This window comes from Vitis riparia, chromosome 14 (assembly GCF_004353265.1).
Source record: "Vitis riparia cultivar Riparia Gloire de Montpellier isolate 1030 chromosome 14, EGFV_Vit.rip_1.0, whole genome shotgun sequence".
In the NCBI taxonomy this organism is placed as follows: Eukaryota; Viridiplantae; Streptophyta; class Magnoliopsida; order Vitales; family Vitaceae; genus Vitis; species Vitis riparia.
Window position 1 is genome coordinate 3825228 of NC_048444.1, and position 282090 is coordinate 4107317.

The 282090-nt window shown below is 35.8% G+C and overlaps 31 protein-coding genes across 54 annotated transcripts in view; 17 read left to right on the top strand and 14 right to left on the bottom strand.

Moving 5' to 3' along the window:
- LOC117931217 overlaps positions 1-3647 on the bottom strand; it is a 4701-nt gene extending 1054 nt beyond the window's left edge. For both annotated transcript variants that reach the window (XM_034852141.1, XM_034852142.1), the window contains exons 1-2: positions 3514-3647; positions 157-264 (exon numbers count right to left, since the gene is read on the bottom strand). In XM_034852141.1, coding sequence (XP_034708032.1) covers positions 157-264; positions 3514-3594 — 189 coding nt within the window. In that variant the 5' untranslated portion in view covers positions 3595-3647. The remainder of the gene's footprint in view (positions 1-156; positions 265-3513) is intronic.
- Positions 3648-6848: 3201 nt separating this feature from the next.
- Positions 6849-8279, bottom strand: LOC117929910 (myb-related protein 315-like). Its single transcript, XM_034850355.1, has 3 exons — positions 8036-8279; positions 7782-7911; positions 6849-7562 (listed from the first exon to the last, which is right to left on the bottom strand). Exons 1-3 carry the CDS (start codon positions 8166-8168, stop codon positions 7019-7021), a joined length of 807 nt encoding a protein of 268 aa, XP_034706246.1. The 5' UTR covers positions 8169-8279; the 3' UTR covers positions 6849-7018.
- Positions 8280-15687: 7408 nt separating this feature from the next.
- LOC117931047 (glycosyltransferase family 92 protein RCOM_0530710) lies at positions 15688-20234 on the top strand. The gene is made up of 8 exons (XM_034851899.1): positions 15688-16044; positions 16282-17875; positions 18452-18679; positions 18795-18877; positions 18968-19134; positions 19246-19295; positions 19385-19459; positions 19551-20234. Exons 1-8 carry the CDS (start codon positions 15921-15923, stop codon positions 19954-19956), a joined length of 2727 nt encoding a protein of 908 aa, XP_034707790.1. The 5' UTR covers positions 15688-15920; the 3' UTR covers positions 19957-20234.
- A 6681-nt stretch (positions 20235-26915) lies between these two features.
- LOC117930816 (probable carboxylesterase 11) lies at positions 26916-33242 on the bottom strand. The gene is made up of 3 exons (XM_034851562.1): positions 33055-33242; positions 29503-30926; positions 26916-27824 (listed from the first exon to the last, which is right to left on the bottom strand). Exons 2-3 carry the CDS (start codon positions 30357-30359, stop codon positions 27287-27289), a joined length of 1395 nt encoding a protein of 464 aa, XP_034707453.1. The 5' UTR covers positions 30360-30926; positions 33055-33242; the 3' UTR covers positions 26916-27286.
- Positions 33243-33449: 207 nt separating this feature from the next.
- On the bottom strand, positions 33450-46608 carry LOC117930815 (serine/threonine protein phosphatase 2A 57 kDa regulatory subunit B' theta isoform-like). Of its 4 annotated transcripts, none has more exons than XR_004653944.1 (5): positions 45981-46608; positions 45736-45851; positions 43892-45406; positions 33897-34308; positions 33450-33818 (listed from the first exon to the last, which is right to left on the bottom strand). XR_004653944.1 is itself a non-coding variant. In XM_034851561.1 (5 exons), the coding sequence occupies exons 3-5, from the start codon at positions 45107-45109 to the stop codon at positions 33949-33951; spliced, it is 1479 nt and encodes a 492-aa protein (XP_034707452.1). In that variant the 5' UTR covers positions 45110-45406; positions 45736-45851; positions 45981-46608; the 3' UTR covers positions 33450-33948. The 4 variants fall into 4 exon arrangements, 3 of the variants coding, with proteins under 3 accessions (XP_034707452.1, XP_034707450.1, XP_034707451.1); XM_034851561.1 differs by having other exon boundaries at positions 33450-34308; positions 43892-44943; positions 45043-45406; XM_034851559.1 differs by having other exon boundaries at positions 33450-34308.
- A 1196-nt stretch (positions 46609-47804) lies between these two features.
- LOC117930732 (AUGMIN subunit 6) lies at positions 47805-55858 on the bottom strand. The gene is made up of 13 exons (XM_034851398.1): positions 55598-55858; positions 55409-55465; positions 55231-55325; positions 54613-54763; positions 53674-53799; positions 53388-53547; positions 53203-53263; positions 52802-53120; positions 52385-52510; positions 50366-50527; positions 50001-50253; positions 49367-49840; positions 47805-48582 (listed from the first exon to the last, which is right to left on the bottom strand). The coding sequence occupies exons 1-13, from the start codon at positions 55811-55813 to the stop codon at positions 48542-48544; spliced, it is 2241 nt and encodes a 746-aa protein (XP_034707289.1). The 5' UTR covers positions 55814-55858; the 3' UTR covers positions 47805-48541.
- A 2569-nt stretch (positions 55859-58427) lies between these two features.
- On the top strand, positions 58428-63294 carry LOC117929452 (plant UBX domain-containing protein 1). 2 transcript variants are annotated; one of them, XM_034849728.1, is made up of 8 exons: positions 58428-58586; positions 60061-60157; positions 60288-60356; positions 60927-61015; positions 61103-61232; positions 61383-61487; positions 62701-62922; positions 63027-63294. In XM_034849728.1, the coding sequence occupies exons 1-7, from the start codon at positions 58509-58511 to the stop codon at positions 62904-62906; spliced, it is 774 nt and encodes a 257-aa protein (XP_034705619.1). In that variant the 5' UTR covers positions 58428-58508; the 3' UTR covers positions 62907-62922; positions 63027-63294. The 2 variants fall into 2 exon arrangements, with proteins under 2 accessions (XP_034705619.1, XP_034705620.1); XM_034849729.1 differs by having other exon boundaries at positions 60927-60994.
- A 3214-nt stretch (positions 63295-66508) lies between these two features.
- On the top strand, positions 66509-76002 carry LOC117930240 (glucose-6-phosphate 1-dehydrogenase, cytoplasmic isoform). Of its 7 annotated transcripts, none has more exons than XM_034850795.1 (17): positions 66511-66597; positions 66685-66815; positions 67013-67194; positions 67852-67937; positions 68466-68529; positions 68628-68814; positions 69755-69912; positions 70043-70111; positions 70638-70696; positions 70995-71031; positions 71675-71746; positions 72297-72444; positions 72670-72765; positions 73277-73347; positions 74762-74877; positions 75302-75347; positions 75429-76002. In XM_034850795.1, exons 3-17 carry the CDS (start codon positions 67021-67023, stop codon positions 75594-75596), a joined length of 1551 nt encoding a protein of 516 aa, XP_034706686.1. In that variant the 5' UTR covers positions 66511-66597; positions 66685-66815; positions 67013-67020; the 3' UTR covers positions 75597-76002. The 7 variants fall into 7 exon arrangements, with proteins under 7 accessions (XP_034706689.1, XP_034706686.1, XP_034706683.1 ...); XM_034850792.1 differs by having other exon boundaries at positions 66512-66597; positions 66685-66820; XM_034850793.1 differs by having other exon boundaries at positions 66526-66597; positions 66746-66820.
- Positions 76003-79843: 3841 nt separating this feature from the next.
- On the top strand, positions 79844-83845 carry LOC117931057 (F-box protein SKIP14). The gene is made up of 3 exons (XM_034851912.1): positions 79844-81350; positions 82396-82931; positions 83080-83845. Exons 1-3 carry the CDS (start codon positions 80478-80480, stop codon positions 83132-83134), a joined length of 1464 nt encoding a protein of 487 aa, XP_034707803.1. The 5' UTR covers positions 79844-80477; the 3' UTR covers positions 83135-83845.
- A 1007-nt stretch (positions 83846-84852) lies between these two features.
- On the top strand, positions 84853-93592 carry LOC117930919 (cytosolic Fe-S cluster assembly factor NBP35). The gene is made up of 3 exons (XM_034851724.1): positions 84853-85012; positions 85101-85202; positions 92492-93592. Exons 1-3 carry the CDS (start codon positions 84967-84969, stop codon positions 93403-93405), a joined length of 1062 nt encoding a protein of 353 aa, XP_034707615.1. The 5' UTR covers positions 84853-84966; the 3' UTR covers positions 93406-93592.
- A 7490-nt stretch (positions 93593-101082) lies between these two features.
- Positions 101083-121699, top strand: LOC117929520 (trihelix transcription factor GT-1-like). Of its 2 annotated transcripts, XM_034849826.1 has the most exons (6): positions 101083-101871; positions 106664-106702; positions 117924-117938; positions 120175-120306; positions 120979-121206; positions 121308-121699. In XM_034849826.1, the coding sequence occupies exons 1-6, from the start codon at positions 101349-101351 to the stop codon at positions 121520-121522; spliced, it is 1152 nt and encodes a 383-aa protein (XP_034705717.1). In that variant the 5' UTR covers positions 101083-101348; the 3' UTR covers positions 121523-121699. The 2 variants fall into 2 exon arrangements, with proteins under 2 accessions (XP_034705717.1, XP_034705718.1); XM_034849827.1 differs by lacking the exon at positions 117924-117938 and having other exon boundaries at positions 101085-101871.
- Positions 121700-122692: 993 nt separating this feature from the next.
- Positions 122693-125209, top strand: LOC117929906 (glyceraldehyde-3-phosphate dehydrogenase 2, cytosolic-like). The gene is made up of 11 exons (XM_034850349.1): positions 122693-122802; positions 122892-122992; positions 123087-123202; positions 123295-123394; positions 123502-123648; positions 124014-124074; positions 124166-124263; positions 124351-124493; positions 124586-124669; positions 124764-124853; positions 124946-125209. Exons 1-11 carry the CDS (start codon positions 122775-122777, stop codon positions 124989-124991), a joined length of 1014 nt encoding a protein of 337 aa, XP_034706240.1. The 5' UTR covers positions 122693-122774; the 3' UTR covers positions 124992-125209.
- Positions 125210-126803: 1594 nt separating this feature from the next.
- LOC117930884 (prohibitin-3, mitochondrial) lies at positions 126804-129813 on the bottom strand. Its single transcript, XM_034851653.1, has 2 exons — positions 128872-129813; positions 126804-127080 (listed from the first exon to the last, which is right to left on the bottom strand). The coding sequence occupies exon 1, from the start codon at positions 129725-129727 to the stop codon at positions 128876-128878; it is 852 nt and encodes a 283-aa protein (XP_034707544.1). The 5' UTR covers positions 129728-129813; the 3' UTR covers positions 126804-127080; positions 128872-128875.
- A 175-nt stretch (positions 129814-129988) lies between these two features.
- On the top strand, positions 129989-135327 carry LOC117930885 (54S ribosomal protein L37, mitochondrial-like). 2 transcript variants are annotated; one of them, XM_034851655.1, is made up of 3 exons: positions 129989-130140; positions 133297-133714; positions 134622-135327. In XM_034851655.1, the coding sequence occupies exon 2, from the start codon at positions 133306-133308 to the stop codon at positions 133702-133704; it is 399 nt and encodes a 132-aa protein (XP_034707546.1). In that variant the 5' UTR covers positions 129989-130140; positions 133297-133305; the 3' UTR covers positions 133705-133714; positions 134622-135327. The 2 variants fall into 2 exon arrangements, with proteins under 2 accessions (XP_034707546.1, XP_034707545.1); XM_034851654.1 differs by having other exon boundaries at positions 129990-130140; positions 134617-135327.
- Positions 135328-136663: 1336 nt separating this feature from the next.
- LOC117930883 (delta-latroinsectotoxin-Lt1a-like) lies at positions 136664-140925 on the top strand. The gene is made up of 2 exons (XM_034851652.1): positions 136664-138488; positions 139207-140925. Exons 1-2 carry the CDS (start codon positions 137781-137783, stop codon positions 140539-140541), a joined length of 2043 nt encoding a protein of 680 aa, XP_034707543.1. The 5' UTR covers positions 136664-137780; the 3' UTR covers positions 140542-140925.
- Positions 140926-149885: 8960 nt separating this feature from the next.
- On the top strand, positions 149886-154128 carry LOC117930243 (lysine histidine transporter 1). Its single transcript, XM_034850799.1, has 8 exons — positions 149886-150006; positions 151796-151953; positions 152054-152437; positions 152520-152913; positions 152990-153095; positions 153184-153275; positions 153372-153440; positions 153530-154128. Exons 1-8 carry the CDS (start codon positions 149980-149982, stop codon positions 153626-153628), a joined length of 1329 nt encoding a protein of 442 aa, XP_034706690.1. The 5' UTR covers positions 149886-149979; the 3' UTR covers positions 153629-154128.
- A 1603-nt stretch (positions 154129-155731) lies between these two features.
- LOC117930244 (TLC domain-containing protein At5g14285) lies at positions 155732-156936 on the bottom strand. The gene has a single exon (XM_034850800.1). The coding sequence runs from the start codon at positions 156756-156758 to the stop codon at positions 156000-156002; it is 759 nt and encodes a 252-aa protein (XP_034706691.1). The 5' UTR covers positions 156759-156936; the 3' UTR covers positions 155732-155999.
- Positions 156937-159047: 2111 nt separating this feature from the next.
- On the bottom strand, positions 159048-167016 carry LOC117930418 (transcription factor GTE8-like). Of its 4 annotated transcripts, none has more exons than XM_034851079.1 (11): positions 166695-167016; positions 164705-165914; positions 164564-164612; positions 164312-164443; positions 162531-162601; positions 162274-162346; positions 160666-160746; positions 160478-160590; positions 160307-160373; positions 160050-160180; positions 159048-159935 (listed from the first exon to the last, which is right to left on the bottom strand). In XM_034851079.1, the coding sequence occupies exons 2-11, from the start codon at positions 165836-165838 to the stop codon at positions 159666-159668; spliced, it is 2121 nt and encodes a 706-aa protein (XP_034706970.1). In that variant the 5' UTR covers positions 165839-165914; positions 166695-167016; the 3' UTR covers positions 159048-159665. The 4 variants fall into 4 exon arrangements, with proteins under 4 accessions (XP_034706970.1, XP_034706968.1, XP_034706969.1 ...); XM_034851077.1 differs by having other exon boundaries at positions 164705-165996; XM_034851078.1 differs by having other exon boundaries at positions 162274-162340; positions 164705-166029.
- A 6801-nt stretch (positions 167017-173817) lies between these two features.
- LOC117930420 (thymidylate kinase) lies at positions 173818-178895 on the top strand. Its single transcript, XM_034851083.1, has 6 exons — positions 173818-173969; positions 174062-174397; positions 176841-176952; positions 177034-177093; positions 177787-177891; positions 178646-178895. Exons 1-6 carry the CDS (start codon positions 173932-173934, stop codon positions 178775-178777), a joined length of 783 nt encoding a protein of 260 aa, XP_034706974.1. The 5' UTR covers positions 173818-173931; the 3' UTR covers positions 178778-178895.
- A 75-nt stretch (positions 178896-178970) lies between these two features.
- On the bottom strand, positions 178971-181675 carry LOC117930419. Of its 3 annotated transcripts, none has more exons than XM_034851081.1 (2): positions 180491-181675; positions 178971-179336 (listed from the first exon to the last, which is right to left on the bottom strand). In XM_034851081.1, exon 1 carries the CDS (start codon positions 181653-181655, stop codon positions 180543-180545), a length of 1113 nt encoding a protein of 370 aa, XP_034706972.1. In that variant the 5' UTR covers positions 181656-181675; the 3' UTR covers positions 178971-179336; positions 180491-180542. The 3 variants fall into 3 exon arrangements, with proteins under 3 accessions (XP_034706972.1, XP_034706973.1, XP_034706971.1); XM_034851082.1 differs by having other exon boundaries at positions 178971-179350; XM_034851080.1 differs by having other exon boundaries at positions 178971-180414.
- Positions 181676-183920: 2245 nt separating this feature from the next.
- On the top strand, positions 183921-201629 carry LOC117929501 (F-box/kelch-repeat protein At1g57790-like). The gene is made up of 2 exons (XM_034849804.1): positions 183921-184652; positions 200157-201629. Exon 2 carries the CDS (start codon positions 200159-200161, stop codon positions 201287-201289), a length of 1131 nt encoding a protein of 376 aa, XP_034705695.1. The 5' UTR covers positions 183921-184652; positions 200157-200158; the 3' UTR covers positions 201290-201629.
- A 4436-nt stretch (positions 201630-206065) lies between these two features.
- Positions 206066-219172, bottom strand: LOC117929502 (cytochrome c1-2, heme protein, mitochondrial). 3 transcript variants are annotated; one of them, XM_034849806.1, is made up of 8 exons: positions 219066-219172; positions 217374-217448; positions 212469-212684; positions 211955-212239; positions 211797-211868; positions 206790-206906; positions 206620-206685; positions 206066-206537 (listed from the first exon to the last, which is right to left on the bottom strand). In XM_034849806.1, exons 2-8 carry the CDS (start codon positions 217431-217433, stop codon positions 206421-206423), a joined length of 933 nt encoding a protein of 310 aa, XP_034705697.1. In that variant the 5' UTR covers positions 217434-217448; positions 219066-219172; the 3' UTR covers positions 206066-206420. The 3 variants fall into 3 exon arrangements, with proteins under 3 accessions (XP_034705697.1, XP_034705698.1, XP_034705696.1); XM_034849807.1 differs by having other exon boundaries at positions 217374-217511; positions 219066-219146; XM_034849805.1 differs by lacking the exon at positions 219066-219172 and adding an exon at positions 218949-219022.
- A 2175-nt stretch (positions 219173-221347) lies between these two features.
- On the top strand, positions 221348-226833 carry LOC117930397 (kelch repeat-containing protein At3g27220-like). 2 transcript variants are annotated; one of them, XM_034851039.1, is made up of 8 exons: positions 221348-221716; positions 222036-222224; positions 222425-222654; positions 223475-223645; positions 224893-224998; positions 225136-225342; positions 225992-226172; positions 226467-226833. In XM_034851039.1, the coding sequence occupies exons 1-7, from the start codon at positions 221498-221500 to the stop codon at positions 226154-226156; spliced, it is 1287 nt and encodes a 428-aa protein (XP_034706930.1). In that variant the 5' UTR covers positions 221348-221497; the 3' UTR covers positions 226157-226172; positions 226467-226833. The 2 variants fall into 2 exon arrangements, with proteins under 2 accessions (XP_034706930.1, XP_034706929.1); XM_034851038.1 differs by lacking the exon at positions 226467-226833 and having other exon boundaries at positions 225992-226238.
- A 142-nt stretch (positions 226834-226975) lies between these two features.
- On the bottom strand, positions 226976-232546 carry LOC117930396 (actin-histidine N-methyltransferase). The gene is made up of 13 exons (XM_034851037.1): positions 231922-232546; positions 231752-231827; positions 230669-230874; positions 230462-230548; positions 230197-230289; positions 228978-229132; positions 228809-228893; positions 228620-228706; positions 228422-228541; positions 227940-228041; positions 227678-227848; positions 227413-227500; positions 226976-227322 (listed from the first exon to the last, which is right to left on the bottom strand). The coding sequence occupies exons 1-11, from the start codon at positions 232270-232272 to the stop codon at positions 227681-227683; spliced, it is 1530 nt and encodes a 509-aa protein (XP_034706928.1). The 5' UTR covers positions 232273-232546; the 3' UTR covers positions 226976-227322; positions 227413-227500; positions 227678-227680.
- A 1536-nt stretch (positions 232547-234082) lies between these two features.
- On the top strand, positions 234083-237239 carry LOC117929742 (4-coumarate--CoA ligase-like 9). Its single transcript, XM_034850139.1, has 6 exons — positions 234083-235236; positions 235359-235548; positions 235631-235776; positions 235900-235967; positions 236742-236844; positions 236977-237239. Exons 1-6 carry the CDS (start codon positions 234238-234240, stop codon positions 237100-237102), a joined length of 1632 nt encoding a protein of 543 aa, XP_034706030.1. The 5' UTR covers positions 234083-234237; the 3' UTR covers positions 237103-237239.
- A 3988-nt stretch (positions 237240-241227) lies between these two features.
- LOC117930021 (4-coumarate--CoA ligase-like 9) lies at positions 241228-244082 on the top strand. The gene is made up of 6 exons (XM_034850468.1): positions 241228-242220; positions 243014-243203; positions 243304-243449; positions 243530-243597; positions 243744-243846; positions 243951-244082. The coding sequence occupies exons 1-6, from the start codon at positions 241228-241230 to the stop codon at positions 244074-244076; spliced, it is 1626 nt and encodes a 541-aa protein (XP_034706359.1). The 3' UTR covers positions 244077-244082.
- A 1896-nt stretch (positions 244083-245978) lies between these two features.
- On the top strand, positions 245979-254313 carry LOC117931035 (protein TPLATE). The gene is made up of 7 exons (XM_034851879.1): positions 245979-247348; positions 247640-248236; positions 249227-249588; positions 250507-250810; positions 251754-251876; positions 252544-252999; positions 253489-254313. The coding sequence occupies exons 1-7, from the start codon at positions 246224-246226 to the stop codon at positions 254053-254055; spliced, it is 3534 nt and encodes a 1177-aa protein (XP_034707770.1). The 5' UTR covers positions 245979-246223; the 3' UTR covers positions 254056-254313.
- A 579-nt stretch (positions 254314-254892) lies between these two features.
- Positions 254893-267977, bottom strand: LOC117931036 (COP9 signalosome complex subunit 3). Of its 2 annotated transcripts, XM_034851882.1 has the most exons (12): positions 267717-267977; positions 266626-266741; positions 266280-266526; positions 258149-258206; positions 257953-258042; positions 257638-257703; positions 256398-256487; positions 256072-256230; positions 255858-255979; positions 255264-255336; positions 255063-255169; positions 254893-254988 (listed from the first exon to the last, which is right to left on the bottom strand). In XM_034851882.1, exons 1-11 carry the CDS (start codon positions 267899-267901, stop codon positions 255101-255103), a joined length of 1275 nt encoding a protein of 424 aa, XP_034707773.1. In that variant the 5' UTR covers positions 267902-267977; the 3' UTR covers positions 254893-254988; positions 255063-255100. The 2 variants fall into 2 exon arrangements, with proteins under 2 accessions (XP_034707773.1, XP_034707772.1); XM_034851881.1 differs by having other exon boundaries at positions 254893-255169; positions 267717-267976.
- A 2491-nt stretch (positions 267978-270468) lies between these two features.
- Positions 270469-273219, top strand: LOC117929453 (phosducin-like protein 3). The gene is made up of 4 exons (XM_034849730.1): positions 270469-270750; positions 271225-271368; positions 271683-271888; positions 272640-273219. The coding sequence occupies exons 1-4, from the start codon at positions 270503-270505 to the stop codon at positions 272798-272800; spliced, it is 759 nt and encodes a 252-aa protein (XP_034705621.1). The 5' UTR covers positions 270469-270502; the 3' UTR covers positions 272801-273219.
- Positions 273220-274193: 974 nt separating this feature from the next.
- LOC117929554 (50S ribosomal protein L13) lies at positions 274194-278083 on the bottom strand. Its single transcript, XM_034849865.1, has 5 exons — positions 277919-278083; positions 277005-277076; positions 276586-276752; positions 276224-276335; positions 274194-275099 (listed from the first exon to the last, which is right to left on the bottom strand). Exons 1-5 carry the CDS (start codon positions 277949-277951, stop codon positions 274878-274880), a joined length of 606 nt encoding a protein of 201 aa, XP_034705756.1. The 5' UTR covers positions 277952-278083; the 3' UTR covers positions 274194-274877.
- Positions 278084-279581: 1498 nt separating this feature from the next.
- The window catches only part of LOC117929462 (sister chromatid cohesion 1 protein 2), a 12475-nt gene continuing 9966 nt past the window's right edge, over positions 279582-282090 (bottom strand). For both annotated transcript variants that reach the window (XM_034849742.1, XM_034849739.1), the window contains exons 8-13: positions 281516-281652; positions 281149-281447; positions 280651-280687; positions 280480-280501; positions 280261-280393; positions 279582-279960 (exon numbers count right to left, since the gene is read on the bottom strand). In XM_034849742.1, the coding sequence (XP_034705633.1) occupies positions 279844-279960; positions 280261-280393; positions 280480-280501; positions 280651-280687; positions 281149-281447; positions 281516-281652 (745 nt within the window). In that variant the 3' untranslated portion in view covers positions 279582-279843. The remainder of the gene's footprint in view (positions 279961-280260; positions 280394-280479; positions 280502-280650; positions 280688-281148; positions 281448-281515; positions 281653-282090) is intronic.

Sequence of the window (282090 nt, forward strand, 5' to 3'; positions counted from 1 at the left end):
TTCTAACTATTCCATGGACTAAAGGAAAAAAGAAAACAGTTCATGATTTAAAAGATATTTTTCTTGACAACATAAAATATATATATATATAAACCAACAACAACAACAACTACTACTACTACTACTACAGTAAAGATGAAATTTTTTTCCAATTACCTTCTCACCGCCAATTGACCTAACTTTGCTATCAGCAGCTGGGCTGTGTATTCTTAGAAATTCAGCTGACAAATTAAATGCACTGCCATTGTCAAATTCCACCTCCACCTGAAGTAAAAGGTCATTTGGAAGTCAAATATAAGTCAGAAGGTGATAATTAATAAGAGGTTAGAAGTAACATGATTCACAAAAGCAAAATGGGCGGCTAACCAACAGTCAATACAGGTCAACATTGCAACAAAATTTGGGGAAAAACAAAAATCCTTTACAGTTGAAGTTTCTGCAAGATTATTGTTCACAAATTCGCCAAAATTATCAAAATAAAATTTCCCACAAAAAAGAAATGCTGCAAGGTTAAAATTCAAGTTGAAGGACACCAGTGAAGATGGAAAATTTTTATCACCAAACAAGGGGGAAAAAAACCAAGTTTATGGATCTAACAACCTTCAAACAATTTTGCTAGAAATTTTTTATCACTAAACAAGGGGAAAAAAAATCAAGTTTATGGATCTAACAACCTTCGATCAATTTTGTCAATATATCTCCTTTTAATTTTAGGTTCAATGAAATGATAGGAAATTATTTTTTTACTTGTCAAAAGATTACCTGGTTTTTTTACTAGCTTGTAAAGCTAACCTTACAACAAGCACTTCTGTTGTAGGTTGTTCTCACTAATTAGAATCCCATAACCATAACACACTCTAAGCCTATCAATAATAATAAAAACATAACATGGTCTAAAAATAACTCTCTGTTTACCACAAACTCATCATTAGTCCTACCTGTTTACATGTTTTACTTCTCCACCCTTTAGATCAAAAAGTCTTTGCTCAACCTATCATAATGCTTGGATTAATTAAGCATAATCGATTAACATTTCCTAACCTTTTCATTATTGCAATTAGCTATCCAACTAGCAAGCAATAAGTGGACCAAAGTGTGATATAGCAGGTGTGACTCATGACTTGTGATTCACTAGGGGTCACAATTTGTTCTGTTCCTGTTGCAGCCATCTGTCATAAAGCTGGCTTGGGATAATTCAATGATCCAATACAGGCTTCAGGATCATATGCATCAACATCAAGCTGCAGGAGAACTGTTTAGCACCTAGGGTTGGACTTGGGTTGGCCTTCAGTCTGACCCGACTAGCATGTTGCATTCTTATACAGAAAGAGAAGAGGAAGTAATGAAGGATAAGAAGAAGTAATACAGAGCATAAAATAGTCTGTGAGCTAAAGGAAGCTACCTAAAGCAAATGGAAAAGGTCACTAAATAGAACTGTCAACAGATCATAGTAAGGATAGAAAACTAGTCTAGTTTGACCATCTCAACTTTCATTTAAGCTCAGATTTTCGTTTGATTTCTCCAATTAAATCCCTCCCCCCCCGCCCCGCCCCACACACACACACACACAGAGCCTTCCTCCTTTAGTGATCAATCACATCCAGATGCATCCTCTCCCTTTGATCAACCTGTTATGTCATCACCATAAGGAAAATTTCCTTTGAGACTCATACCAATCATTCCTTATCACATTATGCTGCCCACAAGCATTCTTCCATCACTTAAAATGAGAGGCTAGTGAGACTCCTTATGAAACACAAGCAGCACCACTTTCTAGACCTCATTGAATGATGATGAGATCACAAAACAATATCTTTAAGCCTAAAAAACACTTTTATTTAGCAGCGAAGCATGATATTCCTAAGTTATTTGAGCCTACATGTGTTTCTGAAGCTCTTCAAGCTTCAGAATGGAGAGTTGTCATGTTTGAAGAGTTTGATACTCTCCTTCAAAATGCCACTTGGGACTTGGTTCCACTATGCTCTAGCCAAAATTAGTTGGGTGCAAATGAGTATTTTGAGTGAAGTGTAACCTGGATGGTTCGGTAGCCCGATATAAAGCACAGTTCATTGCTAAATGTTTCCATCAACAGCCTAGCATTGATTGTAGTGATACTTTCAATCTCTTTGTCAAACTGAAAACTGTTCATGTACTTCTCTACCTTACTCTCTCCTATGGTTGGTCTTGGTGATAACTAGACACCAACAATGCCTTTCTTCATGAGCATTTGCCAGATTAGGTATATGTGTCCTAGCCCCTTCATTTCACCTATCAAACTTGCCCCTCTCATGTGTGTCAACTTCGGAAAGCTCTCTACAGTCTTAAACAAGCCTATCATGCTTGGTACACTAAGTTAAAAGACATTCCCACTTTCCATTGACTTCATCAATTCACAATTGGATACATTAGTTTTTATTTATTCTCAAGGTGTTGTGGTTCTCTACTTGCTTCCCTACGTAGATGACCTAATGTTTATTGGGAATAATAATCAGGTGATAGATGACTTTGTCAGCAAACTATCTGCACAATTCTCTATCAAAGATCTTGGTCAACTATTTCTTGGTTGTAGGTAATTCCCAAAACCACTGGTATGTTTTTGTCTCAACATAAACATATTCATGATATATTTTTTTTCTCACATAGGCATGCCTGGGGCTAAGAATGTTCAGACTCCACTATCAACTAGTGCCTCCCTATCGATTACTAATGGCTCCAATTTTTCTAATGCCTCTGAATACCAAAAGGTGGACAGTGGTCTCCAATACCTCTCATTGAGCAGGATAAACATTGCTTTTACTGTCAATAAATTGTCTCAATTTATGCACAAAGCAATTGAAACTCATTGGGAAGTCACTAAGCATCTTCTCCACTACCTGAAAGATACCATCAACGATGGAGTTTTCCTTAGAAAGAAGTTTCCATTGCTTCTTTGTACCTTTTCTGATGTCAATTGGGTTAGAAATAAGGATGATCGTACGTCTATTTGTAGTGAATATCCATGGGAACCGATTGCAAAAGATTGGAAACAAGTTCAGTATGTTTCTGGTAGTTGAGATACCACTTGGTTAGAATTTTGGGAAAAATTCTATTGCTACGGAGAGCAAAAGCAAAAGCAAATTTTCATTTCTCCGGAAGCGAGAATGTTATACCAACAATGCTAATTGTTTAATGTGAGTTAAAAAAAATTAATTTATTTATAGATTTTCATTTTCCACGAAATGGGTGCTCAAGGATTCATCTGGGCATGACCATCCATTTAAGAAAAACGCAAGAAAGGAGAAGAAATAAATCAAAAATTCGAAATTCATAATTCCATCACTCAACTGAGGCTAACACATGGCATAGTCAAGGTAAACCTTCAATCGTTTTGGAAACGAAAACAACATAAAAACACAATATCTAACAATAACATGTCAATAATTTACCTTGCCCTTTTTCTTCAGTTTTCTCAGAAACCAAACAGGGACAAAAAGAAAACCCCAGAAATAAAAAAGAGAGAAGCTTAAAGCTTACAGTTTTAGGAAGGTGAAGAGAGAATTTAGTCAGGCGAGGGGTGGTGTGAATGCTACGAACCCCTCTCAGCCTCGCCAACATAGCTTCTCTTCGATTCGTGACTCGTCGACTCGGATGACACGCCAAACCAGTAACTCGGTCACTCCCCCACTCTTGTCTACTAACCTAACGGAGCTGAGTGTATCGGGTGGGCCTGGGCCTAAAACGGGGCCATTTAAGGTTTCATTTTTTGGGCCTTTGGATTGGGTCAGATTAATCTTAGCCCTCCCTTAATTTCAATTTCAAATTCAAATTAGGTTAAGTACAAGAAAATATTCACACAACCTTTTATAATTTTTATTATTTTGTGAAATAATATTATTTTTATTGGTTTTTAAATTTTATTGAAAGACATCAAATGTATTATTTTATTATTTTTTATTTAAATTTTGACATAAATATTTTTTTTTTCAAAGAACAAAAAAGATGAATTCAATTCAATAACCCAATCAATTACAATCTCATCAAGAGTCTAGAAATAAAATTTGCTTCACCTTGATTTAAGTACGTTGTATTAGAGATTGAAATTCATGTTCAATGTTTCTTGATTTCATTAAACTTGGATTACCAACTAAACAAATCCAAATATTATTCTAATTTCATGTTTGTAAAAGTGTAATTAAGCTTCCGTTTAGTTATCAAGAATAGTTTTTTGGTAATTGTTTTTTAGAACTGTTTTTTATTATTAAAAACAAAAAAAAAATCAAGAAAATATGTTTAACAACTAAAAACTGTTTTTTGTTTTATGTTAGAAAACGTAATATTTTCAAAGAACATGTTTTAAAAATAATTATACAAACATAATTAAAAACAAAATATTAAACATAAAAATTATTTTTAAAAATATTAAAAACAAGTAAAAAAATACTTCAAATTTTCAAACAAATTTTTATCATACAAAACATTATAAAAAAGTTTTTAAAAATTATTTTTCAAAAATGTTTTCAACAACCCTGTCCAAGGAACTCTAAAATTTTGATTATTTATTTATTTATTAATAAGCAATGATAATGATGATTATGGGGATGAGGCATTTGAAAAGGTAGGGAGGACGCCAGCCACCCACAGCCCTAATCACCCTTTCAACCACTTTAATTTTCATAATCTAAATGGAAGCTCATTGTAAGACTTTATTTATTTTTAATTTCTAACTGCAAATTCATTACAATCCTCCAATGAAAATAAATATAAAATTGAAAATCAAAGAATATGGGAATAGAAAAATAAAAAATTGTAGTTAGTTCAACCCCACTTGGAAATTAAATTTCAACTAAGTGCTGTTTGGGAGCTTGACATCATAGAATGTTTTTAAGTTTGAAATGACGTGGAGATTCGGCCCAATTGAATTTGGGTCAAACTAAAAACCCCATTACCTAAACGTTGGTACTCGGTACCTTTCTTGAAATTTGAAAATAATTAGGATACGTTTAACAACCGTTTTTTAGAATATTTTTTTATTTTTCAAAACAAAAAAATTAAAAAATATGTTTGACAATCAAAAATTATTTTTTGTTCTAAAAAACAAAAAATATAATATTTTCAAAAAACATATTTTAATTATTTTCAGTTGTTTTTACTTATTTTTTGAGAACTCTTTAAAAAAATAATTATATAAATACCTATAATGATTAAAAATAAAGTTTAAAAATATTTCAAATTCCCAAACTGATTTTTGTTTTACAAAAATGGAAACAAGAAATATGCTCATATATCAAGTTGAAATAAGATAATGGTTTTAAAAAATTGTTCTTAAAAACCATTTTTCAGAACTATTATCAAAACCAATTACTAAACAAAGACCTTAACTTCCAAAATTATATTTACCAATCTATTTTTTATTTTTTAAAAATAATAAAATCAAAATATAGCCAAACAACACCTATCACTTATCATCTTCATAGTGGTTTCTTTTAATTAATTTGTTGAATTATTTTATCTCTTGTGATTAATTACTCAACCACATTATATAGCCGGGCACGCTTCCTTGAATGTACATATAAAATATAATATATAGTATAGTAAGTATTTTTATGAGGGCCTGTTACATTTTATGTGTCGTATGGACGTCCGACACCAAATGATGCTAAGCTTACATGATCCCCAAGAAGGCTAAAGTCATAGTGATTACAACACCCTTTCAAGCTACCCAATGATTTGTTCAGACCTTACCTGCCCTTCCCATTTCTTTTTCTCACACTTGATAATTTTTTTAAAATAAAGTTTGGACTAGTTTCGTAAAGGGACTTACCACCAACATAAAGGAATTAAGTAAGTGTTGAAAGGATAATCTTTATTTTTTTTTAAAGTTTTTTAAACTAAAGTTTAGTGTTATCTTTTGGACTAAAAGGTGTTGAGAAAGGTAATAATTCATCCCTGCAAAACACCTACCTCAATTATATATTCCCATGCCTATTCACCAAGTCAATAGCATGTATTATTCAAACTTTGGGCTTAGCCAGTTATCAAACTTCAAACTCAATCTTAATCCTAACTCATCATTTAATTGACTAACGGCAGATAATCTTAATTAAAATAATTAAAAAAAAGACCAATCCTTATAGCTCAACTGTCATATCATCACGTCTTGAAAATTTTTAACACAAAAATGCGTCAATTCTTAATAAAAATACATAAAATTTAGTGACATACAAATAGCCACGAGTAAGGGTGACAATAGCATGAGTTGTTTTAGACACCTACCTCGTTCCTAATAGGAGTTTGAGATTTTTTTTTTAAAACTCGAGGTGAGTTCAAAATAAATTTGAGAAATTCGCATATTCATTATGTTAAAATTTTTTAATAGGACGAAGATAAGAATTATTTTAAGTAAATGGAATTAGGTTGGGATGGGGGTGACCTCTCTCAAACCCGGCTCACTACGATTCCTAGCAAGGAAGAGGACACCATATTTGTTTGAATGATACATCGTGTTGCACACAAAATCAGAAATCAACGAATTCACTTCATTTTTAAGTGCTTAGCATGAACCATGTACTTCTTGGAGTCGGCATATAAAAAATGTGAGGTTGATAAAGATCATAAAAATAGTCCATGGATAAACAAATCTGACAAGTCGGCTGTAGAAAGATTCATCTTTGGAGGCTAGAAAAACTATAAACCCTTCTTAGGGACATTTTGAAATTATTCTAATAGAAATTTATGGCATGCTTCTTTGGTTCCCTAAGGATGAAATTAATTAAGGTGAGGCATGGGAATATTAATTAAGAACAAGAGATTGTTATAAACAAATACAGGTTGATTAAAACATGACTCCAATAAAACACAAGTTTCAATGATTGACAGCAAAACAATAAGGTGGAGGAGGAATCCATGTCATATTGGAAAACACTAGATCAAAATAATATGATTTACACTTTCTTTTTGAGAAATTTTTTATTGCATGAGCGATGATCATCCTGATGGGTGAAACTAAAGTCACTAAGGCACAGAAGGGGAGACAGTATGTTCAATGGCTATTTGCCAAGAAGAAAAGCTCTTGTTCTAGATGATTGAAGTTGTCCCATGAGAGTAGAGAGTCCACTGTACAATCAACCCATTGCTGTAAGCAGTCATCTTGGAGAGATGAGGATTCAGCCATGGAAGGGTTCAGAGAATCTTCTAGAGAAAATGAGGGACTGTAGGTGTTTGATGAGGTTTTGGTTTGCTGGTTCATCAGTAGTCCCAACTCCAAGTCCGAGCTTCCACCCAACATTTCATTTAAAAGATCGTCAGTACTTGCTTCATGGCTGGTCATTTCCCCTCCAGTTTGTTTCCCTTGTACTGTGTCCAGAGTATCACCCCTCTCACCATTACTTTCCTCTTGCTGTTTTGACGAAGCTGAGTCTGGAACCGTGTCATTTTTCTCATTGACCTCATCCTTTTCCTCGATTGGTTTGTGGGTCACTGGGTCTAACCCCAGTTGCTTTAGCCGCTTCTTGATTCGTGTATTCCAGTGGTTCTTGATTTCATTATCCGTGCGACCAGGGAAGTGTGAGGCAATCTTAGACCACCTAAACAAAAATTGTAAATGGGGTAGGAGAAAGAAACACATCAACCAACAACCCACTATCGAATGATGATAAAGACTGCTTAAATATTGGCCGCTCTTCTTGTTCCACTGCCACTACTTTACAAACTAGTAACAATCAAAGTCTAATGTTTGAAGCAAAATGGACTTAAAGCTAATGAATGAAAACGAAAGGCACTTATATTTCTATATTAATTATTACCTGTTACCAAGACGTGAATGAAGTTGGATTATCTGATTCTCTTCCACTTCTGATAGTGCGCCTCTCTTAAGATCCGGCCTCAGATAATTGATCCATCTTAGTCTGCAACTCTTTCCACATCTCAACAATCCTTGACATCACCATACATACACAAAGAAGTGATCATCATCATCAACATCACCATCATCTCAGCCAACTTTTAAAGGAATATCAATCAAACTAAAAGCTGTATAGAGAAAGATCAGGAGAGAAACCTGCAAGCTTGGGAACCATTCTCCAGCATTGGATACCATTATTGAGGATGAAGCTCATGAGTTTGTGATCTTCCTCAATTGCCCATGGACCTCTCTTCAACCCAACCTTGTCACAACAAGGCTGTCTTCCCATCTTCCAGACTTGGCACAGGGAAAAGAAAGGAGAGAAATGGTGGGATTTGTGACAACAACAATAAGCAAGACAGCCCGAAAAGGGGCCTTATAACCCAAACAAAGATGCTGCCAGCTGGTTATCCCAACATTTTTAAAAGTAAAATGTAGTTTAAGGGGGGAGATACATGATTGAATGGGGGGAGCATTTTAGAGTTGATAACCCAAAGGCATCGAGGATATGTAATAATAAAATATCCACCACCTTATTGAGACAATAGACAGTGCCTTCGTTTGTAGAAATTTTACATGGAAAGAGAGGCGCCAGACGTGGGTCTGGAGCCTGGACTGGCTGACATATTCAATTTTTGCAACTAAAGTCTTCCCTTATTGAGGTAGAGAGAAAAAAAAAATGGGGATTGATGGGATTCCTTGGTCCCTTAAAGGCTGGCCAGTTTTGTCGTTGGAGGCAAACCTACTCAGCCTTCAGTTTTGAGAGAGATGCCTTAATTAGCTAGATTATGGATCTGCTTTCAGAAATTTGGTATGAGGGTCAAGTAATTTAATTGCCATTAATTGGGAGTCAATGCTTATCATTGATCCAAACAATAGAAAAATCAATGGAAACGCCCCCAGATTTTTCCTCCTACCCTTGTCCTCATCCTGACAATGTGATCTAATGTTTTTTTTAGCCATTGAAGAGCATGAAAATGCATGTAACCAGTCAATATTGATTAGCCAACCAGATTAAAAGAGCTCGCCAGGATACTGCAGATATAAACTAATGATTAATCAAGAGCTAAAAAAAAATGAAAAGAACAGCTAGGGACCATGGAGAAAAGCGAGGAGATGATTAGAGGGCAACCACAAATGTCCCTGGTAGGAGACAGCAGGGCCACACATATATTCAGATTATTGAGTGTAGCATAAAAAGGATACCCCAAAATGTGAAGTTACATCATCCCCTACTCCAAAATCAAGGCTCTAATTTTGAGAGGAACACATGAGAGCACAGTAGCAACTGTCACCCAAAATCATTCCTTTCCATTCAATCCTGCTTTTGAAGCCTCAAAGATCATCATGGGAAATGGAGTCAGCTTCACCAAAGTGCCTTAATGTTGATTAATAATTAACAACCAACAATATGGGCTCATCACAGTCACAAAGTCTGAAACCCCATAACCAGATGATCTCATTTTTCATGGGACATTCAATACTGCAGCAGCAAGCCTATATTTGACAAGTGCCCCCTATATAAAATAAAAAAATTAATCAGCAGTACTGAAGCAATTTGGTTCATGCACACAACACAAACATCCAACATCGAATATTCGCCTTAATTATTTGGGTTGCACACAGCCATCAACTACGCAAACGTCTTTGGGTGGGTGTTTGGGGTCGTGGAAAAGGTGGAGCTCAATATTCCTGACAATGATCTTGAGAAGTAATTAAGGGTACGTTCTATTTATTTTCTTTAAATTTTGAACTAATGTTTATGGAGGTTCTGGAGACAACATACAAGATGGAAGTAAGCTGCTATTTATAAATCTTAAGCACGCCTGCTTGGGATATGATTATCCTGGGGCAGATCTGCTACAGAAGTAAATCGACCTCCCTCAGCTGCACCTTTGCTTTGAATATATTAAGCACGCCTGCTTATATGGATCCGGATGAACTTGACAGCACTTAATATGGAATAGTTCAGATGCCTTCAATTACCATTTATATCTGTCAATATTTTATTTTCATGTCAAAAAAAGAAAAAAAAAATCAATGTAATGAAAAGTAGTAACATATTGGCCTTGTTTAAGAACCGTATTTTAGAATCATTTTTATTGACTTTAAAACAAAAAAAATTATATTTGATAATTAAAAATTATTTTATATTTTTTATTCTTAAGAACATAAAACATGATTGTAGACCTCATATGGGGATTGTTTTTTTTCATTTGCTGCAGGTCACACTTCTTGCCAAGTGGAGGGCTCTTAAAGAACTAGATGTTGCTTCCTGGTTAGGTGGTCAGTGAATCAGGTAGTAGGTTGGAAATGCAATGGGGTGGAGACACCTGTTGGAGGAGATTCAGAAGAGCTTTTGGGCTGTTAGAGTGGAGTTTGGTCATTGTTTTGAAGTGTGAGGGGGACCCTCCCCCCCTCCCCTCTCTCTCTTACCATGAATCCCGACCAGATGGGACGGGCAAGCCATGCTTGCTGACCGGTGAATAGGAGGGCAGAAGAGTGGCTGGCAAGGAGAGGACACCAGGAAAGAAAAGGGGGAGCTAAGAGCAGAGGAGTGAGGGTTGCTGGGGGAGGCTCTTTGGGAAAGCTCTTTTTGGTCTTCGTGACGCAGAGCTTGGTTTTAGTGAGTGAGGGGAGCATTCCAGTTTTCCTGGTGTTTGGCTGGAGGTATTTGAAAAGAAGGAGAACGAGAGGAAGAGAGGAGAGTTCGAAGAGGGAGTTTTTGGGGAAAAGAGGTCCTGATCTGGGCATCTTGGAAAAGGGGATCAAAAAAACAGGGCTCGAAGTCAGGTGAACTTGGATCTGCGAGAAAGCTTTTCAGGTATGGACCTTGTTCATTACCTTCTCTATTTTGTTTTTGGATATCGATAAGATTCTATTTTGGTGTTTAGATGCGAGCATTGGAGATTTTATTATGTTCTTATGGAATCTGAGTTTGTTTGCCTCCATGTTGTGCTTGATTTCTAACTAAGCTTTCAACTTGTTTACACCGGCTATTTTAAACTACTTTCCTTTGTTTCTTGATTGTTTGCGGGTTATCCTTGATGTCTGGAGTATACTTACTCATTCTCTCTGTTCTGGAAAATTTTGAGAGAAGGTTCATCACATGCTTTTGATTTATGGGGTCGTGCCTGCATTTCTTTTCATTTATTTATTTATTTATCATTCCACCCGGGGAAGATTTCTGTCCGGCCAACGTCCCACCTTCTCCGGATGTCTCACATCCGGAATTTTGTCCCGCCGACCTCCCACCTTCTCCGGATGTCTCCCATCCGGAATTCTGTCCCACCGACCTCCCACCTTCTCCGGATGTCTCCCATCCGGAATTCTGTTCAGCCGACATCCCACCTTCTCCGGATTTCTCCCATCCGGAATTCTGTTCGGTCGACGTCCCACCTTCTCTGTATGTCTCCCATCCAGAATTCTGTCCGCCGACATTCCACCTTATCCGGATATTTCACATCTGGCGCCTGACGCAGGATGGGAGAGGAGGGCAATTCAGATTTCCCGGACAGCTTGGCTCGTCAGCCACTCGCGATTCGCCGGATCCATTTCCGCCCGCAATCTTCTGCTCCTCTTGATTTTAATAGGCATGAATTTTTTTCATAATTCTAAAATAATGGAATCTGTGATATTAATTCATGCAAAATAAATGGGTTTTTGTGGGAGTCCGACATATGTGACTTTATGATTGATTGATTGATTATTTGCTTTGATTATCATACATGATTGATTTACCCTACTCTCTAACATGCTTGAAATTATTCTTTAATTGTGCACTAACTTCACTCTTTAATAGCGCATTGTGACTCGTCACTCGAGTACATATCTATTCCCATTCTGGTATTTTTATATGCATGTTTTGATTTTCATATGTGCATGATAGTTCTGGGCATTCACTGTTTTATTCTTCCATTGTCATGATTGCTTCATTTTATTAGTAGAGACCCAACTTTAGGGACTTAGAAGGGTGCTACGGTCTTTACCGTACCTTCCCGATAAGTAACCTGACCCCCGAACCCGATCCAATTTTTCGCAGACCACCTTTTCTAAAATAAGGAGTCACACTTAGGATTTTCTTTCTTATTTTATTTACCCTTTAAAAATAAAACAAAAATAAGTGACGACTCCAAGTCATTTTCTTAATAAATAAAATCATTTTCGAATAAAAAGCGAGTTTCGCCATCGAATGGGAAACGCATGAGCCGAAATGCAGGGTCCATAATGATGATTTTACATAACATTTTTTAATTGTTTTTATAAGACTGCTTTAAGAAATAATTATACAAATATATAGAATAATTAAAAATAAAATAATAAATATAAATTTATTTTTAAAAATATTAAAAACAGATTAAAAATATTTCTAGGTTTTCAAATAAACTTTTGTTCTATAAAAATTGGAGAATAATTTTTAAAAACAATTTTTTAAAATTGTTTTTTAAAACGTTCCCAAACAGGCTTATACTTTCTATTATTTATTTTTAAAATTTAAAAATTCTATATGAAAATAAAATATCTTAGATTTACTTATATCTTTTATATGAAAAGTAAGTATAAATTTATTTGTATCTTTAAAAATTTTAACATTTGAGTTAATAAAAATTTTTGACACTTCAATTTCTTTAATTTTTTTTTAATATTATTACTCTTTTAAAATAAACGTGTATCTTATATACAAGTTATACCATTTCCTGATTTTAAAAACAAAAAATGGAAAATATATTCATTCCTCTTTTTAAAGTAAACTTGTATGTTATTATATTTTTAAATTTTAAAAACAAAAAATAGACAATATATCCAAACGTCTATTAAGTGTTCACTTTGATACATTTTTTATTTTTTTATTTTTAAAATTATATACTTCTATATAAAATTAGAATATTTTGAACAAAAAATATATATTTATCTTATATCTTTAAATTTTGAAATTTTGAGGTAATAAGAATTTTTTATACTTTAATTTTTTTAAATCATTTTTTAATATAAACTTCCAAAAATTCTTGTATCTTATGGAAAATTACAATTATTTTTTAATTTTTAAAACAAAAAAAAAATGGTTAACATATGCAAATGGATACTAAGACGATGTTCAGTAATTTTTTTTGTTTGTTTTTAAAAATAGAAAACAATAATAACTCCTATATAAATTTTTAAAAACTTTTTCTTTACATACCCTTATTTTTTATTTTAAAAACAAAAAATAACTAAATATATGTTGAATATATTTCTGGTTTACTATTTTTAAAAAAGGTTAATTTCATTCAAATATCTCTTTTATTTTTTTCATTTTTTATTTTCACTCAACTTTCTATTTACTCAAAATAAGAAAGGAATAAAATAAAATTTTAAACTTATAAAAAAACTATATGTATTTAGCCCAAAGCTCGAGAAGACGATGAAATTAATCATTTCAAAAATATAAAATAATAATAACTCATATATAGAATTTTAAAATTTGTAAGGCATTAAAAAAATTTATTACTTTAAATTTTAAAACTTTTAAAAGTAACTTTTGAGAATATAAAATAAATTTCTATTTTTTTTATATGTAAGAGTTAATATATATATTACTATTTTTATTTTTAAAAGTGTATTAAAAGCTTCAAAGTTCAGGTTCAGCAATTGGAAAAAATGGTTGAGTATAATGAATGGGGCAGTGATTGAGGCAGCGTACCACATAAGACAGTGCAGAAGCTTTTTCTATTTTGGGAATGGAGATGAGTAAGTTTTTAATCAATATTTTATGAGATGTTTGACCATTATCTTAATGTGGTGATGATGGATGGTGCACTCTCCTATTTTAGTGGACATTTCTTTTATTTTATTAACCAAGATGCAATATGGGCCCTTAATTCTTGTAGGGTTTTTTTTTCTTTTTTAAAAAAAAAACATAATATAAAAAATAATTTTAAAATTATAGGCCTCTTTTGAAAAGACGAGTAACTCATCTTTTCGAGTATAACTCACCTTTTGAAAAAAAAACGAGTTTAATGTTAAAAAGACGAGTTGAAATTGAATTCATCTTGTGAAATTATGAATTTACCGTAAAAATAAAAGAAGTGATAAAAAGTGTTGCATTTTTATATTTATTTTTAGAATAATTGTATTTTAATTTTTTTTAAATAAAATCAGATTTTTATGTGCATCTCTTAACTTAGAACAAATAAATTACAAATACAAAAATGATTACTTAATTATTTAATATATTTAGTAATAGAAAATTCTATCCTAATTTAAAAATATGAAGAAAATACAAGTAAATTTTTTTTTTTTTAAATACATCCTTTGTGGTGGTGGGAAATTATAAGCATAAAATCCATATAAGGAATTATTTCATTTAAAATAATAAAATTCTTGGGAAAAACATATAATAAAGGAAAATTATATATATAAATGTTATGCAAGAAATTAATTGCTTAACAATTAAATATATGAAATAATATGAAAGTCTTTACTACAAAAACAAATTATATTTAGGGATAACCGAATAAAATAGATGAAATCTTTTCCATTTAAAAAAACTAACCCTTCATATTTTTTTAACCTAAAAAATATCAATTTTTGATAAAAATATCTTCATGTTTTTCTTACAAAAGTAATCATTTCTTTTAAAATACACATGTAAATAATGAAAATATTGAATAATATTTATGTCAAAAATGGGTTACTCTTCAAATTAAAAAATGAAATATATTAGTTTTATAAATTTGGGATGTTTTCATCTTTTTTTAATCAATTAATCTTTATATTTATTAGAAAAAGAAATAAATTAATAATATGAAATCTTGTTTTGAAAATATGGAAATCATTTTGGTAATTCAGGATCATATTTTCACCTTTTAGTCAAATATCCCATATGTGCACATTCTACGATTAGATTATGAGAGGCCACATGAATTGTCTCACCGTTAGTTCATGTGGCAAATCCAAACCAGCTCCAAAGTAACCGTTAAAAGTTGGGCTTAAATGCATTTTATGGAGGCTAATAATTGAAATAAAAATATTTTTTTTAAATAAATTTTAAGAAAATATGGTTGGATTTTTTTTTAATTTTATTTTTATTTTGTTAGAGAGAGAGAGAGGTGGTTAGTGGTTAGACGTGGAAAGACCAAAACCAAAGTGGGGCATGGCTCATGCCCCGCTGTCAGCATCTGTCCTATTTTCTCACAGTCCACACCCCAAATTCACCAGATTGCTATCTTTACATCATTACCCAAATCCTAACCCACTCCACCTGCACTTTCTAGATATTCATCCAAACAAAAAATTTATCATATATTTATAAGAAAAATAAAAAATTCACTTATTTATAAAAACAAAATGTATGGAAATATGACGTGGAATAGATCAATAATCGTGGGGAGCAGTTAACCGGATAGTTTTAACCATGATAGCACGTTCTAATTGCATATGCCAGGTGCCACCGGCCTTGCCACGTGTCATGTTTAATTCGAGAAAGGAAAGAGATAGGCTGTGACGTACCACACCTTATCCGGCTACATTCCTTCGACCTTTGTGGAACCTTCACTAATCTGCTTACGTGGTGAAGTTTAAAGGCCGTAATCGCGGTGGGCTCCAGGGTCCTAACTTAAAGCCACGGGACATGGCGTCGTGAACATTGCGAACCGCTACACGGAAGGAATAAATTGCTCTGCGGGAGGAGTATAGGGTAAGCATTTGTACTGCCCAATCAGATGGCGCTGCGTGTGAGCTTAGTATGAGGTGGCGAGATTTGATTGGGGGGAAGAGGGGTGTACGGGGAGGATGGGTTTTGGAAGAGCACCCAACGGACACTTTAACTACCGCATATAAAGCGAGATGAATGGCCGAAAGGGCCGAAACAGCAAAGAGCAGGCGTCGCAGTGGCTCTCTCTCTTTGTAACAACCCATCAAAGTTGACAACAGGCCCGATTTTGTCTCTGTAACTTTCCCAAGAGTGAGAGGTTTGGAGTGGAGAGGAGACAAAAATAGCAGAAGGGGTAGAAGAGAATCAGATGAATGACAAGAAACAAGAGAGTGGTTCTCAGCGTCAGCAATGAAAGAACGTCGGAAACGGGACGCGGGTTCATGGGGCAGATTCTTCTGGTGTACGTTCTTCGTGGTCTTCTCTTGCGTTGTCGTCACTGGTGTCACCTTCTCCACCTTTAGCATCTTTGGAGGTTTCTTCAATTACTTTCTTTTCTTTACTAATCTTTCGTACGACTGTTTTTGTTTGTGATTTTCTTTCTGGGTTTGCAGATTGTTTCTAATTTTTTTTAAAGATTTTTGGGTTTTGGTGCGATTTTTGTTTGGAATTCCGATTTTATATCTTGGAACTTTTCTTCTTTCTTAGAAATGAATTTGATTATTTTTAGTTACAATCGTGGGACGTTGAAGTTTCTAATTCTGCCTTGCAGAGAAGTTTCGTCCAGTTCTAGTCTCTTCATGGAGAAAGCAGGCGATGGAAGCCATCGCCGGCGAGTCCTTTATTCCCCCGGCGATCTCAATTCGGGAAACTGTCATATTCCCCGACCAGGAACTGGTTTTCCTAAAGTACCCTCCATCTGCTCGCTTATTCACCAAAGATGACCTGGACTGCCTTTACTTCTCTCCCAACTCATCGGACAGCCACATCAAGCTACCGCCGGAGGATGTCGACGGAGAGACGCGCGACCATCAGATCGTACGGTGCCCGCGGCGCCCACGTGGATTCACCTTGTCCCTTGTGCTGAAATCCAACGCTCTACTCCGACCTGGCCCCACCCACCAGTGGGACTCTCTGGTGTACGAAGCTCTAATCGACCGGGACAACACCACCGTCGCTTTTGTGAAAGGCCTCAATCTACGGCCCGATAGGGCCTCCAACCCCACAAGATTTGAATGCGTGTACGGATGGGATTTCAGGAAGCCCAGGTTCTTACTACGATCCGAGGTGGTGTCAATTGCCCAGGAGGTTGTGCGTTGCAGAACCCCGCTGAGCATATTGAACAATCCCCAAAGGCTCAATAGCACCATTAAGGTATCGGTTCGGATGAAGGGCAAGGGCATACTAAACTCAATAGCGGAGCCCAAACGCCGTTCCCCCCCTGACCCACCCATTCGGAAGCAACACGAGATGTGCATATGCACCATGGTCCGGAACCAGGCACGCTTCTTGCGGGAATGGATCATGTACCATGCCCAAATCGGGGTCCAACGTTGGTTCATCTACGACAACAACAGCGTGGACAACATCGAAAAGGTATTGGAGTCCTTAGAGACTGCCAACCTCAACATTTCGCGACACCTATGGCCTTGGATCAAAACGCAGGAAGCCGGTTTCGCTCATTGCGCCTTACGGGCCCGTGACAGTTGCGAGTGGGTCGGGTTCATCGACGTGGATGAGTTCCTACACTTGCCATCAGGCGCATCGCTCCAAGATGTTGTGTGGAACCAATCAAGGTCCGCCAACAACAACGTAGCTGAACTGCGAATCTCTTGCTACAGTTTCGGGCCATCGGGGCTAACAAGCGTGCCACCAAAGGGCGTGGCGGTCGGGTACACATGTCGATTATCCGCACCGGAGAGGCACAAGAGCATAGTGAGGCCAGAGGCATTGAACTCCACATTGATCAATGTGGTGCACCATTTTCACTTGAGGAATGGTTTTGATTTTGTGAACGTGGATAGAGGGGCGATGGTCATTAATCACTACAAGTACCAAGTATGGGAAGTGTTCAAAGAGAAGTTCTATAGGAGGGTGGCCGCATACGTGGCTGATTGGCAAGATGAGGAAAACGTGGGGTCCAAGGACAGAGCCCCCGGGTTGGGAACCAGAGCCGTGGAACCACTTGACTGGTCCACCCGATTCTGTGAGGTGACGGACACAGGGCTCAGGGATCGGGTTCTGCAAATTTTCAAAGACCCGGAGACCCACAGGATGCCATGGCAGGAGCATCAACAAGATGAGGAGGACAGTTCAATTTTGATCGAGCGTGACAAGCAATTGAGGAGTCAGAGGTTGTATAGTGGGTGGTTGTGACTTGTCACAAATGTTGATTAGTTTGTTTCTTTACTTTTCCACACTCGTAGAAAAAACACAACGTAGTTGACCAAATTTTCTATCTTTTTTTTTATAAATATTGTTGTATATACACTTTTAATAAAGAAATAAAAAGAGATGATAAAAAGATTTCTAAGCTTTAAAACATGCAGTGCAATATTTTATAGTGTGTTATTTTTGGAGAAGCCATGGCCCATGCATACCAAAGCCCTCCCGGTGTATACCTAAGGCCCAACTCACCAGTTGCAGACAAGATAACGGTAATAAAGTCAAAACCCTAGTGGGGTTCAGTAAAAGTAAAAAATAACCAACCTCCGTTTCGTTATCGCTAAATGATGAACGAATCAACGGTCACAGATTCAGTAAGGGGCGCCGAATCATAAAGTTCATGTTACCGTACAGTCACCCGTCGTCGCCAGAATTATAGCCGTTACATCAGAGGACAAAAACGATTCAAAAAATTTCGACCGTTGACACAACCCCCAACCTTAAACCTTTCTTCTGCTGAAGAGAATCGTTTCCTTCTCAAACCAAAAAATGGTGAGACAAGAATCGAAACAAAGCCCCGAAAAGCAGTCAGAGAGCGTTGAAAATGATGGAAGTGCAGAGTGTGTTTTCAGCCCCAGGTTCAAATCTGTGGCTGCACTGGCTGGTTGGGACGAGGAGGCTCTTCTCATCGCCAGTCTTGTGGTTGAAGACACGCCCGATCGACTGGTCAAGCACAAGAAACGCTCCGATTTGACGTTCAAGACTCCTCCATCCAATTCAAGAAGGTTTTTGTTACCCATATTTTATCTGTTTGGATTCTAGGCTCGTTGTTTGTTTTGTAGGAAAATAATTTCCCGAGAAAAGTTATTGAATCTTTGGATTGTCTTTTCTATGTCTCAGAAAACGCAGAACTCAGAGAAGGAGTCCGGCTTCAATCCCTGTTACGGTTCTTGACCTTGATGAAGGAGAAAATGCAAAAGAAGGTACTGATTTTTCTCCATTTTCTGGAAAATTCCGAGGAAATAATCTATTGGTGCTTCAATTTCCCTTTTTTCTCTATCATCGATGGACAGAAAGTGAGAAAAAGAAGATAGAAACAAAAACTGCCGAGCACGAAGAAAAGAACGTTACAGGAGATAAACAACAGGGTGCGGAAAGCTCTGCCGCATCTTGCTCAGCTTCAACTTCAACTTCGGTTCTTCCCTGTATGGATCGACTCAGGGAAGAGCTTTCTTGTGCAGTAAGAGCATTCTGATTATTCATACTGCTAATAATTTTCAACTTCCATGGTTGGAAAACAACTGGGCTCTCTTTCATTTCTTTAATTGAGTCCGTCTGATTCGTTTGGCAGATATGTCTAGAGATATGCTTCGAGCCCAGTACCACTCCTTGTGGACATAGGTAAATCCAACTTCTCACTGATGCATTTATTTCATTTGAGAGCGCTCTTTGTTGAGGAATTGGTGCTGAGAAATTCTCTCCATCTGCAGTTTTTGTAAGAAATGTTTGAGATCTGCTGCAGACAAATGTGGGAAGCGGTGCCCAAAGTGTAGGCAGATGATAAGGTATGTATTCTCCAGCTATAATTCAAGGTTCACTTGGCCTGTAGTTCAATTTGGGGTTACTTGTTTTTCATGGGTGGAGCTTTGTTTGCAGCAATGGGAGATCCTGCACTGTGAACACAGTCCTGTGGAATACAATACAGCTGCTGTTTCCGCAAGAGGTTGAAGCAAGGAAAGCAGCGGGAGCCTTGAATAGTCGAGAAGCCAAGCGACAAAGCCCAGAAAAAGAGGGTCAAACTATCACAAGGAATAGGAGTGTCCGGCCTTCTTCTGGGGTTGCAAGTAGAGATGCTAGTGTGAGGAGGAGAAGAGGAATGCCAAGCCAAAGTGAGGATGCTGCATTAGCTCTTAGGTTGCAGAGAGAAGAGTTCATGGAAGCTTTCAGGGAACAACCCCACGAGGAACAGAGAAGCACTGTTTCCGTAGCCAGAGCAAATTTGAGGGCTATGGCATCCAGGGCAGTCAGTCTTCGCGTTAGAGGCCGCCCTTACTTGCTCTAGTTTGTCATTTCACAGTTGTAGATCTTTTAATTGGATATTGTTCTCATTCATTATTCAAAGAGAAACATTTGTTCCTATACTCTGAATTTCATCGACACGAAGATTCACATATCTTGTCGGTAAGATTCAGATTAGACCACCCAAATCAGGAACCCTTCATATCTAAGAGATCTTAGATATGGGAAAATAGCTTTAGATTGGGGCACAAGAGAATAACTTAAAGGGTGGTGGACTTGTGAATTAGGCTAAGTACTTATTCTACATGCTTTTCCGTGTTACTTGTAATGTTTCTTCCTTGCTTTTCCACCCCAGGAAAATGATGTTAAAAGAATCATTGACTACTAGAAATAGAAAGTCATGAACTTGGCCACCTCAGGCTCAGGATAAGATCAACATGATTTTAGTTTCTTAAAAATCATCAAAGCTTCACATTATTAATGCAAGTCCAAATCACCCTGATAAACTTTTTGAAATAGGCCCTTGGTGCAATCAACTGTTGCTCTCATATCAGGTAGCATTCTGTCAATCAACTGTTGCTCTCATATCAGGTAGCTGTTATGAGGGCAAAAATCTGTGATATGAGGGCAAAATCTGTGATATCAAGATTTTGACAGAGCAGAACACCTTGGCCTAATCTTTTAACATTTTCACATGAGGGTTTTAATGTTCTTGTCAAAATAGGCCATTTACCTTACTTTAACACCAAAATAATTTATTAGTAGAAAAAAATTGTAAGAATAGTACTCATTTCAAAATATTTGTCAAAATAATCTTTTATAGCCACGTGAGCATCCACGTAAATTTTTTTTAGTGTAAAAAACCACAGTTGGTGACTGTGATTTTAAAAGTTTTAGAAATATCATTAAAACCCCTTAGAACTACAGTTACTAACCGTGGTTTCAAAATTATTTTTAATCCACCTTCGTTTTAATAGTATGTGATTTTAATATTATTTTTAAAATGTTCTTTATCATAATAATCATAAAACCACAATTAGTAATTGTGGTTTTAAAAATATCCTAAAAACTACGGTTATAGAATGTGACTTCACAAATATCTTTAAGAGAAACTTATATAACCATACATCAACTAAAAAAATATGAGATTTTAGAATTTTACTTTTTTATTTTTAATTTTAGTGTAAATTATGGATATGCCAAAATTTCTTAACGATGTATCAAATTTCCTTAAAGTTCGTTTCGAAGTGGAGGAAATTTTTTACAATTTTCCATTGTTAGTTTAAAATTATTTTTTTTTACAAATTATCCTTAATAAATTTTTTCTTTACAATTGTTTTATATATATATATATTATCTTTATTTTTTCATATTTTCCTTGAAATTTTGAGAAAGTAATTTTGCCTACATGCATTCCCATAAAATTTTATATATTTATGGTAAATAAAATATTTATTTGTTTTATGAATTTTATCACATATGAATTAAAGAAAATTATTTTTTTCATATTATTTTTTAATTTTAAAATAACTAAACAAATTGTTTATATTATTTAAAATATTATATTTGCATATAAAAAATAATGTCAATGATTATGATTTTAGGTTATTCTTTACTAATTGTGGTTTTATAGTTATTATGATAAAAAATATTTTACCTTTAAAATGAAGGTGGATTAAAAATAATTTTGAAACCACAGTTACTAACCGTGGTTTTAAGGAAAATTGTAAAACCATAGTATGTGATTGTGGTTTTAAGGATATTTCTGAAATTTTAAAAACCACAATAGTGGTTTTTTACATTTAAAAAAAATAATCATATGGATGCTTACGTGGGTACAAAATATTACTTTGACAAATATTTTGAGATGGGTACTATTCTTACCATTTTTTTCTATAAATTTTGGATTTAAACTCTGCTCTCTCATTCGAAATAGTGACAGGTAACCTTTATCCACTCCCCTTGTTCCACTTACAACTGGTATATACTCTGCCCTTTCCTTGTCCTTGTGAAGCTAGCTCTTGTTACCTGTGTTGCTGCTGCAATGGAGGAGGGAGAGTCTAGTATGGGTTTTCCAACTGTTTATTTCCAGATAAAAATTTCACTAGACCGACCGTTCATTTGTCCCCCATTGATTGATCATTTCTAGGTTATAAAAGATGTTACTGCAGTGATCTATATGTGGCCTACACTGGATGATGAAACCTTGGCAACAACAGGTAATGGTTTAGTATTTTATTTTTGAATTATCTACACAAGAAACAACCCCATTACACAAAGTCAATAATACAGATTAGCAATTGATTAATTTACATTGCCGAAAGGTCAAAACTGACATTAGCTTCACCTAACATGAAGTGCACAAGCTGTGTAAACGCCTTGAGGATTTGAAAATTTCTTTGTACTGCAAGTCTGCACCTGAGCAGTACAAGCATGTACGATCTCTTGTTGGTGGGTTGTGGGCTTCATGAATGAGTCCTGAGGTTGAATTTTCAGGCTAACTTCCTAAAATGAACAGCCTGTGTGAACCTATCTGCTTTGTGTAATAAGCAACCTGATCGGTTGACTAGATCAACACCATTGCATGCCTCATGTAGTATATAAAATGGTAAATTAAGAAAGATCTGGATAGCGGGCAGTGGCCTTAACTGGCCGGGTCATGACTTCTCCTCAATGCCAGTTCTATAAAGCTACCTGTTTGAGAAAGTCATCTCATTGGATTGTCTCCAACTCTCAGAAATGGCAAGAGGAAGATCATTGATTCCCTTTTCCTCTATCTGTTTGATCCTTGCAGTATTGATATTTGCTGGTGTTACTGAAGGGCATGATGGTCACTCACATGCGCCGAGTCCAGCTCCACATACCAGCCCTGGACATGGAGGCTCTGCTGCAGCTGGATTATTCCCTCCTTTGGCCATCTCGGCTTCATTTGCCTCCTGAGCTTTCCTAGTGCCATTTTGCCTCTCCTGTTATTAGTTTTCCAGAATGTGAAAGTTTCAATGTGGTTGTTTTTGTGCATTGGTGTCGTCTTATTGGGAACGATTGTGATTGGATTTTCCTGGTTTTGGTCTTGCTTCATAATAAATTTGGGGTTCCCCACTTTCTGTTTTATGTTGTTTTAACTTTGGTTATAGTGGAATAAATTTAATCAGAGCGGAATATTGTATGGTTCAAAACTAGGTGAAGATTGTCTTTGAGGGAAAACTTATCATGCCAAGGTCCATTGGCATAACCATCATAAGGCCAGAGACCTGCAGGGTCCTAATTCTATCAGAACAGGCAGTTCATTGAAGTTCAACTTCTGAGAGAATGATAAGGATGGAGGGTAAGACACTAAGATCAAGACTGCATCGAATCGAACAAATCCATAATTCAATCATGCCAAATTAGCAGTCATCAGCTATGACTTTTCTCAAAATAAAAACCCATACGTTTTTGCTGTTCTAGAATTTACTAATGACAGAAACAAAAGAAAACTTCTGTAGTTCTATTTTCAATGCAGAACATATGCAAAACAATGTGATGTGCTGTGATTGACAATTACAATAGCTTCTAAAAATTAATTATGGTGGTTGTTTAGCAGTCATTGTCGCTTGATGTTTCTTCCGGTCACACCCTCACATAGCAACTTCCTCTCTTTGATTTTTTTTATTCTCTTTCGCACAAAAGGACAATAGAAAGATTAAAGAAGCCAGAAGAAAGTGAAGGGATATTGTGCAGACATTACACAAACATAATCCATCACCAGAAGCTTTCACATATCTATTATTTAATCTGCATTTTTCCAACAATTGCTCACTTGACCATGAGAGGCCATGTTTAGAAAATAGGAAAGAAACAAGTGAGAATATCACAAGAGATTTTTGCCTCAAACTTGGGAAAATGGTGAGGAATTTGTCCCATTATAATAATTTCAGTTTCCTTTTTGCAATTATTTTATTCTAAAATTTTTGGTAAGGCTTCATCTGTAGGTGAGAAAATTAACAAACTGGACAAACAGAAATGTCTTGCTTAGAATGCATCAACTATTCCCACTTTGATATAAAGAGAGATTGAGGCTTCTGATAGAAAATGCATCAGAACATAGTATTGCTGCAAATTTTTATTGCTGTAGGTTGTTGCCATACATCCATAGTGTTACATGATATCAACTCAGGGATTTGCAGCAAAGCAGTGTTTTCATGTCGCCCTCTGGAAAGAAAGAGACATGGTGGCTCCAAGGCTGCTCAATTGTAATAAGAACCTTTCCATGAAGATCTGTGAACCAAGTGAGTTTAGTCGTCCTAGGTTTTTTATGACTCAATGCTACTAAAATATGGTGCTGAGAACAAGAACCTCACTGCCCAGATGCTTAAAGGTACTCTTTAACTCTTAGATTGCCTTGTGCCACAACGGTCCATTTGATAACTTTTGAGCATAGAACTTTTGCTTGTAATTGTTGCTCTGGGGGCAGAGCAGCATATATGGTAGCACAATTTCATGCCAACTTGACCAGGAGGTTGATCAACCCAGCCAGTGGTCACCCAGTTTTAGGCCTATGCACAAAGTTCATCTCATGAACTCTTTACTCCCTCAAACGCTTCCAATATTGAGGAGTTAGCCAAAGTGAGGATGAACTGAATATGTGAATAAACATGACATAAATCTTCTGCTCTGTCTCTTTCCAGGCAACAGCTATGTTCTTCACCATCAGAACTCAAAATTGGCCTTCACCCTCTTGGTCCCTGGTTCCATCCATGAAGTGAATGAACCAGAGTGAGGCACTCTATTTAAAACATGAAATAAAGGCCTAAGACCAAATGTAGAATGCTATGTTGATATTTATACATGACCTGTGGGCACTAGTCTCCATCTTTAGGATAAAGGTTAGAAATAGAAAAATGTTTTAGCGCACCGAGCAAAGCCATGGATCACAAACCAATGAGGAATATACAAGCATTGCTCATAAGTTAATAATGGGTCATTATTGTGTTTTAGAATCACAGCCTGTCCTCCTTGCTTCAAACTCTTTCTTAGTCTAGGTAATCCTTAAAATTTATGTTGTCTGAAAGTGATGACAGACCCATTTCTTTTTAAAATCATGCTATCCTGTTTCTATACCTTGCTAGCAGTATCGTTACTACCAACATAGCCTCCAAAGTCCAATGCCAAATAGTTGGTCTCATCTCTCCTCATGTCCCCATGAACTATACTAGTTACCATATTGTCAAATGTTAGACCGACATCTATTTGTCTCTCCATTTCAATACAAGTTTTCTTTTGCATTTTTATCTTGGCTGTGCCTGCCTGGTTCGCCTTCACTAATGGGCCCCCAATGGTTTCCATAGAACATGACAGACTCAACAGGATTGTGACAACTTTCCCTCATCTTGTCATCAGTTACTGACTTATAGTCACTTCTACTTCTTTGAACGTATCCATTCTTCTCTGCATTTATAAATGTCTATCTAAGGAATGCATTTGTTCTTATTGGTTACCATTTAAGCATCACATCCCAAGGTCCAGTAAGGATTCCTGCAGAAAATTTTCGAACATGGATTTGCATTACAAAAGCTGTTAAAAAAAAAAAAGGACAACATTTCTTATAAGTGCTATTAATCTGGCTTACTGGTATCCTACTCTTTGTTTTGCTGAAGAAAAGGCCACGGTTTATATAACCTAATCAGTAACACTACCGTCATCCCCTCTAATTCCCTTTTATTTTCACTTAAACAGGTCCCAAAGGTTTATGCAACTTCTCCGAGCCAAACTGGAGACTGCAAGAGTATTACATGCCAGCCATAAGTCACTCAGCTGTCACCATTTTGATATATTCTTCAAGCTCTCTTATGCCAGGACATCCTTATTAGGCAATCATGTAGGATTTCTTCAGCCTCTTGGGATAAGATACTCGGTGAAAAAGGGACTAAACAATTTCTTGGTTGCTTTTGAAAAATAATATAAAGTTATTGCAGGTCACAAAAGGAATGGCTGCTAGCGTGGACATCTTCAAATGTACACCAGGCATCATATTATTGCTGTTAGCAACTAGCTAAGGATTCAACCATTGGTAGCAGTCCCTATCTGCGAGCCCACAGAGGAAGTTCATTTGTGACTCATTGTGATCCCAGAAGCCAAAATCTATAGCCCAGTTCAATCTTCCCAATACTTTTACCAGGCAATGCAACAGAAGAATGAAATCCTAAACAAGATTGAAGAATCTCATCCAGAGTTGCTTCAAGATACTCAAAAGAAAGAGCAGAGCATAAGAACCAACATCAGTCATGACAAGATGGTCAGGTGGGCTGGTGAACTGGAGACACTGGTGCCTGAGCTGTACTCCTTGGACCCAAGTCAATCACATGAACCAGCTTTCTCAATTGCTTCTGATATCGAGGCATATTAGCCAAGAAGATATAGGATTAGATACACATGTAACAAGAGAAACCCTTCAGAACCTTGTGAGAGATGATTCAGCAACCTACCTCAAAATTCACCTTATAAACTCTCAAGGTCCCTTGTTCCATCTGGAACAGAACCTTGTGAGAGATGATTCAGCAACCAAAATCAAAATTCACCTTATAACCTCTCGAGATCCCTTGTTCCATCTGGAAAGTATGACAAGGTTTAAATATTATGTCAATAGAAGGAGATGCATAGAGCAATAGTAGATCACTGAGCAATCAAGAAAGTACGAGCATACTGCTTCACCCGTAAGGTTAGCACATCTTCATATTCCTGATTCTTTAATGGTCCTTCTCTAATACACTGTTTTTTTCCTTTCTTTGCTCTTCTATTCTAATTTTTGAATTGCCCTAACATCCAACAATTTTATGCTCACACACGTTGACAAAGTTTAACTAGATAATCTGGCGTTGGAATTCAAAAATGCTACCAACCAGCAAATCAGTCTCATACAAGGACACAAAAGCTTCTAAGTCTGAGGTCCACTTGCCTTGTTCCATCCCTTCCCCTTCTCAGGTCTAAAAGTATCACGAGGGAAAATATTATTGGAAGTAGAGATGCAGTCAAAAGAACCAAATATTTCATTCAATGAATTATATTCATAGAAAATATTACATCTTAATACACAGGGAAAAAATGTTAACAACAACATCCGAATGCGGCGTGCCGTGCCTTACTCCAACAGGAGGTGAATCATCTCACAGCTCAACTAACTTCTACTCTCAGATAAGCTTCTATCTTACAAAAAGAAGAAAACAGGACAAGGAGTAAATAAGAAAATTGAGGAACAATTCAAAAGTGACCTGATGTCTCTCAGTCTTCTAACAAACCAAACATGATGTCTCTTGCTCATCTTCTAAATTCTAATAAACCAAACACCGGTAAATTGTGTTCATGCTTCAACTGTTCCTGGATTTTCCATGTCCTACTTAGTAAGAAAACTCATGACCTCGAAATGAGATGTACTTCTTCACCCAAATTGCAATATCCTCAGCACAAGCCTGGGCCTGAGGGGTCTTCAGGAGCATGTCAAGGGTTGCAAATTCATGAACTGCATCCTTGTACTCAAGAACTGGTGAATCAACATTTACTTTCCGGAGCTCTGCAGAGTATGCAATGGCCCTGTCTCTCATCCAGTCATGCTCTGCTACTACTGTCAATGTTGGTGGCATAAGCTTTAAAGGTGGTTCCCTGTCAGGAATGAGAGGGTTGGCAGCTGGATGGTCCAGGCTGAACTCTTCCTCGGGTAGAAAGAGTTTCCATGCAAGCATGCACATAGCCTTGTCGTAGAAGTAGGAGTTCGCCAGTTTTATCTCAGAATGTGTGGGGACACTTCCAATGAAGAAAGGATACATCAGGACCTGTGCCACCACCTTGACAGGGTCCAGACGCTTCCCCAGCTCTACAGCCTTCCGAGCCACATAGTCTGCAATATTTGCACCACAACTCACCCCAAGGAGGACACATCTGTTGAATAATATTGAAAGAAGTCAGACATTCGGTAAGATAACCTTCATGATAGGGGAGGTAAACACTTTTTTCCATACCTAGTCCTGGAAATAGGTTGAATTAGTATGGCTCACAAATTCAAGCCTAGGACAATCCTTAAAAATTCTAAAGAAGACAAGGCTTTCTTGAGTTCAACTGAGCCTTCTAATATAGTTCATCAAACTAGATGACGACTGTATGTGTCGTCCTCTACTCTTCAAGATTCGAAGTGCAAACTTATTTGCAGGCAGAATTCGAAGATCGGTAATTATTGTCAGAACCAATCTATTTGAAACACAACTATTCTCATTAACCATACATCATTCTAGACTTACAGACAACTTTTTCCAATCAAAGAAAAACATACAGAGGAATTTCCCACAACATATCTTGACCCTGAAAAAGGTGTAGACTGCTTCCAAAACATTGATAACACCACAATCAATAGCGATTCTGGAATTGTACATCCATGACATACCTTCCACAACTTGATTGATTCTAAATACCTTTTTGGAACAAAGTTCATACAATCCCATCAACTTGAAAGCAAAGCCCCACAAAAGAAGATAAATCCACTAACACAGCTAACTCTCAATGTCTCAAAGGCTAAGCAGTATAGTTTACAGTCGATGAAATGATTAATCACCGCAAACTTCTGAAAAGAAATGACATATTCCAGCCATTTTACAAAAATTGGCTCATTGAACTTTTGAAAGGATACATTAACCAAACCTCTTAAACACAAATAAACAATAAAACTGCTAAACCAATAGGACAATAGAAAGAAACTAGCAAAATTTGAGAAGATTGAAAACTAAAGAACTTTTTCCTCCATTTTCAGAAGCTTTATCACGACTGAAATCAAATAACTATGGAAGGTCAATAACTTTGTATTCTTTTTCACTTCAACATCATGGAAGAAGCCATTTGATCTAAAACCAGAATTATCTGAACCTCCCCAAATCATGATTAATGATTGATCATACCCAAATCTACGTTTACTAAGTGAGATATAATTTGCTTGTGATAATAATTATTTTGATTGGCAACTTGTAATAATAAATTATATTAAACTGTGCCACCCTTGCTACAAAATGTGGAAAACAAATTCAGATACATCAATTAATCATGGTGAAAGAAATGCGGTTACTGAATGTCTTTCAAAAGACACTTCTGAAAGACCTTTTGACTGAAATGTTGGAAGTGTTGCTATTCTAGTAGCCAAGGGCATAGACCCATAAAGTGCACTGTACTCAAATTACAATAGTCAGGGTGGTCATTCTAAAGGAAACACCAAAACCATGTCAAAATGCAGAGGAAATGTAAACCACCTGGGAGCAACACTCCTAATCCACTCTTTTTGTATTTGTTCTCTTTGTTCTTTTCATCCCCTTTTGGTCAAAGCATTGAATTGGGCAGCTATAGAGAATACCCTGACCCTTATTGCTTGAGCACAAGGTATGAAGATCACAACTGCATTAGCAACTTAGAATAGGAACAATTTATACAGAGGGAAGGTTAAAAAACTATTCTAAAGTCAATCATCTTATTCATCTGAGCATTTTGAAACTAGGATCGATTTCTTTATTACTAATTTACAAATGGAGCAAACGGAAAGGAAGAATAACCAATCATCAACAAGGAGATCAAGAATCACCTCGATGGATCACCATGAGCAGCCAACCAAGGCTCCACCATGGAAGCCCCAAATGTGTCCGCAATATGCCTCGTGACATCCGATTTCTTAAGTTCAGGCCCTCCGCCTCGTGCACTTCCCATAGACTTATTACACTCCGCCAAATTTGCTTGCTTCCCCAACCAATTCAACACCTTCAACCCATCCTCAAATGCAGCCGGATACCGATTTTCCGGTGCAAGTCTATACCCAACCGCCACAACAATCACATCGCACAACTTCGCAATCCGCCTGCAGAAGAAGTCATTGGCCACCGAATCATTGCTCCCACTCACGAACCCTCCGCCATGAAACTGCAACATCAGGGGCAATTTCCGACAATTCTCCAGCGACGGCGAATACCCTCTGTAAACTCCACTGTCCGGTCTCAAATTCAAACTCTCTGCATCGCTACTACACCCGTAGCTAATCCTTCGCGTCTGCTCTGAATTCGCTCCAACATTTATCGTACCAATCGCACCATAACTGTTCCGCCTATTCAAACACGGATTAGCATTCGAATCAACAGAATCCCGATCCGATCTCACCGCCTTAACCCTAGATTTCAACTGACCCTTGGAATCCAACTCCGGCGACACCAGACACGTATCCGGCAGGAAGATTCGAACAGAAAGTGAGGTGAACGGATCAATATGAATATCCTTGGTGGCTACCCCGTCGACGAAGGAAGGGTTTGCGGCTGCAATCGACTCCTCGGGTCGGGAGGTCACTCCAAACTGGTTGTTATCGTCGGAGGGAGTTTGGATCCGGTTCTGCAAGCGGTGTTTGAGGAGGAATTTAAAAAAGACGCTGTAGAGCTTCACCGCAACGGTCGGCATCTCTCTCTGCTCTTCACTTCTGCAGAAACCGGAAGCTAAAAATAGACTAACTGTACGGTCTGGAATTGTATGTATTCAAGATAAGTTCATTGCTGTATCGTAATCAACTTATCGGAGTTCTGAAGATAGCCGATTAGGGTTTGGTAATGGAGGTTGGAGGTTGCTTCAATGGCTTCATCCGATCGAGATCGTGAGAGGGAGAAAAGGGAGGGGTTTACGTGATGGAGATTGATATTCCGTGTTTTTACTATTACCAATACGGATTGAACGACCCCATTGGACATTGACACGTGGCAAATCTGGAAGTGGGGAAAACATATCTGGCTATAGTGGCACTCCGCCATTCTACTGCTGTCGGTGTTCCGGAGTTTACGCGCCAGGTATAAACGGTGATGATTGGGACGGGGTGGAATCGTCTGCGAACGAGTCTTGTGAAACTCCCTAGCAATCAAGCTTCCTGGGGTTGTACAATTGAAAAAGGCGTGGTGCCAGAAGGTACAATCATCGACAAGAGGTGTTGGCAGTAGAATATGGCACGCAGATCTAGATGTGGCTGACGGGGCTGCTCTGAAAAATATAAAAGAAAGCCCAATCATGAAGATATTATTTTTATTATTATTATTTAATCCCACATGTCGTGGGTTCTTTAGAGAAAATTACCGAATAGGATGCCGTGGTGCTCAATTTTGCTGATTCCTATGAAATATTAATAGAAAGTTACAAAAAAAATTACCAAAAATAACCTTCAATTAAACAAAAAAAAAAAAAAATTGTCTCATCCCAAAAATTTTCTTCAACTACAAAAAAAAATTAAGCATCAATCTATAGAGTGAATAACTTCCAAAAAAATTCTTTTTCTTATGAAAATGTGTTGAATTATAAATTTTTATTTATGAATTTATTATCTTTTATACTAGTATTATATTGATATGATGCATTCGATGTCAATTAACTTTAAAAAAGTTTTTGTAAAATTATTATTTTTATTGTAAAATATAATTATAATACAAATACATTAATATTACGATATATTACAACATACTCAATTCACAAAAATATTGAATTTTTTTTTTCACAAAACAAACATTTATGAGTTATCCTATTGTATTTTTATCATGTTAAATGTAATAAACTAACCTTAGAAGCCAAATAAACTACCAATATGGATTCACAATGATTCTAGGTTTTTTATAAAAATGAATTAATAATTTTAATGCATTGAATTGTTGATGGTAATCCACTAATGTATAAATAGATATCCATAAGATTACTTGTTTAAAAAAAATAAAAAATAAAAAGATATTTTTAATTAATTATGATTATCATTAATTGATTTTCTCTTTGTTGTAATATTGTAAAATAAAATGATTTGATTATTACATAAAGAATGTCTACTTTTCCATTAGTAAATAGACTTCCGAAATTTTATTTATAGCTACCTTCATAAAAAAGAAGAGTTTGTATCAAGTCAGAATATAAAAAATACAATAGTAGACAAAAAAAAAAAAACAAGTACATTGAACAAGGGATGTCATATAATTATTTTATTTCAAAACCATGTGTACGATTGAAGATTAATCTAAATGAATACACATTTCATTACATCATTCAATTTGATCCATTTGTATTTCAAATGTTGGACAAGGATGAAAACATGCACATGATGGTATCTCTAGTTATGATTATGGTCGTATTTATGTATCAAAATAGGTTCAATGAGTAGAAGTTGAAGGGGGTATAGTCAATGTGCAAACTTGGAATTGGTAAGTCATATATGCATTACTAGTTTCATTTATCCCATGATACAAGTTGTATATTTTAATTATTTAAATGTGTCAAGCCAACAAATGCTTCAATATAGGAATTTTGATAGGCTTCAAATTCAAATGTGTAGAGACCAAAGTTGAATCACATGATTAAAGTCTTTTACCCACAACCTATTATTGAAAATGGACATAATTTTTCTTATGCAGATGAATTTAGAAATGTATTATATAGGTCAATTTTAGTACTAATTCAAAAAGAATTCTTCAAAGTGAATATCGATGTCTTGTTAATGAATGAGTCCCCCTTAAACAATAACCATTCATTCAATAGGTGCAACCAAAATTTGAAGCTTCACACCTTCAACAATATGCAATGTTCAAGTCAACATTTAATGTCGATAAAGAGAGGTGCCCACATGATAGAACAAGTCATAAAGCCAACCTTGTATTATTTATACCATCAAACTTGCCAAGACTTCTTGAGGCAATATCAAGAACATTAGGCTATAAAAATATTCTATTTTTACTTGGTCGTGGTAGATTTGTTAGCGTATAAGCATGCAAAAGGTGATGAAATCATATATAAATATTGAATTTTGAAAGGTCCAAAGCAGGACATGGGTTTTGACTTTTGAGAGAGTGAGTCGACAAATCGCAGGAATTTAACCATATCCTAGTTTGTGAAAGCAACAACGTACACATCCAGATTAAAAGAATAACCAAAACCCATTTGGTATTTGAATTGATCTTCCACTTTCCATCTTTCCTATGACATGGACATTTAAACCAAAATAGTACTAATCCATCTCTAGTCTTAGGTAACTTGTAATTTATAGTAATATCAAAACTATACCATATTACCAAAAAAGAAAAAGAAAGGGCTTGAAATTCAAACCTCCCATAACATAATAGAGATAAAGAAAACTGACCAATTCTACACAAAAAAAAAGGCAATTTGGTGGTTGTCATCCTTGATGATGAGGTTGAGGTGAAGTGGAAAAACATGGGCATCCTTCTCTTTTAAGCCATTGCTGATGGTGATGAACCATTTCCAACATCCAAGATGAATCAAAATCTACTTATAAACCCAGTTGCAGAACAACTAGATGGAGCCTCCATGCATATACCTTACACAAAGAAAGAAGAATAATATATGTCTGGAAATCATGATGCAGGAAGGAGTTGGGTTTGTGAACCCATAAATGAGACTAATAAAGGGTACAGGAGGATGACAAGCAGCCAAGGAAGAAATACATACTAACCCTTTTTCTTGGGGGCTTAACCGGAATTAGATTTATAAAGTTTTTCTGTCTACATTGGAAACTCATGGCAAACAGTAGTTCCATTTAACAGAAGCAACAAGTTTAATGATACATATAATAAATTTGAAGACTAAGAGTGCTTTTAATTAAACCAAATTCAAAAATATGTAAATAGATATATGTGAATTGAAGATTCCTTTCTGTCGCCCTTGAGAGCATCAAACTGCAAAAAGGCCAAATTTAACTACCTGAATCTCCTTCGGTGTTTTAACTATGCATTGCAGCACCATACAACCCCATCTCCCCATTTGCTTTCTCCAACAACCCCAATCCCCATATATACAGTCCGCGCTTATGAACCAGAATGGGGCCTTTTTGTGCCCCTCACAGTGGTATCATCCTTAACCCTCTTGTTACCTGACAAACCAAAACTTGAAAAGGAAAAAACAAGGTCAGCAAGCAACCAAGGGAATTAACAACTCCCCATCATGGCTCCTCCCAATGCATACCAATATGAAAATCATAAACTTTGGGAGTAACCATCAGGAATGTGCTCACTCCCTAGCCAGAAGGTGTATGAGTGGTTGCTCTACGAGGGACAAGCACTGGTTCATTACTCGTAGCTTTCATGGCAGCTATCTCTTCTAAGCGCTTCCATGTGGCTTCACGTTTCATCTTAACCTCCTTCTCTTGTGCTTCATCTTCCTGAAACTTGAGCAAACACTCCTCGAACAGCTCAGGGTCAACATCAGAGAAGATCTTGCGGACATTTAATGTCAAGCTCTGTACTGCCTGATTCCAGTGGTTTCTAGCATTTCTCTCCAAGGCAGGGAAGATAATTGGCAGTATGACTTTGCGATTTTGTTTTATTAGGTTCTCGATGTGATCATTATTCCATAAGAACAAGGCCCTCTCTGCCACCTGTAGATAAAGTAGTTAAATAAATTAGAAGGGAACTCCATCCGGTCTGATATTATTGAACTATGGTTGTCACAGAACTCTGGGACAGCTAAAGAAATTTGGGGTTGTTACAGACTGCCATGGTTCAGGAACAACAATGGTATTGAGAATTAACAGCAAATCACATTTCTAGAGTAAATAAAATTTGGCCGTTACTACACACGTAAATACATGATGCTGGTAATGCTCAGATAGTCAACAGTGTTTCCAAATTTTGTTAACATGGACAACTAGTAAAACTTTTTTTTTTTTTTTTGATAGATAAACACAAATATATTAAAGGGCCAAGGCCACAAAGCATACAGGGAGTATGCAAATCAGCCTAAAACAAGAACACAAAAAACAAGCACCCTCACCCACCCTTAAATGGCCGCTAGCCATTCCAAAAAGCCTAAGAGCGAAGAGGACTCCTCTCCAATATACACCCTAGCCCAACTCCACAAGGTACATACAAAAGAATTTTTGAGTTTCTGTATATCTAAAGAACCTCCCCTAAAAGCTAATCTATTCCTCTCCTTCCATACCGTCCAAAAAATGTATTGGTAATAAAACTTAGACTACCAATAATGTATTGTTATCTCACACCATCAGCATCACCATTGCCAACTCTTATACTGCTAAGGTAAAAAAATGATCACACACACACACACACACACAAAGGAGGAGGGAGGGAGGGAGGGAGACGGACAGGGTGGAGAGGGAGAGAGAGAGAGAGAGAGAGAGAGAGGAGAAGCATATTGTGCAACCACACCACATATGCTAGTACATATATATTGACATTGTATTCATGAATTCTTCCCAGTAGTCCTACTTCATTACCATAATATCATATACCATTTGTGTGGATCATATAACCCCAATAATGGTATATAATATGGGTCAGCCTTTTCATAACCATTTATCTAAACAGTATAACAGGATATGATGATCACCCAATTGTCAATGGTCCTTACCTTGCTCTCCATTTTTGTAGCTGCCATCACTACACCTTGGCCACTTATAATTGTGTTGCAATCCTCTCTCCGGTCTCCCTCTTTTAGCCTTGGCAAATTCTCTCTTGGCAGAACCAGTCACTGTGCCTACCCATCCTTTTCCTCCTCTTATCCTGTAATTAATTCCTGATTTCTTATTTTGATCTTTTCCTTTTCCCTCACCTTTTTGTCCTTCTGCCATTACCTCATTCTCTTCTCTTTTCAACATGAGGCCAGATTATCTCACCTCTCTTCTCAATTGCAGGCCCCCTACCGCTCTTCTGCGTTGTCTACCTAAAATCCTCATTCTAATCAGAATGATCCTAGAAATAACCATGGCCATGACTGTGGAAGTGGGAAATGGTTCCTTTAATATCCCCAATCTCACCCCCACCCTAGTCTTCTTGGTCCTGGTCCAACTCCCATTTTCCTTCACTCTCAGGCCTCTACCACTCCCTCTAATTTTGTGTCAGATTTGCATAGGCCATGGTCATGATACTGTTCATTTCCATAGTCATTTAACCATGCATATATGGAAATATTTTACCACACTCTTGGCTCCTTCTATTAGCAGTGATACCAATATGCCGGAGCACCCAACACATGACTTCCAATCTCTAGAATTTCTGTTTGTATTCAGACTATCATGGATCACACACCATCTTTGAGGGGAATGACCCAACTACTAATTTCAAAACAGGCAACAATTACTTTGCCCACCCCACACCTACATTCTCATTATAGCATGCTTTACACATTCCTGCATTCCAGAAAATCTTCTACCTATGCACATTTAGCTAGGAATTTGAACCCTTATTTTCTCCTCAGACATCATCATCAAAGATCTGACATGAGGGAGAGTTCTTCATGCCGACCCAAGCAATGGAGAGTCCATCCTTCTTCCAACTGGCGTCAGAATGTTTTCTTGCCTTGGTTATGCAGAAGTTTATTTTGTTAGATGATTCTTTATCTGCCATAAACATTCCTTTGAGTTGGTTGTCAGGTAAGATGTCTAGCTTGCCTTTTCATTTATCATATCATAGTCCAGATTGCAATCAACACATCCAAACTTATGCTTTCCTGACCCTGTGGCATCTCATGCTAGACATCAATACTATTTACTACTGGTGAATGAGTACTCTTGGTTTACCTGACTGTTTCTGTTTTTCACATAAATGAAATTTGTTCTTGCTTTAGCCACTTTAAGCGCTTTGTTGAGGACGCTTTGCTTATGTTAGAGCCTGGCTAACAAATGGTGATGGTAATTCTTCATATGTTCATACTAAACTCAGACAAATGGTGGTGGGTATGTATAACAGCTTATCTTTGTTGCACTATTAGATCATCATCTTTTTTTTTTTTTTGATAAGGGAATATATTAATAAGCTCTAAAAGCGCACAAAAGAACACAGGACATATACAAAGTGAACTTAGCAAAAAAATAGGAAAGAGGGAAAACACAACTTGCACTATTAGATCATCATGGTACTTTCTGTTTAATTTCATGCCTGCATTCCATTAAAAAAAAATGGGATTGTTGAAGAAAAGCGCCAATACAACTTTTTTATAGGCAAACAAGAAAATATATTAAAAGAGGCTGAAAAGAACCTAGCAAGGAACGCATGATGTATACAAATTGAGCTGAGTAGACAAGCAAATAGGAAGAGAGAAAACAAAAAACAACCTTCTTCTCCTTACTTTGAGTTCAACCAATCTACAAAGCCTATCATTGTCATAGAAGGACTGTCTATGCACACTCTAACCCAGTTCAAAAAGATGCACATAAAGAAAGATTTGATCACTTGACCTGACTATTCTACATCTTCAAATGACCTTCTATTTCTTTTCTTCTATAATAAAGGAGCGGTCCTCCAAGCTTTCTTCCTCTTCTTCCTCACAAAAGAACCATGTCAACTCAGGAGATTGTCTTTTATAGAAGAGTACATCACCTAGACCACTCCAAATAGATAAAAGATAAATATATAAATAAAAAGCTGCCACAGGATTTTCACTTTGGAGCAATGGAAGAGAAAGTGATTGGCTGACTCTTCATCCTCTTTACACATGTAGCATCTATTTGGAATACTGAATCCCCTCCTGAGCTGATCAAGTGTTAAAATCATTCCATAAACAACTTCCCAAGTGAAGAAACGCACCTTCGTTGACACTCATGGGTTCCATACTATGCATGCAAGGAAAGGCTCACTTCATCCTTGGGCTAAGGATGCTTAGAAAGATTTGATCGAGAATTTCCCACTCATGATTTCCCTCCATATAAATATGTCCTTCCCATCCCTTCTAATTGAGGTCAATTGAAGTCTATGAAAAAAGACTTCCCCGCTCCTTTCAATTGGTCAAGGAATAGTCTGTGAAAGAGGGGGACTCCATAAGACCCCCTCCCCAACCTACTCTCACATCTCTGCTACCCAAGAGTCTTTATCAATGGTTATAGAAAATAACATTTGAAATGACTCTTCCAAAGAACTTCTTTTGCATCATCTATCCTTCTAGAATTTTACCTTTCTGATATTATGCACAATAAATCAAGCTCTACTTCTAAAAACTTCCCACCCGATTCTAATAGCCCTTTACAACCCTACTCCATAACCATCCCTAACCACCCTCAAGCACCATTCCCCTTCTTTTATCCCAAACTCCCCTATTTTGACCTATTTCCCAAGGGACTCCCTAGGAAGCAAATCTTCAACTCCATTTGCTAAGAAGAGCCTTATTAAGAGTATGGAGATTTTTTTTTTGCCAAGCTCTCCCTTCCTTTTGTCCAAATGAATGATAGACACTTAAGTGAATGAGGCTTTTCCCAAGCGCCTTATCCCAAAGGAAACCCCCTTTGGATCTACTTTAATCCCTTTTTTTATTTTTTTGGTAGGTAAAGAGAACGTATATTAATAAGAGAAAGGCCAAAAAAGCACCCCTAAAGTACACAAGGAGTATACAATGGGCACCCAAGATGCCACCAAAAAATCAAAGAGGGACAACAAAAACGGCACCCTCAACAAGACCCTATCCAATTCACAAAATCTTCAATAAAAGAAGGGCCAAGAGCTATAAACAAATTGGACCACACCCAAAGATTACACACAAAACAAGTTGGATTTGTTTCAATCTTAAGCCCACCCTTCTCAAAATGGCAAATACAAATATAAAATAAATTGGCAAACTTGACAATGTGCTCTTCATCAAGGTACCTATTCCTTCTTATGACAAGTATTGCCCCTTCCATAAGGCTAGCTTTCTCTTTAAACTGGATATAAGCTCAAACCATATGAAGACCCAATTTAGATACTCCAAATGTTGTTGGTTAGCATAAAAAAGAATTAGGGTATTGTCAAGGAACAACAAATGTGACACTTCCATTCTCCCCTCACCTCTTCCTCCCAAAGTCCACTTTGAATCCCGAGATGAAATCCCTTCTCCCCCCCTCCCAAACTTAGTGCCTCCATTGCCAAAACAAATAAATAAGAGGAAAGAGGGTCTCTCTGCTTCAAACTCTTGGAGCTCTAGGAAAAACCGGACAAAATTCGTTGACTAGAATAGAGAATTTCAGCATAGAAATTGGTGCTCTTTAGCCTTGAATTCATTTGCAATGAGGACTGCCTCCAAAATTTGTCTGCCCTCCATGAAAGCTTATTGGTAAACTAAAACCAGCTCACCCAACACTTTTTTTCTCCAATTAGCTAAAACTTTAGTCAAGAGCTTATACAACCCTCCAACTAAGCTAATGGGTCTGAAATTTGTCCAAGTCCTTATCTCCACCTTTCTTAGGAATTAAGACCAAGAAAGTAGCATATACGCTTCTCTGAAAAGAGTTGTTATAGAAAAAAAACTCCCTCAAGAAGCCCATCACCTCAAATTTTACAAAGTCCAACTACCAACTCATCCTCCAAAACACCATAGTGAAACCATCTAACCTTAGAGCCTTGTCTCCACCTAAACCAAACAAGGTAACAAAATCTTTCCACTCAAAAAAATAAACCTTCAAGTTCCTAGATCATCACTTCCCAATACTTCAAAGGCCATCCCATTAATGTTGGGTCTCCAATCCTCATTTGGAGATTTGGGAAAGCCCTCAACACCCCTTCCTTCATCAATCAATCCTTATTCATTCTAACTTTGGACAAAAAGTTTCTCCTTCTTGGTGCATGGACCATTTTATGGAAGAAGTTGGTACTTTTATCCCCCTCTTTTAACCAGATTTCTCTCAATTTCTGCTTCCACATTGCTTCGTCCCACTTGCTAAACTCAAGCATCGCCAACCTTCTAGCCTTAGACTCTTCAACAGTGAGACTACTTCTCTTTTCTTTAAATACCATAAACCAATAGGATTTAGGGCCTCAATTTTTTAGTTGTGACATTGTCAAAGACCTCTTTATTTCACATTTTTAAATCATTATTGAGGGTCTATAGTTTTGCTACCAGTATATGACCATACAAACCACCAATACATTGTCAAAATCGGCTCTTCTTTATCAAGCCCAACTTCCTAATAACTTGAGGGTTGAACCTTTTTTGCCTAGTTTTAATCACATTAAGAATGCTCCTTCTACTCCCAAAGGTAAGTTCCCCTATGTGATGTTTAAGGTTTCACTTGTCTCCACCTTTGCATGCACTTGGTTGTACTTGTTATTCTCATTGGGCTTCTAGCAACAAGCAAACTTAAGGCCCATACACACCAACTTATTCTTCCTAGCTATGATGTCCAACATCAATGCCATGAATGTCATGATCCTATATCAAGCAAAATCCCCATTTTCTTAACATAATTTTCAAAGGGATCATTTCCTTTTACCACTCCACTTATGCAACCCTAATTCTTCCATCTATTGCTATCAGTTGGCTTGCTCCTCTCCCCAACCCCTCTAACCCATTCTCTCTCTCTTCCTCTCTCACCCATCTTCATGCTCTCCCTTGCCAATTTGTTCCAAGCTACCATCCAATTGTTCCCTTTTCCAACACCTCCTATCCCATCAACCACCATTCCGCTCATCCTATGGTCACTGGTCTTCAAGATGGAATTCATAAACATAAATATCTTTTTCTTGCTAGTAAAGATTGTCTATCCTCCTATCACTTTTCTTTTTAGCTTCACAATTTCCTCCAGATCTTGCCTTTTATTCTCAAGCTTCTAAATAACCATAATGGCATCTTAGCATGCAAGAGGAGATCGATTCTCTTCTTCTTAATAGCACTTCAAGATTCCCTATAGCCTAATCATGCTTTCCAGCTCTAGGAATTGCATGTGCACATCCCATGAACATAGGTCATGCCTATTTTGGAGATTCTTAATATGTTTTTTCTTGCCAATAAATAAAATTTAAAAATTAAAAAATAAATAGAATTGCATATGGCCTTAGACAAGTTCCAGCTACATGGTTTTTCCCATTTCAACATATATTCTCTTATAAATAATCTTTAAAAAAATGAATAAAGAAAGAAAGACGTATCCACAAGCAAGCCCCAATTGACTAGTTTTCCCATTTCTTTTTTTGATAGGTGCCTAGTTTTCCCATTTCAACTCCATCTCAAGTGATCAAGCTTTCAAAGGAAAGCCAATGTCACTTATAATGATTTTGTGTCTGGCTTTATCGCGAGATGGCAAGCCCTTCCTTTCAGGTGTCCGCAAAAGGTTACCCCGTCTTTCCCTGGCCCTGGAGGACCTGCCACTTCCTCCCCTCCCTGGTAGGGGCATAAAGAAAGGACATAGCAGGCCGAAAGGGTCCGAATGTATGTACCTTTGAGGCATGAACTCTCAGTACATCTCATGCCTCAAACCTTTGATGATTTGAATGACTTATGCACCAAGGCACATGACCTAGAAATGCACCTTAGCAAGAGGCGCTCAACTCAAAGCCCAAGGCAGCTTCAAAGGTTGAGACGGCTGGAGTCGAAGCAAAGAAAAAGAAGAATGCTGTTACTACAGCAAACAGATTCATTGTGTTAGATGCTCCCAATGAAAACTCAAACGAGGATCAATTGGTTCAGTCTGCTGCTAGCTTGGAAGCAGAACCTTTGGCTATGAATGATGATAGCAGCATTGATCAGAGTGGTTGTAGATTAGGCTGATCGCAAAAAGAAGGTTGGTCGTAGATCTACGGAAAGGAATAAAAACCCGATTCAAGTCATTCAACATACTAGTGTTGGATGCATTTGCCTCCTCTGTGGGAGAATATATCATCACAAAAGAGATAACTCCTGTATTGATGCCTGATTTCTTATCTTAGAGCACATTTTGATGTGAGGAACCTTGGTCATCTCCATTATTTTCTTGTTATGTTATAGAGGCCTACCAAAGAGAAATCCTTCCCTAAAATGTTTTCCAAGTAAAGAAACTATAATTTCGACCACGACCATAATTTTGATGCCAAGCCTCGCCTCGCTAAAGTTCAAAATTTGTAAGATGTATGGTCATGATCGTGAATTTACAAGTTTCAAGATGTTGATTACATGGTTACTGCTTACCCATCAAAAAAAATAAAAAATGAACCTTTTTCTGCTGTTATTTTCTAGCAAGGCATTAGGTATGCTCCTCAGTATATTATCATGATATCTACTATGTGGTTAATTAGGTTTTCCAATTCATTCTCCAATTTAGATGCAGTTCAAAATAGTGTAACGCATTCTTCACTGTCAAAAGAAACATTCACCAAAGACTTCAATTTCATCCCATTCCAGCCTCTCCTTTACATGCCTTCTCTGGTGCTAACTGAGATGACAATCCATATGATAGATGTTTGACCACTGGTGGTTATATTCTTTTTGCACAAAAGTAAGGCTGAAGAGGAGCACAATCCAGGGCCCACAATTCATCAAAAAGAACAAAAGTTTTCTTTGTCATCAAGTAATATATCCATATGAATAGCCCGCCCTAACAAGTAAAATAAAATCTCACTTAATTTTACATAAGTTGACCTGCCTACAAATTTGTTACATCAATCTGACCTCCTCTGGCCTTATGTTCAGTAAGTTTCCATGCAGAATGATGTACCTCATCTCTCACCTAACATCACTTTTATTGTAGTTCAACATGATAAGCTATTTGAGTGATGCCAATATTAGGTCCACTCATGGCAGAATTGAGAATAGAATAAACATTTGGATACATTCCAGTATAACCAATTTAAGATTGGCTCATACTGCAGGCTCAAGAATTTGGTTGACCCACTTACACAAGAATCAAATAATGCATCAAAGTAACTTGATACAACTGATGGATCTAATCATCATAATGTATCTTGTTAGAGATGGCTAAGCCATATTAGCTAGTTCAGGACAACACATACAAAGCATGCAATTGGCATGCTGAATTTTCATCTGAAGAAACCAATTATCAATATCCAATTTAGACAAATTCCTCAGCATTTAGACAAATTCCCCAGCATGAAATACAACCAATAAAGGTTCAGCAGCCTATTCTGTTTGGGAAATCTACACATTACCATGGTACCATAACATCAAAAAAAATGAAAAGTCCAACTTTTTGAAGCCTTACTCCTAATATTCCTAACAACCATGATTTTTGCAATTCTCATAACATACAAAACTAGAGCCAACAAATAGCACAAGAAAATATATCAGCTACAATTTGCAATAAGGGTTTACAAAGGAAAAAGGAAGTTCAGTTTATGCAGTTTAAAAGCCATCAAAGAAGTCCCCACGTGCATGCAGTATCATCCTTTTTTCTTTTTTTTTGATAGGTAAAAAAACAATTGTATTAAAAGCACCTAGGTAGGCACAAAGCATGCAGTAACACCATTTACTTCAGACATAACTGAACCCAAGTTCACTTAACATGCAACCAAATCCATAACCATCAAACCTCATGAAAAATCACACATTACAAACCTAAATATGCTAATGCAATGAAAACAACTTTCAGTACCTATTATATCCTTGATTGAGTACCACAATGTGGTTGAAGTAGAGAGATAGAACAGTGGGATAGACCCATGTCACCAAACAGAAGGGGAATGAGAGAGAGAGAGAAGGCAACAAGGATATATATGTTAGTATCTATTCCTATTTGGTGGGGCTAGCTAAGAATGAAAGTGTGTTTTAGTTTATAGGAATTCAAAGAGATCAATAATATATGCCAGGCTTTCATACACGGTATGTCAAGGATTAGAATTTGAGTATTTATTAGTTAATGGCACCAATTACCTTCAAGAGTATATAGAACAGAATTTGTGTAGATTTGATTTTGTGATGTTTTACCTTCTAGTTTTATCATTCCTCATAACCTATTAAACACACCTCAGATTATCACTTCTTTTTTTTATGGATAACCTCAGATTATCACTTATTACAATGCAAAAGTTTAAATTGTTTTAAGATTCTACATCACAATGACAAAAGACCAAGTAGATCTTAACATTCAGTTAGATGGAAGAAACACCATCTAGGGCAATTCCTCCAGATTAATGTGAAACATTCAGGCTCCAAGATTCATTACTAACTTCACAGTGGAAGCAAGTTTCTGCTTCATAAACTCTCAAAAGAAAAAGCAAGAGATGAAAGCAGCAGTAAAATAACCTAATAAAACTAGTAAAACTGCCTACCTGAAAATGTGAACTGCTCAAACAACGACCAATCTGGCGGAACAAGGGTACCATACAGCGTTGGAATTCTGGAGGTTGAGTTGCTTCTAAAACTTCTTCCAACTCACCTAAGAACATGACCTCCTTTGAACTATTTGTAATTGGCCAATACTTTAATAAACCCCTTATAACAGTATCAGCAAGCTTGCAGTCTTTCTCCACAAATTGTGTGATGCAGTAAGATAACTGCTGATGGTACATGGGAATGCATTTTGGCTTATGCAGCGGAATTAGTGCTCGAACAAGAAAGAGTTTGTGCTCTTCTTTCAGTGGTAGCGCAAACCCATTGATTATACTGCCCAAAATCTCCAACAGCTCTGCAATTCCATTGTGCTTCTCAGTTTCAAAAATAAAACGATAGAAGATGTTGTTGATTGCTTTCCTGATGAATGGTCGGTGGACCATAAATTTTCCATAGATGCGGTGTAGAACAGTTTTCAGGTATTCTCTTTCTCTAGGATCCTCTGAATCAAATAGATCTAAGAGTCTGAGAACAAAAGAGTGATCAATGTACCTCTTAGCTAACTTTGCATCTGTCTCAGGAGATGCCACAAACCTCAGAAGAAATTCATACACAATTTGCAAGTGAGACCATGCAGGGTCCATTGAAGGCTCCTCCTCTTCCAAATCAAAGGCCTCTAAAACTTTGTTCTCACGGGGTGGAGAAGTGAGCGTCCTAAACAAATTTACAGATACCATCTTTATGATTTCTTGCATGACATTTTCTGTGAATTTCCCATTTGCTGAGGTCACATAATCCACAAGCTCTACCAAAGTCTGTCGCTTGATCTCCTTTTCCTTCAGGTTCTTTGTTGGGTCAGTGAAGTCAAACACCACACAACACAAGCTCAGCTTTCTGATAAACAGGGTCTGCTTCTCAGAGTTTGGAACATCTCGAAAACTTGGCAAGGCCTCATATGAAGCTGCCGCTGAATTCCCATTTAACTTCATATTCACAGCTTGGGGGATTTTATTTCCATAATTGGGTCCTGAATTTGATGTGGGGTTTGCGCCTGAAAGAGATGCAGCATTAAAGTTCCCAAACCGGTTATTTACTAAATCATTACTTCTTGAACTGGTAGAAGCATTTGAGGAGGAGATAGAAGCCCCACCTCCATCCCGATTCTCAGCTGATTTAGATGGCTTCCTTGGGAGCCTATTAAGTATATTTTTTATCATAACTTAAATGTCAAATCAACAGCTCCTTCTCATGAACTCAAGAACCCAACACAGACCAAAGCTTCTTTAGAGCAAAAAATAAAGCATCAGTAAGAACGAGAGGATATAACTTCAGTTGGAGAAGTAATAATCAGGGGCATTAAACCAATTTCAACCAGATTTTAGCAGCCTTCAGAGAATTAGTCCACCAATAAGTTTCTCTTGTCTCCGATTGAGAATCCCCATGCTTTTCTTGCATCTAGAGTTGTACCAATCCAAGTGGGCAAATTCCCCTAGTCAGATGAAAATTCAAACCCGCTTCACATCAAAAGAAATATGGGATCAGAAAGCCATTCCAACCTAGATACTCCACAAAACATTGAATTTCAAATCAATTAACTGAACAACAACCCTAATACCATGATTTTCTCTTCCTAAAGAAAAACTCATGATGCTCTCTTTTTTCACACACAGAAGAAAAGAAAAAATATTTCCTTTTTGACATGTATTGACAGACCCAGATGCAGAAACCAAGTTGAAATCAAACCATCCCAGCAATTTTCGAAATTACTAAGATTAAACTCTGGAAAATTATGACTTTTCTTTGTTCTTCCACATAGAAGGGAAAAGTTCAGATGTATATTCACCTCTTTCTCTTTTCTTCAGTTTCACCAAGATTCATAACCTATTCAGCTGGATCAAAAGACGATAAGATCTGGGCATGATCTACAAAACCCAGATAGCATTCTTCATCGAGACCAACCTACAAAGTTCCAAAACCAAAAAAGCAAAGAGAAAGTAGAAACAACATTAAACTTAACATTCATCGATGCATGCAAAGGAAGAGATAAAGAGAGGGAATAAAGAGGAGATAAGTGCCATCCATACTTACAGAGAAAGAGAAAGCTCACAGCTGTTCCTTTTTCTTTATGGTCTGGGTCAATGATCTGAACCCAGTAAGGAAAAAAAAAAAAGGTCAGGAAACAACAATCTCTGGCTGTTGTTGATGGTGTTGGTGTGTTTGGTTCCCCAGAATTATTGTAGCCATTATTTTCTTTTCCATTTTCTTTCTATGCTTTTTTTTCTTTCTTTTTTTTCTCTACCTTTCTCAGGAATTTCTACCTCTCACTACACCACTGTTGATTCTTCCTTTTTGGGCTTCTCCAGATGGAGAGATTGACAGAGAGAAATATCTTGCCCAAAACAACCCTCGAATCCACGTAAAATCCATGTCCACAATGCCTATGAGATAAAAAGATAAAGGGTTGAAACTGGAAACCACTTAGAAAAGAACACCAACCCCAAACCCCAATCTCCTTCAAAAGCGCGTGGACAGAGTCCTATCATGTGGAAACATGTCCCCCATGTCTGCCCAGTTGCACTGTTGTCCTTGAAGCTTCAAACTCTAACCCCATCTCTGCTCTGCTCTCTGCTACAACTGGGACAAGACCCCACTTGCCCTGGAGGCGCGTTGCAGCCCTCTATCTCCTAATCCCTGAATTTTGATGATAGATTTTTAAGGAAGAAGGTTGGTAACAAGTGTTGCAGGAATCAAAAGTCTTTTGAGTAAATCCCAAGTCGTAAAAATCATGAAAACCTTGAATTCCAATTCATCATCGATGATTGTTTTGGAGTGATTATCTTATGTCGGTAAAATATACCCGTATTTTCTGAGGTTTTGTTTTGACATTTGTCAACTCCATCAAATTGTCTTTTTTTTTTTTTAATATTTTTCCTTCTTTAAAAAAAAATTAAAAATAAATAAATAAATAAAAAGCTCGGGTAAGCAAGCTTTCGGGTGAAAAGGAGATGGTGACAAAGAAATAATAAAATGGGGATGGGAGCCTTATAAAAGCAGATAATGAAATTAATGATTAATTAATTAATCATATATAGATTGCTTAAAAGGGTTTTATGAGGTTGGTTGCGACGCATTTGCTAGGGTTGGACCTTGAAATTCATCCAATGGATGACAGTATAAGATGGATCATCATCATTATCATCTTCTAAGATCTATCAGTGGCCACAGTGGGCGCTATTGGTGTTTTTATTTCGCTTTACAATGTCAACACTCCAGGGATTCCCTATTATCTCCTCACTTTCAAAGGTCTGCATCTTCCCTCCGGCCAATTATAAAATGGTGTCCCTTTCTTTCGTTATTGTTTTTGATAAGGAGAGTCAAACTAGGTGTACGGTGGACATGGGCCGGTCACGCCCGGGCCAGGTGAAAGCCCAGGCCCAAACTTCATAATTCATAAGAATTCCCACCGTACTTTGGGCCGTGTGATTTTGGGCTCTGTGCTGCTCAAAAAGCGTGATAAATTTGAAATTCACGAGTCAAAACTACGACAGACGAGCCAATGACTCTCATGATTATTGATTAAGGATGGAACGGAGGGTGGAGACTGAAGTCGACTCCATGAAATCCAAGGGAACGGTCAAATCCAAAAAATAGAGCAATGGGCCAAAGCTAAACAGACAGTCGAATTGGACAAGCAGAGCTGTACAGCACAGATTCCACTCCTCCCGCAACCTCTATGGACTTTCTTGCAAATATTTGGAGTTGACTTTGTGGAGGTTCATGGAATGAGAATCTAACACATACACACATACGCGATTGTCCAACAATCAATTTTACAGGCATGATTCAGAAAATAAATTACAAAAAGGAGGAGTAGTTGAAAGGTGCAACTGCCACTGTCATCTCAGAAAGGTATGGAAATTAAAATCAGCAACCTTGAAATTACCTCAATATATAGTTCAACAAATAAATGGAAGGGTTACAACAGTATGGAAATATGAATAAAGAGTAGTCCAAAAGCCCACTCTATGGTTTCTCATTCCTAATCCATCCCCAACAGGCATATGATCAAATCCCAAGCAATACATCTATCAAATACATAAAAATTAGTTTGTCAACAATCAATCTTGACAGTGAACCAAAATAAAATCCTTAAAAGAGGGCCATGGTTTCTCAGCAATGTGCACCTGCGAGACTTGCCATATATGTCACTCTTTAGCCACCTTTGGGTAACATCCAGGGGCATAGTCTTCAGAAGGATTTTGACCGGGCTGCGATTATCTGCTCGGGCTGTGGATTCTGATCTTCAATGTCCAGCTTGGGCAGTGGTGACTGATGAGATGATTTCTGATTCCGAGCATCTGCCCAGTATGTACAGTAACGCAGCCAATCGGTTCATAGGTCCCAGCGAAGGACAGAATATCAAAGGTGCCATATAAGGCAGAAGTATACAAACAGGTAGAGAGAAGAAAGAAATCATACAAGCACACCAGGTCATACAAAAAATTATAGGAGGGAAGAAAATCCCAACCCCAACCTAGTAAAGGGGCTTGGGCTCGAAAGCCAGCCTTACTTGAGGAGTGAATACAAAACCATTGAAGTGACCCAATCATCTTCTGAAGAACACAAGAAGGAGATTGTCCAGATAGATTTCAGTGCTCCATCAAGGCAGTTTCAGTTTCAGACAATGGTGCTGCAAGAGAACCAAATGAATTTTCAAGATGAAAACACGAATGGGGAAAAGTGCACTAAAGAACAATTTTAGAATTTACAATTAAAGTAGCTATTTGTAGACGCTGCATCTATTAGACAACAGCAACAGTATATGATCAACTCTAAAACAACCGATAAAAATTCCTCCACTTGTTTACTTGCAGCACATAGAGGAGGAAAGAAAGACCAAAAACTTTTAAGTATTTAGATCCCCATGAACACCTCATTTTCTATCAACCACTTGGAAGCAGGGATGAGGACCCACGAGAAATATATGGTCCCCGATAAGGTCTCAATGGTCAATCATATGATGACTTTGTTTAATCTATCCAACAAAGAGAAAGAGACGTAAAAAAAAGGGAACTACAATGAGTTTAGAGCATCTGAATTCTGCCTTGAATCTACAATAATATAAAACTATTTAAGAAAACTGGAGGAAATCCTCATATCAGAAATTTCAAAATCTTCTGAAAATAATTACTTTGGGTATAGACAAGTGCTTGAGAAAAGCACTCAATGATCCTAACATGACACATGTTCAGCTAGTACTTTAGAATCCATATTTTGGTTGGAAGCTCTGACAGTCTCATTCTACACTACAATGGCACTTGACATTGTTTTCAAAGAAATGAAGCATCAAAGAAGTCCCAAGTATCACATATTTTGCACTGAGAAGAAAAGCATCAAAAAGAGACATAACACATTGATAAGAAACTAAACATACGGATGCCTAAAACATCAGAATAGTTTGGGCCAGAACATACCGAGTAAGTCTTCATAAGAATCTGCTAACAGTGATGAGTCCATCAGCAAAGGAGGTGAGAAGATATCCTGAGTTTCCTCAATGTCATAAAAGGGCCTTTGTGCATCAGTGGCTGCATAAATTGGACTAGCAGCGGAGAGAAACCCATTTACATGATCATACTCATGAAGAGAATCCAGATCATTCAACATATTTGGTAATTCAGCAAACTTTCTCCCAACAAGATCCTCAGGTACATGATTCTCAAGCAAGGAAGCATCTGCTTGAGGTACAAACAAATGTTTATTTCTTACTGAAACAGCTTTGTTTTCTGGGCCCAGTCGAGAGAACCCTGTCCCAGAAAGAGGAACAAAGAAGTGTTCGGAGCTATCATCAGAGTGACTATCTCGTGATGATTCCACATTGCAGGTTTGCATAGACAGAGCTGCTTCTCTGACAGATCTCTTTAGGTTCTGGACATAAGAAATGTCACTGTCTGCTGGGACATGAAATTTAGAATTAAAATCTTATTATTAAACAAATTAAAGACCAGTCTATTTAACTGGAAGATGAATATTCATTAGGTAGGGCACTAAGCCTATATATGGGGAAGGATACAATGTAGGGACTAGGAAGTACAGTAGAACGAGGCAAACCTTGTGGTGGATCATTCAAGTGATTGTTTGACAGAGGTTGATCCAGAGACTTCCTGTCAGACAAATTCTCTACTTGATTGGATTGAGGAGCCACAACTTGACGTTTGTTCATATTTCCACTTTTTCCAGAAGAATTTGGTGTCAAACTAAACAACTGTGGAAGTTTTAACGCAGGAGGACTAGCTGAAACCTTCTCAAGATGAATGGTAGACAATTTTGAAGTCACATCGGCAACCTCATCAGTGCTACTCTCCTGTATAAAAAATAAAAAAAAACAAAAAAAAAAACTATTAGTCTTACCAATTATCCAGGGTTGAACATGTCGAAACAAGAATATCAATTTTTTTTCCTCACAAAAAAATTACCACTGTCCTTCCACTGCTCTGAGCATGGATAGGTGATGTTGATCTACCATGATGTTTGGCCATTGGAGGAAGATTGGAGGAAATACCGTTCACTTTTTCTGAACATTCTGATATCGATTTTTGTATTGATGGAGCGACTTCCTTAAGTTGGTTAATTAGCACCTACACATCAACCATTCATGTGAGAAACAACTTCAAATTTGCAACCGATAACTATGCCAATGCGCCGATTTAACATCATCTAAAAGTGCCAGAAAAAGCATTGTACCTACAAACTAGAAACGTAATATCAATTGAGGTGAGTGGTAAATATAAAAGGCAAGAACTAAGCACATCTCTTTAGTTCTTTGGATACAATTGACTCTTTGCTAAATATTACAACATGGTAAGCCTTAAAAAATTCATGTTCATAAGAGTCTTTAGTGTTTAGCTAAAGATTTCCTATGCTCGAATTTATTTTATCTTATGATGTTAAAGAGTTATTTTATTTAATAGTTATAAGGAGAATTGTTGCAATCTTGGTAAATACTATAAATAGATGAGAAGGTATATAGAAGTCTAGTTAGAACAAACTAAACCTTTCTACTCATTCGTCTTTCCTTTCTTTTTCTTCTTAAACTCATTAGTTTCTATTCCTAATGTCCTGCTCACTGCTCCATAGCACAGGTCTCTTTTCTTGAACCATGTGCTTAGTAATATCTGCCCTCAAAGCATATTCAAGTTCTTTGTAAATGCAAAAGAGATAGGCATCTTACTCCCAAGCAAACAAAATTGATAGAATCTACCACAACCAAACATGGGAGTTCAAAGTCTCAGCCATTAATTCCTACCCTGCCCGACTCTTCAAGAGAAGAAAAGGGGGGAAAACGATCCAATTTATAACACCACTTCAGAATGCATTATGCATAATGCTTTCTGTTTATTTTTACAAGATAAGAACCACAACACCCTTAGAGATATTTATCCTTTCACGTTAAATGCTGGATCATGGCTACTTCAAATTTTCCTCTCTCTTTCTCTCTCTCTCTCTCTCTCTCATTTTCTTTTTTGGTTACAGGTCATGACAATTTCAATATTGAGGATAGCTAGAGGTAAATGCACCACTACAACCTAGAATATGCAACTTCCAGAAAACACCAGGTATTTTACATCCTCCCCAACACTGAAAGTTGAGAAGTGTCACTAATCATCATAGTTGTTAACTTGTGAAATGTATCATGTATCATATATCATAAGTTTTTTTACATATATTGAAAAAAAAATAGAAAAAATGTGTATATGCGTACATATCTATAGAAAGTATGAAGTACAGAGTAATACATAACTACTTTTATGAAAGATAGTAGGATATAAAGAGTTAAACTATATCATATCATATGAAAACATTGAATATTAGAGTTTTGATAAGTCCAAATTAACAAAATATAATTTTAATATACATATTCATCACATAATCCACAAAAATAAACTTCTTCAATTTTTCATTCCAAATTCTAACTAGGTATATGGACTTATTGTGTTGTTGATTGATTGAAATATATATATATATATATATATGTCTTTGTGTTATCTTCAAAATTCCAAACTTTTCAATTTTTTCATCATTCCTTTCCCACCAAAAAAGAAATTTAAAAAAAAAAATAAAAGCGACATAATAAGTAAAAAAATGTATTCACTTTTAGTGCATTTTAATCAATTAATATAATGAATTCTTTAACAAAAAAAAAAATAATTTGATTTTTCTTAAAAACCATGGAAAATAATTGAAGATGTTTGTATTGTTGTCTCATTACATCACGTATCATATCATGTATCATATATATATTGTAAGATAAGCTTGAAGACACAGGCTGATTTCCTTAAAAAATGTACATTGTAATGTGTATCATAAGTTTTAAACAACTATGATAATAATCATTAAACACTTATTTATCCAAGGATCAAATTTGGGATCAAATTGAGAGACTACCATCTCAAGTGGAACTTCCATGCATAATGTACAAAGACAATTATATTTACCTGAAAGCTAGCTAAGTGTTGCTGATGTTCAGAAAGAGTTGCCGCTAAAGACTCAGCATGATCACTTGTACCACCATCACGTGAGCCTCTTAGAAGCTCTGGACCCTCTCCATCATTAGATTTTGCCTATTATAATGCAATCATTTCAAGTTAGCACATTTCTGCTCCAGAAACAACAGTCAAATTCCAATACATCGTACTCCAGAAATTTTGAGAAGAACGAAGGTGTAAAAATTGAATGAAAGTGATGGAGTTTCTTAATTCACTATCATATAGCAACTTATTTACATGTGAAATGATCAAGTATAGCACACCACAAGATAAAAGTTTTCACGGATATAAATGATTTAAATAACCATTTGTAGTAAAAATAAAAATAAAAAAAGGAGCTTAATACCAGAGAAGAAATAGCATTACCAGATGAAGTGACTGTTTATGAATACGTTGTAAAGCATGAGTCCAGCGCCTGATAATTTCAGCTATATCAACAGTTGGGTGGACTCTTCCACTTCTATCATCCACACGAAGTGTGTCATCATTTACTTGTGACTGAGATGAATCTAAACTGTTCTTCTGTTTGTCCCTATTTACATTGACATAAGATCCATCAGTCTGTTCTTTGTCATCCAAATGACCTGAAGCTAGATCACCCGGTTGGACGGTTAATACATCTGTATAAGGAATCTGAGAACTTTGATCCATAGCTGCAAGCAAAGATGACCCAGAAATGCGATACCTGAATAGGAAGATAATGCATGAGCACAAAAGTGGATAAATGTCATTTAGAGAATCCAAAATGATATGGAACAAGCAATTACCTATGCTCCCGGTGAGCTATCAAGTCCTCAATAGGGCCTGATGCAAGAACTTCATGTTGACCTGTATGTAGAGGGAGTAAACAGAGTAAATTAACAGGAGGTAGCACAAAATTTGGAAGCACATTTCAAGTATGATGGTTTGTCATAGAAGTTTGTTAAGAGGAAGCTGGATATTTTGTACTTACTTTTACGAGCTAGCAACGACTCCCACAAGCAAGTAGCCTTTGAAACTAAATGAGAATTCTGACTTGAGCTTGTAGACACAAGGTCATCCCATAGTTCCCCTTCCAACTTCACTTTGTTTCTCAAGTCTTGTAATTTTTCCAGCTCTTGCTGCAAATAGGCCTGAGATAAAGAAGTTCCAAAGAGAGGGGAAAAGACCAAAAAAGACAAAATATTAGAAATCCATGCACAAAGCTTGTATCTATGAAACACAGCCCATCACAGGAATATTTATGACTTATCCTTTACATCTTCAGCACAGAGACCACGAAACTCTGCTGTCATTTCATGAGCCAAATTTGACCACATGGCCTGTCTGTGGACAGCTGTATCTGCATTTTTCAGGAACCTCCTTCGTTCCAGTGCTATTCTAGCCTGTTCAAAATGTCGTGTAAGAACTATCAAAGGTCGAGTAAAACAGATCTGAAAACTGATATTGAAAAGGAAGATAAAGAAAACTATTCATACGAAAAGAAAATTAAAAAAAAAACCATACAAACTATTTTCTTTAATAGATTCCAATCACTAGGGCAGTAAATGGTAAAATTAAAAATGTAGAAGGGGAGCACCAAATTGTCATTTCAAATTGTATCTTTCATTGCTAGCACACAGCATAGATATGAAATTGAAACTATCATATTCAAATTCTAGATCATTGGTACAGGCATGCATGTAAATCAAAATTAAAGAAAAATCAATAGCAAAACATGCAAAATAAATAAATAAACAGTTAAGTTGTAAATAGATGAAGGTTCAATGTCTTTAATTGACCTTGTAGATTAGCCGGGGTCTCATAAAGGGAGGGAGAGGTTCCCTTGCTTCTGGCCATGCTTGATGGCAGCCATTGTATACGACCTACATACTTTGATGCACCATCCCTTTTGCAATTTTATGATATACTCATTTTATTTGCCCATCAAAAAATTAAATAAAAAATAAATATATAAACTTTAAAATTAGCTATGAACAGTGAGAAGCTAGAGGAAGAGCACTCCTAGTTTTATTTTTTTTTCTCCCATTTACCTATGTGTCCCTGTGAGATACAACATATCCATGTCAAACACCAACCACATGACTGTGACGAACAGTTCCTTTTAAGATCACAGTTTCAGACCTCATATATGTGACTAACAATAGCATCTGCATCTATATCCTTATCATACTGCTGCATGTGAAAATCGGTCTCACCTTTGTTACAGGAAGCAGTGTGGCTGCATGTGAAAATGCTACATCTGTCAGAGAAGCAGGCAATGGGTTGGAAGCTACATCAGCTGCAAAACTTCGTCTATGAACCTCTCGCAAAGCATGCAAAGAAAGTTGCCAGAGAAGTTCAACAAACCTGCAATAAAGCATGAAACCTATTATCCCTTTCAAGTATATCAGACATTAAAAATGCAAGTGGGCACCTATGCTGCACTACATGAGATTGCAAGTGCAATGACAAACATTGAGTTCTTGCATTACTGCTAGGATGAAAACATCCTAAATTTTCACAATGGGAAAACTTATAGGGGCCACTCTTTTCCCCCACATCTCAAATGCCTTATACTTTGTACCAATTATCCACAATGCAGACCATACAACAAGAATTGACCACATGGGGTTAAATCAAATTTGAATTTTTCCAAGGTTCAAGCCAAACTGAACAGGGAGAGAGCCACATGATTCAAAATTTCATTTCATTTCCTTTCCATTCTGTAAATTGACGAAAAAGAAAAATTCATTTCAAAGCTAAACAACTTAGGGCCTTACACGCACATCTACAAAGATAAATTAGAATGAAAAAAGTACAGAAAACCAACCAACCTCGGTCCACAACACGTAGCCAAGGAAGAAACCCTCGAATTGCTCCTCGGAAGCGCCCCTTGCGATTCGAGTTCGCTGATTATCCCTTGGACAACCTGCCACACAAATCGCACCAATCAACAACTTGAACGCAAACTTAAACAGAAACACAAACGTGAATCACGAACACAAAAATTACCTTACGAAAATCACGCGATTGCGCCGAATCGAAAATCGGCCAAACCTTGTCGAAGTCCTGAAAGATCTCTACGAGTTAGGGAAAAGGGGAAAATAAAAAGTAAAATAAAATAATAAAGCAAAAAAAAAAGGAAGAAAGAAAGAAACGGATCGAAAGGAAATGCTTAGAATGGAAATTGAGGAAGCGTACTTTAGCGGATTGGATAGGGCCTCGGAGCGAAGACAAGATGAAGTAGAGAAGCTGTTCGCCCAATTTAGGGTTAGAGTGCCGGAAAAGGCCGACTCTAGGAGTACCTGAGTTGGCACCGATTCCGATGATCGCCGGATCGAGCCCTAACAACAAACAGTTGGTGTACATTGCACTCTCAAGCTCGATCTCTCTCTCCTTCTCTCTATCCATCGTCATCACTCTGTCGCTCCCCTGTCCCTAGATTTCTACTCTTTCCTCCTCTGAGTTTCGGTGGTTTTTTCCTTTTTTAAAAAAAGTATTTCATTTTGGTGAAATTCATTTTTTAAATGCAGGTCCTTTGGAATGTGTTAATTGTGGATGAGGTACGGAATCTGGGGGGAATTTTGGACTTCAGAGAAATACAGGGGGTGGTTTTAAATTTTTGTGGGGCCAGGGAGGGATAGAGTCACGTCTTAAGGCAAGTGAAAGATTTTGAAATGGATAGAGAGGGTGGTGCTAACGTGCGCAGGGGTGCAACATAACATGCTATTGCCGGCTATTTAGGAACGTATTTTGGAACGTTGGATTGGCGATTCTCATTACGGAGAATGCTACCTTGCTTCGCAGGCGCAATGTCACTAGTGTGTATCAATTATCCCCTTAACTACCAAGTCGACTTCAAAAAAGTTTTCTCCATACAATTCATTTTTATCTTTACTTGTTCATGTATCTATCAAAGATATCACATACCATTATTGTATTGTTAACAAGTAGAAAGATCCTTATCAACACCAATTTTGATACTTTTTATTTATTTGCTCATTTATTTTATTCAAAAAATTAATTGTATGTAGATTACATGGTTTGACCTCGTTTTCAATACCATTATTCCTTAAAAGATAAATTTTATGATGCCCCGTATTAAAATTCGTGATCCTTACATTTGGGGACTTGGCACATTCATAACATTTTCATCATTACAAAGCAAACCATCAAGTAATGGGTATGCTTCATATTTTTACAAATAAAGTTAGATTTAGACCACAAAAAATTATTTCTCAAATGGTAGGATTAAAACAGCTAATTATCAAATATTTTATCAACAATTCCATGTTTAACATTAAGGCTTGAAAAAATATTACAAATTATGAACTAAGAGATAAAAGCTGGTTGAACCCAATGAATTGCGTGAAAGTAGGATACTCTATTTTTAAGTGTCGAGAAGTTTTATAAGATATTATTGGTACAATTAAAAGTAAAAGAGGTGAAATTTTAGAAAGTTTCCTCAATATGTTTGGAAATGTAAATTATAATAAATTCAACTATTGGAATAAATAAGCAAAAAATATGTGACATAAATAGAATTGTCAAACATATTTAATATTAAAAAAATATACAATTAAAAAATCACTTAAAATTAGTATTTATAAAAATAAAAATTAGAAAAAAAACCCGCTTCATATTAAACAATCCTTATGAGATGTGTCTTTTTCCCTTGTTTTGAAAGTATATATCCGAGTCGAAGGGGTAAGGGCCATGGACAAAAGATGATGGTTGAAAATTGAAATACTTAGCTTTGCTTGGGCGCCACAGCATTTCTAAATCAGACAAGTATACAAACAAGCTACAAAAATAGGAAAAATGGATTATGACAAAGCAGGATGTTTGGTGAGGTGGGGGAATTTGGAATTTATAAAGGGCAGGTTCAAAGTTCAAACACGTGGAGAATACTGTTGCTTTAATCTGCATTCAACCCCCAACCCTTAATATTTTGAAAACTACTGAGCATGGTTTAGTGTATGGTTAACCAGCTGACAGATTACTACTGGGCATGGTTGATTTGACAGAAGGTCCCACTGGGCTAACCATCGGTCTTCAATTTAAAGAATAATCATCATTTGAAATAGTAAACTACCGAACCGATGCGTAAGTGGGTGATTGATGGAGTTGGGTTTGGATACCTAAGTGGGGCTGACTTGATCGGATCAATAAAAAAACAAAGTTATTTTTATTTATTTTTTATTTTACTTTTACTCTATTTGACAAAAGCCGAAAGAATACTCTAATAGAAAGTTCTCTCCTAAATTTCATTTTGGTGAAAAGAATATGCCCGAGGACATGGTTTTATCGTGTTTGGTTTTATTTAAAAAAAAAAAACAGATATAATTAAAATTAATTAAAATTTTAGTATTTTTAAATTAATTATTTTTATATAAGAAATTTAAATAAATTAAATTAATTAAAAGAAATATATAAAAATAATTTATTAACTTAAAATTTATATTTTATTTTATTTTACCTTTTTTCTTGTACTTTTCATCTTTATTCTTTCTTTTATATTATTTTTTTGGAAATCAAACATAATCTTAAAAAACTTATTTTAAAATATTGTTATAGAGATTCGATGTCTAATTCTCTCAAAAAATAGTTCATCTTGATAATGTTTTTATGACATATATCATTTTAATTTTAATTATTGAAGATTTGAAAAAAAATTTTTAAAGAAAAATTATATGAAAAGTCTGAATTTGTTCTTAATAATTTAATGAATAAAATATAAAATATAAAAACATTAATAACCCTGGGATGAAAATTAGAGAATCAAAAGTATAAAATATTTTGCATTGGATTGACCAACATCTAAACCATAGGTAGTCCATATAGGGTTTCATCTTCAATGGATATCTTTTGTGGGCTGATTATGGGCTTGACTATTCAGCCCAAACTTAAATTTGGGCCGAAACGAATCCGGTATTCGGATGAGACGCGTACACGCGTGCAATCACCACGTGCGAGCGCCGACTCATGGGAAAGAAAAAGAAAAGAAACGATACTGTAGAGGAGTTGGGAGGCCAACCCAAAAGATATATATGAAGTTGAATACAAGCTGCCACGGCTCTATGCAAGACTGTTGGGTTTCCTTTATTCCCCAATGATCTTTGATTCTTCACCACATTGGAAGAGAAGGAGGCTCACTACCATTGATCCGATGGATGAAGTTGCTGCCAAGGTCTTGTCCGTTTCAACTCCTTGTGTGTTTATTTCTTGATCTCAATGGATTTTTCTGGTTCAATTTTTGGTGGGTTTCCTGTTATTGGGGATGGGCTCGATCGGGGTTTCTGTAATGTGCTCTGTCCGTGGTGGAAATAGCGATTAGTGTTGGATTCTTGGCGTCGGGTGGGGTTTATGTGTCCCTTTTCTTATGGTTTAATTGGGGTTTGCTTTTGTTTCCTGGGCTTGGAAGACGTTAAAGAACGATTTTTATTTTTTTTTCAATCTCGTTTTTGTGGGTTTGATTGGACTTGGGATACAGTGCTAATTTTATGTGAATTTCATGGGAAATTATGTAAACTAATTGACATGATTCCTGACTGATTGGCTTCAGCGTTCTCTCATGAAAACCTATATGAGGAGGGTTTTGAGGTGGCTGTTAGATCCGTTTATTCAATGAAGCCCTTTCAAATTAGCATTTGGGTAGGCTGATCTGGGTTGATTCTCTTGCAATCTAAACTAACTTATTAACCATAACATGTGTGAGGCTTAGGACCCAAGTATGAATTGGATAAGGTAATTTTGTCCTGTTTCTCTTGCAATTTTCGACAACTGATGCCCTTTCTAGCATCGTGCTTTTAGAATCACAAATCCAAAACTTGGGTGCTATCTATTCGATGTTAATGACTCCTATCAAGATATGGGTAAAACTGAAAGGGCAAGAGTATATAAGTAGTTAGGGAGTCCAAATCCTGGGCTGCCTGTTAGGTTCTACTTTTGCACCAACTAGGATTCCAATGAGGCATCCAAGAAAAATAAGAGTGCTTTTGGTAGGTTTCTATCCAAAGTGCTTTTAATGGAAGTGCTTTGTCTAGAAATGTTTTTGGGGAGAATTACCTATCAATTGCCTCTCTGATAAGCACTATAAGTGATTTTTCAACTTTTTAAAAGTGTTTTCTAAATATTGCTAAACTTGATTTTTCTTTAAAAACACTTTTTATGTTAGACGTGTTTTCTAAATGCACCATCAATTGGACTTTAAGAGTGCGTTTGAGAGTGATTCTAGAAAGAGTTTTTAGCATTTTTAACACTTGAATGATAAATTTTTATAAGTATTAAAAATATTAAAAGCGCTTCCTAGAATCACTACCAAATGGGATCTAAATGTCGCTAAGTTTTCTTTCTATTGGATTTTGATGTACTCAAGTCATTAGGATCATCCCTAGTCAAGAATATATTCAGATTTAAATTATATCATTTGATTTGCACTCTTCCTAGTTCTAATAATTTTTATTAAACTCTCCATCTAATCAAGTTCACTACAAATGTCTATTAATTGTTGCTATATATATTTTTTTTTCAAAATGAGTTTTTTTTTTTTTCAAAACCACTGGACAAGGTGAATTTGTTGTTATGCAGTAATTTAAGCTAACTGTTGTGTTGTTGGTGTACATTGGGCTGCTATTTAGTTGATTTTTCATATGTAATTTCAGGCTGCTCTTGAAGCTGTGAAACAAAAGTTTGGCCGTGAAATCCATGTATTTGAAACATCAACAACTTCTCAAACACCAGATGAAGCATCCAATAGTGGTATGAAAGATTTGAACCTTTACAACCCTGCCTGGGAAACACACACTAGGACTTATATATCAACTTTGAAGTACTTTCGGTTTTAGGGATGTATTTAGGAAATTTTAAATTTTTTAATTGTCTTTGGCAGAGGAGACAGATGACTTCTATGAGTTCACTGCAGAAGATTATTATCGAATTTTGGCCACCAAAAAGGAAGGTAAATTGACGATGACCTTATTTATTGATTATTTTAGTCATATCAAGGGAAAGGAAATGCAATAGGTTGTGCTTTGGGTTGCATTATATTCATGACACATCTTTGCAGGTTGTGGAAAGAAGTGGATATTTCAACCAAACTATTATATAGGCAAATATTACCCCATTGTGGTCTTGCATATGTACTGAATTTGTTAGATATTTGGCTTGAAGATTCACATTTAGGACCGATTTTGTGTGGGTCCCCAATCCTATGGCATTGATAGGAATATCAGCAAGGAGTGGGAGACATAATCTTGTCTCTCACTAAGAGACTAGACTAGTCTCTGCCTTTTATGTATTTCTAACTTTTGTGCAAAAAAATTGATATAATGGTTGACATATAATAGAGCCCCTGTATCAATACACACACGCGCGCACACTCACACACACATGCATAATAGAGGTCCAGAATGAATATATATATGATTACATACATATGCATATTTTTGTATTACATATGCATACACACTCATTCCCATTCTATTATGATGTTAACTTCTTTAATGCCATCAAATGGAAATGCAAGCAGATAAATTCTTGAAGACACGAAAAATCCGAGAAGCAGAAGAGGCTGCTCGCAAGTCGAGAATAACAAAAGTGCCGACTGGACCTTCCTTTGTTAATGATCTCTTTTCACTGGTTAAATTGATAAAATTTTAATGAGGGTTCAGGTTTTCATATTAAAATTATCTGCTTCTTTTGCAGGCTGTCATTCGGGTGAGATTCCCTGATAATCACACTTTAGAGGCCACATTTCATCCATCGGAGACACTTCAGAGCTTGGTTGATCTCCTTATGAAAGTGATTGCTCAACCAGAACTACCATTCTACATATGTAGGAATTTTTCAAACCAAAATATTTATTGTTTCTATGTATGATTAAAAGCTTCAATTTATTTATCTGAGATCCAAATTTCAATATGTTATTTTAGATTGGTTAAGCTAAAGTAGTGAAGCTTAACATTTGGATTTGGTTGTATTTCAGATACTGCTCCCCCTAAGAAGCAAATAAAAGATATGTCACAGGATTTTTACTCTGCTGGGTTTGTTCCTGGTGCAATCATCTATTTTTCATATGATCAACCAAAGGGTTAGTACATGTTGGTTTCCTATTAGCATTCAATTGAGCTCTTGTAAGCTGAATCTTCATGCATAATTTGCAAGTTGTGTGTGATTATTTCTTTCTTTTCTTTTATTTATTTATTTATTTTCTGGGGATAACATAGAAACCCATCTAATCTTGCTTCACAAGCCATGGATATGTGACCTCTGTAACACCAGATGCAATCTGAGACCTTCCATGGTCAGTCTAACATTGTCACTGAATGTGACCTTGACAGCAATTAGCCTTGACTTTTTTTTTATCAAAATTTGTTCCTGAAACTTTTGGTTCATTAAGATTTTGTTTTCAAATTAGCACAATTTTTTTGGTATGTTAGCTCTGTGCTTGACTCTGATCTTGACATAAATATAAATGTTTATTGCAAAGCTAAAAAACCATACAACTGAACTTGAGCTGTAAACCAACCCTCAATTTCTAGTTGTGCCACTCTTCAGTTTTGACATCCATGAGAAATTTCACAAGGCTGGTACCATTGCATGCTTGTCTTGTCTAGGTAGCTTACTGGAACAATAACATTTGAAGGATGGCTTATCTGTTTATTTTGTTTTTAGGGATGTGATAAAGTTGCCCTGTGTTTGAAATGCACTTCCCTTTTCTTGTGGCATTTGGCAGGCATTACATTGGGGTTATCTTAGTTCTGATGAACTCAGGACCTAATTTGCCTTTTGTTTAACAAAGGGGATGAACCCCCTCCCTCTCTCACCAACAGAAAAGAGACCACTTGGGAAGCCACCCTCACTATATAAAATAGTTTTCCTGATCTATTGCCAACTTTAAGATAATTTTTACCTTCGCAACAGAAGCAAGACTGATGAAGCACTCTGACTTTGCTGCATTATAGTTAAAATTGCTGCATACAAAAGCCAAGCATATTTCATAACTTTAATCAAAGAAAAAGGTGCAAAACACATGGACTGACTAAAATAAGTTCCATTTGTACCTGATTGACACAATGTGAGGAAGAAAATGATTCCTAGAGGGTCTAAACAGCAATTGACCTAATATATTATGTGCTTCATAGAAATGAAATTTAGTGGTTTTCCTTTTGCTTTCTTCCCCCTGTTTCAGTTTGTTGATGACACGGTCTCTCTGTTGGGTGGATTCCAATTCCACTGATGATTTCCCTGTTTGAGAACAATGACTGATGTTATTAAGTGTGATCACTTTTTGACATGTTCAGGCAATGATGGTGCAGCTGGAAATTCGGGTGCCTGCCTTCGAGAAGAAATCATGTCTTTGAAAGGGTTACATCTTGTCACTGAGCTGGTAGAACCCGTCCGACCTGCAATTGAACCTGAAGCTGAAAAAGCGGCTCCTCCCCCTGTTGCCCAAGAGCCCAAGCCTGCTCAGAAAAAACCTGTTAAGCCAAAGTGGCTGAAAATGTGATGTCTGATTCTTCCAAGTAAGTTGCTCTTTCCTCTCTGGATATTTTTCTCCGCATTGAATTGAATTGATTGTCTTCCTTTCAATTCACCAAGCTAATTCTGAGTTTCCTTTTTGGATTAGAATGCAGGAAAGCTCCAGCAAGTGACATCAATTGTCCAATTTTTATATTAATCTGTCATGAAGGGGGGTAGATAGCAAACTGGGCAAAATCATCCATGATTAAGTAAAGGTTAAAAGCTTCAAGAGGTCAAACTATATCTCTTTGCTTTTGGCAACCCTCATGTGTTAATTTTATACTACATCTTCTGTTTCGTGTGAATTTAGGTGTATCATGCATCAATCTATCAGAAGTTAGTGTGGTTGCTTTCTTTTCTTAAATTGCTTTGAACTTCTATAGTAGGTTCTATATTTTCTTGATTTGATCCTGGCAATCCATATGGGGACATCATAGTGATGTAGTTTCCGGACTAGTTTACTAACATGCAAATTTAAATATTTTGTTGGAAAAAATAGTCCTATTTTTCGAAGTAAAAACCTCAGTTACTCTCTCCATCTCATACTAAGCCAAAAACATTAAACACCTCTTTTATTTTAATTCAGTGTCATTTTTTGACTTTGCATTTGACCTTTGTTCCATTCTCCCATTTTTCTCAACTAATCTCACCAATTCAACTCTTCAGAACATTGGGTGGGTAAATAAAGAATACTCACTATTGTCATAGTTTGTGGTTTATATATTCTTTGGCCCTTGTATTTTGGATTAAATGGTTTTCAGTTCCGGGAAGGCTATATGTCTATTTATACTTGCTAATAATGTATGCTATGTTGAAGGCAGGTGTATACCATGAGTCAAGTCATAATGGCTACAAACAGTTTAGGAAGGCTTTGATTAAAGGGAAAAGTGTGTTTCCTCGAGCTCATTTGAGAAAAAAAAACCAAAACATAGGAATTCAAGTTTATAAAATCCAAATTTCATACCTTCATCTAGGATTTTACGTATTTTTCAATCAAATGTATTAGTTTTTATTACTCGGGTACCATCTTTTAATCATATAAATATTATCTTTGACCATTTTGGTAGTAGGTTTGACCCCGAATGTATGAAACTTGTATTATATTTTATGTTTTCTTTAAAATGAGTGTGGAAACACACCTTTTAAACACCTTTTGCTTGTGAACACCTTTTGCCTATGAAAATGCATCAACTGCAAAAGCAAGGTTTCCTTTTTGAAGTGGAGGTCTTTGCCTTTCTGACCTATGACTTCCTTTTTATATCAGTAGGCAGGTCCAAACCCACCTTGAATTTTGGGTTGTTGAAGCTTTTGCCTCACCTTTGGGGCCTTGACTGCTGAAATTGGCTAATTGCTGCTTTCATCAAAATGTCATTTCCCATTTGTCTACCTACCAAAGCCCAAAGTCAAAAGTAAAGCACACGGTTCAAACTGTTCAAGTATAATTTCTCAAAATTACTTATATAATCTCACATACTCCCCCAATAATTTCATTTACAATTCTTCAGTGTCTAAAGAAACCAAAAAATATGGAGCAATGCTGTACCAGCAGTCATTGCTGCAAAAAAGAGGATAGATTCCAGCATTTAAAAGTACCAATTATTGAGCATTATTTGGAATTAGGTGACAATCAAGGTCTAGTGTGGGGTTGGGCAGTTGGGGTGGGTGCATTTGGCTCTAGTGTGATGGTAACACGTCTGGATCAGGAACCCCATGTCTTTTCTTGGGTTCCACCTATCCATTTGAATTCTAAAAGGATTAAACCCCAAGTCTTAAACAAGCTTGAAAGAAGAGGAAGCCAAATTGCAATTGCCCAATAAAGCACCAAGGCCAACTTTGTGCTTCTTTTGCAGGACAGACACCTTGGCAACGTGATATAAAAGCAGTCTGGAAAAGAAAATCTCTGATAAGATTTGAAAGGTAGACCGTAGACGCACCAAGGAGGAGCCTAAACCCGGGTTTTAACATCAATCACAGCTACCCCCTGCCACGTCTCATTAATCCGGTTGTTATTCCATACCAATCACACCCTCCTTCACTTGAATCCGATGTTGGTGAGACTGAGACCTACCTCTCCACCCATCGTTGCTGCCCAAGTGGCCAAGTCCCACCTAACCCCTCTGTCATCTGACGGTGGTTTGAATCTGGTTTAAGCCTCTAAGGATTCATTTCATGACCCATATCAAAATAAATCCCTTTTTTATTGGCGTTGTCTGCCTCACTCTCCTCTCCCCACGTGCTCACCAAACCCCACTTATGTTACAGAATGCCCGTAATTTTCCCATACAGATTAAAATTAAGTTTATAATTTGGATTGGACTTTTCAAAAAAAGCACTAGGCTCCGATATTTCCTAAAAAAAATCTAAAACAAGACCCACGACTGGACCCTTGTGCCCTCAAGCTCAGGAGTCAGGACCACTACAGTTTTATCATGTCTACATTTTGTGCATATTAATGCAATTCTAGATTTTCTATTTTGCCCTGTCTTTTTGGAGATTTTCACCTCAGTGTCTTAGTCCATGGAATTCCAGGTGGTTCTTATTTTCCAAGTGGGCAAATTCAATTCGGATACAATTGTGGTTTGTTGAATTTGGAAAAAATGAGGAGGCCAAATAAAATTGATACAAAAATAAAGTCTCCTTTTTAACAATTCATTTTGTTTTCCTTGACCGGTTCTCCAATTTTGTTTGGGTTAAAAACTTCCATATAAAAAATATAACATTTTAAGATTATGTTTGGTTGATCAAATATAATATGAGTTGCAATAAGAGATGATGTTAATCATATTTTATGTTTTGTTGCTGATGAGATTTGTATGTTCAACCAAACATAGCATAGAACATTTATATATATATAAATTTATATTTTTAATCAATTTTTTATTTTGTAAAGTAATTTTTTATTATAAAATTAAATTTGTGGTTAAAAAAATTTGTAATATATATATATATATATATATATATATACACGCTAATTTTTCTATATTGAATAACATAATATATTTAAATTTTATTTATAAAATTTAAATATTTTAATAATGAACATAGTTAAATATAAGAAAATTTTTATTTATTTTTTAAATAGAAAATATTAAAATGTAACATTGTTTTTATTTTAAATATTAAAAAATAATATATATTTCATATTATTATTATTTATTTATTTCAATAATTAAATATAAAAATAATATAATATATTATATTAAATATACTTCTTTAAAATATCATGCTCATGTGAAAAATCATACTATAAGATAATTTCCTATCGTATGAAATAATGGAATATGATAACGTAAGATATATATATTTTATCTCATCATGTTAATAAAATATAACCTAAAAACTTAAAAATTCATAATAATAAACATTTTTCCGATACTTCAATCTTCTTAAATAATTTTTAAAGTCATTACCTTTTTTAATGAAAATTTTAATATCTTATTTAAAAGTTATTATTGTGTTTAAAAATAAAAAAATATAAATTATTTAGAATATACAATTTATTGCCGGCATAAGTAGAAATAGATGAAAAAGAAGGGGGGAAAGTGTGATTATTTTTATATATCCATTTCTGCTTGTTTCTACTACGGCGGCTGAAAGGGAGTTGGTGAACTATAAATCAAACGTTTTTCGTTGAACGGCGTGTCTTCAGCGTCGTCGTCTCCGTTTTCAATTCAAAGGTCTCTTCTCTTTTTTCTTGCCTTGTACTATTAATTTCCAATTCTAGCTTTTCATCTCTTAATTTCCTTTTATTTCTGTTAATTCAGATCCGTGTAAGGTGCTACTGCACTGTTATTTTGTTTTCTCTGCTGATTTTTGTCTTAAAAGGGTGTAATTCAGCTGTTTGGTTGCCGAGAGATCGGAGGAAAATCGAGGCATCAACTGAACTGAATACTTGGTGCGGTGAGTTGAGTGGACGTTCGTCTTGTTCTTTGAAAAAGTTTAATTTCTTTATTTTTCCCACTTTTTCTCAGCAACCAAACAGTCTGATTTTCTATATCGTATCAAGTTGACACGAGAATCTTGGTTAAATGATGTTGTGGATGGTACTTGTGCGTATTCGAGCGGAGTTTTAAATTTTGCCTGCTTGTATAGTCTAGAAGATGGGATCGAGTACATGGTCTGTCGAGAAACGATCTGGTCTTCGAAGTGATTCCTTATCAAAAGATATTGACAACCTGCCGGAAACTGGGTGTCTCTCTATTATTGTGCTTGGTGCTTCCGGCGATCTTGCCAAGAAGAAGACTTTTCCAGCTCTCTTCAACCTTTACCGTCAGGTTTGACGGGCTTGCTTGCTGTGTCTTGTATATAAATTTGATGTTCTTGTGTGATTTGGTTATGATCATTAGGGTTAATATAAAAACTAAAATCAATCCATGGGGGCATGCTAAAACATCTGGTGGGAATTGAATTGTGCTGTGTGTTTTGCTTATAATAGTGTTGGCAAATCCGGCCTTCTGAATGAGGCCATCAAATAAAGTAGCAGCTTCTGATTTTTGTGAATGGTACTAAAAAAGATATGAAGTTTTGACATCATGAAACTCTAAAACTCATCCTCTGTCATATGGCTCCCATTTTCTTTATTTTTTGCTTTACATTGGTTATCGGATTTGTTGTGGATTGGTGTGCACTTGGTTTCCTTTGCTTCTCAGAAAGAATGACCGAAAAGAAAGTAAAATACTAAGAAGTTGTTTACTTTTTAAGCATTACCAAACATTTCCTTTTTCTTTTCTTTGGTTCTTTCCTAGAATCAGACTCCCCTGCCCTGATGATCTCTCCTCACACCTCTGTGCACACTTGAGAAATCAGTTCTTGTTTTCATTATAGATAACCTGGAATCATGGATTACATGAACTATTTAGACACTCTATTTTGTTATTGTTCAAGCAACAATGTACTTGCATGCTAACTTTGAGTTGGTGTGATGCGTACAGGGATTCTTACACTCAAATGAGGTACACATTTTTGGTTATGCAAGGACCAAGATATCAGATGACGAGTTGAGAAATCGCATACGTGGGTGAGATTTCTTACCTATGCTTTTAATCTTCCTCACTTTCCTCAAATAAATAAAATGTAATATAATAACAATTATCATTAGCCCATAACAATTGTCATTTTTCCTCTGTTGGAAAATTGGCTTGTAATTAAAGAACATTTATCTTCTAAATTTACCATGGAAAAAAAAAGTAAGAAATATGTTTTTGAATATCTTTAAAATTTTAGGATGTTTTGCATTTTTATTTTTTCAAAAAATTATTTATTTTTACATTTTCTTTTGTTATCTTGTTGTTTTATTCTTATTTAATTTGATTCTCTGTATTACTGTTTAACAAGTTTACATAAAAGCAGTCTCTGCTTTCTCCTTGTTCAATGTTTTGTTTTGTTCTTTTCTTTTTTTTCTTTCTTTCTTTATTTTCCTTGTTTTTGTCCTTTTCTTTATTTTTGATTTTTGTGGGGCTGTAGAGGAAAGGGAGGGAATGTTCATTCAATGGCCAGCATTTACATCATTTAATGAAACTGATTGACATTTGAATAATGTTTGCAGATACCTTATCAACAAGGATGGTACATCTGAGCATTCAGAAGAAGTATCTAAATTTTTGCAACTGGTCAGTATATCTGTTGGGCATACATTTTTTTGGTGTGCTATTTATTTGTTATGTTCCTACTAGGAGCTTCATAATTACTTTGATAATTAAATTTTTAGATCAAATATGTGAGTGGATCATACGATGCCGAGGACGGTTTTCGTTTATTGGATAAGGAGATCGCTGAGCATGAATTCTCAAAAAACTCTCAAGAAGGATCATCACGGAGACTCTTTTATCTTGCACTTCCTCCATCAGTATATCCGTCTGTCTGCAGGATGATCAAGCTTTGTTGCATGAATAAATGTAAGTTTCCTTTACCAGATTGGTTCTGTGAGTCAGTATCTATGCATTCAGGCTTAAGTATGATTTGGTTATTTATCTTGTCAAGGTGCACTTTCAATTTCCATTAGGTCTTGATCTGGATTTCAGATGAACAAAGTAATTTGAATTAAGCCGACTAAAGCAGACATGTTTCGTCCTACCTATGATTAAAATAAATGCATTTGTTTTATTTATTTTTTATCTTTGGAGAAGCTTCATGAAGATTGGTACTTATGCTAGTAAATTTAAGAACTGCATTGCATTCATGGAATATAGTGTTATACCAAAAGGTTTCATAATCATTGACAAAATAGCTGAGTTTTGTATTTTTATCTTCTTGTGTTTGCTTCAAAGTGTTTCTGAGAGGAGCCTTAAGATAAAATTCTTAACTAGGAAAAGTTAGAAAGACCTTAAGCCAGTAAGGAAGGAAAAATCAATGAGGACTAGGTCTGGTAATGTTGAGGAATCTTGGTTTAGTAACTTATTACTTGTTTCTCTGTATATGTTGATTTTATTGAACTTGTGCTTGGTGATCCTGGGGAACTAATTGAAAGGTGTGATCAGCGATATACTCTGATAATATCCATTTTTCACTCAACAAATGTTAGGAAATATTAGATAATCAATAGTCAAATATGTATAAAAAAAAGAGTTATCTGGCCTTCATCTTTCCCAGTTTATATAAAAAATTTACTTTTTTACTGTGTGGTATTTCACTAATATGACCTGAACGCCAAATGTATTGAATGATAGTGCCAGCTCTTATTCCTGTGAATTAAAATGTTATCCATTGGGAGACCTGTCATAGGTTTGCTGACATTTTAAGATTGCCAGTCCAAGTAGATGCTGAAGCCTAGCAGTATTTAGGTTCAGAACCTGTAAATCTAGATCTTTATGAATGCCTTGATGTGATCTTTTCCAGCTAATCTTGGTGGATGGACACGCATTGTGGTTGAGAAGCCTTTCGGCAAGGATTTGGATTCTGCAGAGCAACTTAGTGCCCAGATTGGAGAGTTGTTTGATGAACCACAGATTTACCGTATTGATCACTATCTGGGAAAGGAACTCGTGCAGAATTTGGTAATACATGTACCATAAAAATTGTTTGTCTTTATTTGATAAAAAAAAAAAAATAATAAAATGTTTGTCTTTCTATGCCCAATTTTGAAAAGTCTGCTGATTTCTCTCCTTATGCCACTTACATTTGCAGTTGGTACTTCGTTTTGCAAATCGCATGTTTTTGCCCCTCTGGAACCGTGACAACATTGATAATGTACAGGTTAGATTCCTCATTTTGGTGATTACCTTTGAAACTTATTTACATGGTGAGACCATGAAAGTAAATTATTAACTATAAGATTTAGGTGGTATCCTCAAGTACGGTCTTCAATCAGATGAACGATATTATTTGCCATTTAGTGGCTATTCCACTTTCATGTTAGTGTGGAAGGGGTTAACTTACAAATAATTTATTGTTTAGGACTCAGTTGTATTGTATTTTCAAGGTGCTTGTTACTTTCAAGGAACTTTATGACTCAACAAAGTTTACTTAGTCCCTTTTAGTTGCACTAGATTGCATATGGTATATCTTTCACGTTGTTTAAATTAATGTACCATTTAAAATTTCAGTATCAACCATTTCCGGTGTTAAAATTCTGGGATCGTGTTCAAATGCCATTTTTCTCAGATTGAAGCATAGTTGTACATGGTTACCTCAAAATGTTGAAGTCTGATCGTTTTCTATTTCAAAATAAGTAATATGCCATAAACTTAAGCATGTGGCTATTATTTTTTTTCTTTGGCAGATTGTGTTCAGGGAGGATTTTGGAACTGAAGGTCGTGGTGGATATTTTGATGAATATGGGTATGCCATTGAACACTAGCCAAGGGAATCAGTAATATAAAGCTTTATTTTTTATTAACATCTCTTTTTCATTATTGAATGTATATTTAAAACTTATTATGAACCGATTGTATATTTTTTAGTAAACTTCAATCTTTATGATCCACTTTCTCTGGAAGAAACTTTTAAATGTTTTTTTCTAAACTGAAAAAAGATTTGTAGAGTTTATGTTATCAGCATACTCCATAGTCCGTGTTTTATTTTCTAATAATTGACCTTCAAAGCATGTATTAATTGCCTGTTGTTTACTTTTTTGCAGAATTATCCGTGATATTATTCAAAATCATCTACTGCAAGTAAGACCATGTTATTAAGTGTTTTAACAGTACTGTCAGCATTTGCATTGAATTGTTTTTTTTTTTTTTATCTGTTGGAATAATTATTTTTTACCGAAGCACACGGCAATGAGGGCATTCCTTCACCACTAGTTTGGATGCTTACAAACATGCCACCACTTTTTTTTACTAATGAATTATTTACTTTCTTCACTCTTTTCTACTTGATAATCCATTGACATCCACTGCACAGATTTTGTATTTTATATCATGTATGCATTGTCAGAAACTTTCAATTTATGCATATTCCTTAAAGAACATAATCAAAACAGACAGTGTGCTCTGAGACTTACGTGGCCGTGTAACGAGTCCTAGACTTTGGGGAATTGCTACATTTAACACCCGTCTGTTCCAAGGTGTGACACACTGTGTAAACCAGGTTTTTCCATAACATGGATCCCTGCCTTGGAGTGGGTGGTTTGTTGCACTAAGTTTTGCTAGCAACTTGGAAACTCTTGCTACTGTATTTGATAGGAAAGCTTCTGTTATATTTGGAAGAACAATTTTTATTCCATGGAGTATCATAGCAATGTTTGAATAGAACTTGAATGTATAGCCTCTTCTTCTTTCAATATTTACATACGCTATTTTTCACTGCTTACAGGTCCTTTGCCTGGTTGCCATGGAGAAGCCCGTTTCTCTCAAACCTGAGCACATCCGAGATGAGAAAGTGAAGGTGCATACTTTGATATTCTCTCACATAAAACTCTTAGGCAACTGTTTTATTTTATTATTTACTAAAAATTTTGTTGACATCTTCTAATATTCAAAATAAAATGCATCCCTTGTCCCTTTAAAACAAGGAACTCTTCAGATGAACAAAATGGACAAAAGGAATTTTCATGGAAATTAAGTTCATAGGAACATATGAATGTTTATGGACATGCAACTAAAAGGACTATAAATTGACCTTGAGGCCTAGTTCAAGTGGCAAAGGATTCAGGTAGGGATGTGGGGAGTTCCATGTTCAAGTCCCAACAGGTGCAAAAAATTAAATAAATAAAAGACTACAATATAAATTTTGTGCCCTATGGTTAAGTGTTAGCACTCTTTTTCATAAGGTCATCTATGTTTAGTCAGGCTTCTGTTTCGTCCCTTACATGACATTTCCTGTGACCTATGGTTAACTCTCTTTTAGATAAGGTCCTCTATATTTTGTGAGGTTTCTGTATTGTTCCATACATGTCATTTCCTGTACCACTTGATAATTGTGATGTGAAATTCAGGTTCTTCAATCAGTGCTTCCTATTACTGATGATGAGGTTGTTCTTGGACAATACGAAGGCTACACAGATGACCCAACAGTTCCTGACCTTTCAAATACCCCAACTTTTGCATCTATGATTCTGCGTATACACAATGAAAGATGGGAAGGTGTGAGAATTTATTTATAACTTATTGCATTTTATTTATTCTCTTTATAAAATACTCCACTGTTTGGAGGCAAGTTTTCTAAACCTCCCATCAGTAAATTATTTTTGTTGTTTCAGATGCAATTCAGTTCCCAATGATTGTTTTATTCGTTATGCATTGGATTACTGAGAGCATTACCAGATCCAACCTCTTCTCACAACCAACGCCATAATATTTTCTTTGCAGGTGTTCCTTTTATACTTAAAGCAGGGAAAGCACTAAATTCAAGGAAGGCAGAAATCCGCATTCAATTCAAGGATGTTCCTGGTGATATCTACAGATGTATGGCATCAGACCTTTTAGTATTTTACTTGATTTCTTTTCACATGTTTGGTTTATTTACTTGAATATCTTCTCAAGTTTTCATATCAAACTTAAGTTCAAGCAATAGTTCAATGAAAATGACTCAAGTTAATTTAGGTGATGACTTGCGAACTAGTGCTGTTTGGACAAATCCCTACCTGTATAAGTGGGAGTAAGAACTTTTGTATAGTGGGAATTGGAAGTAATCAAACCTTTAACAATCCCCAGGTGTTAAAATTCTGACTAAATTCCCAGGTAATGATAGGGCCTTTAATGTAAGGCCTTTTTACTGTCAATTTGTCTGTTATGCTACAGGTGAATCTATGTCCCATGGTTAGTCTAGATTTGATGGTAACTGTCTGTATGCCTCCATGGATAGAGAAGTATGACTATTAACTGCTTTAGTCATAAACATTGGTTCAAGCAGAGATCTTTAAATTAAATTATTGCTTTAATATTTTATTAATTTTCAGATGGTTTCTGTGTTTAGGTCAAAGGCAGGGGAGAAATGAATTTGTAATACGCCTCCAACCTTCAGAGGCCATTTACATGAAGCTTACGGTGTGTTACTGATTCTAATTATGTCATTCGGGCATCTATAATATTTGAGCTTGTGGATTCTTATGATTCCATATCTATTCCTATTCAGATCTTAATATAGGGGCTGCTAATCTTTATTAGCCACTATAACTTTCTAATGAATTTTCACCTTTCCTTGTACCTTGTCGAACTTTTTAGTTAACTCATGATCATCCAACTATTCCAAATTAGAGAAACTTGGTAGCTCAAATTTGTATGCTACGGTCAAAACAACAATCCATTTCATTGCTTTAGATACACCACAATCTCTAGCCTCATACTATGAGAAATTCTGGAGTATGATGTCCCATAACTCAATGTTTCTTGTTGACATATTGAAACAATTCTCTGACACATATATGTTTGAATTTTGATATTCACAAACACTCATTGTTGGATTCTTAGGGAACAGTTGACACCCCTGGAATTATCTCTGGGTTAATTGTTATAAATACTTCATATATTACTATCATATCCTTGTTTTTGACTGATATACATACAGATATCTATCTATCTATCTATCTATACATATATATATATATATATATATATATATATATATATATATATATATATATATATGCATGTAAGTATTTATATTTGTATGCACATGAGGGCGGGTTGTGTTGTTGGGTTTGGTTGTTCAATTTAAGAATATCTTTCTTATTTCAATCATTTCAACAAAAAAAAAAAAAATTAAGAGAGAAGGAAAGGTACCAAAGTAAACAAACAGCTAACAAACTAGATGAGACCTCTTTTTATTACGAACTCAGTTTCATGACAGATGTACTATCACATGATCCAGATCTCTTTATTTATTTATTTCTTTCATTTATTTAAATTTAAGCTCAAAGATATTGCTGCATCAGCGCTAGGTAAATGGTTGGGACCCACTTTTTTGATGGATTCCACTTTGTACAATATTTGCAGGAAATAAAAATAAAGGCAGGTGGATTTCTGTTCTGAGTTGTGCCTTTTTTTTTTTTGTTTTTCTGGGCCTCCTTCAACCCAATTTTCATCAATTAATACTGCTAAAGGATCTGATTGCAAACAAATGTTTAAAATTCTTCCACTTAAGATGGATTTTGGTAAAGTTGATAAACCAAGTTGAACCTCTCACTTGGTGCCTTCCTTTTTGTGCTGACATGGTGAGATTGAAGGGTAAATGAGATATGGAAAAGAGGCAAATTCACAAAGGAAAACTTGACACCTAAAATCTATTGCAGCTCCAGTTTGTTTGTTATTAGTTAACGTAGGCATCCCACTCCCCCCATCTCCAAGATTTTGCCAATATTCTCATTTTAGGATCCTCAAATGATATTATTACATGTATAACATTGCCTCAGGAATCTGAAGGTTATCGTTTATGTGCACTGACGTATTACTTCTCATGCAGGTCAAGCAGCCTGGGCTTGAAATGTCAACTGTACAAAGCGAACTAGACTTGTCATATGGACAACGTTATCAAGGGGTTACAATTCCAGAGGCTTATGAACGTCTAATTCTTGATACGTATGACCTCATATCCATTGTCAATTCAGAATATGTTTTGGCATTCATTATTAAACCATATGTGCTGCTACAATTTTAAGCCATCAATGTATGTTGGCATGGAAGTCTACTGAGCTTGCAAGGAATACATGATAATGTGGATTTAATATAACTTTACCTGAGATGACAACTATAGAAATAGTTACTAGCCTATGCAACTATTGGTATCTACTGACCACCCACTGGGGAAGGTCTAGGGTTCCACACTCGGGCAATGTGATCCTAGCCTATGGACTAGGCAAATGAGCTATCTTGCACTTAAAAGGGAAAAAAATGGAAAAAAAAAATGGTAGAATAAACCTAAAAGGATGGGGCATTTGGAAATAAGATTGATGTCCTAGATTATTCAAAAATCAAATATTGAGATCAGGTTTTGGTTTCACAGGATACGAGGTGATCAGCAGCATTTTGTTCGCAGAGATGAGTTGAAGGTAGAGGCAATCTTAACTCAGATTGGTATTAGCATAGATTACAAACTTCCAAACTGATGATTCTATGGTTTCAATGATCAGGCGGCCTGGGAGATTTTCACACCTCTTCTGCACAGAATTGACAATGGAGAAATGAAGCCAATTCCATATAAGCCTGGAAGCCGAGGTCCAGCTGAAGCAGATGAGCTGCTCTCAAAATCCGGTTATGTCCAAACACATGGCTATATATGGATACCTCCAACCTTATAGGAATGTGACGTGTCTGCATGATATGGGTTTTAGTTGAGGCCCACCTGTAACACACCTATCCTATATTGTCATATAGTCCTACCATGTGTGGTTTATCAACCCGAATCCACAATCCTATATTGCGTCAACGCTTGCTTCAACTCCGTAACCTTAATGAGCTATCGGTTTAGAATAAGAATCTTGTTTGGTGTGTGTATTGGTAGTAGTCCAATCAATAAATTTTTGTTTGATATATTCATGTCTCACTTTGCTATGTTGCTACTCTAGTTTTAAATTGTGCCTTTGAGTGGCATTCTTGTACTACCTTACCGTCTGAAATGGCTTGAGGCTGACATATAGGACGGTGACACATTTTGTCATTTTGTATGGTTTTCGCCATTTCTGAAATAAGGTTATAATTCTGCCCCCCTGGGAAGAACTGGGAAAGTGCAAAGCTTTTCCAAATCATTTTCATGAATCTTCATGTATTGTCCGGATTTTTGCTTGGTCACAGCCCAGGACAAATCCACAGCTCCATGTTGAAAGATTGTGTTTTACCACCTAACATTCCTCAACTCTTCTTTTAGATCTTCTCAGAAAGCAGTCTACATTTTTCACTTTGGTCCAGAGAATATGACTTTCCTCTCAGACCAATTTGCAAAAGAATAAAGATGGCATCAGAGAACATCTTTTGGACTAGACCTTAAGCAAATGGATAAGACCATACGAGGCATATATGAATAATGCACCTTTTCAGAATCACCATGTGATATCTCAGGTCGGTTAGGGGAAAAGGTTCTCGACAATGTATAGATGCACTGGACACGTTTTTTTTTTTTTATAAGAGGAAACAAGTTGTTATAAATAGTATCATAGTCGATTTTCAACCTCAATATAGAACTCTGTTAGTAAGTGGTTCTATCATTATTGGATATGCATGATGTTGTGTTTACTTAAGGATATAGTTTATGAAAGAAATTTTGACACTATATGTAATGGGTTATTTTTAATTATGTAGACAATTTTACAATATTAGGAAGAAGTTCTAACACTATATATATATAGTGGACTCTTTCTAACTATGTAGACGAAGTTGTGATGGCCATTTCATACTTCCATTTATCTCAAAATTAAACTTCTTGAAACACCCAATAATTTAACAAAACATTCCAAAGAACTTGATCATGTTTCATTTCTCTCATCAAGGGAGTAGCCTTGGCGTTTGGAACACCCTCCAAAACACATTGAGGGCCCTTAGATGATGGACAGTGACAGTTTGTGGCAATTCAGGGGTTGTGGGGTAGTAAGATTTCAGATCCAGCGGATCCAGCGGTCGTGTCCTGCATACAAGCAAGAATACTTGAGAAAGAAACAAACAGTGGGGTGTTGGGCAGTAGAAGAGGGAAGGGACTCCTTGGACGGGTAGTTTACCTTGAGGAATATGTTCACCTTTAACTTGGGGCCTTGACCTTTTCATCTAACTGGTTTCCAAAGTTTCAAATATCATCCACACATTCCTCTCTTCCCCCTCACTCCTACCAAATTCCCCCCAACCTCCCTTCTCCCCTTCACCAATCCACCACTTCAAATCATCATACCCACAACATGAAAATCAATTTATACATAATTATTTTGTGTTTAAGCATGAAAAAACTGAACTTTAAGATATGGGGGTTACTTTGAGGCTAATGGGTTTGCTCAATCTAGAAGGGTACAAAAATGGTACCCCACCAATCCAACTGGCCCAGACACAAAACTTCACCTACCAAACAACCCCTATCCCCACTCTCTCAATCGATCAGTGATATAGTACCTCAAGCTCTATTAGTTGAGGCATTGCCTTTTAATTTTCTCTTTTCACCAATTTTTTTGATAATGACATGTACCAGCAGTCAATTTATTCTAACTTTGTAATATTATAATACGATGGTCAAAATCTTTAGAACCAAGTGTTTATTCTTGCAAATGTTGTGTGAACACAATATTTTAGGTAAGATGCTTTGGATATTAAGGGGATTTGGATTTGAAGTGTTTGGAAGATAATGCTAGTATGGCATGGTCAAAAAGATAAAAGGGACACCCCTTTGCTTTTAATCAAATCACACACACGAGTAGAAAATAAAAAAGAAAATAAGATACGTCCGCGAAATATACCAATACTCAATAATTTATTAATAAAAAAATAAATAATTATAATTATGAAACTCTAATAAAAATATCTTAATTGCAAGTCGATTCTTACAAGCTAACCAGATAGCTCGATCTCTGATATCCCAAATAAAGCATAATAAAACTGAATTAGGCTTCACAGTCCAACGTGAATGAAATATTTCTTTAACTTTAATTAATAGGCAAAAACCCATTTTTTTTCCTTTTCTTAAATTAATGAAAATTAATTTGATTAAATATGTGTAATATGATAGAATTCATATTACAGCTCAATATTTATAAGATTTGTATGTTATTATACATGTCATTGTCCCTGCCTAACTACCAGTTAACTTTTTCTTGCGGTCAAATGTGCATGGATTTCAGATCAATCATGCATGGAAACTTTGGATGAAAGGATATCATTTGTCGAATGTTCAAATTAATGATTTGAGGAAAAACTCACCGACAAGTAATGAAGAGGGTATGAGAAACAAATGGCTATTTGATCAGCAAGCTTGAAAATAATTTTCTATTATTTAGAAAAAAAAGAACATATTTTCTAAGTTATAGAACATGTTTTGTATTTAAAACAAAAAAACATATTTGACAAATTTTTAATCAAAAAATTGTTTTTCAGACTTTTTTTTTTTAAATAAATTATTTTTAGAATGGTTTTAAGATATTTTCAATTGTTTGTTTTAAGAATTTTTCGAGTAATAATTGAAAAAATAAACAATATTTTAAATTTTTTTAAGAACTTTACAAAACTTTCAAAAACTTTTTTGAAATCTGTTTTTAAAAATATTATCCAATAAATGGAAGGTTTTTTGTGAGATCACGAAGAGTTTTTAAATAGAATTTTATTTCTAAAAACAAGTAAAAACTTTTTAAAACTTTCAAAAACTTTTTTGAAAATTGTTTTTAAACATATTATTATATTGATTCAAAGCTCATATTTGATAGTAATATAAATTTATCTTAATTCCTCTTAATCTTGTAAATATATTTGAAGGTCGTGAAGACCCCTTGGGTCAAAGCGGACAATATTACACCATACAAAGTCAGACTTTTTTAATTTTTCAAAATTTGAATTATATATATATATAATTTTCAATCATCTAATTTTTCTTAGTTTATTAATAAATATTTATTTTCAATTTCTTGGTTCACCTAATTTTTGTGCATCATCACCATACAATGCCTTCAAATTTAAATCTCTATGGTTTATATAATGCACAGAAATTCCACAACTATTTCATGATTGTTGTTGACACATTTAATGTTTGAAACTAATATTTTAGGGAAAACTACTAAAATGCTAAAATTCAGGTACAATAAAAACCATATATTATATATCATAATTTTGAAATTAAAAAATTCATTCAATGTGTATTTATTACAAATTGACAAATTTTGAACAAAAATGTATTCAATTTTTTTTAAACAATTTTTTAAAAGGGCTAATGAACACCCACAATTATTATTATTTTTTACCATAAAAAATAATTAAAAAAACAAAAAAAATTTCAATATATTTCCTACTTTTTGTTTTTAAAACTAAAAAATTGTAATATTTTTTATATAAAATTTATTAATTTGCCTTATATCCTTAGAATTGATTTTAAAATTTTTAAAATTTGAGATAATATTTTTTTTTTAATACCTTGGTGGTTTAAATAGATTTTAATATATAGAAATTATTTTTTTTAGAAAAGAATTAAAAATACTTCAAAAAACCATGAGATAGAAAATGGAAAGTATTCTTTTAGGAAAGAAATAAAAAAAATAAAAAAAGGAAAAGAAATAAAATAGAAAGTATTAAGAAAGGGGTTTGAAAAGAGAGATATTTATGTATATGGAAAGTACTGTTGTGATCAAGCTAGATCATACGAGCAAGGTTGGACGGTAGGGGAAAGGAGTTAGGGTCCCATTGAAGTCCCAGTAAGGTAGGGCACAAGGTCCTAATAGGTTTGGGAGACTGAGAGAACCAATATATATATATATATATATATATATATATATATATATATATATATATATATATTTTCAAATATAAAATTTATTTATTTATATATAAATATAAAATAGAGGTCTCTCCCTGTTGGTCTCTCTTTCAATTGGCGCCACACCCACACAACACACCGGACACAACCCTTTCCTCCACCATCAAACTCTCTCTTTCTCTCTTTCTATCTCCTTCTCTCTCTCTCTAAATTTGGCAGTTTCTCAAACTTCCAATCTCAATCTTCCATATTTCCATTAGTTTTTCTTTATATTCGTTCATCTTTCATAAGTTTTCTGTTATTTTTGCGTATCCGCTAATCTGTTGAGTTTTCATTCTTCTGTTTTTGTTTTGTCTCGCCCACAATCCGATCTCCGTTAACTTCTTGTTGGTTTTTTTTTTTCCTCCTTGGCTGGTTTGATCTTGTTCAGGGTTTGTACTTTTTCCTTCTGGTGCAGCTTTAACTACCTTAACCCTAATTTGTATTGCCTTTAACTACTGATACGGAGCTTGGTTTCTTGGAATTCAGTGATTTTTTTTTTTTTTGGAAGAAACTCTGTGAAATTTTTGGTGGGTTGTTTTTAGTTTTCCACTATAAATCGAGGGTTTTCTTGCAAACATAATTAGTTTGGGTCTTTGGGTAATCTTTCTTTGGAATTCTGAGAAGAAAAAGATATATTTTCATCTGGGGTTGTTGTGTATTTGGAGAAGAAGGTGTTGGTGTATAAGATTTTCGGTGCTGGGAGAGAATGGAGTTGAATTTTGGTGGCGAGGGAAAGGGTATGTTTTCATCGGTGAATTTTATCAATGGGTATTTTGTGGATGGATTTGGGGATAAGAGTCTTGATGGTTTTGGCAATCTTTTGAACATGGACTGCGAATCGGACAATCCCCAGGATCGCAGGACGGGGAAGAGTGAGAAAGAAGGCTCTTGCGAGGCAGTGTCTGATGATATTGTTGATCGTTTACCGGCGGATCCATTTAATATGGATATAAGGACTACTTTTACTGCATTCAAGGGTTGGGTTGGCGATTTTGAGAAGGATTCAATTGGATTTGGTGTGGGTGAAATGGAGGCTGAGGGAGAGGATCGTGGATTGTATGCCAATCTAAATTTGGTTTGGAGCGGTGCAATGAGATTTCAACCAGAATTTAGTAATGCTGAGAAATCGGTTCCTTGTAATGAGTTTGATGGATTACTGATGGACAAAGATTTATGTGATGGTGGGTTCAGTGAATTTCTGAGTTTTAGCCGCCATGGAAATCGGATCAACGGCAACCAAGAAAAGGAATTTCAGGCATGTACCAAAGTTCATCCTGATGACGAGACTGGTGAACCCCATGATGCTTTGTTTTTTTCCCTGGCTTATCTGGGTGTGCAGGATCTCCTTGTGGTTGAAAGAGTTTGCAGGTCCCTCTGCAATGTTGTTAGAAGCGACCCTCTTTTATGGAGGGATATTTGTATAGACCAGCCATTGAGTGACAAGATCACTGATGATGCTCTGTTACAGTTAACTGGCAGGGCTCAAGGCAGTCTTCAAGGCTTGAGCCTGGTACAGTGTCCAAGGATCACAGATAGTGGTCTGAAGCGGGTGCTTGAGAACAATCCCAGGCTGACAAAGGTTACTTTTCTTTATCTTATACATATTTATCAAATGTTCCTTATTTTCCAAATTGATTCCTGATGCATTCTTGATTTATAATTATATATATTTGATTGACATCCCTTTTTGTATCATGGCCAAGCTTCTTTACTTAGTTAGTGGAGATGCCTCTCTCAGTTTTTTGGTCCCTGTTGGCTGTGCTTTGGGATTACCAATATATCTTATGCTTGTAGCTACTCATATTTTTGGTTAATATGTTGCCTAGATGGTCTTCTCGACAGTGTTTTGCTCCATACTATTTGCTTAATAAAATCTGCATATGTTTATTTCTCTTGATGCATGGGTCAATTTGAATTGTTGCATGGGAGTAAAGCAAGCATGAGATGCTTGCACCAACCCATAGAACTATATTCATTCCATTGTGTTTTTACTTTGCATTGGAAGTAAGTTCTCATGTCTTGTAGCAATTATATGAGTCAAAATTTCTTTATTAGAACTTGTTTAAGATAAGGTTATTTTAGGATCTCAATGAACGACATTTTTCTGATGTTATTTATTTTGTTTTTGATTATAGTATCAATGTATCCATATTTCCATATCAACTGGCAAATTCAAATGCAATGTGAAACGAGATGAAACTATTTAATTCGTGTGACCTTTAACATCCCCTAGTCTATATCATAAAATTTGAATGGTAACTCTTAATGTTTTTCCCCTCTAGAAGTGTTCATAATTGAAATTGTTGATGCTGCATGTCCTTGGGTGCCATTTTTCAGCATCTTTAATTCCCAATAATGAGTGCAGTATCAGAAATTTGATGGCTTGACAGAAATGGACTGTCATCAATAACTAGTGCAATTACTATACTAGCCTATTTCTCTGCACCACATGTCCAATAGTTTCATTTTCTTGGAAATTTATTTGATGCTTAATTCAGTTAACAGAGTTATGGTTTCCCTTGTTTTTTGTCCTCTGCTTGAAGTCAATAAATTTTTGTCAGCTTGTTTCTGTTGTACGGTTTTTAATGCAATAATGTTACAATCTTCCACTTTCTTTCTTGCAGCTATGCGTGCCAGGATGTGTGAGGCTCAGTGTTGACTGCATCTTGTTAAAGTTGAAGGCCTTCAAATCTGCAGGTACTCTGGGAATAAAGCACTTGAGAATTAGTGGGCTCAATGGTGTAACAGATCAACACTATGAAGAATTGAAGTTATTGTTAGGTGTAGATAACCATAAGCAGCTCAGAACCCACAAACCACGGTTTTATCATGGAGAGCAGTTGTATCTTTCATGTGACGATGATCGTGCCATTGACATCGAGGTTTGCCCTAGATGCCAGAAAGTGAGATTAGTATATGATTGCCCATCAGAGAGTTGCCAAGGGAAACATCAATCTGCTCAGTTGTGCAGAGCTTGCACTCTGTGCATAGCACGCTGTTTTCATTGCGGGCGCTGTATTAATGACTGTGACTATGAGGAGACTTTCTGCCTGGACTTGCTTTGTTTAGATTGTTTCAAGCAGCTACTGAATTGCCAAGAGAGACAGGAAGAAATGGGTGCTCCCTCCTCTAAGCACACCATTTTTCATCAAGAGACAAGGTATCGTTTTTGCCTGTATGGCTAGTAGAGATTAATGTTCCATAAGCCTTATTGCTTGTGGATTATGTACAATAGTGTGCATTATTAACCATCTGGATATTTTATACAAATATGGAAGTCATCTGTCGATTACGCTCTTGGATGCCAGGAAATCCTGCTTTACTGTGAAGAATTCGCACTGCAGAGCTGTAACTTCCATCTGAGACTGTTAGTCCTGCTTGGTTGATGTATTTGATGAACTTAGCTTCAATGGGTATTTGATGTATAAACATTTTTCAGGACAAGGTAATCCTATGGTACTTTGGCTTCTGTAATGGGAAATTGCATTTAGTAAAGCCAGAGGACAATGGAGTTGTTTGAATGTGTTTTTGGCTATGAAGTGATGATTGTTGCTGTTGGTGAAGTGGTGGTCATTCCTATCAATGTTGGTGAAGGTAATGGCTGTTGCTATCAGTGTTGGTGAAGTGACTGATTTCACTATTAAAGTGGGGAATAACTTGTTTCTTCACATGAAGAAGAGAGAAGCCATAATGTCAAGAGAGCCAAGCAAAGCTGGAAGATCATTTCAGGGCATCTGTTCGCTCTGCCAACTTTGCAAATTATGGCGAAGACAACTGTTTAACAATAACCCCAGATACCCTATACTCTGCTTTGATCTATTTTTTCATCTTTCAAATAATAATCTGTTTTTTGGCCGCAAAGCTGCATAGCTGCCTGGATGTCCTGCAAGCACACCCAACGCACCTCTCATCTGTGTATCTTGTAACTTGGGGGCATCAATATGTCATGAAGCCACTACTGCTGTTAACTGTGCTATGTTTTAACCTTGTTGGTATCTTTTTATTCGTAATTAGTAAATGTCAACTCCATTCTGTACTTGATGATCAATAAATATAAGTATCCCATTTCTCCTAGCTGTATGTTTCCCTTGGAATATTCTCATTCTCTAGTATCTGAAGTCAATGAATGATGACAGTAACAAAACTGTCTACTGAGGTTCTTAATAGATCTTATTTGTCTTTTTTGGTAGAGGGTAGATCAACAAATAATTTCAGTGAGTGATAAAGAATTAATGATATGTATGTGTGATAAAGAAAGCACAAGTGTTAGGAGTTGAAAAGCAGTTGAGTTGGTGGAAAGAGAATGAAGGCCATTGAACCTTCCCTTTCCTTTCCTTCTTTCCTGGACTGGTAGAGAATACCATTCTTTAGAGGTTATTTTGTTAGAAGATGCAACCACAATTCTTTGAATGGGGGTTAGTGGGTATAGCTGTTCTCTTCTTGTTGTGGTTGGTTTTCATTTCTCACTTCTCATCCCCATGGATCATACATTAACAGTAGAGCTGCCATCTTAAATCACTGCAACACCCAACCATCATTCTGCAATTTTCATGGCCTAAATCAACCAACATTTATGACTGCCTCACTGTTATCATTCCTCAAAATGGTGTCATATCTTTGTGCATGCCTAATATAACTTTTATATAAAAATATAAAATTACTTTATATTCTTAAAAATTACTTTAAATTTTTTTAAAATTTAAGGTAATGAAAATTATTTGATATCTCACTAAAATCATTATTTTCTTAAAGTAAGTTTCAAAGTTTTATAGAATTATTATCATTTTTCTATTTTTAAAAACAAAAATAAGAAGTATATTTAAACTATTCTATAGTTATTTAATTTTAATTATAATTTTTTAGTAAATATAAAAAAATAAATTAAAATATTAATTTTATACATTTATTATTATTTAAATTATTATACAATTTAAATTTCCTATATTTTGGAGAAATGCGAAAATTGACACTCTTTATCCTGGGCTTTTGGAATGGTCAATGGTGGGTGAAGAAACGGTGTCGTTTCAATGCGATAGGTTGTTCTAGACTGGTACATAGAAAGGCGGTGGGGAATGGTTAACACGTAAACGACACCGTTTCCATATTCAATACTCTTAGAAGCCCCGGCTGCGCGGCCACAGAGCTCGTTGGCGAAGGAAGCAGAATAGAAGAAGAAGAAGAAGAAGAAAGCGGCTATGGAGAACGGCGACAGCAATGAAATTCCCGAAAACGCCAACGAGCGTATGTTGATTTTCCTTTTGATCTTCTCTTCCAAAGTCCAAGTAGTTGTGGGTTTCCTCAATTTCTTCGTCTTCTTGTTTATCTACAGATTGCCCAGGTCCTCAATCGGAGTCTGCAGGACAATCTGACGCTTGTCAGGGATGCCCTAATCAGGAGGCTTGTGCTACTGCGCCTAAAGGCCCTGACCCAGGTTTTCTCTCTCCCTTGCTTTTTCAATTCAATTCAACTTGCTTAACCCTTTTTAGACTTCTGAAAATGTTGACGCACGGCTTTTAGGTTACATTGTGATAGTGTGAGCGAAGCCCCAAAACCAGTTATCACAGCTGAAAAGATGGGTTATGTGAATTTCATTAGAATTTTGAAGGGCAGGAGACTTGTATAGATTAAATTAAAGGATAAAAGTGGCTAAATACTTAACCTTTTGGTATTCCTTTCCCCCAAAATATAGGCCACTTGAATGGAACCTAAAACTTCAAACAAGTAGGTATTCAAACTGAAAACTTTTGGGCTTGTGAGTGTGGTTCCTTTTTGAAAATGTTTTTGGACAAATTAGAAAGTGATTTGATCTCTGGTGCATGATACTGAAAGAATTAAGAAAGTTCTTTCATTTTAAATTCTTAATTCATGCAGGGTAGCATATGGTATATATATCAGGTCTGTTACAACCTTAATTTGTTCAGTGCAGTTTATTGCCCTATAGGGCTTATCTATGACTTGAACTTTGTTCATGTAAAGTGATTTGTGGAGTATTGTTTTATGTAATTAACCATCCAAGTTTATGTTAATTCTTTTGTATGTGATTTTGCATTTGACAAGGTACATTCAAAATTTAATTCAATGGTTACTTTAAACCGGAGTGTGGATTAGACCTGTTGCTTGTTCATCCAAGTGATAAAGATGAATCACTGTCTTTATGAAATTGAAATATGTGGCTTAAGGCATATTCTTACCTTGTAGTTAACGTCAGTGTTAAATCTTTTAGGTATGGAAAATAAATATGTTGGTTGCCATATTCACAGCAACAAATAAAAAGTGGGGAACTCTAACTACTCAGAAATTGGTTAACGGTCAATATGACCTATATGATATAAAAAAAAGAGGCAATATAGGCATCTTTCTCAACTATTCTCAGCTATGGCTCCATTTGGGCTACATTGGAAGTTTTTTATTTTATTTTATTATTATTATTATTTTAAGTTAAACTGCAGCTTTATTTACGGCTTTCGTGTTTTATATGAGGTCGTAGGATGAGGGTGCAACTTCATCTTACCAAAATATAGAATTTTGTATTTTAATGGGAAGCTGGCTCTTTATCCCACATGTAGATATTAAAGCAGCATGATGGATTTGCAGCTTTAACTTAAGTTTATATGTGAGCCTTTTTTTGTAAACCACCCACCTCTTTTTATTAGGTGCTTCTCGATTAATATATTTTCTTTTTAGCTTATCAAATATGTATGAAGTGTGAGCCTTTTATATTTCTTGCCTATCTCCTTCTCAGATTGTATTAGATGCTTGAATGAGGAGTGTGCAATAGTCAGGTGGTTATTTCTTGTGGTTTTGAATTGTTTCTTAAGTTTTTGTTTTAGTTACATTATGAAGGATTATTGTCACGCCCCAGATTCTGAGTAACCAAGAATTCGACTCGTGATTCTAGGTCAAAGGTTTGACCCTAAGGGTTACGCCTATCCAAGTTGACAATCAATCTTAATAACCTGATTTTTTATTTTTTTTCAAAACCAACCATTAGACTATCACCTATTCACAAGTACAATAAATCCGCCAATCATCTTATCACCCAAGATGATAACCCAAATATATACAAACTAATAAATATGGTTTAAGTTACAAAACTCCTTCTAATTCAAATTACTACATGCTAAAACGTAATACAATTGAAAAAACAACCATCATTATGGTTCTTTTACTCTCTGGCATAGTTGTGAAAGGTGCGCCTATGCTCGAGGCGGCGTGATGCCACCCTCCGACGCCTCGCTTGAAGGCAGGCGACTTCCCTTCACGAAGGCACCGCATAGGAGCGCAAGGCGCGACGCGGTCGCCTAACTTGCCTCCAGCTAGGTACGCCCTCCTTCTTCTCCTTCTCTTCTTCAGTCGTTGTCGGGTTGCAGAGGGCTGGGGCTGAGAAACCCTAATTTTTTTTTTTTTTGATTTTTTGGGTCCAAAACAACATTGTTTTGGTCCTTTTTATTATAAAAGAAACAGGCCAAAACGGCGTCGTTTTGGAGCCTGCTCCTTTAAAAAAAGAAAAAACAGGCCAAAACGACGCCGTTTTGGCCCTGTTTTCTCTTCCAGCCCCCTTTTTCTTGTATTTTGAACCTGACACCACTCCCAATCATGTCCTAGTCTCAACCGTGTAGTGGAGAAGTGAAGAAGAAGAAGATGATGAGGAAAAATAGTCACGTACATTCTGGGACCTCATTATGTTGATTAAATTGAAGTTTTGGATGATATTTGATGATTTATGTGTTTAGGACAAATAAATGATTGTTAAATTTGATTATATTATATAAAAATATATATGTAAATTAGGGTTCGCCTCACTTCACTAAAGCCCGCGCCTTAGGTGCGCCTTACTCCTCAGGCTCTAGGACTTCTTTGTGCCTTGGTGCGCCTTGAGCCTTTTAAAACTATACTCTCTGGGGCTTTATGGAATACTTCCTAATCTTCCTGTAGTTTCTTATAAACTATATCTGCATCTAAAAATTTTAAAAATAAAAAGGTGAGCATTTCCACATTGCTTAGTAGGGTGTTTTACACCCCAAATGGGTTATAAATTTTAGGTCAATAAAACATAATCATATAACAAAAGATAATATTACATCTACATTGTATACCTTAAATGAAATTTCAACCATGCAAATTTAAACCAATCAAAATTATAACTTTTTTTTTCAACCATATATATATAGCATATCAAACAATTCTAAATTTATAAAATAAATAAATCGTTTCATCTTGAATAATATATTTAATCATACAATTGATGTCAATCCATTAAATAATACAATTTCTTATTCCAAATGCAAACATGGTGCAAATGCTTACACACAATCACGCAATGCACTGTTGTTCTCAGGCTTTCACATAAGGATATGCGTTTGTACCCAAATACACTCCCCATTCGGAGTCTTCCCGAGGTAAACTTTTGGGTTTTTCACCCTAGGGATCTCACTCTCTTCTTAATTCGCCCTCTTTGGGGTTCTTCCATTTCTCATATCTCTTTTCTTTTCATTTTTGCCCTTTTCGGGGCCTTTTCATTCTCATTTCCATTTCACACAATCATTTCTTTATTTTTTCTTTTTCTTTACACAACCGTGATGCATATGAATTGTAATTAAATCATATTTTAACATCCACAATTTTCCAAGACATAATTCTATTTACTCTCATTATGTTTTATAATTTCCAACAAATTTCTTCTTCACTTTAATCACCACAAATATCAAAGGAAATTCATCCATAATTTGTATATCATCAAAACATGGTTTAAACCTTAGCCACATAAATTTTATTTATTCCCAACATGCTTAATGATTTTCAACAACTAACATAACAATTTTTCTTCAACAATATCATCCCAAATATTAAAGAAAATTCTCAATAATCCAAATATCAACAAAACATAATTTATACTCTAATTTTATTTATTCCTAACAATCTCAATAATTTTTTTAACACTCAATACAATTATTTTTTCACATTTAAATCACCAAAAACATTCAAGAAAATTCCTAATAATCCAAATATCAACAAAAATACAATTTATAACATACTTTTACTTATCTCCAACAATCTCAATAATTCCTAACACTCAATACACTATTTTTCTATATTTAAATCATTTCAAATATTACCAACATTCCAAAAAAATCCGTAAATCACAAAATAAAATTATCAATAACTATAATCACACTTCATATAATACAAATAATATCTATTATCTCTCAACAACACAATAAATAATTTTTTTTCCAAAGAAAAATATTAAATCAAAGTTTTAGAGTTAAACCACCCTACCTTAGATTCGAAAATCTAACCGTTGAAACAAAAATGGGACTCTGTAGGAGTGTTCTTCGCGTTGAATAGAATATCCTCCTAAAATTTTACATGAAACGGATGTCGTTTGGTAGATCCACTAGACGCCCCATTTTTTTCCACTATTAGCTTCCCTTGCATCTCCTTTTTCTTTCTTTCATTTCTTTTCTTTTTCTTTTTTTTAAAATCCCACACGCAACAACCTCATTATATATATCATTATTATTATTATTATTAGTATTGTTATTGTTATTATTATTATTTCCTATTATAACAAATCCCGAAATACCATGCATGTCCTTTTCTTTTTTTATTTTTTTTTAAAGTTAATCTACTATTCTTTAATTCACATTCTACAATTATAAATTATACTCAACTTATGATTTTTTTTGTCTTACGAAAATATCACTATATTCTTAATTAAATTTACTACAAGCCTGCTATTCAAAAAATATAATTTATCTTTAATTACCTAAAACAATTTTACTTTGAAATTCATTTAGGACATGATTTCATTAACTATTAAAAAAAAGAAAAAAAAGGAAAAGGACATGTGTGGTATATACATATATCTATATCTATATATAATGAGGTTGTTGGGCGTGGGAGTTTAAAAAAGGAAAACAAAAGAAATGAAAGAAAGAGGAGATGCAGGCCAACAGTGGAAAAAAATGGGGCGTCGGCTTTAGGGCACCGGTGGACCTACCAAACGACATCTGTTTCATGTAAAATTTTAGAAGGATATTTTATTTAATGCGATGAACACTCATATGAAGTCCGATTTTTGTTTCAACGGTTAGATTTGTGGATTTAAGGTAGGGTGGTTTAACCTTAAAACTTTGATTTAATATTTTTCTTTGGAAAAAAATTATATATTATGATGTTGAGAGATAATAGATATTATTTGAAGTGTAATTATGGTTGTTGATAAATTTATTTTGTGATTTGCGGAATTTTTTAGAATGTTGGTAATTTTGGGATGATTTAAATATAGAAAAATTGTTGTATTGAGTGTTAGGAATTATTGAAATTGTTGGAGATGAGTAAAATTATGTTATAAATAGTGTTTTTGTTGATATTTGGATTATTAGGAATTTTCTTGAATGTTTTTGGTGATTTAAATGTGGAAAAATAATTGTATTGGGTGTTAAAAAAATTATTGAGATTGTTAGGAATAAATAAAATTAGAGTATAAATTATGTTTTGTTGATATTTGGATTGTTGAGAATTTTCTTTAATATTTGGGATGATATTGTTGAAGAAAAATTGTTATGTTAGTTGTTGAAAATCATTAAGCATGTTGGGAATAAATAAAATTTATGTGGTTAAGGTTTAAACAATGTTTTGATGATATACAAATCATGGGTGAATTTCCTTTGATGTTTGTGGTGATTAAAGTGAAGAAGAAATCGTTGTGTGGATTGTTGGAAATTATAAAACATAACGAGAGTAAATAAAATTATGTTGAAAAATTGTGGATGTTAAAATATGATTTGATTGCACTTCATATGCATCATAGTTGTGTGAAGAAAAAGAAAAGTTGAAGAAATGGTTGTGTGAAACAGAAATGAGAATAAAAAGACCCCGAAGAGGGCAAAAATGAAAAGAAATGAGAAATGAGAAATAGAAGGACTTCAAAGAAGGCGAATTAAGAAGGTTTACCTCGGGAAGACTCCGAATGGGAAGTGTATTTGGGTACAGATGCATATCCTTCGGTGAAAGCCCGAGAACAACGGTGCATTGCGTGATTGTGTGTAAGCATTTGCATCATGTTTGCATTTGGAATAAAGAATTGTATTATTTGACGGATTGACATTAATTGTATGATTGAATATATTATTCGAGACTGAAATGACTTATTTATTTTGTAAATTTGGAATTATTTGATATGCTATATATATATATATATATGGTTGAAAAATAAAATTTATAATTTTGATTGATTTAAATTTGTACATTTAAGATTTCATTTAAGGTATACAATGTAGATGTAATATTATCTTTTGTCATATGATTGTGTTTTATTCACTTACAATTTCTAACCCATTTAGGGTGTAAAACACCCTATTGAGTAATGTGGAAATGCTCACCCTTTTGTTTTCTAAAATTTTTAGATGCAAAAATAGTTTATAAGGAATTACAGGAAGTGTTCCAGAAAGCCCCAAAGAGTAAAAGAACCATAATGATGGTTGTTTTTCAGTTGTATTACGTTTGGGCATATAGTAATTTGAATTACAAGGACTTTTGTAACTTGAACCATATTTTAGTAGTTTGTAAAACTTTTTACAAATATTTGAGTGGTAAGATGACTGGCGGATTTATTATACTTGTGAATAAATGATAGTCTAATGGTTGGTTTTGAAAATAAATAAACAGGTTATTAGGATTGATTGTCAGCTTGGATAGGTGTAACCCTTAGAGTCAAACTTGTGACCTGGGATCACAAATTGAATTTTGGGTTGCCCAGAATCCAAGGTGTGACAATTACTAAAATGATAATGTGTATGAGCACAACTCAAATTGCTTTTGTAGTTTACTGGTACTGTTACAAATTTAGTGTCATCACAGTAGCACAGATATAGTTGGGATAAGAAAGTTGAAGCACATGGCATAAACAATTGAACAGAGATGCTTATAAGTACCTTTCTTCAATGCTTGAGTGGAAAATTTTCTTGATCGCTAATGGATTCCTCAAGGGTAAATAATGCAGTGCTAGTCTAATGAAACAATCTGCAAAATGAAGTAAGTTTTCAATTTTGTCAAAAGCATGAGTCAAAGTCTTAATTATTACATTTATTGGTGCATGTACTATAGTGCTATATACTTAAGCTGCCCTGCATTTGGAAATTAATCTCATGTTGTCATCTTATGGGCAAGAAGGAATGAACCTAGATTTTGTCTTATATAAGTTGCCTGCCTTATTGCTAATCCTTTTGCATGCAATTTTGGAGGTTAAAAAAAAAGGCTGAGTTGTTTTGTCTTTTAGTTTGATAACTTATTCTTGGGGTTCTTTTGATATCTTTCTGTTCTTTGGTTGATTGGTATTATTTTTATGAATTCACTCGTACTCCTGTAGAATAGAAAACGGGCTTATTTTCATGAACTGGTAGGGAAAATAAAATTCTGATGATGCAAGAATATATATGCATTTCAATTACTAGACTATAAATGCGTTAGGTGCACACCTTAGATTATTCTTTTGGGTTGGTTACATTGTCTTATGAACGTGCATCTTATGCTGTTATCTTATAAATTCTTTTATCCAAATCTTTGTTCAATTGCTTTCATGTGGAAATTAAAGCACTCACAAGTCCTGGATAGACTTGAGCTGTAATAGTTGTCACTTTAGCTGAACGGATATTATCTGTCTCAAGAATCATGTCTTTCTTGTTATCTGAATTTTCTGCATATTGGTTATTGCAGACTTGGTTGCCATTGCTGAGCGAATGGCTACTGTGAAGCGTAAGATACTGGTTTTGTCAGGCAAAGGTGGGGTTGGTAAGAGCACATTCTCTGCCCAACTCTCATTTGCTCTAGCAGCTATGGACTTCCAAGTGGGTCTCCTTGATATCGACATTTGTGGCCCAAGTATTCCCAAGATGCTAGGTCTAGAAGGACAAGACATCCACCAGAGCAACCTTGGCTGGTCTCCTGTCTATGTTGAGTCGAACCTCGGGGTCATGTCCATCGGTTTCATGCTTCCAAACCCGGATGAAGCTGTCATATGGAGGGGCCCCCGTAAAAATGGGATCATCAAGCAATTCCTAAAGGATGTGTACTGGGGAGAACTCGACTTCCTAGTGGTTGATGCCCCGCCAGGGACTTCGGACGAGCACATCTCTATTGTCCAATTCCTCCAGGGAACTGGAATAGATGGTGCAATCATAGTCACCACCCCACAACAAGTCTCTCTAATTGACGTGCGGAAAGAAGTGAGTTTCTGCAAGAAAGTTGGAGTAGAAGTTCTCGGAGTGGTTGAGAACATGAGCGGGTTGTGCCAACCAGTGACAGATTTCAGGTTTTCAAGGGTGACAGAGACAGGTGAACAAAAAGATGTGACAGAGTGGGTGATTGAATATATGAGGGAGAAAGCTCCAGAAATGCTAAACTTGGTTGCTTGCAGTGAGGTGTTTGATAGTAGTAGCGGTGGGGCAGCAAAAATGTGCAGGGAAATGAATGTCCCCTTCTTGGGGAAGGTACCATTAGACCCACAGCTATGCAAGGCAGCTGAAGAAGGTAGATCCTGCTTTGCTGATACGAAATGTGGGGTGAGCGCTCCTGCCCTTCAGAGGATCATAGAAAAGCTGGTGGCAAATCAGGCACTGTCTACCACTTGAGTAGATGATGGTGCAAGGATGTTAAAGGTTTTGCTCACTGTTTCCGGCATATACATTAAATTACTCAAAAGTTATATGCAACCATGACACCATTTTGTCTTTTCTAATTCTTATCATCTTTATTCAGAGTGCTAAAAGTTGCTAGTTCATGTCTCATGTGCCATAATTATTGATTTTTAATTTTTAATTTTTTATGGAGTTTGGATAATTCTTAATTATTTTTTAGTCATAAAATGATTTCTCTACAAATATGGTTTTCCAGAAAAAGTGAAAAATAATTATTAGGTGATATATTGGGTCTTGAATGAGTCATCTTTCCTTGGAAATCCCTACAACTTTTTACCATATGAAAAATATGACCCAAGTGATGCTTACATCATCATTTTCATATGTGCTGTTGGGACATTAGGATTTCGTGAAAAGGGTATGATGACAATGAATTGAATGGAAAGGCAATGGTGGGTGGTAGCATTAAATAAAATAAAATAAACAACCAAGGGGAATTCGAAAATTTAATTCCCTAACTTGTAGGGTGACTTCTTTCAACGGGAGAATTCTTCAAATTGACAAAACGAGTCTACAAGATTTCATAAAAAGTAAAAATTTTCACTAAATTTCACTATAAATCCTAAATACGATAGAAGTTGTACACTTGCAATCTTCCCTTTTTAACGAGTTTATTTGAAAATAAACCACTTAAACCCTCGATTTACTTAAAGCTTCATAAAACCTTCATGCAAATTTGAAAAATCATAAATGAATAACAATTAATCTTCATCTTTCAATAAGATTGTTCAGAAATAAGACACTCAGAGTCTTCAATTAACTTTTAAAATCAATAAAATATTTTCATTATCTATTTTCGAATTATGATCAAAATGAAAGTATAAGAGAAAAAAAATATTATTTTGTAACAAATATTAACACTAACATTTTACCACACAAATTATTAATTTAAATACGATTCACACTATTTTTTGGATTGTTTTGGGGGACAATATGTTGCTAAACTTAAACATATACATGCATTGGTATATTTGGAGCAAGCAAAGAATCATCACATTGAAAGTTGTAATCTATATTTTTTATTTTTTATTTAAAAGTTATCTTATTTTTTATTTGAATATCTGTTTTAAAAATCATGAAACTGTTCAAGGATTGAAATATCGGTAAATACGGATATATCGGTACTTGGATTTTACGGATATATCGGAAATATCGGAGAAATATCGGTGGATATTTTTCATCAAATATCGGTGAGACAAAAATTATCCAAAATTGATGGGAATGCTTAGAAAAATCCAAAGAATGATAAAATAAGCAAGAATAAGCAAGAATATACATTTTATAAGTGTAATTGACATAAATATGGTCAAAGAAAAAATATCGGTAAACAGTTTACGATACTTGGATTTTAAGAATAGAAAATATGAAATTTGGAATTGTACACTTAGAAAGTTATAACTGAGTTAAGAAATATTTGATTTTATTAAATGAAAACAATTTACACATAAACATAATACATATGACATTGCAATGGTCCTTAATACCAAAATGAAGATCGATGTGGTTCCATCATATTGTTATTGTTAGATGAAGGGAGTCCATCTTGTTGAAGACAATATTCATACCAGGACATGGAGTTTCGATAGTATTGATTGTATGTACGAACATGCCATGCATAAATTTCTTGAGTCCTACCAACAACTTGTCCATGGATAGGAAATCCAGGGTTTTCCCATGTGCTCATTTGAAATCCTTGTTGTTGCAACTGATGTGGAAGGTAGTATGGCATTTGTGTGGAAGAAGGATAGTTATACCTTTCATACTCTTCATCAGTGGAACTTGAAAGATTTTGAGGAGGCTGACCATAACTCATTGCATAAGGGGCATAAATGTTGGCTTCGTTTGATGAATCACTGAATTGAGTCTCTACACTCATCGACTCAAAACTGGCCGACAATGAGTCCTCGTTGTATGGCATCATCCTTCGTTGTCTTCCTCTATATGGCTTTCCAATGGCTCCAACACCTGGACCGGCTCTTCTAGAGTCGTGGTCTTCATCTTGAGTACAATGTGTGAAATCATCTTCACAAGTAAATGCCAATGGTTGTCCACTTTGTTGTTGTTGTCTAACATCCCCTTCATCATTTCCAGGGTCGCTACCATCATTGGTCCCCTCTCCTCTTGAACCATCATAACCGGAAGCGGAAGTACCAGTAGCACTAGGTCTACTACTATGTTCAAAACTCGTGGAGTCAAAAGAAGGTCGAGAAGTGACTGCTGGCTGAGAAATTCCTTGTTGAAATGAATCTCTCGTGTCTTGGCTGAAACTATCAGTATGAACTTCTTCGGATAACACTCGATCAACATCAACACCTGCTTCTCGGACATGTGCGGCAATTCGTGGGTCGGGATTTCCATCTTCATCATCTAAATGAAGAGGTCTAACCCATTGAAACAATTGGTTATCTTCTTCTTCACCAACCTCAGTTGCAATGTCAAGTAAATCGAGGTAATCTTTCTCTGCAACTTTGTCATGTTCTGCTTCCATGTCACGTATCTTTAGTTTCATGTTATAATAACAGAAAACTAATTGTTGGAGCATCGGGTAAGCAAGCCGATTTCTTTGTTTTGTATGAATTAAGGTAAACGTGCTCCAATTTCTCTCACAAGCTGAAGATGATGCAGTTTGCGATAAAACCTTGATGGCCAACCTTCTTAATGTAGGAGTGTGATGTCCATACATGAACCACCATTCAGCTACAACCAAATAAATGATATCAATACTTATATTGGAAAGTTACAATAATATGCTAATGAAATGAATTATTAATTCACAAATAATACTCACCGGGAACCATTTCTGACCTCGAAGCAATTGCTGCTCGATCACCAAATCCTCTTTTTGCATCTTGGAATAGTATAATCTACATATTAAATAATTGAAAGTGAAAAAGTTGAGTAAATGAAATTCGATTATTTAATTTATATTATAACTCTAATAATTTACCTCATTTCCAAATTGACTAAGACCTTCTGATGTAGGATCTAATTTCGCAAAGACTTCATGAACAGCTTGAAGTAGATCAGGATCAGTACCAACTCCATGTTTATATTGAAATCTTGGATTAAAAAAGAATGCTACAATAGTAAAGTAGAAATGTAAAATTAGAATGTTATGAAAGAAACGTATTAAATACCAATAAATTTCAAAGATGAATAATACTTACCTGCTGCATGAAGAGGATGTTTAAGAGTTCTATCCCAACGATCTGCAATTATTTCTAACACCCATTCTTTAGCATTAAGTCGACAGAGGTTCTCTTTCATAACTCGAATCAATTCTTACACAAATGGCATTGTAGGAACAACTTCTGAATCGACAATGCGAAGAACTGTGTATAGCGCCTCATATATTGACACTAACTTTCCCACTCTTTCCCAGTACGCATGGTCAAACATAAGTGATTCAACTTCTTTGCCGATTAATGTGCGACTTAAGTTGTGTTGTGCCCATTCATCACTGATAAACACTTTCTTCAAGTTTGCTTTCTTTTTCAAAAGACTGTCGAGGGCTATATAATTGGTTGCAAATCTTGTTGCTCCAGGACGAACTATGTCTCCACCACACACCTTCCGCATCTGTGCAAGCAACCAACCATGGTTATAAATGAAGTTGGTTATCTTTCGAGCCTTTGTAATCAGATCTGCAACACTCGTCCTTTTACCGATGTCTTCGAACATTAAGTCGATGCAATGTGCTGCACACGGAGTCCAATAAAGATTGTATTTCTTCATTAACAACTTCCCCGCCTTCACGAATGCCGACCCATTATCTGTAACTATTTGGACCACATTTTGTTTGCCAACTTCCTTGATCACATCCTTCAACAAACCATATATGTATTTGTTGTCCTTTATATTATTTGATGCATCAACGGATTTGAGGAAGATTGTGCTACCTTTTGAATATACCATGAAATTAATTATGCTTAATTTCGTGGGCCCAGTCCATCCGTCAGACATAATCGTGCATCCATAAGTCTTCCACTTTTCTCTTTGAATATTGACATAAGCTTCCATGTCTTTGTACTCCATATCCAAATACTTGTGTTTGATTTCATAAGGAGACGGTGGTTCTATACCCATACCCAGTGAATAAAATATCGGGATATTTCGCCGAAATATCGCCGATATTTCGGTGTATCGGTACATGTCGACACGACATTTGCCACAGAAATATCGGCGGTCAACGCGGGTCAACGCGGAGCGTTGACCGAGTCAAACCAGCTGCTGATGCCCAAAATCCCTCCCTTTTGCTTCTCACAGGACTTGAACCGCCGACCAAAAGGATGGGGAAGACACCCAGCGACCATCCAGCCAACGTTGCAGTTTGTTTATAATGTGGCACCATACATATATATATTAAAAGTGTTCATATACACAAAATATTAAAACAATCCTTTAAATTACGAATTAATTATAATTATTTTATAAGTAAATAAAATTTTTTCATTTAATTAATTAGCAATAAGTTTTTAATATCATTAATATATTATTAATTAAATATTAAAAAATTATACATTTATTATCATTTAATACAATTAAATTAAATATATCATAATTTTAATATTAAATATATTTTAAAATTAAACATATTATAATCAAATATCACAATATTATTATTGAATAATATTTGATGTAATTTAATAATCAATGTATATATATATATGCATGACATGTTAGAATTTTTAACCAATATTGTCTCCAACAGCAAGACGGGGTTCCTTCATCTATCAATCCCATTGAACTACATCGATCCTCATTTTGGTACTAAAGGGACATTGCAATGTAATGTATACAAATTATTGATATTTAATAAAATGAAGTATTTTATGTAACTTTATAATGAGAACAATTACAAAATTAACATTTCTTATAGATCGACAAAATATAATTACATCTAATATCGTAAATTATATCATATGTATATCAATTTTTTCAATAAAACAACTTTAAAATGTCTATTATACTTTTAATTATATTATTATGAGGTTTTCCTTATATTTTCATGAGTTTTTAACAATTTTGAGTCTATCGATATTTTTTTCCAGAATATCCGCCGATATATCTCCGATATATCCGATATATCCGTAAAATCGAAGTACCGATATATCCGTGATTACCGATATTTTCCTCCTTGCCCATACCTACCATCCATATATAATTAAAACATATAAGAACATTTGTGTCAATCATACTATATAAATAGTAATGTTATTGTTAAAATAAATACAACTTTTAAAATTATAGTAATTACCTGCTTGTTGTGCACCAACAATCATATTCTTGAAGTGGTGAGAGTCTGCTTTGCTGGGCGGAACACTCTCATATATGAAGAACTTACTGATCAAACGTCCCATGGTTTCCTTGATGGCACCACATTTGAAAAGATTTTTCACAGTTTTCTGTCTTACTGTTGAAGATTTGTACAATGAGGGTGCATCAAGCAATGATGGATCTGAATATCGAACACTTTGCGATTTTCGCATTTGCCTTGTTGTTGGATTGGTTGGATGTGAAGATTCGCCTATTATAATTATTAAAATTAAACATATATGCTAATTTAATATTATTGATAAAGTTGATAAGAAATAGTAATAATTCAAATTAATATTATACTTGTTTTTCTTTTGCCTTTTATAAAATGTTCTTCTTGTTGTCGATTCCATTCAGCAGCTTTTGATGCTCGAACCGCCTCTCTATAAGCATGTCGCTCATCAGGGTGCATGTCAGCCGGATACATATACACATCATCATCTCCATCATCATCATCATCACCACTAAGGTTCTCCTCATCGTCCTCATCAATTACATGTCTATGTCTTCTTCCCATTGTGTCTCGCAGTTCTGCTCGAATCTCTTCTATATCTGCAACTTTCTTCACTTTTGCCTTATTTTTTTGCTCTAGAAGTCGTCTTATTTCTTGTTTCACTTCTGGAGGCACGTTAGGACATTTTTTGTATTTGAATTAGGGTCTGTATGTGATAGGTGAAATTTAAAACGAGTAATCCCACCACTCTTTATTGCCAACCCACAGTAATTGCATATTGTTCCATTTTTGTTCCCTTCCATAGGTGTACAATATTTCCAACAAGGATCTCGACCCATGATACCGCTTTCACTAGCCATTTTCTAAAATTGAATTATGAAACTAATATCAAATTTAAAATTATTAAAGATAAAACATGTAAGAAATTTAATATTCATGAAATTGATAAGAACTAATAAAAATTGAAATTAAAATTGAATTATGCATATATGAAATAGATAAACATTACAATAAAATTTTGATAAGAATTAAATTAAATTAAATTAAATTAAATTAAATTTGCATATTCATGAAATTGATAAGAACCATTACTAATAAAAATAAAAATTAAATTATGCATATATGAAATAAATAAACATTACAATAAAATTTTGATAAGAATTAAATTAAATTAAAATAAAATAAAATAAATTAAATTAAATTAAAATAAATTAAATTTGCATATTCATGAAATTGATAAGAATCATTACTAATAAAAATAAAAATTGAATTATGCATATATGAAATAGATAAACATTACAATTACATTTCCATATGAATTAGATAATATCAATTAAACTATATATAACAAATAAAATTGAATTATGCATAATAAAATAAATTTTATGAAAGGTAAGACATACCTTAATTAGCCTCGACTTGGAGTTAATCCCCTTCACCACCAAATTTTCAAAATAAAAAAATTTTGCTAGATCATATAAGAATTTTGATGTATGAAATGAAATGGAATGTGGGTATTTATAGGAATTTTTTTGGTCAAACTAGCCGTTGGATGGTCAAATAGCCGTTATAAATTAATTTTAACCGTTGGATCAAAATTTGGTTCAAATTTCACCATTAGATCTTTATATAACCGTTGGAAACACTCCATAGCCCTTGGATAAAGTGAAGATTGATTTTCCACCATTGGATCACAAATCTGACCGTTGGAGGCCTTTACAAATACACGGGTGAAATCTGAGCCATCAGATCCTCAAAAATTCAAAATTGCCCGTTAGATCAAAAGCATGGGAGCTTCAAAAAATCGCCGATTTTACAGATTAATCGCCGATTTTTTCCCGTCAGCCTCCGTCTTCTCTGCGCGTGCCTCCACTCTCTGATTTTTCGCCGATTTTTCGGTTCTGGACCGATATTTCGCCGATATATCGATGATTTTGCCGATTTTTGGCCGATTTTTTCGTCGATCCTTGGTGCCGATTATCGTTTCGATGCCTCCCGATATCTGATATTTCTCCGAAATATCGGTGACATTTTCCGATTTTTCAATCCATGAAACTGTTATATATTTGGTGTCTGAACCCACAACTGTCCTAAGTCAGCTATTCCCAGTTTCTGACGCATACACGTGCCGCCCAGAGGGAATGTCTGTAAGGGTGGCTGATGAACGCCTGGGGAGGGAGTATAGGACCACAGCCCCCGTTTCATCCTCACCCAGTCGCCACTGTAGCTGCGCAAACACTCGAGAGTCCACGTTCTTTTCAATACTACTACATATCGACGGCCAGGATCACTCTATCATGATACATCAACGTCCAAAACACATGTGCACTCTGCCACGCGTGCGATTGTGATTTGCTCTTCCCATGCTTCTTTTCCCATCCCGTAAGACGGTCCAGCCCACGCTAGTCCATCAGTCCACCTCCCCCAAATCCCTCCGTTATCTATACTCGATACGACGTCGTTTCATATGATCATCATCTTCTGCTCTGTGCTTCTTGCTTTACTGTTCTCAACCACTGATTCAATCCTCTCTGTGTCCTAATTAGGGTTTGTTTTACATGCGAAATCTCACGGTTCGCACCGCAAAACCAACCCATAGAATCGCGACATGTACCTGTCGGAGAAGGCTCGTCCGATTGATTTCTACAAGGAAGGAGGAGGAAGAGAGATGATGATCGAAGTGGTGGCCAATAACGGGCTCTCACCTCAACAGCAGCAGCAGCAGATGATTCTAGCTGAGAGCAGTGGAGAAGACCACGAAATGAAGGCGCCGAAGAAGAGAGCCGAGACTTGGGTGCAGGAGGAGACACGAAACTTGATAAGCTTCAGAAGAGAGGTGGATGGGCTCTTCAACACATCCAAATCGAATAAGCATTTATGGGAACAGATCTCCGCCAAAATGAGGGAGAAAGGTTTTGATAGATCACCGACCATGTGCACTGATAAATGGAGGAATTTATTGAAGGAATTCAAGAAGGCGAAGCACCAGGATCGGAGTAGCAGTAGTGGTTCGGCCAAGATGGCATATTATAAAGAGCTTGAGGAGTTGCTTAGAGATAGGAGCAAGAATGGTTCATACAAGAGCCCCACACCTTCTAAGGTTGATTCTTATATTCAATTTTCTGATAAAGGTAATCCTGGATTTGTTAATATTTTTTTTTCAAATTGGAATAATCTACTATGTTTTTGATTGGTTTATGACAAAATGTGGGAATGGAATAAAACTATTTTTGACTTTATTCGGCTCAGTAGCAGGAGACAAAAAAATTCTGCTCGAAAATTTCAATTGACTTTTATTTCATTCACTTTCGGCAACCAGAAGGAGGCGGAAAGAGGTCATTGTGTTTGGAAGTTTGACTTCGGGGTGTGGGTTCGTTTTTGAGAAAATGTAAATGTAGGGAAATATATTCTGAAATTTTGTGTGAAGTGGTTTTGGTTTCCAGAAAGGAAAAAAATATTCTTGGTCAATTGGGAGGATGTTTAACATAGGGTTAAGTAGTAGCCGCAGTACTAAGTTATGCTGGGGGTGGAAGAACTACATTTTTGTAATTATGTTTCTTTTGCTTTCTGAGAAAAACTGGAATTGAACGGGTATAAAGAAAAATTTGAACATTGGATTTTCATTAATTGGGTTTTGAGGAAACAAAGACCCTTACTCAATTGCCTGGGACAACCTGCTTTGTTGGTGAGTTTTTCAGTATTTTTGGGAACCAAAACAAACTTCAAATGCAGAACTTTAAACTTCATTGTCATGTCTTTTTCTCAGTTTCCTCAGTAGTCCATTCTTTGTTAACTTTCTATCAGCATGTTTGTTCTTTTCTTTATCTAGAGTTTTATTAGGTGTCCATCAAGGTTTTCTTCTAGTGGGACTCCTAGTTTTGTGCTGGTCAAAAATTAAAATCTTAGGAGGAAGATTTTAAGTGTTGGAATAAAGTGGTCTTTGGTAATATGACCTCTTGAAAAGAAGTGGCCTTGAAAAAAAAAACCATCAGGTTTTGGGACAATATAGAAAGAGAAGGGACCTTAGGAATGAATTCAATCATTTAGCCATTTATGAAGAAGAAAGCTCTTGGACACAAAAGTAGAGAATTTTTTGGCACAAGGGCATATAAATATAAAGTTCTTTCATCAAATGCCTAATGTACATCAGAAAGGAAATTTTATAAGCAGATTAAGGGAGAATGGTTGTGGTTATATGAACCAAAGAGTGGGATTGCTTCATTCTTTCAGTTTCTCTTTGGGAATTCCTAGCATAGAAGGCCAGATGCTTTTCAGGTCCATTCACAATATTTATGGGGAAAGGTTGGAGAGACCTTTTGGTGAAGAGGAGGTGCTGGTAGCTTTATGTGTTTGGAGGTAGACAAAATATTGTAACTAGATGGCTTCCCAATGGTTTTTTTGGCAGAATTGTTGGTTTATTGTCAAGAGGGGTGTGATGAAGTATTGGAAGAAATTTATGTGAAAGGGTTTGTTGAATGAAATCTTACAAAGGAGTGGGTGTGGGGGTGTTAGGGGTTAGGAGGGGGGAAGGAAGAGTGGAAGAATATTAAGGAATTTAGGCCTATCGGTTTAGTTGGGTGTGCTCCTTTTCAAAAGTTTTGATGAATAAATTGAAGGAGGTCATTGAAAAGGTGATGTCAAAGTCTCATAATGTTTTTGTGGAGGGTAGACAAATATTGAATGTAACTTTTCTTGCTAACAAAGCTATAGATTTGGAAACAAAAAGGTTCCAAGTAGGATTAGTGTGCCAATTGGATATAGAGACCTGCTGCGATCCTGTAAAGTTGAAGTTTCTCCTCTTGATTATGGAAAAAATGTGATTCGGGTAAAGATGGATGGGATGGATCAAGTACTGGGGGACTTTTGGTTTTAAAAGGTTTTACGGGTTTGAGTCAGGGTGATCCACTTTATACCGTTTTGTATTAGCAATGGAAGCTTTCGGCCCTTGCATTTTGAGGGCAGTGCAAGTGGGGCTTTATTAGAGGGTTTCGAGGTAGGCAATGTGGGAGGAGTAGAAGTTTCCCATCATTTTTTCATGAATGATATATTGTTGTTTTGTGAAGCCACTAAGGAATAGCTGAAGTATTTGAGGTGGGCCTTGATTTATTTTGAGCTTGTTCTGGGTTTGAAAATCAATTTGTAGCAAAGAAGCTGATTTTGGTGGGTGTTTTGGTTTCTTTGTTCAATTGTAGGGTTTGTTGTTTTCCTTCCACCTATCTAGGTCTTCCCTTAGATCTGTTTATAAGTGTTATGTTGTATTGGATTCAGTAGAGGGGCATTTAAGGAGATTGACCTCTTGGAAGAAACAATTTGATTTTATGGGGGAAGAATGACTCATTAGTTGATTAAAAAAATATGGAAGAAACAATTTTTGTCTACAGGGAAGATTAACTCTCACTGCCTGATAAAAAAAAAAGGAAAAAAAAAAAAAATCTGACTGTCATCAAAACCATACTCTCAGTTTAACAATTTCTTTCACGTCCTTATTTGTCATGCCTAGGAAAGTAAGAGTCAAATTGGAAAAGAGTTATAGGCTTCTTGTGGGGAAATCATCTAGATGGAGAATGCTTCATCTTGTGAATAGGTTGATTGTGGACTCAAAGAAAAAAGAAGAAAAAAAAGAAGAAAAGAAAGGTAGGGTGGGCTAGGTATCTAAAGGCTTTCTATTCTAAACACTACTTTACTTAGTAGTAGTTATGGAGATTTGTAAATGAGTGAGATAATGTGTGGAGGAAGGTTATAACTAAACCCAAAGAATGTTTTGCTAGATGGGTGGTGGGTGGTGCTTGTGGGAGGTGGAAGCACCTTTTGGAGTGGGGTTGTGGAAAGCTATTTTGATGGGGGATGAGGTCATCAATGTGTTTTTTTAAAAAAAGAAAAGGAAAATAAAGTAAAGTGTTGGAATTTGGAAAGTTCTAGAATTCTCATTAAAAAAAAGTTCTAAACTTTCTATTTTCTAAATAATTTTTTGTTCTAAATTTTCATTTTGAGTCATGAAAATTTAGAAGTTTGAAACTTTATATGAAGTAAGTTTCTCATTCTATAAAAAATAATTTTGATTTCTTTTAATTTTTTTAGAAGATTTAATAGTTTTAGGAAAGGGATAGGAATCCCAATTAGTTACTATATAGGTTAGGTTTACTTTTTCATAGTTTTATTCAAAACCTAAAACCTATGAATAAGGCTAATTGCTATAAAACGCGATTAAGGATTAATGATCAATAATATTAATTTTTTAAAGCTTATTTATTTATTTATTTATTTATTTTTTATTTTTACATATCTTTCAATTTTCAATGGGGAGACTCCATTGATTGCCTTAAAGTGAGATTTCTAGAAGGCCTTAATGAGACTCTAAAGTTTCCTATCTCTCGTCATTATCTTTCTTTTCCAATATTTTATTTGTTTCTTTCCACTGCTATAATTTATTCTTGTTCACCTCCTTAAATTTAAAAGATTAAAGCCTTAGCCCACCTATTTGATTCTAGATAACCATCTTAGGGTTATCCTACATCATATTTTGGTGAGGAATAGTGTACCCTTACAACCTCTATGTTGGTTGGGTATGGGATAAGGACAAAGTCTGTGGTTTGGGCATATGAGTTGGGGAGAGTTTTTGAAACAGGCTTTTCCTTCTCTTTAGTTTTGCTATTTCCAAACATGCAAAATTGGCTGATTTGTGGGTGGTTGAGGGGGATCGGGTTCTTTGGAGCCCTAGTTTTAGGAGGTTTTTTCACAGCTTGAAGAGGTGTGTGGTTTATAAAGTGGTGCATTCATTTTGTAAAATTGTTTGGTGAATGGGAGCATTAGAGAGGGGGATGGGGGAGATGAGAAGGGCATTTTTAGGTGAAGACATTTTACAACTTGTGGCTTAGGGGATTGTTCCTTGCTTCAAGCTTTCAGGAACTGGGGAACCTGCTCGAAGGCTTGTCTCTTCCTTGGGAAGTTATTTGGAAGAAGATATCAACCATGATCAACTTTTGAGAGGGGGGATGAATTTTGATGAACAGATGTAATCTTTGTAAATGTAGTGAAGAAACAGAAATCCATATTTTAGTTCATTGTGGCAAAGTTTGATTACTATGGGATATCTTATCTGCAATATGTAGGCTTGAGGGTGGTGTTTTGGAAATGGTTAAGTATCTTCTTTTCTGTGTGTGGGGAATAAATAGTTAAAGGAAAAATGTGTTGTAAATGACTCTCATTTGCTTGTTTTTGTGCATTTAGAGAGAGTGCGATGTGTGGATGGGTTTTCAATAGGGAGGAGTCTTCTAATCAAAGATCAAAGGAGGTCTCCATCAAATCTCTTTTGAAGTGGGGATGGTGAAAGGTTTCATGTTGGATTTCATTTATTGTCTAGGTTGGGGATAGTAGGATTTTGATATAGCTTGTTCTTTACTTGTTCTTTTCTAGTGCCCTTGGTATATAGTCCCCTTGTACGTGGGATGCACCCCCTTTTTTAGTTGCCTCTTAATATCTCTATTTGTCCATTGTAAAATGGTATTCTTGTAGACTGCTTTAAAACCAACTTGGTGAGTTAAGTTCTAACTGTTACAAGTTTTAAGTATGGGTATCTAACACTGTCTACTTATTTTAGAACCATCTAGGAACTAAAAACTTAATGCTTTTGCTCATCCCAGTTTACCAGCATCATTTTCAGTTGTGCTAGAAGTGTAAGATGCATTTTGTCTGCCTTTTGTTACTGTTGTTGTACCTGCAAGTATTGTACATGTGAATTTACTGGTTTATATGTTCAAATTTCTATTGCTTACCTTCTGGTATTGATTTCTTCATGAAAAGGGTGCTTTTCTTCTAATACTGAGATCAAATTGCTTAGCATTTGGCATAAATGAAATATGTTCCTCCACTTTTAAATCACTTGTATCATTTCTGTTAACTGCTGTATCAACTAATCTTTCTCAGGTCTTGAGGATGCTGGTATACCATTTGGATCGGTGGAAGGTATGTTTCTGCAATTTTAGTTATTACTGCACTTTCTGCACAGGTTCTTCTAGTTGAGATTTTCACTGTAAAATCGCTTTACAAGTCCCTTGATCATAGCGGTGCAGTCTCGTTTCCGGGTAACATCATTTGGAGTCCGTATGTTCCTTCAAAGGTGAGCTTTTTTGCTTGGGAAGCGTCTTGGGAGAAGGTCCTTACTCAAGATCAGCTTAAGAGGAGGGGCTGGATCTTAGCCAATAGATGTTGCTTGTGTTGCGTTGAAGAGGAATCGATAAACCATATTCTTGCTCACTGCTCTAAGACGAAGATTTTGTGGGACCTCTTGCTTTCTCTTTTTGGGGTCAATTGGGTGTTGCCGTTTTCGGTGAGAGACATTCTATTAAGTTGGCATGTCTCTTTCAAGGATAAGAATCATAGAAAGGTTTGGCGGGCAGCTCCTCTTTGTCTATTTTGGACAATTTGGAAGGAAAGAAATAGGATAGTCTTCGATAACGAGGCTTTGTCGACTCAAAGATTGAAAAACTCATTTGTTTGTAACCTCTTATCTTGGGCTAATTCTTCTATAGGTGTAGGCCCTTTTTCTTTGTTTTCCTTTGTGGATTGGGTGGGTTCTAGGTGAGGGCTGGTAAGTGTTTGTGTTTTTGTTGCTTGTTTTAGGTCTCTCTTGTATACTCCCTGTATACTTTGGGTTGCCTTTCAAGCTCCCTTTTTAATATATTTGTGCTTTTGCCTATCAAAAAAAAAAAAGGTTCTTCTAGTTGAGATGACCCGTGTTAAATCTTTGGCATGTACTACGATTTCACCAATCAGTGTCACACACACTGGTGTGTTTTAGTCATGAATTCACCAATTAGTGCCACGGACACTGCTGTGTTTTAGTCATGAATTCACCAATCAGTGTCACACACGCTGGTGTGTTTTAGTCATCTAATCTTAACAAGGCTGATATCTTATTTACAGTATCGTTTGTGGAGAAGAATGATTTTTATTCATGCATTTCTGATACAGCATTTAAAATGTACAATCCTACAAAATTAGGAAGTTTTTTAACACGAAATCAGAAGGTTGACTAATTCCTAGAAATCCTCTACCAAAACAAAATGGGAAATATACAGTTCATACAATCTTGGAAATCAGGGAATTAATTCCCTGGTATTTTTCAATTAAATCTAAAAAATTAGGAAGTTAATCAACTGGTATTTTCAGTTAGATTCAACAACATCGATATGTTTATATGAGAGTAGTTAATTGATTTCATGCATAGGGTATTACGTTTTTGATGAGCATTGAACTCTGATGTTATATGCTTGCTTTAATATAGAATAAACAGAATGCTTTGGTCTAGTGGCTTATTGTCAGCCCCTTAGACCCTTGACTTAACCATGGAGGAATAGGCCTCATGGGTAGGCCTTGCACCCATGAAAGCCTAGGATGAAAGCAGGGAAATCCTGGAGGTTTGGTGGTTCAAACTCCAGGAGCCATGTGAGGAGGCCACGGGCGAGCCAGACGCGCACCGCACGCGCACCAAGGGCGAGCCAGATGCGCACTGTGGGCGAGTCAGACGCGCACCACGGGCGAGCCAGACACGCATCGCGAGCGGGCCAGACACGCACCGCGCGCGCACACGGGCGAGCCAGATGCGCACCGCGAGCAGGCCAGACGCGCACCGCGGGCAAGCCAGACATGCACCGCGTGCGCACCAGATGGGCATCGGGCGCGCACCTGACTTAGGTGGTGCAGATGAAGGCTGACTTGGAATTTTAATTTATAATTAAAATTATATTCCATTATGCATCCTCAGACATATTGATGTCTCCTCAAGAAACAATGAAAACGGCTCGTATTGCTCTTTAAGGGGGGGGGGGGGGGGGGGAGTAGGTGACTCAAAGGAGGGAGCCACTAAGAGAAGCCTTGACCGCACCAAGGGGGCACCATGGCACGGCCCTGGCGTGCCAAAGACACACGACGCGACTCGAGCATGCACACATGGGCTCCACGACATGTGTGCTGTGTACCCTGTGGCCGCAACGGCACGGGGCCTGGTGCGGCCTACCCCCTCCCTGCGCAGGCACGAGGGCGCCTAAGCCTTGTGCGGTGAGCCAACTGATGAAACCATGGGCGCAATGCCATGGTCTGATGGCTCCAATAGCTGACTTGCACCGAGATGCCTACGCACAGCACAGGGGCGCAATGCCCTGTGCACCAAGAAGGATTGGCCATAGGCGCAATGCCATGACTCGTTGTTGGGAAGCTGGGAAGCAAGCCCAAGCCATGGGCACCAAGACATGGCACGGGCTCAGACATCAATGTGAGGAAGGCGCACTGATACACCAGGTGCTTGGTCAGATGGGTGGTGCACGCTACCTGGCTTAGAGGGTTTGATCAAAGACATGCTGATGGGCACCCGGTCATAAGAGGCATCTTGAGGGGGATGGGTCGGCTTGTTAGGGGGACTCACCAGCAGCTTGGCGAGCAAGACCTGAAGGAGAAGGCAGTACAACTAGCAAGTGGTAGCTAGCTCAGACAACCAGTGACCAAGTCAAGCCGTCCTTGACCTACAGTTGGCTGAGGAAGATGGCCGGTGCAAGTGGGTGGCATGTGCAGCCCACTATCTGGGGTGGTGGGTGGTTATGCAGGGCAGTTGAAGGCAGTTCTGGCCAGTTGCATGACCACCTAGTTGGCTCCAAGATTTGAATTGAGGGAATTCAAATTTGTAACTGCAGATGGAGTCATTTAAATAGGGCTCTTGCAGCCTTGAAACAAAGAGAGAGAGTTGGGGAAAGGGTTCCTTTTCGTATGCCTTGGGTGAGTGCATTGTACTCTGGTTCAAGAAGCAATTTTGTCTTGTAAGAGTGATTAATACAAGTTGGGAAAGGATTTTCCTGTAACCTCGTGTGTCCCTGTTGCTTTGTTATTTCTGTATTCTACTCTGTTCTTCTAAACGTTGGGAATGGAAGGTTGGCTAAGGACGGGTCCTTAGCACCGCACACTCGTGAAAAATTAAGTAAGATAACCAGGGGTGTGACACTTACTACAGTAGCACACTGCCTCCTTTTGTTTAAGTGGAGTATTTCATTCACTTTCTCATTTTTCATTTGCGCACTGCTCTCTCTCCACTTTGACAGCTAGGATGAAATTGATTTGGGAATTCTTTGTGCAACTTCCTCTGCTGTATACAAACTGTGCAATAAGGACTTTTAGGCTTATTGTTGTTGAGACTCCTAGGTGAGTCTAAACTTTCAGCCTGGAATTTGGACCATGCCTTGCCTATTAGCTTGGATGAGTTAACATTATGATAATGTTTCAAGTGGTGGAAGGTCAACAACTTTAATTCATTCTTAACTATGATTCTGTTAAAGAAGGAAAGAAAAAAAAAAAAAAAAATCTATACCATTTTTTAATCCATGCAAGTTTTGTGGATTGAGGATGTTTTGTGAATTTTGAGGGTGTCAAATTTCAGTGGAAACTCAAAGAAACACACTTGTGGGGATAACAACTTCTAACACAACCTAATGGAACAATTTTGGTTTTTATTGACAAGATGATTAGGGGATACCATGTGTTTCTAAATGAGGAGTTTTGTGCTGTCGTTTGATTTCTATCCTGTAGTTGTTTCTCTCTCTTTTTCTTTTGGAGCTTTATTGCATACTTTGCGAATGCTCTGATTTTGCAACTTTTGATGCAATTCTCTTATAAAAGAAAGCATCATATATGCACCCTAATGCAATTTATTAAAGAAAAGTGAGTAAGTGTGTGGAAGTCATGACTATGGTATCTGAGGAAAAGGGGGGATGGTTGATGTAGGACAACCCTAAGATGGTTGCCCACGCTCAAGGGTAGGTGGGCTAGGGTTTTATTTTTAGGGTGTAAGGAGAGGAACAAGGAATAAATTTTATGGTAGAGAAAAATATAATATAAGAAATAGAGAGAAAAAAAACAATGAAGAAAAGATTGAAAACCTTAGAGTCTCACTAAGGCCTTTCAAGAGTCTCACCTAGAAGAAAATCAATGGAGTCTCACCATTGAAGGTTGCAACCTTGCAATGAAAGAAAACATGATATTATTAATATCAATTCATCCCTTTGATTTACATTGATTAGCCTATTTATAGGTTTCTCTAAGAAATCCAAAATCTATTAAGACTCTAATAACCTATTATGATTCTGATTCTAATTCTAATTATAACATCCAAAGTCTACTAGGACTCTAATAACCTATCATGACTGAAATTCTAATTATATTATAACTCAACTAGGTACTCCTAATTAGACTCCAACAAATATCAATCCTAATTCAATTCTATTTAATATTAATCCTACTTAAAGTTTATTTAGGTCTTCCCTTTCTTCCTTAAATAAACTTTAAAAGGCTTTTCCCCATCAATTCCCCCCAACTTGAAAGAACTCAACTCTGACGAGTTAGATGATTGATACAATTCATTGAGATTGGGCGGGGTTAAGCTTCTAAAAATCCATTGTCATCAGAGTGTGGTTTGCCTCGCTATTTCACCGAAAACTTTTGGTATCCACCTTGTTGAGTAGACACAAGTTGATCATCAAGAACATACTCGATCTTAGGACGTGGGCTAAGAGTAGGTGGTAATTGAAGATCCAACTCTTCACTTACATCGTTGTGATGGCCATGGTAGATACACATATCTTCCACATTAAATATTGGACTAATATGCAAGTCTAAAGGGAGCTTTAACAAATAAACATTCGTACCCAACCGCTTTAGTACTCGAAATGGACCTGTTTTCTTAGCTTGAAGCTTTTGATATCTGCTCGGATGAAATCTTTCTGGACGTAGACAAACCATCACTAGATCACCTTCTTGAAACTGAATATATCTTCGATGTGCACTTGTTGCCTCTTTATAGTTCTCATTGCTGAGTTTGATTTTTTCTTGTACCTTTTCATGTATATCTCGTATATGACGTGCAAATGCATCACCATCTTGGTTGGTGCGGACAGAAGTAGGTAACGGTATAAGATCAATAGGTTGCTTAGGTTTCAGCCCATATGCCACTTCAAAAGGTGAGTACCTAGTAGTATGATTAGTGGAGCTGTTGAAAGCAAACTTGGCTTGTGGTAAGACATTGTCCCAATTTCTCAATTGATCTCTCACAATGCATCTCAAAAGATTACCAAGGTTGCGATTGACAACTTCTGTTTGTCCATCAGTTTGAGGATGAAAAGAACTTGAAAATTTTAATTGAGTACCTAGCTTGGCCCATAAGGTTTTCCAAAAATATCTCATAAACTTGACATTGCGATCATAAACAATGGATTGTGGTAATCCATGCAATCAAACTACTTCTTTAAAGAACAAGGTAGCGACATAAGAAGCATTCAAAGTCTTCTTACATGGGATAAAATGTGCCTTTTTGGAACATTTGTCAACCACAACAAATATAGAATCAAAGTCCCATTGCGTCCTTGGTAATCCAAGTACAAAATCCATGCTCAAGTCTTCCCAAGGTTTGGATGGAATTGGTAATGGTGTATATAACCCTATATTTTGCTTTGAACCTTTTCCTACTTGACATGCTCGGTATTGTTTGATAACCTTCCAAACATCCTTCTTTAAACTAGGCCAAAAGAAGTGATCTTCCACCAAATCAACGGTCTTATCTCGTCCAAAATGTTCACCCATTCCACCTCCATGAAATTCCCATATGACATGATCACGTAGGGAAGTCCTTGGTAACCATAAACGATTTTTATAAAACAAGTACCCTTCTAAAATTTGGAAATCAATACGTGCTGCTTTTGAACCACTCAAAAGAGAGGAATAAACATCTCCAAAATCAGCAGCATTGTCATAACAATGCTTTAATTCTTCAAATCCAATTGTAGTGGCCGACATGTTTACTAAGAAAAGGGCCTTCCTACTAAGGGCATCAACTATTTTATTTTCAATTCCTGCACAATGCTTTAAATTGAAGGTAAATAGCTGAAGAAAACTACTCCATTTTGCTTGTCGAGAGTTAAACTTCTTTTGAGAATTAAGATATTGCAAGGCTTCATGATCTGAATACAAAACAAATTCCTTGTAATTGTGATAATGTTGCCAATGCCTAATTGCTTGCACCATCGCATAGAATTCAAGATCATATGTGAAGTATTTTTTTCTTTACCCCATTGAGCTTCTCACTAAAGAAAGCCACAAGATGTCCATCTTGTCTAAGAACTGCTCCAATTCCCACATGGGAAGCATCACATGCCACCTCAAACGCTTTCTCAAAGTCCGGTAGACATAGGATAGGAGGGTTCACCATCTTGGATTTGATTTCTTTAAATGTCTTGTTGGCCGCCTTGGTCCAAATAAATAAACCAGGTTTCATGCATTTAGTAATCGGGGCCATAATAGAGCTGAAATTTCAAATAAATCGTTGATAGAATGTAGTCATTCCATGGAAGCTTCACACCTCATGGATATTTTGTTGGTACTGGCCAATCAACAATAGCTTTGATCTTCTTTGGATCTGTTTCAACACCCTTAGAAGACACAACAAAGCCTAGAAATACAACACTAGGGCTCATGAAAGTACATTATTTTAATTAATGTAAAATTTTTCAGCCCTAAGAGTGCGCATTACTTGCTTCAAGTTTTCCTCATGATCTTTACAAGATCGACTATAGATTAGAATATCATCAAAATAGACAACAACAAACCGTCCAATAAAAGGTTTCAATACTTGCATCATAACCCGTATGAAGGTACTTGGAGCATTGGTTAGTCTAAATAGCATGACTAACCACTCATACAATCCATCCTTAGTTTTGAAAGATGTCTTCCATTCATCCCCTGGTCTAATATGTATTTGATGATATCCACTTCTTAGATCAATCTTTGAGAAGATTACTGATCCAACCATTATATCTAGCACGTCATCAAGTCTTGGAATTGGAAATCAATACTTGATTGTGATTTTGTTAATTGCACGACTATCCACATACATCCGCCATGATCCATCCTTATTTGGTGTTAGTAGGGCAGGAACTCCACAAGGACTTAGGCTTTCACGAATAAAACCTTTAGTAAGTAATTCATCAACTTGCCTTTGGTAAATTTGGTAATGATGCACTGGGAATCATATCAATGGCATGTTGTACGTCACGCATAGGAGGAAGTTGATTAGGTAACTCTGTAGGCCACAAGTTAGAAAAGTCATCAAGGATTTTATGTACGTTTGTTGGATATTCCTTATCTTGCTCTTTAAATTCTTCCACTTCCCAAGCCATTAAAGCAAAAATAACTTTAGTTTCGTTGCTCTCCTTTTCAAATTGACACATAGTAAGTACCCTTTTTGGTTGTGCCTCCTCTGACTTCTTAATTGGAGGGACTTCTTTCATTGGACAAAGGATCTTCTTACGTTCGTTGTGTATGAGAGCATATGTGTTTTCATAGCCGTTATGTTGAACTCTTCTATCAAAAAGCCAAGGTCTTCCAAGTAAAATATGACTTACTTTTTTGGGTAAGACCTCACACCATATAGACTCTTCAAAGTCCTTACCAAAAAGGAATGTTACTAAGTAACAAAAACTTACCGAGATAGAGGTGTCATTAACCCATGCTACTCTGAATGGATTAGATGTCTCTCTGTTTTAAGGTTTAGCTTCTCAACAAGTTCTTGCAAAGCTATGTTCAAACTGCTACCTCCATCAATGATCATGGTGTATAATCTCCCTTGGTAAGAAATACGTGTCTGGAAATGCTAGTACATCGCCAATCTTCTTCTCCTTTTACTTTTGGGACAGCTAATAAAGGTCATACTATAAGACTATGTCCTTCCATCATACCATCATAGTAGTCACATTCTTCACTAACTTCATCTTCATTGTAGGTCTCTTCTTCCTTTGGGTAACTCTCCAATTCAGATTCTGGTTCTTCAACACAAAAGTGTAAACCTTTGGTTGGGCACACAACAACATAATGACCATGCCCACTACACTTAAAGCATAAAGGAGTCACGTTTACTTTTCTATCTCTAATCATTGAATTTTTACCCTTATTACCATTCTTGTGAGCCACATTCGAAGTCCGTTGAGTGTTGCCCCCACCATTCGCGTGATTAGAAGTTCTAAAGCTTGATGTGCTTAAAGGTTTGCTTGCTTTCCTGTTGGAGAAAGTGCTCCCAATTCGTGAACTTGGATGCTTGGAAACCCGAAATTTGAGGGTTAGTTGATAAACATCATCTACGGTATAAGTGTGTGCAGCTATCATCTCAAGTTGAATCTCCATTCGAAGTCCAACTTTGTAGCGGGCTGCAAGTTGAGCATCACTTTCCCGCACTTGATTTCAAATGCTCAATTCATGGAATTGTTTTATATATTCTTCAACGGACTTGGTACCTTGTTTAAGGAAAAACAATTTTGTATACATAAGTTGTTCATAATCAATTGGGAGAAAGTGCACTTTCATCTTCAACTTCATCTCGTCCCAGGTGTCAATAGGTGGTTGGCCAATTCTATGAACTTGATTCTCAATATTATGCTACCATAGACATGCTGCTCCTTTTAACTTTGCTTTCACAAAACGAACTTTTCTATTTTCGGGCATTGTATACCAATCAAATTAATCTTCCATTGACATAATCCAATCAAGAAAAGTTGTTGGATTTAGTTTTCCATAAAATTCAGCAACTTTAAGATGTACCTTTTTTGTCACATCATCATCTAGCTCAAAAAGTTTGGCCCTTCTTTGATTCCCCATCATAAAATTGTCTTGTTCTTCGCGTGATCGACTTGGCGATTGTCTAAATTGATGACTTGCAATCTCCTCTTCAATTGGTCCTTTTTCTTGACTCTTTTCTAATAACTTCATGATCTCATCAAGTTTGCTATTTAGTTGTATTATAGCATCTTGATGGGATTGTTGTGTGGCTGAAATTTCCTCCAAGCGTATTGTAGTGGCATCTTGATTGCTAGAAGTTTTTTTGGAACTCATGCTTGCAAAAGTTGGTTGGCTCCTTAATTGCATATGCCTTCAAGCCAAGAACTTTGACTCTAATACCAAACTTGATGTAGGACAACCCTAGGATGGTTGCCTACTCTCAAGGGTAGGTGGACTAGGGTTTTATTTTTAGGGTGTAAGGAGAGGAACAATGAATAAATTTTATGGTAGAGAAAAATATAATATAAGAAATAGAGAGAAAGAAAAAACCAACGAAGAGAAGATCAAAAGCCTTAGAGTCTCATGAAGGCCTTCTAGGAGTCTCACTTAGAAGAAAATCAATGGAGTCTCACCATCGAGGGTTGCAACATTGCAATGAAAGAAAACATAATATTATTAATATAAATCCATCCATTTGATTTACATTAATTAGCCTATATATAGGCTTCTCTAAGAAATCTAAAGTCTACTAGGACTCTAATAACCTATTATAATTATAATTCTAATTATAATATCCAAAGTCTACTAGGACTCTAATAACCTATCATAACTCAAATTTTAATTATATTATAACTTAACTAGGTAATCCTAATTAGACTCTAACAAATACCAATCCTAATTCAATTCTAATTAATATTAATTCTACTTAAAGTTTACTTAGGTCTTCCCCTTCCTTCTTGAATAAACTTTAAAAGGCTTTCCCCCATCAATGGTGTTCTAGAATTTCTAAGGAAGGCTATGGGGTGGGTCTTTGGAAGGCGATTTGATGTGGAAGGGGTTTAATGATAGGATTGGCTTTAGGGTGGGAGATGGCAAGTGGGTGAGGTTTTGGAAAGATAGGTGGTGTAGGGAGGAACCTTTAGCTGTGAATTCTCCAGAACTGTTTTCAATTGCCATTGATAAAGAAGCTTAGGTAGATGAAATGTGGGAGTAGGCTGGGGAGATTGGTTGTTGGAATCCAGTGTTCACAAGACAAATAAATGATTGGGAGTTAGGTGAGGTGGAAGGGTTGCTTAGAAGATTGTAAGAGCATGTGATCAGCGGAGTAGAGGATGTTATGGTTTGGCAGTTGTCAAAGGAGGGCACCTTTTTTGTCAAATCTTTCTATTCCTCCTTTGTAGGTTGTTATTCAAAAGGTTTCCCCACAAGCTTGGTGTGGAATCCTTGGGTGTTTCATCTCCTTTGCTTGGAAAGTAGTTTGGGAAAAAATTCTAACTTTGGATTAACTAAAAAGGAGGGGTTGGAGTCTTCCAAACAGATGTTATTTCTATAAGGGTGAAGAGGAGTCAACAAACCATATTTTCCTTCATTGTCCTAAGGCAAGCATGTTGTGGCACCTTATTTTGGCTATATTTGATGTTTATTGGGTGATGTCGTTCTCAATCAAGGATGCCTTCATTAGTTAGCGGGGTGCCTTTGTTGGGAAGAAGAAGAAGAAGGCCTGAAAAGTTGTGCCTTTGTGCCTATTTTGGACCTTATGGAAGGAGAGAAACCAAAGAGCCTTTAAAGATTCTGAACTAACAAACCATACTATTTTATGCTCCTTCATGTACATGTTTTTGGAGTGGGTTAGGGTACACATAGAGTTTACTTCTTTATTCCTTTTAGATTTCATAGATTGATTAGGCTGCAAGTGAAGCGAGGGCGTTGTTTTTTGTCTATCCCTCCTTTTTTGGCCTTGTGTACATCGTGTATACTTTAGGTGCTTTTAATACAATTGCTTTACTTATCAAAAAAATGACTATGGTATTTGAAGCCATCTATTAACTGATACACTGGTGCATTGCTTATGGAGATTTCTACATGGCTGATGCATACATAGGTACTTGATGGGTTTATGGTACATTAGGTGTATGGCTAACCTATTGTGTGCTGTGTCCTGATTGTTTGATGTAATGCATAACTGTTTGTACAAATCCCCTTGTAAAGCGGAGGGTTTCTTGGGTCTTTTGATCAAGTTTGTATTTCATGGGGAGGATTTCTCATCCTTCTTATGTTTTCTTATCATTAATTAATATATCTTTTGTTTCTGATCAATATATATATATATATATATATATATATATAATGCATAACTGTTGAGCCTATGCCTTGTTCATGATCTAAAAGGAAATCTAGTTTTGAAAACCTGGGATACTATCAGTACCGATATCCAATGTGATGGTTGAATTATTGAAACAAAACTGTATTACTCTTATGGCTTTGGTATGAATTGTTTGCTTTTATTAGGTTTGTTGATTATTAGCTGATTTCTTCCTCAAAATTATCTTTCATGTCATGAACCAACTTGACCTGACTAACTGCCAAATTGGATTGGACCCAGATGCACCATTTTCAGGTCAGTAGCCAGGACTGGTTAACCATCTACGGTGTAAATAGAAGGTCATCGAATCTCTTCCCTTATAGAAAGAAAACCATCCAAACTTCACATTAATTAAATTATTTTTTTCCTTGTAAGGAGTCATGACATTATAGCACTTAAAAGAAAATGATGCAAGCAAATGATGCACTGCTGGCTTTTACTTATACCCGTTACCCATGTCTTCTACCCTTTCTGTTGACATAAAAACAAGAAAAAGGAAAAAGGCTATTCTACTTCTGGCGGTATGCCCTATGTTTAGCATCTTCTTATAAAAGAATGGATCTCCCTGCGAGAAAAAGATTGTGTATTTCTTCACCAGAGACGGGTACTACTTGCTCAGTTCAAATCGCTTTGTTGCACAGTGATCTCTGTGCAATTCCTTTTATATTTGTGATGAGTAGTTCATGTATGGTTTATTGATATAGCTTCATAATTATTCTATTGAATCTGTGTTTTTAGGATTTAGTTACACCTTCTCTTACTTTCTAATTTGTTTTGCGTTGTGTGGTAGAATATCGCTTTGGTTGTACTGCTTTGTTAGGTTTAATTGTACCTCTATTTATTTATTTATCCTTCTTTCTGAATTTTCTATCTCAAGGGAGTTCTTAAATAATATCTAGTGTTTATTGTGCAAATATTGTATTCATGGAACTTATCTTGATGATCAAATATTTAAATCATTCCTTGTTCTTGATTCGGATGAGATCTTTCTTTGTGGCTGGAGGTCTGTGCATTTTCAGAAGCAAATTGTGAGAACCCAGGGTTCCCTTTTCTATAGTAACCAAACCCATGGTTCCCTTTTCTATGGTAACCAAACCCGTGGTTCCCTTTTCTATAGTAGCAAATATATTTTTCTTCCCTTTTTTTTCCTAGATGATTAAACCAAGATAACGGAATGATCATTTTTAATAATTAATGGCTATTGCTCTATTTTTCTTCCATTTATACTTGTCTTATTTTATTGAAGTTCTAATTCTTTAATTCAGTCCCAGTCCTACACTCCATTTTATTTTAGAACCTTTTGACTTATCCTTTGTTTTAACCTGGCATTTACCCTGATTTTGGACCAAGCAATTAAAACTTTGCTGCAAAAAACAAGTGCCATGGTATTCTTCCTCTATGGAACCAATTAGTTCATCCAAAAATAGGCAAACAGATTTGGCCTCAATAGTGACCACTAATTTAAGTTTATGCCTGTTGCAAAATTCTGTCTCTTTACCAATTGTCTTCACTCTCCAGTTACATCTTCAGTCATTGATGTCGTTGATTATCATCTATTATCTATATGATACTTATTTCTTTGCTAAAACAACTGTCTCAAGTCAAATAAGACCCTGCATGAGTCCTTTCTTAACTCTTTTCATCCCGTGCTTGAATGAAAATCTCCCCAGAAAAACAAAGCCTAAATGTTTTCCAATTTTTTTGGTTCATGACTCTATCTTAGAGTTTCATTATTGACTAATTTTTATGATACCATGATATTTAGTGAAACTATGAATTCAAGGAACTCGGAGAAAGAATCAGTGAAAAAGTTCCATGCAATAGAGACACATAGATACAATGATGGACAGACTTCTTGAGCCACTTTTCAACATTCAAATTTCTTCTATTCCTCTTTCTGGAAAGTAAATTAAGTACCCAGAATGGCAAGTTTTTCACATGGGGGGCATTCCTACTGCCCTTAGAATTAGTCTTCCCATTGGAAACAAATCCTTTGATGGGGGTTGGCATGACAGAGCACACTCTTAAGGCTTTCTAGATATCGAGCCCAGAAAGTCCAAGTTGAATCATACTTGCATATGATTAACTTCTTTGTCATGACCTGTGTCCTCCCAGTCAAGTAACACTGCCACCTGTGTATTGCTCTGAAACCAGTGTACTCCTAGTCAAGTAACATTGCCACAGTTTCAGAGCAAGACTAAATACCTGTGTCCTTCCTAGAGACTGCAGTCTTATTTATAAACCATTCAAGTGTATTTCTGCGACTTTTTGCACATGCTTTATTTTTCTGTTCACTTTTAAATCGTTGGATTTGGATTGATATTCATAAACTACTAATAAATCAGGAGTAGGTGCCCTCATGTAATTGTGCCTTTTTCTTTTACAAGTCGCATATTTGCCTTAACAATTCAAAAATCATATATATTGTTCATGCTTTTGTATAAGTTCCCATCTTTGAGTTTCTATGGGACATTTTTCACTACTTGTGTAGCTAGTGGCCGGTCAACAGTCAACCTTGAAAGGCCTTTGGATCATGATGGTGATCCTCTTGCAATTACGGCAGCTGATGCAGTTGCAGCCAGTGGAGTCCCACCTTGGAATTGGAGAGAGACCCCTGGGAATGGTATACTTTCAACTTAAATTTTGAAGTCTGAAGTTATTTTTTCCTTCTAAACTCTACTTCTTTGTAAGTGCATTGGATACTTTTTGTCTTTGGATGGATGAACAATGTTTAACAATGAGGTCTGATTGTTACTCAAGATATTTTAATGACCTGTTTGGCACATTGCTCTGAAACTGTTCAATCCTTACAGTGAAGAAAGAAGGTGATTTACCATGGAAAGTGAATTTTGAGTTGTTATGAACTGTAAAATGGATGTAACAGATATTTAAGTCGGTCATTGGGGGATTGGGGTGGGTCGATATTTAAGAGAGAGAGGAACCACTTCAATACTCTTGCAAGTGGATCCTCCCCAAGGCGCATACCTGAGCTCATTTGATGGGAACTGTTCTCATTTGATATGTTATTCTATAAAAAAACTTCAAGTTCCAGGAAATCTAGATTTTGTCTGTATTTCAGCTTTATGACTTTGCCTTGTCAATAATATCCTTGCTTGGATGTCACTTGGATGTCAGTACACTTAACACATGCCTTTGAAGTCCATAGTTTTTGAATAATGACGTCTTTGTTATATGTGAAATTTCGATTATTTTGTCTTATAAAAATTCATCCATGCAGTTTGACGTATACAATTCATTTCTTTTATTTATTTTTTATTTTCTTTTATGGTGGCAGGTGGGGAGGGCCACTCTTCTTATGGTGGAAGGGTCATATCAGTCAAATGGGGTGAATACACCAGAAGAATTGGTATTGATGGAAATCTAGGTGCAATCAAGGATGCAATCAAGAGTGCTTTCAATTTACGAACTAAACGGGCATTTTGGTTGGAGGATGAAGATGGAGTCGTCCGATGTCTTGACAGGGACATGCCTCTTGGGAATTACACACTCCACCTTGATGAAGGTATCTAGAATATAAACATGATCTTTCCCCATAAGCAAACTGGAAGTTGTTTATAAACAATTGAAGCCCCATTCTTATTCATTGTTCTTTTCTGTGGGCAGGAGTGACCATAAAGGTCTGCCTCTATGATGACCCTGATCGCATAACTGTCCGAACGGAAGAGAAAACATTGTATACAGAAGAGGATTTCCGTGACTTTCTTGCCCGACGTGGCTTGATAGGCTTAAGAGAGTTGACTGGGTACAGAAGCTTTCACACCTTGGATGATCTCCATTCTGGAGCAATGTACCAGGGGGTGAGACTTCTGGGGGACTAGAAATTTTGTTCTCTTTCCATCACAGAGCTTTAAAGCCATCCCTTAGAATTGGCTCTTTAAGCTTATCCTTTTCCCCAGTTTGTTAACTTCTGTGTATTATAAGTACTGTATCAACCAAACTACCATAAACTATTTGGCCTGCTAATTTTGTGTCAGCCTGTGGGGTTCTCTTGTTTATTTGCTTCTCCTCATCCTCTGCTTTTTGAAGTTGTGATTTTCAACATGTGATGCGATTTTTCAGTTGCATTTAGGATAGATATTTGGATTCAGAAGCCATTAGGAACTAGACCCAAAAATGATATTTGAAGACATAACCTCCTACCAAACCTGCTATCACATTGGTTTTAGAAAAATTAGGTTATGTTTGACCATGTTTTTTAATATTTGTTTTTTATTCTTTCACTTAAAAATAGTTTTTAAAAATAAATTTAAGAAAAATGGTCAAACAGGTTTACATTTTCCCTTTTGTTAATGGTTAAAACAACTCTTATTTGTTCTTTAAAAATTGTTCTTTATCTTACTTTATTTTTAAAAATTGTTTTCAAATAACAATGTAAGAAATTTTTAAAAATGATTTATTGTTTTTAAAAATAAAAACTTATTTTTAAATCACATAGCCAATCAGACTCTTTGTTCTTCTACAAGTTACCTAGTTTGTGATTCCATTTTCAAACTTAAATTCAAGCCACCGTCTCCATTCTTCACAAATGCCTTGTGCTTGGTGGAACATGAGAATTGAATATTTATTAAATAAAAAATATTATGGAATTAATTTGATATTATATCAAACAAATCGTTCCAATAAATCATTCAACAAGATTCAGATTCAAAACAATAAGACTTAACTAACAAGTAATAAGAGCATTTGTAACATTTTGTACTTGACGAGGGTAGAAAAAGTAATCTTCCTTACAATAGTTAAATTCTTTTAAAATTTAAAATACGTGGAAAATCTAGAATAAAAAAAAAAAAAAAAAAAAAAAACTCGCATCTTCCCCATTCATGGTGGTTTAAGAGTTGAAAGCAGTTATGAGGAAATAAGATGATTTTACTATGTCCACCAAAATACAAGTCGTACGGATACCAATGCTAAGGCGATGAGCCCGTGGAAATCACCGGTTATGCATCCACCTGGCCTCCCATTTTCTTTTATATAAACACCCCTCCTTCCTTCTCCTCACCACCTTGCCATTATTCTCTCTCTGCATTCCATATTTGTCTTACGCTTCCTCCTCTCTACAACCCACCAGCTATGGCCAAGATCAAGATCGGAATCAATGGTATATTCAAAACTTCTCGATACTTGTACATTTTGCTTCATCCCAAGCAATGCCCCTCAGTTGATTTATTTCTTGTTGTATTGATGAAGGATTTGGAAGGATTGGTCGGTTGGTTGCCAGAGTTGCTTTGCAGAGAGATGATGTTGAACTTGTTGCTGTCAATGATCCTTTTATCAACACTGACTACATGGTAATAAATTCCCTTTTTGTTTTGATGTATATATGTATTCATGATCCTATTCAACAGTCTCTTCTGCTGACTATGGTTTGTTGATGTGTTGCAGACCTACATGTTTAAGTATGATTCTGTCCATGGCCAATGGAAGCATCATGATATTAAAGTGAAGGACTCCAAGACCCTTCTTTTTGGAGACAAGGCAGTTACTGTTTTTGGCGCGAAGTAATGAGGACAATTCTCTTCATGTTTCTTTTGGATGAAAAGGGATTTAGATCCTCAGTTGATGATGTTGTCTTCTTTCTTTCATTGTCTAGGAACCCTGAGGAGATCCCATGGGGTGAGGCTGGAGCCGAATATGTGGTCGAGTCCACCGGTGTTTTCACTGATAAGGACAAAGCTGCCCTGCATTTGAAGGTATGAGAACTTAAAAAATATGAATCATGTTAGATTTGGTAAGTGGTGGGTGAGTTTGGGTGATTTTGAGGTTGATGGTTGGATTCCGTGGCCTAAATTATAAACAGGGTGGTGCCAAGAAGGTCATCATTTCTGCTCCAAGCAGTAACGCTCCTATGTTTGTTATGGGTGTTAACGAGAAGGAATACAAGTCAAATATTGACATTGTTTCTAATGCTAGCTGCACGACCAACTGTCTTGCTCCATTGGCAAAGGTAGCTTTCAGAAAATAGTTCAAGTCTCTTAGGGTGATTGTTTTTTTAGTTTTTTGTTGAAAGTAATTTGATTTCAGATTTTAGGTTTGTTTTTCTACTTTTTCATGACTTATTATAAACTTTTGATGAATAGGAAAAGTCAAAATATTTGATTTTTTCTAAATAGAAAAAATTATATACTGATTTTTTTTACTTTTTAATGCTTAATAGAAATAAAATATTACAAAAACAAATAGTTTAATACTTAATACTATTAAGTATTAAAGTTTTATTTATAATTAAGTTAAAAAACAAATACCACCTGCAATTGAGCCATTGACTGAATTTTGATCCTATGTTATGCCTCTTGAAATAAATTTGGACAGGTCATCCATGACAAATTTGGTATTGTTGAGGGTCTTATGACCACTGTCCATTCCATCACTGGTTAGTGGGATGTTGTTTATTTTCCTTTTCTGTTTCAAAGTGGTGAGGATTTCTTTATTGATTTGTGGTTCTATGGCCCTATGTGATTCAGCTACACAAAAGACAGTTGATGGACCATCAATGAAGGATTGGAGAGGTGGCAGAGCTGCCTCTTTCAACATTATTCCCAGCAGCACTGGTGCTGCAAAGGTATTAAAATGACCTGCATCCATGGATTCAAAACCAATCTTTTGGTTATCATAAACAGTAATACGACTAATATGTCTGTTTGTGAAGGCTGTTGGGAAGGTGCTACCAGCTCTGAATGGCAAGTTGACTGGAATGGCTTTCCGTGTGCCCACGGCTGATGTCTCAGTGGTTGATCTCACTGTGAGGACGGAGAAGAAGGCCTCTTATGATGATATCAAGGCTGCCATCAAGTAAGATAACGGAAAATTTGCTTGAACTTCCCACTTCCCATGTGCACATTTGCAGCCATTCTTATTAACTCAACCGTCTGACTCTCATTCAGGGCGGAATCTGAGGGAAATTTGAAGGGAATCCTTGGTTACACTGAGGATGAAGTGGTATCAAGCGACTTTTTGGGAGACAGCAGGTGAGGCAAATCTTGCAATAATGTCTTTGCCTCCTCTTCTTCAACATTTTGCTTATTCTGCAAATGAATTGTATGATCAACTGTCCTTTGGCAGGTCGAGTATTTTCGATGCCAAGGCTGGAATTGCTCTGAATGAAAACTTTATCAAGTTGGTCTCTTGGTATGATAATGAATGGGGTTACAGGTAATTTTCACTAAATGCTCATAATTTTAAGATAGAGTAGATGAATTGCATTTGGCTGAATCGTTTGTTTGTGGGTGTTGTGTCTGTTGTAGCTCGCGCGTGGTTGACTTGATCAGGCACATTGACTCCACAAAATGAGGAGTTTTGGACCCAGAATTTTCAGCTCAGCAAGGGCTCATGAGAGATGATTCGAAATAACAGTCTTGGGGATGAGATATATTACATTACACCAAGACTGGTTATATCCAGCATGCTGACTCTTCTGATATCTACGATCCTACCATCTTTTTTAGTTGTATTGGTGTCAAACGGAACTTGAGATTTCTTACTAATAATACCGGCTTTTTCTCCTTTTATTTTTTTGCTGCAAATGGTTTGGATTTTTGGAAATATTTGGGTTTTTTTTTCTTATTACGGGGTAGCCGCTTTGAACCCTTTATTCTCAGTTACAAGAACTTATGACTTATGAGCAACAATGCTGATAAGTAGAAAGGCATTTGCAGACTCTAATGACCTCTTCTCGGTTGAAAGGCAAGCAGAAATGCATATAGAAACCCCGCATAAACAGAGGCATAACAGATATGCACAAGCTTGTGAGTATATCTTCAGAGTCGCTTGCCTGGTAGCACTTCATTCAAATAATCCAGTCTCTAATTCTCCACCCTCCATGCTTTTTGTCCTTGCCCAATTCACATTATGGATTTTTCTTCATTTTAGATTGTCTTGAACTTGACTATCTATGAATTGTTGGGTTCACACATAAAGACAAGTAAATTAGGAAGCGTGGTATGGTGTAGCTTGATAGGAGTCCAAGGGCAAACCAAGGTAAGTCAAAGGAACGACATCCAAACCTACAACCAAACAAGTTGGCCAAGCTCTCCACCCCTAACACATCTTCAACAAGGATCATTTTCACTCTCATGTAAATTTTTTTAGTATCTCAGATACTCCACATTCGCTTTACAAGAGAGAAGAGTATCATCTACAAATGAGAGGTGACTGACTTCCATTCCATCTCCCTCTCTTCCATTTCACTTTAAGCGCAATCAAATGCAGCATATCACCCTTTGCAATCTGAAATTCATTATATCTTCTACTCGACATTTTTAGGATTAAACACCAAAAACGAGGGATTGGGGCTGCATTCCATAGTCTCTCCTTTGCTGGAAAAGTCGTAAAATAAACTCCATAAACTGGGCCAATTTTTCGAGCAACCATCTAGAAATTCTTAATTGTGAGAGGTAAATCCTATCATGATATTATCATCACAGATGACAGATCTTTCAAATTTTCTAAAATCTGGCAAGATGTTTTTCAACTACCTTGTTTCAAAATATTGTGAAACCCGGAATACAAATACTTTACCAAAAATGACATCCAGACCTGTAATCTGGGGAGGAATTGCTCATGGTGGCTTTTCAATGCCAATTTATGATCCAAAAAGGCCTTATTTAGGACATGGAAAGAACATTCTGATTTCAGTTCTTTCAATCACCAACAGTTCTAATGGGAATATGGTCAATCCTCCAGCAAGAATTGTTTGGATGAAGCTTCTTCCTAAGAAATATTAAGGCTCTGCTTGAATCCTGACAACAGCATCGTTTTCAAATTAACAAAATGGTATGGTATAATCTAGCAGTAAAAGTTCGGGAGGATAATAGGAAAAAATAAGACAGCCAGCTCTATGAATCAGTCAAAAGGAATGTCCATACCAAGGGATCCCTATAGTGCTCGTCTGTATATCCTAGAGTGTATCACCAGACATGGTCATACCCACATAACCAACTGCAATACATGGACAAGGTTGCCCCAACATCAGTTGGCATGATTAAATAGAGTTTTGGACCTTCACTACTATGCTATCAAACAGATGAAATAGAATACTGACCATCATCACAAGGCTATTAAACCAATGAAATATTAAGAAAGAATGAAGCAACAAGACTTGCATTTGGCAAAAAGCATTCAATCAATTTAATTGACTGGCAAGAAACAGAGGATCGTGCTCCAAATGTTTAAAAACTGATGTTTACATCTTCAGCATCATTGTAAAGGGGGGTTTCCAAATTATATAGTTTCAACTATTTATTATGTTCAGGTGATTGTGATCTAAGATGTCTACCAGCACAGAAGAAGAAGAAAAATGAAATCATGCATTGAGTGGACCAAAATATACTAAACAAAATTCACTTCAATCCCGGGTTGGATCATGCTGTAAATCAAGACCCTGCAAACAAAGAAAAATAAAAAATCAGAATCTTCAATCACAAAAAGAACTTAAAACATAAAGTGTTTCACATTGAGTGGCATCATGAAATGTGCAACCACATGGAAAAACTAAATTCCAACATCATGATAATGAATAAAAGGACAGCCATCTATAATATTTTTTGGCAATGCAGTACATCTTGATCCTGTCCCAGAAGGAGAAATTACTATAGTTATTTTAAACCAATTTTCCCTTGCTTTACAAAATTCAGTCCTACCGATGAAACCGTCTCAAAACATTGAAGTTAAAGGATTCAAAAAAGGAACTTCCCCACTCCAACTTAACACTGGCACAATAAATATTGTCAACTAAGCAGGTAGATTATCAATTCATTCAATGAGTTTCCACGATAATGTTAGCTTCGGGCAAAAATTACATCTAAATGAAGCCAATATATATCCAACATGCTATCCTAGATGTATTGATGGACCCTAAGATCCCATAATTGAAACATGGAAGGTCAAATCAAGTAAAACATAGGATGTGAATTTATAAAAAAGTCATATACCCTGTGCATGCAGAGGGCCAATGAATGCGAACAGAAGGTAATCATTATCATAAACTTAAGATAAAATTAGGAAACTGATACACTGATGCAGGTATGCTTGGTAACTATATTTAAAACTATTCCAAATAAACCACTAAATCCTTTGATTAAGTAAGGATCAAATCATGCATTACACCAAATGAGGAATCTACTGACTCTTGCAAATGGAGTTAGAGAGGTCATATCAAGTTAGTAAAACTGTGAATTTAACATTATACTCAAACATGATATTCTACCCACCCAATGATCTCCATCAAATAAAAGATTTGAATAATAATTAACAGGAAGATGCTAAATATTGTACAGAGTAGCAATATCAGCACAAACGGATCTCCATTTCAACATATCTATTTCAATCTGTCGGTGCATTAAGTGCACAAATAATGAGAGGGTCCCTTTGAGATTTGAGTTAAGTTCTTTGAAATTGACCATGCTTAGCGAAAATTATCATGACTCTTAAGGCACTACAAATTGTGCCACACAAAAACAATGTCAAAACCAGCAGTCCTTTTAAAAGGCACGCTTAAAGCACGCCTAGGCTCAAGGCGCCATCACTCCCAAGTTATAGTGCCTTCTATGCGCCTTATTGCAAAGGCATGCCTTGTTGGCTTTACTCTTTCTTTTAAACACTTTTCTTTTTTAAATTTATATAATTTTACTACTTTTTTAATGAATGCTTCTTTTATATGTTTCAAATCTTAAATTTTTTATTGATTGGATTAGATTTTGAATCATATATTACAAAATTGATGGGTATCCTTAGTTGCATTTCACTTCACTCATGCATGCGCCTTCTGTTGCGCCTCGCACTTCAGCTATAGTAGACTGTTGTGTCTTAGGTGACCGCTGCACCTTTTAAAACTATGGTCCTCACCATTCCATCTTTCATCAGTTCAAAATAACCAAATCAGACAACTTGGCCAAACCCATTTCTATCATAAAATCTTCACACGGGCTCCATCTTCAAACAAGTAATTCTAAATTGTGTGATTGGAAAATGTCAGTTTAATCCTCTTATAATACATTTCCCAGGGAAGAATTGAAGAATAAAAGAGATTAAAGAAAAAGGGTTCAGTAGAAATAAAACCTAAGTTGCTTGAAGTAATCAACTGGAATCTGAGCAATAATAAACATAGAAAACATCTAGCAATTTCGCATACGAAATTCAAGTTCAATAGGAAAAATAAGAAAATTGAGTTCACCAGTTCAACGCCCTCCCGCAATAGTAGGGTTCAGCCCCAAAAGCATGTTGTTCCCACCAGGCAAGTAAGCCACATTGGGTGTTTTCGCCAGAGTAGCTGCAATCTCCCTTGAAGCCTCAATCCTCCTAAGCTCAATCAACCCCATTCCTGCAGCAGCAGTGGCATCCGAGATGAGCTTGGCAGACTCGCTCTCACCCTCTGCCCGAATAATTGCGGCCCTACGTTCCTGCTCCGCCTTGGCCACTACAAACTTGGAGCGCTCCGCCTCCTGCTGCGCCACCTGCTTCTGCTCCACAGCCTTGGAGAACTCTGCCCCGTAGCTCAAATGCGTAATAGCGACGTCATCCAGAACAATATTGAAGTCCTTGGCCCGGCGAATCAAGCTGTCGCGGACGAGAGCCGACACATGTGGCCGGTCCGTGAGAAGCTGATCCGCGTTGAATTGAGCAACGACGGCCTTCAGAACCTCATTACCGATTGAAGGAAGGACCTTCTCGTCGTACTCCAAACCTAAGGTTTTGAAAATGTAGGGGAGGCGTGAGACTTCGGGGCGAGAGAGGACACGGAGGGTGAGGTTGACCATTTGGAGATCCTTAGTGCCGGAGACGGAGGAGAACGTGTGGGGGCGGGTGCGAATATCGAAAATATAGGGCTTTTGAAGCCATGGCACCAGGAAATGGGTGCCTTCGCCGATGGTGTCGTCGATCACACCGCGGAAACGGTCGAAGAGGACGGCGCGTTGGCCGCCGTCAACAGTATAGAGAGAGGCGTTCAGAACTGAGGCAGCGGCGCCTAGCCCAAAGGCGGCTCTGGCGAGGTTCGTGAGGAAGGAAACTGCTGCTTGGCTGCTGCCCATTTTCCAGCAACAAAAGAAGGCTCACACACAGAGAGGTTCGAGTGGTTAGGGTTTAGCGTTTGGGACTTGCCTAAAAAAAACCCTAAACCCTTACCTTGACGGAGGGGGTAACGCCCTGGGTCTGGGCCGACACTTAAAAATATTTCGATTGCAAATGCCAAATGGGCTCGATGGCTGTTTAGTTCAGTGGGCCACACTTTTAAATTAGAGGCCCAAAGGTTTGTAGGTGGTCCGCTCCACGACTTGTTTAATGTCATTTGTTACATTGGGTCCGTTTGGTGGCTGAGAAACGGAAGGAAAAAGAAATGAAAACTCAGAATCCCTCTGCATAACATTAGTAACCCTAACTTAGCCGGCAATTCATTCTCGAAGGTGTCATTTCTTGTTTTCTTTGCTGCCTCTCGTCTCTCTAGGTGAGTGGTCGTCTCTCCTCACTTTTGTAGGAACTGGGGTTTGGCATGCGGCTTTCGGGTTTTGTATGTTTAGTTTCTTTGATGGTTATGGAATTTGGGTTTGGAACTGGTTGTTTGAGGGTTCCAAATGAGGATTTTGAAATGGGTTTTGTTAGAGTTTGAAATCAATGGTTTGGCTGTGACTTGTGCTTGCATTTCGTATGGGCTAGGTTTTTGAAACAAAATTGTACTCATTCAAATTTTCTGCCTCTGTCGCTCTTCTCTACGTTCTTCCATGCCTCAATTTCTTCCCCAATCTGCGTGTCTAGCTCTTTCTTATATTTTGATTTATAAATCCGCCTTTTGGGTATTTCAGATGTCAGGATTTTTAACATATTCATGCTCAATCTGAAGTCAGTAATTTTTGGGGTATTTCATATTCTGCAATTTCTGCTGATTCTTGCGTAGTTGCTCTTCATTATCATGCCATTACAGCTAACATCATGCCATTGCCAATAAATCTTGAGAAATATTTTATTTCTATAATGTTGCTGAAATGGGTTTTGGAGTACTTTGTGTGATATGTAGTTACTGAAATGAGGTTTTGGAGTACTCTGTGTGATACGTTTCTGAATTGAATGTGTTTTGGTTGCTGAAGTTCTTGTTATTTGAGCAGTATAAAATTTTAGCTTTTTCATTTTTTGATGAGGATTTCACAAATTTCATGACAGACAGTCATGCTTTTTTTTTTTTGGTGGGGGGTGGGGGAGGAATGGTTTGCAAGATTCAGCAATAGAGGGCAATGATATTTTGATAAAATGAGTGGAGGGAGGGACAGAAACCAGCGGTTTGTGAAGATTTTGTGTGTGTATGTGTGTAAGATACCATCGATGAGAAAAATAACATCTAGGTGTGTTATTGAGATGTTATTTTTGGGGGTAGGGTTATGACTTATAGGGAGACTTGATAATGCAGTAATCTCACACCAATAGAGATGCATCACCCTAAAACTTAACAAGAGAGTTGATCATTTTTCAGTAGCATGGACTTGAAAAATGTACACCTCATTTACATTTGTATGGGCTTATTGTGATGGATCCTTCCTAAGTAGTGACCATATGAAATGAAATAGGTATGAGAAATGGACCTTTAATTTTGTTTTGAAATTCTCTATTTCTATATTTTAAAGATATTAGAAAATTACTTGTTTGCTGATTTTATTTTTGCCATTGCCGAATGCTGGAAAGAAAATGGCAAAGTCATGGTCACTTTATAATTTTTAACATATTCAAATGATGGAATTGGAGTCCTAGAAACCTATCTCATTCCTGGGTACCAAGGAATGTGAATGGGATACTCATTCCTGCTCTGTGATTTCAGCCACCAAATAGCTAACAAGGTGGTGTTAACTCTACATCTGTTATTTTGTTTGAGGAGTTCATATGTGAAATAGCTCAACATCTATTATTTTTTTATGTTACATGAACAATTACAACCTTAAAATTATCCTTTTTCCCTTTTACTTTATTTGTTGCTTTTTGAGTGAGCACTCACATCATAATGAACATACAGACCATGGTTTCAGTCTTTGAATCAAATATTTATTTACTTTTATGTTCAAATTGTTGGTAAATTAATTTCTTGAGTTTGTTCTTGTCCAATTAATGAATTGAAACCTTTTTGCTCTACCGTTATGTCCTTGTTTTCCTCAATTATTTTCCCAAATGCATTTTGTGTTTATCTCTTTTGGATATGTTTGATATTACTTGCCTTGTTTTATTCTTTATTTGATTGTTAAGCTGTGAGCTGTTACATCCTTAGCAGTTACTTTATGGTTGGTTTCATATTCAAAGAATAATTGGATGTTTCTTAGGTCTTTCCTATGGGTGATTAATCCACTATATATAATCTGCTATGAGGGGATTATAGCCATTCAAGTCTTAAACTATTTCTCAGAGTTAGTTTTATCTCTTTGTGTATGCTATTCTATTGTCTAAATTTTTTAAATTGATTATGGCTCCTTAAGAACACAACAGCTCGTGAAATATTTCTGATCAACTTTTTTGAATAGGTCAAATAAGACATCTATTCAAATATCTTCAAATAATGCATTAGTCACTTCTTTTTCCTTTCTGTAAAGCTAATTTACAAAATGTTGCTTCATTGACCATGTAGAGCAGACTTATTTGAGCTGGATTAGTGCCTCATTGAGAAGACAATAATTTGATTACTTTTTATCAATTCTTTTTATTATTATTATCATTTTTCTTGATGAGTTAAAACTGAATGTGAATGATGTTGCTGAGAGGTTCTCCTGCTTCCTCTTGTCTCATTGCTGTTGGGGAAATATCTTGCTGAGAGATGTTATACTGTTGCACTTAATATCATTTAATTTATACTTTTTGGAAAACATAGTGTTAGAATTGGATTATTGTTTTCATTACCTGCCTCTTCCTCTTAGCCAAATAGCTTATTTGCAGATGCTACAGAGGGTATATTGAAATTTTTATCCACCATTGAGATCTTTAGTATAGTAGGCTTCAATGGTATGGGGATTTTGTTATCATCACCATTAAATTCGGCTAGGGTTTGCAATGGCAAAATTGCCCTAGTGGATGAGGAGCCAACTTGCTCCATTGCTGGGCTTGAGTTCAAGCCCACATCGTTCCACCAAAATTTGCACCAAAATCAACTAAAACATTGTAGGACGACTGACTCAAATTTACCAATTACTAATTACCTTAAAGGCCAGACAAAAAATGGATGAAGTTGCAACTTGCTTTTGAAAATTTACCAAGATCATGCCTTCCGTTGTCTCTTTGAAAATTTAGTGAGTTTATAATGGAAAAAAATATAAGGATGTTGCACCAATTTTAGTTTCCAAGCACTCAGGTAGAGTGGAGAAGGAAAGATATATGTAGGAGAATACCATCTGAAGGTTTCCTTTTTTCCTTTTGATTGTCCATGGGAAAAGGTACTTCAGACTGATGTCTAGCTCATTGCTCACATTGGGGAACCTTTTTTGAAAGTAAATGTTGAGCTTACATCTGACAATTTTCTCTTAGAGGTCCTGTGAGGAACATTGGGAGTTGATGCTGGTTTTAGCTTCTCTTTGGCATATAGAAAACAACTGCTTATGTGCATTATTCACTATAACCATTTCCATCAACCATGCAGGGAAAAGAAATGACAATGAACCGCATCAAATCAGTGAGAAGTATCATCATCACAAGGGAGGCAGTTAGGCTTGTGGGCTGCAGGACATTTGCTGTTGGTGGTAAAGCAAAGAAGGGCTCAAAAGGGGGTGGGGCCAGCGATGCTCCAAAGGCATCAACTCTCAGCAAAGAAGTCAAGTCTACTACAACTGTTGGTGCCAATATTCTGAAGGATGGCACAGATCCCAAGGTCCTGCCTGACTCTGAGTACCCTGATTGGCTGTGGCACCTGCTCGATAAACGTCCAGCATTGAGTGAGCTAAGAAGGAAGAGTGTAGAAAGTCTCTCTTATGAAGCTCTTAAGCGTTTTGTTAAGCTGGACAACCGAGCAAGGATCAAGGAGAACAACAATCTTAAGGCCAAGAACTGATCAACAATCTGTAAGTGGCATTTTGTCCCTTTTAAAATATCTTATCTTTATATTTTTGGATTCCTTTTACCGATTTGACTAGCATGTGAGGTGATGATGAAATGGAATTATGGAGAAAGTGGATATGATTTAGCAGATCTCTGTAGCTAATAATGCTTTTTCTTTCCTTTTTCTTGTAACAACCACTCATGCTGTTTGGAAGGGGCTATAATTTACCATGTTTGATGGTGGAAAAGATAAAAACAAAAGATTTTTTTTGTCCCTTAGAAGCACAGCAAAATCCTACCATGACATTCTCTTCTGCTGCACATTAATGAGGCTAGTGACTATTGTCTTTTATCAGAGAATTGATGCATCAGCACTGTTGTTCCTTGAGTTCCTATTGCTTTGCCCAACCCATTATGGGGATTCCCGCCCTATTGCTGCTTTGTAGTCTACACAGTGGTATCTTACAAAGTGGTGGATTTGGGGTATAAATGGGAGTAGTCTTGCATTTGAGTTGAACCTTGAACTGTTGATGCTATCTTTGTAATTGCTGAACCACTATGCACATGGCAATATCTTTTTAATTGCATTGTCATGGAGGCAGAAAATTGTTATTAATATCAAACGACAAGTATAACTTATCAAAAAAAAAAAATATATATATATATATATATATATATATATATATATCAAAGGACAAGTATAATGAGACTACACATAATTTCAAGACTTTTGTAGAGCTCTTTTTTTTTTAATTTTTTCATTTAAAAAAAAAAAACCCTTTCAGCACTACAGGTCGTAAACTAAAATTAAATGGCCCAAATTTTCTTTATTAATTTTAATCTTTTCTCTTTGTAATATTCTTAGGAGAAGCAAGAAGATTTTTCAGTAGAATCAATTAATTGTTGGGTTTCTGATTGCTGGCAGGGCAGGGCCACACAGGTGCTTACACAGCTTTTGGGTCTATGATTTGATGTCTTATTGGAATAACATGGCTGGTGCATGGAATGTGATAGAGAAAGCTTACTGGTCTAGTCAGTTGGGCCCTAGTCTTGACATTGCCATTGAACTAAATAGGTGGAAGCCACCTCCCATTGTCTCCCCCACCCAACTCAACAACGGTGGGGTTGAAGTTTATCCTTTTGTAGATTCACTGAGAAGTTAATGATTTTTCCCTTTTCCTCCTTTCATCATCCACTTGCAGGACCCCATGTTCGCTTGACTTAGCTTGTTACCCCAATTTCAAGCTCTTGTGATGAAGTTTGTCGGTTTACTTACAAATTGAAATGACTGTCGTGATGCATATGGTCAGGTGGTCCAGATTCCTGATGGCCCATTACTTAATAGGTAGATTTAGCAAAGACATAATCACACTTAGTTGAGCATACCTTTCAATCTAGCCCCCTACCGGGACTGACTGACTGGTGTGCTAGAGAGGAGACTGTACGCCTTGCTTTATGGCCATGTGAAGATGAGGGAGGCTTAGTGGAAACAGAAAAAGAAAAGGTGGAAGGAAGCAGGAAAATCATGCAATCAGGAAACTGAAATTTGACATCCAATGAATTATTATTGCTTAAAGCATGTCCCTCTGTTACATCCTTTTGAATGCCATACTTGAAAAGTTAAAGTTGCTTCTCACATGGGTCTCCTTCACTTTTCATGTGTCTATGTTTCTAACCTTCTGAGCACAGGCTTCCATGTGCAATAATCTTTGTGCTATATTTATTGAACATAGGCATGCTCTATGTGAAACCTTACTGGATAGTGGGTACAATACACATAGCATGTAAGACATACGAATATCAACTCATAATAATAGCTTAAATGAATTCATTATACCAAGTTTTTATAACAAATCATATTGTGCAGACACAAAGATGGATTAAAAGGCAAGCATGTTGGAAATGACATTGCAGTCAATTTTCAAGAAGAATTGGTGGTGGGATCAAAGCCTTGGATCAGAATTCCTTCATAAATTCATTAGTCCACAATTTTTCAACATCACATTCCATGATTCAAAGTACCGCTGCATCGAAGTGGTGTACATATGATACAAGCATGCATCAGCATCTTTAAGATATTTGCCTCACTGGGCTAATGATGATGCTCGGTATGGTCTCTTCGTCAGTGCTTACCACAGCCGAAAATAAAGACTACAAATAAATAAAGAAAAGCCATCAATGGGATATCGTCCTTGTTTGGATTTGATCAGCGGAAGACGGAAGAAGGTCGGAAGTTTTGATGATGACCAAGAATGGGGCAGGCAGCTGATGAAAGACTAAGCCTTGTTTGGAGTAACTTCTTGGTTTTTCTTGTTTTGAAGCTGAAATCAAAACCATAATTTTTAAATTAAACATGAAAGAATTTCTTTTTGAAGTTTCAAATACTTTAAACAAAATTAGTCAAATAGTCACAAAAACCTTGTTGAGCTTAAAATAGAGTTTTTGCCTTCTTAAAAATTCATCTTAACAGGGTCTAATTCTTTCCCAGCAGAAGTTCACGTAATTCCACAACCATACTGGTCCTACATGGGATGAAGCTCCCACATTTGCCGCACAGCGCAGGACCATGCCTGTGGGGTGGAAACCTCACCCACATTAACATCACAAGCCAAAAGGTGGGTGGTGTTGCACTTGTCATACATGGTCACAACTAAAAATTCAAACTTTAAACAAACCCATTTAAGTATAATGTCATAGTCTAACCAGAAGATCACATGGTATTGAAACTAAGACCTTTCAACATTAATTCAAAAGCTAGGTGGTTTGACCTAACAAACTATTTTCATGTCTTCGATGGGTTGGAGATTAGGTCGGCAAATGGGATGTGGGTTGCACAATTCACCGCCCATCCTATAATTTCTATGAGCATTCTGATAGTGGAAATGTAACTCCAAGGCAAGGGTGTGTGCACAGTGCACACCTCTCTTTCTTTACGCATGTTCCCTCGGATTCATCTGGGTAAGACTGTGTAACCTTTATTATCACCCAAGACTATCAGTTATAAAGGCAAAACCCTCATTCACACACTCATGACTCATTGGCATACAAGATTAGAGTACAAGCACTCTTTCTCTCTCACACACATAAAAAGATACACCCAGATATCTCCATCATGATGTGTCCATCTCCAACACCCTTTTGCAGTTAAAAGAAGGAATCTTGACTTTTTGTAATATTTATTTCTAAATTCTAGTATTTTGTTCTCCTTCTTCATAAACATCCAAAAACCTGTCAAGATTCAAGACCCTCTTCAGTTCTGTCTTGTTAATTGTTTCCTTCTAAAGCAGTTCTTATTTTGGTCTTCTAGCTGTATTTTTTCCCTTAATTACCAACTTTTTCCTTGAGGGGCCTTTTTTTCCATTTTTTTTTTTTTTGCCTTTCTGGGGATTTTTCTCCTATGGACAGCCAGCATCATGGCTGTCGTCTTTCTTCCCTCTAATTTCATCTAGTTGATCTTATCAATTATTTCTCCCTATCATTATTACCAACTGTAGCGGGGTGGTCTTTATTTTTCCTTTGTTGTTTATAGGTTATTTTTCATTTTCTGCCAGAGATCTAATGCGTCTTGCAGCAGGTATTTCAACTGCTTAAGGGAGAAAAACTTCGGAGGATTCTCTTCTGTTGTCTCTTTGTGTAAGCTTCACAAGGTGTTCTTTACTTATCCAAGTGGTTATGTTCTCTCTCAAGTTGAAATTTCAGGAGTCTTCGTTGTCGGCCGACCCCTCTTTCCCTCTCTTGTAAACTTGCTTCTCATTCCATTTGTTCTAGCCTTGTTTTTGGGTCATGCTTTATTCCTTAGAACTCAATACGCCCTTTTGATATTCTCCTCAATGAATGGTGAATTCTAGGTGATTACAGAGTTGTTGCAATTTTCTCGATTGCATTACTGACTGGGTTTTCGTTTTTCTAGATATTTATCTCAAAAAAAAAAAAAAAGGACTAGAATTGGCACAGCTGATACCAAGCAGTTGGGTTATAGCTTTGTTCAGTTGGATTTAATTGGATCCCAAGAGGGTTGCTAGTTTTCTTTCCCTGAAAATTGGTCCTCTTTGTTATTATCTTCCTCTGCTTTTGAGTTTTGTGCTCATAATGCCTCCTTCATACTTTCCTCTTCGGTGGGAGAGCACTGGTGATCAGTGGTGGTTTGCTTCCCCCATTGATTGGGCTGCTGCAAATGGCCACTATGACTTGGTCAGGGAGCTCCTTCGCATTGACAGCAATCACCTTATCAAGCTCACCTCACTCCGCAGAGTTCGCCGCCTTGAAACTGTGTGGGATGATGAAGAACAGTTCCATGATGTTGCTAGGTGCCGCTCTCAGGTGGCTCAAAAGCTACTTGTCGAGGGTGAATCTAAGAAAGGAAAGAATTCTCTCATCAGGTCTGGCTATGGTGGATGGTTTCTATATACTGCTGCCTCAGCTGGAGACTTGGGTTTTGTTCAGGAACTGCTTGAAAGAGACCCTCTTCTTGTTTTTGGAGAAGGAGAATATGGTGTTACTGATATACTTTATGCTGCTGCCAGGAGCAAGAATTGTCAGGTTTTTAGGCTTGTTTTTGATTTTGCAGTCTCCCCAAGGTTCTCCACCGGCAAAGGTGGAGAGCTGGAGGAGCAAATTGGGGAGATCCCTTCTGTTTTTAAGTGGGAGATGATAAATAGAGCTGTTCATGCTGCTGCCAGAGGGGGAAATTTGGAGATTTTGAAGGAGCTCCTTAGTGATTGCTCAGATGTTTTGGCATATAGAGATATTCAAGGATCAACTATCTTACATGCAGCAGCTGGCAGAGGGCAAGTTGAGGTTAGGCTCCCACTATTGTCTGCTTATTTACAGTTTCAGCTTTTCTATATGCCATTCTGCTCCTAGTTATTCCTGCTTTTTGGCTAATATAATTTGATATCCTGAGGTGCTGCTGTCATGAAGACAATAGCAGTTTAATTGACTAGTTTTTGTTTCCTATATAATCATTGTTAAGATTGGTGATGAATCAAGATCTAGGATCTTCACTGTTGGATTTAACTTGTATGGTTTGGTTGATGGAGTTTTGAGAGTCAAGAAGAAAAGGGTATGAAGTTGGAGAAGCTGGTTAAGCTCATGTCTACATTGGATTTATTCGGCTCACCGTATCTTTTTTCTTTATCATCTAAACTTTAATAAATGATTGTGTTTGCTGACTGATTAGAGCACCTACTTTTTTAATCTAATGTTTTTGTAAGGTCTATTGGTTGAATGGGATATATTTAATTTGTTCATAGTTCATGATACCCATATTATAACTAAACAAGTCCTGACTAAATCATGTCAAGATCAAGCAAGTTTACTTGTTAGGAAAATAAGGCTATGAAATCATCTTCCATTGACACACTGAAAAACTAGGAATCCTGTTAATTTTCTAGGTGCTCATATCCATTATTGTCTATATCCTCTTCAGGATTGCACATAAGGAGGAGGTTTCTTTTTTATTTCATTTATTGAAGTAGATTGGTATCTAAATTTGCCGATCTTCCTATTTGTGCAGGTGGTTAAAGAACTTGTAGCATCCTTTGATATCATCAACTCAACAGATAATCAAGGCAACACGGCATTGCATGTTGCTGCTTACAGGGGTCAATTAGCAGTGGTTGAAGCCTTGATTCTTGCTTCTCCCTCCTCCATCTCCTTGAAAAACAATGCTGGAGAAACTTTTCTCCATATGGCAGTGTCTGGTTTTCAAACCCCTGGATTCCGAAGGCTGGATCGACAGGTTGAGCTTATGAAGCAATTAGTATGTGGAAAAGTTTTCAACATGGAAGAAGTCATCAATGCAAAGAATAATGATGGAAGAACTGCTCTTCATATGGCTATCATTGGGAACATTCACTCAGATCTAGTGGAACACCTGATGACTGCACGCTCAATTGATGTGAACATGCGTGATGTAGATGGCATGACTCCACTTGACCTCCTTAGGCAACGGCCTCGATCAGCATCTTCAGAAATACTGATCAGGCAGTTGATTTCTGCTGGGGGAATCTTCAGTTGTCAAGATTATACTGCAAGAAGGGCCATTATTTCCCATTTAAAGATGCAAGGTACTGGTGGAAGTAGTCCTGGAACTTCCTTCAGTATCTCTGACACAGAAATATTCTTGTGCACGGGCATTGAGAATGAGTCTGATGTCAGCATGGATCAAGGTAGCGGAGGACTGAGTTCATATTCAGCTGACACGAGTCCATTTGAGTCAGCCCTTGAGAATCCCAACTCATCAACTTATAAGAAAGCAAATACGGTAAATTATGCAGCACAACGCCTAAAAAGCCTCCTTCATTGGCCACGGGCAAAAGAGAAAAAACCAGAGAGGTTCAAGAAATTGGGAGATGACAATTCAGTGGAGTCACATAAGAAGGGGAGCAATTTGGATGAAACTCCAACCCCACTGCGGCAGAGATTTTCAAAGCCCCCAGCACTGTCCAACAACAAACGAACACTCGCTGTTAGGAGCAATCTAGCAAGCCCAGTTGCCAAGAAGAAATTTGCTTCAGGGTTAAAGCATGGCATCATGCAGTCCATGCCCCATATAACCATTCCAGGTCGATCACGCTCAAGTTCATTCTCAAAATCATCAATTTCCTCACCTGGTTCATTGGATAAACAAAAGGGTATTTATGTTGAGAGCGATTCAGGGAGACCGTCCAGCTCCAATCAAATATTTGCCGATGGAACACCAAATTTGATTCACAAATCCGGATCAGCTAATAAGAGGCTGATGAACCAGTACTTCTGTTTTGGCGCATCAGGCCTCTCTGTGAAAAACCCAGTCACCAGACATCAGCACAACCAGACTTACAAGCGTTCTGTTCTATCAACAGCTTGATCCACTCCATGACAGATATGGGTCGCAGGATGATTTGGCTATCAAAATGAAAGCAAACAACTTCCCAGACCCATGTGTCTCCATTAGTACAATAGAAGGTCAAGTCCCACAGCTAGTTGTTAAATACTTCTGCTTTTCCTTACATGTTTGTTTGCTTAGTGTGCTTAGAAATCTACTCAGTTGTAATCGATCATCCGAATCATGCTTCAGCGTAATATTCTGAGACTTCACTACGAAGAAATGTAATATTCAGTGGTGACAGCAGTAATTGGGTACCTATGAACTTCAATCTGCACCAATGCTTATATTGGATGATATGACTGCTGATCTACAAGATAATAAAGGCTTGATCTGTTTCCATGGATGCAGATAAAATGTCTTCAATTGTTGGGCTGTGTAATTGACATATCATATCGTTATCTATATTCTTGTAGGCCATGATGTCGCTAGAAACATCTCACATGGATGCAAAAAATGTCGGTATTCTACTCATGGGTAGCGCGCAGCATCACAGCGCCTCGAATTGGCTTTTCAATCCCAGATGCAGTGGGCTCAAGGCCAGTCAAACCCAGAGTATATTACTCTGATTGAGCCACACCAAGCGAAACTTTGGGGTGTAAAAGTGGCAGGTTGGGCAAGGGCTGGGCTTGGCTGCCCCTCCACGGCCCAGGAAACCTTGGGCGCCAACTTGATTCTGAGCAGCTTTATTAAGATTAGAAACGCCAAATTGATTCTGAGTGGCTTTTTCAATACTAGAGGAAAATTGTGCAAAGACATGCAATTTTACTAGCCCGAGGGTGCTTGTTTTCAGGGCCAGGGAGGACGAGGGATTTAAGGGTGGCAAAGTTTGTTACAATTTCTCCAACATGACTCGAACTTAGACATGTTTTTCACAGGTTTAGGTTTAAATATAATCGTATTTGAGTCAAATTCATATCAACTTCAACCTCAGTAAGTCGTTTCTAGGTCTAATGTATATAACATAAATTTGATTTAAATTAACCTATTTAATAATAGTGTTGATTAACCTGATTATAGCAGTGACTTATTTTACTCACATTTGATTCATTTAAAATTTGATTTTGAATAAATACATCAATTAAGTTACAAACATGTCAGTTTGAGATGATACTCGTATTGACTCAAACAAGACACTACTAAAATTGATTATAAAAATGAGTAGCTTGACACATTATTTGTTGAATAATTAAAACATGTTTGGGTTCATTCTTTTAATCTAATTATTATTCATGTCGTGTTTAAATCGACCTATTTAATCAAATATTTAAGTTCTGATGCGAAATGAACATAAGTTGCCGATGTTTGGGCCTGGTCTAGCACTGGCTGGTCCTAGCTAAAACTTTGGGTTCTCAAAGTCGAAGCTCTCAAGGGCTCTTCTCATCTTCTTCGTTTGGGGCAAGCATGGTTTCACCACCTGTGAACCCTACCGTACCATCATCAAAATTCAGTCATCAATTACTAGACAAAGAAAATTTGAGAAGATTAGAAAAGTTCCTCACCACAGTACAAAACAAAAAGGATAAATCGGTAAATAGAATATTAATAAATAAATCATCTCCATTCCGTTCTCAAGGATTATAAGTACATATAAATTACGACTTTTTTTTTTTCACAAAAACCATGGATTTAATTAAAATTATGTGCCTAAAAATTATTTAGATGTGGAAATACACAAGTGAGCAAATTTCCTACAACATTTAGAGTTACATAAACCCTAATAATATAGATTTAGAAAACAAATTGAGTAATAAAACAACCTTGTTATGAATTTTTATCAATTTCGAAGATTTAGAGTGTTTGGGTTTCCCACTCTGATTTTCTAGTCAACTATTAGATAAATCATTGGGGGAAACCACTTTAGGTGCTTTTGCTTACGACAACATCATGAAGGGATAAATGAATTATTGGCGTTTTTATTATCGATATGCTTTGTGGGGAGTTGGGAAGGGAATGGCAATGGGAGAGGAACAAAGAAAGCGATTTTTTTAAGTGGTTGAAAGGGTAGAAGTAATAGAACAAGTTCATAGCCTAGCAATTGAGAGCAAAGAAAGTTGATGAGTTGTCATGGGGATGGAAATGATAAAAGAAATAAATAAGTTCATTAAACAAGATGTAGGGCTAGAGAAAGCCGAGTTGTCGGTGGTAGAAAAGATAAAAGAAATAAACAAGTTTCTAATATAAGAGTTGGAGGAGTGAGAGGAGGAACAAAGAGAATTAAATTGTGATAGTGGTGGAAATGGTAGTAATAACGAAAGAGCTTATAACATATGAGTTAAGGACAAAAAGAGTTGAATTGTCAAAGGTTATGAAAAATGTAGAAAAACAAAAAACTTATAACCCAACATTAGGGTCAAGGAAAGTTGAGTTGTCGATAGGGAAAGGAATAGAAGTGGGGAATGAGTTTCTAAGATAAGATGAAGTACGGATAAAGTTAAGTTATCACAATTGTAAAAGTGGAAAAGAAATGAATAGGTTCATAACATAAAGTCAAGTATGAATACAACTAATAACAAATAAAGTTGAATTACTGATAAGCAAAGGAATTTAGTAATGAATAAATTTATAACATAATAAAATATAAAACCCCTTAAAAATAAAGCATGATGTAACAAAGTTAGAATTTAGTTAAATTTGATATTTAACTTTAAATCTCAATATTGCAAAAATGAACTAACAGTCGTCTACCTAGCTAACATTTAGAACTAAATATCACGATAAGCTTTAAAGGTTCATTTCAATAGGAGTAAGAATAAAAACAATAATGAGATTAGGACCACTCTAGGTTTAAACTTCTTAGTATCTCGTAATATGATCTCCAAGGGTCTCCTCTTATCCTCTCCTTGGTGCCCTTTTCCCACTTTTCTTGAATGCAGCTAGTAGTTGAGGACCACTAATGAATGTCTCTTGCAATAGACCAAATAATCATATTTTCCCTTTGTCACTTAAACATTGGTATATAGGACATCAATTTCAATCTAGTTAGGACAACAAATCTAATGGAAAACAGAAGTGTTGCATTTTTGTCAAATCATTTATAATCACCATTGGTTACCTAAAAGTGTTTGGTTTTATTAATAGACATCCATTTTTTGCGCTTCTAATGCTAGTAAATATCTTATCTCGTTTTAGTGTTTTTTATTAAAAGTCTTTTTTGTTAATAAGAAAGTTGATATTTCATTTATTTCACTTATGATGATGTTTGCGAGAGGAATGAGGCATGAATGAGTCTAGGGAGTCTACAACCCCGTTTGAGCTAGAATTAAACCACTTTTGTCAAGGTAACTGAGGTACTTGAGTTGATCCTCCTAGATGAACCCTTGCAAACAAGGCTAACATAATGACCACCAATTATATTACCCTCATGGTCAAGTTGAGAGGTTAAGAAGTAAATGAACTTTAAATTAAACAAGACTTAATGTGTTTGATTTATTAACAAGTTTAATAGTTTTTAAAAATAACTTGAAACTCAAATAATAATCTAATTAATACGATAAATTTATAAATAAATTTCATGGAAACATGAAATGTTTTTAACCTATTTTTAATATTTTAAAAAATGTTTTTTAAAATAATTTTTATATCTAAGACTTTAATATTAATCATTATACATATTTGTATAATTATTTTTAAAAAACAAATGAAAACAACTAAAAGATGTTATTTAAAAATATCATATTTTGTGTTATTAAAAAAATAAAATAGAGAACAGTTTTATCTGAGTACGGAATGTATTTTCGGTTTTTTTTCCTTGAAAAATAGAAAACTGGTATTGAAAAAAAAAGTGGTCGAGCAGACCCGGAGTCTCCGAGGCGTGCTCGCTACCACAATGAGAGAAAAGCCAAGAGGCCCGTGGACAAAATAATGGAGTTGGAGTCTTGTGCTTGGATACTCCAAAACTTGCATACAAATTATTGCTGTTACATTAAATAACCCTGCAATAGAAAAATCTTTAAGTCGAATTAGCTGTAACCACCTCCAACAGTCTGCTGGAAAATGATGGAGATATTTTCATGGCATTTTCTCGGAATCATCATGCATTGACTCCCAAGTTTTGGATGCTTCCATGCATTTCACATTATGACTCAGCATGCCGGGAATGGGCTTATGATTCTTTCATCAATCTCCTCACTATTTTCCTCTTTTTTTTTTCAATTTAAAAAGATGATATAATTGGAAACCTAATGAAAATATGACTTTTTTTTTGTTTTGTTTTTTCATCCAAAAGATGATATAATTTAGAAAAAAAATATTTAATAATGATAATTTTTGAATAGTTTTAAAACTCTTCGAAACTGTTAATTATCGCATCAGGTCGAGTGAGTGGATTGGAATACCCAATATGTCTTGTCAAGTACCGTTTTACTATGCCCACTTCACCCCACTTTACCCTCTTACCTTTTTTTTAATGTGCTGGTTTGCCTTTTTCCTGGATTTTTTATAATTGTACGGTAAATTTAAAATTAATTTTTTAAAATGTCTCTGGAAAGACACTTTACATCATTTTTATATAAAATGATACATATTTAAAAAAATTGAATTTACATTGAAGATGTCTCTTTCCACAATTTTTATATCAATAACACACGTTAAAAAAATTTGAATTTATATTAAAAGTGTCTCTTCAAGAGACATTTTTTATAATTCTACAAAATCGAATTTATATTAAAAGTGTCTTTTAAATAGACATATTTTCACAGTTTTCATATCAGTTGCATAATAAAAAAAAGGTGAATTTATATTAAAGATATCTTCTTAAGACACTTTTTTTACAATTTCACAAAATTAAATTTATATTAAAAGTGTCTCTTGAAAAGACACCTTCAACAATTCTTGCATCAGTCATCCATTGAAATAATTGAATTTATATTAAAAGTGTACTTTCAAAAGACACGTTCCACAATTCCATAAAATTAAATTTATATTAAAAGATTTTCCTTCAAGATACACTTTTAGTATAAATTGAAATTTTTTTGATAGGTGACTAGTATAAAAATTATGGAAAGTGTTTCTTCAAAAGACACATTTAGTATAAATTCAATTTTGTGGAATTGTATAGACTCCTTCAATGTAAATTCAATTTTTTTCATGACTGACATGAAAATGATCAAAGATGTCTCTTCTAGAGACACCTTTAGTATTAATTTGATTTTATGGTATTGTGGAAATGATATTTCTTTAGTATAAATTCAATTTTTTTTTAACGTGTATGACTAATAAAAAAATTATGAAAAAGTATTTTTTGAAGAGACATCTTTAACAAATATTCAATTTTATGGAATTATGGAAGGTGTCTCTTCAAAAAACACTTTGTGTAAATTCAATTTTTTTATAACATTTATGGTTGATATGAAAAATATAAAAGGTGTCTCTTCAAGAAACACCTTTCAAAATGACAAAAAGTATCATAGATTTGAAATTATTTTTCAAATTACCATATTTTAATAATTATTTTTCAAAATATCATTTTTTAAGAATTATTTTTTTAAATAGCCGTACAAGTTAAGAAAAAAAAAACCCTTTTTCCTCATCTTTGAGGCATGACAGCCCCATGCCATTGGATGTTTGTCTTCCCTTTCACACACCACCATCAAACTATTGCTTACATATTCCCGCATCAGGGTGATGCTGCCCTGTGGAAAAAAAAATTCTTTCATGTGATGTAACTCCTATACATTAAGAAAGAAAAGTTCGTTAAATTTCAATATACATATTCTCTACGTAGGTAAATCCAAACACAATCTGCCATACCTTCAAGTCAATTTCGGGCATGTCATTTTTATACTTAAATGCCATGTCTCGCAAGCCTCCAACCCTTGACACAAGCTCTTTGAAATATTTGCCACCAGCCCTTGTCACGGACAATTATTATTAGCCTTCCCACATTAAAACTTCAACGGGAGAGAATTTTCCTCGAACGGTTTCGATTATCCTTTCATTTGGACTTCGATGCTCGATAGACACACCTCATTTTAGTCCCCGCTAGTTTCGAGGATTTTTCCTTTGATTTTGATATGGACTTAGCATTAGATGCCGATAACAGTCCACTTGCTTCGCGTGTTAACCCTTGGCATGATAATTGAAAATAATTGAGCCGAATGTCACATCTTATTTCACGTACAATACGGAGTGGAGAAAATTTGCATAAAAGCTTAGAAAATATCTAAGTCCATGAAATAGAAATACGACAACTCAAGTCGACAGCATGAGTTGGGGTCAATTTTGGACAAACCATGATGGGGCAAGGCCTAAAATTTCTTTGCGCAAATTCAAAAAAGGAGCGGTGTGGTTCATGGCGTCTAGCATTGACTGGAACTCTCGAGTCTTTTAAGTCTTCCCGATACCGTTGTGAAACTTCCACATTGTTCATCTTGATGCAGGTGGATGAATTCCACTTGGGTGATGAGCAGCTTTCAAGTTTCAATCAGTGGGGCATTGATTTAGCTGAGAGGAGTCCCACACTCCACGATCAGTGTGGAAGAACATGGCAGCTTTAGTATAAACGGGACTTTTTGGTCCTATGTGACGGTTGACCGTATTATTATAGACAAAAACTTTATTCTAAAAATAAAAAATTGGATTCTTGTAAAGTTCGTGCAGATTCTGAGGATGGTACGCTGCTTTATCTTAGAAATAAAGGTGTGTGGAAAGTCAACCTTCTCGTTTGTAGCTTCTGCAGCTGGCCATTTGTGTCAAAAGGAGAAAATTTTCAAAAAAAGCCTTCTGGCTGTGAAATCAAATTCAGCGGCGTAGAGTTTCAAATTCAGCATGTGAATGGATCATTGATTAGTACTTAACCCAACTTTTAAGGTTTCAGACTCAGCGATTACATCTCCTTAACGGGTCACCAAACCCAAATTAATTATTAAAGATTCAAATTCTATATTTGAAATCAATATTTTATTCAAATTTTGAAGGAAAAATGGATTGTTGGTGTTTGTTATTTTATCTAAATAGAAAAAATTAAAATATTAATATTAATCAATATAATTAAAGTGAACTTGTTATTAATAGATTTGATTTAATTATATTAATTAATATTAATAAATTACTTTTAACTTAATAAAAAAAGTCAAATAAATTAATTTTTTTATTAAATTAAAAAACAAATATCAAAGAAAATCACTTACAAATGATACGGAATAGAAGTAAGACTATAAAAGTTATGTATCGAATTTCAGCAAGTAAGACTATAAAAGTTATGTATCGAATTTCAGCAAGACTGATATCACCAAATAGTCCAATTCTCTTATCTTTATATCCTCTCCATGTTCCAAACAAATTAAAATAATAATAATAAATAGCAAAATTCAGTGGGCAAATCTTGTAGGTAATAATATTTGACGAAGTCATAGCAGAATTTTGAAAAAAGACAAATGGAAAGAAAGTCCAAATGATCCGGGTATAGATCAAAAATAAAAAATAAGCCTACGTGTAGAGATTGAAATGGAAATTTGGCACAAAAGCTATCATAAATTACATTTTTTTATTTTTTTTTTCATTGAGTTCCTTTCGGATGTAACCAAGCAAATCTTCCCTTAGAAAGTGGAAATGGGAAACCAAAACGGAGGGGGACAGGAGGGTTGCGGAGGTTTCCGGCGGTCAATGCACCACATGCTGAGGATTTAATTAATTATTCAACAAGTCCAAAACGTGGGATTGGTTTCTATGGCACATATTTTAGAAGCAAAATTTTCTTTGGTGGCACTCAAGGGGCTTTGATAAGTTGTTTGAATAAATGAAATCATATGTAATGTTCCATTCACATGCCACGATTTTGTACGTCATGGGCTCGGCACCAAATAGGTTTGTGATTGGCCAATTAAGCTGATTGACACGTGCAACTATGCCCATTTTAATCTTTGGCTTTTTTTCTTTTTTCTTTTTTTTTTCCCTTTTTTGGGTTGAAAAATTAAATGAACAATATTATATTAAAAATCATTTAAATCGGTATCCACCATGACCCTTGACTCTAATATCAATTTTGGATTGAGCTTTAACCATCATAATTATTCTAAGAATATTATTTTGATGACCAATTCACGAGCTTAAAAGTGATACTATTACAACCTAATAGATATATTAAAACTTAAGGTCAGTAAATTTTTACATACTAATTTTCGATAACTTATTTAAGTTATCAATTTTGGATTGAGCTTTAACCATCGTAATTATTCTAAGAATGTTATTTTGATGACCAATTCACGAGCTTAAATATGACACTGTTACACCCTAATATATATGCTAAAACTTAAGGTTAGTAAATTTTTACATACTAATTTTCGATAACTTATTAAGTAAAATTTTGAAAATTTAACAAAAAATTGGCATTGAGGGATTTAAGTAAAGGTGATAACTAAGTAGTAAAAAAATCTGGGATGTGTTCAAGACTCGTTTGGGTATTACCTTGTTCTATCCCCTCTTATCTCAATTATATATATAATTAATTTACTCTTTATTTTCCTATTTTTAATATAAATAATAATAATAAAATTACTTTTAAAGTACTCAGAATATTGGTACTATGCTGCAAATTTCAGGACTAGCAGGGTCATTATCACCTCAATTCAGGTACAGTAATTAAAAAAAAAAAAAAAAAAAAGATTAAGCCCTAATCACAAAAATATCTAGTATATTTTGATTAACAGTATTATGGCAACCGGCAGATTCCATGTTACACGAGAACAAGTGTTTCATGTCCCATCATCTGTAACTTTTGGCTTAGGTTTGGAATCTGGTTGGAATGGACTAACACCAACCTGTAATGCGATTTCAAGAATACAGCCCATCAAGGTTTTCCCATTTCTACTACAGAACAAGACTTCAAAAATAAAAAGAGGAAAAAAATGATTGGTGGGAATTTGAACTCCCAGACCAGAATACAAAACTACAATAACCTTATCTTTAAGCATAGAGTTTTAAATTCAAATTTTTGTTTATTGAATGCGTACAGAGTTGGGATCTTCACCCATGAAACCACCCCCCCCCCACCAAAAAAAAAGGTTGAAAAATGAGTTGAAATTGATTAAGTAAAGGGCAGCAGGAGGATGGGGAGGAGAATTTTTTTTTTTCCAGCATAAGAACAGGGAAGCTAAAGAGCTCTGGTTGATTCGAATAGGGTTTTTATTTTGATTAAAACGGCCGGCTTGAATTTGTCTGGGTTGAGGGAATTTTTATGGGTGTGGCCAGCCTATAGCCATAAGCTTTTTGTCCTGACAACGACTTTGGAAAGTCAACAGAGAGGCGTCACCTTGTGAACCGCTGGTGGGTGTGGGTTCACCCCCACTGGAGGACACGTCTATTTAAATACCACATCCTGGTTAATCTTTGAAGACCATTCTTCTCTCTCTTCGTGTCTTCCTCTTCTTTTTCTCTCTATCTTCTCACATTTCGGCAAATTTTCGAAGTTGCAGTGCAGCCATGGGAACCCAAGGTCCACCCACCAGTGTGAGTTTCCTTCTATTTTCTCTCTTTCAATTCCCATTCTCTTTGCTTTTGGCTGCCTAGATTTTGTGGTTCTGCTGTCTTTTTGTGAGTTCCATTTAGATGTGGTTGTGATTGGTTCATGGGAAAATACTGGGAAAAAGATAAATTTGGGAGCTTTTTTATGTTGTGAAACCTTTATGTCTGAATCTGGTCGGATGGGAGGATTAAGGGTCATAGAATCATATTCATCTCAATCAAATAAAGACAACTAAAATCCTTCCCATCTCTTTAAACTTCCATGAGTTCTGCAAATAACTTGATTCAACTGCTTTCAATATTTTCCTTTTCTGCTTCTCTTCCTTCTCATAATCCAAACATTTTGACGCTTCAAGAAACATGATAGAAATCATATCTGGGTATTCTTGTTGCTCATCCACCTTATCTTCTGGTGTATTTATTTATATTTACTTTATTCATTTTCCATTTTCATAAGATTGAATATATGACACCGTTTCAATTACGATCCTTACAAAATGGAAAGAGAAAAGGACAGAAAGCCATCAAGTTGACCGCATGACCATGACCGTACCTGAACCCTCAGCACAAGGCTTAGCTGTTAAATCATATTAACTTAACATACAATCTCTGGAAGTAGAATAGTGTGAGGATGACTTTTCCACATTAATCTAATCTAACAGGCAGGAGGAACCATCCTCGAAGCTGTAGTTAACATGGCTGATAATATATATGTCAGAAAATATCTTAGAATTCATGTGCCTGCTACCTACTCTTGTTGACTTATTATGAAAGTTAATGGGTACAAAAGTGAACCCGCAAGTTTGAAAATTAAGATTTATCGTCTCTGCAGGGTTGGTTGATGATATGGGCAACTACTATTTTTAGGTACCTAAAATGGGTTTTAGAAAATTTATTTTTTGCTATAATTGTTGGGGGTTTTGTTTTGAAAAAAAAAAAAACAGTTTTCAAAATAAAAAGTGTTTGTTTTCTTTTTTCTTTTTTTTTTGGCTTTTTACTTAAAATAATTTATTTTCAGAATTTATGTTTTTTGTTTTTCTACTTATTATAAATTTTTTATTAAGTAAAAATATATTATTTTTTTTAATAGAAAAAATATTTTTTTATTTTTAATACTTAATAAAAATAAAATATTATGAAAACAAAGAATTTAATATTTAACACTATTACATATTAAGATTGTATTTAGAATTAAATAAAAAAACAACCATAGTCTAAAACCTTTTATATTTTGCAGAAGAATTATTATTTCTAAAAAAATATATATATATAGAAAGTATATTTAAAAGTCACTTGAAATATCAGGTTTCTTAAGATACAAAATTGTATTTTAATATTTTTCTAAAGGTATTTCCAAGAAATTTTTGGAATGTATTCCCATTCATGGGTTTTGTCTTTTACATGATTTTCTCGTTCTACCTTGAAAATGGTTTGAGCTGTCTTTTCAAGTGGATGTGTGTTAAAAAGTGGTGGGCATGAAGAGTGGCCGGCCAATGGGCTGACAGGTCCAAGGTCTAAGTTGCATAGCACGTGGAGGCCTTTTCCACGAGAGATGACAAAAAGCCTTCTCCAAAAGCGTGGGGATACTCATCCCACTACCGAGATTCGTAGTGCTCAATTCCCTCCAAACCATGATGGCATGATATCATCCTTGCTTCACCCACTACCAAATGAAACCCAACAAAAATAAAATAAAATTGAAAACAAGTCTTGAGAGTCGCCATGGAGATTGAATTTTCTGTAAATTGATGTGTCGTTTGATAATCAATGGCAGATAGATGAAAAATTAGCAAGGCAGAAGGAGATCGACGATTGGCTGCCCATTTCTTCCTCCAGGAATGCAAAATGGTGGTATTCAGCATTCCACAATGTTACTGCCATGGTCGGAGCTGGTGTCCTCGGTCTCCCTTACGCCATGTCCGAGCTTGGATGGTATGTCTTTTGTGTCTTTACAAGAGATAGTTGCCTTATTATTTATGTCTGATTCCATTTGATTAAGGTTGAACATAAAAAAAAATATTGATCTTTTCAGGGGTCCTGGTGTGGTGATAATGGTGCTATCATGGATCATTACTCTTTACACACTATGGCAAATGGTCGAGATGCATGAGATGGTTCCTGGGAAAAGGTTTGACAGATACCACGAACTGGGTCAGCATGCCTTCGGCGAGAAGCTCGGCCTCTACATTGTGGTGCCTCAACAGCTTATCGTTGAAGTGGGCGTAGACATAGTGTACATGGTGACCGGAGGAAAATCACTGAAGAAATTCCATGACACCGTCTGCAGTACCTGCAAGCCGATAAAACTTACCTACTTCATCATGATCTTCGCCTCTGTTCATTTCGTGCTCTCCCATCTCCCCAACTTCAACTCCATCTCTGGTGTTTCTCTTGCAGCTGCAGTCATGTCCTTGAGGTACCAATTGATCTTATGAAATGAAACTGCTGATCCAAGTGTGAGCCAAACATAATAACATATTTGATGTTTTGTGATGCAGTTACTCTACCATTGCTTGGGGAGCTTCCGTGGATAAGGGCGTTCAGGACAATGTGGAGTATGGCTACAAAGCCAAGTCCACAGCAGGGACTGTCTTCAACTTCTTCAGTGCGTTGGGCGAAGTGGCTTTTGCCTATGCTGGGCACAATGTGGTCTTAGAGATCCAAGCAACCATACCTTCTACACCTGAGAAGCCATCTAAGGGACCCATGTGGAGAGGAGTGATTGTGGCCTATATAGTTGTGGCTTTGTGTTACTTCCCCGTGGCTCTAATTGGATACTGGATGTTTGGGAATGCGGTGTCAGACAACATTTTGATCTCATTGGAGAACCCTGCATGGCTTATTGCTATGGCCAACATGTTCGTGGTCATCCATGTTATTGGAAGCTATCAGGTGCTGTTCCAAACCCCCCTAATTCAGTCGTCTCAAATCTTTCCTCCAACTCATGGTTTTGTGTGCCTTCATGCAGATTTATGCTATGCCAGTGTTTGATATGATAGAAACCGTCTTGGTAAAGAAACTGCATTTCAAACCCAGCACTGCCCTTCGGTTCATCTCTCGGAATATATATGTTGGTAAGTATTAAGGATACTTCCCTATCAACTAAGATATTGCTGGGATTGTGGTCTATGGCATTAAAATCAATGTGTTCGTTGTTTGCAGCATTCACAATGTTTGTCGGCATCACATTCCCCTTCTTTAGTGGCCTTCTGAGTTTCTTTGGAGGATTTGCTTTTGCGCCTACAACGTACTTTGTAAGCACAGGGCTCTTGGCAGATTGTAATTCAATTTACTAGTCCTGCAATAAGGATTCATAATAATGCTTTTGTCACTCATTTTATGTTCCTCAGCTGCCTTGCGTAATGTGGCTCGCCATTTACAAGCCTAAGAAATACAGCCTATCTTGGATAGCTAACTGGGTATGTTCTGACTTGATGTCTCATTGTCCTTATTTCATTTGCTTCAAAATTTGTGTTCCTTTGATCTGATCTTGCTTTGTTGATTTCAGATCTGCATTATTCTGGGACTTTTGTTGATGATTTTGGCACCTATTGGAGCGTTGAGGAACATCATAATCGAAGCAAAAACCTATGAATTCTACTCTTAAACCATCCTCCCACGCCAAAAAAAGAAGGGGGTTGTGAAATCTACAGCAATTTCCCCCCCACCCCCCTGCAGAGAAACATTTATGCAGATGATGATACCCAGTTACAAACAGTGACCAATGGTTTATGGTTGAACAGGGGTTGTGCAGTAATTATTGGGAACTAAATAGTTGGCTAAATACAAAGACAATTATAACAAAATTTCATATAGGACTTCACTGTTTTCTCCATTGCCATGTTCGTGCTAGTGTTTGTACGTTCTTTTTTTGCGTTTGTTTCTGGAAATGGGTTCCGTTGATTTTCATCAGTTTCGATATTGAAATAGGAATACGTAAAGTTGATGTTTTGCCTGAGCGGGCCACTGTCACTGAATCACCTTGAAAGCCATAAGTCTTTTCTCATCTGAAGCAGAGCACGATTGGCATGTATCTATTGTCTGTATTTGAGACAAATGAATATATAAGTTTGCCAGTAAAATACACAACTGGGTCCAGTTTTGAAATCTGCTTGGATGGCTTGCATGTTTTTTCTTTAGCCGTCCAATTATTATCCTTATTTTCTATGGCATAAGTCATGTTACATGTGCATTTATGTCTCATTGCTTTATACGAATGTGGTGTCTTAGTCCCATTATTTATGCTTTCATTAAAGACCCTAGATTTTTTTCTTTTACCCTTTCAACATAGAAAGCAACTCATTTCCTGGTATGCAATGACTTCTAGGGCAAAGCAATAATTTTTCTCCATTGATGGATGATCACTGGCTTGGGAAAAACCTCTATTAGGACTGCTCCAACAAAAAGAAATAAACAAACAGAATATCATCATGTCATCCTAACTCTATGATGAGATGCTCCAAAGAAAATATCAGCCTATGGTGATGCTGTCAGGAATGGGATCAATATCTATCATATAATCCCTGTCAAACTTGCACCTATTTTAATTAAACCAGTTCCCATGATGTTTACTTTTTCTGATCAAGAGCAAAGAAAATATTTTAGTGGTCTTCTTGGATTCATTGGAGAACATGAATTACCACCAACAACACAGTTCATAGGCCATAACTTGCTGTTGTTACATTGTAATAAAATGGTTCCAAATTTTCATGTGGCTTGCAATACAAACCAAAAAAGTTCTAGCTTAAGCTGGTGTACCAATCCAATTATGTACAATACTTGGATTATGTTTCTTTCTCTTGTTTGGCTTCAAAATTTTAGCTTACCTAATCTGGTTTGAATTCATTAATTCCCCATGGGAGGATCTCAGCAGATGATACTTCAGCCAACCTCAATCATCAGTCCACATCCAGAGGAGGTGGACTGCTGCCAATTGCAAAATAAATACAAAGATGAAATGACAAAAAATTATCACAATGCCAAGCATGGCAGCCATGCTAAATACTTAAACTAGGTTAATAATCAATGAGACATCGATGGGTAATTCTGCAATCCTGGTGTTGTATCCTATTTTATTTGATAACACTTGCATTTGCAACCTTCAGAACTTTTTTGTTCACTGTTTGGGGCCAACAATTTACCTAGGATGAGATATAAATGCACATAAACAAGGGATCAAGAGATAAATTGCCAATATTCCATCTCAAATGTCCAGACTACATAGGCTGCCAACTAGGCACATAGCCAGGTTGGATTCAAAGGATGGATTTAATTGCCAGCAAAATAATGACAAGAGGGAGGAAGCAATGCAGGAAATAGAAATTGCATAACAAGCAAGCCAACTAACAAGTTGAATTTTGGCCACTTCTACCTACACATTTGATCATATGTTTCTGGTTGGTCTGCTCCCACCTAGACAACAGACTAAAATTTTTTTAATAGAGATATTCTTTATTCTTTCCTAATTCAGATGACCCAACTGAACTTTTGAACTACAAGTAATGCAGCTCTGAAGATGCTTGCAAGGAACCTTCAGGGAAAAAGTCAACAACTATTGTATAATTGAATACACCCCATTATCATTGGTTGATTACAAGCCAACAACTTTCAAAGGAATGCACCAAAAAGAATAAATAAATATATCCAATTCGATAGCAAACAAACTCCAAAACATGTTCAATCCATGGAAACACCGTGAGGATCATTTGAATTAGAAAATATAATCCCAGGTTAAGTAGAAAATAACCTTCCGATCATATTCATGGCATTCAAAAACTATTCCCAGAATACAGAACTACTCAGATTTGTAAGCTAAAAACAAATGTATTTTCCTAAATTAGAGCCTGCAGAGTAACGGAGAACCAAACTGAGCTTAATGAGTTCCCATAACTTAAAAGCAATCGGGGTAAGTTTTTCACCAATCAAGGTACAATATTGGAATGTAAATAAGCCAAGAGAAGAAGAACCCAATTGATGGCCTAACTTACTTTCTTCTCTAATTTCCGCAATTTGGTTTTCCTTTCCCTATACAACTCAGCCCAAAGATTTGAAATCCAGAGTATACTAACCATAATTGCCGATAAAACAACGAAAATCCAGGAAACCCAAACCCACCTAGGAATCACATGATCAGCGGCCCCACTCAAGAAGAACACACCCATTTTATACATGAACAGCGGCCCAATAAATCCTCTAACGACGGAATAGAATGCATAAAATGGAGGCGACAAGAGCTCATACACTTTCGCCGCAGTCGCCACGTCGGATTTCAGAGCACCGGCGAGCGTCCACGTGTTCTGGAACGCACTGGTGACCTCTGCCAGAACAAGCAAAACGAGTATGGCGTACGAGCCGTGGAAGACGACGTAACGGCATGTGACGAAGACGAAGAGTGTGGCGAGGTGATGGCCAATGAAGAGGATGTCGCTGGGGAAGAAGACCAAGTAATGGCACAGATCCATCAAGAAGTAAGCAATGCTGTAATCGAGCACCAGGCCCTGAAACGCCGTGTTGGGAGCAGCAAAGCCGCGCTGCGAGTCGGCGTAGAGCGCAAACGAGGCCAAAACCACCGCCGGAGTGCCATGGGCAAGAGAGATGAAGCAGCTGGAGGCTTCAGGTCGGATCTTGGGGCTCCAATTTCGGAAGACGACGAAGTAACCAACAAGGTAGATTGCGAGAAACAGAAAGAAGAAAATGGGAAGATTCGGAAGAGAATGAACTAGAGTTAGGGTTTCCATGGAAACCCTAACTGAATTCAATCTGGATGATTTTGAATCTGAAACAGAAAAAAATTAAAGCTAGGGTTTGCAGCAGGGAAGGGGGAAGTGACGGTGGGTGGTATTTAGTATTTACAGAAGAGGAGAAGTATAGGGGACCGTTTGCGAGAGGTAAGAAGCTAAGCTCTGACAGGATTGTACTTATCGAGGATTGAGAGGTCCAAGATGCATATTCCAAACAGGACTTTGTATGTGATTTTTTCCTGGTGACGTTGATGCTTATCGAGGTTAGACTTAGAGAGTTAGAGAGTCTTTAGTTTGATAAGGATTTGAGTTTATAATTATTATTAAATTCGCATAATTGCATTCCTAGTGGGATTCAGCCTTCATCCTAATCATTATTTTTATTTATATATATCAATTAAAAAATAATAAAAATATTTATAAAACAAAAAAAAAAGTCGATTGGAAGATGAATACAATTTGGTGATTTGTTTCATAACTGTTTTTTAAAATAATTTTTAAAAATAATTTTTAAAACTGTTATTTGATGTTTTATAAAACAAAGATCATTTTTGGAAACCTAAAATATTTTTAATCTATTTTTATTATTTTTAAATATGTTTTAAAAATAATTTTTATATTTAATATTTTATTTTTAATTATTATACATATTTTATAATTAGTTTTTAAAATAGTTTTTAGAAAACAAGTGAAAACTAAAAAACAATTTAGTGTTTTCCTATTTTTACTTCTATGATTCTTACCAAATAAACCTTAAGAGTTTAGATTACAAACACTAAACAAATCTAGAAACTTTACAACTTCATCTTAATTGGGTAATTATTATTTTGAATATTTATTTTTAATATAATTTAATAACTTGATGAATATGATAATAAAAAAAATAAAAAATTAGTTAAATAAATTCCATCAAACAAGTCTAATTATTTAATAAATTCTATAATTTTGCAAGGGGGCATGTTGAAACATAAAGTTTCCTTTTGTTTGAGGAGATGGAATATTCATTTATTTATTAAAATTATAAATATGTGAATAGAAATATACCTATTCCTTTTATATTAATATTTTGATCATACTTTTTTTTAATATAATTGATGACTTGATTAATATGATATAAATAAAATAAAAAAATTTAATTAAATATATTCGATCTAACAAGTACTAAATTTTATTTATACTCATTCTTTGTATATTAATATTTTGTTCAAACACATTATTTTTATTTTTTACCTTATTACACAATTTCTATATGAATCACAATTTTCATAATTTACTATCTTTGTCACATTGTACGCTAGTTATTTTCTTCATATCCTAATCATATTTCATGTAATTTAATTGCATTTTTCATACATTTGTTATAGATTATGATTTTCGTACTTTAATACCTTGGTTATATTTTTCGTAACTTGATTATATTTTTATATGTTACTCACATTTTTTATATTTTAATTATATTTTTTTTATACTTCCATTGCATTCTTTATACACAATCTTGGTACAATTATACTTTTTACATTGATGCAAGATTTTGTCTAAATTTTAGTTTACTTTATTGAAAAATAATAATAATTTCAATCCATCCTATTAAATTTGAATTTAATGGAATATCAATATTGAAACATTTGCTATATATATTTAAAAAAAAAAAAAAACGGTTCTTTCAATTTATAATTTTGCATTTGCCTACTAAAATATTAAAAATTGGAACCTTTGCTATATGAAATATAACAAAAAAACAAATTTACAAATATATCATATTTTTTTACTTTTCATTTCCATGAGATAATAATAATAATAATAATTGTTATTTAAATAAAATATTAGAGGAGTTAAAGTATTATTAAACACCTTAACAACCAAAAAAGAACTAAATTTAATTAAAATCTATATCTATCTTTTCTATTATTTAAGATTTTATTTTATATTATATTTTAGAAATAAAGTATATATTATTTATTATTATTTTCAATAACATATGTACATGACACGTTTTTGCATTTTTCTTTTTTTACTAATATATTAACAAGTAATAACATTTTTATTTTTTATATTTATAAAAGGAAAGCCATAAAAAAAATTCATTTATTTAATAAAATTATTTATATTTTACAAAATTCAATAGTAACTTAAATATGTTTTATATAAAAATAACAGGTAGAATAAATTTTAAAAATATAGAAGAATAATTTACTAACTTGAAAAAAATTGTTATCCCTCTTCATTTTCTAACCATAGGGTGTGTACATGTGCAGGCCCTTGAAAGAAAATAGTCAAAATACAGGATGAAGCCATAATGATACCCATACATTATACAACTTTTTGATAGGCCTTTTCAAACAGGTCCATTGTAAAACCTGGATATGGAAAAAAAAATTCTATGATGTACAAGAAGCATTTTGGAACGAGGGAGGGTGATGAGATTGATAAACCATTCATTATGGGCAAAATTTGATCATCACTGTGTAGATTGGTGATAATAAAAGGTGTCACTTTGCACGTATCTCACACTTATGGTACCCATACGGTATTACCCACTCCAATAGGAGTCCATTAACCTTTGGATTCACCAAAATTCTCTCTCCCACTTGTAACAGAGGAAACCTAATCAGCAATTTAAATATATGACCTTACCCTCTTGAGACCCCACGAGTCTTGAAAACCAGTGGACTACAAAAAATCCAAGCTAGCTTTCCATGACTACTAATTATGCTTCTCGTGCCACTCCATTGTAATGGTCTGCAATGGTGTCTGAATCTGGGCCACAAACAAGAAAACACAGCTCTTTGCCCACACTTCATGCAACATTAGAAGAACCCGAAGTGCAAGGCATGATTTTCTGATATCAAGTTATGCTATATTTGTCCCTTTAGTTAAGCCAGATACTATCAGCAGAACAGACGGCTAATCAATTTCTCCTTCCTCCACATCGTTTACAACATCTGGAGGACTATGTGGCTCACCGTCTTCTTCCTCATCATCCACTTTCATGTACAATCCAAGTTGCTCCAGTGGGTTACTGCCAACAAACCTGAAACCACTCAAGCCATCTTGAGAGTGATCTGGGCTTGTCTCATCTCCAGAACTTGGTAAATGCTCAGCGGGGGCAGCCCTAAGCAGTTCCAAGTCTTCAAGAAACCGGGAGTTCTCATTAATTTCAACAGTCTTTTCCATCTGCATAATGTTAGAAAAACTTCGAATAAGATCCGCAGGTGGGGGGCAGGGGGAAGCAATACTTCTAGTGTTATATATATATATATATACATATATATGCGCATGCTCACTTACCTTCTGTAATGCTTGTCGTGCTGCTGCCCTCTCAAGTTCCCTCTTCTTCTTAGCTTCAGCTGCAGCCTCTGCTTCAGCCCGCCTTCGAGCATCTTCAGCAGCTTTGGCTTCTGCTTGCAACCGAGCTTTCTCTGGTCACATCGCAGCAAAATAATTTAGAATGCTTTTAAATATGTTAATACACCTTATATACAGATATAACACCATTCACTTGGAAACCAAAAGAGTAAGACCCCAAAGTGGTAAACGTAAACCACCTTTCCTTCTCTGCATTTCAAGTTCCTCTCTCTCACGGCGCAGTTTTTCAGGATCCCCCTTCTCGCCCTGATCTCACCAGATCAAATTTTACCAGGTTACATTTGTAAATGCTCACAAATGGACAGCCACAAATAAGGCAAGTATACAAGCAGCCCAAATTTGAGACCAACCTGATTAAGTGTCTTTTCTCGAGCTTTAAAAATGGTATCAGCAAATCGATTCTTCAATACAGCAGCCCTGTAGAGCTTCGCAGGGGATACCTGCCTATCAGTTAAACTCTCCCCTAAAATGTTAAACAGGGTGATCAGTGAGATGGTACCCAAAACTAACAGCAAATAATTTTCTTCTTTACTCTTACCATCTTGCTGGCTATCTGACTCAACATAGTTTGGCTTTTGCTGGGAAGTCTGCTCAAGTTGATCCACGCCACTAACAGATTCTGTAAGATAATGTGTATTAGTAAACTTCATAAAGAACTATTCCAGAGGATATGTCCATGCTATTATCTTTTGGTCAGATGCATGACCAGCACACAATGTTTATCTAACATTTTTTTCCATTGTTAACAGCTAATGTATGAGAAGCCACATTACTGCAAGACCATTAATTGTATAAAGACAACAATTTCCCTATTTTTGTTTCCCTTAATAACAGGAGGGGTGTTCAGATCCCACACTTCCAAACCTTCTGATAGGATTTTATATTTAATGAAAATGATTTTTAAGATTAGGAGTGACAATGGACCATATCATGTCAGAGTAATGTTATGTTGTGATAAGAAATACTGAAAATTTATTTGAATAAAAATCTATTTAATAATTGCATCAAAATGACTCTTAACACTTTATTACATGGATAACACAACACAATCAGTTTACGGTTTAATCAATTTAATAAATGGGTTTAGTTGAATCATGTACAATGAGCACAAATAAGCTATTACTATGATTTTAACCTTTTAAACTCATCAACATGATTCTAGCATACTAATACAATTATAACACATTAAACCTCTTTAACATTTTAAATTTATAAAAAAATATTCTTAAAATACATTTTGGTTGGATTTTAAGTTCTAATATTGATTATTTTTAAATATCAATTAATTTAATTATTTATTATTTATTTTTTATTTATAAGTAAAAGCAATTGTATTAAGAAAGCCTGAAGTACACCTGACAGTATACACGGAGTATACAAGGCAACTAGGCCAAAGGAAAAGAAAAAACAAAAAAACCCTCACTTACAACCCAACCAATCAATGAAATCGAAGATGGACCATGAAGCACAATTTACATGCACCCTAACCCAATCCGAGAACATATTTATAATTATTTAATAGGAAATGTATCCAAACAAGCACTTAGTTATTTAATTTTCTTAATTTATGATATTTATAGTTAAAAATAAAAATAAGGATTTTTTATTATACTAATTTTTCAATATAAAAAATAATTTTTTATGGCCTAAACTAGTCATGAATGGTATGGGTCATAATTGTGTCATTTTGACACCATTAAACAAACACGTTAAAAGGGTTGAAAGGATTAAACCATTAAACTCAAACACAACTCTTTTATTAAATGGGTTGTACACATTTAACGATCATGACGCTAATATGATCATACTCAACCAGAACCCTCTAAAATTTATATCATTTTCAAATAATGTACCAGGACATGTCAAATTTGTTACCACTATTTAGGGTATTTCAAAGAGTTACAAAGGCAGATTGCTTTGCTTGGTTAAATACACTTTTCGTAGGCATTCAATTGGTGAAATCCAGTCGAGATGAGATATGGATTTCCCTTTTTTTCTTTTATTGAGTCAGAACATGGGGATATTAAGTCATACCAGGGTCCACCAGATTAACACCATAGCAGAACCAAACACTAAAACCACTTTCTTAATATTAAGACACTGAAAAACATGCATCACAAAATAAGGATATGAACAAGAGACTTACGGTTCTCCTCACATGGATTGCCAGCACTAGTCTTTTCATCTAAAAGTGCTCCAGAGTCTAAGGACTCCTGTCCCTAAGAAGGAAGGAAGAGTAAGTAGGATATAAAGGGGAAAAAACATCTACAAGTTGCAATCTCACATGCATCTAACATCAATAAACCATGCTCCACCCAAATCCAACAAATAAAAGCACTATAATGCGTGACTTTCCTATCATGAGGAACATGTAATTACCATGTTAATCCAATAGCCACATACCTCAGATATATTTACTGGTTTTGAAGTTCTAGCACCATCCAGTTCACTTTCAGAACTGCTATTGTCTGGCTCTGCAAAGTAAACACAGTTATTGTATCACATACTAATAAAAATAAAGGCAACAATAGTTAATCAATACTGAATAAATCAAGCAGCAAAAGAATGCTAGTTATAGATGAATAATGGAAAATTAAAATTCATAACGAAGCTTTCTGAATATTCAGTTCAACATAATGGCATATATGTCTTCCAGATGCAAATATATACACTTTAATACATTCTTTTAGCCCCTTAGATAAGGTTTTGAAACACATTTAAGGAAAATAACATTTTTCATGGTCAACAAAAAATAGGGTACAGTCAATAATGTTGTTCATCATGTTTTCACAAAATATATTTTACCAAAAAAAAAAAGGAAAAAAAAATTAAAACGCAATAAAAGAAAAGCATAGAAAGCTATATTTTAACAGTTCCCTCACCCCACAAAATAATGTAAACATGAATAAAATGGGATGCAGTAGCAACAACAAAATCTCTATCCTAAAGCCATGGAGGATAATCCAGGAAATTAAGTCATCAATAAACATGGTGAGCAACATGGGGTAGTTTGATACCAACACACAAGTATTGACAGCCTGTGAAACATGCCTGTTGTCAACCAAACAAAATCACAAAGAACTTTGAATTTTACCAAATACAACTAAACAGAGAAAATTTCCAAAATACAATCAAAATAAGGGAAGTGCCCATTATTATCCAAGCCTCAGGTCAGAACAACCCCCTCTCCAGAATATCCCATCTTAGACAACAAAAGACTCATTTATTTGCGTACATATTGACAATATTATTCTCCTCCATTCATGATGCTGGCAGGCCAGCCAAGTACCAATTAATCACCAAAAGCAACACAATCCTACAAAATCAGAAAAGAATGTTTGCTAAATTTCTAGCATATACCTTTAAAATAAACAAGGAACCATCACTTGAGGAGGAGAAAGCTAACTAGGCCTCCTCCTTTGGAATCAGAAAAAGGCTGTATAAAAGTTTCCATCGGTTAATGACATGTCCTACAGTATATGAGATTTTAAATTCATCACATCACAAGATTCAACAAGGATTCATCAGACTATTACCCTCTAAATATAAATCACTACAAACTAAAGAACCTGATTAAAGATGAAGTAGTGAAGCATAACAAAAAGGGCATTTCAAATTTTTATTTTTATTTTTATTTATCAGAAAGGGCATTTCAAGATTTAGGCAAGTAAATCTAAACCATATTCAGAGGGAGCTCACTTAGCTTGGCAAGCTATAACTGAATTAGGCAAATGACTGGATCTTTGATAACATGAGCAGGCTTTAACAGGCAGCATTTAGCTTATGATGTTAATTGGCTGATAGAATGGATTGGATTGGCAGTGGATTAGTAAAAAATGGAATACATCACATAGCCACCATGAATTGTTTATTAGAACTAAACAATAGATGCTTTGAATAATACGTCCATCCAATATCACTATACCAAGCAGAGAAATAAACTGATTGGATTAAACACCTAATTATGCACATTAAGTGGTGATGAGGCACACAAGATAATGCTGGTCTGCTTGCAAGTAATTTCATTCCCAACAAACTTTCACATCTGAAATAATAGTTCTTAATGGAGAAATTAAAGTGTTTCCTTCTATGAGTACATCTATTAAAAAAAAAGGAAAAAGGTAAATTAAAACATATGAAAGACTAAAAAAAACACAAACCACATGGTGGACAGGATGAATTACCACTGAAGCTTCTTGAAAGAACACATTTACTGCTTCTGTGCTCAGTATCTTTTTCTATCTCTACTGGGGGATAGCTTGAGACAGGGGCTTCATTCCCAACAATATCAATGTCCTCCTCAACAGGGTCATTTCCTAGAAGTGTGCAATACATGAGAAAAAAATGACAACAAAAAATTAAGAAAAAAAAATTGTTGTAAAAAGTTGATATCAAGTTTCCAATTTAATATGCAATCAAATGGAATAGAGAATAACCTTTGCATGGTTGAATGGATGAATTGCTAGGCCCTGAATCATGCAACAGCTGTGACAGAAAATAGAGAACCATGGCACCTGTTATACATATAATCAAAATATAGTAAGAAGCTTTTTATTCCTTGTGGATAGGACCAATACCTCTATTTCACAAGGTTCAGCTTTTCCATGGCTCTTTTGTTTCTCTTGCAAATAGTCATCTAAAAGCTTCCTCAAAGTGAACAAGGTATCATCACTTAGAGCTTCGATATCAACCTCAATCTCGTCATCCTCCCCAGTTTCCCTTCCATTCGAACTGTGTACCCTCAAGAAATCGATGATTTGGACAGGTATTTCTCCCAACAAATCCTCCAAGTCTCTTCCTAAATTCTGTTTCTCATCAGCTGTCATGACCTTCTGAACAGGCTCTTGTATAACTTCATGATGCGTTGAAGTAACCTTCCTCTTTTTTGAGGGTGGCATTGGCTTAGCAGTCTTCATTTCCCCATGAGTGCCGTACTTTCCAGGTAATGACTGAGTCTTAGTCACTGGAAGCTTCTTCTCAATAGTTTTCCATCTTACTTCAAAAAATCTACTGAGAGTATCAGCCATAATGTGGACATCATTTGCAGGCGGATTGAAAGTTTGTGCATTAGAGAAAGTCAGCCTCACATCAGCAGCAAAGTCCAATGGACTTGAGTATGCACCTGAAGCTATCTTGCCCTTTATTGTTCCCAAATCCATTGGATGCTTGATAATAGTAAAATAATCTGGAATGTTCAACTTCACTATGTCAACAGGTTCATTGAAGACCCAACCATGCTTATGTGACATTAATTGTTTCAGAAGTGTCTCACACTGTTTCATCAAAAGCACACTTGCAGTACTTGGTGCAGAAGCTTGTGTTGCAGATTCAAACCTTCCTGAGGTTCCCCGGTTCCATGCACGGTTCTTGTTACCCAGAGGCTCTAATTTTTTCCCTGGTCCAGAGGTCAATGCTGATGATTTTCGGGCATTATCCACATGCCCTCTTTGTCCATTGCTGCAACTGAGAATATCACTGGAAGATGACAGGGCAACACCATTTGTTCTCTGCAAATCAACCTTCTTCTGAAGGAGCCGAATCTGTTCAAGCTCCATTCTCAATCTAAGTACTAAATCCTTCCTTTCAGAGGGAGAGATGTTTGATAGAGGAAGAACTTGAATGGGAACACTGAAGCTGTCACGGTTATTAGAATTCAAGTTGATGCATTTCCTCATGGGTACACATGAATCTTCTGAAGCAGCAATCTCCATGTCAACTCGTCCTGAGCTACCAGATCCCTCTGACTCCCCCTGGTTCTCAAAAGCACGATAATATCCTCCAGGAAACCTATCGTTCTTTGCCATAATCAGAGCCAGAACTTTCTCTAAGCACTTATTTAATTTGTTTCATGGACTGTTCTCTACAAAAGCTGTAGCCACCATAGGATTAAATCTCTTTAATTCTGCATATATCAACCATTGGAGTATGATTATCCCCTCAGGCCGTTCATGAAATCTTATACTTTCAGCTTCCTCAATATTTAAAACCTTAGAAACCCTTTGTTGGATACAACAGAGTAAAATCTGTGTATAATTGCACATTTGTAATCATATTTTTATAGTTTTTGTTACTACAAACTGAAAACAATCAAATTCAACTAAATGAAATAGCTGAATAAGGCTTTACCTACCAGAGCTTTGTGTTTAAGCATTAACTAGATAATTATAAATTTCATCCAAATCCCAAATTTAATTTCTTTTCTTTTAGTTCCCTTGATTTCATAGCCCCCAAACCCAACCGAGCCATTAAATGAGAATGTCTTTTCCTGTTTAAGCCATCGCATGAGGGTTTTCGTAAATTGACAGATTACCCAGTTGAAAAAAAATCCAACATACTTATGAACAAAAAAATGGATAAAGTAAATGGTTTTAAGTACAATTAGATTACTCTACTGAATTCCCAAACCCAGATTTTCCACTTGAAAATGTCAACGAACAACAGAATTGAATATTTCTCGTCACAAACAACGCTCGCCTTCACCGATTATCTTGTTAAAATCAAAGAAAATAAAACCGAAAATAATCATTAGAAAAGTATAACACGACCCAAAACCCTAATATCAATTACCATTCGCTAGGCGCTCCGCGATTTCTCAGTGGCTCAACCTCCTCGCTTCCGATTTAATGGAAACCCACCAAACGGACTTGGAGTGGAGGATACTCGTAATCGAAGACGCAATACTTGAGTAAAACCCCAACAACAGAATCCAATAACAGCAGTGAGAGCACGAGCCAAACCAAAAGCCAGAGAAAATCGAAGCAGAATATTAACTTAGAAAGGTAGCTGCACAGTGTTTGGAAGCCTGAAAAACTCGAGCGGAATCTGAGGGAAAATCTGGATCTCCGAGGAGAAAAACTCGCGAAACCCTGACAAATGCGAAAGAGGCGAAGCCTTGCCCAGCAGTCAATACTAAAAAGGCGTCTGCGTAATCACGATCGTTGAGTTCCCGCCTATTCCTGATCCAACGGCTGAGCTACATTCCTTTTCTGAACCGTGGATCAAAACTTTGACGGCTTAGATGTCTCGGCCACGTCGGCATCAAATTTGACAGTGTGAACGCGTGGTCAATTGGCAAGATTCTGATTGGCAGGAGCGATGCATGCGAGTTTAGTTCCATGTGCCTCCTACCAAACCACGATTTCAATGGAAGGTTTAATTACACTGCGAGGGTACCGAGGTCTTTTCCCCTCTCTCTAGAAGCTACCAGAAGCCGTGCGCGCTGTCTATAATTGACCACGGTAGTGGTAAGTCAGCTTGTCCCCGTGACAAAAATAATTATAATAATAATGTAATTAACACTTAGTTGCATTTTTCTTCTAACTTTTATATTTTTTAATAAAAATTAAAAATAGTTTAAAAATATATATTTGTTAACATAAGATATTTTTATTTATTATGTTTTCAAAATTCTTTGGCAAAATTTTAAAATAAATTATCAATTTTCTAATCGCAATTTATTCCTCTCTACCAAACTAACACTTTTATTTATTTTTTAATCAACCCAACAATATTTAAAATAACAATAATACAATTTGTTATAAATTGTGAGCCTAAATGCTCCATTGACAAGAAGAAATTCACTATTAATGTACATGGGATTCATAGATTGCATGATCTCCTTGGGCCATAACTCTACAATAGGTTTCCTCGAGGATATTATCGTGATGCTTTTGAGACCCATGGGAGGAGTTAGAGGGATGTGGTAGCTCAGGACGAGTTGACATGGAGATTGTTGCATCCGAAGATTCTATCAGTTTTTCTAGGTTTTTTCAGTATATTATTTACATGGAGAGAATACAAAATAAATAAGAAAATTACAGTCTTATTTTTGTCTATACAAATATCTCAGCAAAGATCATGTCATACGATTCTATATTTACGTCTATAGTTGTATCCTTCCTAAGTTGGTTTATAACAACTCACACCAACACTCCCCCTCAAGTTGATGCATACAAATCTCTTATGCACAACTTATTGAGTGAGTTGTGGAACTCTTTGCTTGATGTCACCTTTGTGAGTATGTCTGCTAATTGGTATTCGGACTTCACAAATGGAAATCAGATTATTTTTGCTTCTAGGTTTTTCTTGATAAAATGTCGATCCACTTCCACATGTTTTGTATGATCATATTGGACTGGGTCTTGAGATATTGCAATAGCAGCTTTGTTGTCACAAAAAAGATCCATTTATGAGGCAGAGGCGAAACCTAGTTCAATAAGTCTCTTCATCCAGAGTAGTTCACACATCATTTTTGCCATTCCACAAAATTCTACTTCAGTGCTAGAAAGTGCTACCACATTTTGCTTCTTACTTCTCCATGTAACAAGATTCCCATCGACAAACATAAAAAAACCTGAAGTAGATCTTCTATCTGAGATATTTCCAGTCTAGTCTGCATCTGTATAGCCATTAATTCTTAAATGACCATTCTTTGAAAACAGAAGTCCTTTCCCATGTGAGGACTTCAAGTATCTTAGTATCCTGATTACCGCATCCATGTGGTCTTCACTAGGGTTATGCATGAATTGGCTAACTACGCTTATAGCATATGTAATGTCTGTACGAGTATGTGAGAGATATATGACTTTGCCAACTAACCTTTGGTATCTCCCTTTATCCACTGGTGTTTGATCTGAGTATTCTCTGAGTCTATGGTTTTGGACAATTGGAGTATCCATCGGTTTGCACTCCAACATTCCTACCTCAGTTAATATATCCAACACATACTTCCTTTGGAAAATAAATATTCCTTGTTTAGACCTGGCAACTTCAATTCCCATTAAATACTATAAGCCCTCCCAAGTTCTTCATCTCAAATTCAGTGGCTAACTCCTTCTGCAGTCTGGTTATTTCTTCTTCATCATTTCCTATGATAATCATGTCACCCACATAGACTATCAACACAATTACCTTTCCCACTTTGTGCTTTATGAATAGTGTATGGTCCGAGTTGCTTTGCTTGAATCCGTATTTCCTCATTGCTAGACTGAACTGCCCAAACCATGCTCGAGGTGATTGTTTCAATCCATATAATGCTCGTTGTAGTTTGCACACAACATTGGTTTCAGTAGATGTCGTGTATCCCGTAGGAAGTTCCATGTACACTTCTTCTTCAAGATCTCCGTGTAGAAAAGCATTTTTTACATCAAATTGATGTAATGGCCAATCAAGATTAGCTACGAGAGATAACAATACCCTTACAATGCTCAGTTTTGCAACTGGTGAAAAAGTTTCTAGGTAGTCTACCCTGTATGTTCGTGTATAGCCTTTTGCCACCAGTCTTGCTTTGTATCTTTCGATCGTACCATCTGCCTTGTGTTTGATAGAAAATACCCATTTGCATCCTACTACTTTATTCTTTTCAGGTAATGGAACTATGGTCCATGTGTTGTTTTTTAGTAGTGCCTCTATTTCCTCTTTTATTGCTTGAGTCCATTTCAGGTTAGACAAGGCTTCTTGAACTCCAGTTGGAATTTGACTTGAGGAAAATACATGGACAAATGCTCTGAGGGGTTCAGATAACCTCTTAGTAGACACATAGTTGGCAATTGGATACTTTGATTTTCACTTTTCAATATCAGGAGAATATCTAGTCGGGTGCTTGCCACGATTTTCCTTGAAAGGCAATGTATATCTAGCAGAAGTATTCAAGTCACTTATATTGGAAGACGTGTCAAGAATGCTTATTTTAAGGATATTCTCAGGAGGTGTGTCTACATGTACTAAGGAAGGGGAACTTGGTTCAATTGCTGAAGACGTATAACTTTATGAAGTTGTATTCTACTATGTGGGTCCATCTAATCTTATGGGATCAATCAACACTAAGCTTGGTGCTTCATCCACCATAGTTTCACTATTTGGCTAGTCAAGTGCAACTATTTTCGCTCTTCATCTCGTGTCTCCCCCTGAAGAGAAGAAGTGGGGGCTGGGGAAAAAGGTTCAGACTCCAGGAAGGTGACATCCATAGTTACATAGGTGCGTCGGGTAGAGGGATCATAGCATCAATACCCCTTCTGGTGCACAACATAGCCTAGGAAGAGACAACAGCAAGCACACGGATCCAGTTTGGTTATTTGATTTTTGTGAATATGTACATAAGCTACACACCCAGATACTCTAAGAAGAAGAATTAGGGTTATAGGTAAAGAGACGTGTGATGCCAAAACTTGGACTGAAGTCTTAAAATTTAAGACTTTTGAGGGTAATCTATTGAGTAGATGGACGGTAGTGGACACCGCATCAGACCAGTATTGAGGTGGCACAAACATTTCATGTAGTAAAGCTCGTGCAGTTTCAAGAATGTGGCGGTGCTTCCATTCAGTTATGTCATTTTGCTGATGGGTTTGAGGACACGATGTCTCATGAACAAGTCTATGGTGTTCGAAATAAGTATAGAAGCGTTGATTAACATATTCACCACCATTATTAGAGCGAAAAACTAGGAGCTTGGAAGAAAACTGGGTTTGGATCATGGAATGATTGAAACACATGTAATACTTCATCTGTATGTTTCATCAAGTAAAGCCACGTCATACAAGTACAATCGTCAACAAAGATGACAAACCAACGAACACCATAACCAATCGAGATAGGGGAAGGACCCCACACAATAGAATGAACTAAAGCAAAAGAAAGAGTGTTTTTATTCATACTTAGTGGATAGAAAGTCCAATGACTTTTGGCTATAATGCAGGTATTACATTTAAGGTCAGACAGCCCCGTATTAGAAAAAAGATCAGGTTGTAGATGCTTCAGATAACCAAATTTTGGATGCCCCAAACGTCGATGCCAAAACCAAATTTGTCGTTCTCTCACATCACTTTGTATTTGGTGAACATAACATGTGCTAACATCTTCCATGTAGTATAGACCCTCCCTTTTAGTACCATACCCAATTATCTCCTTGGTGAGAATATCCTGAAGAATACAAAATGTAAGATACATTAAGACAACACAATTTAGTTCTGTTATAACTTGACTAATAGATAGTTCTTTATGTGAGAGCGATGAAACAAGTAACGTATTTGATAATTAGAGTGAAGGGGACAGATACACATATCCGACCCCTGTGACAAGAGAGACAACCCCATTAGCATTGGCAACACTGGTGCGTCGTGGTGGAGATGTCGTAGTAAAGTCGATAGTTGCAAAAGTCATGTGGTATGTAGCTCCGGAGTCAAGAATCCATGCACCACAATCAACATCATAGGAAAAGGTAACTAAATTAGAATCACAATTACCTATATCAGAGACAGGTCTTGCATCCTAAGAAGACTCAGCCTGAGGAATCAAGGAAATGTGAGGTACGATTGACATTATAACCATTTTGCCCTTGTTCGCATCTGCACCAGCTAAGTCCTTATTTTTCTTTGTTTGCAACTCATACCACCAATCAGGATAACCATTTTTTTTTAAACAATTCTCACTTGTGTGGCGCTGGTTGCCACAATGGGAGCATTTCATTCCATCAGGAACAATTCGTGACTTAGAGGCTGTAGTGGATTTCCCATGGCTAGAGACTGCAATAGAGTTTGTGTTGGTTGAACTCGGTTTCAGCCCTTTGGTAGTCAGAACCACGCTCGAGGTATTGTCGGGATCACTAGTGCTCATGACTGTTTGTCGGAGAGCCTTTTCTGCGAACATGAGCATAAGCTTGCTCGATTGAGGAAAATGGGCACATCTGAAGCACATCGTTGTGGATGTTGTTAAGGCGATCATCAAGACCATCAAGGAAGGTGTAAACGCGATCTTCTTGGAGTAGGTTGTTGTAGTGGTAGATGTCGGTGGCACACTCCATCGGATTCAGACGACGGAAATCAATTTCCCGCCATAGTCCTTGTAATTCGGTGTAGAACTTCTCAAGGGATCCACTACCTTATCGTAGACGAGTCACGCGTCGCCGGAGTTCATGGACTCGAGAAGTATTGCTGCCATCAAAATAAGTTATAGCAATGGCATCGCAGACCAATTTTGCTGTGGGAAATCGGATGAAATTGCCAGTAAGTGTCGAATCCATATAGTTCATCAACCATCATTTGACAATGACATTATCAATACGCCATTTTCGAAATAATGGATCTGCCTGTGGCAGTAGTGGACAATCGTTGTTGATATAACCCAGTTTATCTTTGCTAGAGATGTACATCTCGACAACTTGGAACCAAAGGGCGTAGTTGGAACCATCAAACTTGATACCGATTGGAGCAGTTGAGTTTTCGGTGGTTGAAGTCGAGACTTGGACTTTGGATAAGGCTTCATTTGGCTAGTAAGGGTGGTGATGATGGAGTCAGTATGTGATGAAGGATCACTAGGGTTGGTGATAATGCCAGTGTTGGTCATAGCTGAAGGCCACAGATCAAACAGACAAAACTATAGTTTTTTCGATGAAGGGAGCCAATGATCGGATTCCTTGCTCTGATACCATATCAGATTTTCTGGGTTTTTTCATTAGATTATTTACATGGAGAGAATACAAAATAAATAAGAAAATTACAATCCTATTTTTATCTATACAAATTTCTCAACAAAAATTCTATATTTACGTCTACAATTGTATCATTCCTAAGTTGGTTTCTAACAGCTCATACCAACATATTCATGTGCTCTCAATATTTTTCCATATTTTAAAAAATAATACTCTCAATATCATTTAATAAAGTAAGTAATTACTAAAGTAAGCAATTACGAAGAGAAACAAAAATATATAATGTATTAAATTAAATAACAAAAATACTAAAAATTTTATAAAAAATTGAAATTTTATTAAAAATTTAGTAAAAAAATCAAAGGATATTTTGAAAAGCATTAAAAAAAAGCAAGAAAAATTACTATTTTTTTAAAAATAATTTAAGAGTTGGACCTTTTGGCGTCCACTTACCCATTACGGCAAGTTTACCCTTTGTTAATTGCCATGCACTATATATATATATATATATATATATATATATATATATTAGAAGTGTTCATATACATAAAATATTAAAATAATCATTTAAAAAATGAATTAATTATAATTTTTTTTATAAATAAATAAAATTTTTATTTAATTAAGTAGCAAAAAGTTTTTAATATCATTAATATATTAATTAAATACTAAAAAATTATACATTTATTATCATTTAATACCATTTAATTAAATATGTCATAATTTTAATATTAAATATATTATAATCAAATATCACAATATTATTATTGAATAATATTTTATGTAATTTAATAATCAATGTACACTTATATATATATTAATTTATTTAACGAAACAACTTTAAAATACCTATTATATTTTTAATTTCATTGATAAGATTTTTGTTTTATATTTTTATAAGTTTTGATAAATTTTAGGTCAATCCATATTTTGTATCAAAATATCTGTTGATATATATATATCCGTAAAATCGAATTATCCATATTTTTATCATTGGTTACATGAATTTTAATAAATACCAAGAAATTTATGGATATATTTTTTGAATTCCTTTTTTCAAATAACTAAATATAAATCACTTTGACAACGATAAATTTTTTATTTAAGGATTATTTATAATATTATAATATAAGTATTACAACACATAAGAGATGGCAAAAAAATTAATTTTTATTATCTATGATTCTAAATATCTTATTAAGCTATATATTATTTTCAAATTTTGAAAACTAATTGAATTGAGGATTGAAATGTGGAGTCAGGGCGGATAGAAAACCCGGGAAAACAAAGGGGAAAGCCCTCGAAGGGGGATTTGAAAAAGCAAAAGCCCCAAAATTGACCCTCTTCGTGATATCGCTCAATTGGAAATTTGGAAGGGTCATGTCACATGCCTCCCATTTCAGACTCCCTAAGCTTTTGTAAGTAATCCATTTACTCGCCTTTTCGTTTTCTCTGGAAAATACTTTGCTTTTCCGTTTCAAAGTACTTACTTTTCCAAATGATGTTCTAGAAATTTTGGAGCCGGATCAGCACGAGGGTTGGTGAAATTCGGCACGAATTTGCGCTGCAACTGTTCTTCCAGCAATATACACATGGAGAACAATCGCAACAGCGATTCCAGAGGTGCTTTGATTGTTCTTGAAGGTTTGGATCGAAGCGGGAAGTCTTCACAATCGAGTAGAATGATGTCTTACCTGGAGGGCCTTGGGGTTTCGGCCGAATTGTGGCGGTTTCCAGACAGGAGTACTTGTGTTGGGCAAATGATATCTTCATACCTCGCCAATAAATCGGACTTAGATGATCACACGATCCATCTCCTTTTCAGTGCGAATCGTTGGGAAAAGAGGTACTTTTTGTGGTTTGTTGAAATTTATCTGAAATCTGTGTTCATATGCGTGCTGCTTGATCTGTTGGTAGTTTGTCTGCTGAGTAACATATTTTTCCAGCAAAGTTAGGCTCTAATCCACTCACTTGTTGACAATTTGGAGTTTTTTGAAATGCGTTTGTATCCCTTGTTGGAGTTGGGTTTGGGTGCCCAACTGAGCTGACCCGACCACACCCAATAAATGGGAGAAATAAGGGGAGTTTTTAGGAGTTTTAAAACTACCCAAAATTTGCCAATATTAGAATAAAAAAAATAAAAATAAAAATAAGAAAGTTTTTTTTCTTATCTCTCTGCCTGTGAGAACACGCTCTCCTGAAAAATCAGAGAGAAAGAATACGTGTTTTTTCTTCTCTCTGAAAATGACAGTGAAGAAATATGTTTTTCTTTTCTCCCGGAAACCAAGAAAGAATACAATTTTTCTTTATGAAGAAACAAAAGTCTTTTTTCTCTTGAAAGTTTTGTTTTTCTCAGTGATAACGAAGGTCAAGGCTCTTGTGCTATGAGAAAAGAATAGTTCTCGTATTTGTAGTTTCATTCATGACTTGAAGCGGAAAAATTGGTCAGTGAAACAACCAATCTGGATCTTGGGTATTTTAGAAGGTAACCGGGAAGCCTTATTTTTTATCATCCCTATTAGTGAAAATTTTGTCATTGTATAAGTTTAGTGATGTCATGAACCTTACCTAGCATTGCTATGAAAGATGACAATGAAAAAAAAAAATCCTCCTAAGCATACTCTTTAATTCTAAAATTTTTATTGGATGGAACTTTCAGCATTGATCAGTGAAAGTGTCATCTAGGAAATCTATATTTGTTTGGGATTTTATATATCATGGAGATCAAGAATTAGTGGTTAAAAACCTAATCCAATTAAAGCTTGTGTGATTGGTAAAATTAGTATTCTTATGTCTATGGATAGTTTACAGGTACTATGGGTTTATTCAAATATTAGAATTAGGTGTATATTAAATATTTGAATGATCTTGTTTTTTTTCTTTTGGAGAGGGGGGGTGCATAGTACAAAATTGTAGTTTTTTGTCATAATCTAGGAGTTTTTCCCTGGAGGATGATAGAGAACCACAATACAGTCACATATCTCATGCATGGCATGGAAAATGATAACTTTTAGGGCATCATGGTACTTGATGCTGGAACGCTGTATGCATGTGAGTGTGTGTGGGTGAGATCCAGGCTGTTGAACGAAGCTACAAATGAATGAGACCAAGGTATAAAGGTATAAACAAATGGCACTCGCGTACAAACAATGAGACCTGAAAATGTATGTGTGATGCCACCTGATTGTTAGTGCCTTTTCGGCAGGTACCAAAAAAATACATTTCTGTTATTATTCCTGCCAATGTTTAAGAACACCCATTCTAATGTTCTGTTTTAAGCTCGAGTAATTGTAATTAGAGATTACCTTTGATTGTTTAATGCAAAATTCATGTTATGGAAAGTCCTTGATACTATATTTTAGCTGTCTGATTAGTAGTTCAATGCTTAAAAACTTTAGTTCCCACTATCAGGTAGACAGGTAATAAACCTATCATCTTTGTGTGTGAAATGCAATAGAGTTTTGAATAAGTTCAATTTGCAGCTGTGGTAGGAATTACTAGAGTAAGCCCTTCTACTTGGTGTGAAGTTGTCCCTCATTTGGATGAAGGTTTCCCTGGATCTGCAACAAGTGCTTATGCAGAAAAGACAATAGAAAACAGGGCATAAATGGCTACGTATGTTGAATATTAGTGGACCTATTTTTATCACATGTTTCAGATATTTAGTGAAGGAGATTAGCTTTTTTTAAACTACTGGAGGAAATCTACGCACCTGAAAGATAATTTGATATGATCTCAGTTTATGTTTTTTCAAGTGCATCTGCATGATTGCAAGATAATAGGTTTTGTACTGGACTTGTAAATTAGGTGCCAATGCATCAAAGGAATAAGCAACTATACTTTGGTTTTACTAATTCTACATTAGGAGAGTTATCTATGGCGCACACCTAGTTTCCAATATTATAGTGTTTCTATGTACTCCATTTCAATGTTTTTTTTTTTTTTCCTCTGAAGTTAGGTTTTAGCAAACAGTCGACTCTAAACTTTTCACATAAGGAATGTTCTAGTATGTTTTTTATGCAGTAGAATTTTTTTTCATATGAATCATATGTATTTAATGATACTCTAGCTTTTTTTTTTCTTTTTTTTTTCTTTTTTCTAGTGGGGGTTAGGTGGGGTACAAATATAAAAAGGAGAAAACTCTGGAAATCAGAAAAGCACTTAGTTTTGGAACCATAGGTCTTCAAACTTTATAACTTGGGGCCCATTTCCAACACTGACTGAAATTTAAATGGTCATTAGCACTTTTGACAATGTAAGTTTTGTCCTTGGTCATCCACATTATGCAGATCATTGATGGAGACTAAGCTGAGGACTGGAACCACCCTCATTGTTGACCGTTACTCCTATTCTGGAGTGGCCTTTTCATCTGCCAAAGGACTTGATATTGAATGGTGTAAGGTGAAACTTTGCTTGAAACTGTGACAAAAAATGAAGTTTATTTTCTTTAAGGTAGCGAATATATAAACCCTTCTGTTGCAGGCACCGGAGATGGGATTGCTAGCTCCAGATCTTGTAGTGTACCTCAACATACCACCAGAGGTAATTTGTCATCACTGCAGTGCTTATAAAAATCAAGATTGAACTGTGTTGTTCACTTTCCATCTAGTTTCCCATTGTTTTGCTGAAAACACTTCATTTTATTTTTTAGTAGACATGATTTTTGGGCTGGGAAGTAGTCCTTGTGAGGGCTAGTTCACTTTGTGTCCAAAAACTTTGACCATGTTTGTTTTGGCAGACAACAGTCTTATACAGTTTGATGGTTTCAGGCACTCACCTGTAATGATTGGCAATTATCCCAACACTAGACAATGGTGGAGATTTGATTATTGGGCCCTTTTGGTGGAGAGTCTTCTTCCTAAATAACTAAATTTAATGATTCTTATGGGTTTACCATTTATATTCCATATGAACCATACTGGAAAGCAATAAAATGACCACTCCTTTGCTGCTCAGGTTAATTACTGTTTTGGCCCGGCCTTGAGTTTGCAGGATGTTCTAGTTGTAGGTTAATGACTGTTTAGATAGCACTCAATGTGCCTAATAGATACTGTTGTAGATCACTACTGAAATGATAAGCAATCCCATTAGGCTTCTAAACTGATGAAATATGAAGATAATGTTCATATGAACAGTGTTACCAATGAATTAACTGGCTGCTGGAACCAGGGGCATATATAAGTGATGGTTTTTTTTCTTTAAATTTGGAACTGAAAGTTATCATGAAATTACCAGAAAGCAGCAGAAAGAGGAGGCTATGGTGGCGAGAGATACGAGCAGCTTGAGTTTCAGAGAAAAGTTGCTCATCATTATCAGGTCCTTCGTGATCCCTCATGGAAGGTAAAACTTACGTTGAATATACTAATTTTCACTGCTGAAGGAAAAATATAATGTTAATATTGCAAATCAAAAGCTGCAAATCTGCCTCTGGTTTTGATGCCATCCTTTGGGTGCAACATTATCACCTGTCACTAAGTTTGTTGAGATTTAATCATATGATTTAATACTGAGTTTAGGATTTTAGTATAGCTCTGAATTGTTATTCATATTTTTAATGATACATACTTGAGAATAAATCAATTGTTGTATTAGATGATAGTAAGAGGTACAATATATTTTGTGTTTGCCAATTCATGTTCAATACTGCCCATACTACTGTTAGTTTTTTATCTTTTATTTTCTTAAGAACACCAAACGTAGTATGTTTTCATTCAGCAACCCAACCTCCACTGGTTAATCTCAACTACGTGTGGCTTTCTGATATGCAGTTCTCTTGTATCTAACTCAGCAGCTTGCTGAGCAGTTTTTCATTAATTTATGAAGTGACGGTACACATTCATGTCTTGAAGTTGTGCTGTTAATTTGATTTCAACTAGTTTTGTCACAGGATTTCTCTCCTTTTCATTTTTGTTCTAAGAGAACCAAATTAATTGCATACCAAACAAAGTACATTAGCTGGTCAGTTGGACTACTGATACATTTAGTATCCTAGCAGTTAGTATCTGAGATCATATTCATTTGTTTAGGTGTTAGAAACAGCTTGAATGCTTCAGCATAGGTGGTAGACTAAACCTTTTTCTTGGCTTCTCTGCAGATTATTGATGCTAGCCTACCCATTGAAGATGTTGAGAAACCGCTGAGGGACATGGTATTGGACTGTGTTAAGACATGCCAGAAAGGGAAAACCCTCTTGAACCTGTGGTCATATGAACCTTCAATTCCATGAAAGGGATGCTACATGTGTACTTTGTGGAACTTGTTTTCAATAACAGTTTCAGCCCTGGTTTAAGTTAAAATGGAGCCTACAGTTAAAGTTACAAATTGAGTTCACCAGATTCTTGAAATTTTTTAACAAATGACTTGTTGATTGTAAGTGATTTTGAATTTTTGACAAACAAGAGCCCATGAGACAGCCTGAATGCCCCACTGTCAATAGTTCCCAGTAAGAGAGAATTACACAGTACATTGTCACATTGATTTTTACATACTCCAATCCAGGTACATCGTAATACTACTTACAGTTTGGTTAACATGGCCCACCCATCATTTCGGCCTCTTGGGCGCATCCTCAGCCCCCTTCAGTACTCCACACCTTTAATCCAACTCTATTATTGAAGTCATTACTATCCCAGCTGGTGAAATTTCTTATCACAAACCTGGGTTCAAGCGTTGGTCTGAGCTTCTTTACTCCTCGCTGCTTGCCTTCAATTACTAAATTACCAAGGATTTCAACATGCTTACATGTTGGACCCTCTCCCCCTAGCTACACCCATCCCTCTTGAAACCTTGCAGAGGAAACCTCATTACCAAAATATATGTTAGCATGCCAGGAATGGAACAGCATACTCAAATTAATTAAAGAAAATAAAAAGCTGAGACAAATAACATGTGAATGATCAGCAAAGCGCATTTCATTTTAAGCTTAACACTCCCAAGAAAGTTTTCTGACGTATTTGTATTCGTGCCGGTCCCTTATTAATCTGAAGGAATAACTAAAATTACTCAACTGTTAATGCCTTCAGATTACATGTGGTTTGTGAATGAATGGGTATGTGCTCATGAAGGAAGGAGGGAAGAAATTTTCTATGGAAGCTGCCAGTTATAACAATGTTTGGTTCTTACGAAATTTGAAGAGAAATGTACAGGTAAAAAAAAAAGGAAACGGAGAAGGAGAAGAAAAGAAAAAATTAAAGGAAAATAAATATCAAGGCCTTATTCAGTCAGTTACAGAGGGTTGCAGTAGAGTTTAGATTGAGACATCCAATAACTTAGGGAATGGGGGGATTCCTATTTGAAATTTTACTTTATTCACTACTATAGCACCCAACCTCTGCGATAGATATCCAAAAGACATCACATGTACACCTTCTACCATATACCTGTGTCTTATTTTTTGACATGGCCGGGATAGATTGAGGTTGTTAGTTAAGGTAGCATTTTTCCTTTATATACATCTCTTCCCCCATAATGCATGCGACAAAGAAGGATTTGACGCAGACCCATCAAGCTCAAACAGCAGATGGTGAAAAAGGTTGATGTTAAAAGTTAAAACTCAGACGGCTGATTGTGGCATCGTGCTCGCCCAAAAAGAGGCAAAATAGACCCATAGGGCATGTCACCATACATATATGTACATGACATATAGTGATGGACACGATTGACATTTGACTTGCATAGGCATGTAGGATAGGATGTCTTTCATCTGGATAACGTGCTGCCGTGTGGCGCTTGGCTTTCCTACCCTTGCGTATTAACTATCCTCTTCAACGCGGATATCTTTGTTTTACCTACATAGTCTTCAACATTTGGCAGTCGTAGTGTTCCAAATTTCATGTTTTTGAGGTGGGAATGTTCTGACATACCCTGTAATTGGGAGTGAATTTCCTTATCCTTTTATATATTTTTTACGGTTGGATAGAGTAAGAAACAGGATATATACCTGATATTACTGTTGTAGCGCTCAGCTTTCCGTCTGCTTTCTGAAACCCCCTTCAGCGACCTAAACTCAACGCAGCTTTGATGTCGAGCCTCCATGCAAAGCCTCCACGGTCCATTCTCCAGGCGTCGCACGGCACCGTCTGCGAGTGCTTCTCCTTCCCAAACGTGTACTGTAGCCTCACTCTGCACGTAAACGCCGGGTACATGTACGGCAGCTTCTCCTTCGCCACCAACCATACCCAACACTCCGGCCACCGCCCGTTGCTAATCTCCTGGCTCACCATCCTCTTGTACGCGTCGTTCACCCACTCCACTTTGTTTAGACCGTCCGATATCAGCCCCGGACAGGTGTCCCTCTCCAGATTCTTTCTTCTCTCCAAGTCCGTACCCCCCAGCCCCCCTCCTTCCATGCATGCGCTCCTCACGCATTCCACCGTCACCCACGACTCCACCACGATCATCGTCGCCTCCCTCACCACGCCCCGATCAAGAGCAGACCACGTGTTCTCACCGTTGAAGGTGAGCCAGAAGGGTGGCGTTTCTCGAATCGGCTTTGTTGTCTCCGAGCGCTCGAGGTTACACCACGACGCTCCAGCCGGCGAGTCACTCCCGTCGGCTTTCTCCGGAAGCAGTTGCAGCGTCTGGACCGTCTTCTCCAACCCATCTCTTATCTCTTCCTCAGCGGTTCGTTTCTTTCTCCTACACCGGTTATATTTCCTAACCCTAACGTACTTTCTCTTCCCTCTTCCTCTCGCAACCACGACGTTCCGGTTCTCCGACGTCGACCCACCGGAGGAAGATCCGCCGGCGGCCGGCTTGGGCGCAATCGGCCGGAATCTCAGCATTATCCGGTTGATTATCGCGTTGTCCTGCGCACCTCCGGCGCATCTTTCCATGCACAAACCTTCCCCAACAGAGCAGCCACTAACCATCCTCCCACCACCTACCAGGGCCTCCATATCCCCTCCACTCTCTGTCTCTCTACTTTCTTTATCTTTCTCTCTTGACTGCACCGAACCGATGGCGATAATCATAACAGAGAGTACGGGCGCCGGGTGATCAGCCACCACGTGTCTAACACGTGATTGGATGCATGTTATGGTGGGCCCCACACAAGAAAAAGCAGCGTAACCGGCGCAAGAGAAGGGCTGTGATTGGTCCCACATGGCGCCCAATGGAAAGCCACAGAGTGTCCAGCACTCGCGGAAAGACGGGACACGTGGGCTTTTCGTGGTTGGAAAGGCCTTTTGGTGGAGGTTCCAGAAACTGCACACGTGTGGGGATTTTATTCGGCGTCTAGGGGTCATGACCCTGGTCCTGCACTCGCTGTGCAGCGCGTGGGGAGGAATGACGAACGGGGGTGGTGGGAGGGGGGGTCACGTCGGGGAGGAGAGCGTGGGAGGGAGGATGTGTCTCTTTCAAGGCAGAGAGTGTGTGGTAGGATGAAGACGCGTGGATGGGGTAGATGACGAAATGGATCTCAGGGGAGATTCGTAACGTCATTGGAAGGGTGAAACACCTTACAATTACATGACATTGCTTTGCATCCAATCAAAGATGGACAGAGTCGGCCGGGCAAGGGTCGTGTCAGCAGCGACGCATTTGAGAATGTTTTGCCCCCCACATATTCAAGACTTCATTATTAAATCTCAATTCAATGATAAGTTCAAATTCTTTTCCCAATAATTTACAAATCGACTAAGATTCTACTTGCTTTGAACTCAAGCTATTATGTACGATTTTGTGCTTCCAAATCAACGTCCTTATGCTCTCCACCCCCCTTCTTTTTTCCTTTTTTTTTTTTTTTTTCTCTTTATGCTGTAAAAATAATTTATAAAGAATAAGATATTAATAAAAAATTTGGCCACTGTTCGAGAAACATACCTCAAAAATTAATATTTTTTTAAAATTTATTTGATGTTTTTAACTTGTATTTAATATTTTTAATTATATATTTAAAATATTTTTTATCTAATATTTTATTTTTAATCATTTTATATATTTGTATAATTATTTCTTAAATAAGTCCTTAAAATAAATGAAAATAACAAAAAATAGTATATAAAAACACTTTATTTTATGTTCTTAAGAATAAAAACATAAAAAATAACTTTTAGTTGTTAAACGTGTTTTTTTTCTAAAAAATAAAAAATTATTTTTAAAAATAATCTTGAATAAGCCTTAAATATTGTTTAAATATATTTTATGCTTTTTATTTTTAAAATTATAACCTTCTTATTAAAGCCCTGTAAATTTAGGGCATGTTTGGTTATTATCTTCAAAAATTATTTTTTTGTTCTTGAAAACAAAAAAACACTAAAAACATGTTGGGGGAATGAGGTGTGTTTTTGTTTTTTGTGTCTTCCATATTCTCAAAAGTTATTTTTTTTATAACAAAAAAAACATATTTTCATTATTTTTTCATTAATCAAATAATAGATTGTTCTTAGTTTTTTTTTTTTCATTCTTTTTATGTTTTCCTAACTGCTTTGTGTGTTTTTTAATAAGGTAGACTCTACCCAAACACCACACCCCATGACTTTTCTTATTTCTTAAATTATTAAAATTATTACAAAGTCATTGTTTATTTAAGAAAATTATAATTAGTATAAAAATTTTAAAAGATAATAATTTTTTAAATTTATATGAATTGTGCATATAAAAATTATTTATATATTTATAATATTAAGTTAAAATTATTTATATATTTATAATATCGAGCTAATTGAAAAAACATTTTATCAATTAAAAAAAAATTCAAACATGTTTTTCTTTTTTGTTTTATTTGTTCTATTTTTTTTTTATTAACTCAATCAAACATTTTTTTTAAAACAAAAACTGTTTTCTAAACACAAAAATTTGTTTTTAAAAATTATTCTCAAAAAATGTTTTCCATTACAGATTTAAAAAACAATAACCATGCAAATCCTTATCTTATATTTTTTCAATTTATTTTAAAAATTAATATAGTAAATATTTTTTAATGATTCAATTTATTTTAAATAGTCTATAAAATATAAGTTCTTACGAATTCTTGTATCTTCTATAAAAATTATAATTATCTTTTAATTAAAAAAACCCCAAATGGATGTCAATCTTAATATTTTTTTTAAAAAACCACATCACATAATTATCTTCAAAGAAAAATGAAGAGAGAATACGATGTTTTTAGAAAATATTTTTTAATTATTTTTTATTGTTTTTATTGGTTTTTTAAGGATTATTTAAAGAAATAGTTATATAAATATATAAAATGATTAAAAATAAAATAATAAATATAAAAATTATTTTTAAAAATATTAAAAACATTTTAGGTTGTTAAATGGAATTTTTTTATATATAAAATATAATATAATAGTTTAAAAAAAAAAAAAAAACTGATGCTCTAACTCGAGGGGAGTATTAATAAAACTAAAGAAAAGATTTGTGGAACAATCTATGAAATTGAGCAATGAAGGAATGCTTTGCAGAGGAAGAAGCGGAATTTTTGGTCAATAATTTTATTTCTGATAAAATTAAGGAAAGAGTATGAGAGTTTGTTAATCTTTTTCCTTATATATGACATATTCTTTTCTGCTGAAGTATTGGTTTGTGCTGTAGACAATGGGTTTCCTTTCCCAGGAATCAATGAACATTCAGATCGGGTTGCTTCGCCAGACTCTCTCTTACCCTGCTCATTCTCAATTTTACTCCAGCTCGAAGCATCCAATTGTCCAAATGGCTGGTATTTTGAAACCCTCATTTATCTTGGGTGGGATTCGTATTTAGCGCACTTCTAATCATCACGGAGGTCAAAGCAAGATGGACCCAGATTCCCTGCTCAAACTCTACTATGACTGATATTTTACCCTTTGAAAATTGCTAGCGGCTGGCTAGACAGTCGAATTGGCATCTTGCCAAGCATTGAATTTAAGATATCAAGAGAAAGACCCAGACCCAGATCCAGACCCAGACCCACAATTGCAGCATCTTCTCAAGTCATGGCTGAAGAAGCGGCAAAGATGCAACTATATGGAATTGAAACCGGGTTTCCTGTCTTGTACAGTACACCGCCATCTGATGGGGAGGCTTGCTCTGGTGGCAAGATTCGGGCTAATGAATCTAATTCGGATCTATGCCCATGTTTGGAATCCGAAGCGGTACTTAGAATGGTTCGGCTGCAGGTATTTCCTAATTTTATTTCTTGTTTCTTTTTAGCTGAATTCTAGATGAATTAAGGCTATGTGAAATTCACCACCTGTTTGAAGAAAGGTTTACGAGATAATGGCACTTTTCTCGTTTACTTTTCATCTTTTTTCCTTTTCTCCATTCTGTACTATTGATCACGCCAAGAACAAAGAGTCTTTATTGGTTTTCCAGTTTTGGAACAAAATCATGCATGGGCAGCGAACCTTTGATTTCAAATTGCGTCCTTAAAGGAATCTCAAAATGTTATAGACAGCCTGTGTTGCGGACCAGGATCACTTCTACCCTTACCATGTAACAGCCTGAATAAAGGATCCCTAGGATCCCTCAATCTTTGGTTTCTATTCCTTATTAGTTACTATTTAGTTTCAGAAATAAAGGATGTTAGGATTAGTTTATATTTAATTTAATTTCTATTCATAATTAGTTTCTATTTTTGTTTATTTATTTGATAAGTTCATAAGTGGTTTCTATTTAGTTTAGGGAATAAAGGATTCTTATGATTAGTTTTTACTTTATTTAGTTTCTACTTTATTCCACTTTTATTTCTATTTAGTAGTCTACATAAAATAAGGAGAGTGTAATGGGGAGGACATGGAAAAATATTCTCAATAAGAAAAATTTGTTCTCTCAATTTTGCACCTGTTCCTTGGGTCATAAGAATTGGTATCAAAGCACGGACTTTGACACCAATCATGGCGGAAGGGACTAGAGCGCAAGTTCAACGAAGACTGAAGATAATATTAAGCAGTTGCAAGATTCAAAGGATAAACAAGCAACCACTTTATCGTAATTGTAGGATTCATTAAATAAACAAGTAGCTACTTTATTAGAACTATCGAGAATGGTTGTAGTAATAAATTTGAAATTCGAACATATGACTTCTAGAATAGAGGAATCAAATAATAGGGACACCGCTTCAATCAATAGAAGTGAGACAAACTATCACTCACACAATACACACTCCTTTCAAACTAGGTTTTCCAAACTCAATTTTCCAAAATTTGAAGGTAAGAATCCTAGGGGGTGGATTTACAAATGTGACAAATTTTTTACAATTAATGGAATCGGGGACTAAGAGAAGGTAAGATTGGCTTCCTTACATTTAGAAGGAAGGGCCTTGGAGTAGTTTCAAGGGTACGAGACTAGTAACAAGGAAATCAATTAGACACAGTTTTCTATAGATGTTGTTTCTAGGTTTGGCCGTAGTGTTTATGATAGCCATATTGGGCAAATAACTAAATTGAAACAGGTTTCTACGGTTATGGCATACCAAGAGCAATTTGAAACGTTGATGGCCAAAATTAGTGGGTTGTTAGAGGAATTTTTTGTTCAATGTTTTATTAGTGGCTTGAATGAGGCAATTAAATATCAAGTCACCATGTTTCGATCGAACACACTAGCCCAAACCATGGGGTTAGCCTTGTTGCAGGAAGGGACAATGGAGGCAATTCTTAAGGAAGTCAAGGCCTCTAACGAAAGTGGGGAGAGTACAGTGAATTCTATGGGAATTAGAATGAATCAGAATACCCAATTACCACCAATTAAGAGGATTTCAACCACAAAAATACAAGACCGATGGGATAAAAGTCTTTGTTATTATTGTGATGAGAGGTATGAACCTAGTCATAAATATTAAAGGAAGCAAATTTTTCTACTAGATGGTCATGAAAGCAAAGTGGAAGCGACTGTGAAGCTGAAAATAATATCAAGGAGGATGATCCTGTGGTTTCAATCAATGCAATATTTGGTTCAACGTCTCATCAAACCATAAGAATCCGTGGCAACATCAAGAAAAAGGTCGTCACCATACTAATTGACTCGGGAAGCACCCATAATTTCCTTGATCCTGTAGTGGCCGAAAGAATAAGATGCTCAATACAAACTACCAACCCCATGAAGGTGGCAGTGGCAGACAGAACTAGAATTACTAATGATGCAATTTGTAGGCAATTGACATGGAGGATGCAAGGGAAGGAATTTTAGGCATATTTGAGGCTCATACCTTTAGGTGGGTGCAATATGGTATTGGGAATGGAATTTATTGTTGATGGAAGGAAATTCGTTTTGAGAGGTGCAACTACAAGTCCCAAGAAGTTAATGTCAATAGATCAGATTCAAGAGGATTCAATGCATATATGTCAAGTATCTACAATTCAAATTTTCTCTATCTAAGGGGATGAGAAAAATAAAGTTGAAAAGGAATAACAAGGCAGTTGTTCAACTTGTTTCCAAGGGATGCAACATGGGAAAATGTTTACAAGATTCAACAAAAGTTTCCACAATTTTAGCCTTGAGGACAAGGCTTCTTTTGATGGGAGAGGGAATGTTACAACCCGAATAAAGGATCCCTTAATCTTTGGTTTCTATTTCTTATTAGTTTAGGAAATAAAGGATCTTGGATTAGTTTATATTTTATTTAGTTTCTACTTTAGTCAATTTTTATTTCTATTTAGTAGTCTATATAAAATAGGGAGTGTAATGGGGAGGACATGGAAAAATATTCTCAACAAGAAAAATTTGTTCTCTCAATTTTGCATCTTCTCCTTGGGTCATAAGATACCATTGCATGATTGTAATACATGTTGTAAGCCATTACAATAATTGGATATTTTATAAGAGAAGGGTGGTTAATCTGCTTTTACTTTGTTTGGTGAACAAACAAGAGGGATGGTTTAATTATTTTTCAGAAGAAAATGATGAAGAAAATCTTGGAGGTAAAGAATTTGTTGAGTAATTGGTGTTGGAACTGGGTTAAAGATGCATACCCAAATCTGAAGGAAATTGGGATTTGAATGGAAACTGGCCACCCGAGCCCTTCTTGTACCTACTGAAACACATTGGTGAGAGTATTGGTAATTGACACTCCAAAACTCAAGATCTTGTGTATAGATGATATTGGAAGAGGATTGAAGATCTGAACCCAAATTAGAAGGAAATTAAAATCTAATATGAGAAGACCATCTGAGGCTTTCGGGCACTCGCAAAATACTCTTGTGAGAGCATTGACCTAAATGCTCCAACTATCAAGTTATTGTTGGCTTTTTGGGGATGAAAGTCAATCTGATCACTTTCCTATTCTACTTGATGGGGGAGGGCTGAGAAGAGGTCCCACACCTTTTAGATTTGAAAATATGTGGTTGAAGGAGGAGGGTTTTAAGGATGTGTTGCAGACTTGGTGGGAAGGGCTCAATTTCAGCAGGTCTGCTAGTTTTGTTTTTGCTGCAAAATTGCAAGCCCTAAAATCTCTCCTGAAAAACTGGAACAGGGAAGTTTTGGTAAGATAGAAGTCTAGAAGGCTTTGGCTTTGAACCAAATGGATTTTTGGGATAAAGAGGAGAGATCTTGTTCACTTTTTCTAGAAGAAGTGGATAGAAATACTAAATTTTTCCATATGATGCTAATGCTCATAGAAGGAGGAACTTGATGGCCATAGTTAAAATTAAAAGAACTTGGTTCAAAGAGGAAAATGAAATTAAAGAAGAAGTGGTTAGAACCTTTCAAAACCTTCTTACTACTACAGGTGACTAGAGGCCCAGTGTAAGTGGGATGTCTTTTGAAAGGTTAGAGGATCGGAAAGTTGTAGGGCTGGAAGAACCTTTTTCAGATAAGGAGATTTTTGGTGCTCTCTCGAATTTTAGTGGGGATAAAGCACTAGGCCCAGATGAGTTTTCTATGGCCTTTTGATAGTTTTCTTGGGAGTTTGTGAAGGATGAGGTGATGGGTTTTTTCAGGGAGTTTCATGAGCATGATTGTTTTGTTAGGAACTTGAATGCAACCTTTTAGTTTTGATTTCGAAAAAAGGGGGAGCAGAAGACTTGAGGGATTTTAGGCTAATAACTAAGGTTATCTCCAAGGACCAAAATGCGATTGTGAAGGGTAGACAAATTTTGTGTTGGGTTGAGCTTCTTTTGTTGTATATAAATTTAAAACTCATTGTTTGGTTGGGGTTAGTTGACTTGATCATAGGGTTAGACGATTATATCTTTATCCTGCAGGGTTCAAGAAACATCCATAGCAGTCCCTCACCTACAATTGGTTTTATTTTTCGGAAAATCTCAAGCTCTCAGGAGTGCTTCCAGCACCTGAGCTCTGTGAAGTATGAGTTGGAAGTCGGAGCGTTTAACTCTTGGAGGATTAAGAACTCTCCCAGCACCAAAGCTCCAAGGAGTATGTGCTGGAACAATTTAATGATAGCTCTTGCAGGACCTTGAGCTATCTTAGCACCTAACCTCCAAGAAGTATGCAATGAAGTACTTATCTATATCATAATAATTGGTGATCAAGTATCTGGATTTCTTAAAAAAATGAGCGTGAGTGAGAGAGCGAGAGAGATCGCCAGTGACGGGAGTGCGCGTCGCGCGGAAAATAGGAGGAAGAGGAAGACGAGCAGATTCGGGGTGGAATCCAAGACATTTGAGTTGGAAATGGTGGAAAGGGGAGGAAAAACCCTAATCATAACGGAAAGTAAGAAAGGGGTATCGTCTTGGGTGCGATTGGGGTTGGACAGCGTAGGGCTTTTCATGGAAGGCCTACTGCAGTGCATTGAGGATGGGAAAATAGGAAGTTGGGAAAAGGGATGGAAGGAGAAGGGGCGAAGCTTCTCTCTGGTGCGTGCTTCTAACAGGGCGGGTTGCTTTTTGCGGCTAGGGGTCGTCGATGTGGAGTTGAAGAGATACAGTATTTGTATCCCGAGGGGCAAAGGGGTCAAAGGGGGTTGGACGGCAATGGTGGAGGCTATTCGCCAGATGGATATCGCTGTTGGCAAAAAGGTTCAACAAGAAGAAGAGAGGGCATTGGGAAGGACGCGGTCGGAAATGGTGAAGGGAAGGTCATTTGTGGACACAGTGAAGAGTTGGGGGAATATGGGGACCAATATCATTAGAGTGGAGGTGGATCGGGAGGAGTTAAGCAGAAACTTTAGCAGGCTGGAGCATTGTTTGATTGGAAATTGGAAACCTAGCAAAACAAAAGGGGAAGACCTGGAAAATTTGGGTTGGGTAATGGCAAAGGCATGGGGATTGAAAGGCAAAATGGGGATTGCGAGTATGGGAAGAGGACGTGTTCTACTGGAATTCGAGTTCGCGGAAGAAGCAAGAAGGGTTCACCTCTCTGGTTATAAGGCGGTGGGAGGAATTCAAGTGGATCTAGAGCAGTGGAATCCAAGATCGGGGTGTATGGAAGAAGGAGAGGTAAGAAGGGAAGTGTGGGTAAGAATAGTGGGGCTACCAATTTCGTTATGGGTCCCGTCGGTGTTGAGAAGGGTGGGAGACGTTTGCGGCGGGTTTTTAGATGTCGATCCAAAGACGGAGAGAATGGAGGATCTGCAGTGGGCGAGGATTTTGATCAGATCGGATGGCGAGAACATCCCTGGTTCGCTGGTGATAGGGGTTGAAGGGATGTCTTACACCCTATCTCTATGGTGGGAGGCGGTACCGTCATTAAGGCTGGAAGAGGGATGGAAGCGCGACCTGTGGAATCGGCCCAGAGGAGAGGTTAGTGGTGATGAAGCCCCACGCGCCGGGTCGAGAGTGGAGGAGATGGCGTGAGCGGGGTTCAAGGCGCAGCATCAGTCAGTGGATGGGACGGGTCGCTTGATGCAGGAGGTGGGCTCTGCAGCAATGGGTCCTCAGCCGCATGCGGGTTTGCGGGGGCCCGGTTCGTATGCTGGGTCCGCGGGTCCAAGCCGGGAAAAGGATTGGGCTTTTGGGCTCTCTGTAACAGCAGGTCATGAAGATCCAAAGGGGGATCAGAACGGGCCGCATAAAATTAAAAGCTTGGGGCGGGTTGCTGACGCTGGGTTGGGCCAACTCCAAAAGGGGAAAGCCACCTTATCCCAGCCTTCTTTAGTGGATGATGGGCTTCTATTAAAAACCTATTCTTCTGGGCCCAACGGTAATAATAAAGATGCCAATATGGACAGTGAGTTCATTAGATGCAGAGAGGAAGAAACAGAGAGAAGACAGCAGACAGATCTAATTTATCAGAGAGCGGAAAGGATGTTAGAGGAAGAAGTAGCGAGGTATGGCTTAGATGTAAATATGGGGGGTCTCAGGGCTCAAGGGTCTTCTTCCTCTAACTCTTTTTGTTTTGGTCGGTCTCCAGAAAAGGAGGGTTACGACCATTCTGGGATGCGAAGGGAGGGGGTTTTGTTCGGAAGTGGGTCACAAAGACCAAATGCAGTAGAACATCTAGGGAGAAGGGATGGCTGTTGGGATTTGGTTGAGGTCAACAGTGTCGACCCTCTGGGAAGAAGTTTGGGGTGGAATGCAGATCAGACGGAGTTCCAAGAGGGTAGAAAGGAAGACCATCTGAACTGGGAGGAGAGTAGCCTGATTAAATTCAGTCATTTTTTAGGTTTTTCTACGGAAGGCCTGGAGAAGGAAATTCTGAGCTTCTTGGGCAAAATCAGAAAAAGAAAGGAAAAGATTGTAGGTAAAGGTCTGTTGGAGTCTTCAAGGTTTGAAAGGGAGCTTAAGAGACTGGAGTGCTCTATTAACTATGAGGGGGAATCTAAGAAGAAAGGCCCTATTCAGGGTAGAGGGAACCAGAATGCAAGTATCCAATGACTTTAAAAATCTTGAGTTGGAATGTGAGGGGTGTGAATGATAGTTCCAAGAGGAGAATTATCAAGTCAGTTATCAGAAACCAAAAGGTGGATTTGTTCTGTATTCAAGAGACGAAGGTGCAAGTGATGTCTGAAGAGGTGGTGAGGAGCTTAGGGCCGGGGAGATTTCTTGATTGGAAGGTTTTGAATGCTATGGGGACGGTAGGAGGTGTATTGATTTGTTGGGACAAACGATCGTTGGAGATGGTGGGAGTGGAAGAGGGTCAATTTTCCATCTCCTGTAGATTCAGGAATGAGGGAGATGGTGCAATCTGGGTCTTCACGGGGGTTTATGGGCCTTTTTCCAGAGAAGATAGGGAGTGCTTATGGGAGGAGCTTGGGGCAATCAGAGGGCTATGGGAGGAGCCGTGGTGTTTAGGAGGAGATTTCAATACAATGCTGTACCAAGCTGAAAGAAGTAGAACTGGGAGGATTACTTCAGCTATGAGGAGGTTTGCCCAGTTTATAGACGACCTAGGGCTTGTTGATATCCCTTTGCAAGGGGGTTCTTTCACTTGGAGCGGGGGGCTTAATAACCAATCGCGGGCCAGGCTAGATAGATTCCTAGCGACTCCTAGTTGGCTAGACCAATTCAGTAGGGTTCATCAAAGAAGACTGCCTCGTTCAACATCGGATCATTTCCCGATTCTGCTAGAGGGTGGAGGAATAAGGAGAGACCCGTCCCCCTTCAAATTCGAAAATATGTGGCTCAAAGCTGAAGGGTTCAAAGAGCTGATAGAGGGGTGGTGGCAAGGGATAGTGGTTAGAGGCAGGCCGAGCTACAGATTAGCGACTAAGATGAAGGGGTTGAAACATAGGTTAAAAATATGGAATAAGGAGGTTTTTGGAAGATTGGAGAAAAACAAAGCTGAAGCTCTTCAGCAAGTGGAGCGGTGGGATTTAGTGGAAGAAGAGAGAAATTTAACAGAGGAGGAGTTGGGTCACAAAAAGGAAGCTAAGGAGAGTTATGCAAAGTGGGTGTCGATGGAAGAAGTGCATTGGAGACAACTATCAAGGGAACTATGGTTAAGGAAAGGGGATAGGAACACGGGGTTCTTTCACCGCATGGCCAATGCTCGTAGGAGAGTCAATGCCCTGGCTAAAATTAAGATAAATGGGGTGAGGTTCACAGAGGAACAAGATATGAGGGAAGGTATAGCAAATGCGTATCAGCAGTTACTCTCGGAAACCTCGGGATGGAAGGCGGACATAGGGGGTCTCTTACTGAAACAGATCAGCCCCTCAGAAGCGAATGGCATTGAGCTTCCATTTTCTGAGACTGAAATCCATGCAGCATTAATGGGGATGAATGGGGACAAAGCCCCGGGCCCGGACGGATTCACAGTGGCTTTTTGGCAAAGCTGTTGGGAGGTTGTCAAGGAGGACATTTTGAGTTTTTTCAAGGAGTTCCATGAACAGAACTCATTCATTAAGAGTCTGAATCATACATTTTTGGTGCTGCTGCCGAAGAAAGGGGGGGTGGAGGACTTAGGTGACTACAGGCCAATCAGTTTGCTTAGGGGTTTATATAAATTATTGGCTAAGGTGCTGGCCAATAGGCTTAAAAAAGTTATAGGAAAGGTGATTTCTCCTGATCAGAATGCTTTTATCAAAGGGAGACAAATCCTTGACGGTTCTTTAATCGCAAATGAGGCAATAGACTCTTGGCAAAAAAGGAGAGAGAAAGGTATAATTTGTAAATTGGACATCGAGAAGGCGTATGATAGCATCAATTGACATTTCTTGCTAAAGGTCATGCAAAAGATGGGGTTTGGACCAAAATGGATAGGATGGATGTGGAGTTGTATCTCCACTGTCAAATACTCAGTGCTGGTGAACGGGGTTCCAACGGGGTTTTTTTCAAGTACAAAAGGATTAAGGCAAGGGGACCCTCTTTCCCCCTACTTATTTCTCATGAGAATGGAAGTTCTAAGTGTGCTCATCACAAGGGCTGTTGAAGGGGGTTTCATCCATGGCTGCAGGATAAGGAGAGGAAGAGAGCAGGCCGTCAATATTACTCATCTCCTGTTTGCGGATGATACAATTGTTTTTTGCGAGGCAAAGAAAGAGGCGTTATTGCATCTGAGCTGGACCCTCTTTTGGTTTGAAGCAGCCTCAGGTTTGAAGATTAATTTGGACAAAAGTATGGTAATTCCGGTAGGCGAGGTGGAAAGGGTTCTTGAAATGGCGGCTGAAATTGGGTGTAGGGTGGGGCAGCTGCCTATTGTTTATTTGGGGCTGCCCCTTGGGGCGCCAAATAGGGCCTCTTACATATGGGATGGGGTGGAGGAGAGAATGAGGCGAAGGCTTGCTCTTTGGAAACGTCAATACTTATCCAAAGGAGGGAGAATTACTCTTATAAAGAGTACGCTGTCCAGCATACCCTTGTATCAAATGTCGGTATTCCATATGCCGAAGACAGTGGCAAGAAGGATTGAAAAGCTTCAAAGAGACTTTTTGTGGGGTGGAGCCAATGGAGGGAACAAGGTTCACTTAGTCCAATGGGAGATGGTGTGCGCAGATAAAGGAAAACGTGGGTTGGGTCTAAGGAAACTTGCTATCTTGAACAAAGCCCTCCTTGGCAAATGGATTTGGAGATATGCGCGTGCTAAGGAGTAGCTTTGGAAAAAAGTGATTGAGGCCAAGTATGGGCAAGAGGAGTTTGGGTGGAGGACAAGGAAAGCAAATGGGGTGTTTGGAGTTGGAGTTTGGAAGGAGATCTTGAAGGAGTCCACTTGGTGTTGGGAAAATATGGTTTTCAAGGTGGGAAAAGGCAACAGAATAAGGTTTTGGACTGACCGTTGGTGCGGTAACAATGTGCTGTCCCAAGGCTTCCCAAACCTCTTCTCCATGGCTGCCCATAGAAATGTCACAGTGGAGGAATGTTGGGACCAGAATGTGGGTCAAGGAGGGTGGAATTTAAGGTTGTTAAGGGACTTTAATGACCGGGAGTTGGGCTTGGTGGGCAATCTCTTAATTGTGTTGAGGGATTATAGAGTAAATTCGGAAGATGATTCGGTGTATTGGAAGAAAGGTGAGGGTGGACTGTTTAAAGTTAAGAAAGCATATAACGTGTTGGCAAATACTCAAGGAGCGGATTTTCCTCATAACAATGTTTGGGTGGACAAAGTTCCAACCAAAATTGCTTTTTTTGCTTGGGAAGCTACTTGGGGGAAGGTCCTCACTTTGGATAGGCTCCAGAGAAGAGGGTGGCATTTACCTAATCGGTGTTTTTTGTGTGGGTGCGAAGAGGAAACAATCAATCATATACTAATACATTGTACAGTGGCAAAAGGGTTGTGGAACATCATTCTTGCGTTGTGTGGTGTACAGTGGGTCTTTCCAAAGTCTGTAAAGGAGGTCCTTAGTAGTTGGAAAGGCTCTTTTGTGGGGAGAAAAAGGAAAAAAGTGTGGAAATCAATCCCGTTATTCATTTTCTGGTCTATATGGAAGGAAAGGAATAGGCTAGCCTTTAAGGGGGGAGTATTGGTTTTTCAGAAATTAAAAACTTCGTTTGTATATAGTGTATGGGGGTGGGCTAAAGTGTACATGGATATGGAGTCGAATTCCCTATTAGGTTTCTTGGAGTGGTTAGCCTCCAAATAGGGTTTGGGTCGTGTTGTTTTTTTGTTAAGGGGGTGGTAGCCTCGTATACTTCCTGTATGCCTTGAGGCTTCTTTGCCTTTCTTATATATATATTCTGCTTGCTTATCAAAAAAAGTATGCAATGAAACATTTTGGTGTCAGCTCTTAGGAGACCTCTAGCTCTCCCAACATTGAAGCTTCAAGAAATCTGTTCTAAGCTTTTGTTGTTGGTGTGTTTGTTTCAAGATCTAATAATCGTGCAAATCAAGCAACACACCAAGTCTCAAGGCTTGGTTCCTATCTTGAGCATGGGATTGTAATTCTTCTCCTCAATCTTTGACCATTTGGTGCCACTTGGCAATTGATGAATACCTCTTTAAATATACATGATATCATTTTTATAATAGCAATAATACTAGCATATTTTCTTGATACCATCTCCACAATCTTTGTAGAATCCTTTAGTTAGATCGGGATGGTGCATGTAGAGTAAATTATAAATTTTCAATTTAAGGGACTTTATGACATAATGCCAGTGATTGAGAAAGGTATTATGATAGATTACCATTCAATTTAATCCCAAGCACTACTTCTCTTTCTACTCAATATATTGAGTATGAAAGAGTCACTTGGTGGATCTAACATTTGAGAAAACTAATATAAGTAGATCATAAATATAAATACATTAAAATACACATTCACATAAAGATAAGTGTGGTAGTTTTATTAACTTGTCTCTAATGTTACCTTGCATTTCTCCATTATAAAACTTGTTTAATTCCATAAATGTTTTTTATCGATTTCCTAAATTTTCTTTCTTAAATAGGGATCATAGACCATTGAGTTTAGTTTAACCAAAATTTCATATTATATTTCCATTTATAAACACAATTTAACATTTATTTTATTAAATCACTAAGGTGTAGTTACCATTTAACAGTTAAGCCTCTTATTGAAGTTACTTCAGATATTAATTATATACAACATTCTATTTTATTCTTTAATAAAACACATAGTGTGCCTTATACTTCACAATAAAATTGTATGGTATAATGTCTCTAAGTATCTATTTAAATCCTATTTATGTAAAGATTTATAGTTTGGTGGGAGACCTACAAGTTTTCATCTTTTATTAAGCACTAAAGATTCCATTTCTATTTTTTTAGTGAGGATAACGTTTCTTCTTTATGTTGTAGTGTTGCTATGTTGAAGTAAATATTTTTTAAAAGGTTTAAATTTTTAATGTAACTAGGTGTTACCTTTGGATATTTATGGTTTTTGATTTATGCGTAAGGTCATAACATCTTTTTCTTTTTTCTTTTAAAGATCTTGTGCTTTTCTAGGTAGTTTAAAAGGAAAGTTTGTTGAAGGTCTTTACATCCAAACATCAAGTATGCCACCTGAAATTAAATAAGGATTTGCTTATTTTGATAGTTAGTACATGTGAATAGGATGGATGCTTCTAAGCCAGAGTTGTGCTTTTCTTAGATACATGTTGGGTGAGATAATTTGAACATGGGTATACACTTGGATGTTAATGAACACTTCTAATTGTAGAAAATGTATGTAATTTTTTGCCACAAGGTAAACATGACTTGCTTCTAGGATTTGGAGCCGATTTTTCTTATTGTTGGTCAAATATCAATTTTATTTCAAATAATGTCTAAAATCCATATTATCACATAATTCAAGGGTCTTATGAAAAATGTACCACTCTCCGGGTGCTTGTTTGTAAATATATGAAATAATAAAGGAAAAATGTGCCCTAATTTTCTTTCGCCTCAAAACTGTGGTTGTGAGTAGGAGAGGGAGGGAGAGGGAGGGAGAGCGAGAGAGACAATAGGCAAACACCATTGTGCCACTTCTGTTAGCAATTGGACTTCATTATCAGGTATATCGTCACGTAAGTGATTTTTGGAAACTAATCTACCCTTAGTTGAGTCGACAAATTTTAGACATTCGATTTGTGTATGCACATTTCTTAAATTGTTTTTCAAGGTTGTTACATTCTTTAGACTTTATAGAAATTCAATTCCTTATCATTGTTCGTGTTCTCTTTCTGATGAAATTACTTGAGCCATTTCCTTAGAGGAGTTTGGTATTCATAATTTTTTGTTAAACGTATCCAAGTTGTAACCAGTTTCATGTTGCAAATTTTAATAATTACATTTATTGATTGAATAATTATTATTTGTTTTTATGGTGGAGGTAAATGAATCTGTAAGCTTCGGTTCTACACCATAAAGTACGTTAAGAGCCAAGATCATAATACGTTATGGAAATATATGTCCTAATGGTATTAAATTGGGGAGGAAGAAATTGATAATTTCAAATGAAACTAGACAATTACGTTATTATGCATGATATATTTCTATATCGTCATGTATTTGCCTTGGCTGTATCCTTTTAGAATATTTTGTGCCCTTTGTTTCATTGAATAAGCTTTGAATCAATTCATGGCTTCAATTTTAATATAAAACGTGGCAAATATATTTATTCCGGGGATCATTAATGGGATTGCAGTTTACCATTCTTATCTTTGATCCCATCTGACTCTCAAGTGATCAAATGCTAAGAGTTGAAGTGGTCACGTTAGCTCATTTTTTGCCTGTTCAGGCTGAGTTTGGCTGACCTTTCCTGCTAGGCTGAGTTTGGCTGGCTTTTCTGCTAGGCTGAGCTTTTTCTGCTTTCAGCTCAGCTTGAGGTTGCTCCTGGCCTGAAATGTAATTACAAAAGTAAAAGAAAGAGCACTATAATAGAATATGTCCTTGGTAGGAAACACTCCTCTATTGCATTGAATATTACACTTATATTACACCAATATACGTGCCTAGAGAGCAAATTATACATTGAAATAACTAAGTGGTAGGAATAAAATCAGAATGAGGACGTGATTCTCTACTTTTAGAGGTACAGTTGGATGGTTTTATTTTCTTGACAAAAATATCCATATTCTTAATTTACTTTCGTATGGAAGTAAATTTTGTCATAATTGCATAACTAATGCAAAATATATCAAAAGTCTTGGATTCTTGTCAACTGCACCTGTTGGCATTACATTGTGTTAATAATACTCCACTTCAGTAGGCTCTTAGTCCTCTCAAATCCAAGGCTGAATGTCTTGGGTGTCTGTTCAATACCAATGCTCCTTGTTATATCGATTATACTGGTCTTTGACTTGGCACATGTTCTGTTAGAGTAAACTGAAGTTCAATAAATATTGATAACCAATAGAAAGTGAATTGTCTGTTAGAACCTTACGGTCTATGGTTGTTATTTTGGTAGACATTATTTGATGCATCCTTGATACCAGTGGCACCATTTTTCATCTTATGAATGGTCCTTGAGTTGACCCCTTTCTGTCTTAGCATAGACATTTTGAGACTCCTCTATCCATATACCATCCCTTCAGTTATGCAAGTTTTACATTTTTCTCCTAGCATAGAGCTATGAGTGGGTTTTCCATGTGTTACTTGTAATACAACGCCTCTTGTAGATACATGCTAAAGCCATATATGTCATGTTTGTGAAGATATATAGCAATCCTTCTTAGAGATGTTCAACTTCATACTCATAGGAGGGTCTTGCACTGGTTTATGAATTTAGTCCTTTCACTTTTTTGTTATTCTTTTCTTTGGTTGAACAGATATGAATATAAATAATAACTGAAATTTATCATAGAAATTTCTACTTGGTGGTTGGCTTCGCTTCTGCTTCCCCTTCCCATTTTGTATTTTAGAAGCTCTGCCTGCTGAATTCTAAGGATTTGATCACTTTGGGGTTAGAAGTCCCAGCGTCCCTTTGAGAAATATTTTGAGCTCAAGAGTTTATGAAATTCTCCAACCAGTGAGTAAACATGCCTCTAGAGATGCCATTTAAGACCAATCATTTATTATGTCCAAAAATATATCCCATTTCCCTTGCTTTAGCCAGTATTGATGTAATTCGAATTATACAATCCAGCTTCCTTTCCTTTCTTTCTAACTTTGGCTCCTTTCTGCTCTTGGGTTCTTGATATAGGACAACCCTAGGATGGTTGCTTACACTCAAAAGTAAGTGGGCTAGGGTTTTGATTTTAGAATATAAGGAGAGGAATAAGGAATAAAGTTTATGGTAGAGAAAAATAAAATAAAATAGAGAGAGAGAAGAAATGACAAAGAAAAGATGGAAACCTTAGAGTCTCACTAAGGCCTTCTAGGAGTCCTACCTAGAAGAAAATCAATGGAATCTCACCATTGAAGGTGACAACAATTGCAATGAAAAAAATGTAATATTATTAACATCAATCAATTCATCCATTTGATTTACATAGATTAGCCTATTTATAGGTTTCTCTAAGAAATCCAAAGTCAACTAAGATTCTCATAACCTATTATGATTATAATTCTTATCATAACATCCAAAGTCTATTAGGACTCTGATAACTTAGCATAATTCAAATTCTAATAAGATTATAACCTAACTAGCTAATCCTAATTTGACTCCAACAAATACTATTCCTAATTTAATTCCAATTAGTACTAATTCTAATTTAATTCCAACTAAGACTAATCCTAATTGCAACTAATACAAATTCTTTTTTTTGATATATATCTTAGAGATTCATCCTCATCAGTTCTCTTTTTCATGCTAGTGTGTGTCTCTCCATATAGACTGTTCTCAGGGCAAAAACAGAGAGCTCTACTCAGGCCTTTGAAAACAACACTGACCTTACTCTGGATCCCAAGTCATTTCTCGTCCTTCCAACTTGTTAAATATCTACTGTTTTGCCACTTGTATTAGCTCCTAGTAAAACAACAATTTAAATTCCAATGATAATAAATTGCCATCTTGTAGTTTTATATTGTAAACAAAACAGGATTCAAAACTGATTTTATCCTTGTACTCCTTGCTTATACTGCCATTTGGAGTAGTAAGCAAACTGGCATAAAGTTCAAATCAGAATATTCATCTGATATTGACAATGCTCGCATTGATATCTAACACACAGGCCCCTTTTTTTTGGTTGATTTCTAGTCAGTGTGCAACTCTAACTTAGATTTAATTTCTTTGAATTTTAAGCACTCAGTAAAAATGAATAGAATTATCTAAATAATTTATTGATTAAGATTGGAGAGAAGACTTACTAGATATTTATATCACATGACAGCAAAAGGAAGGGATGCATGATTGGTATAACAGAAGATTAGGAAACAATTATTATTTTAGCAATCTAATGGGGAGGTTCTATAATTTTTGAATTTTTTTTTATAAATATTGCACCATAACTCCTTGTTGTTCTTGTAAGCAGGCATGATGCTGAGACAGAACAGTGACAGAGACACTAATGAGGCCAACTGCAAGAAAATAAATACCGACTGCAGTTGGAGACCATGGTCAGAGCTCCCTAGTGATTTGCTTGATGTGATATCAAGGCAATTACATATGATGGACCACCTGTCATTTAGTGGTGTCTGTAGATCATGGAGGGCATCTGCATTGCCATGCAAGAAAGATAAAATAGCATCCCAACCACCATTTTTAGTTGCTCTCTCTGCACATGTCCGAGGAAGATTATTCTTCTATGACATATTTGAAGGAAGAAAATACAAGACAGAGTTCCCAAACCATGCAGACAAATTCTGTTGTGGGTTCTGTTGCGGCTATTTGATGATGGAAGATAGAAATGCTCAAAATGGACTTTGGCTTGTGAATCCTTTTACAAGACATGAACTACAGTTCCCTGCCCCACCTGAACGCATTCGTCATGCTATCATCACTTCTTCAGTGGTGCCTTCAGATTCTTCTATTGTGGCTCTTTCTGCCGATTATGAAAATTTACTGTTCTGCCATCCAGGTTATGTCAATTGGATTGTCCTCCCAGTGCCCAGCAAATCCTGGGTCTACTTGGATTTAACTATTTTCAAGAAGAAGATATATGCCCTAACCAGTCAAGGTAAAGTTTGGGAAGTGAATCCAAACTCGAATTTTCCTTTGACACCAGTGGCATTCAGACGAGTGCCATATTTAGACCATATGGGACTTGGACGGAAATTTGGTTTTTTGTGCCCTACTCTGCATTTGGTGGCATCAGAGGAAGAGCTTTTGATGGTGAATCTTATTCCCCATGAAGAACCTCAAGTTTTCAAGCTAGATTTCAAGATGAAGGAATGGGTTAAGATGGAGAGCTTAGAAGACAAAGTAATGTTCTTGAGTGACGTGAAGTGCGGTGTGGTAGGCAATCCAGACAAATGGGGAGGCTGCAGTAACTCCATTTACAGCGTTAATCTCTTTTCCAACATGTGCATTGCCATTTCCATGGAAGGCCATTGGCTTGGGAGTTGCAGGTTTCCTGGCAGCCAGTTTGTTGGTGGGTCTCCTTCATCTTCACCTTATTGGTTTTTTCAAGAAAGTTACAACACTGATGCTCTCTCTGATAACTAGTTAAGTCTTTTATGGAAGGGAGGATCTGGATCCTGCAGTACTTGCATCATGTTAGTGTTTTTTTGTTTTTTCATCTGTCTCCTTTTGATTTCTGACCCACATTTTGGACTTAGCCTGTGGAGAGCTTTTGTTCTGTTTTAAATTTTTTTTCTGCAGCTTGGAATTACACAATAGCTTATGAACTACAAACCCATTTTTGAAGTTTTTCAAATCCAATACGATTGTTTCGTAGCTAAATTAAAGTGGCAATGGATCAATTAGTATTGAATTTCTGAAATTGCAACTTCAAGCATACATTCTGATCCACTGGGTATGAAAAATGAATTGTTTGTCTTCTAAATTTAGCTCCATTCCTAGTAATTTCTTTTGTAAAGCTAGATCATTTATACATTATTGCAATATTCCATTTTGTGAAGTAGATGACTCGGTATTACATTTGCATTAATGTAATTAAATGTAATTTACAACATTGTGTACTAGGTATTGCTATCTTAACATGTTAGCCAAGGGTCATAATAAATTCAGTCTAGTGGAACATGTTAGGAAAGCAATTAAGTATTTAAGTTCTTAGTCGCTCTCTAAAAACCATCATAAACATCATCTCAGCCTACTCACAATGTGTGTGATTTAATCTAAGTTTGGTGACTCTCAAAATGCATGCTAGATTGTAGTATCTATTATGCTATGTAGAAGGAAAACATACTCATAATGAATAAAAGCATAATATACTTGTAATCATGCAAACTGTCAATACATAAGGTATTTGAGATATGCATCAATGTCTACAAAATCCCATAACTCTTAACATGAGTTTGACTAATATCTCTAGCAGTGCCTTTAGTAGGAGGAAAAACTACCATATCAACTTCCTTTGTGTTATAATGTTTCAAATGCTATGGAGTTGAATGCCAATATGTTTGGTTCCATTATGTTACTTAGGATCCGCCAAAGCAGGCATATTGTTACTTTAAATAGTATCAACTTCATTAGCAAGAGCCATGAAACATAGGTGCTGAAAAATCTTCTCAATCAAATATCCTCCTCTACCATTTATAAGCAAGCAACATGCACAGACTCCATTATAGATATTGAGATGTAAGATTGCTACTTCCTGTACTTGGAAATAGCTGCTTACTAAGCAAGAAAATATAACTTCTAGTGTATTTACGCCTATATTTATCATTAACCTAATATGCATCATCTCCATCTTGATAGTAAATAATGATAGCTATGGTCCTTTGTAGGTAATGGAAAATCCTTTTAACTGCTCTCTAATGAATAAGTCCTGGTTTACTCTAGAAATGTCTTATTCATCCTATTGCAAAGCAAACATCTAGTCAAGTATACAACATAGCATACATCAAACTTCCAATTGCAGTTACATGGGGGACTCGTGTCATTTCTTCTCTTTATCATTCCTATGACACTGATCAAGATTCAAGGTATAACTCTTCTTGATTAGAGTATTACTAGGTTTAGAATTTCACATCTTGAATAGTTCTAGAATTCTCTTAGCATATAATTTTCCTCACTTGTGTCCTTCATATAAGAAGTATAGGACAACCACCATTTAATGGCTACAATCATTTTCAAATCATTCCTGATTAACACTATATCATTGATGTATAAAGATAGAATCAAGAAAACTCTTCCTAATCATTTGACATACATACAATGGTCTCCTCCAACATTTTAAATCCAATAGAAACAATAGCTTGGTGAAATTTGAAGGATGATTGTTTATACTATTATTTTAAGCTATAAAGGGAACGCTTAACACAACATACTTTGTGTTCTTATCCCTTGGCCTCAAAACCAATAGTTTTTGTCTAGTTCTCAATTGAGAAATATAGCCTTCACATTCGTTTGAAAGAGTTCCAAATCTAAATACGTGAATATAATTAGAATGAGGCAAATTAAGGCAAACCTCACCGCCAAGGAGGATATGTCATCATAGTCTATACTCTCTCTTTAGGTATATCCTTTCACTAGAGACAGGACTTGTATTTCTCGATCAGTCCATCGACCTTGTGCTTAATTTTTAAGATGCACTTGTTTCCAATAGTCTTGCACTAAGGTAGAAGATCAAGTAATTCCCACACTTGGTTCCAACTCACCCATCTCATACCAGCCAGCCATTTAGTTGAACCAAGTGAAGTTAATGCTTCCTTAAAAGCAAGTTCATCAAGGTCTAATGGAGCACACATGAAAGATGCCCCTTCAATCTTAAAGCAACAATGAAGAATGTGAATTTGCTTAAGGTTGATAACAATGGAGGACAAGAATAACGATAAACATGCTCATAGATAGTTAGGTTTTTAAAATTTACCAAATCAAAATCTTTGATGTTAGGTTGAATCCTTATGTTTCTTGCTTCAAACACCAAGGATTCTCCACAACAGTAGTAAGCCACACTATTAATGCAAGTTTGTCTGGGCAACCAAACCAGCAAAAAAGAGAATGAGAGGGAGAGGGGGAGAGAGTAGTGGCTCCTAGGCTTCCACGTTGTGATTATGTATGTCAAACATCAAGCATAGAAATGCTTATAAGGAGACTAGCTAAATTTGACAAAATCATAATCTTGCCATTAATGAACAAAATTATAATCTTATCATTAATGAACAAGTCATAGCCTACACCCTCATGTTGTACCCTCATCTTTGTAGTGCGTAGTATAACATAATGTACCAATGGATTAATGGCTCGAATAGGGACCAACAAGACCCAAAAAATAAATTATCTTCCATAAATTTTACCATAGATGATTAATTTCACCTCACTATTCTATGATAATTAAAGTGAAGCAAATAACTAGTGCTTATCTGAGACCTACTGTGTCATTGTTTGTTGTTCCCCATGTGTTGATGTCTATAATCCAAACAGGATGTAATTATCTACCTTTCAAGTTAATTACACCTTAATACCTTGAGTTTCAAATCCATATTTTTTATTTTTTTTTTACCATTTGATATGTTTATATCCATCAAAATAACTATCAAATTTCAATTTAATGGAAACACCAGAGTCATAGATTCGATATGATTAGAATTACTAAAGAAGATATAATTGTCTCCATAACTGAGACATTATGATATACATCACTACCTTTCAAATTATTGATTGCCTAAACTAAATAGACATCAATTAGCACATAGACACGACTTAATGGAAGATATATACCATTACTTTTGAATCTCACACATCAATTAATAATATAATCATGAGTGCAAAATCTCCTCAAGATTAGGAATACATATCAATATAGTAGCTTAGAGATATTATATTAAATTGACAGCCCTTAAGACATGCACCTCATTAGGTCTTGTTTAGTTTATAACACTTATGCAGTAGCAACAAATGTCTTGGAATCTAATTCCAATGACTGGTCATTCCACTAGCAAGGAAGGTGATGCACTATGGATTATACTATTATGAACTACCATCAACAATATATGAAGTTGCAAGAAACTCATGGTTTGTATCTTTCGTAAAACTAGCCATACACCCATATCATAAATAACGTATCTTGATTGGACAAAATGCTTATATAGACAATGCCTAAATGAACAGACATCCATGAGATGTACATAAATTTTATCAAAAATAACCTACAATGATGTTTCTTCTAATTAGCTCTACTTTGTAGGACTAATCCGAAGATCCACATAACTTAGAACCTTATGAAGAGTCTTCTAGTGTTACACTTCTGCATACTGGTGCATTCCCACTAAGAGACAAGTCATATTTACTATCTTGAATTTCATAGATAATATGACTTCTGCTTGTCGTTCTTTTCTTTACATCACTCTAGTTGGAAAATTATTCTCTAAGTCTAAAAAAAATCAAAATTATGCAACTTTATCTCTCATTCCATGTGTTTATCATATGTATATCACATCACCTTTAAGCTTTGTTTATTTGGTTTAGAGTTGAGCTTCCTATATTTATAGAAAGCATTGTGAATGTAGCCCGTACAGCCTCGAGGCCTCAAATGTTTCCTATTCAGTTTTGCTCCATTCCATAACTCATAGGAACTAACTCGTATGGGTTGGTAGTCTCTGTAATTTTTCAATTTTATGCCTGACAAAATGATTTTCACTTTTATGGGAAAAATTGTGTGATCCCCCAGTGTTGTTCTAGTGATAAAAGTAGGCATGATGTGGAGAAAGGATGGTGATAGAAGCTTCCATTGGCCCAACTGTCAGAAGACAAATACTGGGATTGAAGATCATGCTTTCTCGAAAGAAAAATTCACAAGAGCTGGCAAATCAACTTCTGAGTTGTGGGCATTTGACCATGACAGATAAAAAGGGTCAATATTGAAGTTGGGTTTGTGAATCCTTTTGCTAGACATGAACTTCAGTTCCTACTCTGATTGGGTATGACGACACACAAGAAAAGGGGAGATATCACAAAGAAAATTCGCTCTTATCTTCCAATAATGAAGGAAAATAAGAAGGGCGAAAACGTGATGAATTTGAGATAGCATGGTAACATGGTAACATGACCAAAGCTGACGAAAAAGGGGGAAATTATTATTGCAGAATTTTATTTTTTATATTCCTCTCTTTTCTTTTCTTTCATTTCAATTTTTTTTTTTTATTTCTCATTTTTCCCACTTACAATATCCTTTCTCTCAAAGTTTCCAGAAGGAAATAACTACATCCAAGCCAGCAGTCTCCATAGTTGTTCCAGGTCTTTAAGTTCATAAACACAAAAACTGATACCAGAAGTAACTCTGCTACAACCCAAAGAGGGTCAAAATACCATTTTTTGTGCACTAAATAGGTAATATGGACCATAGTTTCTCTTTTTGTCTCAATGGCTGCAATGATGCAGAAGTAAAACTTGACAACCAACCGTTGAATGGTGAAACAATCCTGAGAATTTTGGACTCAGAAAAATATCTAACTGGAATTCAGATGTTCTTGACAAAAAATAAGGTATCATGTATGTGGTGGACAGGCTTATTTCTTCCTCAATTGAAAACAAAACTCGTCACGCCCCTCCATTACCAGTTGGGCAATTGAACCAATTTAACATGGCAGAAAACCTAGATCATCTCATAAGATAATTATTGCCAATCCATGTTCTCCCACAAGCATTGGATTAAAGAAAACCCAGGTGATGCTTAGTTGACAACGTCAACAATCAGCTTACGAGACTTGTAGACAGACCACCTCAATCGCCTGAAATAAGCAGCTTGAAGTAGTGCCAGTGAAAGTAAAAATATCCATTTGAACCCCATCTGCATTTTGAAGAGATCTAAAGTCATAAACAAACTAAATTTTACTCATCATAATGGACAGGGAATTCAGAAGCCAAATTACCAGTTTCCTTTCTTCCATCTCTGGTTCCGCTGCCCATGTCAAAAATGATACAACATCTTTCCCCATCTGCACCAGAATTATGGAAGACACTCAATTTTCTAACACCTTGAAAAAGATGCAATTACAGTTAAGAAGCACCTAAGTTGCAATTAGAGTAGATGAAAACCCACCTGAGCCTCTGTTGCAGGCGTACCATCTTCATACTCAAGTGCACCATCAATGAGCATTTTAGGCATAGCAATTGCACCCCCAGGGAAGTAAGGATTGTAGTGCAACCCTTCTCGGATCTACAAAAATATTTGTGAACAACTTGATTGATTAGGTAGAGGAATAGGTCATCATGAACAGAATATGTCCATAAACATAAAAAATAAAAAAAAATAAAAATAAATCAGCAGCATTGATGGGTACACTGGATAATATCTGCTTTCCTATGGGCACAACTAAAGACTGTCGTGTGTTTCTATGCATATGTAAACACATGCTGGCTTTAAAAGCCAAGGCAAATAAACCAACACCTCAAAACACCCTACAACTGCAGTAGAAAAGAAACAAAAAATACAAGCAGATGAAAGCCCTCAAGGGTAAAGACTCACATTTTCCCATTCATTAAAATGATAGCCAGATTTTTTTTTTTTAATGAAAGTAAGAAGGATCCGCAAAATATCTTCTGTTGGCAATATTCAAGGTCTGGAACCCACACCTCCATCCATGGTGGAGCAGCAACGTTGGTGAAAAGGATTAAGATACAATATATCATGCTTAAGATGAAAGCCTTTGCTCAACCATTGTCTTGGATGCACCAACTATCCATTTAAGGCATACAAACACAGCATCTAAAACTGACATTCCATGAGAAAGAAAAACAATGGAAGCATCAATGCCAACCAGATATTAGTCCATGGCCTAATTGAAAAACTCGCAGACATTTTATGCCATGATCCAAATATTTTAGAAGGGAAGTGGACATTTTGAGCTGGATGGAAAGCAAGAACGGAAAATTTTCAATTAGATCTATTTATTGCTCCTACACTAGGGCTTCTAGAGATCGTTTTCCATTTAGTATTATTTGGAGGTCAAGGGCTCTGGTGAGGGTCGGTTTTTTGCCTAGGAAATGTCTTGCAGCAAACTTTTGACTTTTGACCAGCTGAAAAAGAGGGGTTGGAATATCCCAAATAGGTGTTACTTGTGCAAAAAAGAGGAGGAAACTACAGATCACCTACTCCTGTTTTGTGACAAGGCTAGAATGTTGTGTGTTTTGGTTCAAAAAATTCCCTTTCTCTTCCAGAACTTTCCTCTTTTATAGAGAAGTTGTTTGACACGTGTCTCAATCTTATTGAATGCGGCTCAACAGAAAATATTCTTCGAAACAGAAACTTTCGTGTTCGTGAGAACACGGAAGTTCATTTTCTTTCGAACACGGAAGCTCATTTTCTTACGAACACGGAAGTTCGTTTTCTAGCGAACATGGATGGTTTATGTTTGCCTCAAATTCAATTCTTGTTTAGTGGTGAAATCCGTTCTCTTGTTGAAGTTCGTCCACTTCATTGTGGAACTTGATTTACTCCTTTTTGGTGTATAGTGGGTTATGCATTCCTCGGTTAGAAGGAATTTGTTAGGTTGACATGCTATGACTTATCATGGATCACTAAAAAATAATCCAATTCATGTACAATACCATCTAAGTACTTAGTCCTAGATATATTTAAAAAACAGAAACCACAAATTATCAAGAATTATGTATCACTATTCTATGAACTACAATATATATATATATATATATATATATATTGGAAACAACTAATACAACATAAAATTGACCTTCAACCCTCAATAAATTTCAAATTACTAAGAGAGCGAAAAGTCTATTGATCACATTTTGATTTGTTGTGCGAGGACAAAGGTGTTATAAACGTTTCTCTTATCAACTTTTGGTTAGAATTGGATATTTCCAGCTACAATGAGGAATCTGCTTTTCGAGTGGAAGTTTAAGGGGTTGGATAAGAAAAGCCACCATGTTTGGCGAATGACACCCCTTTGCTTGTTTTGGTGTATTTGGAAAGAGCAAAACCTCAGAATCTTTAATGGAGAAGAGCTTGCAGATCAGAGGTTAACTAGAGCTTCATTAAAATCCCTCCTAATTTGGTCTAAAGTATCCCTAGAAATGGGAAATTTCTCAATGATGACCTTCATAGATAGTCTTAGTTGCAGATAATTTGGTTTTGAGGCTTTTTTTTTAGATACCTGTTGGTATTCTTTGTTTTGTTCTTTGTGTATACTTCCCATATACTTAGGTTGTGTCTCCTTTCATTGGCGCTATTTTAATAGATTCTCTGTTTGCTAAATAAATAAAAAAATTACAAAGATTGTATAAAAAAATTCAGCAAGCAAAAATTAGGGTGCTGCATAATAGCTAATATTTTTTTTTTGATCGGTAAAAGAGATTCTATTAAAGAAAGAGACACCAAGAAGGCGGCTCAAGAAATACAAACCTATACACCCTCCTTCAAGAAAATGCTAAAAGAACAAAAGGCCCCAAAATACAACCCTAATTAGAGTCCATCCAATCTATGAAATTAGCTATAGTTAGAGGGCAATCAACTATGAACAATTTTGTTTCAGCCCAAAGAGAAAGAATAAAAGAGTATTTCAATCTTTGAATTGACAACATATCATCCTTGAAAGCCAAGCAATTCCTCGCCTTCCAAACCGTCCAAAAAATGTGCAGAGGAGCCGCTCTCCATACCTTCTTACGCTTTTTGCCCACAAAAGAACCATGCCAGCTTAGAAGTGTTTCTTTAACAGAAGAAGGCAACACCCAAGAAACCCCAAAAACAGTGAAAAGAAGATCCCATAAAACCTTTGTTCTTGAACAATGAAGAAGGAGATGGTCTATGGTCTCCTCATTCTCAAGACACAAAAAACATCTATTTGCCAAAGCCCATCCTCTTTTCTGCACCTTGTCCAAGGTTAGTGCTTTGCCCCACATAGCCTCCCATGCAAAAAAACTAATCTTGGGCTGCACATTCTCATTCCAAATAAGGCTTGAAGGAAACCGAGCCGAACCCCCCGCTTCAAGGGCCAAGTATAGAGAGTTAACCGAGAATTTACCACTCTTAGTTTCAGTCCAAGATACCCTGTCCTCCACCTCCTCAATAATTCTGTGACGATGTAACCGCTCCATAAAACTTGACGCTTCCTCTACCTCCCAATCATTGAAAGCTCTTAAAAAGCATGGACTCCAACCCCCCCTTCCCCCCTCCGCCAAGGAATCCCAAACATCTGCCACACTTTCTTCCTTATCAACAGTCAAAGCAAATAGAGACAGGAAGGACGAACACAAAGGAGAACCACACCACTTATCCCTCCAAAACCTCACCCTCCTTCCATTACCAACAATGAAGACCAACCTATTGCTCACTAATTCCCAATCCATCCTTATCCCTTTCCACAACCCCAAGCCATGAGCCTCTCTCACTTCCCGAGAGGACCAACCCCCTCTCTCTTCTCCATATTTCCCTCTAATCACTTGATTCCATAAAGCTTCTCTCTCATTAGCAAACCGCCAATTCCATTTAGCAAGAAGAGCCTTGTTGAGAATATATAGGTTTTTTACCCCTAAGCCCCCTTTCTTCTTACTCAAGCACACCACCTCCCATCTCACTAGATGAGGCTTTCGCTCCAAATTACCCCCACCCCAAAGGAAGTCCCTTTGAATCTTTTCTAGTCTCCGTCTGACTACACTTGGTAAGCACAACAAAGACATAAGATAGATTGGTAACTTCGATAACGTGCTTCGAATTAAAGTCGTCCTCCCTCCTTTAGATAAGTATTGTCTCTTCCACATTCCTAGCCTTTTACGGAAGCGATCTTCCACTCCATCCCAAATTGATGTTGATTTGAAAGAAGCCCCCAAGGGCATCCCCAAATATGTGGACGGCAAACTACCCATGACTAATATGTTGGTGTCCAACAATTATGTCTGGATACTTAATTAAAAAGGTACTTTAATAAAGGACTGGTTTACACAAATTTTGCATAGCTGGATTGTAGGTAACTAAATTGGGTTTCTAGTAACATGACAAATATATTGCTTTAGGAAAAAGATAAAAAGTTAAAGGGGACTATTGGCAAATGCCCTATATGATACAATAAGGGATTTTAGTATAGAAAATTAATATCACTGGACTATAAGTAAGACTAACATTAGGGGTTTTTAGAAAACATAACAAATATTTAATGTAAAATGTAAAGGGCACAAGTTGTGAATGTCTTATACTATACAATAAGGGTTTTTGGTCAAGAAACCCTCTTTGTTCACTTAACCAAAAACTAGCAACCCTCTCCTGAAATTAAAAATGTAAAAACCTTTTCCCCTTTTTCCTTTGCTTCCCCCTCCCTTTATCCACACCCAACTGTCATAAAAAGACTCAGGTGAAGCTCCAAGTCCATGCACTGGTGTCTTTCTCTATTAGAAAAGTCCAGATTCAATGACCATCATCAATGAGAGAAAATGGCATGTATGGCTGGATTCAAGTAGGACAGTCAGAAGTGACTGTACCAGGCACCCAACCACTTGACGATCTAAATTGGCTGTATGAACCCTCTATATGACAAGAACAAAGGCCAATCAAGTAACCAATTAAGCCAGTTGTAAGTGAGACAACTTCCTAGATGCCAAAGTTAGAATGGCTAGTGCAAAATGCAAAATTCGTTACTTCTTGATCCCTTGAATTGTGTGTTAGTGTGTCATAGATAATGAAACAGTCCCAAGCTTGGAGAAAGGGTGGTTACAGATGGCAGCGATGTTGAGACCTTTAATCACACCTCATCAACAGATAAACACAAAGTGGCTTGAGGAAGTGAAAGAAGACACTCTGGTTATTCTTCAACAAATGATGTGACCTTAGATTAAAAATATAGCTAAATTGAAAAGGAGTGATTCATTTGCCTGAAACCAAGCAACTAGGACTGAAGCTTTGAATTAAAATCATAGCAGAATGATTCGGTATCCCTATTTAAGACATCTTCTTTAGAATTTATCTTACCTAAAGCTACAAAGTGCATTGATTTAGTAAAAATACAAAGTCGTGATGTTAAAGTTTATAAGAAAATTATGAAGTCTGTGTCACAAAATTAACCATGAAAACTAATATCATCAGTGAAGAAGAATTTACCGAAATGCCAGCAGGTGGATCACGGTAACCAGTTAGCAGTGCAAATACATAGTTTTGACCATTGTGGCGAGCTTTGCTGAAAAGAACAAAAACAAGATATCGCTTGGATAACATAGACATAATCTCCATAAGAAGCCAAACCAGAAGATAGAAATTACTTTGGTGATAAGGCTTAGATCTGGAGGATAAGCTCCTCCATTAGCAAACCGAGCAGCTTGTTCATTTGCATATGGCTGAGGAAAACGATCACTGAGTTTACCAGGACGTGTAAACATCTCACCCTCGTCATTAGGCCCATCAACCACCTCAATCTCAGCAGCCATAGCCTTTGTCTCCTCTTCTGTATATGCCACACCCACTAAATCACGATATGAAATTAGTGACATAGAATGGCAGGATGCGCAGACTTGTTGGTAAACCTGGTGACCACGACGAATCGAAGCCTGCTCATATAAATTGGCATAAAAAAAGTTGCATTGAGAAATTGATATCAAGATTAATGACCCAAGATATAACAAAAAGTTTGGCCCTAGATAGATCAAACTAATGAAAAACAAGTCTTGAAGCTGATTATATAAATTTGAGATAAATATTTGTTGAGAGTCAAGTTGTCTGTGTCTTAGGATCAATTCTCTGCAAGATTGATCTTAATTCAATAGACACTCACGAAGCATGGTCATATGAACTGAGAATGCCTGAGTGAGGCCAGGGATAGTTTGCACATTCTAATCCATGCTCAGCCTCATCAGCAGATGCTATTGTTGCAAAACTCAAAAGCCCTGAAACACCTGCCCCAAGGAGTGCAAGTGCTCTAAGGGACTTTGAACCAGCTGATCCAACTCCTTCTTGATCTTTCTTTGCAAGAAGGGATGACAAAGCTGGAGAGGCCTGCAATTTTAGAAAACCAACCATCAGCAAACCATGATAGATGCCATAGCTCTGGAAAAATTTTGCATGTCTACCATGAAAAAATTTTAAAACCTAAATAGTGCAACTAGTCTTTTGCATAATTTTTGCTTTATCCATATGAATATGGATCGTGAACACCCTAAAACCCAACTGAGCTCTTGGAGAAAGATAAACCGCACCAAAAAATAAATAAAAACAAACCACTTTCAAAATCCAGTGCTAAAAGAACTTTCTTCGCCTCCATGACCAATAAAAAGTATCTACAATAGATGGATGAAAAAAGAAATTGAAGAGGGAGAGATAATTTTTTACTTCTTGATAAGAAGGTAATGGAACAAAAAATTGAAGAGAAAAGTAGAGGGAGGGAAGGATGGATGGTTGGAGAGCTAGAGTTAAGGAGCAGTATACAAAAGATTGTCTGACAGGGGGAAAATTAGGAAACTGGAATCAGATAGCAACAAGATACAATGACAGAGATAGCAGCTCTCTAAAAAGAGAAATTAATATGAACAACAAACAGCATTATAATTGAAAGCCAAATCAGATACATATTAAGATGAGTTTGAAGCAATCTGACCACTTCTAACAAGAAGCTCAACAAGTATAACAAGGAGGATGCACAAAAGAGAAGAAAATAAAGGCAGCGAAAACAAAATTTTAAATGTTGAATTGGTCAGGCTGAATTGGATCATTGGAAAATATACATGAGAAGAACATAGCCTTTCTTAATTCTAGTTTGACTTATATTAAAGCCAAAAATTGAGGCAGCACAAAAACAAATAAATATGGTTTTACAAATTAAAAAGGGTTTTACAAAACACTATAAAATATAAACAAAAACAAAGCTTCTAGGAGGGTAATTGATTTATGAACAACCAAAACAAAAGAAAACCCACTTATGTAAGCCTTGGTGTATGCTAGATGTCTTGCTGCAATACAAACTGTCTTCATCCTTTAAATTGCACATAGTGTTCCAAAAACCAACCACACACAAACACTAGCCGTATTGTATGTTAAATGTAGCATGCGCACTCACACACGGTAGCCCTAACAAATGCCAAATGTAACTAAAAAACCTTTAGTTCACTACAAATTGTCTTCACCCTTGAAATTACTTGCAGTGTTTCAAAATTACATGGTCCACACACACACACATGAATGCATATACATGCATGCACGCCCACATTAGCCTTGATGTTTCTCAAATGTAGTTAAAACCTCCTTTGGTTCAATATATATATATATATATATATATATATATATATATATATATATATATATATATATATATATATATATATATATTATCAGATCCTTTGGTTCAATATAAATTGCCTTCATCCTGAAATTGCTCATAGTGTACTCAAAACTAAGTGAAGACATATACATGCACACATCTGTGCATATACACTCACATACAAATCAAAACCCTATGCCTGGTGAAGTCTACTTCAAAAATTCCTTTTTTCTCATCAGACTTTTCATGTCAACAAAATCACACCAAACTTGGTGATTTTATTAAGATTTTTTTTATAGGGAACCTCCCACATCTCCACCCTAATGCCTTGCCACTTGAGCCAAGCGCCACACAGGCTAGATGGTTTCACAAAGATGAGTGCTCACCAGTTTAAGTGATTTTCATTAAAGTTAGTCTAGATAAAAATTACATAGCATGAAAGCCTTTATGAGCTTAATGACAAGCCACAAATAGGTAAGGATATGCACTAGACCACAACTAGCAATAGACAATCAATCATCCAAAGTTGCGATGTTAATCCAATCCATAAAAGAACAAGCATTGGCATGCTACTTAACCATCTTGAAAATCAAAATACTTTATCTAATGTTAAGATTATTTAGTTCCTCAATAATTTTACGATTGTTAGTCCAATATTAATTTGTGTCTTAAAAGCCTATGAGTCAAGACTGATGAAGTTTCGGTTTGAAAGTTGTTAATTTCTTGAAGTTTCTAGTTATGAAGCCATTAGTATGAAGGCCCTTTTTTTTTAATCCTCCAAAATCGATTTCATTAGTGTCATAACGTCTATAATCATAAACCTAAACAATCAATGACCTCACTTGAACCAAGAAAGATTGATCTTTGATAAGCAAATATTCAATAGAGCCAAGCAAAGGGCAAACCCAAGTACACAAGAAAGATTATATAAACCCCATAACTAACTTAATGGATGTGGAAGGTGGATGAGGTGGTGCATTTCCTTAGCTCACTTTTTCAGTTTTGATTAATGGGACCCTTACAGGTTTCTTTCAAAGTTCTAGAGGCCTAAGATAAGGAAATCCTCTTTCCCCCTTTCTTTTCATTATGACAATGGAGGCACTTTCTAGTATTTTGAAGAAGGTTATGGAAAGGGGCTTCAATCAAGGTTTCTTGGCTAGTAGGAGAGGAGATGTGGGTACGGTAGTGTCTCGTCTCCTTTTTGTTGATGACACTCTAATTTCTTGTGACTCAAATAAGGAGCATTTGGAGGCTTTGAGTTGGATGTTCATGTGGTTTGAAGTGATTTCTGGCTTAAAAATCAATTTGGACAAAAGTGAATTAATTTCAATGGAGAAGGTTGATAATACAAAGGATTTGGCTAGGGTGGCGGGGTGCAAAGTGGACTCTCTCCCTTCTACTTATTTGGGTCTCCCTTTGGGAGCTTCCTTCAAGTATGCACAAACGTGGGATGCAGTGGAGGAAAGATTTCAAAAGAAACTTACTTTGTGGAAGAGGCAATACTTCTCAAAAGGAGGGAGATTGACTTTAATAAAGAGCACTTTATCTAGCCTAACCCATCTACTACATGTCTTTATTTTTAATCCCCCATAAGGTGAGTCTTAGATTCAAAAAGCTTCAAAGAGACTTCCTTCAGAGGGGAGGAGAGTTCCAAAGAAGACCTTGCCTAGTGAAAATCGGTTAATAGTTGGCTTGGATAAAAAGAATGGAGGTCCGGGTGTTAGAAAGTTCTCTGCTTTGAATATGGCCCTTCTTGGGAAATGGTGTTGGAGATTTGCTTATGAGAATGAGTCTCCTTGGAATCAAGCGATTGTAGGGAAGTACAACGAGGAAGAGAGGGGATGGTGCTCTAGAGTTTCAAGGGAAGGATATAGGGTGGTGGGCCTTTAGAAGGGGATAAGCAGTGGGTGGAAGAAGTTTAACAACAGGGTTGGTTTTAGGTTAGGAAATGGTAGGAGGGTGAGGTTTTGGAAGGATAGGTGGTGTAAGGAGAATCCCCTAGTTGTGGCTTTCCCAGAGTTGTTTTCAATAGTCATTGTTAAAGAAGCCTGGGTAGATCTAATGTGAAAACATGTAGGGAAGTCGTTGTTGGAGTCCAATGTTCACAAGCAGATAATTGAATGTGAATTGGGAGAGGTGGAAGAGTTTCTTAGAAGGTTGCAAGAGCAAGTGATCAAAGGAGGTGCTAAGGATGTCATGGTTTGGCGGTTATCTAAAGGAGGCACTTTTATAATTAAATCCTTTTACTCCTCCTTAGCCGGTCACTTTTCGAAAGGAGTCTCCATAAGCATTGTGTGGAATCCTTGGGTCCCAATGAGAGTCACCTTTTTTGCTTAAGAAACAGTTTGAGAAAAAATTTGAACTCTAGGTTAGCTAAAAAGAAGGGGTTGATGTCTTCCAAGCATATGGTATTTGTGTAAAGGTGAAAAGGAGGAGTCAACAAACCATATCCTCCTTCATTGTCCTAAGGCAATCATGTTGTGGCATCTTATCTTTACTCTTTTTTATGTACAGTGGGTAATGTCTTTGACTCTTTCTCAATCAATGATACCCTCCTTAGCTGGTAGAGTGCCTTTGTTGGAAAGAAAAGAAAGAAGGTCTGGAAAGCAACCCCTTTATACTTATTTTGGACCTTATGGAAGGTGAGAAACCGAAGAGTCTTTGAAGATTCTAATCTGATGGACCATACTATTTTACGCTCCTATAGAGTGGGTTGGGGTACATTCAAGGTCTAGTTCGTCATTTTTATTTGGCTTTAAAGATTGGTTGGGTTGTAAATTCTTTTTTTTTTTTATAAGTAAAGTAAAATTCATTTAAAAAGAGACGCCAGAAAAGCGACTCAAGGTATACAAACCTATACACCCACCACCAAAAAGGCCATAGAAAAATAAAGATACCCAAAGACCAACTGGCCCAAAAATACAGCCTTAAAAGGATCCCAACCAATCAATAAAATTAACCAAAGATTGAGGGCATTCGACTATAATCAGCTTAGCCTCAGACCATAGAGAAAGGATAAAGGAATATTTCAATCTCTGAATTAACAACTCATTATCCTTGAAAGCCAATCTATTTTTTGCCTTCCAAACTGTCCAAAAAATATGAAGAGGAGCAGCTCTCCACACCTTCTTGCGCTTTTTGCCCACAAAAGAACCAATTTAAAGATTGGTTGGGTTGTAAATGAAGCGAAGGTGTTGATTTTTGAGTATCCCTCCCTTTTTTCACCTTGTATACTTTGGGGGCTTTTACGCAATTTGAATACCATTGCTGTTAAATTTCGTAAGAATTTTTTTTTTTGCAAAGAAAAATTCAAACTGAATTGGTTTAGACAGTTCCAGGAAAGTTTTTTTTTTTTTTTTTGATAGGTAAAAGAGATGTATATCAGTTCCAAGAAAGTATATAGACAATGCAAAAGGTAAACATATTCTTACAGTGGATTGTGATCGAAGTTTCATCCTCAGTAACTGGTGGATTGCCCTTCCTCCAGCCATTTCAATTAATTTGTTCTGTTAATTCATTCACCAAAGGAAGAAAGCCAAGTATCAAGAAAACATCCACTGAAGATAAACCTAATTTGAAAATTTCAAGAAGTTCAGTTTTCTATATACCACAAAACTGGAATTAATGGCAGTAAAATATTGGATACCCCATATCTAAAACAGGGTAAAAGAAATAATAAAATATGTTTGAAGTAATAACCAAAACTCTATCTCCTACATGAGGAAGATAAATAAACTGCGATGCGTGAAAATGAAAGAGGCAAACAAAGTAAAGTTTGATAATCTTACTTTTCCAATAAGTATACATAAAATATATATATAAAATAGATCCAAAAAGGAGGCAAATCCTGGTATAAGTGCACAAGAAGCGCCAAAAACAAAAGGGGAAAAAATGAACAGAGATTATAGTTGAATAAGCCCTATGATAGGAATCAAACCATCATGCAAAAACTCCAAAAGAGACAATTTCTCCCAATTAACCCAGGAGCACTGAAACAAAGTTCTGAGAACGAGATTTAACCACTGATAACTCCACTCCTTCAATGACCCTAAGACTACACTCCTTTCAAATGCACCAAAAAAGCTAAGGGGGGCAATGGAGCATACATACATTATTAAATGGTTGTGCTGTTACCATTAGACTTCCAAATGCACCAAACCAAGCTAAGGGGGAGCGATAGAGCCTATATCCATTGTTAAATGGTCATGGTTTTAGGTTTTAAATTTTCTGTCCCACAAACTGTGTCAGTGTCTGCTAAGACAGTAACAAGATTCAGACTGCCCTTTCCATCTGAAACTACTTTCTGCCATCAGCAATGTTACAGGTGAACTTGAAAAGGATGGCAACAAAAAGAGAGATAGAAAAGATGATAAAATAAGGAGAACCGGAAATCCATTGAATCTCTTTTTAACTTCAAAAGCCTTCCTTTTGTATGTAACATTTTCCCATTGTTTTGGTACCAGGGATCAAATCTGAAACCTCCCTCATCCCCAATCCAACCCCTTGCCACCTGACGCTGGTCTGAGGGCCACTGCCAATGAACTTTGTCTTTGATAAAAGAAAAGGAAAAAGAAAAAGAATAACCCGATCAGCGAGATGAAATTCCACTCCATGCCCACAATCCTGCTGACTCCCTAAAAACCATTTAACCTATCTCTTATCTTTATCCCCAGAAATCATTCATTTATTTTTCTACACAAAATCTTATCTTTGGCCAAAAGGAATAAAGAGAACTGCGATATACTTCAGCATTGCAATAAAAATGAAGCAACCAAACCTCGCATATTCAGAAAATACCCACAAAACAGAGATAACAACCCAAGAGCTATATCAACATCATTCAATTCTCCAACATTACATTTTATAGTTCATTTCTTTCAGTGTAATGATCATAACCAGAAGATTAACGAATCATCAGAAATCTAATTTCGAATCATGCGATGCAGATTACAGATTACAATCCCAATCCCATCAAAGCAATCTTCTACAAAAAAAAACATACATACATATGTATACATATCTAGAGAGACAGAGAGACCCTAATCTGAAATGGGGCAGATCTCAAGAGCATTGAGAATATTGAGAACAGGGGGAAAGAGAGATGAAGAAAGAGAAAAACTCACCGCAACGACGGCGTTTTGGTGGTCAGAGAGTTGACGCAACCCAGAGATCTGACGAATGAGAGAGCAACCAACGCCGGAGAAATTGGGGACTGCGATTTCCACTGTCTACTTTACCCCTACTAATTCAATTAACAATTTTCTGGGCTCCGGCCCATGTTTGGTATGTGGACCTTAAGTTAGGGTTTCTAGATGTGAGCCCAGTTCGAAAGTCCAAAATTCTGTTTTTCTAATCTAAAAAGCGCCTTTTGCAAATATTTTACTTTCAAGTGGTTTTTGAAAATAAATTCAAGGTATTATTCATTTTTTAAAAGCATCATAAGAAAAAAATTAAAAATAAACAAGATTTAAAATTTTTGGATATATATAGGAATGTATGTTAATTTAGGGAAAAATAAAATTTGATTCACTGATATATATATATATATATATATATATAACCCAATTTTTTAAAATTAATATTATATTCATCTGTTTAAAAATAATTTAAAATACATACGGTTTTTAATAAGTCATCCAATTATTTCTAAAAATGTCATTTTACTTGTCATATCATTCAAATTAATTGATAACTAGACTTTCCATATAAATATTTATCTTTCTTTTAGATGTATTATTATTTTTTATTATTTTAGTTTTCTTTTCTCTCAAAACAAAGACTTTGTAAGATTCATATTTTAATTTCCTAAAAGTTTAGAAAATATTGTGCAAGATTAATATTTTTTTTCCTATAATTTTAAGAGGAAATATTGTCAAATAAATCATATTTAATAATAATTACCAATTCAGAAAGTAATAAGGTTGTTTATTAAATAATAAATTTAATAATATATATTTATTTTAATTGTAATTAATTTTTTTAATATAAAATAATTATTTAGTTATTTTATTTTTATACTATATATCATAGTACAATCCTAAAACATTTTATATTTGAAAAACTATTATAATAAATTTTATTATCTATTGTATCAAACAATTATTAATATTATATAATAAACACAAATTTATTATTAGTTTATTTATTATAAAAAAATATATGAATTTATTTTTATCTTATTAATGCTGTAATAAACTCTTTTTTTCTTTTTTTCAAATTCTTATTTCATAATGTCTATAGAAAAAAAAATTTGAATAATAAAATATCTAAAATGAATGAAAACATCTATATAATAAATCTAGTTGTCAATTGATTTAGATAACATGACAAGTAAATGAACATTTTTTTAAATAATGGGATGACTTGTTAAAAATTGCATGTATTTCAAATTATTTTGAAATAAATAGAGAAAATACTAATTTACAAAATTTTAAGGTTCTCTTATCTATATATTTCCATATTAGTGAATCAAATATCATTTTTCTCATTTATTTATATTTCAATATTAAGTAAAAATGGGAATAAAATAAAAAATAAATAAATTATCAATAATAGTTGTACATATGATTTAAAATAATTTTTTTTATTTTAAAAAAATCTCTTATATAATTTAAAATATTTTTTTTTCATTTTAAAAATCCTTTAAAGTTTTTTTTTATAAATAATAAAAACCTATTTTGGACATGTGATTTAAAAATGAAATTAATTTTAAAAGTTATGTCATTATAAACAACTTTTAAAAACAAAGTAAAATAAAAAAATTTATTATTTTTGGTTTTTTTTTCATCGGAGAAAATAAGTTTCAAATTAAGTAAGACTTTGTATTGAATTTATTAATTAATTTAATAATTTTAAAAATATAATTTATGTTTGATAAGACAAAATATTTAGTCATAAGTATGAAAATTATAAAAGAATATGAAATATAATTAAAATTAATACCAAATTTATATATTTTTAACTATTTAATTTTTATGTAAAATATATAAATAAGTGAAATGAGTTTGAAATAATATATAAAAATAATTTATTAATCTTAAATTTATTTTTTTATTTAGTTCCTTATATTTTTTCCTTTTATTTTATTTTATTTTATTTGTCTATTTTTGCTCCAAACTTTTTGAGAACCAAATATAGCTTAAGATAATTTTTTTAAAGTAAATTTTGAGAAAAAAAATATAAAAATAATTAAGAGGAATTTATAAATGATTTATGAGTGAAAAATAATTAGGAAGGATAGTTGGTTTTATTGGTTTGAAAATTTATCAAATATTTTTTTCTATTTTAAAATTTTAAATGATTGGCTAATATTTCTGTTTATTAAAAAAGTAATGGTCGGTTACATTTCATGAACAGTGTGCCGGTGCCGGATGAGGGATGACTTAAAAGGAGAAAGTCGGGAAGGGAACGGAAACCATTGGCGCCCACACTGTCTCAAAAATTCTGTGAACCGTCTCTTTCTTCCCACCTTCACGCTGTATTCTCTTTCTCTCTTTTTCTTCTTCGTTTTTTCTCTCTATAAATACAGAGGGTGAATGGGGAATCTCTGGTTTTCATGGTGCCACACAAAATGGCAAGGTCTACTGCAAAACACTACACTTCTAAGAAATTGGTCCTTCTCGCATCGTTTGTTGGCTTTCTCGGAGCCATCCTCGTTGCTGATTATCTCTGGGCTTCCGCTTCCTTTGCCTATTTATCAATCGCTTCCAACTGGGCTCGCACCAAATCTAGCACTGTCGTCATACCAACGACTTTCGACGAAAAGCTCCAGCAGGTTCTTCACCATGCTTCTTGTTTTCATATTCTTCTGGGTTTTTTTTTCTTCACCTTTTACTGGAAAATCGGGAGAGAACTGAAGATTTTGCGTCTCTTTTGGTTTTTTGGTTGATTTAAAGAGCCCATTTGAATAATGTGAAGAGGGTTTTGTTTTTTTAGGCACCAACAATGATGAATGTTATGGATTCATTTTTTTTTTCATCTCTTCCCACATTTTCTAGTTCATTGTTTAATTTTTTTCACTTGGGATGTTGGTATTTGCTACTTCTTTTTTCTTGAATGAAGTTGAAAATTGATGATCATTGCGCTATATGCAGAGGGTAGATGTTAAAGATAAAAAGAACCGTACTTCAGGGAGAATATTATCTGCAACCTTTGCTGATTTACCTGCACCAGAGTTAAAATGGGAGGAAATGCAGCCAGCACCGGTGCCTCGTCTTGATGGGGCCTCCATACAGATTAAGAATCTCCTCTATGTGTTTGCTGGATATGGCACACTCGACTATGTGAGAATCTTTTATAAGCTCTGAACTGGTTTTGCTTCTGGTTTTGATTGGACAGGCTCTACCCATCTTCAGATCTATCATTTTTGTTATTTATTGCTATTGAGTTAATGAATTCATATTGTAGTTGAAGAAATTTTAGCAATTCTAAATTTTACGGGCTTTAATGTTTTCTGCTCATATTCATGTTTATGTTTTTACAGGTGCACTCTCATGTTGATATTTACAATATTACTGATAATACTTGGGGAGGGAGGTTTGATATGCCAAAAGAAATGGCACATTCACATTTAGGAATGGCAACTGATGGAAGATACATATATGTAGTCTCTGGACAATATGGTCCCCAGTGCAGAGGCCCAACAGCCCGTTGTTTTGTGCTTGACACAGAGACAAAAAAATGGCAGGACCTTCCCACGTTACCAGCCCCTAGGTATGCGTTCTTATCAAGAGAACCATGAACTATTTTGCATGTTCCCCTTTGACCAAATTTTCATTCTCATCATTTTTGTCACTCTTAGTTTGAAATGTACTGGTTGAACTTTTCTGGTTTACTGTAAATATTCTCTATGATTGCTTCTTTATGCACTGCTCTTTCAGAGTTAGATGCCCACTTTCCCTTTGTGTCACCACCAAATTTGAATTATGATACTTTAACTTGTTTGACATTTTGGCACTTGCTGTTCTTGCTTAACATTCTGTAGTTTGAAACAAATACTTCCTTGCATTTACCAGGTGCATTTGTTTTGCTCTTTGATGATGTTTGAAGTTTATGATCCCTTTCTTTTTGTAAACTTAAAAGCCCTTCCTGTACTGGATTTTTTTTTTTTTTTTTTCATTTTGGGGGATGGTAATAAAAGATGCGTGTTGAAGTGCCCAAAGGAGGTGCTTTCCAGTAATCACTTCTCAATGATTAGTATGTGTAGCAGTAGTCAGCAGCACCTAGTGTAAGTACACATAGTAGCTACACCAGAAACTGCCAATAGTGTAGGTGGATTAACTTCTCAATTTCCTGGCATAAGTGGTAGGAATGGTACTGAAGTTCAAAAGCTACCCCTGGACTAGCATAACTTCAAAATGATAGATCATGACTAGCATGGCGGTTGAGAGAGGCTAGTATTATAAGCAATCCTACATATCCAAAATCTGACATATTATTACACTGTTAACCAAGTTCCATCAGTGCTGCGAATTTTATGAGTTATGCCATACAATTGACACTTTAAACAAGAGTTCTAACATGAGAATTTCAGGTATGCACCAGCAACTCAACTTTGGAGAGGCAGACTTCATGTGATGGGTGGTGGCAAGGAGAATCGCCATACACCAGGATTGGAGCACTGGAGTCTTGCAGTAAAGAATGGAAAAGCATTAGAGAAAGAGTGGCGGTCTGAAATACCCATTCCCCGTGGGGGACCCCATAGGTTTGTGGAATCCTTCCCTCTCTATACTGTTTAGTCATGTTAGAAGTGAACATAAAGTGTGCCCTCTTTAACCTCAGACATGGAATTGATACCTTCATAATTTGGAGTGACCTGGGCATAATTATTGTAATCGAAATCAAGGCAGTTCAAAACCTTTTTCTGCATGTATAGGAGAATTGCAGTAGATAATGGAGAAGCATTGGAGAAAGAATCAATCTGGAGCCATAAGGTGCATCCCATAGGTTTTGGGGTTGCTGTCTCCAACATATAACCGTGTCACTATTGCTATAAATGAAAGTATGCTTATGAACTTTGTCTAGTCAAATTAGGTTGTTTAATATGCATTGCAGAATTCTTCCTTTTTTTTCTTTCCCTGATATTGATGATTTAGTTTATATATTTGACAGTTTGATAGTGGATGCAGTGTTACTTTTCGTGGTTGTGATGAGGCTCGTAAAAGATGAACAACTAATGATATTATATAGAACTTTTTGTATTATATGTAGAAGTTTTATTGAACTTGAAACACTTACTTTCTCCTGAGCAGACCCATTGTTCATATATATGCTTTTCTCTGTTGTAACTGTCAGTGCTTATCACTTATTTTTTGAGTTCAAATATACTCTGTCATGAACAAATTGTCCTAATTGAATAGTTTTCCTTATGCTGGTTCACCAGCTTCTGCTGAAAGAGCTTCTACCTTTTTTACAGTCTCTTCAGATTGTTAAACTCACTAACAAGTTTCTGTTGCATTTGTGTCAATTTGCTTATGTCAATGTGATGAACTGCTGGGCTGTGTCATTTGTTTGCTTAAGATTATTATTCTCTATACTTAGTATTAGGGTCCCCTGCATGCATTTAGCTAGTTTCCAGAACATGAAGCCCAATTTTAGATGATTGCAACAGCTGCTTTTTCTTTTTCTTTTTTTTCAGTAAAAAGAAAGAAATAAAATGATATACTACTTTTAACTTAATTCACAAATGGCAAAATGTCTGTTAGGTATCATACTACAGACATGGGTTTTCATGGGAGCTTGAAACTCCATCTTTGCCTGCTAACAACTAATCCCAGCCAAAAAAGGGTCATGTAACATCTCCAATGTGACTCTGTCTAATTCTCTGTTGGCGAACATTGACATGTATGGCAATCAATATATTGGACAATATTTTTTTTTTCATGCAATTCAAATAAATGGATCCTATCCTATCTATAGTTTTTCTAATTTTGATTGTCAAACTTCTATTAGGGCTTGTGTTGTGGTTGATGATCGGCTTTTTGTTATTGGTGGTCAAGAGGGTGATTTTATGGCTAAACCCGGTTCACCTATTTTCAAGTGCTCACGGAGGCATGAGGTATATGATCCACCTATTGTGCTCTAGCTGGGGATTTCTTTTTTCTAGATTGGCTTGTAGCTACCTGTGATGATCATGATGTTTGAATGCCAGAGATCTGTTGTGCATTATTTTGAACATTAGGTGGTTTGTTCCAGGTAGTTTATGGGGATGTTTATATGCTGGATGACGAGATGAAGTGGAAAGTGTTGCCACCTATGCCAAAGCCCGATTCCCATATAGAGTTTGCTTGGGTTGTTGTCAACAATTCCATTATCATTGTGGGAGGCACAACAGAAAAGCATCCAGTGACCAAAAGGATGATCCTGGTTGGAGAGGTGTTCCAATTTCATCTAGACTCACTGGTATGGACCTCTTCGCATCATTAAAGAACTTGGAAAGGAATTATCAATGTCACTGTTATTCTTAAAATGATGCTATTTTTCAAACACTCTTTTACAGTAAACAATATACAAATGCTTTTGATCCTACAGAAATTATAGGACATTACTCTCTGTTGAAGAAGTAAATTTATAGGATACCGTTTTCCATTTTTTTTCCATATTATTTTGGATATGCAACACTATAAATTACCCAATCAATTCTGAATTCAAGATAATGAAACACTAGAGTAAGAGTTCAAATTTTGAGTGAAGAAATGGTTAATTTACCAGTACATCGATCATCACTCTTATACCTTTTTGTCTTGTCAAATAAAACTTGAATTTATGTATGTCTCTGTGTGTTAATGGAAGTAAGTGATCCATTCATATGTTTGTGTGTTAGTGAAAGTAAAGAATCTATTTATTAGTTGTGTAGTTTCACCATAACTTCAAACAAGCTGGTGTTGTGTGTTGGTAATTGTAAACTTGGTCTCCTCTAAACAAGCAAACAAAACAGTACATTGGTTTATTGAATTTATATTTTCTGAAATCCTTTATAATTGTGATTAATCAATTTCTGTTTCCACCCTTGGATGACTTCTGAAGATTTGTTTTCTATTACCAATTACAGAAATGGTCAGTTATTGGAAAGATGCCCTTCCGAGCAAAAACAACACTAGCTGCTTTCTGGGATGGATGGTTGTATTTCACATCTGGACAGCGGGACAGAGGACCAGATAATCCACAGCCAAGGAAAGTGATAGGAGATATGTGGAGAACCAAGTTGAGCTTGTGATCTTGTATTTGCCACTGTAATCTTGCTAAAATTCTCTCATTTCTTGCTCTTATTAATAAAAATTATTATTATTTTCTTTTAAGTTGTTCAAGTTTTATTATTTTACATCATTTTTTTTTTGTTTGACCATATATTCAATTCATGTTGATGTACAATTTTGTTTTTCTGTATTAATTGATCAATGATACAAAATCAGTTCTTTTGAAAACTAATGAATCGGTACATATTCGCATTGTCCCTTTATGGTTCGAAGACTATTTTTGGTTTCTGACCCTACTTTTTTTTTTGATAACTGTGGTGTCCGGACCAGCTTACGCGCACTTCAACTAATCCCGCGGGGCCCTGAAGTTAATGACCGAGTAAATCCTTCAATGACCTTGAGGAGACTTAAATTGGTGACCATTGGAAAGCAAACCCAGGACTGGACCACAAGCCCTACTTTTAGATTTGACATATGGGAGGATCGTGCCTATTGCATTTCAGGATATTCATTCTCATGTTTTCTTCTCTTTGTGCATAATTTTCTTGCTGGGATCCTGGGAACCCTTGCCTCAGCTTATGGAAGTTGTGAAGCTCGGTTAGAGAAGGCATGGCAATGGGCCATTCCTCCTAGTACAATTAGTGGGTTCTTTCCCTCCTGATTGTTACACTTGGTAAGTTAGGATTTCTTTTGTAAAGAGGCCCCAAGTGTAGAACAAAAAAATCACAAAAAAGGTGATCAAGTAGTGGGAAAAAATGACCAAGAACAAAGTCTAACAGAAAGAGAGTGCTTATAAAGAACTGAAATTTAAGATGGTGCTTATAAAGAAATGAGTTGAATTGAAATTAAAAGAGAATGCTTCTGAAAAAATTTGTAGTTTGTATGGTTACAAGGAACATAAGGTGACAGAAAGTTGAATTCACATTTACAAGGGATGGCCAAATGACATGAATGGCCGGACTTGCATGTCGAGTGCATTTAATGAAATATAACCACACCCTGTGACAAAAAGGTAGGGAACAGTGGGGTGAGGAATAAGCAACAGACATCAAATTTAGTTCTATAGCTTCCAAACCCTTGCTTCATACATCATGCACACTCATCCTTGTTGAAAGCCTATGAGAGCAACTGCTATTTATCCATATTTCTTGGTTGCTCTAGACTGTACCCAGCTTCTTGGATGTACCTGCAAAAATTTCAACAAGATGTAAAGTCCAACCATATTCATGAAAAAGGGACCACTTAATTTAATTTTTGAGGGTTTGATGAGACTGACCTGGTTTATGTTGCCCTGTTGAGCTGTAAAAATCAGTATGGCCAAGAAGTTCTGTGGTTTGCTAGATCAGGAAACAGATTGGCTGTTTCTGAAAACATTTCAAAATTTCAACTAATTCAACATAAATCCAGTGAATAAGAATGGAGGCAATGCATGCAAGTGCTCACAAGCATCGGTTTACAGAGACTCATGCAACACCCACTCTAACACTAACCAACCAATCCACCACCTTGCTCATGCACAGTAGAGAGAGAGAGAGACATACCTTTCATTTTAGTAGAGGAGTGTAAGGAGCTGGGCATGGAGACACAGTGTGATCAGGCAACTGGTTTATCAAATCAACTGTAGCCTTCAAGCATGCATTTAGCATTTTCTTTTCCAACCTGACAAGCTGTGTGGCAACTAGCTTCTTTGGGTTCAAATTACTATCTGCCAACTAATTATTAAAAGCATATCAAATTAAAGCTCAGCAAGCTATACAGTAAAGTTCAAGATGCCATAAACTTTAAGAGAAGTGTGAAAATCACCAAACACTCGTCTTCACTCATAGTGGTAGGATAGCCAGCCAACCGTCTCTCAAAATAATCCACAAGTTGGTCCAATACTGCACGTTCCATACAAGGACTCACCTACAGCATTCAGTGAATGTCATTATAAGCTTATCCAGCATGAAAGTTCCATTATCTGTTTCATTAAGGTGGTCCTGAGCATATAGATGAAGAAGCAGAACTGCATTTCTTTTTAAATTCATTAAACAGAAAGCATATTTCTAAGTACAGCTTGATCCTGGATGGGATATCTCATCCAGTGGCTAGGAAAAACATCGTTTCTACATAAAGTTATTAGTGTAAGCAAAGCAACATGCTATACTAAGTACAGCTTGATCCTGGCACACAAACACCCATGAGTGTATCTAAGTGTGTGGATGTATATGCATATTACTATTATCTACTCCTAATTGCTGAACATCAAATTCTTAACTTAAATGTGAAGTTTAAGATGAACTTACAGGACATATTGGACCTTGAGAAGAGATAACAGACTGCATCTCAGAAGGATCTGAAACATAGCCCAATCGCAGATAAGGGAGCATGTCTGAAACAGCTTCTCTTTCTTTTCCTACAGAAACCTGCAGCAGGGTACATTAAAAAACAAGGAAAACAAAGAAGCACAAGATAAGATAAAGTGTGCAAGCTTGGCATTGTACATGAAATTTTTGCACTGTTAGTTTTCCATTTCTTTGAGCAACCATTCTCTTGTCCTGATATTGAGGATCCTCAGTGTTAAGAGCTGCCTGAAACAGAGATTATAAAGTTATATCAATAAAAAGGAAGAGTTCACCCAAAACAGCAAACACTAAAATTTTGTATAAAAAAGGGTAGGACTCAAGTATTACCTCAACCACTATACGATCATAGGAATTGTCTTCATCAACAAAACCATAATTCAGAAGCAATTTTGAGTTAGGCTGTGGACCACACCTATGTAGAATACCAGGACGATAGTAAAGGAGCAGCTTGACATTGTGATCAGTTAAAAAACCCCATATATAGAAAATACTATACCAGACAACAATAGATTCCCCAGCTTTATAGGGCCGATCAACCACTAGTTGTACAGAGCCATCAACAGCAGCTAACATCGCTTTGCAGTTGCTTCTATAAGCTAGCAATGGAGGTCCTAGTGGGACCAAGGCAAACCTCCGAGCCAGACTGACTTTCTGCATTCAAAGGGAAGTCAACTAATCACTGTGAAGTCGTCGTACAAAAACTAAAAGGTAAATAACATATGATGCCATTCCTAAGAACAAGTGAGTTATAGGAAGTTGAGAGCTTAAGGGCTTCAAAAATATAAACAGGTTAGGCAATATGAACAGATTGCTAAAATCTAAACAGAATTTCTACCATGATCCATACAATCGAGTTCATTATCCATGATATATTATGCTAAAGTCACCAGATGGGCAGCATATTTCTAGTTTGGCCCATAAAACCTGACTCAACTCAACTCAAGTCAACAAAGCCTTAATCCAAATTACATACAACTAAACGTGAAAATAACTTTGAGAATAGTGCAGGAGTATACAAATAAAATAAATTCCATCAAGGTGAAAGAACCTTTATACCAATTTAAAAGCCTGAAACAGAACTCAATAGAACCACAATACCTTATGCTAGTTGCCATTTATTGCTGTTAAGAAGAAGATTACTCATATAATGACTTTTTAAAATGATCATTGCTAAATAGAGGAATTTGAACTGTATTACAGTGCATCATCTTTATCTACTATTCAGCAAGTTTGTTGCAGGGAACATTGTAGCCAAAATTAGGATATAAGGATAAATAAATGAAAAAACAAATAACGATTAAATAAGAGCAGAATGCATCCATGAGAAATTAGAGAGAGGAATAGTCAAGTATAAGAAGAATCATCAAGATGATTCTAACAGGTGCAACAAAATAAATGAATGAGCAGCTGAGGCAATCAGTGAGAGAAATATGTGATTGTCTTTAATAAAACAAAGGATAAGGTCTAGATAAAATTGAATGGTGGACAAAAATTGATGTAGAAATCCATAAATCTTTGGGATGCAAGGCTTTCTTGTTGTTGTATATTTGAGCACCATGATATTTCAAAAAACAGCACTCAGAGCATGGGATTTCCAAATGTTTCAAATGCAACATGATAACAAGAGTTTAAACCTAACTGAATCCTCTAGAAAGCCACGAAAAGGGCATTTAAATAAATAAACCTTGTTTTGCTGATAAAGGAAAGGTACAAACCTGTAAATGCACCACACAAGACTGAATTGCAACAAAAGCTTGTTTGAAAATCTCAAATGGAAAGGCCTCAGTAGGAATATCATATGGGTATTGCTGCAAAAAGAAATTAAGAAAATCATAGTCACATTCATCTACATTTAACAAATCACCTAAAAGAACAATGTAATCAAAGAATCTCCCAATAGGAAACAGCAATATATTTAAATTAACAAAAGGGGAAGGCATATATTATCTAGTTTCAACAACAGATGTGTAAGAGAATGACCTGAAACAGAGATCCAGCCATAAACCAGACAGTATCAAGCTCATTATATTCCCTTTTAATTCCTTCCGCCCTTTCAAGAACTTCAGCCTGATATATTGCCACCAGAATGCAGTTTTAGTACTTTTCAAACCATAAATCCATTTGCTAATTTAAATTTTGGTACCAGCATTCATTTTATCATGGTAAGGTAGGTTCAGAATAAACTACCTTAGTGGGGCTGCCTGTAAGATAAGCCAGTTCACTTTCTGACCATAGCAGGGGAGATTCCACAGCTAACTGGCCCCTCCCTCGTTGACGATCAAGCTCTCTAATATATGGGTACCAAAAAGACTTCTTTCCTTGCTTCTTCTCATACATTAAATACAATGCCAAGCAGGCCAATTCCGAGAGTTTGTTTGTGGTTAATAGTTCCGCTGCGTGAAGAATCAAACATGCAATTCAAGTTATACAGGCCAAATCAAGTTTTCATTAGTCCTAGAAGATTAAGGTCCTAAAAGAATGTCATCACAACAATTAATCATGGTACCTCATGGGCCAGCAACCGCAACAAGCAGACACACACTAAATGAGCATAAGCTTTATTTATTTATTTATTTATTTTTGATAAGTAAAATGAGCATAAGCTTTATACTTGCACACTTGCAGTAGTTTAGCTTTCAAACCAAATTATCCTAAAACATCTTTTCAATAATCTCTACAAACATCAATATGTGCAGTTCAACTCCAAATATAAAATGCCGGTCTATGTCAACAATCAATAGAAGACAAGCATTCACCCAATTATAATTATTCTCTTTCACATGCTACTATTTTTCAGGGTAGCATTACACATTTACACCACATTTATACAAATAAATATGCACATAAATAAACAGATGCTAGAAATATACTATAGACCTTAGTGTACCTTCAAAAATTCATTTTAGTGCATTTATTTATTAATTTATTTGCATCTTGCTCTTGGCTATATTTTGGAACTCAAATTGCAAACCCAAGCATGAGGCAGCAAGCAAGATGTCTGCCAATTCTACTACCAGCAATATGGTATGTAGGTTAAGTGATAAGAAACCAGAATGCAGATGTGTTATCACCGATGAGGAGACAGCTCCATCAGTTTCTAATTGTCAACCAAATATGCAATGGCAGTCATTTCCATCATTCTTTCTAGCACATCATTATTGACCTAATTTGCAGTATGAAGTAGTAACAATGCTACTAAACTGGAAAGAGACGACATCATGATGAATAAATTAGACGAAGCATAGCTCATTAGTAACAGCAGCACCTTACCAATGGTCTCGTTCCCCAAAACTCTCTCCAGAGTTACAACCAAGGAATCCGGAACAGAGAAAGCAACATCACCCGCCTGCAAAAGAAGAAAACCCTAAAACTTTACCGAGAATCGGAAAACTTCTTCGAGAAATTAACAAAAGCCAACAATTCCTCCCTGGCGCAATCACCTGGAGATCTTCGCTCGCAGCTATATAATGTATAGCCTTGTGTTGCTCGTGGTGAGACGGTCTTTCTTTGAGAACAACCTTGCAAGGAGGAAGCCCATTTTCGTGCATCCAAGATTTCAAATCTCCAAACTCGTCTTCCTTTTTCCTCGCAGCTTCAGAAACCCTCCCATCTTCCTTCCGCGATCCGGCCACCAAGGTGTCGGAGCCGGACGCGGAACAGAGCCGTATACGTCGAAGCGAAGCTGCGCGCCTAGACCTGCGGAGCGAGATTGGAATCCTGGAAAGAACAGGGAGAGAAGAAGAAGGAATGGGAGATAAAAAGCATTTGGTGGATAGATGAGCAACATCCATGGCGATTGCGGTTGAGAAACGAAATGGAAGATACAGGGCTAGGGTTTAAGGTGTGTGGATAGACATAGAGAGTGGGGTTCTGGGTTGCAGAAGGTAGATGAGATATTTTGTGTATGGGTTTTTGAAGTCAATTCGGGTAGCGTGGTATGGAAATTGGGGATAAGGGAGAGGGAAATTGGATTTGGGACTGACAGAAATGGTGTTGGCTTGTGAGGTATGAGAGACCCACCAACCTCGGCGGATTGGATCATGGATAACGGAGGGAAAACAAAAATCTGAGAGTCTCAACCCATCTGAATTTGGCTTTTCTCCTATAAGTTCTTCATCATCATATATAATCTTTTATTTTTGTTAAATATTAAAAAAAAAAATGATGAACATTTACCATAATTATAAATATGATATTAGACTTAGAATCATATTAAAATTAATTTCTTTTATTATATATAATTATAATAATACTAGTGTGACAATAAGTCATTATTGTATATTTGAAATTTTATTCTATTTTATTTTTTAATTTAAAAATCTTTTTAGACTGTGACTTACATTCTATTGAAGATTCGATGTTGTTATTTATATAATTAAAAAGTTACAAATATATTTAAGAAGATTTAACTTATGACAATTTAAGTTTTTATAAGGTGTAACAAGCATCAGATATATTTTTATAGATTTAAAAAGTATTTTATTTAATAGTAAAAATATTTTCATGAATTAAAAAAGTATTTTATTTAATAGTTAGAAACTATAGGAACCTTTCAAATGAGGAACAACATTCAATGGTCGCTCAATGCACTTGAGCGGTGGTTAAGTGTGCTCAATCGCTCTTATGCCCAGAATTTGATAGAAAATTTATGAAATATTCACACAAATCAAGTTTGTAAATTTTGATATCATTAGTAGAACAAAAGTTGTTTGAAACCTAAATGTTTTTAACATATTTTTAATATTTTTAAAAATAATTTTTATATGTAGTATTTTATTCTTAATCATTTTAAATATTTATATAATTATTTTTTAAAATAGTTATAAAAAACAAGTGAAAATCTAGAAGATGTTATTTTAAACTACTTAATTTTCTATTATTAAAAACATAAAATAGAAAACAGTTTTTAGTTATCAAACGAGTATTTCATATATATTTTTTTTGTTTTGAAAATACAGAAAATCATTTTAAAAATAGTTGCTAAATAGACTCATAATTTTTTAAATAAATCCTTTTATTTAAGGTTTTTTTTTTTTTTTTTGTTAACTACTATAATGTTGCTTTTCTTGAACATTGTGTTACCTTAAGCTGGGTTTTAATTTTTTATTTATTTATTGTATTAGTTTTAAAAAAAAAAATTGAGTAAAATGTACATTAAAAATGTAAATTTTGAGTGGAGACAATCAAAAAATAAAATCATGTGTAATTTTCATTTTATGGAATTTAATTTGTTATGTGACTTATAAGATATATATATATATATATATATATATATATATATATATATATATATATATTGTTCTTTTTAATCAAATTAGTATTATCTCAATTTTATTTTATTAAATTGAAAGAAATTATTTTCATAAAATCTCACTATTAAAGAGTGATACCTTAATATAATAATTAAACAAAATTATATTAGAAAGCAAAGTATGAGTCAATAGTACATTTTGCTATGTCTGTGGACATGCCTGCCTGAAAACAACAAGCCAGGGAATCTCGTAGTTATGGTATGTGAGAGATGCGCTTCCACTTGGCAAATTTTTATTCACCTGGACGGTCACTACTAAGAGAGCTTTCTAATCTGCTCAAATATTTTGGTGGGACCAGCCATTCGCTCTGTCTTCCTCCTTTGGTCACTTGTCAAAATAGATGACATTTTTGCAATACCCATCACCGATCGAAACCACATCATTTTCAGGAAATCACAGTAAGTCTCACCAGCTCTCCCTGTTCCGTCGTCTTCTCAGCTTTGTATGGAGAAATCGAACCTTCGCATCGATCCTAAGAGCGGTTTCTGCTCGGCTACCAAGACCTTCCAAAGCCTCAAACCCACCGTTGAGCTCCCACCTCAACATCTCCTTCTCTCCGCCGATGCATATGCTTTTTCTCTCCGATCCGGTTTGGGCTGCCCTGACTCGGCCGCTCTCATCAACTCAACCACCGGTCACCGCCTCTTATATTCTGAATTCGCCCTCCGCTCCAAGACCTTGGCCGCTTATCTCCAAACAGTAATCGGGCTCTCCAAAGGCGATACTGCGTTTGTACTCTCTTCCAATCTCATTCAGGTTCCGATTCTATACTTCTCTCTGCTCTCACTCGGCGTAATCATCTCTCCTGCCAATCCAATCAACACCCAATCCGAAATTTCCCGTCAAATAGAGCTGTGCAAGCCCGTGATTGCCTTTTCCATCTCAACTGCTGCTCACAAGCTTCCCAGCCTCCATCACAGAACCGTTATCATCGACTCGTTAGAGTTCGACTCAATGATGACGGGTCCAATCCGTGAACTCGTCCGCGTGGAGGTGAGTCAATCAGATCTGGCGGCGATAATGTATTCGTCGGGGACGACCGGGAGAGTCAAGGGAGTGATGTTGACTCACCGGAATCTGATTGCGATGACCGCGAGCCTCCACGAGGGGCGATCTGTGAGGAGTTCGCCGGATGTACTGTTATACACAGTACCCTTTTTTCACATGATTGGCTTTTTCTACTGTGTAAAGTCTGTGGCCTTGAACGAGACAGTGGTGGTGATGGAAAGGTTTGACTTAAGAAGAATGCTGACGTTGGTGGAGAAATTTAAGGTGACTCACATGGCGGTGGTTCCGCCGGTGTTGGTGGCGATGGCCAAAGGAGATGCAACGGACAACAACGACTTAACGTCGTTGGAGAGCGTGTCGTGCGGCGGAGCCCCGCTTGGGAAGGACTTGTGCCAAGCATTCACTGCCAAGTTCCCCAATGTTGCGATACGGCAGGTAACCAGTGCCTCATTTCATCCTTCAACTTCAAGTTTCCAGAATTTTCTTCCAATTATTAATATAAAAATAAAAGAATACTCACTTGATGCTATTTGTACTTAATTTATGTTATAATCCAGGGTTATGGGCTGACTGAATCATCGGGGGCAGTTTCCCGACTACTGGATCCTGAAGAATGTCGTCATTGGGGCTCAGTAGGAAGGCTTACAGGGGTTTTTGAAGCAAAAATCGTGGACCCAGACACAGGCCTTGCGCTGCCTCCCTGCAAACAAGGAGAACTTTGGGTTAGAGGACCTGCAGTTATGAAAGGTAAAATTTTGGATCAATCTACATAAATGCAACTAGTGATTTGTAAATAACCATAACAAACGAAAGCATTACGCCACTGCAGGCTATGTTGGGGACCGAAAGGCAACTCGGGAAACTTTGGTTTCAGATGGGTGGTTGAGGACAGGTGATCTTTGTTACATTGATGGGGAAGGTTTCCTTTATGTTGTAGATAGACTCAAGGAACTTATCAAATACAAAGGATACCAAGTAATTATGCCATCCTCTATTTGAACCTTCTTGTTCGTTTGTCTATTCATTTATGCTTATTGTTCTATGTTTAAGACTCATCAGTAATGGTGCTCATGCACTTGAGGCTGTTCTCGTTTGTAGGTTCCCCCTGCGGAGCTGGAACACTTGCTCCAATCCCATCCTGAGATTGTTGATGCTGCTGTGATACCGTAAAATCTCTTTGGATGATCACTTGTGTTTTCAAAATGAAACCATTTCTCCAATTCACTTGATTTATTAATGATTGTTGATTCATGTTACAATGTTACATCTATTGAAAAAATTAGACCACACGGGATCTCATATAGACATTAAAGCATGCAATAAAATTGGGAATTGATGAAAAACCGACCTTGATTAATCCCATGAAAATCCATTTTGTGCTGCACTGATGTCCAAGATTACGATTAGTTCGTGATGGAGTGAAAACGTGGGTTCAATTGGCTCTTCTCTTTCAACACCCAAAACAATCTGTGTGTGTGCTCTGAAGAGTTCGTTCGTGCAGTACGTGCTCTTCTCAGCCCTAAGAGAAAACAGAAGAGAATAGAACAATAACCTACCTTTTTCCCTTATATATATAAAATAATTCATATATATACCACATATTACACATACACAATTTGGACCACTTGACTTAATGGGTAAGTAAAGTGAATTAAGGTAAGTCCATAAAAATCAAGTAATAATGTGTTCAATCTCATTATAGACTATAATGCAAAAATTAAAGCAACATTGATTTATGACATTATCATATTGATTATGTAAGTTCACACATAAAAATTCCAACAACATCTATTGTCATTCTGTTGAAATACGAAGCTTTTTTTTCGGTGGTAGTGCCTCCATTCTTTCACAAAAAAGGGCACAAAGAGGAAAAAACAAATGGGGATCCTATTAGTGCATATCCGCTGAATTGCTGAGTGGGTTGATTTTGGGTTTTGCAGATACCCTGATGAAGAAGCTGGTGAAGTCCCCATGGCCTATGTAGTAAGACGGCCCCAGAGCAGCCTGAATGAAGCACAAGTGATGGATTTTATTGCAAAACAGGTGATTTGCAAGAACAAGCTTAATGTGCTTCTCTTCTCTAATGGATTTTCTATCTACAGGCATTCATCATTTGAATGTAAGATTGCAGTTTTGTCATTAATCGGAGATTAATCAGCTACACCATGAATGCAGGTTGCAGCATACAAGAAAATAAGACGCGTATCGTTTGTGAGTTCCATACCCAAGAGTCCGGCTGGGAAAATACTGAGGAAGGAGTTGCGGAAGCTGGCTGACCCTGGGTCTCTGTCTAAATTGTAACACCCTGTCAAGTAATTGACTTTGCCAGGATGTCAGCATCAGGGGAAAGTACTCAGAATGCAAAATCTCAATCCCCTTTATCAGAAAAATAAATAAATAAATAAATAAATCTGATGGAGTCTTTACTGGGTCGAAAATATATTTTTAAAGCGCATATTGTGTTTTAAACAGATAATTTGAATTTTGAAGTTATCTTGTTAAGTAAATAACTTTAAAATCTAAATTTTATATTAATTTTTTTCAAAGAAAAGACAACCTCAACACCATGATATTACATCGAAATTACAATTGAATTTCACAAATTATCCTATATTGGAAAATATTTTTTTAATTATTATAAATTCAAAATAATTTTTATAACTACTTTTTTTTACAATGTTTTTTTTTTTAAAAAGTGGTCTAAATGTAAAATATACTTAATATTATTATTATTCAACTTGGTTGAGGTATACTGTTTATCTTGAAATTTTAAAAAATAAAGCAAAGTAAAGAAAATAATAATTATCAGGGTTCCTAAATGAACAAATGAAATTCAATAACCCGATGATTGGATCTGCCAAAATTTCTTAGGGATGTGCCTAAGATTCCAAAGTTCATTTCGGAGTGGAGAACAACCTCTAATCACTTCTCGATGGTCCTTAAAGAAACAAATGCTTCATATGAAGGGAAACAAAGGTCTTGGTAGCCCAATGATTGAATGTATCAAATTTTCTTAAGGATGTGCCTAAGGTTACAAAGTCCGTTTCGAAATGGGGAACAACATTCAATCACTTCTCGAGAGTTCTTAAATGAACAAATGGATCATATGAAAGGAAACAAATGTCATGGTAGCCCGACGATTGAATATACCAAAATTTCTTAAAAACTCAAAGTCTATTTCAAGGTGGAAATGACCTCTAATTCCTTTATGAGGGTCTTCAAAGAAATATATAGACCATGAGAAAGGAAATAGGTGTCCCGATTTGCTAAGAATGGATGTACCTATTTTTGCTAAGGATATATCTTAGGTTCCAAAATTTGTTTGGAGGAGGACCTCCAATTATTTGTGGAGGGTCTCCAAAAGAATATATAGACCATGATAAGGGAGAGAAGGGTCATGGGTTCTCCTAAGAATGAATGCACCTATTTTTCTTACGGATGTGCTTACTTTTATAAAATTAACAAAAAAAGGTTAAATACAATTTATTTATAAAAAAATATATGTTCTTTATATTTTATTTTAATTAAAAAATTAAAGATTTTAACCAAACAAAAAGTTACATCCACAATATTGTTGAAACCATAAGAAACAAAATAAAAACACCTCATTTATTATGATTTTGATATGAGAAGTTTAAAATAAAAAAATAAAATAAATATTAAAATATTATTACAAAGATATTTTTACTTTCACATGTGATAGGATTTACAAAATAAATAAATCTTTTACATACAATTAATATAAAAAATCTTATATCATAAACCTCTAAGGAATAAAATGTATTATTTATAATTAATATATAAATCATTATATTATTTGTGGGATAATGTTTTTATTTTTATTCATTATATATTTCTTTTTTATTTAATTTGTTATATTAACTATTTATTATATATTATCATTTTAAGTTTAATATGTCTAAAAAATAATTAAAATCATAGAGGGATTAAAGAGTAATTAAAGAAGTTTTATGAGAGAACACATGAGTATGTTGAAATAACCCAGTTGTTATTTGTAACACTATTTTTATTAATGCAACATTTTACATTCCTAAACTATCCTCCCTTATTCCTTCCCCCCTCTCTCCTCTCTCCTCTCTCTCTTCCCCAACCTTACATCCTAATTATACCCTTTTTATTTTTTATTTTTTCCAAACCCCACCCCATATTTTAGCATTCATTTTCTTTTATTTTTATATTCTTTTTCATATCTACCCACCCAAGCCCCCACCCGTAAACTTTGTTTTTTTTTTCTTTTCATTTCTTTTATTTTTTCACACTCATTTGTTTTTCATATTCTTCTTATATTTTAAAACAAAATAATTTCTTTAAATAATAAATTATAAAATGATTTTTTCACCAAAAGTATATTATGTAAAATTATTTTATTATATTCAATGTTTTAATGTGAAATTCATAACTCAATTTTTTTAAATAAAAATTATTATTAAAATTTTAAAATAAACAATATTTAATTGGAATGGTTTTTTTAAAAAATATAATTTTTATTGTGTTCAATATGGTTTTTTTTGTAACCTAGGTCACCTTCTTTTTTTTTTTGATAAATATATATATTTTTTTATAAAAAAAAAATGAAAGTTATAAATCTTACCTAAAAATTACCATTAGATGATTGAATTTTGTCATTCATTGTATTTTGTATGTGATTCGTAACCTTAATTAACTAGAATTTATGTTCAATATGTTGAGAGGAAGTTAGATAGAGTTCTTGATATATGTGAAAAAAAATATAACAAAAAAGTATTATGTTTAATAAAAGGGGAAAGAGAAGAGAGAAAAATAAGACCATAGATACAATAGCTGAAAAGGGGAAAGAAAAAAAAGAAAAAAAGAAAAAAAGTAGGAACATCCCATAATTAGATGAGTGAGATAGTTTATATGAGAGGGGAAAAAAAAGTTATTTGATTAAAAGAATAAGTGAAAACTCAAATTTTGAAATTTAACCCTCTCATTTATTTTTATTTTTTTTTGTCTCATTTTAACAAAAATGTCATCATTATTTATTTATTTATTTATTTATAGTAAAAATACCATTATATTTGAAAATCTATATGTAAATATTTGAAATAGTAAATTATATTTATGTAAAAGATAAGTTACTTTTAATTAAAAAAAAAAATGAGAAGGACTTACCATAATACTACGACATGTCTTCACACAATTTTTTTAGTGACTCACATGGAGAATTCCTTCCCTAGTTTTTGTCCCAAAAAATATTATTTTAGTTTATATAATGACTTAAAAGTAGAATTAAAGTGTTTTTTTTTTTTGGAAATTTTGAAGAAAATACTTGCTGAAATCACACCTAATTACATTTTTCAAAAATATAAAATTCTTAATAAAAAAAATATCACATGATAAGAAAATTAAATAATTAGTTATTTTAGTTTATATTTATATAAAAGAATGTGAAATATAGAAAGTGAATAAATTGATAATTTTTTCTATTATCAACTAAAGAAGCCAATAGTTTTAATTAGTTTTTTTACAACAAAATTTTCATAAAAAGGAAACAAAAATTTCTCCATGATAATTAATCAATTCCAGAAGTATTTTATTATTATTTTAATTTTTAATTTTCTAATTTATTTATTAAATATGCAAATGAATAAAGATAAACATGTAAATAAATCATTAAAAAATTAAATTTCTCTTTAATATTCAATCAATTCAGTAATAAAATTTTCTTTTTATATTATTTTAACATTTTTCTTTCCAACTTAATCAATTCCAAAATAATAATAATAATAAATAAACATAAAAGTAATTTTAACCTTAAAAAGAATATAATTCTAGGTAAGCTTTTAAACTTTAATTTTTTTTTTCATTCTATATATTTTTCGAAACATAACTTGAAGAGTTTAATATCATAATTGGTATGCCTCCCTGTACCATGCCCAAAATTACTTTACTAAGGAGAAATTTTTTATTAAAAAGTCAATGACTTAAAAAAAATATTTTTTTTATATTTTCTCGAGATTCACTGTCCTTATTTTATTATTTTTATTTCTTTAAAATTAAAAGTACGATTCCCAATCATTTTAAACATCGTCTCTAACCTTCCTAATACTTAAAAAAAAGAAATTTATATATTAAAAAAGTTAAAAACGATTTCTAAAATTACGAATTCCGAATTCCGACCGTTTCTAATATAAAAAACTTGCCATATGTAATATTGGAGGTGAGAATCGAGATTATTATTCTTTTTTTTATATTTAGAATTCCATGTAATGGCTGGAAATTGTAGCATGCATGTAACGAGATTTTGACGAGATAATCAAATTTCACGAAATTATGTAATTGCTTTATAAAGGAGAAAAATCCAACCCCGCCATCGTGATTTACAGGGTTGAACAAATTTCAGGGCCTTCTCCTGCTGGATCCTCTAAGCTTTTTCGCCAAAACATGGGGATATCCGACTTTGCTGTCGATCCACGAAGCGGGTTCTGCGCGGAAACGAAGACTTTTCACAGCCTCAGACCTACTGTTCAACTTCCACCGGAGAATGTTCTTCTCTCGGCCGATGCATATACTTACTCAGTCCGAGCCCCTTCGCCCGGCGATGACTCACCCGTTATCATCAACTCAACCACTGGTCAGCGGCTGTCTTACTCCGAATTCGTCCGCCGCTCCAAAACCTTGGCAGCCTATCTCCAATCGATAGTCGGGCTAAACAAAGGCGACGCCGCGTATATACTCTCTACCAATCTCATTCAAGTTCCGGTGCTGTACTTTGCTCTGCTCTCACTCGGGGTAGTCGTCTCTCCGGCCAATCCAATCAATACCAAAGCCGAAGTCGCCCGCCAAACCCAGCTGTGCAGGCCCGTGATCGCCTTTACCATCTCAAGCGCTGTTCACAAGATTCCAAAACTCCGGTACGGAACCATTGTCATCGACTCGTTCGAGTTCGAGTTAATGATGACGAGTCCGAGACGTGAAATGGTCGACGTTAAGGTGAGTCAATCAGATCTGGCGGGGATCATGTACTCGTCGGGGACAACCGGTAATGTCAAGGGAGTGATGGTGACTCACCGGAATTTGATTGCGATGACCGGGAGTTACATGCAACGGAAGGCCAATTGGCCGGTAGTGCTACTACAGATAGTGCCGTATTTCCATGTGTACGGGTTTCATTACGTTTTCAAGTGCATGGCAAAGAATGAGACAGTGGTGATTATGGAAAAGTATGATTTGGAGAAAACGATTGATGCAGTGGAGAAGTACAAGGTGACGGACTTGGCTGTTGCTCCACCAGTGGTGGTGGCCATGTCGAAAAAGGCTGTAACGGAGGGCCGCGATTTGAGTTCTTTGGAAACCGTGGCGTCCGGGGGAGCCCCTCTCGGCAAGGAACTGATCGAAGCATTCACAGCCAAGTTCCCCGGCACAGTGATCAGCCAGGTTAGTAGACGTACCATCCTCCCATATCTCATAATTATTTTTAGGATAGTTGCTTGAAAATGGGTGATTGATTAAACTTCTCAATTTATCAAAAGTTTATCTTAGTTATCTTTACCATTGTCCAAATTCAAATGGGTGATTGATTAAATTACTCAATTTATCATAAATTATCTTTAGGATGGTTTTATATATATATATATATATATATATATGATAGGAGTGGGGTTTTTTTTTTTAAATAACTGGGTCAGTTTAGGCGCACCTCGACTAATCCTACGGGATCTTTTAACGACAGGTAAACCTTCAGTGGTTCTGAGGAGACTTGAATTGGTAACCATTGAGGAGCAAAGAGTGAAGTTAAAAATAGGACGGAGGTTGGCGGGGAGAGGAATATGAGCCAAAAAGCAATTTATATTTGGCTCGTTGGTTGGTTTATTTCTCTTATAAAAGTAAGGTTACTGAGCAATATCTCATTAATATGCATGCTAAGTTTTTCATTTTTTAAGGGGGGCGTGTAAGTCCTATCTGAATCCACCAGAGCTATATAATATAGGATATGAAATGGGCCCCATTATTCCATATAAAGAAAGTTAGGGAGAGGGTTAAAAACGATTCTACGAAGGAATAATCAAGGTTAATGATTTGTGGAAGGTGTTATGACATGTGTGAGAGTTAGATTTGTAATATGATGCTGATAGAATTAAGTCTATTTGTTATTGGAATAAATTAAAACACGTGTCAAAAGCTATGTATAAATAAATACTAACCTATATATGCTCAATTTTTATTGAAGGGTTACGGGATGACTGAAGTAATTGGAAGAATCTCCGAAGCATTGGATCGCGAAGAATGTTCCCGCTGGGGCTCATCAGGAAAGTTTCCTGGAATTTGGGAAGCCAAAATTGTTGATCAGGAAACAGGCGCTTCACTGCCTCCACTCAAGCGGGGGGAGCTTTGGGTGAAAGGACCTTCAATTATGAAAGGTGAATGGTCTCTGTAGACTGTACGCCACCTTGTACGTTGTCATTAATGAAATAAATGAAAGCCTTATTCCTTAAGAGTGTGCTGATGATATTACTGCAGGATATGTTAACGACCCAAAGGCAACTTCTGAAACTTTGACACCGGATGGGTGGCTGAGGACCGGTGACCTTTGTTATATTGATGAGGATGGCTTCCTCTTTATAGTAGATAGACTCAAGGAACTAATCAAATACAAAGGATACCAGGTAAACGTGGCCTGAATATTCTTGGTTTTCCTTCATCTATGTCTACATTGCTTATACTTCCTGTGGTTTGCCCCCTGTAGGTTGCTCCTGCAGAATTGGAACACTTGCTTCAATCCCATCCCCAGATAGTTGATGCTGCAGTGATACCGTAATTTCTTATTGATCTTAATTTTTCTTTATGTTTAGTTTTGATAACGACTCCATTTCCTCCCAATACTGTATATGACATGAGGCTTTAGCAAGAAAATAAACTTCTATTGGGTACTGATTTTCGTATATAATGAAATTTGGCAGATACCCTGATGACGAAGCTGGTCAAGTGCCAATGGCGTTTATAGTCAGACGACCCGAGAGTAAACTAGACGAAGCCCAAGTGATGGACTTCATCGCAGAACAGGTGATTTTCTGTTAGATTGTGGCGATCCTTTTTTGAATCCTTGCAGTGAATAGAGATTAATCACACACACTTAAATTATTTTCCTTTTCTTTTCATCACTGCAGGTTGCACCATACAAGAAAATAAGGCGTGTGTCATTTGTCACTAGCATACCCAAGAATGCATCGGGGAAAATATTGAGGAAAGAGTTGAAGAAGATCAGCCTCCCAGAATCTTTCCCCAAGTTGTGATCCTTCTTTTTGGTACATCAGCAAACATACATCAAAATAAGTTGATCAAATCTCACCATGGGCTGAAAAAATGTTGAGGATGCAGTATCTCATGGCCTCATGTTATTTATTTTATAGTTATTCAGTATTTGAATAAGTTTGTTATGATTTGTTTCCTTAATTTTTTGCAAAGTCAATTGTGGGTTAGTAGTGTCCATGCTTTAGTTCCTATTTGGGTGGAGTAACGTTATGATGTATTTATTATTTAAGCTCATTAATGATAAGAGAGGATAACTTGAATTTTCGTCTCAAACTTTTGTTTGGAGTGGAGATCCGATCCCTCGACGCACCAGAACATACCCTAAATCATATAGGTGCATACAAAGTGCCTTAGACTTCTAGATCTTATGTAACGGAAACAAAAAACAAATTTTTGACAATCTTATGATCCAAATAAAAGGTATTAGAAAAACATTACCTCTGAGTCAGATGTTTCCGAATTAATTCCACTTAGTGAAGATGAAGAACGAAGAATATAAAAGTCTCGTACATTCAAGATCTTCTACTTGATGACTCGAACTATGATCTTGACACTCCATAGTGTGGGCTTTAGAAGAGAGGAACCCTATAGGCTCTCCCTTTGGAGGTGGAAGATGACTCTCACCAAAAAGGGTGAAAACCCTAACCCATGAGAGGGTATTTATAGAGTTTCCTTACTAGACTAAAGTGACTTGAGCCACCAAGGCTTAGGTCACTTAATCTAGCTTAAAATGGGTTCTAATGGATTAATTAATTATATAAGATTATTTAATTAATCAATTAACCCAATTTTAAAAAATTTGTTTATTATCTCCTATGCAACCTTGTGTAATGATCAAAACACTTTATGCATAAGAGTAAACCAAGTGACAATCCAACTCTCATAAATCTTGTTATCATAGTATATGAGATTAGAGTAAAGACTATTAGGACTCATAGGAGTATTGACTTCCTCAAAATCCAATTCCAAAGTTGATTCAATATTCCACTGTACAGAATCAACTACACTTCGACGCACTATGTAAATGTAAACTCCCATGAATTGGTGTCTGTAATATAACAAAATAGTGTTATCACCCATTAAGATTATCTGTCCAAATCTTAAGTTATAGATTTCACACTTATTATGTGATCAATTAATATACTCTAACTCCGATGAACATATGTCAAATTCCCACTAAAGGAAATGTTATAGTCATGACCTTTTACATTATATGTCATTTAGATCACCCAATGAGATACACTGTTTTTATCCATAAGATATCATAATATTTATTGAGAATACTTATTGTTACTAACTTCCATCAATAATGACCCAATTCATAGAAATATATGACAACATTAGGGTCTCGTATGTCAAAGCTTTCTGTTGACTTTAACATAAACTCAACATCCTCTTAAGATTGAGAGTCCATACAGTAAAATAGTTTAGTGAATTATGACAATTGATAGTTTTACGTCATGATTTATCGTAGATTCAGTCTAACGTGTATCACATGTACTAGTGCACTCACCATGAAAAAACATTTCGACGACTAAGATAAGTTATTTCTCCAATTATGAGGTAATGCACTATAGTATCAGATGAATTATCTCGATTCATGAACTCATCACTCCACTAAAAATTATAACTTGTAACTCTTACTACAATATAAGTTATATAGGGTGTGTACGTTCAAATAACTAATTATTACAAATATGATAATAAAAAACTCAAAAAATATAAATAAATAAATTTATAAATAAATATGTTACATCATGTCCTGTTGTATAGGGTCAAATGGAAAGTTTCATTAACCACACCATGCAAAAATAAAAAAATAATAAAATATATGAATTGGCAACTCGAGTCCTGACCATCTCAAAATTCATTTTTAGCATCTGACATGATTACACTTCACATAAGAAAAGAAATGGAGAGATTTTCAACATCCCACTGAATTTGTACTAAAATTCAGGTCTGGATCGCCCAACAAGTAACAGTTATACTCTTTACCCCGTCTTTCTTTCTATCCTCCCTGCGATGAGATGATGCCGAAATTCAATTCAAAACCCTAATATTCTCACGACTCAGGACTTGATTCGTTTGTGTTTACATCAAATCCTGAGATCCGGAGGTGTGTTTCTCAATGGATATATTGTTCGCTCAGATCCAAGCCGACCTTCGATCCAACGACGCTCTCCGCCAAACCAACGCCCTCCTCCAAGCCCTCCAGCAGTGTGCGGCCGGCCGCGACGTCTCCCTTCTCGCCAAATCCGCCGTCGAGGAGATTGTCGCCTCTCCCGCCTCCGCCGTGTGCAAGAAGCTCGCTTTTGGCCTCATACGTGCCACTCGCCTCACCGCCGATCTATGGGAGATTGTCTGCACTGGCATTCGCACTGATCTCGACTTCCCCGACCCCGACGTCACCGCCGCCGCGGTCTCCATTCTCGCCTCCATTCCCTCTTACCGCCTCGGCAAGCTCATCTCGGATTGTAACAAGGAGATTTCTAATTGCTTTGATTCTCCCAGCGATAATTTGCGTTTGTCTATTACCGAGACCCTGGGGTGCATTCTCGCGAGGGACGATCTGGTTACGCTGTGCGAAAACAATGTCAATTTGTTGGATAGGGTCTCTAATTGGTGGACGCGGATCGGGCAGAACATGCTCGACCGCGCTGATTCGGTTTCAAAGGTGGCGTTTGAGTCGGTTGGGAGGTTGTTTAAGGAGTTTGATTCGAAGAGGATGAGCCGGTTGGCGGGGGATAAGCTTGTGGATAGTGAGAATTCGCTTGCGATCCGGTCCAATTGGGTTTCATCGATGGTGGATTTTGCCTGGAAGAAGCGGAACGCTTTGATGGCGAGGTCGTTGGTTTTGCCAGTTGAGAGTTTTAAGGCTACAGTGTTTCCAATAGTATATGCAGTCAAGGCCGTGGCCTCGGGTGCTGTTGAGGTTATTCGAAAACTTTCGAGGTCTTCCAGGGGTGCCAATGATGTGGTGGATTCAGGGAATGCAGAGAGGTTTGTGGGAGTTTCCGATGTGGTTACTCATTTGGTGCCATTCTTAGAATCGTCCTTGGATCCGGCTTTGATTTTTGAAGTGGGAATTAATATGTTGTCTTTGGCTGATGTCCCTGGAGGGAAGCCCGAGTGGGCTTCAGCTTCAATTATTGCTATTCTTACACTCTGGGACAGGCAAGAATACTCTTCTGCTAGAGAAAGCATTGTTCGGGCTGTTGTTACAAATCTACACCTCCTTGATCTTCATATGCAAGTATGCATCATCATCTTTTGCTACTTAAATCTATTGTTTAAATTGCTGGAAAACTCAATATACATGTCTGCGGACACATAATTTAGAGTAGCAAATAGTAGTATTATGTTTGCTTCTAATGGTTTCATCAGCTTCTTAATGCACAGGTGAAACCTCAAATGCTAATATAGCATGCACCATTGAAATGATACAATATATAAGATGCCAATAAATCTTTTCTGTGGTGCTAATTATTTGTTTCAAGGGCATAGCTGCAAACATGATTTGATGATATAACTTAACTGCTTTCAGGTTTCATTATTTAAAAGGTTGCTTCTAATGGTGAGAAACTTGAGAGCAGAATCGGACCGTATGCATGCTTTAGCCTGTATTTGCCGCACTGCACTTTGTGTTGATCTTTTTGCAAAGGAAAGTGTGCGAAGAGGGCAGAAACCTCTTGCAGGTACTGATATTGCTTCACTTTTTGAGGATGCGAGGATAAAAGACGACCTCCACAGTGTAACAAGCAAAAGTTTATTTAGAGAAGAGTTAGTTGCATCACTGGTAGAAAGTTGCTTTCAGTTATCTCTACCCCTGCCAGAACAAAAGAATTCAGGTACAGAGAGCAGAGTTATTGGAGCTCTGGCATATGGGACTGGATATGGTGCATTGAACTGGACGGAACCAGCTCTAGAAGTGGTGGAAGTATGTAGGCCTTGTGTCAAATGGGACTGCGAGGGCCGAATTTATGCCATTGACTGCTATTTGAAGTTGTTGGTTAGGCTGTGCCACATCTATGATACCAGGGGAGGGGTGAAAAGGGTGAAAGATGGTGCTTCTCAGGATCAAATACTGAATGAGACAAGGTTGCAAAATTTGCAACGTGAACTTGTGAAAGATCTTCGTGAGGTTTGTAACTTCTCCTTGAAAGATTAAACAGTATACTTCTCAATAACTCAGCATGTTGACAATGCATTTATGTGATTAAATTGATAATCTTTAGTAATCCTGCATTCAGAAATTTGCATTTCATCACTGTTAGGAGCAAACATGCTTGCATGCCAATATCCAGTGTTATAGCTTATTTAATATAAGTATGCTATTCTGAGTTCCTGAGATCCAGCAATTGGATAATGAGTTAGTTTGTGTTTCCATTAGTGCATCACTGCTGTGCCACTGTCTTTTATATCGGGTTTTTTATTCAGTCGGAAAGCTAATTGCATGCTGAACATTGATCAATTGTGACCAATAAATTGTCCTTTTTAGCATCGCAAAAAGGATACCTCTATTTGAATCTAAGTAGTTCAGATGAGGTTTTCTTTGATCAACTTGCACAGAATTCACATTTTTTCCCCTGCTGAACTGTTTCTGTGCCCTTGGCATTTTCATTTTTTCAGAAACAACAATTCATTAAGATAAACTGAAGGGTGCAATAAGGTTGGGCTGTTCTTTAAAAGGATTACAAAATGTAAAAAAAGACAAAACAATACCCAAAGGATACAAAATAAAAGCTAAAAGGCTCAAGATGGCATCAACTCCCCTACTTGATGTGATCTGAATTATGTATCTTCTCATAAAATGTAGTGGAATCAATAAACTTGGAGAAAATAACTTCATCAAACATTTCACTTTTAAGGACCATAATTCAAGCATGGAATTTTATCCAAAGGGATCCTTCATCTTTCTGGTTTATACAGATGATTGATGAAGGGATAAGTAGATGATTTGAATTCCTAGGGGATTGAATTGAATGGTTTTCATTTTCTTTGTTTCCATTTTTTTCCCCTATCATTTCATGGCATTTACTGTTTTCTTTTTCTTTGTCATTTTGAGTACAATTAATGCTGAAATTCATCTATATTTTCCTCTCTTATTCTAAATCTTTGCCCATGTGGTTAGGTGAATAATCCAAGGATATGTGCCCGCCTTATTTGGGCTATTGGGGAACATATTGATCTAGAAGGTTTGGATCCACTACTAGCCGATGATCCTGAAGATCCACTGAACATTATTGTATCAAATGTCCACAAGGTTCTATTCAACATGGATTCATCTGTAACTACAGCAAATAGGCTTCAAGATATTCAGGCAATTCTTCTATGTGCTCAGAGGCTTGGATCACGTCACCCTAGAGCAGGACAGTTGCTCACGAAAGAGCTTGAAGAATTCAGAAGCAATAGCTTGGCTGATTCTGTCAACAAGCATCAATGCCGTTTGATTTTGCAGAGGATTAAATATGTTACTGGTCATCCAGAAAGCAGGTAAGCATATCATTACCTATACTATTATCAAAAGTAATGATAGCAATAAAAGGTTTGTTGGATAACATGCCCTCATAGAATGATGGAAATTAGAGGAAAAAAGTCATGATAAGCTGGGATAACCGGAAAAAAAAAAAGAAGAATAATTTTCTATTCAAAATAAGATTGTAGAAATTTCTAGGTTATGTCATTTACCTATACCGACATATATAACAATGGTTGCCTAAAATTTATGTCTTCCTTCTATATCCTCTCCTATTGGCCACCAAGTAAATCTAAATTCATAATAATAATCCACTATTATCAGCACAATGAATTTGAACTTTGGAGCAGTTTTCATCTGAAATTAGTGTCCATTGGTTGTATGAAATAGTTTCATGCTTTAAACATTTGAATCTCTTGCACAAAATATTTTGGTGCTTTAAGCATCATGTGTTGATTCATTCTTTTACTTGGTAAGTCTTAAGGATGCCTATGCATTTGTTTCCAAGCTATCTTGTTCAGTATTGCTGCCTCTAAATCTAGTTGCATTTGGTGTCGTACCTATAATCTTAAAAGTGGAAATTTTATACTTCTCTTTTTGGGTCTGGGAACATTGAGGCCACCCGTCTGTATAGTGCCAGAACTGGAGCTAATTATTTAAATTATGACATGGTCTGCTTGCACAAGATTTATGGTCTGCTTGCTCAAGATTTATATTTAAAGTCGTCTATGACGTAGCTCTTCCTTTTTAGGGATATCTGGCACCAAAGATGTTTAAAAGTCATTGTTATTGCTTCTTGTGTTTTCTAAAGCCTTTTTATGATGTTAGGGCAGTTATTATGCATTTTAATACACTTCTATCCAAAAATATCAAGAGGAAAAAATTGCATTTTAATGACTTTTTGTCACAGTAGTAATGGTTCTTTTCCCTTATAGGTGGGCTGGGGTTAGTGAAACCAGAGGAGATTACCCATTTAGCCACCACAAGTTAACGGTTCAGTTTTATGAAGCATCTGCAGCTCAGGACAGAAAGTTGGAAGGATTGGTTCACAAGGCTATTTTAGAGCTTTGGAGGCCAGATCCTAGTGAATTAACTCTTTTACTGACAAAAGGAATTGACTCTACTTTACTCAAGGTTCCTCCAAGTGCACTTACTTTGACTGGTAGTAGTGACCCTTGCTATGTGGAAGCATATCATTTGACAGACGCAAGTGATGGAAGAATCACAATGCATTTGAAGGTTAAATATTTCTTCCCTTGCTTCTAAACTTTTTAAATGCTCTTGTGAGTCCTCCCTTTTGTGGTTGTGGTTTTATATGCTATAATGACGCAAGTGATGGAAGAATCACACTGCATCTGAAGGTTAAATACTTCTTCCCTTACTTCTTAACTTTTTAAATGCTCTTGTGAGTCCTCCCTTTTGTGGTTGTGGTTTTATATGCTATAATAATTATTCTTTTATGGATAATTGTGCAGTTTAATTGATGTGGAATGCTTTCTTACCATGGAACTGTAGTTCTACTTTATATAAAAGTGAGAAAATGATTTCCACAAAGGGCAATTATATTTATGGTTTAATAATAAGTAAGATTCATTTCAACCGAACTTATGAAATTTGGTAGCCATTTGCTAAAAGATGGCACTATTGTTTATCTTTGAGTACCCCACTATTGCTCCTAATAAGACCAGTCAGTCAAAAGTGACATGTTCTAACTTGTGTTTGGAATTCTCATAAATTAGGAAAACAAAGAATATTAGTTGCATTATGATTGTTAACATGGTATACATTATTGTCTATTTACCACTTATGCTTTTGAATTGAATTGATAGCTTAACATGGTGTCAAAGTTCTTGTTTACTAGAGCTATCAAGTTGAGTCTCTCCATGAGCTTATTTCCCATTTCCCATCAGTTTCTCTGCTATATGGTTTGCCTCTCCATGTGAATGAGGCCCCACATGATGGGAAAATTAGCCTGATTTATATATTGTGGGTTCATTACTTTACAATTTAAGCTTTTGAGTCAAAAATGGTAGCTTATCAATGATCACTGCAGTATATTTTTTTTCTGAAAAAAAAATAATAATAATAATTTAATGGTGCTTGGTATGATGAATAGTTCTCTGATTTGTGTTGGAATAGAATTCAGAACTTCTTGTCATGCTAACTGATAGACCTATTGCAGGTTTTAAATTTGACTGAACTTGAACTTAATCGGGTGGATATTCGGGTTGGTCTCTCTGGTGCGTTATATTTTATGGATGGGTCTCCTCAAGCAGTACGGCAGTTGCGTAATCTTGTTTCACAGGTATTCCTTTTTTGCCATGGCAATGCGTCAGATTGTTTTTCCCACTTTTATTGGTTGTTGAAGAAGGTGTCTGCTTCTCTTGTTTCTCTGGTTTGTTTCACTCAATCAGCAAGGAATATAGAGGAGTTGGTTGAAAATACAATTTCTTAATAAGGGTGTTGCATATTACTTTCTTAGTACATGAATGCCTGTGCTAAACTCCATAAGTGCTTTTAATGCATATTACTCTCTGGTTGTTGAAGGAGTGCTTTTAATGCACTTCTTGTTTATCTATTGAAAAAAAAAAAACTTTATCCAGTTTTTCATGAATCTTGTGCTATGTTTTTTGCATCATGAACTTTCTTCCTGAAGATTCTTTTTGCAACTTTTTCTGTCCCTGTTCCTTGAATCCTGTGAAAGAATTTATTTAGAGCAATTTATTATGATGTCTAAGGAAGGCAAAAACCATTTGCTGAATAACATAAAGCTCAAAAGAACTCACTATAGATTGTTTTCATTCCTGGATTTTCTTTCTTTTATCTGGTCCATAATTTGAACATTTCTGTAGTTTAATCTTCAAGGTGTGGAAGATTCCATTTGCTTTCTTGTTTTGGCATTTTCCTTTGTAATATTTACGTTGTACTTTCATGATAAGATCTTGTGATCCGTCATCTGTTCTTGTTGCTAGGATCCAGTGCTCTGCAGTGTGACCGTTGGTGTGTCCCATTTTGAGAGATGTGCCCTTTGGGTTCAGGTCCTATATTATCCCTTCTATGGGAGTGGTGTTGCAGGAGATTATGAAGGAGACTATACTGAAGATGATGCGCAAATCATGAGACAAAAGAGAAGCTTAAGGCCAGAACTAGGGGAACCTGTGATTTTGAGATGTCAGCCTTACAAGATTCCACTGACTGAGCTTCTTTTGCCACATAAAATCTCACCTGTTGAATATTTCCGCCTATGGCCTAGTTTACCAGCTATTGTAGAGTACACAGGGGCTTATACCTACGAAGGAAGCGGCTTTACTGCTACTGCTGCACAGCAATATGGGGCTTCTCCTTTTCTGAGCGGACTAAAATCTTTGTCTTCTAAGCCATTCCATAAAGTGTGCTCACACATCCTCCGTACTGTGGCTGGGTTTCAGGTGGGTTCTACCATTCTTTCATGTTGTTTGAACTGTTGATCTCCATTATTGTTTAGTACACTTAAGTTCAAAATCTATCATTAGTATTTAATACAAAGAAAATACAAAGGGAAAACTTTATTGTTACCTCACCTCATGTAGAATGTTGTTTCATTAACATTTTCTACATACTCCATAATGCTTATTGTTTTGTTCAAGGACAAAGTTGGATACTCAGTTTGGCTATTTTTTTGGGTCCTAACTGAAACCGAGATGAAATACATAAAATTTGAAGAAACTTTATTGAATTACAGGTTTCTTAGTGGAAAGATTGATCAAAAGTAGATGAAATGTTTTAACCTGAAAATGAAATGTGAAATTCCAAATTTTGTTGAAACCTTGAGTGCTGTTATTCTGCCTTATTGCTATGTTGGTGAACTTAAGTTTTTTTGCATGGCCTCTTTAGGCTACCCTTCATTAAGGTAACTTTAATTCTCCGTTTTGTTACAGCTTTGTTTTGCAGCCAAAACCTGGTATGGAGGCTTTGTAGGGATGATGATTTTTGGTGCTAGTGAAGTAAGCAGAAACGTGGACCTTGGTGATGAGACGACAACCATGATGTGCAAATTTGTCATCCGAGCTTCTGATGCATCAATCACAAAGGAGATTGGATCAGATCTTCAGGGTTGGTTGGATGACCTTACTGATGGGGGTGTAGAGTACATGCCTGAAGAGGAAGTGAAGGTGGCTGCTGTTGAGAGGTTAAGGATCTCAATGGAGCGGATAACTTTGCTGAAGGCAGCCCAGCCGCCACCTAAGCCTCCAAAATCTGATGATGAGGAAGAAGAAGAGGAGGAAGAGGAGGAGGAGGAGGTGGAAGGAGAAGGTGAGGATAAGAAGAAGAAGAAGAAGAAAAAGGAGAAAGAAAAGGAAAATGGTGAAGAAGATGGTAAAACTAAGGGACCATCAACCTTATCAAAGTTAACAGCAGAAGAGGTTGAGCACCGTGCTCTTCAAGCAGCAGTGCTACAAGAGTGGCATATGCTGTGTAAAGCTAGAAGCACCAAAGTTAATTAACTTCATTATTCTTTACGATGGTTTGGCCATATCCTTTGTACTCAGTTGTATTATGATTTTTGGTATTTTGATTAGGTAGATGCCGGAAATTTGACAAGAGTGGTCTTGTTATTTTTGTCTTTTTCCATTTTTTTTTGTCAACTTTAAATATCTTGTACATCTTATACCAGCTGCTCATTGGTCTGTTATTCATTATGAGAAATCCATTGTTGAGGACATGATTTGTTATTAGTGTTTGGCGTTTCCTTTTTTTTTTTTATTTAATATATGTACTCTGTTTTTCCTATCAAAAAAATAAATGATTTGTCATTAGTGTTTCTTCATTGTAGATTCATTTCCACCAAGAATTCTGGTTGTTCTGTATGATCATGCCGCATTTCTGATTATGGCTTAAAATTTCTGGGGAATATTTAGAATAATATGGTTCATCTAGCTATTTGAGAAATCATTGGGCATGTTATCAGGATTCAGGAATTCCCCTTGCAACACTGGAGACGGCATGTCCAAGCTCCGAGTGGACAGTTTGTTGACTTGAATATTCTTTTCATTGTTCAATAGGAATGGCTTGCTGCGGAAAGGATCTTGCTTTTTGGATTGTAGTATATATTAGCTTGGACAATTATTAGGATGCAGACCATTTGCTTTACTTGCACCGCTCAATCTCATACTTCAATCTGTATATGTTATATGTTAATTATTAAGATTCTCTGCAACCTAGTTTAAAGCTGCTAAGTACTGGCCACTTGTAGTTCGTGCTGCTTATATTACTTACCAGCTTGGTAATACATCATTATAAAGCCATTTTTCTCTCACAAGATAAGCCAGGAAACAGAATGGTTCACAATAAGATGAGGAAAAGGCAAAGGACGCTTCATATTCAAATGTGCCCATAACTATTTCATGTCTGAACAGCGCTTTGATAACGGATATCACCTATCTTGAGCAAAAAAAGACAATGAAAATTTGCCAACATTGGACAGTATGAAGCCATTCATCATATCATTTACCATCTCTTGTGAAACCAAAGTTGATCCTGCTTGCCATTTCATATGTTGAATTTCTGAGGAACGGTATCATAGTCATCGAAGTCAAATCTCTGTCGCTCTCGGCCAGCCTGAGAGCATATATCAATACATTTTAGTTAATTAATGTGGCTATAATTTTAATTCAACCAAAGTCCTATGGTGGACACAAATGAATAGGCTCACCTTTGCCAGATATAACGGATCACATGAGATAAGCTCATCCATAGTAGTCAATTTCTTTGACAGTGCCATTATCCTGGAATGACCATACAGAAAATAACCATTATACAGATTTAACACATTGCCTATATCGATGCAATGCAACATTATCCTAGAGTGTCCCATTGCCATATTCTATTAAGAAAAAAAAAAAAGGCAAACAACATTTTTCAGTAAATTTCTATCATTACATATGTTTAGTTTACAATAAAATAAAATATTGGAAATGGTGTAGTAAAAAAATTGCTTAAGTTATTGTAACAATTGAGGTGATTAACAGGCGATGTCCACATTATGACTGAAACTAGTGCTACCTGAGACCATTATCCTAAGTTTTATGTAATTTACTAATTTGTTGAGATGCTCTTATGATCAGGCTGACTTTTAAATAAAAGCTTCTGAGGTCAAATTCATTCCATAGTGCATCTAACTCATCCTTTGTAAACTTGGACAGTGCACCTCCAGTTAAGTCCTCGAAATTGTGCAAGATATCATGAGTTTGAGTTATGGTTACTTCACAGTGATATACGATACTCACATATTCTATAATTAGCATACCTCTGGATTGATGAGTCGATATGCTCGATCATCTCACAGGTTTTATATTGTTCAGGATCCTCTTGGAATCTAACCATTCCATCCTTCTGGTTGATTGTTGCAAATATCTCACCATCTTGAATCTAAAATAAAAAAATGAATATGAATAAGCTTTAAAGTAGGAAAGTCACTCCTAAATTGTAATAACAATGATCAAGAGTTGATCACCAACTACCATTTGAAGCACATGCATTTCCGCCTCCTTAGGACTATTTAGTTGCACTGTGTTGGCTATATCTTGAAGTGAGAGAGTCAAGTATGTCTGAGTCAATCTCTGGATATTGCGCTTATACATAGATGATACAACCTGCTTCACCAATCCAAGATTCTTGTCCTGAGAGGAAAAAAAACTCATAGCTTTTCAGATTTTAGCTTCCAAGAGACAGCTTCACTATTTTACCATGAAGACCAGTTTCAAATATGCACTCTGTTTCAAGCATAGATATCAGGATTCTATGTCAAGATAGTTAGAGAATAATGAGTAAATGATAGAAAACTCACTGCTTCAAACTTCTCCCTGTTTGTCTGGATACATTTCTCTGGTTCTGAGATTTTCCCACTGCTGTAACTATTTGCCAGGTCAAGGTAGGGCTGTTCATAAAAGAATGAAATAATAAAAAAGGAGACCAAAAAATTCACCTAGTCCAAATAACATCCCACAAGGGATTGGCAAAATATGCATGAAAAGAAAGTAACAAAATATGCATGGGAAAAGACATTATTTGGGAGACAATCAATTTTTTGTTATTGTTGCAGATATGATGCTTGTAAGAACAAATACAAATATTGTGCTGTCCATTAGATAGTTAATTTCAAAATTTAGCAAACAAACCTACTCTTAGATAACAAGGACATTAGAATCCAAGTGTGACTGATCATAAACCATCTAATAGGTTCATCAACCAAAAAGCCACCAAAAGAGGATCTCAAAAAGCAACTGAAGAAAAAAGAGATTAATTTAGCAATGGACAAACAAAAGCAAACATCAAATTTTTGCCCAGCTAAAAAGGACTGCCAATCGAAGTAAAACCCTCAGGACTAGATGCTATTCAAGAAAACTTTTGCAGTATTCCTACATCAAATATCATTTGCTAGTCTGCTCTTGCAACACTTCTTTGCATATTTCTCCACCACATCTCACCAAAAAGGAAAAAGCAAAGCAAGTAGTTCATCTTTGCTGGCACCATCACCAGCATCTGAAGATGACAATGAGGTTATGGTATCCCCATTGCAATCTCTCCATGTGCAACCAATTCCAGTTTGCACATGTTCACAAGAGAACAATCATCTACATCCAATTTAAATCTAAATAAACAATTACTATGGTTTTTATACCAAAAATGCACTTAACTTATGAGGCACACTTTTGCACTAGTCCGCAAAAGGTCCTCTTTTCCTTCGCAAGTTACCATTGTAATGCAAATGAATCATTATTTTTAGGTATCTATTATCACTGTGTTATATTTTTTTGGATAGGCAACTGCGTTGCATGAATTATGCACGAGATATGTAAGAGGAATGCATGGAGAACTAAAAAAGCTCACATGCATTTTCTCTATAGCAGGCCTAGTTAGGAAAATGGGGAATTGCAAGACCCATAATGAGGCTAAATCTAGGAAAAGGATTTTCTTTATTTATTCTAAACCTTTCATCCCAGACAATCAGCCTGATGGTATGTGAGCAAACACATATGGTAGTAACAACAAGCCGTATATGGGGCACAACCTATTTTCAGCTTTACCTGAGAGAAGTTCTTTAGATTCCTTTGAGCCACTGAAGAAGTGTACTTTGGGAAAGTGGTAGAGAACTGTATGATAAGAAAAATAATAAACCGATTAGCTGACAGAAAGTAAAATCATAAATAGTACAATGTAACTCTGCCGAGTCAAAACTTCTCTAAGCACAGTAACAAACCAATGATCAAAGAATGACATAAATGTTTTTATCAATACATAACATAATTTTTTCATGAATAAAAAGAATATATTACTAAAATGAATGTGTGTAAAATTCCAAGCTCCCCCAAAAAAGGTACACTAAAAAGAAGAAAGCAAACCTGTCCATTGTGAATGAGAGAAACCAATATGTATTTTTTGTAGGCTTCAACAGCTATAGCATTTATAGTAGACATGGGAGCAGTTACAACCTGGAATATAATAGGCATGCAATAAGGATGATCAAATAATTAAAATAGTAACAGGCTAACAGCATTGGTGGGTAATTAAATAAGTCAACAGTAAATACTGACATACATTGTGTAGCAACTCTAATGCTTTGCGAAACCGCTTTTGTCCTATGCAAATCATCCCCCTATCATAATAACAAATTTGAAACATTGTTAGCGAAATCCCTCATTCTACCAAAACACTCAAAAGTTGGGCTGGTTAAGAGATTGATAAAACGAAAAACCAATTATCAAACTTACGCATTTAAATATGATCATGATAAGATATATATATATTTTTATAGGAAAATAAGAATATTACTAACAGCGCCTAATCAAAAGAATGCACACCAAAGTACGTATAGAGTATACAAAGGTACCAAAAAGGCAATGAGATGGAAAGACTGACAAAAAAAAAAAAAAACACTTCTCTTGTATTTTCTACCCCAAAGTCAGAGAGAGCACACAACAAAGAGTTTTTGAGATCTGGATTTGATTGTTCTTCATTACCAAAACCTCTATGATTCCTCTACTTTCAAATGGTCAAAAATAAGTATAAAAGGGTAACATTCCACAACTTCATGCGCTTCTTTACCCCCAAAAGTCCCTTGTCAACTTGAGAATGTTTCTTTGACCGTAGAAGACAACACCTACTCAACTTTAAACAATGAGAATAATTACTATATCTTTGCACAATGAAAAAGGACATGATTAACTAATTCCTCCTCAACTCTACAAAGATCACGTCTATTTTCCAAAGTTCATCCCCTTCCTTTTAGCTGATCTAAATTCAAGACTCTCCCCTAAGTTGCTTCCTAAGCAAAGAATCCTACTTTTGTTGGTACCATGGGTTCCACACTACTTTTACCAGAAAAGTTTTCTTTTCGACTCCAAGCAAGAGTAGAAAGGTTTGTTTGAGAACAGTCCAACTCTTGATTCCTTCCATACCAGTCTGTTTCCTATGCCCTTTTCACAAAATACTATTGCAGCTTTGCTAGAAATGCCTCAACACTTTCTAACTCCCAACCATTAAATAGTTTTGAGAAACATGGACTCCATTGCGGTCCCTCCTCGATCTCATCCCATATATCAACAATCCATGCATCTTTTAAGTTAGCTAGGGCGAATAATGAAGGAAAAGAGATGTTTAGTGTTGTATCGCTAAGGTGAAGACATCTTTCTTGGAATAACAAATAGGGCCATACATTTTATTGGCGAACTAGACATAGTACTTTTGATCAGCATTAGCCTTTCACCCTTTGAAAGATATTTGTCTCTTCCACATAGCAAGCCTCCTAATGAATCTTTCTTCCACTACCTCCCAAACTACTCACAACTTAAAAGAAATGCCTAGGGGGAGACCTAAATAAGTAGTGAACTTCACCATTTTGCATCCTAATAAAGAAGCTAAATCCTCCCTATTAGGGACTTCCTTACTAGAATAAACTCACTTGTCACTACAAAAAATTTTTAGCCCCATGGCTACCTTAAACCACATAGGTTTTCAACTTAAATATGTCATTTGCTCTTCACAAACATCGCAAAAAATGAGGTTATATCATCTATAAATGAAAAGTGGATCACATTTAAGCAAGAATTAAAAAATAAGGGGCTTTCAATGATTTTTAGGCTGAAATATCGAAAATGGGCTCATACTAAACTGGGAAAAGATTGGAAACTCGGATTGGTGAAGCAAGGAAAATATCATCTGTTGCCACAATCCAATGGTTGAGGTCAATGTTACCAAAAATCACCAACTTAATCAATGATCTTTTTGAAAAATTGCCATGATAATCCTTTTATTTTAAATTTTTTTTCATATTTATTGCTGTAATTTTTATTTTAAGAAATTACAAAAAATACTCATTATCAAATTTATCACTTTAATTTTTTATTTTAAAAAATTCAAAAAGACAGTTATTATAAAATTATAAACAACTAAAATGTCAAAAAAATTAAATATATATATTATGAAATATAAGTTTTAAATAAAATTTAATTGGATAAGATAAATGATATATATAATTTTCAATAATTAAAAAAAAAAAAAACAAAAGATTGTTAAATAAATTTTTTAAAAAGACTTTTAAACTGAACTTTCAAATAAAATATTTTACATGAAATCTTATTTAAAAATTTTCAATGATTTAATTTTTTATTCAAAATGTAATAAAAATGTTTTAATAAAATTCATAATTTTATTAACAATTTTTTTTCTAAATGAAAATTGTTTGAAAAGAATTTAACATAATTTTAGTAGAATGTTAGGTATATATAAATTTATTAACAAGAATTTAAGTAATCTTAATTAATTTGAAGTTATTTACTTTGAAGACATTATATATATAGATAAAATCTAAACTATTTTATAAATATAATATATTTTGAATTTTGGAATGCGATATATTTTTTTCACATTAGTATTGATTATTCAGTTCCTTAAACTCATATTTGTCATCATCACACATATAACCAATGTTACTAATTTTGTTATACATATATTATATTGCTAAAAAACTAGTTTAAAAATTTTTTTCCCTCTACATTAGCATTAAATATATACTTTTAAAATTCATATTTTTGCCTAACATCATAAGTTTATCATATATGTATTGTTTTCTTTTAAAAACAAAAAACCAACAACCAACAAAAAAAAAAAAACACAACTTAATAGAGTATTATTGCTTATTTAATCATTTCTTAAATTTTTTCTAATATCTCTGAGTTTTGATCAATTTCCATCTCACCAAAAAAAAATTTCGAAATTTCCATACGATATTTCCGTAAAATTCAACTATTGATATTCCACAAATTTATGATATTTTAATCTTTGGATATAAGAGATAAAAGAGTAACCTTTTCAACCTAAAAACTTAATTTATTTCTTACTCGTGCTAGGTTTCCTCATATTTCTCACAATGAAAAGAGTTCAAAGAACGGGGTGATATGCAAGTTGGATGTCAAGAAGGCCTATGACTGTATCGATTAAGGATTCTTATAGGTGATCTTGCAATAAATGGGATTCAATCCTACATGGATAAAATAAATTAAGTGGTGTATCTCTATGACTTCCTTCTCTGTATTGGTTAATAAGACCCTAACAAAATTCTTCCAATGTTCTAAAGGCCAAGACAGGTCGACCCTCTTTCCCCTTATCTTTTCACTTTGGCCATGGAGGTGCTATCCTACATCCTCAATAAGGCAAATAAAATGGGCTTAATAGAGGGGGTTTTCAATTAGTAAAAGAGGAGGAAAAGGTGCCAACCAAAATCAAACATTTCAATATCTACAATCCGTGAGTGCCATTGAAGTACTCAAAGCTCTTAGGAACTTCTTTAGTAAAAGAATTGCAATGGCAATAACTAGCCCCTTTCTTCGCTCAACAAGGCCCTCCTATGCAAGTGGAAACTGGCGGTTTGCAACAAGAAGTCAGGTCTTCTAAAGACAGATTATATGTGGTAAATATGGGGAAGTGAAAAGAGAGTGGTGTTCTAAGGAAGCAAGTGAAGGCTATGGTGTTGGTTTATGGAAGGCGATAAGGAATTTGTGAAAGTTAGTTAATTGTAGATTGTCCTTCTTGGTGGGCAATGTGAGAAGGGTTAAATTTTTGGAAAGAGAAATGGTGTGGCGATGATCCTCTAAGTGTTTATTATCCCTTCTTATTTGCCTTAGCTAATTCTAAAGAGGCTTGGGTGGCAGACTTGTGGCTTCATTCTAATGAGAGGGGTGTTTGGATTCCTAACTTCCCTAGGTGTCTAAATGATTCAGAAATTGATATTATGGAGAGCTTTTTGGCAAAACTACAAGATAAGGTGGTAGTTAAGGGAGGAAAGGAAAAGGTGTGTTGGTTAGAGACAAACAATGGAATCTTTTCTATTAAATACCTTTACTCTAGCCTTGAGTTGGGGAGTTTAGTGTCGTTCCCAACAGATGTTGAGTGAAATGTGTTGGTTCCACCCAAAGTGAGCTTTTTTGCTTAGGAGGCTATTTAGGGGAAAGCTATGACTCCTAACCAACTACAAAAGAGAGGTTGGTCATTAGCCAATAGATGTTTCCTATGTCAAACTCATGTGGAGTCAATTGATCACATCCTATTCCATTGTGGTAAGGTAAGAGTACTGTGGGAGCTACTACTATTCTCTCTTTTTGGGGTTTATTGAGTGATTCCTTCCTTTTTAAGAAAGACTCTATTAGGTTGGCATGACTTTTTTATTGGAAGGAAGCGGAAAAAAGTTTGAAGAGCAACACCATTATGCCTTTTCTAAACAATATGGAAAGAGAAAAATAGAAGATTTTTTCAAAACGAAGAGCTCTTTGTTCAAAGACTGAAAATCTTGTTTGGAACCCGGATGGTGATGGGGGTGGATGAGCCCCTCTTTTCTCAAGGGCCTTTAATGATTGGGAGTTAGAGTTGGTGGAGTGCTTTTTGCAAAAGATCCAAGCTTTTAGGGTGCACAGGGATGTGGAAGATAGAGTGTTTTGGACAGTTTCGAGGTGTGGGACCTTTTCGGTCAAGTCTCTTTATTCTATCTTGGAGTCCAAAGATTCTCTTTGTTCCCTAGTGGTAGTATTTGGAGGTCGAGCACGCCTCCTAAGGTGGCTTTCTTTGCTTGCGAGGCTTCTTGGGGAAAAGTCTTAACTTTGAACCAACTTCAAAGGAGGAGGCACTTCTTGGCAAATAGGTGTTTTTTTTACCTTTCTAAAGTAGAGACGATTGATCACCTTTTTCTTCATTGTACAAAGACTTGGGTTCTATGGAATCTTCTTCTCTCTCTTTGGGGTGTCTTGGATTATTTCTTGTTCAGTGAAGGAAACTCTTTTTGGGTGGCATGGGTCGTTTGTGGGTAAAGCTAAAAAAAAGGCTTAGCAAGCGACCCCCTTATGTATATTTTGGACAATTTGGAAGGAAATGAATTTGTTAGCGTTTGGTAATGACGAGCTTTCACTCCAAAAATTGAAAAATTCTTTTGTATGTAACCTTTGATCGTGGGTTAGGGTGTCTATAAATTTGAGCCCTTTTTCGCTTGTAAGCTTCATAGATTGATTAGGCTCCAAGTAAGGGTGGGTGATGTTTTTTGTTTCTATCTCTCCCTCTCTGTTTTGAGCCTTTTAGTTTCTTTTGTATACTTCATGTATACTCTAAAAAAGAGGGCACTGTTTTTTATGTCCCCTCTTTTTTTTATATACAACTTTTCCTTATCTATATAAAAAAAAAAGACTGAAAATCTTGTTTATATGTAACTTGTTATCCTAGGCCAAGCTATTTATAGGCGAAAGTTTGATGTCCTTATTTGATTTCATTTATTAGTTGGGTTTGGTTTGAGGAAGGGAGTGGTTTTTTTTCTTTCCCTTTCCTTTTTTGGCGCTTTCAGGTGGTCATTGTATGCATCATGTGTACTTCAATGCACCCCTTTTTGGTGTTTCTCAATACTATTTTTATTTACCTATAAAAAAAAAGGAAATGTGGTCACCTATTATATGTTGATGATACCCTTATTTTATGCAATGCCAAGGAAGAGCATATGGAGCACTTGAGTTAGGCAGTCATGTGGTTTCAAGTAATCTCAAGTTCAAAAATTAATTTAGAGAAAAGTGAGTTGATTCTAGTTGGGAGGATTGCTAATATAAAAGACCTAGCTATAGTTTTGGGTCAGAGAGTGGGTAACCTCCCCACAAACCATTTGGGCCTTTTGCTAGGACCTCCTTTTAGAATTCTCGTGTTTGGGATGTAGTGGGGGAAAGATTTCAAAAGTAGTTTGCCATGTGGAAATAATATTCGAAGGGACTTCCTTTAAGGGAGAGGGGCGCTTAAGCAACAACAACATCAGTGAACTAAGTAACAAGGTACAAGGAAAATAGGGGTGGGGGCTTGGGCATTAGAAGTTTCCACTATCTAAACTAGGCTCTCCTCAATAAATGGTGTTGGAGATTCACAATTGAGAATGAATCCCTTTGGAAGCGGGTGATTATAGGGAAGTATGGGGAAGAAGGAGGATGGTGTTCTAAGGGAGTAAGAGAAGAGTATGGGATGGGGTTAAGGCAATCAAGAGTGGGTAACAGTACGATTGAAGTTAGGGTGGGGAACAATCGGAGAGTGAAATTTTGAAGGATAGGTGATGCAATGATGAACCCTTAGGAGAGGCCTTTCTTGCTTTATTTTAATAGCTACTGCTAAATATGCATAAGTAGCCAAGGTGTGCGAGCAAAATGGCGAGGGAAGTTGTTGGAACCCCAATTTCACATGACAAATTCATGATTAGGAGCTAGGAGAGATGGTGGATTTTTTTTTATTTTTTTTTAAGGGAAATTGCAAATGCAGACAATTAGTAGGGATACAAGGGATAATATTTTTTTTCACTAATTTCAAAGAGTGGAAAATTCATAGTTAAATCCCTATATTCCTCCCTATCAAATGGAAGAATGGAGACATTCCCCTAGTGTGTTATTTGGAATGATGGGTTTAGATGAGGGTTAAACTTTTTCCTTGGAAAGCTACATTAGGGAAAAATGTTGGATTTTTTTCTTTTTATCCATAAAAAAATAGGAAGAATGTTGAAGTTAGATCAACTCAAAAGTAGGGATTGGAAGATGTTGAATAGATGCCACCCACACAAAGAAGAAAAAGAAATGACTCACCATGTCCTCCTTCATTGTTCGAAAGCAGTCATGTTATGGAAGTTAATTTATGCCCTCTTTGGAATCCGGTGAACAATGCTCTCCTCTATTAGAGATGTTTTTCTTAGCCATGGATCCTTTGTTGGAAAGAAGAAAAAGAAAGCTTGAAAAGCAACTCCATTGTGCTTATTTTGAATCATATGGAACGAGAGAAATCAAAGTGTATGAAAACATTGAAAAAACGAATCAAGTAATCAAACATCATTTATGTATATTTTTTAGAGTGACTTCCCTAGTACATAGGAGATTGCTTATTGTCCATAATTGATTTTATTAGTTGGTCGAGCTCTAAGTAAGGCAAGAGTGTTATTTTTTTGTGTAGCCTTAGCCATTTTTTTACCTTTGACACCATGAATACACTATGTGTTCTTTTGTGTACCCCTTTGTTAAGTGCTATTAATATAATTGATCATTGCCTAAAATAAAATTCTTAGTTGAGTGTGATCATCCTTGATCTAAGGTTGCTTGTCATACAAGTGGAAGGGTTGTGGAGGTGCATATCGAATAGGCTTTGGCCCTCATGGAGTGTAATTTTGATGGATTACTTGTCATATAATCCAAGACAAATAGGTATTGTTGGAGCATTACATAATATGAGAACTATGGTTAAAGCTCTCTCCAAACATTTTGGGTTAGGCCAAGCTATAAGGGCAGAGGTACCAACCTTGTTGGTAGACCTGATCTGGGTAGTTTCTCAGGCCTTCACTAACATTATGGTGGTGGGTGAGTCAACCAAAGTCATATCTTGGACCTTTCAAGAAAAAAGAGTGCCTTGGTAATTGGACTTTTTGTCATGCAAAATTTTTTATCAGAGTGAAGCTTTGGGATGCTCCTTTTTGTGGATAGCAAGCTTGGCCTACCACTTTGAAAATTCATTGAATAAGCATAGAGTCTCTCTAAGCACGGTGTTTCTAGTCAAAGGATTGTGTAGGGGAGTTCATGTCTCTTTGATAGGTTGTTTGTTTGTTCTATTGTTTCCTACTGAAAAACAAAAACAACTTTCTCAAGGTGACAATATTCTGCAAGTACACCCTACCTACCTAGGCTTTCACTTCTTTAAGATAGTTATAGAACATATTACTAAAAGAAAAAAAAAATAAAGATGCTTTGTTTCTCCACCAAATATAGCTTACCAAGAAGGGTGCCAACCACCTCCTGTATTCTAACCATTCAACAGTTCACCAAATTCAGGTGAAAAAATGCATTATGTCTCCCACCCATTCCTCGTATCATAAAACTCTAATCAATATTTCCCTGTTCCTAATACCTTACACCACTAACAGTACTGAATTGAGGTTGCTTTATGCACATTGGCAATAGAACATAATTTTGATGATAAACTGACATTGAGGGGCAAAAAAGAACTGCAAATACATCCACTTGCCTAGGTTAAACTCTGACAACAACCTCATGGATGGAAGATGAATCAGAAGAAAGTATGTAAGAGGCGAGAATTAGAGTAGAATTTCCAAAAGCATCACAACCATAATATCAGTAAGGAGTGTCAAATCATATGAGAAAGCTAAGAAGCTAAAGCGACTCACCCATAATAACAATAGAGGAAAAAGTCCCTTGGCTGATCAACTTCAAAAATATCATCCTCCAAAATGCATAGACCTGTTTTATAACACTTTGCCAATAAACAAAGAAGAAGAAAATCTGGATGTAAAGCAGTCAATAGTTCAGATGCAGACTGCAGCTTGCGAACAGCTGTCAGCATTGGTGCTACACCCCGCATGGGGGCTTCTAGCAGTATAACTTGGTCTTTCAACCTCTTGCAAAGAGATACAACTGCAAGATCAACAGATCAGCACCAACAGGAATAGCTAAGGTCGTTAGATGACATCAGTGCACATCGTATACAATATGAGATAAAGTAAAGGTGAATACATTTATCAGGTGCCAAATGAATTTGCTCTGCTGAACAATTGTTGATAAAATTTGCAATGGACAGAACCAGTTGATTGGCTTGCTCTTTTGGAATTGGAGTAGATGTACATGCTTCTCTATCAATATAGGCACATGCCAAAAGGAAAAAATGAAAATAAAAGTTAACATATAAGAAAATCAACTACATACTGATATGAAGTAAGCCTGAACAATGTCTTTGTGCACTGAGATGCAATTTAAATAAAAACCCAGATTCTGCTTTCCCTTCTTAAAGTTGAGATTATGAATAAACATGATTGACAATTGAATAAATATATGAATGGAACAAAGAAGAGTTCAGTTCCTTAAAGTATTTCTAAATGCACTCCTCTTCCACCTACTTCCCCCCTCACACTTATTGCCACATATTTCTGACTACACGTATAAAAAAAAAAAATTATTTCCAATTAAACTCATTCAAACAAATGTCATGTCATCATGGCACAAACTTAGCACAAAAGCAATATCTGAAGGCTCCCATTTCCCTACAAATTAATCTATTTCTTTCCCTCAGGAAAACAAGAGCACATCAAAGATCCAATTAATGAACCCAAACATTCCATACATATTCTCACAGAAACATGGCCACAAGCTCAGAAGCATGTGCCCATGTATATAAAACCATAATATGCAGCCCTAAATATTATCCTGCAAAACGCTAATTACCAGTATGGTAATCTCGATATTTCATCATAAAGATAAATGTGAATTAAGAAATTCCCAAATCCCAAAACATCAAAATCCGAAGCGAGCACACAGGTACACACAAACACTTCATGGGAAATAACAAAAATCGACCAAAAACCAAATACCCAAAACCCAAAAGGATCAAAATCGAAGAGTTCTAACACTTGTGGAAAATATTTCGCGTACTTCTTCATAATCCATCAAGCCCTAGTGCTAATCTTTTTCTCCGTTTCGAAATTGAGCACTAAAATACGCAAAAATAACTTTATTCATCAAAAACACACACACACACACACACAAAAATAACAAGACCCAGAAAAAGTAAACATTACAAAGAATAAATCGAAATCGAAATCGAAACTTACAGGAGATAGAGATATCCAAGAGTGTGTATGGAAGGATCAAGCTGTTCCAGAAACGGAGCTAATCGAGTCGACTCATTGTGAAGTAGGTCATCCGCTTGCTTCAAGAGGCTGTGAAGAAGAGAAATGTCCGCGGAACCACCGGAGAGGCCTTGAATTTGGGTCACCACTGCTTCCACACTGTCCATGGTTAGGGTTCCGATCGGTGACCCAACTCAGTATGAGGAAAAGCTCGACGAGTTGGAAGTATAAATGGGGGAAACAAACTCGAGCTCGACTCGGTGGCGATTGATGGCCTTGCCGGGGCCCATTATAAGATTGTTTGGACAGGGCTATCCATTTTAGGCCCAGCCTAATAGTTTTCCCATCTTTAATGCTTGCCATGATCATCCTATTTCTGATAATAGTTTTATGGGATACTAATTATAATACGGTGTTTTTAACTTACCAGTGTTTTTTTAGTGATTTTAAAAAATATTTTTAGTTTTATTTATTTATTTTATATTTGAAATTTTTTATAATTTAAGTATTATAAATACTATAAATATTTTTAATAATTATTATCTAATATATTTTTAATTTAAAAAAAAAACATTTTTTAAATTAAAAGTTTTTCATAAAATCTTTATCATATTATTTAAAGTCTATTTTATATTAATTTTAAGAAGCGTTTATAATATTTCTAATATTTTAAAATTTTTATTATTTAAATATTAAAAATGTTAAAAACATTCTTTAAAATCACTTTCGAGCACACTTTTAGTAGTGATTCTAAAGAATATTTTTAGATTTTTTTAATACTTAAAAAATAAAAAATAAAAAATAAATATTATAAATATTAAAAACATTTTCTAAAATTACTACAAAATACAAACATATTTAATGAATATTTTATGAAGGGATGTAGATTTAACTTTTATTTTATCAAAAATATTAATTTTGTGTCAAATTTAATAATTTAAAATTAAATTGATAATCTAATATAACACCGGAATTTTGAAATTTTAAGAAGCATATTAAGAAAGGAAATTGGAAAAAAGAAAAAAAGAAAATGGACCATGATTTTAACAAGAAAAAAATATATATCTAGATTATTTGGTGAATATTTTAGAAGACATCTAGATTAAATTTTTTTTTTTAAATGTTACTTTTGTCTCAAACTCAACGGTTAAAAATTTTAGGTTAAATTGATGGTTTAATATAAGAGGAGATTGAGAAAGGAAATAGAACATATATCCTGATAAAAAAAAAATTAAAAAGACGTAAGATGTGGGTAATTCTTTTTGAAAACAAATATAAAAAATAGTTTTAGAGAATAATTTTTGAAAATCATTCTTTAATTTTTATAAAATAAAAATCTATTTGAAAAGCTAAAATATTTTTAATCCAATTTTAATATTTTAAATATATATTTAAATTAATTTTTATATTTAATATATAGAAAATATTATTTCTCTGCAGACTTAATTGTTACAGTTGTCTCTACACGTGATGGATTTCAAATTTTTCAAGATTGAAGATTTAAGTCCGACTTCATCATTTATAAATAGAGCCACATCCCTCTTCATCAAACAAAGTGCAAAAGAATTTTAACAATAACTTCAAAATTAGGTTCACAACCACCCTTAAATAATCATCAATTTTATTTTGATAATAATTCAATTTTTGCATCACCCTTCAAAATTCCAAGAACCAAAGATGAACAAAGTCCCATAATTTATAAGGATATTAGACAAGTTCAATAACAATTAAATTATGCAAATCATTCTCTTCAACATTTAAGTCAACAAACAAATATTTAACTCTTCCAAAACCAATTAAACCTTTAACAACCTCTTCAAAAATTATACAACATACAGATGGTACTATTCAAGTAGAATTTAGTCCAACTTTTGATAATTTAAAATTAAATTGATAATCTAATATAACACCGGAATTTTGAAAATTTAAGAAGCAGATTAAGAAAGGAAATTGGAAAAAAGAAAAAAGAAAATGGACCATGATTTTAACAAGAAAAAAAAAATATCTAGATTATTTGGTGAATATTTTAGAAGATATCTAGATTTAATTTTTTTTTTTTTAAATATTACTTTTGTCTCAAACTCAACAGTTAAAAATTTTAGGTTAAATTGATGGTTTAATATAAGAGGAGATTGAGAAAGGAAATAGAACATATATCCTGATAAAAAAAAATTTAAAAAGAGGTATGGTGTGGGTAATTCTTTTTGAAAACAAATATAAAAAATAGTTTTGGAGAATAATTTTTGAAAATCATTCTTTAATTTTTATAAAATAAAAATCCATTTGAAAAACTAAAATATTTTTAATCAAATTTTAACATTTTAAATATATATTTAAATTAAATTTTATATTTAATATATATATATATTTTTAATAATTTTACATGTTTATATAATTATTGCTTAAAACAATTATCAGAAGATAAATGAAAATAAGTAAAAAATGTTTTACATTTTTAAGAATAGAAAATAGAAAACAGTTTTTTATTATTAAATATGTTTTTTTTTTTTTTTTTTTTTTAGGATAAAAAACAATTCCGAAACAAGATGTGATTTTCAATATTTTTCATTAATAATATAATAAAATTATTATTTTTATTATAACAATGTTTTACAATGTATAATAACCTATTAACACAATGACACATTTTGGGGTAATTCATGCATAATTATCATTTTACATTTTAGTACAAGAATTGTTAGTAATTGTAAATGTGTCATCCTATAAATTGTAATTCTGGGTTTCAGTCCTTGGAGAGAAAAGAAACAATGGCGGATTATCACTTCGTCTACAAGGATCTGGAAGGAGCTTCGACGCAGTGGGACGACATACAGAGAAAGCTTGGAAACCTACCTCCCAAGGACCCTCCTTTCAAGCCCCCTCCCTTCACTCCTGCCCCTGATGACCACTCCAAACCCAAAGACAAGTCCTGGATCGATCAGAAAACCGAAGAAGAGCTCGAAGATCTCGAAGACGATCCGGATCTCGATGACCATCGCTTCCTCGAAGAATATAGGTTTTTTTCTTTCTCAAACCCTTTCTATTAAACAAAATTGATGCCCTTTATTTATTTATTTTTCTTTCTTGTTGTTTGTGAGTCCTGAAAAAAAAGTAAAAATTCATTCTTCGATTGATGTGATCACTGGGGGAAAGTGCAGAATATCTGAAATTTTATGTTTTGGGCTGTTTTCGTCTCCTAAGAATGGAGAAATTCACTTCAGTTTTCGCATCAACTAATTGGAATATTTGATGTGTTTGTCCTGGGGATGAAAAATAATGAGAAATCTACTGCTCAAAGCTACAATTTTGCTTTCTATTTTCACACTTTTCTGGGTGATCAGAAATTGTTTGGCTCAGTTGGGTTGAATGTTTTCAATTTATTAGGCACTAGGGCAGTTGAATTTGAGCTAACTTAAAATTGATTTGTCATGAATTTTCTTGGCAAAAATAGGGAGCATCCATTCTCATTCTGAATGGCGTGTGTTTGTAGGAAGAAGAGGTTGGCAGAGATGAGAGAGGCGGTTAAGATTTCAAGGTTTGGATCAGTGATGCCAATATCAGGATCGGATTTCGTAAGGGAGGTTTCACAAGCTCCTTCTGATGTTTGGGTTGTCGTAATTCTTTATAAAGAAGGGTAATGTATGGAAATTTTGATGCATATCAACATTGTCTTTACTCTCATCTGTTGGGTTGCTGTGAAAATGGAGGCATCTTATCTAAGCCCAATACTGTTTCTAGGTGCCACCAAGTAGAGGCTTTTGTTTTTGTGGTATTGCAGATGTTTGAGCATTTAAGAATTTATTCATCTTCCTACATTTTATCAGCTATCAAATTGATACTTGAAATGTTTCTTAAGTGTTCTACATTCGGGGATGTGTACTTCAGTTTGGTTATTGCTATGTATCAACATGCCTTATCTATGCTGTAATTGTTGTAATTTTTTTACAGAATCCCAGAATGTGGGCTGCTTATGCGATGCCTAGAAGAACTAGCAACCAGATACCCAGCAACAAAATTTGTTAAAATAATATCTACTGACTGTATTCCTAATTACCCTGATCGTAATCTTCCCACTCTATTGGTGTACAATAATGGTGCAGTTAAAGCAAATTATGCAGGCTTGCATAACTTTGGTCGGAGGTGCACACCTGAAGGTATCTTATATATTTCTTCGCACTGACGTCTTCTCTTGTCATTCTTTTATCGTATGGTTGGCAAGACCATCTGAGTTCATATCATGAGTTTTTTTTTTTGAATATATGTACACAATCATTTCATCAGACCTACACAAGAGCACAACCATAAGGTTGACTTAACTTAAGCAATAAAATTCAGCAGTTACCAAAATGCATTATTTAATTTGCATTCTGGCCAATATTGTAGGTGGATTTTCAGGCCGTCTGCAGTGCTGATTGCATATTTTTTAATAATATGTATTCTGCAAGCATTCTTTTCAGATCGTCTTTTAATTGGACAATCTGTAAATCCAAGCTCCTTACCAATTTCACCTGTCTGGTAGGGAGGATGTTTGTGGTGAATACATTGTCCATGACTTCTTGGACACTGCTTTGGTCTCCCAATGGGTATTTGACCAGCCATGCACTGATTTCATAATTATTGATTACTATTGAGTAGTTTTGTATAAGTCCAACTTGCTGCCAATCATCAGTTCTGGTTAACCTTTCTCCTTTAACAAAAATACAAAAATAAATAAATAAATAAACAAATAGTAATCCCAATTTTAAGGTCTGATTATTATTCCTTCCTGACTTCCACCTTTCCCTTTTCACAAAAAGAAAATGGGTGATAGGTCTGCTCTTTGGTCCGTCTTTATTTGTTAAATTTCTTTCTTGTTTCTCTTACATATCTCACTGTTCTGTTTTCTGTTTTGTTTCAAAATATTAGGTGTTGCATTAGTTCTATGCCAGTCAGATCCCGTACTTAATGATGGCCAAAGTGGAAGTGGTCCATCAAGAGAAGATGTTATCGAAGGAGTCCGGAAAAGGTTCATAGAGAAGGTTGTGACAGAGCATGAAGATGATGATGATGGATCTTCAAGTGATTAGAATCCTATATAAAATACCCAAATTTCTGTTATGCTTCTCAGAGATGGGAAAGTGCCCTACTTTGCTTTGTGAGTTTGGTTCTGCAATGGCTAGATTTGTTCTGGTTGATCATCATCTGTTAAACTAAGATGTATAATGCTGATGTGTGACATTGTTGGTGAACCCCACATTAACTTGATTAGAAGAATTTTGGTGCTGCTTGATTTTAGTAATTTCCTTTCAAGATCAGTCATCTGGTTCATTTGTGGTTAAATGACTCGTTATCTAACGTGTGAGTTCTAAACGTTCTATCGTCCAAGTGGTACCAAGTAGTAGGGCTGTTGCTAGATGATATTCTAATACTGATCCTTGTATAATTTTGGTGCTGTTTGATTTTAGTAATTCCCTTCTGAGATATATGATCTTGTTCACTTGTGGTTCAGTAACTCTGTGATCTAATGTGTTAGTTCTAAACCTTCAGTTGTCCATCTTACGGGGCTTTTGTTAGATAATAAATACTGATCCTTGTATAATATGATTCTGAGATCCCATTTAACCTTTGATGTTGAAATATAAAACTAGGTAAAATAGCTCAACTAGACAGATTTCAACATATGTTTATTTGTACACCTTTAGAGCTATGCTTTGTGTGCTGTATTTCTTAGAATTTTTTTAGCAATGATACGAACGAGGACATGTCGTTGGAATTATTAGCAGTGAAGCCAATGTCCATGTGATCAAATTTTGGCAGGCTTCGATTTTTTCTTGATGATTATCTAAGCTTTGCAACGAGGCCAGGTGCCCATGAAATCACAACGGATACCTGAATCTGCAGAACTAATTTGTCAGTACTCAATGTTATGCCCCGCCATCTACCCATATCAAACCGTAGGTTGTCCAAACAATATTCATACCAACATTTTTTTTAAAGAAAGGGTACATAGTTTTATCATATCTGAGGCATCAACTTTCAGGGGTCGTATTTTGATCAGCTCCTATACTCTTCTTTTTGTAATTTAACACCTCAAGCTCGAGCTCTTTATGGATCACCTCAGTATCATGCTGAGGCAACTGGTTTGATGGACTACATCTTCATACTTAAAAAACCTTTCAGGAGATAGTCAAAGATCTTAAGAGTTAAATTGTTTGAGGAAACTATGCTTATGAGATCACATGCATGATTCTTAGCCTATAATGTTAGACTTAATATGTGAAAACCGTAGATGAATATTACTTTAAAGTCAAATGGAAGAGTCGGTATTTAAGCATCCTGCAAAGTCAAGATTTAAACATCCCACAGGACAGTGCCCTGTGTGCACGCTTTTACATCCATCAAGAGTATATTTGAACGTTCACCTTTATCATACCCTAATACATTCAACATATGGTATCTCAAATTAATTTAACTCTCAAGTAGCTTAAAATCAAGAACAATCGACAGGACCCTTGAAATGTATGATATATCAGATTCAATACAATAATGACACAAAAATCAACAACTGATAAGATCGCAAGGTGTACAGAAAAGCCTGTGATGGAAGAGAATATTTTCCTCCTATATCAAAAGAAGCCGGATGGTGGATAAAATCAGAAGCTGTAGATTTTATTATCAGTGTTCATCCACATTATTAAGTTTTGGATCTTTTGATGAAGTTGTTCGAGTTTGATCTTCCTTCACTGCTGCAATCTAAGAGATAAAATGTTACCAGGATCTTTTTAGCAGCCCCCCAAACCAGAGGAGTGAACATGGATGGAGGCTATGAAGTCAAGGGCTCATGATTTCTAGATACAAGATCACCTCCTCTTACCATTTTGAACATACAGCTCCTGTTAAACTAAGTTTTCCTCCTGTGTTTGAAATAAACTGTATAGCCAACCAAAACAAGTTTTAAAAACTGAATTCAGCCCAAGCAAAAGCCTTTTCTGGAAACGAAAGGCCCCGTTATGATAATGACTTAAGAGATTCTAATGGAGGGAACTACAACAAATCAGTACCATTTCCCTGATGACCATGGAAAGTCCAAGCATTCAGCATGTAAGAATGCTATGCCTGCATCAAGCTTGATTTATATGTCAAATCAGAGATGACTTGCACTCCTCATACACTCACTTCCGGCTCAACTTCCTTCTTTCTCTTTTTTCTTGTATCAGTAGCTCCCTGCTGTTGCTGTTCAGCCTTCTTCTGAGCCCGAATTGTGGCTCGTCTTGCACGGGGCCGCATTTCTCGTACTTGCCGAGGCGGCATCACATAAGGTTCAAGAGGCCTGTCATTGAAAGGGTGCTCATCATCAGCAAATATCCTTAGTTTTCGATCTCTATCCTGTACAAACATAAAGTGGCATTGTAATGTAAACCAACAAGCAAACACATTGAATCATGTAAACAAAGTTAACAAGACATCATTCATATAATGACTAAAAAAGAAATGGAACACCCCAATCAAAATCTTATCATATTGTTTCAAAATAAAGAAGGCAAGCACTGCATGCATATTCAGACTCAAAATAGCTACTCACATACAATTTATTAGTAAATACCAAGTTCCCCTTTCCTCCTGGTCCCAACCTACATGTAACACTTAATCCATGAAAATATCAACATTTATAGTTAATACAATCTCCTTCCCACAGATTTATATACCAAGGCTGTTGCACAAACACGATATCCTTGGGGAAACATCTTAATGCGCTAATCAATCCAAGACTAGATGATACCCTTTTGAGTAAGCCCACAATTCTGGTCAATTTTTCAGGAATTTAGTTGGGTTTTTCCTATGGAAATATCCCACTTCACTGCATATTTCTAAGATTTTTGGAGGGTCCAGAGACTCTTCACAAAGTAGGGCTACCATGATAAGTGTCATTTGGTTTGTTTGGAACAAGAGCAAAAACAGCATGCTAGGAGATCATCTGAAAAAGTTCAAGTCATGATCAAGATTTCATTTTTCATAGCCAGTTGATTTCAACTTCAGGAAATTTCAAGATAGTCTCCTCTTGCTTAATTCCACAGGAAGAAAGTGGCTACATCCACTCCACACCAACATTTTAGGGCTGCACACTGCGCATATGGATGGTGGATGGAGTGGCTACTTGTGAAACAAGACAGGTCAAACTACACTCATAAAACAAGTGGCTGATTTATCCTTCTATGGTACCTGGGTCTGCTAAATCAAACAGGGCCTAAGTAGCAAATTTCATTTGGAACATCTCATTGGCAATACCACATCTCCTTATTTATGTATCTCAGGTTCGTAGGATAATGTTTCTCCCAGATATAGTGGATTTTACAAAGTCTGTGATTTTTATATATTTATTTAGTTACCTCTTTCTCTTCTCTTCTTCTTGTACTCTCCTTTCCCATTAATACATTTAGCCACTCATGATAAAAATTAGGAGTGTTGTAGGCACCTTTAAATATAACAAAAAAGGCGTAAAAATCACTTACATCACGCAATTTGTTTCTTGGAAGCATGCGCAAGACTGCTTTGCGTATGACTTCTGTAGGATCCTTTGCTAACTGATCCTTTAAACTCCTTTCTTTCAAGTGACCTATATACCTGTACATCAAACATAGATCAAATTTCAATAGGAAAACCAGAAAAGAACAAAGTTGGGAGATTCAGAACCTACAAGATCCTTCCACTTTTATGGCATTCTAAAAAATTTGATATGTAATTTTAACTACAAACTGGTGCACAACACTTAAACTTCTGTGGAAACCAAACATAGCCCCCTTTATTTTCATGTGGTTGTCCAACATTCTGTTCATGACTAAAACCAACTAAAACCAAGCACAAGGGTGCTTACCCGGTATGCCAACGATAAAACTTATTAGTAAGTTTCCTTCCTGTGACAGAGATATCCTTTGCATTAAGAACGATGCACATATCCCCATCTTCACGATTTGGTGCGTATGTTGGCTTATCCTTGCCTTGAATCACAGTAGAAATTTGAGATGCTAACCTCCCAAGAACCTATAGGAAAAAGTAGGTTCTTCTTTATTCACAAACTTCATGACTTCAACTAAATCACAGGGTGTTAGAAAACATCTGCAATCTTGCCAAGGCAACTTTAACACATACTTCCATTTCCTAGACATGTTTCCCATCAATTCACTAAATCATCCTGGCATTCTTATCCCAAAAGGGAGTAGAAAGGCCAGCATTATATTATTGGGTTTCTAAAAACTATAATAACCATTTTATCATATTAAACTTCTATCCAACCTGGCCTTTGGCATCAAATACTCGCCATCGCAAGCCTTCCAAATTGATTCGTCTCAGACCAGCAAGTGCTTTCTGCATGAAGATTTAAGGGTGCATTCTATTACTGACAGAGCATCTAAATCAAATTAGGCAAATAAAACTTTAGAATTTTTTCATGATCTCCAAATAACCCTCCTGGAAGAAAGGCTATAATTGGTAGGCAACAGCAACATCATAAGAGAGTAAAGACGTTTGAGAAGAACATATGTTAAAACGAAGCATTGTACAAACTAATGCATTCCATTTATCCAGCTATACTTGAAGACATGAAAAAAAAGAAGTTAAAAGCAGGAAAATGAAGAATTTATTACAAAATTTACAAATGGGTCTTTGCTTAATGCTGAACACACAAAAGCCACCCAGTTAAGCACAGAAACAAGTATACCTGATCATCAGCTGAATAAGGGGTCATTTCAATTGTAATAGAATTAGAGTTATTCAACACCAGAATTGACATTTATATAATCGCAAGCGTTCTTGCAAGTAACTAAGCCTACGCCCACAATGCAAAAAGGCAAACATCGAAAAGACCTCACTGTAAATTCTACAAACATCTGGCGTGCCACACTGTCAGTCCATTTTCTATTTCAGATATCACAAAGCCCGGTTTGATCTTTCAAAATTGTAAAAAAAAAGAAGATAATAAAATTTTAATCACAGATTCGGTACTATTTAGGACTCGTCCCATTCATTTGGCTGGGTTTAACTCACCTTTCCGCGTTTCCAAGCCAAGACAAATTCAAAGATATCTTTTCTTTACCTCCGTTTTCTCGGAAAGCAAACAGAGGGTTAAACTTGCATTTTTAATGAACCAAAAGAAAAAAAAAAAGTAATGAAAATGAAAGAGCAAACACAGTGAAAGAAGAAATCATTGCCTTCATGTTGCCGTTAAAAGAACTCGTCGCCATTATCCCCTTTTATCAGGACTTCGCAGTACGGAGAAGGCTCACCAGTAACCCAAACCAAACACCATATGAAGATTGAAATTTGGAGTCGGGGCGGATCGTCGTCTACCTGTAAGGCTGTAAACCCTAAACACACCTTGTAAGCAGAAGACTTTGAATTGACAATTATGCCCTTTTTAGTAAAGCTATGAAAATTATGGGTATTTTATTATTGTATTGGCTTAACCCTTTTCTTAAAAAAATTTTGAGAAAAAAAAAGGCAAAAAGAAAATGATGAGAAAAATAGAAAAATAAATAAAAATTAATTCTAAATTTGAGAATTTATTTTTATATATTTTACTAGACTCATAAATTTATTTATTATTATCATTTAATTTAATTTTTTGATATACTCATTTTGTAAATAAAATTATTATTATTATAAATAAATAAACTAAAAAAACATAAGCTAATATTAATATATAATTATTTTTATATATTGAATAACATAATATAATTTTTTTTTTATGAATATTGTTAAATATAAGAAAAATTAAAAAATTTTAAATAGAGAATATTAAAATGTGACAATTTTTATTTTAAATATTAAAAATAATATATATTTCATAATAGTTATTTTTTAATTCATTTCACAATTTAAATATAAATATAATATAATATAACATTTCTCATTGATATGTTATATTAAAATAACATATTCATATGATATATATATTCAAAAATATCATAAAACCTCGTATATGTATTGTACATCCAATTGGATATAATATTTTAAAATATACACATCATATCCTATTAAACAAGCAAGCGTAACTTAACCTATTAATAAATATGAACACATTCCAACTAATTCCCAAAAAATATAAATTTCTCGAAAGGAAGAACGTGAAATTCTTTTTCCTTTCCACAGGGACCAGGAGATTGGATCTAACAAAAAACGCATTTCAATGGATCCACTCGAATGCATCATTGAGAATGCAAATGGATATGAGACGTAAGGTTTTTCTAAGTAACTAACCTTCAATATGAAGGGGATGGGCATAGAATCAAAGGCCCCTCCGAATTTTATAGCAATCTTTATTCTGAAAGAAGAATTTTCCCAAGCCGGTGAGATGATCATATGATTTTGACCCTCATTTTCCTGGGGTTTTTGTCAAAAGGGTATGAATATTTTAATTAATATTTAAAATATGATAATTTCATAACCATTTCGAGATCTATAATAATTTGAGGAATCTAATAGTAAATTTTCTTTTAAAAAAAAAACAACTTCAATTGAATTTCAAAAAACAACTTTCCATTGATATGTCTCAGATAATACCATAAATCTGAAACTGTTATGTTATATTTAAAAAAATAACTTTTAAAATAACCACATTGTTTTCAAAATCCCTATTTTCTTAGACCATGTCTTCACGAGTAGTGAGTTGAGATGCATGTCAGAGAAAGCTATTTAAGGGTCATATCCCTATTTTCTTACCATGAATAAGGCTGACAAATGGGAAGTGATCCAGATCCTTGGTCTAGGCCTATCTACATGAATTGATGAAAGATAGGAAATATATCCAAATAGACACTACGTATTTGAATTTGAATTTGAATTTGAATTTGTCAATCATTTTGGACCATAATGAAAAACATATAGAGAATCATTTGAGTCCAATCATACTGCAAAAATACAGAATCAAAGATTGAGGCCATATAAAAATTAAAGACCAACTTTATATACATGCCTGAAGTGTCAACATAAACGAGGCTATACCTGCATTCTACATCTTTAGGATGCATATTATTTCTACCCACTAAATACAGATGGAACTAACAGATTCTAATCCTACCTGGGTGTGTACAACATGCTATCCATTAAACACAGATCAAACTGCAAGCCTCTAATCCTATCTGGACACCTTCAGCTTCCCGGAAACACTTTCCATTTGAAGAGTTTTCATCACACGGATGTCGCCATAGGCATTATTTTGCTCTACATCCACGTACCCTTTACTTTTCAAGACCTGCAACATTGTTTTGAGAATCACTTTAACATTGTGGGTTGTAACTTGTAAGACAGTTTTACAGACATCAGTGCAACAAAACTGTGGGTTGCATTTCTTCAGGCTTTCTGAGATGTTTCTGTTTTAGACTTTAGTTCAAGTAGGCTGTATTTTCTGATTTTTCTGTTTTCAGAGAGTATTTTACACAGTTACTTTCTGTACTAATATCTTTCAGTTTCCTTTGTGACCAAGATGGAGTGATGGCAAATTTCAAAGTTCGGTTGTGCCTGAAATTATGAAATGTAAGACATTATGACATACCAGTATCTCATAGAATAGTCTTGAACTTTCTTTCTTGGTTTTTCCTGTCAGAAACTGTGACAGGGTCACAGCATTCTCATCTCCTTGTTTCTTTTGATTTAAAAAGCTTCTGCACAGGTATCTTGCCACCATTCTGCACATCAAAAGTATAGCTAGTTGAAACAAAGTTAATGGTAGATTAGCCAAAAGAGAAAATTTCAGGAGTCCTATCCAACATACCCAGTTCTATCTGACCATCCATCTGCAATCATGACAATATTCAGTTCAGAATGTGGTATGAAACAAAAATAAGCAATGTAGCACAAACCCAAAAATCAATCTTCAATGAAATTCAAGAAAAGACATCAAAGCTAAGGCAAAACAATGGAATTGATATGGAATAGTTCTTACTTATTTTCTGGTTAGCCACTTCACATGAATTTATCTCCTGACATTGGAAAAATGTGGACCAGCAATCAGCAACATCATTCAGTTTTCAGGTGATGGCCGAAAAATAAAAATGAAATAAAGGAAAAAAAAGAAGCCAAAAGCTTATATTATTCCTATCCCAGCAACAAATAATGAATCACAGAAATAAAATCCAACCTTACAAGGAAGTATCTATGTTGTATATGCTGGATCGGGATCATAGATTTGAAAAGCTCAAACTCATTGTGTCTAAGTGGTAGAAAACAAAATAAATCTTCTAACTCTATTTCATTATTTTTTTTTAACAGAAATTACATGTTGGTACAACAAGATAAAAAGCTAACAGGATAAACAGTTGTGTTTGCATGCTCATGAGTGTCTAAGCACTAAATATTCCAATGGGTCGTCATATTTAATATTCCTGATGGAATATTTTGCACTTTTAATGACAAAACTGCACCAAGATAACCATGAGTGTACCTCATTCATCAGGATATCAAATTCTTCATCCTCACTTGAAGATTGCCTTTGCTGTGAACTCTCAAATGAACTTGCAGGCACCACTCTATCTGAATCAGTAAGTTTGTGGACCTCAGATACTCCCATTAATGTTGAGTGAATTGCAGGTGTTTCTGGAGCAATTGCTGTTTCCTTTAAGAGTTGATTGACAGTAGGGGATCCTGGTACAACTAACCCATCAGGAGCTTCCACATTTACAACAAGCTCTGGGGTCATTAATTTCTTTGCATGGAAGAGTGATCTAAGCTCCAAGGAAATGCCTGCAGGTGAAATAGTTAGTGACTATTGAAAAACTACTGAAACACAAAGGCAGATGAAAGAAACTCACAAGGAATCAAAGCCTCCAAGAAACCCTGAGAGAGATTAGCAATTTGATAAACTTTCCAGGCATCATAAGCAGTGCGAGGAACTTTCCTTCGTTTACGTATCAAGTCACTTGAGCTTTGTATGCTTTTCTTAAGGAACCTGTAAAGATTGAAGATAAAATTTTGAGTATAAAAGTTCTTCATTTGTTTTTTCAGTAATTCAATTAATCCACTTTTAGCTCATTCAAAGCTGAGTAAGAGACACAGATTTGGAAACACTTTACCATCAAAGCGGTCAATGCACCAGCCATGACCTACGCTAAGGAGTATCTAAGAGCTGCTCTAGAGTTTGCTACTTTTTTCATATACCATAATGTCGTCCACTAAATATGACTTGGTGCGTCTCATGTGGAGCCAAGTTAAATTGCAACTGAAAACACACTAATCAAAATTTCAAAGGTCCAAAACTCCTTTGTTATGCATGAGGGAATGTGGATGCCGATGAATGTGTAATCCATTTGTTCTATGTACTCCATCATCCTAAAACTCATTTTCAGATTAAATATTAAGTACGCCATATTGTTGAAGTTCAGAGGTT

Bases quoted from the DNA above. Each gene is read 5' to 3' on its own strand.
- LOC117929910 (XM_034850355.1), bottom strand. From the start codon at position 8,168: ATGGGAAGACAGCCTTGTTGTGACAAGGTTGGGTTGAAGAGAGGTCCA. The intron at 7,912-8,035 runs GTTTCTCTCCTG...GGTGATGTCAAG, and splicing joins AATGGTTCCCAAGCTTGCAG to GATTGTTGAGATGTGGAAAG. The intron at 7,563-7,781 runs GTAATAATTAAT...ATTTTTGTTTAG, and splicing joins CATTCACGTCTTGGTAACAG to GTGGTCTAAGATTGCCTCAC.
- LOC117931047 (XM_034851899.1), top strand. From the start codon at position 15,921: ATGAAAGAACGTCGGAAACGGGACGCGGGTTCATGGGGCAGATTCTTC. The intron at 17,876-18,451 runs GTGGTTGTGACT...AAAAATGGTGAG, and splicing joins AGTCAGAGGTTGTATAGTGG to ACAAGAATCGAAACAAAGCC. The intron at 18,680-18,794 runs GTTTTTGTTACC...TCTATGTCTCAG, and splicing joins CCTCCATCCAATTCAAGAAG to AAAACGCAGAACTCAGAGAA.
- LOC117930816 (XM_034851562.1), bottom strand. From the start codon at position 30,359: ATGCCGACCGTTGCGGTGAAGCTCTACAGCGTCTTTTTTAAATTCCTC. The intron at 27,825-29,502 runs GTGATTCTTGAT...ATTATTCAACAG, and splicing joins GCTCATGGTGATCCATCGAG to ATGTGTCCTCCTTGGGGTGA.
- LOC117930815 (XM_034851559.1), bottom strand. From the start codon at position 45,109: ATGATAAAAAATATACTTAATAGGCTCCCAAGGAAGCCATCTAAATCA. The intron at 34,309-43,891 runs GTAGGCAGTTTT...CTTTATCTACAG, and splicing joins TGAGCAGTTCACATTTTCAG to GTGGCAGAGAGGGCCTTGTT.
- LOC117930732 (XM_034851398.1), bottom strand. From the start codon at position 55,813: ATGACGATGGATAGAGAGAAGGAGAGAGAGATCGAGCTTGAGAGTGCA. The intron at 54,764-55,230 runs GTTGGTTGGTTT...GCTTTATTGCAG, and splicing joins GCTACGTGTTGTGGACCGAG to GTTTGTTGAACTTCTCTGGC. The intron at 53,264-53,387 runs GTAAGTACAAAA...CTCTACATACAG, and splicing joins GTCGTTGCTAGCTCGTAAAA to GTCAACATGAAGTTCTTGCA.
- LOC117929452 (XM_034849728.1), top strand. From the start codon at position 58,509: ATGATCTTTGATTCTTCACCACATTGGAAGAGAAGGAGGCTCACTACC. The intron at 60,158-60,287 runs GTATGAAAGATT...TGTCTTTGGCAG, and splicing joins AGATGAAGCATCCAATAGTG to AGGAGACAGATGACTTCTAT. The intron at 61,016-61,102 runs GTTAATGATCTC...CTTCTTTTGCAG, and splicing joins TGCCGACTGGACCTTCCTTT to GCTGTCATTCGGGTGAGATT.
- LOC117930240 (XM_034850798.1), top strand. From the start codon at position 67,021: ATGGGATCGAGTACATGGTCTGTCGAGAAACGATCTGGTCTTCGAAGT. The intron at 70,112-70,637 runs GTTAGATTCCTC...TTTCTTTGGCAG, and splicing joins ACAACATTGATAATGTACAG to ATTGTGTTCAGGGAGGATTT. The intron at 75,348-75,428 runs GTAGAGGCAATC...TTCAATGATCAG, and splicing joins TTCGCAGAGATGAGTTGAAG to GCGGCCTGGGAGATTTTCAC.
- LOC117931057 (XM_034851912.1), top strand. From the start codon at position 80,478: ATGGAGTTGAATTTTGGTGGCGAGGGAAAGGGTATGTTTTCATCGGTG. The intron at 81,351-82,395 runs GTTACTTTTCTT...TCTTTCTTGCAG, and splicing joins ACAATCCCAGGCTGACAAAG to CTATGCGTGCCAGGATGTGT. The intron at 82,932-83,079 runs GTATCGTTTTTG...CTTGGATGCCAG, and splicing joins ATTTTTCATCAAGAGACAAG to GAAATCCTGCTTTACTGTGA.
- LOC117930919 (XM_034851724.1), top strand. From the start codon at position 84,967: ATGGAGAACGGCGACAGCAATGAAATTCCCGAAAACGCCAACGAGC. The intron at 85,013-85,100 runs GTATGTTGATTT...GTTTATCTACAG, and splicing joins TCCCGAAAACGCCAACGAGC to ATTGCCCAGGTCCTCAATCG. The intron at 85,203-92,491 runs GTTTTCTCTCTC...TGGTTATTGCAG, and splicing joins GCCTAAAGGCCCTGACCCAG to ACTTGGTTGCCATTGCTGAG.
- LOC117929520 (XM_034849826.1), top strand. From the start codon at position 101,349: ATGTACCTGTCGGAGAAGGCTCGTCCGATTGATTTCTACAAGGAAGGA. The intron at 120,307-120,978 runs GTATACTTTCAA...TTATGGTGGCAG, and splicing joins GAGAGAGACCCCTGGGAATG to GTGGGGAGGGCCACTCTTCT. The intron at 121,207-121,307 runs GTATCTAGAATA...TTCTGTGGGCAG, and splicing joins CACACTCCACCTTGATGAAG to GAGTGACCATAAAGGTCTGC.
- LOC117929906 (XM_034850349.1), top strand. From the start codon at position 122,775: ATGGCCAAGATCAAGATCGGAATCAATG. The intron at 122,803-122,891 runs GTATATTCAAAA...GTATTGATGAAG, and splicing joins GATCAAGATCGGAATCAATG to GATTTGGAAGGATTGGTCGG. The intron at 122,993-123,086 runs GTAATAAATTCC...GATGTGTTGCAG, and splicing joins TTATCAACACTGACTACATG to ACCTACATGTTTAAGTATGA.
- LOC117930884 (XM_034851653.1), bottom strand. From the start codon at position 129,727: ATGGGCAGCAGCCAAGCAGCAGTTTCCTTCCTCACGAACCTCGCCAGA.
- LOC117930885 (XM_034851655.1), top strand. From the start codon at position 133,306: ATGACAATGAACCGCATCAAATCAGTGAGAAGTATCATCATCACAAGG.
- LOC117930883 (XM_034851652.1), top strand. From the start codon at position 137,781: ATGCCTCCTTCATACTTTCCTCTTCGGTGGGAGAGCACTGGTGATCAG. The intron at 138,489-139,206 runs GTTAGGCTCCCA...CTATTTGTGCAG, and splicing joins CTGGCAGAGGGCAAGTTGAG to GTGGTTAAAGAACTTGTAGC.
- LOC117930243 (XM_034850799.1), top strand. From the start codon at position 149,980: ATGGGAACCCAAGGTCCACCCACCAGT. The intron at 153,096-153,183 runs GTAAGTATTAAG...CGTTGTTTGCAG, and splicing joins CTCTCGGAATATATATGTTG to CATTCACAATGTTTGTCGGC. The intron at 153,276-153,371 runs GTAAGCACAGGG...TATGTTCCTCAG, and splicing joins TTGCGCCTACAACGTACTTT to CTGCCTTGCGTAATGTGGCT.
- LOC117930244 (XM_034850800.1), bottom strand. From the start codon at position 156,758: ATGGAAACCCTAACTCTAGTTCATTCTCTTCCGAATCTTCCCATTTTC.
- LOC117930418 (XM_034851077.1), bottom strand. From the start codon at position 165,931: ATGGCAAAGAACGATAGGTTTCCTGGAGGATATTATCGTGCTTTTGAG. The intron at 164,613-164,704 runs GTATTGGTCCTA...TTTCTGTCACAG, and splicing joins CTGAACCTTGTGAAATAGAG to CTGTTGCATGATTCAGGGCC. The intron at 160,591-160,665 runs GTAAGAGTAAAG...TTAACATTTTAG, and splicing joins GTCAGATAGCCAGCAAGATG to GGGAGAGTTTAACTGATAGG.
- LOC117930420 (XM_034851083.1), top strand. From the start codon at position 173,932: ATGTCACATGCCTCCCATTTCAGACTCCCTAAGCTTTT. The intron at 173,970-174,061 runs GTAAGTAATCCA...ATGATGTTCTAG, and splicing joins TTCAGACTCCCTAAGCTTTT to AAATTTTGGAGCCGGATCAG. The intron at 177,892-178,645 runs GTAAAACTTACG...GCTTCTCTGCAG, and splicing joins TTCGTGATCCCTCATGGAAG to ATTATTGATGCTAGCCTACC.
- LOC117930419 (XM_034851081.1), bottom strand. From the start codon at position 181,655: ATGTGGGACCAATCACAGCCCTTCTCTTGCGCCGGTTACGCTGCTTTT.
- LOC117929501 (XM_034849804.1), top strand. From the start codon at position 200,159: ATGATGCTGAGACAGAACAGTGACAGAGACACTAATGAGGCCAACTGC.
- LOC117929502 (XM_034849805.1), bottom strand. The intron at 212,685-217,373 runs GTAAGAATATGT...CTAAAATTGCAG, and splicing joins AACTTCGATCACAATCCACT to GCCTCTCCAGCTTTGTCATC. The intron at 211,869-211,954 runs GTAATTTCTATC...CTTTTCAGCAAA, and splicing joins ATCTAAGCCTTATCACCAAA to GCTCGCCACAATGGTCAAAA.
- LOC117930397 (XM_034851039.1), top strand. From the start codon at position 221,498: ATGGTGCCACACAAAATGGCAAGGTCTACTGCAAAACACTACACTTCT. The intron at 222,225-222,424 runs GTGAGAATCTTT...ATGTTTTTACAG, and splicing joins GATATGGCACACTCGACTAT to GTGCACTCTCATGTTGATAT. The intron at 223,646-224,892 runs GTTTGTGGAATC...AACTTCTATTAG, and splicing joins CCCCGTGGGGGACCCCATAG to GGCTTGTGTTGTGGTTGATG.
- LOC117930396 (XM_034851037.1), bottom strand. From the start codon at position 232,272: ATGGATGTTGCTCATCTATCCACCAAATGCTTTTTATCTCCCATTCCT. The intron at 228,707-228,808 runs GTAATACTTGAG...TCTCTGTTTCAG, and splicing joins ATGATCGTATAGTGGTTGAG to GCAGCTCTTAACACTGAGGA. The intron at 228,042-228,421 runs GTAAGTTCATCT...TGAATGCTGTAG, and splicing joins CTCAAGGTCCAATATGTCCT to GTGAGTCCTTGTATGGAACG.
- LOC117929742 (XM_034850139.1), top strand. From the start codon at position 234,238: ATGGAGAAATCGAACCTTCGCATCGATCCTAAGAGCGGTTTCTGCTCG. The intron at 235,237-235,358 runs GTAACCAGTGCC...GTTATAATCCAG, and splicing joins CCAATGTTGCGATACGGCAG to GGTTATGGGCTGACTGAATC. The intron at 235,968-236,741 runs GTAAAATCTCTT...TGGGTTTTGCAG, and splicing joins GTTGATGCTGCTGTGATACC to ATACCCTGATGAAGAAGCTG.
- LOC117930021 (XM_034850468.1), top strand. From the start codon at position 241,228: ATGGGGATATCCGACTTTGCTGTCGATCCACGAAGCGGGTTCTGCGCG. The intron at 243,204-243,303 runs GTGAATGGTCTC...ATATTACTGCAG, and splicing joins AGGACCTTCAATTATGAAAG to GATATGTTAACGACCCAAAG. The intron at 243,598-243,743 runs GTAATTTCTTAT...GAAATTTGGCAG, and splicing joins GTTGATGCTGCAGTGATACC to ATACCCTGATGACGAAGCTG.
- LOC117931035 (XM_034851879.1), top strand. From the start codon at position 246,224: ATGGATATATTGTTCGCTCAGATCCAAGCCGACCTTCGATCCAACGAC. The intron at 248,237-249,226 runs GTTTGTAACTTC...CCATGTGGTTAG, and splicing joins TTGTGAAAGATCTTCGTGAG to GTGAATAATCCAAGGATATG. The intron at 249,589-250,506 runs GTAAGCATATCA...TTTCCCTTATAG, and splicing joins ACTGGTCATCCAGAAAGCAG to GTGGGCTGGGGTTAGTGAAA.
- LOC117931036 (XM_034851882.1), bottom strand. From the start codon at position 267,901: ATGGACAGTGTGGAAGCAGTGGTGACCCAAATTCAAGGCCTCTCCGGT. The intron at 266,527-266,625 runs GTATTCACCTTT...TTGATCTTGCAG, and splicing joins TCATTTGGCACCTGATAAAT to TTGTATCTCTTTGCAAGAGG. The intron at 257,704-257,952 runs GTTTGCTTTCTT...CTTATCATACAG, and splicing joins CTCTCATTCACAATGGACAG to TTCTCTACCACTTTCCCAAA.
- LOC117929453 (XM_034849730.1), top strand. From the start codon at position 270,503: ATGGCGGATTATCACTTCGTCTACAAGGATCTGGAAGGAGCTTCGACG. The intron at 270,751-271,224 runs GTTTTTTTCTTT...GTGTGTTTGTAG, and splicing joins CGCTTCCTCGAAGAATATAG to GAAGAAGAGGTTGGCAGAGA. The intron at 271,369-271,682 runs GTAATGTATGGA...ATTTTTTTACAG, and splicing joins GTAATTCTTTATAAAGAAGG to AATCCCAGAATGTGGGCTGC.
- LOC117929554 (XM_034849865.1), bottom strand. From the start codon at position 277,951: ATGGCGACGAGTTCTTTTAACGGCAACATGAAG. The intron at 277,077-277,918 runs GCAATGATTTCT...ATCTTCATGCAG, and splicing joins CTTTTAACGGCAACATGAAG to AAAGCACTTGCTGGTCTGAG. The intron at 276,753-277,004 runs GTTGGATAGAAG...TTTTTCCTATAG, and splicing joins TATTTGATGCCAAAGGCCAG to GTTCTTGGGAGGTTAGCATC.